Source organism: Athalia rosae, chromosome 5 (genome assembly GCF_917208135.1).
Source record: "Athalia rosae chromosome 5, iyAthRosa1.1, whole genome shotgun sequence".
Taxonomy (NCBI): Eukaryota; Metazoa; Arthropoda; class Insecta; order Hymenoptera; family Athaliidae; genus Athalia; species Athalia rosae.
In genome coordinates, this window is record NC_064030.1 from 2,836,821 (window position 1) to 3,117,459 (window position 280,639).

Below are 280,639 nucleotides of genomic sequence, written 5' to 3' on the forward strand. Positions count from 1 at the left end.
TTCTTTACACCAGGAGGCTAACGCCCGGATCGTACAAATAAGTGTGAAAACTTGTACATCCTAAAAGCCTTGGAAGCAAAAAACTGTACTACACACGGTCCTCGTATATACGTCCACTTTCGGAACATCGTGAAAAAAAAAAAAAATAAGAAGTCTTCGGAAACTGGTCTCGGTGCGGAATCGAGTATATGTACGAAGAGGCATGATAACGACACACACATCTCGCGTAGATCGAGCTGAAAAGATGAGATCAAAGGGAATAATTCCTTTGAAGGAGAAACGTTATAATTTTGCCGATTTTCGCGGTACACCCAACACGAATAAATGCCTCGCGACTGTACTTCGGGGTGGAAACGTTGCATTTAAATGGAAAGTAGCTGCTGGATTTTACATACAAGAATTGTAATCAGGTCGTAGGCTCGTAACCAGACGTTTCGGGGGTAAGTTTAGAATTCAAAACAAAAGCGTATCGTATTGCTATCAAGTCGCTGTCTGAATAGCAATGATCTCCTAAGATGAAACGGTTTGAAACGTAGGAGAATTTACTGAAATAGAATAACGTACCGATAGCTACAAGAAAACCTTTCGATTCCTCAGGAAATCCTCTCTTCCGATTGCAAACCGCAATCGCAATCGCGACGAATGTAAGTTTTATCGCAAGGGCTTTCGTTAGATCTCCCGATTCAAAGATGACTGATTGAATAATCCAGAGAGAATCATTAAAATAATCTACCCGGCCGAGAAAATTTTCTTCGTCACGTGAGATAGATGCTTTTTGTCTCGGGTGATTCATCGAGAATTTGAAAACGTTCTTCTCACCAAACCGGGATAGTAATAATTAATGGTAAAATTTTTCTTCGTACTTTTTGAGCCGACGACGGACGAGATTATCGCGAATCATTTTCTAATTATCAAAGATATATTGATTCCCGGGTAATTAGTTTTCAAAGTTTGATGGACAGAGCGAGTTATATGGGGCGCTCGTTTTATATAAGCTTGTTACGCCCGGTGTAATAAATGTTAAACCGAAAGACGAGAAAAGAGAAAAAAAAAAAAAGAAAAAAATCAAACAGCCCAGTTGGAGGCTCCTGCAGGTATTTAAAATTTCGGTACCTACTCGGCGGACAGGGAGTCCGTAAAACTTGGTGTCTTCCATTAACCGAATCCTTCGTTATACATAATTCACGAATGACAACCCGAGGGCACGGTTAAGTATAATAAATAATATCTTAGTTATGCCATAATTCGTGTTAAGAGAATATTAAGTAGCTGCTGCCTGCCTCGCACTTCTTAATTCCCCTTTCTCGGTACGAAAGCGCGGTTCAGAGGGTGCCGAAAAACCTGAAGGTTGAATACTCCGCGCCGGGCGTTGTGAAAAAGCCAGAAAGCCTGTTGCAACGTTTCATACTTAATTGGTCGAAATTACAGCGATTCAATCTTACCGCTTTCACTACCCGACCCTTTCAATGTCAGAAATACTTTATCAAACTCTTTTCCCAACCGTCCGAACGGCGAACGGTCCGCTCGAACGCCGAATTTTCTCGCAGTCACATCGTACATGGGCGTCTATTTGAATACAGGTGCGTTATTATTCGCGATGTCATTTCAGAAGACGTTTAATTTATTTTCTCACTCAGACTGACGAAGAATGTTTAATTTATGCTGCGTTTATTTCTATTTGTTTTTTTTCTTCTTATTATTTTTTTCATTTTGCTCCGCATGTTAATTGTAAATGAATTAGTGATCGACTCTATATCACTCGCAAAGGAGAGCTTAGAACTCCGTAGAACAAGTGCCGTTTCTTCTACATTTTTAATGAGGTACTCACGACGTTCTAAATAATCTTTTTTTATGGGCGTAATAATACCGCGGAGCGTTAAAACCTCGTTTTCCGGACGAATACGCACATTTGTACGGAAATTATAAATTCATTACTCGCAGATAAATTTTTGAGTTCACGTTGGGGTGGGATGGGATACAGATAATTTTGTGCGTGCGGAAGGCTCGCCGCGAACGAGTTTGCGAGTCGCCTACGTCTATACAACAAACCTGGATGAATCTAAACGGATGTAATTTGTCGGGTTGTAAACCGAGAAACTTAGTTGATAACGTTTAAGTTGCACCCCAAGCGACTTTACCCGCAAACGTGAGACGAATTTCATCGCCTCTACCTCATCGCGCATTTCCCAGCCTCCCTCTGTACAGGTCATACCGTACGATATGACGTAACTTTGCATAGTCTAGAAATTCCCGAATTAAACATGAGCCTGTAAAAACATCCCGAGGAAGGAAACGAGTGCAGCGATGGTTCGCGTTACAGATGAGCTGTTTTCAACTAGATGGTCGAATTACGCCGGTCGTTGATCACCCCCGTCGGTGCGGTCGGTCGTACGGAGTTGACAAGGCGAAGGACACGCGAGAGTTTCGGGTCAACTTTTACTTCGGTTAATCGCATTTTGCACTTTGCAGCTCGAGCTTAATGAGCCTCGCTAATTTCTGCGTATCCCTCTTGCTTTTTCGAAGTGCTTTAACCAGCGGTTAGCCTATTTGGACGCTGCACGCTAGCATAGGTTAGCGTTCGAATTAATCTTTCATGCACTAAAACACCCCCATTTTGCAAAAGCGCCGACATCAGCGTGTAACGCTGACTCTTATGTACACAAACGGCACGCATACGAGTGTGAATTTACACAGGAGAGTATGGAAAATGCATTTCAGTAGTTAGCTTTTTTTCTTCTTTCGAAATTCTCGCACCTGCCATGCCAGAGTTATCGACGATCGTCTCCGTTCTGAATTCCGTTGTCGAATTACTTGCGGGAATTCAAATTTGGGGACAAACGAGGTCACCGATAATTATATGCAAATCGTAAAACGTCGACTCGCGAGTGAATATGCATAACACGTGTATCAAGTGTTCACGTATTCCTCTATATAGTCTAGAACCAGCATGGCGATTAACTCGGGTGACTGAAAAAGAAAAGAGAAGAAAACTTGTTCAGAGAATAAAATTTACTTGGGCAGCTAAATACTTTGCAAACGACGTAGTTTAACGTCTAAACGGCCGCGCCCGCTTATTTCTGAAAGTTTTATGTACCGGTCTTTTCGGAGCGTATAAAATTCAGCATTCAGCCGCCTCGAAGAATTTTCTATACCTGGGTCAGCGGCGCTGCCTTTTTAGTTTTTGTCCTTTCATCATTATCATCATTATTATTATTTTCCTCTTTCTATTTTCCAAGATTTTTTCATCCATAGTTGCGGAAAACGTTCCGAGCTTCACCCGTACATACTCCTCTTTAGACGTTCCTTGGGCCGAGTGGACCACATGACCGAGTACCAGTCTCTCTTGATCATTCTTCTCGTAAATTTCTCAACGTCCGATGGTCTCGTGAGCAGAGTTTCGTCATATTTTCTGGAATTCTTCAACGCTGCCGCAGGCAAAACTATACCCGAGGGAAATGATTCCGGTGAGAGTATCAAAGAAATAGTTTATTTTCGTAAGTCGATCCGACAATAAGAGCAAGTACACGTACATCAAACAAAATCTCGTCTCGAAATATTGAACAATCCGTTCGTGCAATAAAAATAAAATGCTTAAAGTAATTTTTAAATATTCCAATAATTTCTAATAACGTATGGCTACAAGATAGGTAATACGGTGAATCGGCCACTCGGCGGTTACGTTAATACGTTATCACAGTATCAAAATTTACGCTATTACGTACATCTAACATATTCAATCATCCTTAACTGATCGGCAACGAGGTGAATCGTTCGTTCCTTATGGTGTCCATGTGAATTGCGTCTTGGACGTTGAAACGATGCCGCGAACCGCTCGATCCCATATTTTCGAATATTCTGTCAGCGTCGTCGAATTCTTCGGAAAAGTTGACCAGGACCTGTCAAAAGAGAATGAAATTATTGCGCATTGTCTCGGATCTAATCGAGTTCGGCCGATCGTCCGAATACGGGGTAAACTTTTAAGCTCCCGTTAGTTTAAAAATTTACAACCATTTCAGAATTCTCTACGACCGCTGTCAAACTAACTGCAGTCGCTATTGTCTCAACTCCGTTTGATTATTCTAAACGGAATCGCGAATCCTGCGGCATTCGGCGGTAGCTGCAAGGTTAATTTACATTTTCTAGATTCAATCGAATTTGCATTAAATAGGTAACCGGATTGATTCAAACCACGACCTACATCACCATGGGTCTGAAGAACGACGGTAAACAACCCGCTGCAAAAAAATTAACATATATGATTTATGCAGTTTTTTTTTCATTCTTTTCGTTTTTCCTCTAATACTCGTCAAAACTAGGTGCGCGGATTCTTCTCGGTAAATAAAATTGGAAAATTTGTTAAAATTGCATTCAATTTCGCCAGAAGTCATGTTAATCCCGTCTATCCTATACGCTTCCGGAAAGTAACGAGCTAATAAAGTTGCAGTGATATAGAGCGATCCAACGTGTCCCAAATTAAGCTTTGAATTTGTCTATAAAAGTCGCTGCCGCGCAGAGCTCGCTCTGCTTTTGCCGCATAATACCGTCACTTGCAGGCGAGCGAGCGAACGACGAAACTGCACCATATTTGGAGTACGTAATTTCGCGAGAGGGACGTACGTGAAAAGAGGAGAAAATCGCGAAGATAAACCGTCAAGTTAACCGCTGTATTGTACCGGGAGAGATGCGATTTTCATATCTTCAACCCGCACCCCTTTGAACGAGCGCTTTCCGTTCCGCCGAGTCTCAATTATTATTTACTCCTCGTTGGACGATTTTTATTCTTTCATTTCCTCATCGTCAGCCTGCGTCTACTCAATTCCGACGAGTGAAAAAAATTTTTCCTCCCGCACGATCGACAACTGGTCATCGACGAAGAACCGATTCCGATTGTGAGCGCCGATCCTCCCGCGAATCTTTGCACCGTTCAGCGTCGTAGCTGCGCCGCTAAGCTGATCACAGCCAGAGAAAAGTAGGGATTATCACCCCACCCCACCCTCTCGAAAATGGGAAAAGGGAACCGGCCATCGCCACAAAGATGTGCCGGGTAAAAACGGACGAAGTCACATTAACGCGGAGTGAGATAAGGAGTACGTTGCGCCCGGAAACTCGTCTTCAGGGGTGTGCAGAGTCGAGTGTAGACTTTGGCTTACTTAGTTCATTCCTTGTCTTGGCTCGCGCACATTGAATTAACATCCAAGTGTCGTAATGCTTCTTAGCAATGCGGCTTTAGCCGAACAACCTAACGGGATGAAGAAAGAAAAGGTTGGCTAATTAGAATCCAGCTCGGTCCGGATTAAGCAGTTAGTTTGATATTTTCTCAGTCAAGTTAGAAGCGAATAAATGCACGTCTTCGTTGCACCCTGTACACACTCGAATACTCGTTGCCAAAAATTGTAACCGGAGGTTCTTAATGCAGTAGGTTAAAGCGGTACGTCGGTGACGAGGGCTATCCGTGTACTTTGGTATATCCGTGACCGAATGAAACCGACCGAGCGTTGGTTATTATTAAATTTTTACGACGTCATACCAGATATTTCGGAACATCGCCCACGCGTGACGTTGAATATCAGATACACCTGGTTTCGACCGGTCGTACATCCTATTTTACGTAACTTCACGTATTTCGATCGTTTTCTGCGGGGAGGAATAATCTTGACAAAAAAAAAAAAAATTCTCCTAACAGTCCACGGAGCTTTTCACGATTTCGGCAAACTGAATATTTTATCGGTAGCGTTGAAACGGCGCGAACGGGTTGTGTGTTTTTTTTTTTATCTCATTCCGGCGAATATATTCTCGCGGTGCTATTTCACCTTAAATTTTACAGAGAGCACGTTCCGGGAGCAATTAGCCAACTGCCTAATACTCCACCCTTCACTTTGATAATCTATCAGCAGCCCCCAGGCTCTAGATTTACGGTAGCCCACAAATCAAGAGACGAGGTGTAGAGTCTCGGACCAAGTACATTCGAAAGAAGGGGCGCCCTGCCGAGTTACTCGAAGGCTGAACGCGGATTCGCGCGTTTTATTAAATAGCTCCCGTATACTATTGATGTTACAGTAAATTTCCGAATCACATTTCTGATTTTGATGAAAATTTTTTACATCTTCAGTCGCGCATTCTCGGTCGCTGATCCTCTCAGAGCTTCGGTGTCCGCAGTCGTATAACATTGTAAGATCGTGTCGCCCGCAGATGATGTACCGCGAGTTCGACCCGCCATATTCCCTCTTCATCACCCTTTCCGTCCTGCCTATCTTAAAGGTTATTAATGGATACGGTACAGCGAGCGAAGATTATTTTCCACGCGAGTTTCTCCTTCGAATCAATATGTGAGACTCCGACTGTTTCCGCAAGGTGTTCGAAACTCCCGAAATTTTCCCGTGACAAATAGTCACCCGGCGTTTCTCGTTCGACGGAAGCTTATACCCGAGTCGGGTTCGCCGTAATTACCATCCGAAACTATGACCGTCTTAAACGACGCGTTTTACACCGTTCGTATTTTATTTACCAGTCGAGTTACTGTTCGCAGCGGTATACGCGGCACCCCCTGCACTGCAAACCCTTCTTTGTTGGCCGCGAGTTCGGTTTGAAAAATAAATCATTCCCACGGGAGATAAAAGCCCTTATCCTCCCATTCGAGGGGGGTTGAAAGGTGTATCTCACATTATTTTCAGATATCGCGATGTTGAATTTCCCCGTTATACACACCGCACCCTCCGCGATCCTCAAGTTCCTTGAAACGGAAGTGATATTTTTTTCTTTCACGCCCCCCCCTCCCCTGACAATGTCATAACTTTGGCTGGAAAAAAATCTTATTACCTGATCCAAGGAGCTCTGCGTAAGCGTGTAGTCGACGGCGTTCAATTCAGTCGCCAAATCTCGAAGGCTCGCCAGTACCGAACTTAGTTTGGTGTTCGGTTTACGAGGTACCAAAAGTCGCGCGGCCACCGCTTGCCTCGAGGCGATACTAGCTCCTGGAAGATGTCTCGCCGTTGATTCCAGAAGTTCTGATAACAAAGTGGGACCCTTGAACCGCAGAAATACGATGTAGCCTTCGCCGTACCTGTAAGTGAACACAGCTGCATATATAACGTTCGTGATCATTCGCTTATTATTATCGTTGGTATCCTCTTTCGAATCTAGGATAACACGAAATGATTTCCGAACAAAGCTTCGTTGCGAGCTTTTTCATTGTTTCTGATCCTAAGGATTCGAAATCGAATCGAGTTTCGAATTGATTATCGCAGGTCGGATTGCTCCAGTCGGTACGTCACCTTTCGAATAAACTTCACCGTCGCACAGGTGTGTAAGACATTCGATGGTTTTTTTTTATTCGTTGTTTTTTTTTTTTTTCACCCCGTAACCGATTACGTGACGTAAGACGGAGTTTCTGTGCATATTCCGTTTGTGGATAGAAACGCTCTCGAATTAAACTCGCGTAGTACATACGGCATAATGCATAGACGGTGTAAATTTGTAAATGAAGCTACTCGGATATAGACTTTACAGTCTAGATTAGATTAATGCGTCGGCACTGAGATGAGTGCGGCAACGCGCGTCTCTTTTACCACCGTCACGATGGCAAAATAAGCAGAATTATACATAGGAACTGTACACGTGCGGGAGCACGGGGGATACCGTGTAACTCTATACGGTATGTGGGTCGGATGCCTCGTGTGCTTGCGGGGAGGCACTTGAGTCACTTTTCCTTCTAATTGAGACGCATCGCCTCGGCTAGATGCCGGCGAAGACGTTGAGAAGGTGGTTACGAACGGCGTCTATACACTTCCGAAGTGCGGTGGTATACACATATGTACGTATACGAAAGCTTCCATCGCATTACTTTAGCTGATTGCGTATACGCCGTCGCCATTATATATTTACATTAATTGTTCCCCCTGCACGTCGTGATTAGCATCGGGATCACCTGACGCGCGAGTCAAAATTCCCAATTTACTCGAACGCGAACGTACACGGCTGCGTCACGTAATATGAGTGTGGGTCAAGGTTGCGACATCGATCCATCGAAAACCCGCGATGTGGGGAGCGCGGACATTTTTTTCGAAGGAGCGGTCCCTCGCCAGTTCTCCTTGAATATATTTAGCGAGAGAAATAAACTAGGAGGATGTAAGAGAATGAGAAAAAAAAACGAGCCGCAGATTCTCCTCGTTTCAAGGACCCGGCGACGTGCCGCTGCGTGATGTATGGACACGTGGTCGGCGACGTACATTCGTTCCGCGTGTTCAACCGGCTCTGTTACTCTTTCTCCCCTATACGCCGAAGACAGATGCCTGTCAACGCGTCGCGGTGGTGTTCGCGTCCCGGTGGTCGCACGGATACGAATATGATGGGCTTACCCGATAACATCAATCAGGGCGACAGATGCGTCGCCGTATTCACGGGGGGGTGTGAGAAATAATGTGCGTACGTCGAGTAGATGCTCTTCTTCGATATCTCGTACGAAATGCATCATACCGGTCCAGTCCGCGCATCGACGATAGCGGCGAACCACGCGCAGAAATCGCGGTATCCAGGGCGCGCCCTGTGATTCATCGATAGCGCCATTTTAATTGCAAATATTATTCATCGTAGAAAAACGGAAGACCCATGCGGCCAATCAATGTCAAGGTCCGCATTCGAAGCCCAAATGCTTTTTCTCATTCTAGCATTCACAAAAACTTGTTCTACTTAGACACTCGTTTCAAAGTCGGACGAGGTGAAAAAATGTAACATCTCAGATAGTTTTCATCTGCAATGGATACGTCTCTTTGACAAAACGCTCCGCGTAATTAAATTCGAGCCGGTCTGCTGTGGGAGAATAGCGTTTTCCGAGAGAATAAGAACAATTATATATAAAAGAGTAAATTCCTGAAGCAAGTTTAGTTCGAAGTAACGTAATTTCCACATGGCGTCGTGCGTCCCTCATTTCGCGTGCGTAGTTACGTCTTTCTGGTTCTCAGCTTTTGATACGGTTAGTTGTGTATTGAAGTTGTTCACCGTCTAGCGGCGGGGGGGGGGGGAGGGGGGAAGATATCGTGCTTTGATCTTCTGAATTGTTCCCCCAAGTTTACAGGAACGTTAAGTCGTCGTAGCTTTGTGCGACTATAATAATACGAGGAGTAGCACTTGCAGGCTGCGAGATCTTCTCGAAAATATATTACTTTATACTTTCCGCTATCGTTCCTATATGAAATGGCGATTTTTCCCTTATTACGGCAACCGCGATGGTTATTAGCTTTTATCGGTGCGATTTTATGGCCTCCGTAAAGCGTTTACTGGCTCTCCTCTATGCGGGTTGAAAGGGCGGCGCTCCCTTGATTTCACCTTTTTGAAACGGTTGCACGGTTGTTGCTGCTGCTGCTGCTGCTGTTGTTGTCGCTATCATCATTATTGCTATCGTTATTATTATTGTCGGGGTGTGTGCAGACGGCAAGCGAAACAATTACGCGAAGGTAACCCAAATGACACCGGTCACGCGGCCAACCTTATCCAAAGAGATCTGAAACGCTTCGGGGTACTTTTAGAGGTCAGACTAGATTGCGGGGGTTTAGCCTTTTCATACCGAAAATAACCTGGAAATTGTATTGTCATTGAATTACGCGGTGTCCTCTGCAACGACGAACTTCTCAACGAGCGAGTTGAAAATTATTATATTTCATACGCACTAAAACTGAGCGTGCACCCGTATATTGTATCGTCTAGTTCAGGGTGTTAAAAAAAATTTACGAACCGCGTTATGACGAAATGAAGGGGAAAAAGTCTTTCAAGATCTGTTTGGAACGTTGTAACGAAGCGAAATGTGTCCCTAAATTCGTGGTTTTTCGATTTTTGCTCGTTCCTATCAAGGCTGGTTCGTATCAATGGTATCCAACGATTGCTTTGAATTCTGAGTTCAATAACGCAATCGTACGCGTTACATCGCGTTTGAATTTCATTATAACGCGGTGTATGATTACGGGCTGTTGTTTATCGCCATTTAAATAGCCCAAAATTGCGTATACAGATACAATAATTCCCTGCGCACCGCTACGTAGACGAAGCTTATAAATTATCATTAACTACGCTCCGCAAGTTCACTTGTTCAATTACCAATTCAAATTAATTGAATCTATAACAAGTGAACGATCGCGCTTAACCAGCCGTGTAGAATTTACCTACGTCTAGTCCGATATCGATGTACGGTACTAAAACCATGTGGGAAGAAATTAGCCGACGAATCTAGGAATGTCAATTGAATGAAACAAATTATCATTCATTCTCACCTGTGCTTCAGGTATTGGGGTGATCCGATGCACTTCAGTCCAGCTTTGGCCAGGACGCCGACTCTGGTACAAAGATTTTCGCAATCAGCCACACTGTGAGAGGTCATCAGAACGCTTCCCCGATTTTTAATTATCGATTTTATGGCCTTCGCCACCAAATCCTTTGACGCAGGATCCATCCCGCTGTAAATGAATTTTTGTTTTGTTTTTTTAGCGAATTTCGGACGCGAGGGATAACGAAATATATCGTAACAGGGACGAATCGAATCATCGATCGATGGTTACCTGGTCGCTTCGTCCATTAAAACGACGCGCGAGGGAAGCAAAACGCTGATCGCCGCATTGAGTTTTCTCTTGTTTCCACCGCTGAGACTGGCCACCCTTTGATGAGCGTATTTAGTGAGATCGAATCGCTTCAAAGCCGTTTCAACCGCCTAGAAAAAGAGACAACGGAGATGGAGTAGTCGATATGATAAGCTCTCCGCAGCCGTTAGAGGCTCTCTACGCTTATTAAACCCTTTAACTCTTACCCTCGGGACGTTCCGGAGACCGGAAACCTCGCCGTGAATGGTCAGAGATTGATGTGGCGTGAGGAAAGGGTCGAGAGCGTCGCTCTGAGGACAGTAGCCAACGTCTCCGGAGCACAGCGGTCCAGATCCGATTTCTTTATCGTTCAGAACAACCTGACCAGCCGTGGGGATGATCTCCGTCGTTAACATCTTGAAGGTGGTGCTTTTTCCCGCGCCGTTTACGCCGAAGAGCCCGAAACATTCGCCCGCCTGAATACCGAAACTGAGGTCGTGAACGGCGACGTTCTTCCCTTGCGAACTCTCGTACACTTTTCGCAGTCTAATTGTCTTCAAGACTTTTTGACAGAGTCCTTTTTCTATCCTGGCTCTTTCCTTCGCTACGTCCTCGTCCTCGTCATTCGTCGCGTAGAGCGGAACTTTTTTGTCACGGAAAGCAGGCAGCGCGCGACTTTCGATCGCCAAATTAGTCGCGAACAGAATCGCGCCGACCATGAATAGGTAGAGGCAGTGAGGACCGAGGAGATCCCAGCTCAGGGGTGACTTGTAAGTGTTCATGTGGAATCTTTCGAGAAGGTTGGCGGTTATATCATTCGTTGATATTCGAACCAAACCGTCGCCCAATGCGTACTGAGGGAAAATCAATAGCAACTGATGGAGGAAGTTTCTCACGTCTTCGGCCGTCTTACTTGTTCCGAGTACGTCGATCGTCAATATTGTCGCCAAGGACAAAACTCCGATAAAGGTGTTTAGGCAGAAGAGCACCATGTTGGAAAGGCTCGAGTCGTCGAACATCTTTTCTGCCAGATGCGTGAACGGAATTACTGCCCATCTGCGACGTTCAAAGAGTATGAGAATTTATCGTTCGGAGAGCCGCTTGTGCAATTTCAAAATGCTTGTTCGATTATAAAAAAAAAAAAAGTAACTCACGCGTAGAGGAAAAGCAGAACACAGACGGAGGGTAGATTTTCTTTGGCAACGTAAGCGGAAAGACCAAATATTTCGAAAACTATAACGGCGAGTAGAATTGAAACGGCGAAGACCTGTAACAACAAACATTATTCGAAGATATTTTTTAAGGGCTATTGGCCAACGTTACATTCATGTACAGGCGTACATAGATTTTTTGGCTCGCTAGTCACTGACTGCACTTTTTCAGGGTTTTACTCTGACGCCTCGATGCGTGTCTGCCAAATCGCTAACCTTGGCATAGTCAATTCTGTCATCGTCTACAGATTTAGAGAACAGGGTGCAGCATCCCGTACCGAGTCGCCCCGAAACCGCGTAGGCGACCGTTGATGGCGCTTTTGACAAATTAATGCACTAATCTCGTCGTAATTGACCCATTAATAAAATGATGATTCTGTTGCTCGCCGCAGAGAGTCAGAGTGCCGTATAATACCGGGACATTAATCAGTAATTATCATTATTACATAATTAGCGTAAAGAGCTTTGACCGCGAGACAGCGAGGCCTGCCATTAATTTTTTTTCCGGCCCAAAAAATCCTTCAGAAACATCTGAGGCTTGAAGACGTACCGGAAAACTTTGCTACCGCGTAAAGCTGAAATTCTCCTTTTTTTTTTTCTCTCTGAATAACTTGTATAAATATTTGCAATACCAGAAGATCCCAGATGAGGGCAGTCGTCCAGTAAGTCAAAGGCTTCACTCCAGCGAGGTACAAAATTCGTTTCTCCTCGGAGAGTCTTTCACGGACCAATTCTTTGGCACCTTGGGCACCGACCAGGCTGAACGCGACGAGCAACACGAGACCGATGCCTACGTCAGCGACGTGTTGAAGTCTGCGAAAAAGGAATCACGCAAATTATGAAACAGGTATCGGAAACCGTATGAACGCCGAGAGCTGCGGCCGATCGTCTTGCGCAATTTCATATCTACCGCCATAATTCTACTCTACAATTTTTTTTATTTCGAAAAATAGTCACGCTTCGTCCTTCCAGGCTCTTCAAAGCGAATTAATTTATTTACGGATGAACCGAATCGACGGTATCCAGTCAGCTTTAGCGTTCGAATAATTTGCAGAACGCGGCGACGTGACGTCGCCGCGTTCCTCTCAATGTCCACTGACGGCCCATATGTATATTCAAGGAACAGAGAGCTCTTTGTACAAATACGGAATTATATTCAACGTTAATTAAAAGTAAATACTGTGAAATTACCACGCCACGTGAACTTGGGTCATTATGGGACCAAGAGAAAACAGTCGATCAATTGATCTTCCTCAAAGGTACACATATAGGGGTGTGAACCGCAACTTGAACAGTCCTTGAACCTTGACTGTTCCAATACGACTGACACTTTTTTTTACCTACGTTGCCATAAAAAAAAAAACTCGAACCTTTGATTTGCAAAGTCTGCATTTCTATTTTGACCTGCAGTAGTTCGGGATTTTTTTTTTCATTTTCGAATGCGCCCACGGTGGTCTTTCATACATGTGAATCCATTATTTTGAGTCTGAACCATCTCTGTTTTTTTTAGGAATAACGCGAAAAATTCCGTATCCCAATAAATTGGGGGTGAACTCGAGGGCTGTATCAAACAAAAATAACGAGGGAAAAACAAACAAATCGGAAAAGCGATGCGGCCCACACTGAAAGTTCTTGGGTTTTCGTCAACACGAAATGCGAACCGATTCAATCAGATCCAAGAATAAATCAAGAGGGAGAGAAAAGACCTCCGCCTATTGCAATCGTCGAGAAAGAGAACAGCTATTACGCAAAATGGGGCAAACACAAAAGACGAGGGTAACAATATACGTTTGTCTCCGAGGCAGCCAAACACCTGTAACAGAATCCTTGTTATCAACAGCGGCGACGAGAGCCTTTTATCCACCGCCGGCTCCGTCGCATTTCTGTTTCATTGTTTCGTTTTATTATGTCACTATTATTTCTTCTCGCCGCAAAGAATTCAAATTGTCCGCTCTGTTTTTCGCCAAGACCGAGGCTTCGACGTGTGTGATTTTTACTTGAAATATTCCCCCAACCTTGAGCCACGATCTCGATTGTAACGTCGTAATTCTATTCAAAAGATACGTTTTTTCATAGCGGAACAGATGACTTGAACGCAAAATTTCAAAACCGACGGGAATTGCAAAATTTTCCAACATTTCCAATTTCGCTATCGAAGTTCGCAATTTTTTTTCTAATTTCGAGGTAACCCGTCGAGAGACCCCGGTACTCCCTTCAGTCCCGGTCTTCCCTCCGCGTATAATTACACTCTACGGGATTGGGTTTATAAAATTTTCATACTACTCACAAGGTCGTGCGATTCAGTTGGTCTCTGGAGGATTTGAGAGGATGATTGATCGTGGTGAGGTGACCAGAAACACCGCTGGCTCTCAGGATAGCTTCATTCAGCGCGTTTAGATAAGCCGGTAGGGAATGGTGACCTTTGTTGTTGTACCAAACCACGAAGACTCCAGTTCCGTCTTCCGAATCCATGTGGTTCAGTGACCATCCCCCGTATCTGCGAGAACATCAATGAAAGGAGATAATTCGAAGTCGCTCGATTTTCGGATGAGTAATTTTCGTTCGTTAGTGCTTTCTAACTAAGAGAGGGACGATGTAACGATCGGAGAGAAATTATCGATTGCTCAGCAACGCGTCCTCACCTCTTCTCTATGTACTGCTCCTGGGTGGAAATGATCCAGTCGAGGGTTGCACGACCTGGATTCGTTTCAATCAAACCTTCGACCGGTGCTGGAAGTCCCTCGCAAACCTGGTCTCCGTCGATACAGTCGCAGCTTCCCGTGTCCTGTAATTAATTGTCGTGAATTATCAAACGTGGGATGAATAAAAAAGATACGACGCTATCGGGCTTCCGTACGTTTGAAAAAGCTCGCCAGTTTCCATTACTCGCGTCGACGAATCTATCCTGCAGCTGTAGCGAAACACGTTTGTGAAATTGATCGCTCTTCCTGTCAATGCTGGAAGAGGGGTTGAATTAAACATATGATATTCAGCTTTGTTCCGGGTAATGGTGATCACGAAAGGTTCAAAGTGTTCGACGAACCTGTAGAAATGTACCGGATGCGTGTCGTACAGTTTCGTGGACAGCACCAAAGGTCGCTGATCGTCAGAGGGTGGTCTGATCAAAGACAAACCCATTGCAACGGCTACAAATAAAGTGGGCAGAATCAAAGCAGCTAGAGGCGCTCGCCAGTCACGGGCAAAATGCCACAGTCTCTTTTTCAGCAGTGCTTTACCCTGCCGAAACACCGAAGGCTTCATGCTCGGTTCATTCGTTATCAAATCAACGTTCTCCGTGGGGATGGCGAAGCCTGGAATCGAAAAAAAAAAAAATATCTATATCGATATCCGACAATGCAGCGGAAATGGGTTAGCGCAGCGAATTCGTGATCGTTAACGATCCCCTTACCGATGCTGTTCACGCTATTCAAACTCTCAAGACTTGTGGGTTTCGCGTACTTCTCCGCACCATCTGCGTGCGCGCACATATCAAGGAAAACCCTTTCGAGCGTATCGCACTCCAAGTTGAAGTGGGAAAATCCTAACTGCTCCTGGTTATCCTCGAGAGCTTTTACCGCTCCCGCAATGCTGAAAAATAATTTTGCAGCCGAATATAGATCACGCCAGCGCGTGAATACGAGTAATTGAACGCGAAGACTTTGTGCATAAATGCGCCATGGAATCTGAAAAATGAAAACTCACTCGTTTGCGTCACCGGGACTCCTTTGGAAAGGGAGAATTATCTCGACTTCCGTGTCGCTCACGTCGTTCACCGTCGCATTCGGCACAATTTTTTCAACCAAGTTTGTCAAGTTGCTCATCGTCTTCGCCTGTCCCATCGGAACGCCTTCGTTATCCTTGATCATCACAGCTTTCGGGCTGGGCGACGAAAAAGACACCGTCATTCTGTACCCCTGGCCGTAGTTTATTTTCAGAGTCAACGGCGAACCGGTGGAAAGGATCTTTCCTTTGTGTATTACGACAACCGTATCACTGAGCATATCAGCCTCGTCCAGGTAATGAGTGGACATTAAGACCGTACGACCTATACGGTGTTTGTCAATCAGTCGCCAAATCCTTCGTCTGGCTGCCGGATCGACACCGGCGCCGGGCTCGTCCAGTATCACCAAATTCGGAGCTCCGATGAACGCCAGACAGACGCACAGCCTTCGCTGCGTACCTCCGGAAAGTTTGGACACCAATTCGTCCTCTTGGCCGTTCAGTTCCATTGAAGTTAACATTCTGAAGGAAGAGAAGAAACACGACCTCGTTACCGAGAACTTATCGGATCTGTTGGCGATTCCTCAGAGGGATACCTACGTCTCGATATCTCTGTCCATGTCGTAGCCTTGGATCCTATTTTTCAACCTTGCATAAAACATCATGTGCTCTCGGGCAGTGAGACAACCGATTAGCACGTTGGTTTGGGGACAAACTCCAATGTGAGGTACAGCGTCGTTGTTATTAGGAAGCCAAATTTCACCACTCGTCGGTGCTTCCATGCCAGTCAACATTTTGCTGAAAATAAAATCAATGGCTGCATTCCTGGCTGCTTGAAAAATTGTATTTTTCGAATATCGTTCGCCATAGCCAACACTATTGTGTGAGAACGAAGTGGGAAACTTCTCGTTCGAATACCTACATTATGGTGGTTTTTCCAGCGCCGTTTCTACCAAGAAGAGTAGTGACCTCTCCCTCCATAAGTTTTATCGAAAAATCATCAACGGCCACGCACTCGCCTGTTTCAGTTTGGTATACCTTGCGTACATTGTCAAATCGAACGCCGACCTGTTTTTCGTCTTGGACGTTGAAATTCGTAGCGTCACTGTCTGAATCTGTTACATTACGGTAAAATTTTAGGATCAGAAGCACGAGTCCGAATTAACTGCGAATGAATTTTCCAAAGCTCCGATATCATGCATGCAAGTGAACATTTTGCGTATCTTTCCGTATGATATACGCACAGTGGATACGAATGTGGCAAATGATAAGATGTGAAAAGCAAAAACAGAAACGTCACAATATCAGCAAATCTTTGTTAATACATTAACGAATTTTTATATACGAAAAATCTGGACGGTTAAAAACAAGAATGTGTTAGCCTGATTATTGAACACTTATTTACACAAGTTTGTTGGGAATTGAAAAAATGGATGAACTGACATAAGTCGTGATGAAAGCACGAAGCATTCAAATAGCCGAAATCGAGGAACTCCCCGACTCTTGAAGGTAAAAAAAAAAAAATTGATTAGGGGCCGTACAGCGTGCTGCGTGCGTTACAGAATGATACCTTGATGTGTGCTTGAGGATGGAACAACAACGTCGTTAGTGAAATACACCTGGTTCTCGAAGGCGAGGTAGCTTGGCCGTCCATAGTATGTCCTGGTATCGGCCCACCACAAGCTAATGGACCTCAGTCCATGAAACCCTCTACCTGAAATATTCACTTTTTATCTCTTTGAAAGTGACTGGCCTGTGAAATTTCCGCAAGGATTTCCACCGTTGCTACAAGGGCGACAATTTTCGAGGTCACTTCTGTCGTCCTCGCTAAACTGGTCAATTTGGTCCTGGACTTTTCCTGGCGGCCGGCAAATATCAAACTCTGTCGAACAACGGTGCATTTTCCGATAATATTTTTTTGTCGCAGTTCAAGTTGTGAGAAATTGACTTTTGAGTGTTTTACTTTCGTTGAATTCACTCAGTTACTTATTAACTGAAAATAGATCAGCGATAATCTGAAATCCGCGGGTACACTGAAATTCGTCGGTAACATTTCTGCTGGGTATAAGTACGCTGAAATACAGCGGAGGCTTTGTCGAGATTTCAAATTGGTATGGGATAATACCGTTGAGAAAAAAATTGAACTGTACAAGTGATTGGATTTTTACTGATCAGACCCACTGATCAAGTTAATCGTACGAGCGAGCTGCATTAATGAGACGAATAGATTGTTCTTTGAAGACCAATGGAAGCTTAGAGTGCAGAGACAGAGAAGATAAAGAGAATGACAGTAATTGTGGGCTGCAAGTACCGCTGGACTTCTGTGAAACACGAATATTTTGTGTACACCGGTGACCACATAATTTTTTCTGTTGCACCTTCAACCAACCAGAGTTTATACAAATAAGCATTTACGCTCACCAGATATCCACTTAAAGCCTAATCTGAAAATAAGCGCAGACTGAAATGGATTTCGATTCATGGCCCATAGCCAGTAGCGCATTTTCCGGAAAATCGACGACCATACGATAATATTGAGACAATCTGAACGTCGGCATTATATCCAATGGAAGAAGGACCATGATATTACAAGATAAGGTCAAGATATTCCAACGATTGTGAAGACTTCATACCTGAATTCGTATATCGAGTGATGATGTAGCCGATCAAAGCGTATAAGCATCCGTCGAATGCAATCGTCAAGAAAACCAAGCCCAGAGACATCGGATCCCCGGGGCTGGACTCCTCCCACATGGAAGCCCAGGTCAATCCGGTACCCTGAACTTCTTTTCGAACGGCGTAAAGACATCCAAAGCAAAAGCTGGTTGACATGTTCAGGCACTACAATCCAACGGAGAGTTGATAAGTACTCGAATGAAATGCGTTCTCGAGTTTCATGCATATAAACTCACCATTAATAACTTGACGGCCAAGTTTACGCTGGCCTCCATCGCGATTACTATGATGTAAGGCATGTAAGTTAGTAGGAAAAACACAACTGTGGTGACCGCCGCCAAGCTCGCGGAACTGAACATCGTCGAAATCATGTAACTGTAAAGCGACGAAAATGGGGAAGTTCATTTGATGGATCGGTTGAGCGGATCGTAATCGCAAAAAAAAATGGAAAACTGACTCACCAAAATGTCACGGTGGCGAAGACATAGTCGAGGAGGAGGAACAATACAAGAAGAGGATCTGAGCGTGGCAAAATTTTCCCGCCCATTAAAATTGTGAAAATAATTATCGCCACGACGGACAACTCGATTATTGACACTATGAACCACGCGAAAGTATTCTGTCGTGATTTCAGGCCCATTACGCTCATCACCTGAAAGATACGAGTGCCTATGGTAAGATATCATAACATTTTTCGTAATTTGTAGAAATTTTTTTTGTCGTTCGCCAATTACCATTGCATTTTGCGATTCTCGTTCCCAAACAATATGTCTGACGACCGTCCCTACGCACAACATCAGCGCGAAAAAGAAACAAACTTGAAGACCTTGACTCTCGTACAACGCCGATTGGAATCTGTAGAAAATTCGCGAATGGTTTTTGAAAGAAGCTTATTTTACTTCATTCATTCCTACCCAGGATAAATCACCCTCCGAACTTACTGAACAAATTTCCAGCAGGGATACGGCATTTGTTGAGAAACTGTTTTCCACTGTTGTTGAGTCTGAGTTTTGACCTTTATGATTGCTCGATCGACCGAATCTTGTAGTTGTATAAATCCTCTGAGGTAACGCAAATTTTCTACGAAACTTCCCTCGGGTCCAGGAGTCCAGAATTGATTCTTCAGCCTCGAAGTTGAGGGTACAGAGTCTACGTCCATTCGAATTTTGTAGGTAATATTGTCGGACGATCCTTGCTCGTATGATCTTTTCGATCGCTCGGCTCTGTCTTCGACAAAAACAATACCAGCTAGGAAGTCGTTCGTCCCGACAAGACGATCGGCTTCTTTTTCGAGCTCCTCTTCTGAGGCGAAACCGATGATACGGTTAGCCAAAACACAATCCATAACTTTGTTCAGCATACGGATGGTTCGAATCAATGTATGAGAATTCTTTATCCTCCAAGCCAGCTTTGCCAAATCGAAATTCTCCAGATCAATTCCTAATGAAGTCCCGCTGAATGATTTTACAGCAATCTTCATCAATTTTGATTTAAATATTTTCTGCAAATCGATCAAACTGTCTCCAAGTTCCGTCATGTTCGCTAAAGAGGTCATACTCCTTTCAAAGCTATCGATCAGCACTCCAAAATTTCCGATATGAGCGAAGGTCGAATTCGTTTCTTCCATGACTTTATCAATAAAGCTCGTACGTGGAGCGTACAATATGCGACCTCGTAGCAGAGGTTTCACGTAAGTCCATAAAATTTTACCAGCGGCTATTTTTGAAATCTCCTTATATACATCTTTACACGAGTCAGCTGCAATAGAAGAAAAAATATTCATGATAAATTAATATGTACACCACGTTCGTTGATTATGCTAAGAAACTCTGATAAACTCACTAGGCAATGAGGCGAGCTCCACATCGTTAAATTCTGCTCCGTTTTCTTCGATCTGGGAAATTATTTTGAAAAATTTACCGGTATCTTGAACCATTGACTTTCCGCACAACATTTCACCACTTTCTTTCAGAAACTGCGGAACTGAAAATCAAGATCAAATTGAAAACGCATCCGAAAAGAATGAATAGGCAGGCCGTGAATTTTTGTGGGGATGAAATGAATTTCATCACGATTTGACAAACGCAAATTTAACTTACAGTTCATGTCCTGATTCGTCGATAACGAAGCCTCATTGTTGGTATCATTAGCGATCAAGTAGTCGGCTGTGAACTGATCGGACATGTTAACAGCAGCGTCCTTCAGCAGCGGTGCTAGTTTGGCAGCAAATCCCAAATTGTTTATGATCTCCATCCCTTCTTTCTCGTTCAAATTAGCATTGGACAAGATATTCTTCACGCTGGCGCCCATTACCTGAAAATAACGAATGAGGCGATATTTTGAGAGATTTTTTCGAACGGCATCTCGGATATCGAAAGGTTTTGTTGAAGACGAGAAAAAAAAAAAACAAACAGAAAGAAATCTTACGTCTTTGAATAGCGATCCAAAGTTGAGCTTCTTGATCAAATTAACCGTGATATTCTGCGCCCTTTCACTTCCCAGCTGGCACAACGTATCGCTGATCTCTTCCATGGTGACATTACCGGTTTCGAATTCGAAAATTTCGCCAAGTTTTTCCGGTGAACAGATAGTCTCCTTGATGCTGACGGTTCGAGATTCCTTCGAGTAAACCGAAAGCATGTCAACTTTTCCTGGACCCAATGCCTCCGTAGTATTTGTGCTTAACCCGACAGTCTTAATCAAATATGACCGCATAACAGGCCAGTTGGGAAACATTTTTTTGATTTCATCTGAAATACGAGAAAAAATTCTGTTATCCTCTCAGCTAACGGGATTAAAAGTGAACGCGATAAATCAACTTACATTTGGTGTTCAGCAACCCAAGATTCTTAAATATCTCCATGGATTCTAGCATGCTCAGTGCGGTTCGCAGGTCATTTTTTACCAGCGGGTTTTCAATGAACGGTTCGACGTCATCCAAAAGCGTATTGAACCTTTAAAAATTGATAGACGTTACATTCAATTTTATTCGGGTGGAAGGATTTCACTTTGTTCAATTTATGGACCTAATTAGAGAAACGCTCACCCGTTAAAAAATTTGTCTATAGTCTCCTCCCTCAGCAATTTCATAACATCGTCGAGTAAACGTCGATTCTCTAATACGTCGCCATCAAAATTTATGGTGCTGGCGATGTTCAACATATTTCCTGATTCTAGCGCTATCATATCCAAATCGCTCAGTATATTTTTCAGCCATAATAATTTTTTCGTAGCGTCTTTACGCCACCCGGGTAATTTGTCTCGAATCTTGTCCAAGTCCAAGCTTTTCGACAACTGACGAGGAATGTCCGTGATCGAAGAAAAATTGGTCGAATTATCCGAGTATCGTAGAAACTTTGCCAATTTTTTTGATACAAGGCTATCGTATAAATCCATCTCGCTTTTCGTTGCGTTAGTGTTTATCTAGACGACAGGGAATCGAGTTTATTTCTACGTAGTTGCGATTCCGATTATCCAGCTCTGATTCATATACATACCATGTTAACATTGATAAAGGCTGGACCAAACATTCTTTCTATTATATCTACATCCGATTTCACGACAACTTCTTCTATAGGTTTCCAAATCGGCACAGATGTTTCCGATAGTTTCCCTAGTTCAATTAATTTTTCGTGTGTTCTCAGAGTGTCGATTACTGTTACGTGTTCGTTTAGTAAGACCAAAGCTACGCGAAGTAATCCAATATATCTGAAAAGTAATCGAGTTTGTATAAAATAAATTTGTTGTAAATAAAAATTAATATTTACGTTGTTGGTTTCGCGAGGATACTGGTAGCAGATATGCTGTTGTCAGTAGCAGACGCGTTTCCTTTAGTTGTATCAAAAAATCCCAACGCGATCTCGGTTAAATACTGCATTGTCTTCTCCATTTCGTTAGACAAATCCGCAAAGATATTTTTACTGGCGATAAAGCGACCGTTGATATTCGCCGCCTGCACAAGCAATGAATTATTATAATCCGGGGCGATTGATTATTACAGCGGGTAAAATTTGATAACAGATATTTTTTCAAATATGCCTCACGTCGTTGATCGGAATCGTCCATTTCAATTTGTTGAAAAGAATGTCCCGCAGCTCTTCGGCATTTAATTTCCCAGACGAGTAAACGAGCTTTTCGTAGAGAGCGTGATTCGATAATTGGCCATTCAAAATTCGTAAGAAATTGAACAGCCCCTCGCACACGGCACAGTTACTAGAATAGTAAATCAATGGAAAATGGTGAGAAAACCGTTAATTCAATAAATCACACTCGATATTATTTCGACATTGCTCACTTATTGCGGCTTGTCGCCTCGATCAGACTTTGCAAAAGTTTGGACATTTGATGGGCTGTTGAATTCACGAGAACGTGTGGATCCTGAAATAATTGGAACACGATAATTGCAAAGATGCCGAGCGAATTGATTGAATTTGAATCGAACGAAGCAGTTTTGAATTTAAGTTGCTTCTCACGACGTGTATCGAAATTCATTCGTTCTTACCATCGCCTCGTATTCCGCGACAAAATTGTTCAGATTTCCCACGATAAACGATGTGATAAACTTGGGCGGTTTGAAGTCCGCCTGTCCTTCGGATATGGTTCGAATGATGATTTTTTGTAATTGTCTTATATGGTTCATCACGGACGATTCATTTCTACCCGGGAGTGTGCCGCGAGTTCCCTCCGTCTGTTCGAAAATCTGAAACCGTATCAAGAGATAAGTTCTGATACAAACGAAATCGAACCCGACGAGAGAACGGCAGAAATTATAAACTGATAAAAAGAAAAAATATTGTCAAAAACTTACATCTTCGAATAAAAAGTGTCCAGTTTTTTTCAATTGTGACATTCTTTGACACGACTGAGTGAAGTTTCCGAGAAATCCTTCTCCCTGCATATGTCGAGGCTCTATTAAGTACTTGTTAAATTCACATAGATTCACCTTTCCGTCAATCAAAGAGCCGACCGAGGAGTTTGTTATTTCCCCGTTGAAAAAAGTGTTGACGATTGTTAACATTAAATTTGGTAAACCCTCAGCTAATGAAAGCGTCGCGTTCATTTCAGGGTTCGATTCGTACAGTGTTCGTAGCTTCGACCACATGTCGCCCCCCGATGCTAAATTGACTAGTAAGTTGGATAACTGAATGAAATAATCGAATCGTTCCGTCATCGCTATCCTAGGTGATGGGTATGTCGGGTTCCATTCTTCCATTCCTGAAGAATCTAATTGTAAGTAATCTCGCAGCCAGGATTCTTCCGTATTCTCGATTATCGACCACGTGTTGTTGTCAAGATTTCGCCACGTAGTTACGTTAAAAATATTCGTCTTGAATTTGACGCTAGGATGCGACCTCGACAAGCCGAAGGATGCGCTGATTACGTTAGCCAGATATTCCGAGAGCGAAGATTCCCTTTGTAAATTCTTATTCGGACCTTGGATCAAGTCCTGTAAAAGAATCGCGAAGTCGTAAGTCTCGCAAAAGGACATTCGGAATTCAACTAAAACGGTATGACAAAAAGACGAGCATTACATAAAATTCCTGGCTCGTTAAACTCTTCAGCAGCTGGTACGGATCGAAGGAACAGATTGTTCTCAAGAAATGAACCCTCTCGCTGTTGTTCCAATATCCCGAATTGAAGTGATGATCGCACATCTTCATCTTTATCCCGCTAAATACTGTTGGATGACCTGTTTCTGGTTCGAACTGGGCCAGTGACGCAGCTAGAGCGATGGATTCGGTAGGATGCGATTCGAGGACTTTGAAAAGCTGACGGATATCACCGTCTTCAACTAAATCCCAGAGATGAAAACCGTCTAGTTTTTCGTCAGCTGCAAGCTTATTGAGGGAAGTTGCAAGGTGTCTCAATATTTCAGCGGCAAATTCGACCGCCACGTGAAATGGTTCGGTAGAGTCAACGCTGACGACCTAAAAATAAGGATACGTCGTTCGGAATAACAGCAGGTACGACCGAGAACAGAAAAGTAGAAATGACTAGACCGTTAGATAAATCCGTTCGGCAGGTACATTGCTTGACCTAAATTTTCTCGGAGAACAGTTGAACGTATACCTGATAGTCGGATCATTTCTACTTTACGTTATCATTATTTCACGTTTGTACTTAATTTCAACCGACCCTTTGTATGGAATGATGCCGTTCCAATTCATGAGTCAAATTTCGAAAGACGACATCCCAGTACTGAACAGTGAACGGTGGTGGTACTTTTACTCCTGTTTTACTGGCTGTTTTTATGGCTTCGCCCAATTCGTACAGTTTGAAGATACTCCTTCCAGCAAACAAAGGATAGTCCTTTACTGGCTGTCCTCGGATTATTTCTTCCGTCAGAATGACATTGGTGAAATCGTTGAAGTTCGTTGGATCGAAGTTACAGATGCAGTTCTTCAGGATTTGATACTCATCGACGGATATCCCGTTTCGGAAATCGCCAAACCAGTCAAATACATCTACACAGGCAGGACCGCCGTACGGATTTTTCGAAGCTAGTGAAATCTTCCTCATTATCGATGAACTCGCCAAGCCGTTGACGAACATCGCTATGAGATCAGGAAGATGAGAATAGACTATTTTGAGCGGGGTTCGGTCTCCGAATCCAAGCACAGAGAATGCGTCGATCACCGGCCCTAAAAATATAGAAACGGTTTCCCGCTCGAAATCATTTATGCGACGAATAATTGAGTTGTTATTTGAATTCAAATTTGGTCGATAGGCTGCGGCAGAGAGGGAAATATAAATAACAAGAAATAACCTTTGTTGACGATACTCAAGGCCACGGTAGACATCTCGTGAATTACGTGACCGGCGTACTTAGCGAGGGCGATGAGTCTGCTCAACGGATCTACGTTATAGTTAGGATCTTCAATCTTGTCTGTTGTCCAAATAGAATAATTGGACTTATCTATTAGGTTGTTCAGTTGGTTATCAACGCCCGTCAGAATATCACTGCGAACAAAGTGTGAAGATATATTAGACGGCATTGAAACAACGAGCAGTTTACATCGATTTTTCACCACCACTTTCTGAACGGTGGGGCTTTTGCTAGTCAAAAATGTAAGCGATCCAAGCCCTCAATCGGATTACTTTATACTCACTTCCAAACAGATTTATCGGTGAATTTACTGTCAATGAATTTCTTCGCACTTTCGAAAGCACGCTTGACGTCGGTTAGGGATACCGAAGGTTGATCCGATAGAATATTAGTATCCGGAGATAATTCGCGCAAGTCGGCCATGAGCTTTCGAAACCTTGTATATCCCTCCGTCCAGTTAAACGGTCGCGGAGCATCCCTCTCTGTATTCTGAACGAAAGAAGTACAGATTATTGGGCTTAGGCTAACAAGTTTTTCCCATTGATCGGCAAAACTGAGAGGTGAGTTTTTAGTATCGGCCCTTACAATATCCTGCTCGAACGTCTGCTGCCATTCGTTGATAAACGATCCAGGATTACAGGCGATCCTTTCAATCTCTCTGATAATATTACGAGTACCGTTACGAACCGCTAAAACTTCACCAATACTTTGTTCCTTCACGCACGGCCAGCTAGTTTCTCTATTCTTGTAATCTATCAGCGCTGAAATCTGTATGGAGAAAATACAAAGAATGCCGGTCAATCGAAGAAAGGGATAAACTATTTGCGAATATGTAAAATATTTTCGGCAGAATGATTACGTTCGGCATTTTCAGCGTCAGCATGTCAACAAGGTCGGTAAGACCATCTTGAATATTTCTAAGAACGATTTCTTCGAGTATTCCCGTCTCCGGCATGAACCGCAAGTTGACTCGAGACGTCATATTTTTGTCTTTGATGATGGTGAGTCGATCTTGCAATGCTTGGAAAATATTCGATATTTCTCTGATCTTTAAATTTTTAAAGTCCCAAGCACGAGTGAATCCGAATACCCAAAAACCGTTTTCGGACATTTCACCTAACTTACACAGGAGTCCTATACTGCAAAAAGGGAGAAAATAGTTCACGCATCAAGTACTTCATAACTGATTCTACAAACTGCTTACATACCTGACTTCAAAGCCTTCGCTCACGGAGACATTTTTCGTCCAAGAAACGATGAATTCGTCTATCAATCTCTCTCGTTGACTCTCTGGTCTGAGATCCGGATATATTTGATGTATGACTAGATCTATTTCGCGGTAAATTCTTATCAGTCGGTCGTTGAATGTCGTCCAATTGAATGGTGTAGGGGACACAGGAGTATTGTTCGTAGTGGGTATAGTAATGCTGGCATCCAATTCAGTTCTGCTTTCGATGAATTGAGATAAATGGCAGATGTCGTTTTTTAACCGAGTTTCGTTCGATCCCTTAAGATAGTTTATCAATGGAGGGTAATTTTCGTCATTGCAGTAGGTTGCCGTGAAGTTAGAAATTTCAAGGATTCTCAGAACCTAGTTCAACGTCAAGTGATTAGAACAACATTTTCTCGAGACTCTTCGTCTTTTAAATATGAACATCTCGGGATACCTTTTGTCGATCTGCAGCGGTAAGGTAAAACGTATCGACTAGCAAAGGCACGTCTTCGTCAACTTCCTTCGTCCACTTCAACGCTGCTTCGGTCTCCAATGTCTGCACGATCATCTTAGCCATATGATCTATGTTCTCAAGAGTCGGCATGATCGTGGTGAAACTGAAACTACGCATTCCCACTTTCCTCGCAACGCTCAGATGAATGCCGAGACTGCAAAAGATTTGAGCCCCGTATGATTTTAATCATAAAAAAAGAAAAAATAATCATTCCATCAAATGCGGCATGTAGCACTTCGTCATAATTACACGTCTAATCTGCCCCTGGCACTTGTATCCTTGAATGTATCGGACCAGGCATCGCTGGGTGCCAACTCTTTCCAACCCGGTGCCTCCGAAGGTCTTGGAGTCTCCAAGTAAGTCACAAAGTGCTTGATGCTTCTGATGAGCGAGGTGATGTTGGAATTCGAAATTGGAACCGGTTGTCCTGCAGCCGCGTAAACGAATGTGGACAGCATATTTTTCACCTAAAGCAACGTCAACGGAGTGAACAGGAGGATCGTGAGACCTTGTCATTTTTGCGGTGGAACGAAACTCGAAGATTAACTCGATACTCACGTTTCGTTCGAAATTATTTATTTCGAAACTGTTGTAGATTTCAGCTAGAAACCTTCGTCCTTCTTCGCCGCATAGGAGTAGCGATATGGCTTCGGTGTCCTGGGATGAAACTTTTTTGGAGGCGTTAAATATTCTGTTGAACATTTTCGTTTCGCAAAATATTTCCCCGGCATTTTTGTTCACTTCCACAAAGTCCTGCGAAATTGAATAAAATTCTTTTGTCGGCGATACAGTAATTTTCGGGGAATCCCTGATGCGGGAGAAGCGACATTTCGAGTAACACAAACCTGGACTATATCCAGTCGTGAAAAGGATTCAACGACCGTACGGTATATTGACGAGTTCATTGCCAAGATCGGACGAACGATGGTGGTATAATTTTGGCTGATGTTCCAAACTCGTCTTGAACTTTCCAAATGAAGCTTAGCCACGTGATGGACCGTTTGAACTACTATGTCTGTCAATGAAACTAAGTAGGATATCGGGTTCAGGATCTTTTTTGGGAAGAAGTTCGTCAAACCGTCCAAAACTTCGGCACCCCTGGAGCAGAAGTAAACTATTATGGTACCTCGCCGATCAACGTCTCGGATTGAATGTACATCGTGTTACACCTACATTTCGAAATTATTCTCATTTTGCCAGATGAGAGTTTTAGTGAGCTTTACACCACCCTGCAATACTGCCCACGCGTTATCCATGATCTCACCAACGCTTTCGGAATTGTGTGAATAAATCGATGTGTTCAGAATATCCACGATACTCGTCGTCATCTCAAAAATGCCATTTGGTGATATCTTCTCGTTCGTTTTATTCTGAGTCAAGTCCTTCGCAAGTTCTAGCATGGAATTGAATTTGAGGATAGCTTTTCTAGCCGTTGGCCAATCATACTCATCGACGAAAACAGGATCTAGTAAGTCGATTGCTCGGGGGATGCTGAAATTTTCGATACGTCGAAATCACTAATTCGGGTAAATGATCGGCATTGGGAAAAATCAAGTGCAACTCACAACGAAAGATCGATTTCTTTGAAAGTGACGTTTTTGAAAAGGGGGATTATATTCGGAAGCCACTTTCTCAGTCTTAACTTTTCCGGGAAGATCAGGTCCATCATTTTCAGGCTCAGTATCGAGTCCACGGTCTGTTGAATATCGCTAAAAATGTCGTAGGTACGAAATTTAGCCATTACTAAATTAATCATGCCGAACATTCCGTCGAAGTCTAATTGTTCGACCACATGTTGCACAAGGTCTGGAATCAGTGTTGAATTCAGACCACAAAGAGCTTTTGAAACCGTCGAAAGATCCTCATCGGTTGGCAATATGAGAAATTCCTTCAGAATCTGAGGGCTGCAAATTATACCGTCCATATTTGACGAGCCCAAAGCCTCGACGAGCTGAACGAGAAATTTCGCAACATTAACAGCGGCAAATTAGCCGGTAGTTTGAAACGAAACGTCTACTCACGTATTGTATTTTTATCGAGGCATTGAGAAAATTGTCCACCACCACAGGTCTGAGCTCGGGTATCTCTTGTTTCACGAGTTTTCTTACCTCGTCGTGATCCTTGAACAAGTCACCGAAGTGAATGCCTCGTTCTGTCGCAAAATAAGCCGCATGTTTGGATTAGAAAACTGACCGTCGCTTCTTGATTCTACTGTCGGAAAATAATTGCCTACCAAATATCTGCTTAACTCCTGGCCGCGTGAGGACCTCGGCCATTGATCTCAGAAACGTTATACTCTTTGGTAAATCCTTGGCCGCGTTCAAAATCGTTTCATTTTTTAGCAAGGGCTGCAGTGTGTGCAGTAACGGCCCTAATCTGAGGAACGAAAGATCCGTAATTACCAATTAGATGGATGCTTCTAATTAACTAGCGTTATAACACGGACAGAGGTTTTCAAACGTACTTTGAATTTCTATATGCGGGTACTTTTTCATACTCCGAGAGAGGCTCGCAGGGGTTTCCCACGGTGCAGATGTAATTTTGCAAAAATGGCAAAAATTCAGTTTGCGGCATCAATCGACCGGGAAATTGACAAGTCGGGTTATACTCAGGATCGGTGTTGTCTCGGAAGGTGTACAAAATGAGAAAAACCACCACTGGCCATAGGAAGAGAAGGGCCAACATGCCCTTAAAAAAAAAAACCGCGATATGAATAGCAGCGTAATAAGTAGGTACCTCTTTGTCAACGGTATGAATTATAAATTGAAGAAAAAAAAAACTTGAAGCTTTAACTTGACAGAGTTTCTCAACTTGTCAGAAATTTTTTATCATCCAAAAGTGAAAATAAAAATTTACCGGTCTTCGTTTTCGGATGACATAATTTTTCCATAGCAAGAGGCCCAGCTGGTCGCTCCACATATTATCTGCTGCCCCTAAAAACGATTTTTCGAATTTTTATTCATACTAATTCGTGAATTTCATTTTCGTTGAGCTGGAGTATCTTCTATCCGATGAAAGCTTTTTTCGCTGCAGTTCAGTTACCAGATTATCAATCAATATTAATGTTAATCTGATGTTATTTTCTTTGAAGTTCGTTTTCTTATACCTGTTTTTGGGATATAATTTCGAATAAGTAAAAACTCTGCTATGTCATGAGGTGTCGCTTGGTCACAGGATGTGGACTCATAATCACTCGGAACGTTTCTGTTGTTATCTTTAACCCAGGAAACTTATAGTCCGTTAAATATTGAACCATCAATTTGCTTACACATCATGAAATCAGAAGCTTGTCGGGAATGTTTGAATCAAACATCCCGCGGTACGACGTTACTGGGATCGAATGTCCTTTGGCACGGATCTACATTGGACGGGTCAATTTTCAATCTGTGATATCGTATCTGATTCGACTCGCCGAATGAAATATTTTATTTTCACGCGATGCCAATATTTGCTCACTCACACGTTACATTGCGGTAAACCATGTACCACTTCCAACGGATTCTTAGCTTTGCAAAGAATTGCGAATGATATGAACACGGAGTTGATGATTTAGCGAGTCAGAGGCTGTCAAACAGAAGCAATCTGTTCCATTGGAATCCCAAATGGATCTCGAGTTACAATAGATCACGTACAATAAATCAGGTACCACCCTTAGGCTGAATCGAATTATTGAATTGACTCGCAGTAGATTAATGATGCGTCAGATCCAGATGCACTTTTCACGAGGTTTTTACGTCGAATAAATATCGCGAAAACATATAGATCAGCTGTTGGTAAATAAACTTTAAAACTATATCCCTGTACAAAGACCAGACGAATACAATTACAGGATTATAATTGCTCGTAGAGAAAACATGCATGTACGAAGCGTATTACACAATCATGTAATTGCAAACCGCGTCCGGGTAAATCATATATGTTTTAGACTGTAAAGGTTGCGGCATGGGTTTTGATAGGAATACTCAAGATGTGGTGAAATACATTCGTTGTCTCGATTAGATGGTAAATCCTAATCGCAGAGTAACAAAATCTGCAGGAATAAGATTCGGTGGAAAAAAATTGAATAACCTTGTGCTCGATTGCTCCGTTGCTATATAGTTTTCGGCCTATTCGATCATATTTTTTGAATCTCTCAAATCGAGTTTTAAGAGACGGAAGTCTGCAGAGTTGCGCATTCCAGATACGGAAGCAAAATCAAGGTGTTACGCGGCAGGTGTCAATTTGATACGAATGCACGGCAAATACGGGTGTCAATTGAACATAAGTAGCTCCAATTATTCTTCGTTCTACCGAGGTGATACCGAACAAATAGTTTCACAACCTCCGTAGGTCTGACAGACGGTGTAAATTTGAAATATTCGAATCATTATCGGAGCAATATTATGCAAATGGCATCTACAACCGACCAGCGATCTCGTCGATGACAAAAAAATCTAACACACCGCTGATCATAAATTAAAATTAGCTGGCTAAGCATTCCGACACCGATGTAATAACGATGTAAAATTATGCGGCATCTATGGCCACAAATTTGTTGATCGAGAATTGGCGCTCGGTGTGACCTCCGAAAATATCTAACATATCCAGTCGTTTGGTATACGCAGACCTGTTCAAGTATTGCGTCTTTGTTCGCGGCTAAAGCATGTAGATTTTCATTATTTCATTCTAGTACGTCACGAATATTAATTGAGTATCAATTATCGTATATTGTCTCCCGAATGGCGTGACACAATATTATGCTTCGATACATTTATGAGGTGATTACACGGTATCGCTGAAGTAGATACAAAAACCACCGATGCATTTTTGAAATAGGCAATCCTCATGTGTTTTTCCGACAGAAACTCACAGTGCGTATTCTTCTCACGTTGCGTCCTCATGGAATTTGACAACTTTATCCTTCGGGTCGAGTTTTTGAGATGTGGCATATGATTTATAAAAACCATGTATCCTTGAATTCTAGCACGAGTGATATTATGGACCTCTCATCGACTCGGCAGACCGTTCGGTTGAGAAAAATATACCAATTCTACCTGACCCCGTCAGGACAACGCATAACTTAGTCTATCATAGAGAATTATTACGATAACTCGCGAGTTCCCTATCGTTTTCATTTGGAGTGAGGTCTCTTGAACTTCGAACTATCGGGAACAGTGAGCTTTTTAGCTATGCGCGGCTGTGACAAACTTGGAATCCGTGAGTATCGTTTTTGAATACTGGTCATCGGAGAGATTGAATGCTCAATCGTGATGTGAATCGAGTCATACGAATTGCTGCGTCAGTCGCTCCGAGCGTTTTTCGCAACCCCCGGTCACATTAAACTCGCGTTTAAACTTAAGCTAAATTGACTAATGAATATACAAAACGTTCAAAGTTGACCGTTGCTGTTGAACGAAAAACAAAACTCACCTCTGGGGGCAAGTGAAGTTCCTGTTTGTACAACGAACAAAGAGCAACAACTTACACACTGGCTTACTTTTGATTTATAATCGATCGGTGTGAGATCGTCACTTTTTTAATATTCCATTCGAGAGAGTGTTGAATAAAACTAAGGAGCATCACGTAAAACACTCGATCAAAAATTACTTCTGATCTTTACAACGTTCACAGAGACGCAGCATCCACTCGCTCGATTCAACACAGTGGTCAGCACATACTGCCGTCACTGGTTTTGGACCACGTGTATCTCGCGATGCAGGTTCTTTTTCAACTAATACTTATCAACTACTTGGAAATGCGTGCGTTTATATATAGTGCCTTGCTAAGAACACATTCAACTGGCTTTCGAACACCACGCTTCGTCCGCGACTTGGCGTAAGAGAGAGGGACGTACACTACGTCTGGTCACGAGTAGACGTTTGAAAGTACGAGTGTACGTTTGAAAACGCGAGTATTACGCTTACATACATACCCGTACGCTAGTACAACATAGCTGATAGAAGCACCAAGGAAGATTGTGTAGTGCACACGTATCGTACAGATTCAACGACATCAGCAACCGGCACAAAATTCCCTCCGTTTATCTTCGCTCCTCGAGTTTCTGGGAATGCTGTTTTCTATGTATATCAGCCGTTATATTATTAATACATCACGTACGTTGAACGCATGTTTCATTTGTATTATTTTCATTTCGTACGCGAGCAAAACTCTTTGCCGCATTCACAATCATTCGAATAAACTGTGGACCATGAAATCGAACTGTCCACTGTTCCAGAGGAGGATTCAATTATAGAAATATTGAACTCCGATATGTCTATGATTTAACTATGATCTTATAGTTAAATCCAATGACGGGGATATGCAAATCGTGAAAATCGTATCATCGAGCGTGGCAAGGAAATTATGAGATCACTCACAGGTAATCACATGGCGGCAGCAGAGGAGGTACGATAATGCTCATACGAAGTCGTCCTGAAGGGTGATTAAGGCAAATACCAGCTTAAGTGTATCGTAAATATTTATTTTATTGGTTGACGTATTCGTTTGATTATTAGCGAAGTTATCGCAACACCCTAGTACGAGAAGTGAAATGTTTATTAATTCAACGTAAATTATACGTCCGAAAGGTTCAAATTATTTTTCAATGAGATCGTCGATGCGAATTCATATCCCGATGCTGATTGAATTGCGAACAAATGGTAATGGACCATTTTGATTCATTTTGTAGGATAAAAGCATTATTGAAAAGGGTCTTACATACACGCGTTATTGATCAAATATACGTAAAAGATGTTCAGGTAACCGTAGATGAAATGTATGCGATCGACTTCGATGATTGTCTCATCTGGAAAGTGCAGGCTGGAAGGACCGCAGAGAATTGCGAATTGCCATCTCGTCCAAGACCTGTTCTCCACCGAAATGCGGTCTAAAAATACGGAGATCTGAATTGGAAAAAGTTAAAAAATGAAAACCCGTCTGGCAACCGATGGTATAGAAGTTCCCAAGTTGACCACAACGCGAGATTCTCATCGTATGTTTCCCTTGCCTCAAGAATTTTACGTATTCTAGCCAAGCAAACGGGCACTTATGCGTTAAAAATTTTTTACGATATTCGTAAACTTTATCGTAATCCCGTGACTGAGAAATAACTACCTACGATCACCGTTCGCTCAATCAGTCGCGATGACTGAAAGAGCAGAACTTGAAAATGTAAAACTCAATGGCTTAGTAAATTACTGAATTTCTATTCTCTCGAATTCTCACAATTCTCCAATCTCATTGAGTTTACGCGTGGTCGATCTGGCCTCAACCAAATCTTGACTTCGAATTTATTTATCTTCGAGTTGAAATTGCGTCTTTCGTTCGGCGCTATATTTGATTCGAAGAAAGAGGAACCCCCACGTGTACACTAACAATGAGGGTTAATTCATAGCGAACGATACGACGTCAAGTCACGTATCGACAGCCGTCACATAAACTGTAAAAGTAAACCTGATATTTTTACGGTCACCATTCGTCTTGATAGAAGAAGAAAATGGACTGAAAAAGGTATTGATAATATTTCACAGGCTATGACATCACGTTGGAGGTAACCAAACACGACCGGGAACATGCTTCAAATTTATCGGTTTTCAATTGCTCCTCGGTCGAAAAGACTGGTTGCTCTTGAACTATACTTTTAACGAGTTTGATATATAAGCGAGTGCGGTACGTTGCGGAAGTCAATTATTTAACGAAAAAAAAACTGGACGAATGAAATTGTGATAAACATGATGAGGTAGTTGATTAACTCAATTTAATTTTTTTCTGCTCAATTATCATCGTCATAACAGTCTCCAGAATCTGACCAATTCGTGCAACTCGATTACGAAATAAAGGTGAATAGAAAATTCCGTCATTGAAATACTACGATCAATAAGTTATTTTGAATTATTCTTATCAGATCACTGTGATAAGTATTCTGGATAGATATGAGTTGAGTGATACAATTATATTAATAGATTTGAACCTTGTAGATTAATGAAACATAAATGTACGATGGTCTGCATCGACAGAGAACAACAAAGAAGTTCGTCGATTGGCTATCTTTATCAATTTGTTACTATTATATATTTCTCGGCGCTCAACCTTCCACGAATGATTTCATCTTGAACTACGTTTGAATTGTGTTCGTATTTGTTTTCGACGTAACGAAAATTCGGATAGACTTGATATAGACTGACGATTAGAAATAAGATCAACCGAGAAATGAAAAATCATTGGAATAGATGAAATGGATCCTCGCAGCTAAGAGACATTGAAAAAATCCGACTCCGTGCGAAGACGAGATAAATCTTTAGCCTCACCAGACTTTGAACTCGAACATTTATGCATTCTTTTTTCTGCGTCACTGTATTGACCACGAAATCAACAATTCCCAGAATTTTATCCAACCATTAATACGATCCCTAACACAACAGAACCGAAACTTACGCTGACGCAATGACCGTGATAAAAAAATACATCATATCTAACTGCGAATTGTATCGACCACTTGCTGATTTCATTAAAAATTAATGAACGACTCGAATAAAATCGTAAGAAACTATGGAAATGTACTAGAATGCGATTACCAGTTTTTTTATAAATTAAAAAAGTGGGACCGTACTGCACTTTTGTAAACAGCAATCGAAGCTTTTTTTTATCGACGAACTTATGCAAATCACTTACTCGTGCATACTTAAATATTTCCGATCGTCTGCCGCAAAATTACAGTAGCCAGCTGCGGGTGCAATGCCAAAGTGTATGACAACTTCTTGTACGTCTACCGATACGTAATTTCCAGCTGTCATCTTATCTACGTAGTCGTCATGAATTAGATCTCCGCCGATTCAAGTCAGTCTATATCTATAGACGTCGGTAAACGGGTATATTTATTTACATCGTAAACAATTTTGTTCCGCACGACAAGTCATCCGTATAATTAATGCCCGTAATTTCTCCCGACTATTAACGAATTTATTTCCGTACTTCTCTTACTTACTACCGATTCCTCGATCGGCTTCTCGAGTCTGCACGTATTCTAAACGAAGATTGTCGTCGTTGCTGACCTTACAGGCGTTATGATAGCTTCAAAAGTATTAATAACGTGTAATGTTCTCTACGTCATCTCCGCTCACGTTTCTGGTCGATATAACGTGAGGTAAATTGTTACTTCAAAGAGTGCGGTTTTCATCCTACCGAATTATAGGTAGAAACCAGGCGTTGTTCGATCGTCCCACTACACAGGGGACAACATGGAACAACTTCGTCCGAAGTTCCATGAATCCATAATTAATTATGACTTGGGTGTGGATGACTCAACTTATATCAATATTCTATTGTCTGTTTTTATCTCAGTTGACAGGAGCGCTGACATTTCCGGTAGCTCTTGAAGCCTCCCTCTGCACAGGAAGTTCATAAATTTATCTCTGGGAATACTGTGAAGATAGCGATACGATAAATGCGATTCGCTTCGGCAACGGGGAATTTTGCAGAAAAAAAAAAAATTGTGCACGAGCTAGCTTTAGCAGATGCGGAGCGCGTCACATTTTTCATCAGGTTTGATTCTCTATGAATTCTCTGCCATGTTGAGAGGTGGTTTGATTCGTGGGATACGCCTTTGCGCCAGCATCAGGATTTTCATAAGGATTACGCCCTTCTAGTTGTTAACGTTTCCCACGTCAATATAAATTGCTGTTAACAGAGCATAGACTCTTTGCTATTTAAGAAACATACAATACTGCAGTTCATGCAACAACGGAGAACGTGCTGCATCGCTTATTGCATAGGGCAACTTCAGGTTACCCACTTCCCAGGAAGTACCAGTTAGAGAAAGTGGATATCCTTGGCCCCCGTCGAATAAGCTATACTTTGCCACATCTGATTTTCACGCTATAGTCCTTAGTGCAAATTGTACTTATAGATCGATCGTGTGCGCCGAATGGAATTCGGATCTACACACAAATCAAACAAATGGAAATCGATTGGTTACCAGTCCGCCACATGAAACCCGTTGTCATCCGAACTTGGAACAGTGTGTTGGGGATTCATCTGAAAATAAGAATTATAAAATGTTTTTGAACTTTGAAACGTATAAAAAAACCGTTTATCATTGCCATTCCGTTACCTTCAAATATTCTGGCTTCGGATGGTCGTTATTCATTACGCTGATCTCTCGAATTTCGACCTCGATCCCCCCAGCAGCCACGGTCGAAAAAAAAACCCCGTGGCATGGTGGACTTCTCTTCACCAAGTATAAGACTGGAGATGCAATTCTTGCTTTAGATAATTGCGAGCTCTAGAATAAAAAGAATACCATCGTGGTGTCATCATCCGAACTGCAGACCTGTATACCAAAGTTCACCAGATCGTTTTTATTGAAACTCCAGTTTCGGGTATCTTCCATTGCATTTTTTTTTTGCGAGAAGAGGCGGAATAAAATATTGCAGATGTTACCTCGAAAGGATATTTTCCAATTTTCAGTCAATGGAAAGGGTAAAAAATATGGACAGATGTACCAAGGTGCATTTGCCTGGTAAAAACAAGGACCAGGTATAATTTCAAGAAATAATTGAGGTTGAAGTCAGTTAACGATATACCTAGCGCAGTCGTGACGCTCTGACCGGATGTTATGTCTATCGAGCGCTGTATAGCTAGTAACTAACATGTCATAATATATTACGTACGCCTGAAAACGGTTATTTGTGCAAGAAGTGGTCTAAATCAACCATTATTCGTCGATCGAAGAATACTTTTTTTGCACGAGTCGTTGGTGCAAACTAACGAGCGTCAGCCTTTCCAACTGAGATGAAATGGCAATCATTGTTAAAATACTGTTTCATACGATATCTCGTCATCTACAACCAAAACCGGTTGACATAGTGGTAATGAATTATATTTCGTACGACCTTGAGAATCCGGACATTCTAATCGGTGAAAGTAGTTTTTACACCTGTTTTATACACGCACGTGTACATTAATATAGTAACGCTCGTAAACGCAATTATTAATATATGCGTTATCTGGAGCTCCCGATTGGAATCCAAGGTCAATGAAAGAGTTGAATATCCTCGTTAATTTGACAAGGGTTTAAATTACACGCAAGGTCGTGTGTACACATCATCACGTGCGCCCGTCAATCATTCGACACCGAGGTTCTTACAAAACAAAAATTGTCATACGAATTTGATGAATTACTTTATTTGATGATTTACTTCAGTATCTAAACTATTGTGAGATACCGCTGCTAATCTCACGTGGAATTCTTTCGACTTAGATCTATCGAGGCTATCGGTTGAATGATTTTCGGACTAAGCGAGGAGGTCGATGAATAATCTCATTGAATGAAACGCACAATGGTTTGATAAAATTTCGACGCGCATTCAGATTCACCAAATTCGTACTATAGAGCAAGTTTTTACATCCATCTACTCCAACTGGGCGTTGCTAATTGTGAGCACCAAAAGATAGCATCGAAATTTTAATCTCCCGTCAACGTCCCGACTGCTGATGTCAGCGTGAGGCGGTGCTCGTATTTGTAGAAATTTTGTGTTTCGTAATCGTGACTCAAGTACTCACGGAACGTTATCAGTTTATTTCTCATATGGAAAAAAATGAACCCAGTTTCTCGTCTGAACTGCCAGATCTATTTATGGGTGAAAATCTACAGTATGAATTTGTAATTGAACATGAAATTTACATCGTTTTAACTAATTGTGAAGTCGTGTACGGATGGAATCCATGAAGATATCATTTCCCGGTGTGTTCACGGTTGCATATCCAGGCAAGTGTGTCTCGCACCGTTTCAACCAGGCTTTCACTTTCGGAAATTCATCCAGAGAAAAGAAAACCTGAAACGAATCAGAGTGAAGGAGTAGAATGGGCATATCCCGCAATTTCACAATGGGGATTTCATGCACGTTCGTCAATAAATTGTTTGCTTAAAGATGTCATAGTTACCGGAAAACCACAGATCGCGGTAACAACGCTGATATCAGCCAGAGTGTAACTGTCGCCGACCAACCAGTCCCTGTCACCCAGGAATTTTTCAAGGAATCCAACGCAATTTTTTAGGGGCTTGAGCCTTTTTTCACAAAGTTCTGTAACCCCTTCCCAGTAAATTGGGACCTAAAGACATTGGATTTGAATGAAGTGCTTGTTTCGAACATGGTTCGGTTAAAGTTGGCACTTGAAACATGCGCTGTCTCTCAACAAAATGCTTATACTTCTCGTAACTATGAGAAGAAAAGCGTATTTATGTCACATCCATTTCTTGCGCATAAAACAACGTCCAGAATATTTCGTGAAAATGTACAATATACGTGAAAGAAAAAAAACAACACTAACACAAATCGCCTTCATATGAGAGAATAGACAGCCATTCTCGAAGTGAAGGTACTTGTTGATCAATGCGCGCTTTTGGAGATCCTTAGGGTAAAGAGGATCATCATCCTTTCCGTACTTGTCAACAAGATAAGTTATGATGGCATGGCTATTGGACAAATCGATCGATTAATGAAATTTTAACGTCAGACTAGCGGTCTATATCATTGGCAGTTACCTGTCCGAAAGAATGAATCCGTTGTCATCCAAAATTGGGATGGTGTGTTGCGGGTTCATCTGAGAATAAGAGATCATGTACGAATAATGAAAATCTACGATTGAGAAAGTTAAATGCAGACTTCATGTGAGAATTACCTTTCGACACACGATAGTTTACCTTAACAAAATCTTCCTTAAGATGGGCGTCGTTTAAAAGGTCTACTTCTTCATACTTAACATCGATTCCCATTGCTTTTACAGTCAAGTAAACGGCGCGGGATGGTGGACTCAGTCCCGTACCGTAAATAATCGGAAGTGCCATTGCAAATTCGTTCAATTAGGTTTTGATCTATAAAAAAATGAAAAATATTTGACGTTTGGAAGACTATTGGTTTCATTGCGATATACATACCGTGCAAAGAATGTTAATTTGGATAGACGACTCCGTAAAAATGTGGCTCAAGTTGACGTGAAGCTTCACCAGACACTTTCATGGGTCCAACTGCAGCTGCTCGGATTCAACATGGATATTTGTAATGACTGTCTACACTGTACAATGACCTGATTGCTGTCGGGTTCTTACCTTATCTTATCAACCACTAATATTTTAAAATTCAATTACGGTGACTTCGCACAGATTCTTCTGACTTTGATATGATGGGCATGATGCGAGGATGTCTTATCTTTCTCTGGGTCAAGATGATTTGAGCAATTACCACTTGCCTGAAATCGAACTTACCTTGCATTTATTATTTCGATAAGGCTAAGGATCGTCAGAGTTGTTACTTTTGTTACTATCGAGTACGAAAGAAAAGAATTCTTCCAAACCCCTACATAAAATAGGCAATATTTCAAAATCGCCACGGTATATTTATGAGCAGATCATCGAGTTTGGATGGAAAAAAAATTAGTACAATCAAATAGGGACAATTTGTTGGGCTAAATAGTATAGATACGTAGATGATGATTGACCTCATTGATCTTTCGATGAACCCGAGGTTTCCGATATCATTCGGGGACGCAAATAAGCTGCGTGCCTTCCTAATCGTGTTTTAATTGGCTTCATCAAAAAAATTATGAAGTGCTAAATGGCAGATATATCGGCTACGCATTGTGCGACAGATTGACAGATGTATATCCCTGCGCGAAATTCGTTATCTACGATGGAGGATAATGAAAAATGCAAATTGTGGAGTTAGGTAAAATACAAATGATGAACAAGCGAATGAGAGTCTAAGTCCAATCGGTATATTTCAATTTTATAGCTGATGTCAAAGGAGAAAAAACTCAAATTTATCCCTTCGGTAATCTATCGTTCCTCAAAATTCGGACTTCTCGTCAGAATAATATCGAAGAGCTGCAACTTAAATTTCATACAGGCCAGCATTGGGCAAAAGCGATAAGGCACCGTCGGCTATCAGCATTCTATCGGCTATTTTCATTCATAATTAGGGTAGTACCTTTGGTAGTACCAACAAGTAGTACCATAGATATATAGTTCGGTCGTTGGTACGGTCTTTGAGAATAGACTGTGCATATTTTGTAAACTAATTTTTTCTGACAAACGTAGATTTGATATCAGTGGACCGTGACCTGCATGCCCAGATTTTCTTAGTGATCTGAAATTATTTATATTGAAAGTACCGAGGAAAGTAGGTACTATTTTCATTACGCTCACACAATAATACTACCGCGCAGGCGATGCAACATCCTGAATCCGATGTTAAACATCCCACCTGAGGAAATTTAATTAGCCATTATTTCAACGAAGGGTACAGTTATAATAAGATAATTCAGTTCTTATTTCATCGTCACGATGCCATTATATCTTTTTGGCACCTTAACAGGAACGAACTTTCGAGTCTTGGGCTGAAACATAGCTGAAACAGAGATTCAATTTGAAAATGATGTCATGATGACATTGTATCCTACGCTGACAGTGTATTCCTACGCCTAGAATGCATTTCTACGCCTAGTATATATTGTATAAAGTCAGTAGATGTCATCACTGGGCTTCTGTTGATAATACAGTTACCAGCAGTTACAAATCTGACACATCTGTCAGTTGTGGACTTGTTTTTTTGTACATGTTAAAACGGAATGTTCAACTGCAGATATTTTGCTGCGGCAAGTAATAATGGGCAATAGCTGATCCGGGACATGTCTCTTCACTAAAAGCCACTGCAGTGATTACTGTTAATTTTTCGCAGGTAAACTGCCCCAATCGCAATTCGTGATCATTAGCAACAAATAGTAGATAATATGCAACTGTAGGTGTTTGCTCTTTTTCAGTCAGATCCATAAATAAACATTTAATTTTATTCTCTATTTCTTCATAAAGTTGTTTCTACATAATGTACCAAACACGTTGATCAGGGTTACTTTAATTGTCGAATTTGTAGGTTATGTTTGTCTGTTAGGTTATTTGAATTGGGTTTGTAATTTTACAATTAGTTTATTATTGTTCATTCATCGTTGTCAATATTAAACGATATTCTGATCTTGAAAGTACTCGACAAGTATGATTAATTTTTTGTGTTTGACCTAATCTAGATTGAAGAAATAGTACAAGGGAGAAACTATGTTGCACCGATCATACAGTCTACAAAGTTTTATAAGGCACGATATTGTTTGCAAATATAGTGGTTATTGTTATATTCAGCAAATTGGTCAAGCTAAACGACATGCAAGTGTGTTCATTACACCAAAAGCACATTGCAGGTATAATAATAATGTATTGAATCCACCGAGACTAGGAGTGCAATATAAAGGAAATGTCATTACCTACATAAATCCTCAATGGGGGTATATTAGAGTATTAGGTTTATCTAGTAAACAAGATACTGAATCTGAAGCTACTTCAGAAAGCAAAAAATTAATATCTGAGGCTGACCGAAATGCTCTTAAGGCTGCTGTGAAAGAAAGAATAATTGAACTGGACGCAGATAAATTAGGAAAAGTGAAAGAACGACCTTTAGATACTAACAATGAAGAACAAATTTCCAAGACAAAGCCAGAAAAGCCTAAAGAAAAAACAAGCGAAGCTATCAAAGAAGACATTGCTGCAGAGAAGCCAGTTGCCAGTAAATATTTACATTGTAGCTTAGATTAGATATATTTATTAATAAAGAGAATAATAAATGATCTATGCTCAAGGCCCACCTAAGAAGAAGGTCAGGGTTGATCTCTCTGCCTCCTCCTTGGAAAGGAATTTTATCACTCCAATTCGAGCAATGTCGGATTTTCTCTTGAAACCTGCTGATTTAGAGATGTTGCCAAAAACAAAAAGAAGGTCCCCTCATGAATATGAACCTCCAATCACTGTCTACTGGAGAAAGGATGTCGAAGCTAAGTAAGAGATTCGATATCACATAACGGCGGTTCTCCCAGTAGTAAAATTCACTGTCTAATAATTCAATAAATAGTGACAAAATTTCCATTTCAGAGCTGTTGAGGTATGGGGATCACGAGAAGCACTTATGAAAGAGCTCTTGAAAAAAGAAGTGGAAAGAAAGACCTACCAACAAAGTAATTACATTCGGTATCAAAATTATATGGCTACAAACATTGAGGCACACCTCAAATATAAACCGATATGAAGTTATTAAGCCAAGAACAAATATCTTATGCAAGTCATATGTTCCACACACTGATCTTCAAAATGGTTTTGCAGACGTTTTTACCGTGAAAAGAAAGCTACGCGATTATCGACGTGAAATGGGTAATCAAGCAAACCCGATAGTTGAAGACGGCCTCTTTGGAAGATCTGGTAAAGTAGTGCTTACTGCGATAATAATGTGAGTGACAAGATTAATAGTTTCAGATTTTCTGCAATCAGAAAGGAATATAAAATTTAAAAAGTTGCGTCATTTACTACCAGATGGTGAACCAGATTTTTTTGTTCCAGAAATGCTAGTAATTTTCTATTCAAACTATTTGCATGGCTGTATACTGGCTCGCACAGTATGTTTTCGGAATGTATTCATTCAGCAGCTGATACATGTAACCAGTTAATTTTAGCATATGGAATTCATAAATCTGTACAGGTACGATGTATGATTCAGAATTTCACTTATGTTAAGCAGATTTTTCCAAAATAGAAACAATGCTGTTTTTATAGAATCCAAATCCCGACCATCCGTATGGATTTACAAACATGAAGAATGTCTCTTCACTGATCTCTGGAGTTGGCATTTTCTGCGTTGGAACGGGTTTATCGGTTCATCATGGCATCCATGGTTTAGTTAACCCTGAGCCTGTCGATTCATTTTATTGGGCATACTTCATATTGGGTGGATCTTTGGTATCTGAAGGAGCAACGTTGCTTGTAGCCATCAATTCAATAAAAAAAGGTGCTCTGGAAAGGCAGCAATCGTTCAAAGATTATGTCATGAGCGGTGAAGATCCATCTGTAAATGTTGTTCTGATGGAGGACTTGGCGGCGGTGATTGTTTTAGATTATTGAATTAGATTTTGGTCCATTATTCTCCGTCTTTGTGATCTTTGTTACTCAATTATTTCTTTCCGTCGTTTAGGTGATAGGGGTAACGGCTGCTGCTGGTTGTATGGGGCTAACGTCGTACTTAGGAAATCCAATGTTTGATGCAATTGGATCTCTTGTCGTTGGCGGTCTCTTAGGTGGCGTAGCATCTTTCATTATTTATACAAATGTCGCAGCATTAGTGGGCCGAAGTATACCTCAAGAGAGTCTGGACAAAATCAATGCGGAACTAGAATCTGACATTATGGTGAAAATCGCATTTTCAGTGCATCTAATTCATCTAAGTTTCATGAAGCTCTGTTTATTCAATACGCACTAATTGACGTTCATTGCAGATCCGTGCGATCCATGACGTAAAGGGAATCGACATGGGAAATTCGTTGGTGAGGTACAAAGCAGAATTGGATTTTGATGGACGAGAGTTGACCAGATCGTATCTTGATAAGCATGATCTAAATGTTATGCTACAGGTTACTTGAAACAAGATATACCTCACAAGAACGATGTGTTTAAAGTTCCCAAGTTTATTATCCGTTTCAGGAGGTGAAGAAAATGCAGAATATCGATGAACTCGAATCCTTCCTCCTCCAGCATGGAGAAAATATCGTCGATTTAATGGGTGGTGAAATTGATAGGATTGAATTGAAACTGAAGGTAAGTCTCATTAGTCTCTTTTTCCAATCTAGCAGTCTGAAAATTTTACGGACACTCTCATTTCAACGGCCTTAAAAATTCAATCAGTAATGAAGAAACATATTTCTCATAGAAAAGCCATCCTGAAATTCGGCACTGTGACCTGGAAGTTCTATAAGATGAAACACACAACGTATTACGAACACAATGTTTATTAGGGGCTATGTAAATACTAATTTTCAACAAAGATGTTGGATGCAACATGAGTAATCTTAAGTAGTTACTTCAAAATAATTTTTTCCCACTCTGTATTTAAAATCTACACGCGCATACGCGTATGTGTTTGAAAAGTGTCCTTCGTTACTTTATATTTCGATATCTCAGTTCCTTATTGCATTATTGAAAATAAATATTACATCAGTGACCCCACTGACCCCAGTCTGTGTAAATGGAATATGTTCAATTTATATGTTGGAAACTTTCAGTATCCAAGTCCAAAAACCATTAACAATCAATAATTATAGTAGTGTGAATTGGACCCGTAAGTACATGTAAAACTAGAAATCTAATATTGCCTATAAATTCTCATGCAAATAAATATCGCTGTGTCGAAATGTCACTGCAGTTTTTTTCTCTCATTACCTGTCCGTTCGAAAAGTGAACAAATTCAAACGATAAATGAAATGGTCAGAAGTTTCATTTCGACCCGTAACACAATACGAAACGAGATGAATTTCCCTACGAGAACGGTGCACGATCAGTAAGGAGCAATGCCCCCGCAATCAGCGAGTTAGGCCCTTCACCCTGACCGACTTGATTGCTCTTCAAGCACACCGTCAACTTCAATTACATATATCCGATTCAATCAAGGAACTAGTAAATAAAATTTGAATTAGTTCTCGCTTCAGTACTTTGTTGCTGATAAGTTAATTTCTGGCAACTTATCACCGATTGTGAATAAAATTAATAAATAACTCTTTTCATTTGTATTTGCGTGTTAATATTAGAAGAGATCGTTATTAATTTTCTCTATTAATGCGATACCGTGAAATACAACCTAGGATTACTTCGATCACGAATATCGCAAAGGATCCAATTAATCCAGCGATTAATGTGTGAAAAATGAATGCCAAATCATCGACTGCGAGAACCTTAAGATTTCGCACCGAATTTCTTCTCAGTATTTCCCATTGTTCACGAATAATTTGGTCCAAGTAATACTTCCTCCAATATCCAGTTACCCCTGAGTTGAACAACCTTTGTACCAAAGTGTTAAATCTCCGAAAAAGCGGCCAATCGAGTCTCGTAAAATATCCAGTATAAAAGGGCGCGATCGGTGCCTTCGACATGTGATATTCTTCTCTTGTCAGAGTCCTGGTTTTCATATTCAAATACTCGCTTACGCAAGCGACCGGTCGTTTTTCTAAAACCGCTTGAAGGCACCATTGATGAGTTTGCGAAGAGTTGAAACGTTCAGTCAGAAGTTCTGAGCCTTCAAAAAATGGCTTGAATGCGGGATATCCATGTATAGGGTAATGAGAAGCGAGAAGATCATCCAATCCGTCGATATTCCGGTAAAACGAAGGGGTCGTTAAAAGCGAGATAAACCTTCCTTGAAATCCAGAAGTTGTTATGAGGACCATACAAAATACTATGCCCAAAAATATTTGGGAAGATAGTCGACTCGGAATACGTGACATCGACGATGAAAATATCATACGCAATACGTTGAGGATAGCCATCGACCACGGCTGCTGATCGAAGCAATGAAGGAATATTATTGAACTTAAGAGCGTTATTAGGATCGCTATGCATACCGGGAGATCGTAGATCGTTACCATCTTCAACCAATTCGGCATGATGCCTTTTGGATATGTAAGGAAATAAACACCTGACGCAGCGTGTGGATATGCTGACCTGAATCTCCAATGAATACCTGCGTATAGTCCGTTCATACCGTGGTCAACTCTTCCCTGAGATACATCGCGCACAAATCCAGTGTAGTTGCCGTTTGCTCTAGACAAACCGATTGGATCCTTTCCATCGTAGCGAACTTCTTTCATCGTTCCGTTTAAGGCTTTCCAAATAGTGTGAATGATCATTGCGTCCTCGCCTCTATACTTTTCGAACCAGCTCCTCCCTGTTTCGTTAATCATCAAAGTCGGTGGAATGACCAGCACGCCGATTGGTATTACATGACCATTCAACTTTTGAACCTTGTCGAAGGCTATCGTCTCGCATACGTTCGGATCTTGAAAAAAGCAATTCAATAAATGAAGACATATCAAATTTAATTGGTATTGGGATAAGATCGTTGATTTCATGGAACAGTGCAATGATCCTTATTTACTCTTTTCGGGATCGTTGTATGTGAGAATATGCGTTGATTTTTGGTTTTAGTTTTCTGATCAGGATTGCGACATTTGAATGCATCGCGAACGATACAGACGTTTGACGGTCATGAAATTGGAACGAAGAATTTTATTCTTTGTCGATACGAGTTCTATTGCACCGATTGGAAGAGAAAAGAATAAGTGAACAATTCGGCTTCATGAATAGCGAGTTCAGTATGAAACGGTCGGGGATTCAATGAAAATTGTAATATAATATGAAGATTGCCACTTCATTATTCTCGACAAAACCGTACAGCCAAGCAAAATATGCTGTAGATCACGTTTTTCCTCAAGGCTAAAGAGTATTCAAAATAAAGAAACTTAGTACCGTGAACCTGTTTGAGTTTCAGCAGAACCCAGGGATGCCCATCTCGGCCGTCATAAACTTCGACTTTTTCCCAGGATTCCGAGTGACCATCGTAGTAAGGAGAGTATGCGTAAACCGCTATACTCTCATCGACATCATCTTCGCACAAAAATATCGAATTCAAAATCCCGCTTTGCCACAATGTCCACAGATATATGAAGGCATTTCGGCAATCATTTTTCTCCGGTGGATTTGTCACGATAAAGAAAGCTGCCGAATTCCACCATACGGTCGTTTTTGCAGTTTCTAGAGCTCGACGAAGAATTGGCTGCGATGGAGCCGCTATTACGAACGCATGAACGATTCGTTGCAATCCAATCCAAAACGATTGACGGTATAAATAGTTCGAGTACAAAATTTTTCCATACAATCCATCACTTCTCGGTCTGTAGTTACCAATAGAAGTCATTACCGCTGTTTCCAGACGGTGCAATTCGTTGACAATCGTGTCCGGCACATTGCCGATCAGAGCAACGGTGCGATCATCACGTAAAAGGCAATTTTCAATCAGATAAATCTAGAATTATGAAATTTGGCTGACTGTTTTTTAATGGCGTAAACGTATGTTCGAATTTACCGTGAATTTATTTGTTGGATTTGATCTATTGAGATTCAAATCAATTTTCAACGCTCCTCGAACCGATAGCAGAACTGCTGGACTTAGAGCTAGTATTTGCAGTAGGATGAACGAAAGCATTCTGCACTTACAGGTAGGTTGAAAGGATAGGTAAAGTCCGAGTTTTTTATCGTGAATGCTCGGTGGTCTAGTCAAAGCAGACGAATATAAACGAGATATCTTCGTTACTTATTCACAAGGCAACAAACTCAAATTTGTAACGCTGCAAAAGAGATCTGTTTTTTATCAGTGCATGTCAAACATCACTTACTACCTTACTTCGGTGGCATCCTAATTCGCCTGGATTCTAGTTTACCGTGATTTATCAGTGCTCTGTTAAGTAATGTTTGTTTGCATATAAATAAAGGTATCTCTGTCATTTGTTACCCTCGTTACCCCGAGGCACAACACACTCGGATTTTGTCACAAGTCTTTGAATGCCCGAAGAAAAAGTTCGGTAACTTTTGCGAGTGACTTGATTTTAAAGCTCGATAAAAATAAGTCGTTGCTTCGATGCAGCGTTCTAATGTATCTATGAACGAATCGATCTCTACCAATGATTTGTATCATAAATACTACAAACAACTTTCACCGTATAACTTTATTCGCTTACTGCACGTACATTTCTTATCATAGTTTCCGTGGAGATAAATCGTCCTCATATGCTCACATACGTTACGCTTATCTTTATTGTGCAAATAAAAGCAATTTCACGTCTGAATGAAGAAATAATGAGAAAACAAATGTGCAGGCATTTTTCTTGCAGATTTCTTGCGCAATTTCATATCAAGCGAAGCGCAAACTTCACCGAGTCATTATTCACGTATATCGACGAATTTTTAAGTTCATCTCGACGCTACAGACGCATCGTTTTCGAGTCGCTGATGGAAATAGCCGGGCAAATCTATAATAGTGCTACCCTAGGCAGCGTGCGCGAACGAAGTATGATTCAAACTGGAAAGTAGTGGGGGATTCTTCTACGGCGTAGAGTTTTCCCCTACGAAATCTCGTTTCAGCGTCATTCGCATATTCGCGTCGCGTCCGGCGGGAAGTATTGTCGAATGTCCATCCGGTGCGGTGAGTGTGCGATAGACGTGAGCAAGTGTTTTTTTTGTAGATTTCGTTAAATAATTACCATTCGTCGCGATGAATTTTTACAGATATACGTAAACCCGATAACAATTCTACATTACACGCAGTATAATACTTCTACTATCCTTACTTCATTCTCATGCGATGACGTTCCAAGTGAACCGTAGTTTTATCATAAAGATTCTCACGTTTTTATCATTTGTCACGATACCGAAAGTGCTTGCCACAAGACCCCACATCATCTTCATACTGGCTGACGATTTGGTTCGTTGATAATAATGAGTATAAATTAATAATGATTTTGTAGTGGAAACAGGCCTGAAACGCTTGAATGGCAACCTTATTCTCAGCATTGAGGGAAACTTTCTTCGGCTGACTATTAACGAGTTTGGTTAAAGCGTTTCATGAGGTTTCACACCACTGATAAAATTTGCAGGCACCTGACATCTCACTTCTGGATGGAAATATTATATTTCGGAAGCATATTCAATCGTTACTTTGGTACCTTGTTACTTGATTTCTTGGACTAATTCTCATGGAATTGATCGTCTGCAATTACCGGCTCATTGTAGATGCACGTCACGTTCCGATCGTGTCATTTATACTCCTAAATATACATATGTAGGTATACACAGTTCAAGGGCAATGACATCAACTTCACCAGAGAAGAACAAAGAATTGTACAAAGTCCCAGGGTTTTTGAATTGTCGAACATTCCGATCGACATTTCGAGTACTTCGATGACACAGATATGCCGAGTGTCCCATTTTAATATGTCCAGTTGAATATCTTAAATGCAAAGAGATTTGCAGGAAAATATTTGAGAAAAAAGTTGTATGGTTTTGAAGGGGTCACTCAATAGTGAGTTCGGAATGGCCTTGAACTCGTTTTGTGAAGGTTATTTCAAGGTCAACTTCGTTTTTTCCAATGGGAGCTGATGTTTTTCTATAGCTGATTCTTATTTCAAAAGAAAGAATACGCAGCTTTTCTATAAAACATTTTTTTTTAAATTACTCCGTTCTCTCGCGAGGGAGTACTTTGACTTCTCTTCTCCATTTTAAATTTTCCAGAGAAGTAATAAGGTTTGGGCTAAACGTTTTCGTGCAGATCTTATTGTTTTCAAAATATTTGACCCAACGAATTAAAATGGGGCACTCTGTATCGGTAAAAAGCTTGTGACGCTCTTGCAAGCGGAGGAACTTGAGTTTTCAAATAACTATGAAGTTTCGTAGAGTGAGAAGTTGAAATGTATTTGAAAGGATGTAATATGAATACAAAAATTCTGGAATTCTCGAATAGTGAAAGAACTTTCCCCCGAATATAGGATTCTTTACGTTATAAATAATTTCCAACAGTCACGCTCATGCGGATCACAGTAGCAACGCTTAAATTGCCCACGTGGTACCGCATTATGTTCTCCAATTCATCGATTAGCCCACCAGCGATTCCAACCGATGACGTGACGTCTTATTGAATTCAAGTCTGCGATGGCAGAAAAATATAGTAGATGTATCTTGTATATACATGTAGTGTTTCAAGCATCGGTTCAAGATATTTCTTCTCCTTCACTTTGAACCGACGTCGGTAGATAAAAGATATCCATGAGCCCTGAAATCCCTTTAACTGTTCAACAATCCGTTTCTCCAAAAGTTTGGAAATAATTCGCAGACCAATTACATCGTGGGTATCTTTACGTCATATTAAAAGTCTCTACGTTATTGATCTAATGCCTCACGACGGCCACTTATGAATGTCTTTTATACAACGATGAATAATAAAATTGTTATTGGTCTTGGGGCTTTTCCTTACGTGCGGACGAAAATTGACGTAACTCAGAAGTTTTATCCGTAATGGAAATGGATGTTATTCTAATGCGAAAAATTCGGTAAAAAAAAATAATTCTTGGTAAAATTCGAACAAATGTATCGACGATATCCCAGCTGCGCCTGCCGTTTTTTCTGTAGATTTTAGAATCTGTCAATAAAAGATATTAGAAGTATATATAGAAGTCACCCTGGAAAAAATGATGGATAATTTTTGTTCCATTATCTCGACCAGGGTTGGAATGACGTGGGTTTTCATGGTTCTGGACAAATACCGACCCCTAATATCGACGCCCTAGCTTTCTCGGGACTTCTTTTGCACAAGTATTACGTCACAGCCATCTGTACACCCTCCAGAAGCGCCCTGATGACGGGCAAACATCCCATTCACATCGGCATGCAACACACGGTAAGATTTTTCTATCGATAGATTGCCTCTCGTATTATACAGTCTGCGGAAACCTTCTCCTTCCAATTGGATGCAGCTCGGATGATGAATTCTTTCAATATTTGTTGGTAGATTACAGGGATTCGCTGTGTGCAATGAATGTATCTCAGTTATAAGAGTATAAACGAATATTTGGTCATGAATCAAGGCTTTGGTAGATGTTATGTGACGAGTGACGAGTATATCTTCACAGCTGCTGTGTGCAAATTACTGCTACCATTTCTGACTTAACTATACATGAAGCGAAATACTGTGTCAGCTTCAATTATTACGAATTAAATTACATAAACCGACGGTAATTATTCTAATGTTTGTTCTGTGTTGTTATAACAACCGCAGACTTGAAATTTTGCCGCAAAATTTCGTCAACGTACGTGTGCAATTTTGTTATGCTAAAATTTCAAGCTCACGTGATGCTGCAGTTAAGTAATTGAAAATTATATTATCGATAGGCGATTTTATTTCTACATATCCATCACATATATACCGTTGATAATTCGAATAATTGGATGAAAATCGTCTCATATTAAATACATCCATTATTATCGGTTGAAGCTGCGCGTATAGTCATTTATATATGTACACACATTTTATACAGACAAGCCTCCTAGTAATGAATGGGCGCGGAATATTGATCGTTTGGTCAAAATATTTTTAGGCCTGGCTCCTATGTAGATGTATACGCAATTAGACCTGACAAGACCTCATAGTCGTATGTTACCTACATGTACACTTTTTCGAACTCTTCGTGAAAACATATTACGCGATGATGAATGCTTAAAATTCAGCTAAGAATTTTAAAGTTCAATCTAGATGACCGAGACCCACCTTAGCAGTTTGCATAGATAGTCGTATCGCTCGGGGTCAAATAGGTACTCCCGGAGAAATGGAATAGAAATACAATGACCAGAACTCGTTCTACCGGATTAAATCCTCATCTTGTAACTTTCGTCCTATGTATCTTTCTACTTTAAAACTCTCAGGTGTTAGCGTGAGAGACTCGCACCGGTGAAAGTGGCGCTTGAATTTTTACGAGAAAAAAGTTTGCAACGACAAACAAAACGATCTGTGTGTACACTATACTCTCGATTATTGACGAATATTTATTTTTTCACGACTCTTGGTGAGACACAGCTTGAATTTTCACGCAGTGTATACGTGTGCGGTAAAACAAGTTGTCGTAGATTTCATCGACAGGTTGTCGATGTTTCATTATTCGACAAATACTATCTGCAACTGTCTGCCTTAACGAATTTTTTCAAAGGTCTTGTTTGGCGCGGAGCCCAGAGGTCTTCCATTGAATCAGAAAATTCTACCGCAATATCTGGAGGAACTTGGCTACGTGAACCACATTGTCGGTAAATGGCATTTGGGATGTTACAAGAAGGAATATTTGCCAACTTTCAGAGGTTTTCGGAGTCACGTTGGCTTCTGGACTGGACATCAAGACTACAACGATCACACTGCCATGGAAACTGTTAGTTTTATTCTCAGTTCAATCTATTGATATTTTTATAAATCGCGTTTACACGAATGACTACGTCTTCAATTACAATACTGACTTTGATGTTTTGCACTACAGGGCTACTGGGGCCTCGACATGAGGCGAGGAATTAATCCAGCCTGGGATTTGCACGGACAATATTCAACGGATGTATTCACAAGAGAAGCTGTTTCCATAATCGATGCGCACAATAAAACTGATCCCTTATTCCTCTATCTCGCACACGCTGCGGTGCACTCCGGTAATCCCTACAATCCTTTACCCGCTCCTGATGAGAGAGTGGCTAGGTTTGACAGTATCGAAGACTACGACAGAAGACGATTCGCAGGTGAGTGGAGCTGCACCATAGAGAATTCGGCCTTTTTATTCATTTTCAATCAGAAGTTTCCAATTTCTGACCTTTTTTTCTCTCGCGATATATTTACTGCGACACGTGAATAGTTTTGAACATTCATGAAATTGATCGAGGGATTTTCACGGTGTGATGAACAAGATGTTCAGTATCCACGTCAGTTGAGCCACGTTTTGATAATAATTTTGAATTTGATCAAATTTTTTCGACGCCTTGAGGGATCTCAGATACCATGCTCACACCACTTATTAACGTTGAAAGTAAAAATTTACAAAAGCTACGATTCATTAACAAAATCCATGACCAAGAAGACACCTATTGGAATTTCAATTTCATCATAAAGTTCCGATCATTCGTTTTTGAGATATAACGGGAAACGTGATTGCGGGTTGAATAACTCGAGATTTCATATTTCGGCGGGCCGCGTTCGAGAGCTCTCGGTCTTGTTCGTATGCCCGCGCTCGAGCGTTCTCGGTCTCGTTCGCCTTTCGCGCTTGAACTTTCGGTCTTTTCGTATGCCTGCGCTCGAGAGCTCTCGGTCTTGTTCGTATGCCTGCGCTCGAGCGTTCTCGGTCTTGTTCGCCTTTCGCGCTCAAACTCTCGGTCTTGTTCGTAGCCGCGTTCGAGAGCTCTCGGTCTTTTTCGTATGCCTGCGCTCGAGCGTTCTCGGTCTCGTTCGCCTTTCGCGCTCAAGCTCTCGGTCCTGTTCGTAGCTGCGTTCGAGAGCTCTCGGGCTTGTCCGAAAATTTAAAAATAATTTGTCTTTTTAATAGATGATGCGATATGCGGTTGAAAAATGGTTGTATAGAATTCTGAAACGAACTGATGTTGGTATTTTAAAGAACTACATATTTTACAAATTATTATGTAGTACTTTTTTTTATTTCGTACCCAGCGATGCTCAGTAAACTGGATGACTCAGTCGGTGTCGTGGTGGATACTCTCCGAAAACGAGGGATGCTACAGAATAGTGTCATCGTGTTCTCATCAGATAACGGCGGTCCAGCTGCCGGTTTTAATTTAAACGCGGCGTCGAACTGGCCGTTACGAGGTGTCAAAAACACGCTTTGGGAGGGTATGTCACCTGCAAAGACTTCGTACCACTAATTTTAATATTCTAATCTCCGTTTTCAAAGATCCGACATAATTCTCAATTGTGTTCAGGTGGTGTCAGAGGAGCTGGACTCATTTGGTCTCCACTTTTGCAACATCCGGGGCGCGTTTCCAAGCAACTATTTCACGTAACAGATTGGCTTCCGACTCTGATAGCGGCTGCAGGTGGGGATCCATCTCAGCTGAATATCGATGGGAAAAATCTTTGGCCGAGTCTGAACGCCGACAAACAATCACCTCGTACGTCAATTCTTCACAATATCGACGACCAATACGGGAACTCCGCCATTACGGTCGACGATTGGAAACTCTTGCAAGGTATAATTTTATCACTCATGTATATGATTGTTCGTTGACTGTGAATTTGATAAATTGCCGATTATTTTACGTCAGTATCCTGTTTTTCCAGGAACGACCTATAACGGTTCTTGGGATAGCTGGTACGGTCCTTCTGGAAGAACGGACACGTACAACGTCGGAGCAGTTATCGGTAGTTTGACCGGTCGTGCAGTTGCTAGCGTTGGTCTGAGCATTTCACCTGAAAGGGCGCGGACACTTCGTAAAGAAGTTTCTGTGACGTGTGCTCCCAAGAATTCTACTTTACCAACGTGTAAGCTCCTCCAAGCTCCATGTCTTTATCGGATTGATGATGATCCTTGCGAGAACAACAATCTTGCCAATGTGTAAGTGCTTGTTTGCCGCTTCTCTGAATCACCTTGTTCATTTCGTCACCAGAGCTTCATATTCGTATTCCTTGAATCCAGGTATCCAGAGATAGTTTTGCGACTACAAAAACAAATCAAGATATGGAATTCAACGGCAGTTACCCCCAACAATATGCCATTGGACCCCCGTGGTGATCCGAAATTCTGGGATCACACGTGGACTAATTTTGGAGATTTTAACTCTACGACAAACGCTGCCAGCTGACTATATGATCCTTGGAGAAGTTTCGTGATATGCATTTATTTCATTTGTATCATTTTTTACTCTTACATTATTCACACATCATCATATTCGTGAAATGTGATAAGTACGAACGCACTTAACAAACTTTCCAAGTTCAAACCTTGAACCTCTTTTAACTGTCAAAAGACTTAATATTTTTTCATGCTCAAATGAAAATATTATACTTAAGCGTACAGTTTTGAAATGAACGTGCTGTGAATCGATACGAACAGAGTAGAGTCGGCCGAATAGAAAGACTTTCCAGAAAGAACTAGATAATTTATTAATGAAAGTCTGATTAGCTTGGAACTTCGAGTGATCTATTTTGAATATTAGGATACCAATGTATTGTATTATACCGGTAAAACGCGTACAAGTATATTTTGGCTTTCTTCTCAAAAAGTGGATTCGCACATCAATCATTCTGAAGCGTTGCGTCGGAAAAAAAACCTCCGATCATTAGTTGCCCATACGACTTCACATACAACATGAAAAATCCATACATTATTGATTAGGTATATTCATGGAATATATACTTTCTAAGATATTTGGAATCGTCGTTTGCTGACAAGCCCCGATGGATTTAGATTGTAACACATTTGTACGAGATGACCTTATTCTGTTTTTTGAATAAATCCATAATATTCCTAACACTGTGTTGGATTTAATTTTCACTCCATCGCTGAAAAAACCCCTCGAGTTATTATTGTGTTCTGAACGAGTTCAACAAAAGAATTCTTAACCAACAACATAAGGTCTTGGATCGGAACGTTTTGTCGCAAGTACATGATAGAGCCTCCACTCGACTATATAAAGTCTTGACCGTAGAGCAAGAAAATAGAATTAAATATACATCAATGATAGCATGCACATGATGAGGCACCGAGTTTCGGAACACCTCATCGGGATTCCTGTTCTCCTGATACAAATCTCCACTTTTCGACAAACTTTCAATTTTCAGGGCCGGTATTCTAGAGCTCTGCATTATCACTCTCGCTTTGAAGCCTGATTGAACGATCAAAGACACAAGCATGCATGCAGTCAGTCCTGCAATGCATCAGCTGCTCTCTCTTTCATACCAGGAATAAATAAACAGGGTGGAACGCATGCATATGACGAGGCACCAGGTTTTGGAAAACCTCCTCTGTTTTTCTGTTCTCCTGATACCAAGGAAATTTTTTCGCTTAAATTATAAACTTGGAGAACGCTGTTCCAAAGCTAGAAATTATTCTTTTTCTTCTGTATCTACGATTTATTGAATAAATAAATACATAGGCAGGCATATAGTTGGTCCTGCAAAGAATCAGTCGCTTTCTTTATAAGACTAGAACTAATCATGAAGGATTGAATGCATGCACATGATGAGGCACCAAGTTTCGGACCACCTCCTCGCGATTCCTGTTCTCCTGATACAAATCTCCACTTTTCGACAAACTTTCAATTTTCAGGGCCGGTATTCTAGAGCTCTGCATTATCACTCTCGCTTTGAAGCATGATTGAACGATCAAAGACACAAGCATGCATGCAGTCAGTCCTGCAATGCATCAGCTGCTCTCTCTTTCATACGAGGAATAAATAAACAGGGTGGAACGCATGCACATGACGAGGCACCAGGTTTTGGAATACCTCCTCTGTTTTTCTGTTCTCCTGATACCAAGGAAATTTTTTCGCCTAAATTATAAACTTGGAAAACGCTGTTCTAAAGCTAGAAATTATTCTTTTTCTTCTGTATCTACGATTTATTGAATAAATAAATACATAGGCAGGCATATAGTTGGTCCTGCAAAGAATCAGTCGCTTTCTTTATAAGACTAGAACTAATCATGAAGGATTGAATGCATGCACATGATGAGGCACCAAGTTTCGGACCACCTCCTCGGGATTCCTGTTCTCCTGATACAAATCTCCACTTTTCGACAAACTTTCAATTTTCAGGGCCGGTATTCTAGAGCTCTGCATTATCACTCTCGCTTTGAAGCCTGATTGAACGATCAAAGACACAAGCATGCATGCAGTCAGTCCTGCAATGCATCAGCTGCTCTCTCTTTCATACCAGGAATAAATAAACAGGGTGGAACGCATGCATATGACGAGGCACCAGGTTTTGGAATACCTCCTCTGTTTTTCTGTTCTCCTGATACCAAGGAAATTTTTTCGCTTAAATTATAAACTTGGAGAATGCTGTTCCAAAGCTAGAAATTATTCTTTTTCTTCTGTATCTACGATTTATTGAATAAATAAATACATAGGCAGGCATATAGTTGGTCCTGCAAAGAATCAGTCGCTTTCTTTATAAGACTAGAACTCATCATGAAGGATTGAATGCATGCACATGATGAGGCACCAAGTTTCGGACCACCTCCTCGGGATTCCTGTTCTCCTGATACAAATCTCCACTTTTCGACAAACTTTCAATTTTCAGGGCCGGTATTCTAGAGCTCTGCATTATCACTCTCGCTTTGAAGCCTGATTGAACGATCAAAGACACAAGCATGCATGCAGTCAGTCCTGCAATGCATCAGCTGCTCTCTCTTTCATACCAGGAATAAATAAACAGGGTGGAACGCATGCATATGACGAGGCACCAGGTTTTGGAAAACCTCCTCTGTTTTTCTGTTCTCCTGATACCAAGGAAATTTTTTCGCTTAAATTATAAACTTGGAGAATGCTGTTCCAAAGCTAGAAATTATTCTTTTTCTTCTGTATCTACGATTTATTGAATAAATAAATACATAGGCAGGCATATAGTTGGTCCTGCAAAGAATCAGTCGCTTTCTTTATAAGACTAGAACTCATCATGAAGGATTGAATGCATGCACATGATGAGGCACCAAGTTTCGGACCACCTCCTCGGGATTCCTGTTCTCCTGATACAAATCTCCACTTTTCGACAAACTTTCAATTTTCAGGGCCGGTATTCTAGAGCTCTGCATTATCACTCTCGCTTTGAAGCATGATTGAACGATCAAAGACACAAGCATGCATGCAGTCAGTCCTGCAATGCATCAGCTGCTCTCTCTTTCATACGAGGAATAAATAAACAGGGTGGAACGCATGCACATGACGAGGCACCAGGTTTTGGAATACCTCCTCTGTTTTTCTGTTCTCCTGATACCAAGGAAATTTTTTCGCCTAAATTATAAACTTGGAGAACGCTGTTCCAAAGCTAGAAATTATTCTTTTTCTTTTGTATCTACGATTTATTGAATAAATAAATACATAGGCAGGCATATAGTTGGTCCTGCAAAGAATCAGTCGCTTTCTTTATAAGACTAGAACTCATCATGAAGGATTGAATGCATGCACATGATGAGGCACCAAGTTTCGGACCACCTCCTCGGGATTCCTGTTCTCCTGATACAAATCTCCACTTTTCGACAAACTTTCAATTTTCAGGGCCGGTATTCTAGAGCTCTGCATTATCACTCTCGCTTTGAAGCATGATTGAACGATCAAAGACACAAGCATGCATGCAGTCAGTCCTGCAATGCATCAGCTGCTCTCTCTTTCATACGAGGAATAAATAAACAGGGTGGAACGCATGCACATGACGAGGCACCAGGTTTTGGAATACCTCCTCTGTTTTTCTGTTCTCCTGATACCAAGGAAATTTTTTCGCCTAAATTATAAACTTGGAGAACGCTGTTCTAAAGCTAGAAATTATTCTTTTTCTTCTGTATCTACGATTTATTGAATAAATAAATACATAGGCAGGCATATAGTTGGTCCTGCAAAGAATCAGTCGCTTTCTTTATAAGACTAGAACTAATCATGAAGGATTGAATGCATGCACATGATGAGGCACCAAGTTTCGGACCACCTCCTCGGGATTCCTGTTCTCCTGATACAAATTTCCACTTTTCGACAAACTTTCAATTTTCAGGGCCGGTATTCTAGAGCTCTGCATTATCACTCTCGCTTTGAAGCATGATTGAACGATCAAAGACACAAGCATGCATGCAGTCAGTCCTGCAATGCATCAGCTGCTCTCTCTTTCATACGAGGAATAAATAAACAGGGTGGAACGCATGCACATGACGAGGCACCAGGTTTTGGAATACCTCCTCTGTTTTTCTGTTCTCCTGATACCAAGGAAATTTTTTCGCCTAAATTATAAACTTGGAAAACGCTGTTCTAAAGCTAGAAATTATTCTTTTTCTTCTGTATCTACGATTTATTGAATAAATAAATACATAGGCAGGCATATAGTTGGTCCTGCAAAGAATCAGTCGCTTTCTTTATAAGACTAGAACTAATCATGAAGGATTGAATGCATGCACATGATGAGGCACCAAGTTTCGGACCACCTCCTCGGGATTCCTGTTCTCCTGATACAAATCTCCACTTTTCGACAAACTTTCAATTTTCAGGGCCGGTATTCTAGAGCTCTGCATTATCACTCTCGCTTTGAAGCCTGATTGAACGATCAAAGACACAAGCATGCATGCAGTCAGTCCTGCAATGCATCAGCTGCTCTCTCTTTCATACCAGGAATAAATAAACAGGGTGGAACGCATGCATATGACGAGGCACCAGGTTTTGGAATACCTCCTCTGTTTTTCTGTTCTCCTGATACCAAGGAAATTTTTTCGCTTAAATTATAAACTTGGAGAATGCTGTTCCAAAGCTAGAAATTATTCTTTTTCTTCTGTATCTACGATTTATTGAATAAATAAATACATAGGCAGGCATATAGTTGGTCCTGCAAAGAATCAGTCGCTTTCTTTATAAGACTAGAACTCATCATGAAGGATTGAATGCATGCACATGATGAGGCACCAAGTTTCGGACCACCTCCTCGGGATTCCTGTTCTCCTGATACAAATCTCCACTTTTCGACAAACTTTCAATTTTCAGGGCCGGTATTCTAGAGCTCTGCATTATCACTCTCGCTTTGAAGCCTGATTGAACGATCAAAGACACAAGCATGCATGCAGTCAGTCCTGCAATGCATCAGCTGCTCTCTCTTTCATACCAGGAATAAATAAACAGGGTGGAACGCATGCATATGACGAGGCACCAGGTTTTGGAAAACCTCCTCTGTTTTTCTGTTCTCCTGATACCAAGGAAATTTTTTCGCTTAAATTATAAACTTGGAGAATGCTGTTCCAAAGCTAGAAATTATTCTTTTTCTTCTGTATCTACGATTTATTGAATAAATAAATACATAGGCAGGCATATAGTTGGTCCTGCAAAGAATCAGTCGCTTTCTTTATAAGACTAGAACTCATCATGAAGGATTGAATGCATGCACATGATGAGGCACCAAGTTTCGGACCACCTCCTCGGGATTCCTGTTCTCCTGATACAAATCTCCACTTTTCGACAAACTTTCAATTTTCAGGGCCGGTATTCTAGAGCTCTGCATTATCACTCTCGCTTTGAAGCATGATTGAACGATCAAAGACACAAGCATGCATGCAGTCAGTCCTGCAATGCATCAGCTGCTCTCTCTTTCATACGAGGAATAAATAAACAGGGTGGAACGCATGCACATGACGAGGCACCAGGTTTTGGAATACCTCCTCTGTTTTTCTGTTCTCCTGATACCAAGGAAATTTTTTCGCCTAAATTATAAACTTGGAGAACGCTGTTCCAAAGCTAGAAATTATTCTTTTTCTTCTGTATCTACGATTTATTGAATAAATAAATACATAGGCAGGCATATAGTTGGTCCTGCGAAGAATCAGTCGCTTTCTTTATAAGACTAAAACTAATCATGAAGGATTGAATGCATGCACATGATGAGGCACCAAGTTTCGGACCACCTCCTCGGGATTCCTGTTCTCCTGATACAAATCTCCACTTTTCGACAAACTTTCAATTTTCAGGGCCGGTATTCTAGAGCTCTGCATTATCACTCTCGCTTTGAAGCCTGATTGAACGATCAAAGACACAAGCATGCATGCAGTCAGTCCTGCAATGCATCAGCTGCTCTCTCTTTCATACCAGGAATAAATAAACAGGGTGGAACGCATGCATATGACGAGGCACCAGGTTTTGGAAAACCTCCTCTGTTTTTCTGTTCTCCTGATACCAAGGAAATTTTTTCGCTTAAATTATAAACTTGGAGAATGCTGTTCCAAAGCTAGAAATTATTCTTTTTCTTTTGTATCTACGATTTATTGAATAAATAAATACATAGGCAGGCATATAGTTGGTCCTGCAAAGAATCAGTCGCTTTCTTTATAAGACTAGAACTCATCATGAAGGATTGAATGCATGCACATGATGAGGCACCAAGTTTCGGACCACCTCCTCGGGATTCCTGTTCTCCTGATACAAATCTCCACTTTTCGACAAACTTTCAATTTTCAGGGCCGGTATTCTAGAGCTCTGCATTATCACTCTCGCTTTGAAGCATGATTGAACGATCAAAGACACAAGCATGCATGCAGTCAGTCCTGCAATGCATCAGCTGCTCTCTCTTTCATACGAGGAATAAATAAACAGGGTGGAACGCATGCACATGACGAGGCACCAGGTTTTGGAATACCTCCTCTGTTTTTCTGTTCTCCTGATACCAAGGAAATTTTTTCGCCTAAATTATAAACTTGGAGAACGCTGTTCTAAAGCTAGAAATTATTCTTTTTCTTCTGTATCTACGATTTATTGAATAAATAAATACATAGGCAGGCATATAGTTGGTCCTGCAAAGAATCAGTCGCTTTCTTTATAAGACTAGAACTAATCATGAAGGATTGAATGCATGCACATGATGAGGCACCAAGTTTCGGACCACCTCCTCGGGATTCCTGTTCTCCTGATACAAATCTCCACTTTTCGACAAACTTTCAATTTTCAGGGCCGGTATTCTAGAGCTCTGCATCATCACTCTCGCTTTGAAGCATGATTGAATGATTGAATACACAGGCTGCTTATGCTCAGACGTACAAGTATCTAGATGATTTCCTAAGGATTCGGGGAATGAGGTGTCGAGGGTTGTGATACATCGTGAATCAACGATTGTTTCTTAGTAGTAGTTGAGCTTTATTGTTAATTCAACGTTAAAAAAATACATTTTGGGACATTGGGTAGCTCTTAACGGTTTCATTTTCACAGATTCACTTATTCTCCTATGATCATTACGTTTCAGAATAGTGTGCTCACAATACTTCGTCTTTGAATAACATCAGATGAATACTTTGATACTTTACAATTCAAATTGAAAATGTATACAGCATATTCATATTTCTCTCATTTTTCAGCTATGTTTAACAGTTTTATTTTTTCAAAATTAACCACATCATCATCAACAATTTGATATTTCAAAACAAAAAATACAATGCATGCCTCATTCATTCAAATTATTCACACCGTACGCATAATGATAGGATTCGAAGATGAAGAATAGTCTCGTATTGCCGATGAGGGGCCGAACTGCTCCATAGGTTGCATGTTTATCTCCTGAAAAAAAGAGTTAGATGGAGGTAAGTATACTTATACATAGGATCAATGCATAATTCGGCTACGGAAAGATTGAGTTATTCCGGGAAATATTTTGTACGCCCCGTTAAATTTTCTTGATAAATTTTCAGGTCAACATATGTGAGAAGAGTGTGGTATGATTGATTTCGAAGATACTCGATTTTTGCCTCCGAAATAGCAGGAGCCTGTAGCAATCGTTGTGCTGTATTCAAGGGTCAATAATCTCCTTCCGATCCACAGAGTCTCTTATGTTTTAATTATGGAAGGAGTTTATGGAAGCTTTGCAGGACTAATTGAGGGGTCTTGAGATTCCAGTAGTCATTTGATCATACGGCCTTGAGCTCTACTCACCACTTGCATCTTAAAAACTTGTACTATGCTGAAAAGGGCTGATCCATCGTGAATTCCAAAACCGAACTTTTTTATCCTCAATTCCAACCTTATATCCAATATTAAATGGTTCACCATGACGACTATCAAATTTGTTGCGATGAACTTGGATTTCTCAAGTTAGGGCTCACTTTCGAAGACACATCGATAAGAACGTCACAAAATCCTAATGAACAAACGTGAGAGTATATATTTAAATGTACCATTAATTTATTTCCACTATTTAATTTATACATTTTTTTTTGTTCTTAAACTACTTGCCTTATCGCTAGAATACAACTTTCCCATTATGATATCACTATTTGTTACATAATAATCCTAAGTATAAAATAATCCCGAATGATAAGCTTATCATATATTAGTTAAGTAGCAACGATTCGATTATTTCTACAGACATTTATTTTCTCAAATTGTGTATTCTTTATTCAATAGTTCTAGTGCCTGATGAATGTAGCGCGGGCGTTTTTGAGGGAAACGGAGAATCTATTTCATTTTAAATCTGTAACCGCGTTCTCTTCATTGGATCAGAAAAATCCTCAATCTAAGTCATTGACAAGATTGAATCTTTTTCTATCTATCCCAGCTATGATAAATGCATTTTTATTTGTAACATTCAATGCTGAGAAAAAAGCTCGGGCGGTCATAACGATGATAACATTCGAAATTGGAATTAGATTTTTTTAAAAACCTCAATTAAAGTGACGTTATCTATATTTTTACTCTTCAAATCAATGAACTGTACAACGGATTACATGGTGTACAACGATTCAAGTGATTTATATTGTCAGTACAATTAAATAAACTGTCTGTATTATACCAGCTATTTGTCTATTGTGATTCGTGCACGTTACCATTATTCGTTTTTACCTTTTTTTCGTGAAATTTGCGAAACTGAAAAAAGGGAGCAATGAAACATGATAATATCTAACAATTAGACGCTTATTTATGACTGTATACATGTTATTTCTACATTTTTATCAATTATATAATCTTTTTTGAGTTTATAATAGTTGTTATTTGACATTTAGGTTTATAAACGGATGTGTAATCATAGTTATAATAATATCGATAATACTATCAATAATAATCATAATAGCAATGATAATAACGAAGATAACGATGATATTAACTTATGAGATTTTTTTTTCTGGTCTAGTCCTCATGATCTATTAAAGGCAGACCCATATAGTTTATATATATAATTAGAACAGACAGAATGAAACTTCACACAATTTTTATACCTTCATCAATTTATTACTGACGATAAAATTATAGAATAATCATTGATAATAAACTATTTGCGTCTATTGAGTAGGTTGAAATGCTACTCAACGCGTAAAACATTCATATGTGTTGCTTACCTATCGAATATACAAATCTATGCATTATACAATATTATATCGTACATGTATGCTAAGTATCATAGGTGTACATATTATTAATAATGATCATACACTAACGGTGATGGTATTCATATAATGACAATAATAATCATCATGTAATGTAGGCAAACTCTCATAGCATATTGTACTCAGCTTCATATCTTTCTTCTTAAGTTTTTTTTTTCAGGTTTTTTTTTTCATTAATTTTAAGTATTAGATGTGTAACAGCGTTATTATTACTTATACATATGTATACTGAAAGTTATAAGTTCGGACAGAAGTTGATTTGAGTTTAACATATATATTACCATATAGTATTTTTTACTTTTTTATTAATTTTTTTTTTTTAGCAAAATGGAGGGAATTCACTAACAACTTGCTTGAAAAATGCTGCATTCACACCTATAAAGAAATATAAAAATTCTGCGTCACATTCACCTCAATTCGCTACTCTGCACTGATTAATTTTTTTTATTTCTTTTTTTAATTTTTTTTTTACTTTTTTTTACCAATTAAACTTTTTTGTCATTTCAGGTCTGTTATTATTTTTATTTTTTGATACTGATTATGGATTTTTAATATCTGGTTGCATAACAAATTGATTATGTTTGATAAGATGCATGTTTATTCGACATTAACTGCTGGTATATTTATTATTATTTATCATTACAGTAGCGCAACGATCATTCTCTAGCCGTATAGAATATTAATAATATATTTAGTAATGAGACTGCACTTCAAACAAGAAGACACGTGAATCGGTTTTGCATCATGTATTGAGCTCGAACAGAATTATCTGACGACTTCCATACTACAATCAACGCGCGATTTATTATTCGATTCTTTCTAGTTCTATCAATTTTTCTTCTTTTTCTTCTTCCACGGATCTATATATGATATAGTAATAAAAATTCAATAATTACGCTACGTAAGTAAATATAGGAGACTTTTTGCAATAGTTAATAAATACAATTTCGTGTAATCGAGTTAAGAATATGCAACAATCTGCACCCTACCGCATAAAATCGCAGTAACACGACTGACCATGCATCGTATCGTAGTGTGAGCAATTCTTAGCTTCGAAGCATTTTACGTAACTATTTAATTATTATTGATTAGCTGATCAATTAGCGTTATCTTGTGCATACGTGCTGTATAGACTGGATAAATCATTAGTACACATCATTCACATTAATTAATGAATATTTAACGTAAAACGTTAGATCTTCTTTTTATATTATGTGTATACTATAGCAGTGCAATGTATTATAGCTATATGAAGATGACTACAAAATACGTGTGTATATTACATGTATTTATGAACCAGCTAAAATTTAGATTGCTTTCAATTAAAAACACCATGTAGCCGTCGTAGATTTTATGTTAGGTTCAACGATATAATTGTATGTATTAGTTTCAAGGATTTCGTTTCAACGACTAGCAACATTTTAATATTGAGCTTTTCGGATCGTCGGGAAAATAATTATTTTACGAAGATTTTCATTCATTCGGATTAATATCGGTACTTAATTTTTAGTGTTACTGAAATGCTTGGAGTATTATGAAATTCTTTTATTCTTCGCTGTTCTTTTTTTCCTCTCTTTTTGTTAGACTTTTATCCATCTTAGCTATGTGAAGAAACCACAGCTGCTCGGGCTCTTCTTTTTTCATTATCTGATTATTCGATACTATATTGATTGTGTGAATATTATGAAATATCCTCCACAAAGTTAAGCTGGACGGCCTTGATTAAATTAGGATCATCTCAATTAAAGCACACGAATTAGTTTTCGGATTGCAGGGAAAGATTTCACGATAAACGCTCCGTTTATACCCTTGGCTGCGACGAAGCTTATCATGGAATATTTCATCCATTTTTCTCTTTTTTCAATCGGTGGCGACCAAGCCCATGCCCGGGGTTCATTATATTAACATTTGTCTCGTCCGTTTCTGCAAATCTACTACTTTCTTCTCTCTTTGCAGAGACAGCTTAGATTCAATCATGTATTTATAGGTAATAATATAAGTATCATAATGTATAGATATATGTACATTGTACACGGTACGCACTAACAGAAATATTCGCCAAACTTACGTTTACAGATAGATGCATAAAAATAAGTTACGCATAGTTTGGCATCTCTTTGCAAATTTATCTCTTTCGTTTTCTTTTTTTACTTTTACATTATAATTAACATTTTTTATTCATTTTCTTGATTCAATCTGTTTTGTAGTGTAAGCTTCCGAAAGATCGCAACGTAGATAGACACAAGTCTCCGTAATTGACTAGCGTTAATATTCAACTTCTCTTTAGTTATATCAATAAATAGCTAAGCTTTTTATGCACTACGATTATTACAGTAGGTATAAACGGCTCGACGATTATATTATATTCGATAATCATGTACACTTACATCTCCAATTTCCATATGTTATTAATTTTATTATCATTATTATTTATAGCAATTCAACACATAGGCGCAAATCTACAGTTTTCATTTTTTTTTTTTTGTTGGTTTTTTCGTTTTTTTTCAACTTTATTTCATTTAAATTAAAATCTATTATCGTTTTCATGTTGTTACCCATATTTTAATATTACACACGCCTGGTTCGTTTATTACCATTACCGATACTAATACCAATACCAAGTTACACTAATTTAATACACACTCAGAAGTACTTTCTCAATAACACTAAACACCTAAGTAAGTACCTACCGCACGATCACCCGCACGTTAATCTGATTCGTGAGTTAACAAACACCGATTGCACATTACATCCCACTTGATTTTTATGAATTTATTTCAGGGGTAACATGTACGGGGTTTCTCTTTACAATTTTAAAGTAGGTATCCCAGGAGTAACGGAGAGAACTAAAATTCTACATGAAATTTCGTTGTCAAAATTCCGCGGTTGAGTGACTCGTGGTTAAAAATACTGAATAATACTCGCATTCAAGTGTTGAACAATCTCTATCGTCAATCTAAAATCTAAAATCATCGAAAACCTGTTTCGATAGTAAATGTTTCTTCAAAAAAATATCACGACTCAAGTTATTATAAGGACTATAACAGTCAACTGAACCTCGGTCAAAATTACGTGATTTATTTCTAATTTTTCAATCACTAGGACGAGTGATTCACGTGCGTTCGAGTTGAGTGGACTATTAATGATTTCATATCTAATCTAAAGTGGACTCAAATTAGAAATATTATCGGATCAATGTGGATTCGTATGATTTGATGATTCTTTGTGACTTTGTCGCATTATTTGACCGACTTTTTGAAATACAACAGGAAATATTTTAGTGTTACCTGATTGGAGCGGTTCAGCAGATTTACACTAAAAAACTTAGTCCCAATACTTTGACTGATTTCGAAATATTGATTTCACTTAACGATGGAATGCAATTTTGTAGCCATTGCCGCAGTTTTTAATTATATCATTCAATAACGTTGTTGGAACTCGTGATGCCACCTGTTAAAATCGATGTGGAATATCACCATCGAACCATTGGCCAATCCAGCGAGTAAGAACCTGAAAAAAGTTATGTCGTTGGAATTATATTCACAGTTCTAACATTCGAAACGTAACGAGAGAAGCAGCATGACAGCGTGACAACTTACTTTTGATCGTGCGAGAGCGCCAGAGATCGCACACTGCTTTCACAAGCCGGAAAAGCATAAAGAAGAGCGAGATTGAACGTTCTCCAAACCTCTACGATTCCCTTGTCTCCTCCGGTCATTAGATACTCGCCGTCTCGACTCAGCAGCAAGCACTTCGTGAAAAATAATATTTAGCATCGAAGAAGTGGAATTTATACGACCTTCGACAGTTAACCGAAACTGAATTAGTCGTTTACCTGGAGATTATCGTTGTGCGACTCGTGACGAAGCCGTTTTCCATTGATCGTGAATGCTGCGACATGACCTCGCTCGTAATTAACGACTATTACACCCTCGCGAGACATGGCTATATTTTCAGGGGAGGAATAGCCAGAAGGTGCGTCCAACGATCTCAAGAGATCACCGAATGTCGTATGAACGAGAACTGGACCATCTTTGGCGGAGAAATTTATTTATCAGACGAATGATGGCGAAAATTCACGATTGAGGTGAATTGAAATTTTACATACAGTGGGATCCGGAAACGACTAATCCAAGCTCAGCGGATATAACAACCGCTGTCACGGGTTGCTCGTGACCGGTCAAAGTGGCACGTGGAGCCGGCGCTTCACCTTCCCCCACGATTGTCTGGGTGCGAGCGTTCCAATGCCATAGCAAAACCGTGCAATCCGCACTTCCCGAAGCAATGTAACAGTCGGATGTGATGTTACACTCGCTGCGGGAAAGGCAAGTCACCACACCGTAATGACCGAAGACGATCTGAACAATTTTTGCTGGAAGCAAATGAAATTTTGAAGAATTCAATATTCGATTGCGTTGTAAAGTTGACGTTCAGACGAATTAGAAGCACAATTACCTGTCTCAGTTGAAAATACACGGAAACTATTATCCCAAAATCCACAGGCGACCAGGAATCTGCTGTCCACAGTAGTGACGAAGCAATTACTGCGAATCTTCAACTTCTGACTGAAATTGTCGCCCAAGTGTCGACGCAGGGCTGGATTGGAGCTGTTCGATGTTTGGGCTATAGGACAAGCGAAAAATAAACCTGGGGAATCGTACGGAGGAAAAGAAAAAAAAGAAAAGAAAAATAATCATTTCCATCAAAATATGAACAGATGTATTACTCACAAAGAACGGGATCCATAGACAAGGGTTGATTTACTGCTTGCGTTTGCGGAGTATCCGCGTAACTTGGCGATTGAACAGAGGCTGCGAATGAAGAATGACGAAATAACTAGTAATATAGTACAGAGATTGTAAATTTCGTAGCTATATATATTCTTTAAATTAATCACCCGCGTAACTTGTGTTCCATCGATTAACAGCAAATTGCTGTCCAGTGGTAACGGTAACTACAGAAGGTAGCGGAAGCTGGGGGTAAGTATTTGCCGATATGTGACAAACTGGTGAGTTTGAAGGAAACTTGATGGTCATGCAAACGTCGTCTGGTATGCTGGAGAACATCATCGGCGACTGCGGGAGGAAGAGAATAAAATAAAGTAAAAATTTAAACTAGTACATGGAAATTAAGATTTCTCTCCTATCACGGCTGGCAATTACCAGGTGCATGGCGGAGCTCCTAGGAGGATGGGGTTCCATAAGCAACTGCGAGGGAGTCTGACCAAAGTTCCGGATCTGATTTTCGATCGCTTCCTTCATTACGGGATCACCGATCGAGTCTAACTCAACGCTGCCCTCGTAGGTCAAATAGTAAAAAACGTTGGTTGCTCTGACAGCTTCGGGGCCTAGAAAAAATGGTTTTAATAAAATCGTTGCCGGTGTTGTACTCGGCGGACGTCCAGCGCCCCTGATTCGGCGCGCTTTCTTCTTCGTTAATCAATTTCAATCCCCTTAATGCTCTATACGGCGTATACGTGGTTATGGAAATTCTGTTTATGTGTAACGAATTTATCCAGACTAAAAAAAGATGAGTGAAAAACCGAAGGAGGGCATTAATATTGACGTAACGCGTATAAATAATGAACTCGACGCTTTCGATACGGTCTCCGGTAAGCAACAACGCATATCCAACCCTGAAACGAGGAGGAATATAAACGTGTTGCGTATTAGCGAGAGGGTGAGGTTTGAAACACGTGCCTAATTGGTGGGAGAAGAGTAATTCGTAGGAAAGAGGAAGCCAGCTAAAAGTGAAGCTAAATCCTGGACGACGACAACTGGGAGTGGAAGTTAAGCGGAGCTGTTGCCGTTCGGAACGAAAAACTAATTCCTTCCATACGGTCGCATCCCGCGTCCCGCAGGCTGCACCGAGCAAAATAGAGATGATCTCGGGACGGGGATCGTCGCTACGCAGAACAGTCTTCGAGGAAGCGCCGGATATAGAGGCGCCTCCGACAATTACCATCACCTCAGAATTTAATTTAAGACGATCTCTGTGTACCAACGCTAGCCAACGTCTGTATACGATGCTTCTTCACTCGCGAGAAAACTACGCAGACTTTAAATACCCCGGAATCTATTTTCCTCTTCAATTATTTTATTTCCAAAATTTTAACTTTGACTCTCACCCTTTTGTTTGTAGCCGAATATCAGGTCGATCCACTGATGCAGTTGACACGAAACAAATTCGGATTCGAGGGCCTGTAGATGGATGAAGAAAAAAGTAATATCATGCAATCATTATTCAGTTTCACTGTGATCGGAAGAGTGAAAAGTTCGACGTAAAACACGTGTAGCTGACAAGAAAAATAGAATATGATCGTACCATTCGGTTGATGCGGATAAATTCTTCCGGCGAAGACGCCCACGGTGGTAAATCGACGTCACCGACCGCACTGCCGTCCTCCTGTCTTCCCAATCTGTATCGATTGCTATTGATCAACATTTCAGGGAGGAAGAAGAACTCGGGTATAAGTTCCTGGAATGAGACGCAATCGTGGAGCATACAGGACATAAAAGTTGAACGAGAACAGAAATAATTGAATAAAATCCACGGGGTTCCAATGGGGGTAGAGATTACAGTTTGGCAAATGATTCGGCGAGGACATGCACACGATATGACCGTATAACACCACCCACCTTTACATCCGAAGTGTCACGCTGACAATTCTTCCAAGAAAGTGCTATCGATGAAAATAACCTGTTGGGGTGATCGAATTTGCCCCCCTGAAGCGCCAAGCACATCGTGGTCATCGGCTCCTAAAAAAAATGGCGAAACAATAAAGGTAAATGTAATACACCTTTGAAATTGTTCAACGCACGTTTTTGCCTTGAACTCAATTTTCTAATATTTGAATTCCTATCTCCGGCAACGAGGAAAAAAATAAAAAATTACAATAAAAAGAGAAGAAAGTTCAGCAGCGGGCATAACGGCGCCTGATTATTCTAAAAGCATAGAGTCACGCGTATGTTCGTGACACTCCCGCCCCTTCCTCCTCCGACCCCTTGACCGTACACGAAAACGACTTAATTATAATTCTTTGGATGAAAACAACTAGTCCTAGCTGCATAGCCGCCTTTGGGTAAGAGTTAATGAATTTTCATTCGACTTTCCGCTTACAGAAGCCACGCACCCAAGAGAATCTGAGATGTGACGTGAAAGTCGAGCCAGGATTCGCCGTACGGAGAAGAACTGTTGTACTCTACATAACTGGAACGTCAAAAGCATAAGGAAGAGGAGCCCTAAAAGCCGCCACTTAGCGACACTCAATTCTCAACGGGGTTCTCAGACCTCTTCCTCACGTCGACATCGCCACCCGAAGCGTTGACGAATGTTATCCAAGTGCCCACCCCGGCTATATAGGCGCTTCTTGCTATCTTTTACTCTTTCTCTCACCCCGTCGCCCCCCCCTATCCTTTTTTTACAACAGCTTCGTAAAACAAGAGTGCGAAGATATACCACCGGCGACATTCTTCGTGCATCACGCGCACATATTTTTCCATCATCAATAATGATCCGTTTAGATTTCATGTGTATAATGCGCGTATATACTTCTCTCTTTCTCTCAAGGTTTATTTTCCATTTCCGTTGAACAACGCTAGAAGAACGTCGAAGAAAATCACGCGTTGTACACCAATAACCGCGCCCACTACTCGAATAAGCTCCGAATGTAAACGTGGCACTAAATGCACCGCTACTAATTTACGACCTGTAAATTAGTCGAATCTACTTAACAAAAGAGTCGGAAGCGCCCCGTTGCCACCGAAGTTCCATAGCTCATCCAGCTTCGGATAAAATGCGGCTACTACATCATGGAGCTACACCGTGCGTTCTATGAACTCCGCGCCTTTTGTATTCCATTTATTTTATTTGTTGGACTAAAGAGATGCGCGTAGATGTTACGTACCACGCGTATCAGCCAGTTCAAGACGAAGGTAGCCGTCGAGTAATGGGTCCCATAGTGAAATGGTGGTATACTGTCGTGTTCCCAGCTCTGGTAACGTTCTTCGAAGTAAGCACGACGACTGGGGTTCAAGGCGCCAATGGGCTGAAACAAATCGACACAGGGATTAAAATCAGGCGAAGTACGCGACGATTTCTCAACCCCGGAGTTCTCACCTTGGAGAGGTCACGGTAATTGCTTGGCAGGCTGAGATCCAATTCTTTTGTTTCGTAGTTGGTCAAGACCCAAGGGAACACTGGATACTGGTTGAGATCGTTGTAGGTCCGTCCTGCAATCACAAGTTGGAATCGAATTAATAAAATGTACGACGATATTCTCGGTGTTCTTGAGAGAACCGTATCGATCACGGTCATGAGAAACTTGGTACTTGTAACGAATCGTTGCGGAAGTATATGGCAACATTATAATAATCTACGATTGACTCGCATAATGGTATTAAATCGGACGTACGACGGAGGATTTATAATAGGTACAATTTATATTAGCATAAGGAGCGTGCATAATTAGGAGCGCACGTGTACCGGAAGTGCAGGTCCTTATGCCACTTTCGACGCGGTAGTTTAAACCTGAGGCAGAAACACGGCGGTGGTTCAAATCGCACCGCAATTCCTGCCCGCAGGCCAGCAGCAACTTAGCTATATAGACCACACTACCTCACCGACGACTATCCAGTGAGTTAGTTAGCTCGTTAATAACCTGGGGATGGTTTTCAATTAAGAAAGTAAAATACTGAAACCGTAATCCATCATATGCTCGGCACGTGAACCTCAGAAGAGGAAGAAGAGGAAGAACGCGTTATGCGGCTGCGTTTTATATTAAATATTCTTCCTTGAAAACTAACAACCAAAAATTCTCAAGGATCGAGATAGTTGTAATCCACCGCGAGTTGGAATTTGTAATTTTTTCCCCAGAGCTTTCATAAAACGAAGAAAAAGAAAGAAAAATCAGTTGAATCATGCGGTACGTCTCGCGTTACCTCAGCAGCATCTTAAATATTTTGCATTTGTTTACACATTTGTTAAAAGTGTGTGAGATACACGCGAGCGTTACACCCCATACACTCACGTACGTTATACTTACATTTTAAATAGCTTTACGCGTACAAGTAGCGCGTAGTTCTATTTCCAAGCAAACCGAAATGGGATTCAATGGGGCGCGGTAGCCCGTTTAGGCCGAACATAACTCAGAGCCTCTCGCCTAATCGCTCTTGAAATTGTCACTCAGATTCATCTCTTTCCCTCCCTTCCTTTTTTTTTTTTTTACCGCAATCGTCGCTCTCGTGCTCGCGCTCTCTTCGATACCCTTGGCAATTATCTCATCCGTCTCAACGTCGCTAATTTCAATCCCGCCTGCGGTCCGCTAATTAAAACTCGTCACCATAAGCGCGAAGAACCCGCGCCGCAACGCTCAAGTATATAATTAAACGTTGCAATACCGGAAAAGACTGGCAAAGAAAGACTCGACGACGTAACGGAATCATCCCCGTACGGGAATCGCACAGAGAATAAGAATGTAACAAACAGGGGATGAATTCCCGGAATATTTTGAAGAGAGAAAAAAAGTGGGCGAGTCTTTTTTTTTTTTCTGAATTTTTGCTTTCACCACTCGCCGGCGCAACATACCACTGGCTCGCCTCAACGTGCGACAATTCTCCATAAATCATTAGAGGCCCGGTTATACCCGCAGAACAAACGGCGTTGGTATCGTAGTAAATAACGTTAGAAGAACGTTATGCATCAAAGTGATTATAAATGAGGGGGGTTCCCGTGAGTGAGAGGTTGGGGACGTCGTCGCGACACCGGAATGCTCGGAGTCACATATCCAGGGACCAAAATTTCTTGTATACCGCGACCCTCCCCCGCTACCGATGTGTACCCATGTATACACATATCTGTATACGTTCACAGCTTTCGAGCCCTCGGGCGACTTTGGGGTACGTCCGACTTCATAATAATAAACTATACAAACAAACAAACGCGTAACAACGGACGAGAAGTGAGGGAAGACGCGGCAGAGGAGTCGTTGGAAGCTGGAGCCGACGAGACGACGTTGAGATAATATTCCGATAGCGAAAGATGAAACGAAGATGGAAATTGGTTCGGAAAAAAACTTGATACCTTCACAAAAGACGGCGGGCGGGTGCAGTTACGTATCAACGACAAGATGAATATCAAGTTTGAGCGACCAGCTGACTTGAGAGAAAAGAGATACGAGAATACGTAAGAAGAGAAAAAAAAAAAAACCGGAAGCGAAATATGTGACGTTTTTAATTTTTTGCACTCGTGAGAAACAATCGCGTGGATTTGTACCGTATACGCGTGATCATAAAAATATAATCTTGCGATTGTATACAAAAGGGAGTTGGGACACTGCAGTTTGCGGGTAGAATGAAAGGTGGATAGTTTACCGATAAATCATTCGACTCGGAACAATAATTCACCGGATAAACCGTGCGGTATACCTACGTGTATCTAGGTGCGGGATACCGAGATCAAACTGGGATGAGAGAAAAGATACACAGATATATGTATACGCGCCGAGATACAATCAGACGCGAAGACCTGTTGGCAGCTGCCTCGGCATACTTTCCAAAGAGATTCAGTAGGATCGGTACTAGTCATTCGAAAAGGTAAAAGAATTATAATAAGGGGTGCTCCTTTCTTAGCGATCGCTACGACAAAACTACAAAGGAGCGTTGAGAGGCAAAAAAATCTCAAAGCGTGCCGTACGAGACGCGAACACGAGGCGATTATATTTACAGGGGATTTATACTCGCATCCCCGATACATTTGATACGAACTGAGAAAGAAGTTCACGAAAAGAAAATCGGAGATGAATAACGAAAGGGGAATGAAAAAAATGACGGTATCACGATCACTCTCGTATCGTAAAACGTACGAGCAGTTCGCTCAGCGGGCGCGGCAAAAGTCTGCAGAAAGTCGTGGTGTTTTCTCCCTACGGACGTCCGAAAGGCGATTCTTATTCCCGATGCATGTTATAAGGTATATTCCGTACCCTCTCGTAAAGGACCGGTTATGTACCTTTTTTCTTCCATATATGACGTACTCGCGTGCAACGTGAACCGTGCAGTGGATCCCCCCCTTTTGCACCCGCATGCGGTTTTCTCGTGCCTCATAACCGCGGGCTATTTATTTATTCGCACAATTAATATATAAGCATCATAAATACCGAGGCATAACGCCGCGTACATATATAACACACACCCGGCACGAAACTCTAATTACAGACCTACGTCGTTCGATCGATGAGCGATGTTTTTGAAGTGCCCTCGAAATTGCGAAAAAAAACTCTTTCGGAATATTCAATTCACATGTGTACAGTATTCGCGTGTCTCGAGCAATTTCATTCAACTGTTGAATTTTAGGGAAGATTTTCGAATTCCCTGCATTAAAGATTCGGGAAAAAATGGAGAAATGGAAAACGAGTGCCCGCTATATTCTTCAGGTGCCATATGTATCGACGGTGGACATTCGAAGCAACAAAAACTATGCGTATAAGAAAAGCTCAAGGCGTTTAGCTCGATTGACCTGCAGTCATGCCGAAGGATCAACGCGACTCAGTTGTATATAATTAATTCAGATTGTTCCGGATGAAAATTGTCAGAATCAAAAAATATCTGAGACCGAAAAAAAAAAGAAAGAATTATGGAAGCGAAGATTTGACAGTGTGCCGCAGATTTCCGCCCGTTGTAAGAGAGTTCGTTCAAAAATCGTGAGGTAAAAGCGGGGCACTAAACGTCGAAGAAAAGAGCGAAAGAAACAACGCGTCGAAATTCCCCCGAGGAAGGGACGCGGATTGCCGTCGCGCGCTGGTTTTCCTGAGGGAGAGGATTACTGGCGCTGCACAGCCGTGATGGGACGAGGATTACACCGGGCTAGGGTGAGTACCGAACAAGAGACTGATTGAGAACGCCCCTAACGTGGAACGACAGACTCCATCCGCCCGTGCAGCCCTAAAAGGACCGACAGCCGACTCTCCTTCTCCGATGTACTCGCGTCCGTACGTACTCTAGTTTACGCTAGGCGGCCTTCGTAGCTGTATTATGCGTCTGTATGGATCCGCAAAGGAGAGGATATAAAATAAAATCAAAAGAAAGGAAAATTAAAACGACGACGAAAAGGATACTACGATATGCGTAGAGCGGCGCGCTACCCTTATGCTTGAAAAACTACGGGGCGATGTGATCTTCTCGATTTTTTTTTTTTGCGAATGAAATTGTAGGAAATTTTTTTCGTATAACGACTCACCTGCGATTGTGTTGAGGAACATGAGGTATTCAAAATTGGAGATTTCTCTGCGTTGCCATTTCTGCGTCATGTTCGAACTCCTCATGAGTTGTCGCGAAGACATCATCGAGGCTCTTCTGCAAGGGTAAAAAAAATTAAATGACGGAAATCAGATTTCAGTCGGTCCGCAGTGTGCGGTTTATACGAAGCCGTATAATAACGAGTTCATAAAGTTGAGGATTTATTTATGAAAGGCGGGTTATGAGATTCCATAAAAATTTAAAGATCGGTATAAATGCAGCAGCTGTATTTAAGTGAATTTAACATGCTTTGATATACACGTAATTACGTTAGCACTTGTTCTTGTGGGATTTATGAAAAGCCGTTATATCGAGACGTGCAATAATGCCGCCCCGCGAAATATTATACGTACGGTAAATTAAGCCTCGTAGGCTTGGCGATCGTTGATTCAAGATATTTTTTTCAACTATCTAGAATAGAATTAACGACCGCAACGATCGTCGCGGAAGTTGCGTTATTCCGAACATCAAACAATTATAAAAGCTATTAAAAAAGATTCGCGAAACGATCATCATTCGCGAATTGCATGATCTTTCTTCTTTTTTTTCTTTCCTTTCCGTCCAAGAGACTGAGACATTTCGGAGACTCGTACGATATTCGCGATTCGTCGATTCGTCGATTTTCGTATCTAGTATAATATATCCATTAAAATTGACATCGCGCGGTGAATTAACTAAGAATTATTTGGGAAGAAACGCGATACGTTAAAACGTCGAATAAATGGTAATCGATTTGTTGGGATCTTAATTGACAAGCGCATCACCGATTGCTATGGTGCACAACGACCGGTATCCCGGGTGATTCTAATCAGTGTTGAAACTAGAAAAAAAAAAAAAAAAAAGAACGGGTAGTCCTCGATAAATATATCAGCCAATTAATGGGATATAACGATTAGCCCGACGGTGCCGCGAGGTCTGGAACGCGTACCCGTGCGTATCTAGGTCTGTGACAATCGACAGTTCGCGGAATAATTACGTATGATGTAATAAAATACGGTGGACGCCGCGTGCGTGGTATTCCCACGATTTTAACGACACAGTCCGTCGGTTCGACGTTCTAAATAAGAAGTAGAGAAGTTGCATATATCGAGTATAAGCGTGTACGAGTAGTATAACAGAAGTATAGCGTAGGGAATGATATTTATATTATACCATTAAAGTTTGCGCTAAAAATAATTTTCATTCGAGAATCTTTCTCGGATCGGTCCACCAAGTTGGTTTATTTATGGACGTCGTATCTTCGCCGACCTCGGAGGAACATTTAATGGATGACCGGCTCGGCGGTCTCGACGCGGACCTGTGTTCTTCGCCGCTGTTATACGGAGGAAAAGAGAAGGAAAAAGGGAAAAAAAAAAGAGAGGAGAGGAGAGAGGAAAAGAGAGGGAGAGAGGTAGCCGGGCGAAGAACGTATTCCTCGTTGCCGCGCGCTACGGTGATACGAAGGGCCTGCAAGGGTGTGGGGGATGGCCGAAAGGACAAAGAGACGCAAGAATGCATCGCCCGTGTTTCGCTTCAACGACCGGTGAAGACTAAGTGGACCGGGGGCCCGGCTCCCCCCCCCCCCCTCCCCCGATTCGGAGGGCCCGCGCGTACGTCGGGACTCTTGTATGTACAGGTACGGTATATACGTATCCGCAGGACTTATACTTATATATGTATGTATATAACTGCGGGAGAGGAGATCGACTTACCTAGTCTGCGGAATCCCGTATTTGATTCCAACGCCGACTCGCGGCAGCGCCTTGATCACCTTTTTCACCGTGGCTTGGTCGGGGAATGCGAATAGGATGGAAGCTGTTGACAAAAAGGCGTTAACCCTCGCATACATCCTCCGGTTGATCGTGATCCGCGAGACACGCACTCGCCGAACCTAACACCTAACGTATTTTTGCAATTCTCTATACCCGGAATACCGTTACCCCCCTTGCAGACGAATGAAACCGAAGAGATATCGGTAATGAATTATTCAAAAAAGGCGAGACGCCGTAAACTGTTAAAAATAGAAAAAACAAATCATCCCTACAAGGATAACAAAACGTGAATTATTCGGAGAATCGCTTCATCGCCAGAAATTTGGTAAACCTGTACCGATAAGAAGCGATCTTCTGTCACACCGGACGATTAATTCGAAGCTGTACGAGTTAATCAATTATTTAAGCATCGAGGAGGTAGGTGGTGTGTAAAAAGTTGGAACCGGGCAGGTGTGCTTTTGGCCCGAGTATAGATGGAATAATAAATCGAGTGCAGAATCGGAGGGTAAAGAAGAAGCGCAGCAGTAATCCCGCTCTGATATTTATTACGTAAAAACAGCGGTGATGGCACACCTCTGAGCGAGTTCTACATTCCGAAACGCGCAGAGATCTCATCTCTGAAGGACCGCGAAGGCGATGAGAATTGCAGGGGCAAGAACTCGCCCGCAGAATGTTGGAAGCTTAATTTAGGGGGGGCGAGGGGGACGGAGTACAGGAGCTGTCCGCTGCAAGGATTCGGGCAGCGTAAAATTCGAAGGATCATATCCTCGATGATATATACTTATAGAAAACATACACATGTGCAATACTCACTTCTGCTCGCGAGGAAGATTTCTATCGCAACATTTTGCAAAAGGTAACGCCGCGAAAATATCGCACGTACTTCCGAAAAGTACCATTTTCCGTGGAGGTGGTCGCAGTACTTGAGCACCTGAAACAGATAAGAGGAGAAAGCGGTCAGTCGCCGCATTCGGACAAAATCGTACGATTTTTTTTTTGCGGATCGTTTTCTCACATCCAAAAAAGCGAAACAAAGCTCGATCCACGGGGATCATCGGCGAGGAATCGCGAAGCTCGACTTTTAGATCCTGGGGAGACGGAGGGCTCCGGGAGGGCCGGGCACTTTATGTATACATACGTATAGGTATACGAATTCAGAGGCGCGCACGGAGGATGCAGCGAGGTGTGATGTGATATAGTGAGCCCTCCAAGAGTTAAAGATGGCCGCTACGGTGGGAGGAGCTTCAACTTCCTGCAAGCAACTGAGGTATACGGGAATCGATCCCAGGACTCGGCATATACGCGCGCCTGTACAACACCAGGACCTGCGCTTCGCGACTTTCCCCGTCTTCCCATGGGGGAAGTCCTCCGGCCTCGCGCGACCCTCCGTTGTGCTTTTCACATATGTACGTATACAACCGATCTCACAGTCCTACGAAATATATTCACGCAACCATGTATACCCCATCGAGGCGAGGATCCGAAGCTTTCAATTTCGAAGCTGATCGGAATATTATAACAACAATATTAAACATAGACGCGAAAACCATTATCCTCATATAATCCGCAAGGGATGAAATTACAGCATATCCTGTACAACAGGGATGATTTTCCCCGATCCGATCTGGTTAATCATTAATTACGTTATATATTATAATTACCCGATCGGGGAGGAACGTTATAAGCCGAATCGAGAAATCGCCTTTGATCGATGAATTAATATTTCATCGCAAAATATATTATACGTGTATACATAACAGCGGAGATCCTTTCTGCTTTCGAAGGATCGCTTCGCGAACGCTTTCTCGATCTTTCAAGGCTGTCAGGCATCTCATCGATGATCGCAAGCGAATCGCAACGGGCTCCGTGCAGCCGTAACTCCGTACCGCGGTCCTCGCCGAATGAGAGGAGGGAGAGAAAAAGAGAAAAAAAAAAAAAGAAAAAAAAACTGGACACGATCGCCTTATCAGGATCGTGGCCGATTGACAGCCTACACCGCGATCACTCGATCAGTGACAGCATCTGCACCGAACGAACGAATGCTGCAGGAGCAACGACAGCTATATATACCTATCTATACATATACAAGACCAGTGATCCTCGCGTCGCGACGATTTCAAGCTTCACAAACGCAGGAATTTCAACGAAAAACGATCCCCGTCGCCCTGCGACTGGAAAAATTTTTGATAGACCCGGGTATGAAAAAGAAACGAGGAATACCCGCACCAAAGACGCGGTGTGCTCATGTAACGCAGATTTGTTACCCGCTGAAGGCGCACGTGGCGTGGTACTGCAGCGTCACAACCCCCTAATTAGCCCCTTCGTATATAACATAAGCTGCTTCGAATCTCATGGGACTTTAAAACCAGCGTATTGGGTATAAATATACGCGTACGGATACTCTGATTAGTTCTTGTAATTCGAGGCTTTTCAATGCTGCGACCCGCTAGCGGATCGAAGCCCTCTCCTCCACCGATGGAAACGACGAAAGAAAATTATTATAGGTAGAAAAGAAGCGTAGCTGACTGCCGCTGAATAGATGATGATTCCGCAGGAGCGGAGAGTGAAAAACAAAAGACATGAGTAATAACGTGGTGTATAACCACGACGTAGGGGAGCAAGGTACCAGCCGCCCCTTTGTTTTTCCTTCACCCTCAATTTTGATCCTTCTCACAAATACTGCACCCGGTTTGATAAGCACCTTTGAATCATGCCGCAGAATCCATTATACTCGGATTCGGATACGATGTTGTATTATCGCTTCGTGTAACGCATGTTACGTCCCACCCGAGATAGAACACGTAGTTACCAGCTATATCCACGATAATTCTAATCGTGATGGAACGTAGGTGGAAGAAGAAAAAAAATAAATAATTCAATTCCTACGACAATTATTGACTCGCTGAATGATTAATTGCAATTAGGTAATTTTGCAAATCCGAACCATGCGTAATAAAGAACGCGCGGGTGATTCGATACCGATGCCCCTGCACTTTTTGTGACAACAAACGATATAACAAAAAAAAAACCATTTCCAATTCTAATAATTCTCATCGGATTTTTTCACGAACGTACGCATATGTATGATATAAAAACATACGTCAACATAGCTGTCAGTGGGTGTCAAGTAGCGGAGATGATTAGTAGAGAAGTACATAGAAGCACCGGGTGGTGATGGTCGGTGACGGAGTGTACGCAGAGTCCGACTGTATTCGTAGGGATGAAAAAAACGAAAAAAAAAGGGAGACGCGCAAGGACAACGACAGTCTCTATACACAGATGATGTAACAACACGTGTATATATCCCTCCCTATGTGTCCGTGTGCCATCGCGGGGCACCAGTTGTACGAGTTATATACAGGCGGCATGTATCGTACATGTGTAGCGTACGAGGTGTACACGATCGGTGTAGTAGAAGAAGTGTCCCGCTGCTCTAGGCAAGCCGACACTCTCGACAGAATGGAGAACCACTTAGCAGCCCTGAGAGACCCGCTGAATTGTGTACAACAAACAGATTAAGTGCCCCACAATACCACCCCACGCCTCCTACCCCCGCCAACCCTCTTTTCGGTATTCTACACCCCGCTGCAACGACGGGGGCATTTCATACCGCGATGATCATCGGAGCGGTTACTCGTCGTTCCGTACATGTGTACGGAATAGAGAAGGAGATACACGCGTCGATTTGTGAGTCCGACGCCTGCGGCGGTGCACTTATCCGATACCTTCGAACATCCCCCCCGGTTCAGGGGTTGCGATCGCCCGTAGTACCTAATATGTTTTTGCGGTGTTTGCATTATGCAGGGGAAATAAACTTGAGAATTTTGGAACGCGTCTGATCTTTTTTTTTGGAGAATCTCGACAAGGGTAGTTTTATTGGGGAAAAAAGAAATTCGATCGCCCGCTAATCAAGGTGCGTTTCTGCGAAAATAATTATTCCATCCCGTTCGTCGATCGATCCGCTTCGACGGTTGCGACGAAGTACGGCGGATATGGTTAATCGATATTTGATAGTGGAACGGTGACGAACACGATTCGATTACGGCCGGTAAAATCCATGTATATACCTCGACCGTAACGATCATCGAATTCGTTGGAAGTTTCCGTTCGGCCGCGGCATTTGCTATCCGCTGTTACAGTGCTGCATGTGCACCCCGTGAAATGAACGTGTGTGTAAGGTAACGTGTGTACGACGTTGTACCTATATAACGGCAGACGATTTCCCCTTCCGAAAAAATAAAAGAGAGAAGACCCCGAGCAATGAGTTATGCGAGCCACGTGCGTGTTCTCATACCTTTATTGCCGCATCTCACACGAGATAACGCACTGCGGGTAGAAACGCACAAAGGGACCACCGACGCGGTTCTACTACAGAGTTACTCATCGTTTTGCGAAAAATAAATAAAATGAATTGAAAATGACGAAAAAATTTTTGCACCACTCCTCCGATTGATTTTTGTCTTTTCTTTCTCATTCAGCTCTCTGTGCTGCTCCGCTGGCACACCGTTCGGTCGCGTAATTGGATGAAATTAGCATTTTTAATTGAAGATAAAATTATGCCGAGCGCGCTACCCGGTACGCGGTGTATATGGAACGCAGTGCGTATAATAATCGAGTCGTAAATATATCGAACGTAGGAATCGTAACAATTATTTCCCCGGTGTTTAATTAACTCGCGCAGCTATCGGGAGCGCTGTACTACTCAACTATAGCTATACGTAAACGTGTGTGTTCTCTTTTCCATTTACCATAAAACATAAAATAAAACCGTTTAAGTTATTTCCGGTAGCAGATGCCCCTGCAGCCGGGTGTCATTCAGACTTCATTTACCGTTTCGAATACATATTCATTTTTATGGGAAAACTCAACGCGTATACACCGTCCTATGCATTCGCGTAATATATGTGATGAAAATGGGAATGCGGCAGTATGTAATACCTTCCCGAAACGGCGATGGATTATTTATCGAAAATTTAGTCCATGATTCTTCGTCCCCGCAGATCAGAGAGCACGCGTCTCGCGGCAATTTTTGGCATCCAGGTCGGTCTGGTTAGCTGCACCGGCTGGAAAAGCTCAAGTCCTGAGCCAAGGATTACTCGGGATTAGCCAAACGACGACGACGGTACACGGAGGTGATTTACAAGGGTGGGCATAGGCGCGCGCGACCCTATAGGCAAACGCGTTCAAGAGTATTCCATGAGCTATATGGAGAGAAAAAGTCGAATAAAGAAAAGAAAGAAGCTGCGGCGAAGTGAAGTATCTGGGAATAGCGAACAACAAAAAAAAAAAAAGAAAAGGGCGCCGGCTATACGCACAATTTATTTACGCTTCGGTGACAAAGAAAGTGTTTGCCAAAATATATCGGCCGATGGCATGGGATGCTCTTTTTGCGTTTGCGACGCGCAACGCGCTACTTACGCACACCGTGGAAAATGGGGATCGGTAATCCGAAACCGAATTCGACCGGCTATATATTTTGCAAAGTATATTATATATACCTACGTGTATATCGGAATTTGTATACTCCGCGTATACATTATACAATATGAATGCGCAAGGCTGTTTGTACATTCGGTATTATGACGAAAAAGAAGATTCATCCCTTACTCGCCGGACCCGCGTTAAATAGCGAGTGTCAAATTACGATCCCTTTAGATCGTCGACCGTGACGACTAAATCTGTATTTCGGACAGAAAAATCTGCTGCGCAGTACACCTCAGCCGTAAATTCACGTAGTTGCGTCACGGTGTATTCAAAACTATCGATGAAAATAAAAAAAAAAGAGGAATCCAATAATTAATAATTCCGCGCGGGTTGTACAAACGACGAACTGTCTGTCGCTGTTCGTAATATGTTTTTAAAAAGGGGTCAACGCGTTGCTTCGCCCCTTGTACATAATTGCGCATCCCCCCTCCCGCCCCCCTTCCCCCAAAAACGTGGTGTATAAATAATTCAAGGGATAAACGAATCACGCGTCTAGATGAGATGATGAAAGGCACATTTAGGAGGAGGTCGCGCTTGTAGCTTTTCATGCAGCAGCCGCACAAACATATATATCGGGTAGCGAGATGGTGATCCTGATGGCTACGCTTCGGGGTTGCTTGGTATATATATATATATATATGTTTATGTATACATACGTAAAACTCGTGGCGCTCTGCAGCGCAGGGTATTTGACCCTCGCGTTCGTTCCTGGCTGGCAGGGTGTTCGAAATTGTGCGCCCGGCTCGTGAATCAAGTCACATTAGCAAACGGGGCTGGAATGGCTGCGCTGCAGCGAGAGCACCCCCCGGATGCTAGTGGATTGGATTTCGGTGCGCAAATTCGATTACCCAAGTTCGCTCCCTCTGAGCTCCGCGAGTCCCGGAGAACCTCTAATTTTCTCTCTGCAGCTACATCTCCTCCTAGTTTATCCTACATCCTTTTTTTCTTTGTGCGCTCTATAGTGCTGTTCTTGCCGAACCACGTCCAGAGAAGGAGTGAAGGAAGAATGAGAAATAAGAACAACGGAACAGGACGGAGTTAATATTCGCGTTTGTGTCGAGGAGCCTTGCGCACGGTCCGACGTACGTATATAGCTTTAAAATATTTAAATATATACCGGGCTGGTGGAGACACTCGGTGAATTTTTGCAAAATGATCACCGCAGTGGTAGCCGTGCACGTAGCATCGTGGAAAAAAGATTCTTTAATGGGGAACAATTTTAATTCCATGACACGTTGCGTTCAACTTGTAAAATTATATCAGCTCTTACAATCGTGATCTGTTTAACATTCGGAAAGCCAATTAGCCGATGATCAATTATTCCATTGTAATATTATCGTACGATAAAATACAACTGGGAGGGGGGGGAGTATACTTACTCTACATATGTGTAACGCAATCCGCTTCACAATATGTATAATGGTGTCCCTTCGATATGCTCGTGCGATTTCTTCATGAATCTAGATCGGCGATACGATCGGTGGAGAGTTCAAAAAATGCAGTCAATAGCGCGATATTGTAGCTGTGTACAGAGTGGGTCACTCCAATTGTCGAGAACAGGAGAGACTCTACAGGCACGAGGCGAATTTGCAAAAATCTAGAATGCAATTTTTTGTTACAGAAAAGTGATTGTGTATTGGCTGTTGGGCGGGGCGTCGTGTCTATTAAACCCCTCCCATTGTCGACACTTTGATTGACGCAACCTGTAGATAGTTAAAAAATTATACAACTGCAGTGGGATATAAAAATGAGCGTAATTTGCGTGCTGCACGTATTGTCGGAGAGTATCAGAAGCTTGAAAGCTTCTGGACTTCAGGTGATCGTAAATTGTTTCCTGTTTCTCATGCAGATGTCGAATATTCAAATGATTTTACCTTAAATTCGGTTTGATGCAGTGCGATCGCGCGTATACGATACGGCGGTAATACTATACTTCGCAGGATTCCGGGATAAATTTCTAAAGAACAAGGATAAGGAGACAGCGGACGAATATTATCGGACTATACGTTGTTCCGCGTGAAGCGCATACGCGATTTTGCCCGGATTTTGAGACGCACACTACTTAAGACACCTTTGTACGCTCGACGCCTACGTGCGCATATCGCTTATACATTCAGCAACGCCCTGATCTGCATATCTTGAAATAGCAATAGCGTCATGTCGCAAATTCCTTTATACTCTATGTTATAAACCGTATACGTAATGCTGCTGAATATATGCGACGAGGTTTTTGAAAAATGAACCCGACGATGCGGATAATCAAAAACGCCAGGGGTTTCAGATCGGTATTTACAGTATGTGGTATGAAAAAAAGAAAAACGAGAGAAGAGGGGAAAATTGAAAATTCCGTGGGTAAATTTTCTGAGAAATGTATATATATATAGGCACGTAACAGCCGCTCGGAAGATCCTCTAAAAATCGTTGAGATATTATCGCCGGACTTATATCTACATAAGGTAAAATTCCTGTCTACGAAATCCGAGAACAAGTATAATAGTACCGAGAGTTCTTATATTTCAGTTAAGGAGAGAAAAAAAAGATATTTGGAGAAAAAAACCGATCATAATAATACATAATATATCAATAATAGCGAAGAATATCGTTTCCAAGCGATGATCTATCACGAGCTCGATGGCCGTATGATGTTCGAAGAATGAGGGGGGAAAAAAAAAATTTTCGTATGAAAGATAATTTCACGCATCGCTTACCAGCGGAACCTTTGAGATCCGTTTCGGAAACGTTGAGTTGTTTGCTCGATTTGTCTCGGACTTCGGATCGGGATCGGTGGTAGATCGCCGCTGTATACGTCGACGAGTTCTTACGATGTATACGTTACGTGTACAGCTATACGGATAAATGTTTAAGCGATCCAGATCGATCGGTAGAAATAAAAAGTTGCTCGGTATAAAATCGTCGGGCAAAAAGTGACGATGCGCGGATGAAGGTATATTACAAAGCACGTGCATCGCGTACATTCATTTACCGTGCAACTTATTCGTACACGCGAACTTTCCATGTACAACAATTTTATGACTCCCGTATAATTTGTTTAAGTTTTTTCATAGATGTGTAATCTTTGCGGGGAATTTGGAAAATTACGTCAGACAAATCTCCTTGTGAAATTGAAATGAGGTGTACATCGATATAGCGAGGGGGCACCTGACGTTCGTCGGATCGGGGGTTGACAAATGCCGCGTGCGCCCTCGTTACCCCGCGCGACATGTACAGGGGATCAAGTATAGCCGGCGTCCGTAGGCGTGGTTTTGAACGCGCCGACTCGAACTATCCGCGACGCCTGACGTCGGAGGCGTTGCCGATGTGGTTTTCGTTCCGTTACCCCCACGTCGGCGCGTTGAATACCTCCTGTAGCAAGTTCCTGCGACAGCGCACCTGCCAGACTGACTCAGTGATCGTCCGGTCGCTGGTATCGTTATCTACCAGGTCGCGAACGCGTTTCAAAACGCGTCAGTTCGCAACCCCCCTCGCGGTTATTATGATCCGCGTGCAGAAGAATATCATTACACAGCAGCTCGTTCGGCGGCTGCAGATGTTCCAGAAGAAGACGCGTTGAACGCGCCGGAAGGATAGAAAAAAAAAAAAAAAAAAGAACGAAATTTTTCAGAGTTCTTTATAACCGGAGATGAAATTTTCCTTTGGGAAGATGATCCACGATTCGATTGTTTCGTAGTGGTAGACGAGATCGTAATAAAGTAATCGTGCGGTAGGAGGAAATTATCAATTCAACTTTCCGCAGACAGCAGAAACATAGTTGAAAAAAATAATGTTGGTACCGCAGGACATGATGGCTGCTCAATCGAAAATGCTTTATCAAATCAACAAGTACTACGGTGAACGGGTTCAGGGACGAATGGGTCAGATCCAGAAGACGATCCGCGAGGTTTGCAAGGTGGTGCAGGACGTTCTGAAGGAAGTCGAGGTACAGGAACCACGGTTCATATCCTCGCTCACCGAATGCAACGGTCGTTACGAAGGACTGGAGGTCATATCGCCCGGAGAATTCGAGGTCGTTCTCTACCTGAATCAGATGGGAGTCTTCAACTTCGTCGACGACGGGACTCTCCCCGGATGCGCCGTCCTCAAGTTGAGCGACGGTCGCAAGAGGTCGATGTCTCTGTGGGTCGAGTTCATCACGGCTTCCGGCTACCTATCGGCGAGGAAGATCCGCTCCCGTTTTCAAACTCTGGTCGCCCAGGCGTGCGACAAATGCGCGTACAGGGACTCGGTGAAGATGATCGCGGACACGACGGAGGTGAAACTTCGGATCAGGGAGAGATACGTCGTGCAAATAACACCGGCGTTCAAGTGTTCGGGTGTCTGGCCAAGGTCCGCGGCGCACTGGCCGATACCTCAGATTCCATGGCCCCATCCCACCCACGTGGCCGAAGTTAAGACCGAGGGATTCGATCTCCTGTCGAAGGAGAGCGTCGCGATGCAGGGGAAACAATCAGCCATGGAAGGCGACGCTTGGGTCCTTTCTTTCACGGAGGCGGAAACCAGACTGCTTCAGGGTGGATGCCGACGGCGTTGTCTGAGCATTTTGAAAACGTTGCGCGACCGTCACCTAGATCTACCCGGGAATCCTGTCACCAGTTATCACATGAAGACTCTCCTTTTGTACGAGTGCGAAAAACACCCTCACGAGGCCGAGTGGGACGAGGGATGCCTCGGGGATCGAATCAACGGGATATTTCTTCAGCTCATATCGTGCTTGCAGTGCAGAAGATGTCCCCACTATTTTTTACCAAATTTAGATCTCTTCAAGGGCAAATCACCGAGTGGTTTGGAAAACGCTGCTAAACAAGTCTGGAGACTGACCAGAGAACTTTTGACGAATAGTCGCGCGCTGGAAAAACTTTAGTATACGATACAGAGATTGACACTTGAACAATCGTGCGACGCACGATTTCAACCGCTTCACTAAATTTTCACATTCGTACACGAATTGTATATCTAATAAATGCTTGACGAGATATTTCGCTCGTACATGTAACATCACGCTCTACGGCAATTCACACGTTTCAGATTTACGATTTTCTTCCTATCGATGTATAAACAGCTCGTATACCTAATTCACCGTGCAATGCTATAGAATTTACCACGTGAATGACTATAGTTCCATGAATATCGATATACCTATTATAATATATATAAAGCGCAATGTGATTTGTTGATGATTATATTTTATTATTGGATATACGTAGAAATGTATATCATTATATATTTGAAGCTTATATATACACGCATAGAATTGTTGATTGTAAATAATTTTTCCTATACAGCAATATTACTTGAAAAAAATCTGTTAACGATTACCCGTATGTTAAGAAAGAAAAAATATTACGTTGAAAACGAGAAATGTAAATACATATATACCTACATAAAACTAAAATTTAATAACATGCACGTTTGTAATAGTTTTTTCCACGTTATATTCCCAATAATCCAAAATCACCAAAATTATTCACGCGACATCGACTCCGTCCGACGTAGTCGCATGTATTACCTACCTATCATGAAAAATTCTACGTACCAAACGAATCGGAATCTTATCGGTTGCATCGCTCAGCATTTTTTATCCGATGTAAATAATTAAGGACTGACGACCGGGTCCTTATGCAAGGAAAAATAGAAAACTAGAAAATGAGCACTTGCATGCTCACCTAAACTCCGTTCTAACGCAACCATGCATACTCCACACCTGTTAGAAAATAACGATACTTGAAAAATAAAAAAAATGGTGAATTATATCCGATCGAAGCAGACCTACAAAGATTCATCGAAATGCGAGTAATCGGATACCACGATTTCTCTGTATATAAAAGGACTATTTCTGAATTCCTATGTGTACACTAAGAAAATAAGTTACATGTATCATGTACGTAAAGAACGCGCGTTAAATTACAGGTTGGCCCGACAAGATTTTTACATCCTTAATTCTTTTGTCTCCATATAAAGGAGAGAATTAGGCTCGCTGCATTCGAACGGCATGTACGTGACGTTTGAAACGTCAACTGCCCCTGTATATATATAGCGACGTCAGGTCAGTCCTCAGGTATTCTTGTAAATGACGACGTATAGTTTCCTCCCGTGTTACCGATCCGAGCTACCAGTTATTACCTGGTTCCGAGGTTTTCCAGAGCCTTAATGAGTACCGATAATTATCCTTTCGAGTGTCGGCTACATCTGAATTGAAGATTTCCATCGAACGGAACCCTAGCGCCTGCAGTACACCGACCCGGTAAGACGTTCGTAAGACTTCGCGTTCCTCTAGTTCAACTTGGCGGGACGGACGCGCGGCTCAAATACAAACACGACGAGGTATTTTATTCGTTAATTTATCAGGTATGTGTGTACCTGTGATCCTGATGACCAGGCGCCTGGCATTAGAAACCAGTTTCCCGCTTATTCTTTTTTTCATTTTACACGAAACATGTCCACACATTTTTGCCGCCTTTTCGAGAAATTCTTCTTCATTAAAATTATACCTCGTATATATATATGCGCGGACACGGATAATGAAATAATATAATATATGCAGGGAAAGGAAACTCTGTTTCTGGCCTCTATGCGTATATCGATACCCAATTAACTCGGACAATTCTCAGAGCGATTCAGAGAGCAAATGTACGGGTATCTTTCCGTTTTATCTCACACTGCGGAACTGAGGGTCGTAGATTTTTGAAATTCGATAGCCGCAGGTCCGTCTGAAGAGGGTCCAATAGGATTTTGCTTTTTTTTTTTTTTTTTTTTTGGACTCTCGAATCTTTTTTCCTTTTTTTTTTCTCTCACCGGCGACGGCAACGGACACGTCGTTGCGACTTGTACAAAACCAATATCAGCCCCGCCTAATATACACCGGCCTCTTTTACTACTGCAATAAACATAAAGTTGGAAACAAGAGCCGAATTATGTAGTTAGTCAGCACGCGCGATCGAATCGATGTTCTTTTTCTCAAATTAGAGGCGACATTATACTGGAATTTGTATAAAAAAAAAAAAGCAAAAAGAAAAACACCTAAAAAATAGTCAACAGATTTAATACACGGTTCATCCACGATTCTTCGTTCACGGTTGGAAATTCGTTTAACGACGTTGCATAAATCATAGTGAATGATTATTTTGAAAAAAATTTTGAGAACCCTGAAAAAGCGATGCGATCGGATCTGGACGATGCGTTTTTTCCTTTGATTCCGGTGTCAGAGTCGCACGAAGCGAATATAGAAGCGAAAGGGTGGAGATATAATACGTCCCTCGAAAACCACCCCTGCTATATTTTGACCCTGGATGGGATAAAATACAGGTAAGCGATGTTCTCCTCAATAATTCGTTGGAGAGACACGCACGAGTTATACGCACGGGGTGAGGCGGGTTTATATAGCGCGGGTTGAATATACGAACGATAATTTCCAACTCCCGTCGTCCAGGAGTTCGGATCGATGATGGTAGGCGTTTCCGAAGGGGCGTCGAGCGAAGCTCTCTTGTCGAGGATTGGCGCGTCCTGAACGTCGAGTAGGGACGCCGGTTTCGAGCAGTCGCTCACCTGCCTCTTCGTCCCTCCGAAGAGGAGGTCGAGGTAGACATAGCGGAGGAGGTAAGCGCAGTCTTCATTCTGCTCCAGCGTCGAAGACGTCTGTTCCGCAGGCGCGTGTAAACGAATCCGATAGAAAGAGACGCGGTCCGTCGACGTCGGTCGTTACGGTTGTCGGTGATTCGTTTCTATAATTCCTCGGAAGGTTTCGGAGGCGATACCGATTCGGTACACCGGGGACTCGAAGACCCGGTGGAACAAAAAAGGATGCGGTGATAAGGCTCACCTTCCGGTCAGTTCCGGTCGAATCCGTACTCACATACCACAACCACCCCGAAAGGACGTCGAAGAGGCGAAGGAAGATCGCCACCATGCTCGTACCACCGGATATGCTGGCCGCCCAGTCGAAGATGGTGTACCAGATAAATAAATATTTCGGGGAAAGAGTGATGACGCGTAAAAGTCAGGTGACCAAAACGATCCAGGAAGTGTGCAGGGTGGTGCAGGACGTCCTCAAGGAGGTCGAGGTCCAAGAGCCAAGGTTTATATCGTCCCTAACGGATTACAACGGTCGATTCGACGGACTCGACGTTATTTCACCGACGGAATTCGAGATCGTTATCTACCTGAACCAGATGGGTGTCCTTAATTTCGTCGACGACGGGACTCTCCCCGGATGCGCCGTCCTCAAGTTGAGCGACGGTCGCAAGAGGTCGATGTCTCTGTGGGTCGAGTTCATCACGGCTTCCGGCTACCTATCGGCGAGGAAGATCCGCTCCCGTTTTCAAACTCTGGTCGCCCAGGCGTGCGACAAATGCGCGTACAGGGACTCGGTGAAGATGATCGCGGACACGACGGAGGTGAAACTTCGGATCAGGGAGAGATACGTCGTGCAAATAACACCGGCGTTCAAATGCGCCGGTCTTTGGCCGAGATCGGCGTCGCACTGGCCGATACCTCACATTCCCTGGCCTCATCCGAACATCGTTGCCGAGGTGAAAGCGGAGGGTTTTGACATGCTGTCGAAGGAGTGCATCGGCCTCCAAGGGAAGCAATCCGCCATGGAAGGCGACGCCTGGGCGCTGTCGTTCATCGATGCCGAAAATCGTCTGCTTCAAGGTGCGAGTCGAAGACGGTGTCTGAGTATCTTGAAGACCTTGAGAGACCGGCATCTCGATCTTCCGGGGAATCCGGTGACGAGTTATCACATGAAGACTCTACTTTTGTACGAGTGCGAGAAACACCCTCACGAGGCCGAGTGGGACGAGGCTTGTCTCGGGGATAGAATCAACGGGATATTCCTTCAGCTCATATCGTGCCTCCAGTGCCGACGGTGTCCGCATTATTTTTTACCCAACTTGGATCTGTTCAAGGGAAAATCGCCGAGCGGTTTGGAAAACGCTGCCAAACAAGTATGGAGGCTGACCAGAGAGTTACTCACGAATAGCCGCGCCCTAGAAAAGCTGTAGTTCGAATTCTCTGACGGTTGATTAACGGAGATTGTGTTGAAACAGTGCGTGAAATCGCATCGTTGGGAACCAGGCAATATTATGTGATTATTGTGTGTCCGTGTATGACATTTTGTGCCATAAAAATATCGTGTAAATGATAGTTTAGAATTTTCTAATCACTTTTTCCTTCGACATCGTTGAAATTACGAATTGACGCGATTACGTGTAAACGATGATCGATGCTACCGTTGAATCGGTATAGTGAGTGAAAAACAGAAGCAGTATGAATAAGTAATAGCGGAACTGTAGTAACTGTATGATAATTATTAATAGTAATAATTCGTATGCATCGGCAGTAGGTATACGAATGAATTGTTACATACGTAAAATTGTAATACCTACACCGAATCTACAACGCGTATCTATTTGTATATATTACATATAAAGATATTTATTGATCTGTAAAACAATATCCGAAATATAGTACTATTTATATTAAAAACTATATAAATGAACAAACGCGTGTACATGAAAATCAACTTTTTACATCATGCTCAATCACACAACGATCCCCGTAGGTACTTGTTTTAGGTGGACCTTCGTAAAAAAAATCAAATCAACGCACAAAAGACGATGAATTTTTTTCTCATCACGTTTTATCGGACTCGATTATTCACAGAGATTATACTAGAATTCGAAAGAGGAGCTAATCATGTTTCTCATTTACAATCTATATTTGTGTGAGAAAAAAATATTCAATAACTATTTGAGCATAATCGTTCGCCCCCCCTGCATGCTTAGCGATGGGAGACTATAGGTATATAAGGCCTATAAATTCCGGAGTTGTCTCGTAGTCCGAGGCTGTATTTGAAACGCGATCGTCCGGCGTATCGCTAATTGGCTTGTTTCAAAAAAAAAAAAGAAATAGTTACCGGTCAACGTTAAACAGGGTTTTGCGGATGATTAATATCGCATCATATAATATGAGATATATTTGAATAAATTAAATACCTCCGAGTGTCGTACAGTGGACAAAATGCGCTGGACAACCGCGAGCACGGGGTATTTGAATAATTACAAAAAGCCGCTGGCCACCTATATTACATCCGCTATAAAATAACGCACACCTACGTGTCTGTGAACAAATAGGTGAACGACAAAAATCGTCGGATAAAGTTTGAAAAATTTCTGTATTCAAATTTTCAAACATACCCATTCAGAGATTATTGAACTTACTTATCTTTCGCGTCCGTCTAACGTTCGCGCAAAATTGTCGTCGACGTTCCTGCATTTCGCGAATCGCGTATAATACCCACCTCGAAACTCTCCACAACGTACGACAGGTGTATAAAAATGTCCAGGACAAATGGAGGCATTACACGGGGTGGACGTATGGAAATAATTACGTACAAAAATGACACCGCTCAATGTTTTTCCGCTTATACTTTAGAGACGCCGGTTACATTCGATCATTATCATCGGTTTTATACAGCGATCTGCCGCACGCGGGTAAGAATACAAATCGGACGGGAATCCGCGATCGAGGCGTGTACCGTACAGCGATATACGCTTTCCGTCGGTCATTCCGATCGGCGATTCTCGGAGCTGGACGTATGGGCCTACCGCAAAAACGAATTCCACTTTTTGAACGAGTCTCTCTTCCATTTGACTCGGTTAAAGCTCTGCAAAGACTCGGTTGCGAGATAATTTTTGTCGATGTAACTTCGAGTACGTCTAATTTTATACTTGTATCAACGTTTTTTTTCGAGAAACCAGCCGTTCGTGGGTCGCGTCGTATTATATACATGTATATTGTGGCCTGTAGCCGGAGTTTTATTATAACGTACGTGATTAAAAAGGCAAGCGTTCCACCGACAAAGTTATACGTACTTGACGTGAAATTTTAGGGGTTGTTTGACGGAACACGCGAGACAATATTGATCTATCACCACAGTTACCTCCGCGGCAAGGGGAGCTATTGGTTTATTACATTTGTACCCTTACGTGTATCCCCATTGTGCGTCGTTACATCGCGGACTTCTGTTATTTTATGGGATAAAAATCGCACGGTTGTCTAAGAAATTTCTATGCAAATTAAGAATTGGATAATTTTCGCTGATTTATCGTGCGATACGTACGCTTATTCGCCTGCAGGTATAACGGGTGTCAAAAATAATGAGAAAAAGATGAAGAGAAAAAAAAAACAATCACGTGAATAACCGGCTGGCTGTAAGGAATATTGTAGGTACATACACATAAGTCGAAACACGTGCGGAAGAACTTTACGTGCTTTATGAATGAGAAAGTAGCCATACCGTGAACATAAACTGCAGTTAAATAGCTGTATTCAGAAGCTACTCGCTTCTACACATATCACGAGAGCGAGAAATTATTGGCTGCGATAGGTGTGAGCTAATAAATGCGGTTTTCTTAACATCTCATATTCATGACGATGCGGAATAATCCCGACTAGTACGTTGATGCGATGATGCGTTAAATTGAGTCGTTTCGAGAGTTGTAACTCACATCAGCCGTTGATTTTTCCTCGAAAGAAGATGAGCGTGGAGTACGAGACGGTATATGGATGAATAAGGAATGAAGAAAAAACTACTCGCCGCAACGCTCGACTCGGATGTTTCGAATGCAGCTGGGCGAAAAGCAATTATGCCTGGAGCACGCGATTTAATTCGGAGTGAAAAAAAAAGGAGAGAAGGACGAAATGAAAAGACTTCGTTAGAGATATTACCGTAAAAATATTACTCCCGCGAATACGTGACGTCTGTTCTCCCCTTTTTCCTTTATTCGCTTTTTGTTTCACGTCACACACCTATAAGCGAAGAAACGATCGCTTACGGTGCTATACCAGGAAATTTCTGGATCGGAGGATGACATATAAAACGGGACAAAAAGATGGGAGTCGTTTCGACCGGAGAGATGGTCGCAGAACCGGAGAGAATAGTATCGCGTTACACGGCCGTGGAGAGTTGAAAGAATGGTCGGAGAATTTTTACTGCAGGCGACGGTCGTCGTGTGCGAACCAAAAGCTCGGGAATAAAATAAAATAAAATAATATTCATAAAGTTGGTGCCCGCATGAGAGAAAAAAAAAAATTTTCTACGCTCCGGGAATCCTGGCGAATCAGCAATCCATCGCGTTTACGGTGAATTATGTATAGAAGCGAGATTAATCCGGACGAAAGAAAAAAAAAGGTATGAAAAGTTCGATCCGACGTGGAGGACTCAAACTCTTACGTATTGTAGAGTCTCGGGCCCTAATGAGACCCGGGGCGATAAGAGTCGCAAAAATTCTTGGGTCCCCGTGTCGAAGTTTTCGCTTTTGTTTCATCGGTGGTACAGGTATGTGGTGCAGATGAGGCTCGTAGAGAGCATAAACTTTGCATAAACTTTGCGGCTTTATCTGCAACCCGGTTTATGGCGTCTCTTTTTGGGCCGGAGGTTGACGCGGTTTTTAAGGAGAACGAGGAGAGCGGAGCCGACGGCCCACGAGAACGATGGGAGCGCGCGAGCGGGGGCCCCGCGCGATTTTATGGGTATAAAATGTTGCCGCAGAAACAACTCCTCGCCAATTACAATGTTTGTTTTCACGGATTCCTTCTTTGTTTCGTTACCGAGATAATCTACGGCACCGCCAAACTGGAAAGGACCACGATATCCCGAAGGGTCCGCCCTGATCCGAGGATAAAGGAACGTTATAGCCCATAAGATCGCCGTAGAAAGAACTGGTCCCATAATTTACATACCACGCGGGTTGTTCCCTGCACAGCCGGGTATACAGCACCGTAACCCATTCCTCCCGTACGAGACGCGCGGCCGATCTTAGCGGCGACCACCGACTCTCATTCGTGGCTCGCAACGACTCGATCTCACCTTACCTCGGTGATACTTTCGCAGGTATAATTTTCAAGACGCACGCTCGCACACCTCGCGACGATCTCTTTTTACGCGAGGTTTTTGTAATTTCGCGAAATATTTATCGAACGGAAGATCCGTTCCAGCGGGTTGAGAGGGCGGAAGTGAAACAACGTTCCGAATAATCGGTTTCTCGCGAGATTATTCTCAATCGCGGATACCCCGCGGTAATTATAGTCGTTATTTTTTACACGCCGGTCTCGATTCACGCCACTTCCGATCCATCGCAACGGTTGAAACGGTATCCCGCTGGAACGGACCGGTACGGTCGTTATTCCAATTGACCCAGAGGAATAAATATATATAATACATATACATGTATGTGTACGCTTGTGCACCGCGACGCTCTCGTTATACCGAAGTATTTTCTTCGGCGAGCGAGTTAACCAACGCGACGATAGCCAGGAGTCTCGTGTGTACGCAGCTCGGCTTGAGATTCTCGGATCAAACGGGTTAGCGTAATTGGTAGTTGGTTCTGCATGCATAGGTAGTTGCTTGTAACCCTTCGCCAGAGGGTTTTCGACTTCGTGTAGAAAACGAGCTGTACGGATACCGCGGTGTACAGGAGGAACGGACCGGGGGCTTTCGTTGTCCGTTCGTTCGCGATTGATTGCGACGATTGCCGTGTGGACGAAAATTGAATTTCCCTCCGCGGTATCAATTTTTATCGTCCGACAGTTTTTCCTTTGATATTTATATCTTTCGCCGTGCGGCGACCCCATCTGCGGTGACCTCCCTTTACAACCACTTCGGCCCGTACTTACGGCCACTTATACTCCGCAGCGAGTCAAGGGCGCGGTATTATACTCGAGGGTTCTTCTTCTGGCGCGTATATCGGTAACGTAACGTCAAGTGTTACACGGCTTTTATGAGCAAAACCACTTAGCACCAGCCCAGAGACTCCTGATGCCAGCTCGCGCTCATCAAAACCTCATTCGATACGTCCACGGATACGGGCGAGGAAAATAAGTTAGATGAAAAACTTCGGAGGGAGAGAATTGCTCCCGAATTTCGAGGATGAGATGAATTTCATTTTTTCTGTAATGAATTGAATCGGATCGAAGATTAATTTTTCGAAGTTTTTCTCCGTTACGCGATCCCCTCGGTTTTCGGGTGTGCGCGCGTTGCGTTATAGCGAAGCAATTATATGCTGGATACGGTATTATCTTTTTCAGGCAATTAAGGGCGATTGTGAGGCGGTCGGTGCGTTTGTGCCTGCGGTATATATTTACCGGATAAGTGAGATAAGAAAAAAAGGGGCGACGACAGGTTCGTCGGGGCTATTCGTTCGGCAAGTGGAAGTTAACCGCACTATAAAACGATGAGAGAAAATCGGTAACGTATACGTGTGTACCGGGGGCATCCGGTGATCTGGTTTGTGTCCCATCGCCGATGATACAGCGGACGGAGAGTGCGAGAGACGGCGTCACTTTGTCCCCCGTTTCTCACTAACTTTTCTTTGCCGCTTTCTCACCCCAATGCAGCCTCGTAGAAATCTCCTAATGGGCTCCACACGACGAAGACGTATTCCGGCAAATGTGTCGAAACCTGTTTCACTAAATTATCGTCCGTGTTGATTCGACGAAGAAAGCGAAAGTATATATCTCCTTTGCGTTTCGAAATTTTTTTCCATCACGTTTAAGGGTTGGAGAATTAACCCGAACGCACACGAACGGCCGACTGATTTTCTCATTTCGGTGTAACAACGATCCGCGTCTATTTCAGGTTGACTTTTGGTTGTAATGCACCGTGGTTAAATCGATACTCCTTATGGCTCCGGTGTCATCCCTTAGCGATGAAACAAACGAAGCCCGTCAAACGGAAAGTGGATGCATATTTCTTTTCCCAAGTAAAATCGAAAGTGGTGTCACCGTTGAGTTTTATTTATTTTTCTTCGCTTTTATTCACCCGATGTAAAGTTCGGGGCACGTGTCTAAACGTTCATGCGCTCCTACCTGCCTACTCAAAAAAATTACTCACGCTCGTATAAATTATATTACGCCTATACACGATTGTGTACAAATACAGGTTTTTATTTGAATACGTTGTTATACGCATCATATTTCAAACGCGGAATTGCATCGTTTTTTAACTTTACCGCGCGCTTACGACGATAAAACGGCGTTTCGCGTTATATTGCCGAGTATATTTTAGCGAAGGATTCACGTGAAAGAATTACAACCCCTTGAGATACCCCGCGTACACGCCAACGGTGTTAAATGAATTCGTCGCCATTTTTCCGTGATGCGGTTTAAAACTATCGGCCGAAATGCGAAATTCGTGTTCTCACTTTTCAAACTTGATGCGCACGTGGAAAAAATATTTTCCTCGTTTTCTCTCTTTTTGAACAAGAGTCACGAGTGCTCTCGCATTTTCAAAGCTTAGAAGACAGAAAAGAAAATGCATGCGATGTGCCACATGTAATTGATATCAAATTGTGTAATTTTTTCTTTCTGTACTAACTCGGAAAGTTGTCGAAAAAAGATGATTTTACACCTCGATACAGTCTAATAACTAAAATTGTTTAGCGTCACCGGGGACGCGATATTTCACGCAACGTGAGGGGTAAAAAATACTCGAGTCCGGGGGGTGGTTTTGGGAGGGGTAAGTTGTTGTGAATTGATATAAATGGTCGAAAGTTTGGTTTCTTTTTCTTTTTCGAGCCCCTCTCCGGTGGAATATAAAAGCGAGTGGGATGATTAAAAAATTGATATCGCGTGATACGAGTAAAATAAAAAATGAAAAAAGCACAATTTTTCCGGTACAAAATTACCTGGCGATATTAGTCGTACCTATAATTTCGACGTTATAAAAAAATCGAGCAAGTCGAAGCGTAGAATATTCTAGTCCACTTTAAAACGTTACGAGTAACGTCGCAGCGTCGAGTAGGCACTTCGCGGGGATTGGAATTTATGGAGTAATTAAAAGGGCGATTAAGTTATTAATAATAAATTTTTGAAGAGCGCAACCCTTCCGACGTCGGTATATATAGGGCCGAGGACCGCGCTACGTTGCCAGAAGAAAATTGAACTCGGGGGGCCGCACGCGGTAACCAAATCGCGTTCACGCACCGTTTTAAACCTACGGGTTAAATGTCGGGCTCAAATTCCAACTGACGAGAATTAATGTCAGTTGTCAAGTTCGATTTTTCGTCCTTCTTTTACCGCGGCCACAAAACCCTGAATCATAATTACGAGGGCACGCGTTGGTACTTTGCCACGTGGGTAACCTCGATTTTTATTCTTATTTTGTTAGGTATATCATACGTATCTCGCGCATGTCGCGTGCTCGTACGTTATTCGATTTCTTTTTTTCTTCTTCCGACTCGAATTGAACGAGTCTCGCAAATTTTCCGACGATCTTTTCATAGTGTTCACACGTATAACGTGGCAAGTACAATTATTGCACCGAGTGCCGCGGATTTCCGTCGCAGCCAAAGATAACTTAACTCGGGGTAAAATATTTCACTACGAATACGCAAACAAGATTAATTTCGGAACGAGCGACCTCGTGATCGAGTGCTCATTTTCGTTTTCGGCAAAATTGATGGGCGCTAAACAGCAGTTTGCGCGGTGCTTATATATGAGCTCCACGTTCGTACGCGAGAAGATCTGAGGAACTTCAACAGTCGGGAACCTGAATCGAGTCGTAGGTGTAAAAAACATCAAATTTTGTTACCGACGAATTCGTTCAAAAATTTCGTCATTTTTCGTTTCGAGTCGAAACTTCTTCAGCGGGCACCCCTTCGTTTTCTGGTTCCATTTACACAGTCGGACAGAGGTCACGCGTTCGCCCGTACTCACACGCATCACACGCACAGTCGATATGGGTGATTTTATGCGCGGGGAGTGCTCCGCTATTTCGATTTAATCCGAATCAAAATTTGATTAGTTCCGGGGCAATTCTCTTCCGCATCGTCGCGCCACTACTCTACTTTGCTCGGCTCATCTCTTCACCCTCTTATGGCGTCGGCCCGCTACCCCTAAACTTACGCGGAGATTTATGATGCGGTCTTCTGCAGCTCGCACGAGAAGCTGCAGTATTATATGGGATAGGAATATAAGAGAGGAAACGGCAGCTCCCGAGGGACACGGGTCGCTCTGCTCGGCAGAGCCTGTGGGAACTATCGTATACCGTAGGAGAGTAGGAAGAGAAGAAGATGAAGGAGAAAAAGAAGAAGAGGAGGATGCGGATGATCGCCGAGGTCCGCACCAAACATCGGTCTATTTCTGGGTTCAGATTCGAGTATTTCTCTCCGGGTTGGTCGGAGTTCCGAGGGGGACGAAGGGGCGGCGGGGCGGCGGGGGGGAAAGAGAGCAGACAGTGCACCAGGGAGAGAGGATGGATGCATCCTTTCGGCTGAATTATCACCGCGTCCTACACAAGACGATTCCGCACCCCTCCGCCTTCCCTCAGACGTCTCCGCGTAAAAATTCTTTTTCTCACTTTTCTTTCTTATTTAGACGTTTTTTTTGTTGAGCTTCTCCTCCTTTTTTCATCTCGAGTGTATCACTCGCCCTCTTAACTTTAAACTCGCTAAGTATATCGGCTGTTTACACTCGTAACTTCAAAGACAACAGCCGCAGGTTTTCGCTTTTTATTTCATTCTGAGTTGGGGAGAAAAAAATTCGTTTTTTATAACACCGTAGCTGTCTAAAAGCCCCGGCTGATGATGTTTCAAAACTTTCGAAAGAGAGCGTATCGATAGCGCGGCGACTGTTTTTCCGGATCCCGTTCATGGACCAGAACAGGCTACACAATTTGTAACCACATAAAATAGCCTAGCTTATCACGTGTCTATTACTCACCAAAGGATCTGGCGAGAGATCAGCGACATCTTCTCTAAATACTTCGCCATAAATTTGATAAGTTCGGAATCTACTCACCTGAAACAAACGAAAAGGTTCACAGAATTAATTAACGGAGAATTAATTGCGAATCAGACGTGGTCAGAAATCGAAATGGGTCATTTTATCGATTTTTTGGTGGACGTTATCCGCAGGGTATTTTTTGTTTCACGCGGGTAGAGGGTCGTATGTAAATTGAAAAAAAAAAAAAAAAAATAGAAATGTATATTCCGTAGGCGCTGCAGGTATTCCTGGAAAGGGTTTGTCAGCCCTGTACGTATATCTCAACGCATCAACAAGCTGCCAACAATTAATCCGTAGGAACAGAGGCGAGCGTCATGGCGGAGGACTGCACGGGGTATAAGCGTAACCCTATACCTGAAGCGAAGCCCCGGCTAGCTAGTCCTCTGAGCCGATCTCATATCATATTTCGTGTTATTCAAATGCCAACAATGCCATTAAAGGATTTCACTGGTAATCCTTTCCCGGTACCCGAACCCCGGTCTACCAACTTTACAACGACGCGGGACACAATAACTACAAAGATTCAACTATCAAAAGTACGCGACGCACGGGTATAAAACGCAGGGCATATTACAAGCGTACAAACAACTAGCACAATGCGTCGGTACCGAATACACTCCGCTATCTTCATCTTTTGTTCTTTCCGATCGCGAAATACCCCCTATTCATTTCTATGGTGCGTACGTACGTGCGTGCGTGCGTTTCATAGGGCGATTCAAAGGGAAAACTAGGTTCCTCGTTTCCTGTTTTTACATTTTTCGTCGGAAAGGAAAAGATTTTCTCTTCGCGTTTTTTTTTTTTTTCTCGCCACCCTCTCGTTCTTCTTTACCGGTTCCACAACGCGTGTATTTCGCGGTGACATTTGCTCCGCGTTGCGGTCCATCGCGTTCCGATTTATAGCGGGGTTTATTTTCCGTGCACAGGACGGTGAGTTCGAATCCGTATGGATTAGAAGACGAGGGGATGAAGTCATCACCGCGGGCAACGAGTAGAGGAGCAACCCCTGCCGCCCAGCTGCTCGCTTGGAAACAATCACATTATATTTTGTACATCAACCAGCCACCCCCTCTCGTTCCCCGTACCACGCTTCTTTCCCCTCCTCTCGAAAGCCTCCCCCCCTATAGTCCAGAATTTCAGAGACTAATGTAATGTAATGATTCCTTATTTATTTACCCCGTAACTCGGGAAGCAGACAACGCTAATGAATCCAAGAATCCGATTATACTTTAATTAAGTCATTTCCCGATCAAAACCACGCGGGGTAATTAAAATCTCCGGATCTGCGGAGAAGTAGAAATTTCTCTCGAACGAACGCCTAGCCCTACTAACAATAAGGTTTCAAACTATAGAAAGGACACCTCGATTCGCGATGAATCCCGACTCGTTGTGCATTTTGTAAAAGGGTGTCAAGGGTCATTGGGATTCCTATTATAAATGCATTAATTCGTGATCCTAGGCAGTGACTTTTTCCGCGTAGCGAAGATGAGTCAGGTCCTCGAATGATTTCGGGTACTGCAGGGGTGGCAGGTGGCGCCAATTTTACGGACCGACGGCTGTGACGGATGCTGGGTTTTCGGGTCTTCGGGGCGTCGGCGACGTACTATTCCGCGCGAGCAGTCGTCACACGTGATCGCTTCGACGAACACACGATGTCACGGCATGTTTTATGGGAAGCTATAGCTGCAGCGATACGCGACGCCCCGAGGATCGAGAGGATCGGTGCGCCTCGAAATCTTTGAGAGAGAGAAAAAAAAAAAAAGAAAACGTATCAAAATCGAAACGAGAGGACAGAAATCACCGCGTTTTATCGTCTGACCTACGCGCGTAAAAAATCTGCGTTTCGTTTTTTTCCGACTTTCTCACGGGTCGAGAATAAGGACCGCTACACGTGGGTGCGACGAAGCGTCGGTGTATTTGTCCCACGTTCACCTATGTGAACTGCGTGTATCCGCGCATATGGATAGGTATACACGTACATAACTGGCGCGCGCGCGCGGCTCATTAGCGCTAATGAGTAATGAGCCGATGATTAAAGAAGGCGGGATGGGGGCGTGGCCGAGCCCTTGATCGTACCGACGAAAGTTCGACCCTATACCGCAACAGTCCGGCTTTTTTTTTTACCCTTCCAAAGTTCACGATACGTTCGACCGAACATTGGAATCGCCACGGCGAGAGAAATAATTTTGGGTAAACTTTCTTCTCCTCCGCGATGTCCTCGCATTTTTCGTCTTGGGTATACGAAAATCATATTTTCCCTTCGCTACAAAATGATAATTACTCACTGGCCATAGTTCGGGGATATTAGATACTTAAAAGTCGGTCCATCGGGTCCTGGGGGGCTCGGAATATCAGCGGAGATAAAAGAAGGCATCGTTTGCTCAGCCGTGAATTCATGTCGGGCCGGAGGCGTTGCTTGGTGTCAGCACGCGGCCCCTGTGAAGTTTCGGGTCTTTGATTAGGTCGTTAAATTCGCTAATGCACCGGCATAAAACCCCGCTAATTTAGCAAAAGACCTCGGCACGGGTCTCGAGATGTTTTTTGTTGCCGCGTTTTGCACGGATAACTCGAAAACTCCGGACTCGCGACGATTGTTTTTTGCAAGGCGATCGTCGCACCCGGAACCCTTCCGATTTACCGGGAACAATTTCATTTCACGTAGGTACCTTCTCGAGAGAGAGAACGGCTAAAAACTGGCCGCAAACTGTCGCCTCCGTTCGGCTGTAATGTAACCGCGTGTATAGGTGTACGAAATACTTCTACACACTCCGGCACGAGGACACGTGCTACATATTAAATTACGCGGCGCGTTGTTGTACACGCTAGTGTGTATAGGGTGTATCGAGATTAAATCGAGAATCGTGTTAAAGAAGCTGCACAGCGAGATGGCCGCGATAATTCATACCGAGAGAGAGAGAGAGAGTTGGGGAGAAAAAAAAAAAAAAATTAAAAAAATGAACGAATAAAGAACGTAGAGTAGGAAACTTTATCGCTGAGGAGAATTCATCGTACGATATAAATTGCAGGGGTATTTAAAAAGTGTAAAGATAACGGGTGTCGCTCGGTGTCCTGTTAAGGAATCGTTTCACATGTGAGGCAAAAAGCGCGGTTCGATCCGATCGCGATCATCGATCACCGAGTTGAGCCGATTGGTTTTTGCTCGCGCATCTACTTCTCGCGAAGGTGATCGCTGCTGATTTTTAGCACGAAGAAATCAAAATTGGATAATTTTCGTCATCGAGATATCCCCCGGAGATGTGACTTGGGTATTTTCGAGCGCGATTGTCCTTTTCCCCCGTTGTATTTCTATGTACGATATAATAACGACATAATAACGGATGAAAAGGTTGTTTGAAAGTTTTTCGTAAAGGAGAGAAGGCGGCGTCCCGCGGTTAGTGTCAACGTTTGACTTTACGAGTTACGAGAGAACTGCCCGCTAAGGAGAATGGAAGAAAGCCCGGAGAGTGCGGGGGTCCGAAAATACACAATGACCACCCGTCGAGGTGCCCGTAGAGGCGCCCAGCCCCCTCACTGCCGTACTACAGGGCGGGATATGGTCCGAGATCGATTCACGGCGTCCGTTCGAAGACCGATATTTTCATCTCTCTGCGCATTAAACGGTCCCAAAGTCGAGTTCGCGGTGCTACCGGATGCATGGAAACCCTCGACGTTCGGTAAACCCTGAGGTTCGCTTCGCCGCGGACTCGGAATTTCCGTGTAATTTGCCGCCGCGTTGCTTCCGATGGGAGGAGGTCGAAAATTCCAACTTGACCTTGTTCAGGATCCGAAAGGATTCCTTTGGAAGACTCCATTTGCCGGTGAATTAAATTCAGCGGAAATTCGGGTCTTATTGTTGCCTTTGAAAAATACCGCGACAGTTCGGGTCGATCCGTTCCTAGAGAAAATCCTCGCCGAGGATTCCGCACGGAGTAGTTAGGGCGGTAACTTGATCGCGTTATTCGCGCGACGGAACACCTCCGAGCCCTTTTTCTTTTCTCGAACTCCCGGGTGAAAGGAGAAGAGACGGAGGAGGAGGAACGGGAGGGTTCCGCCGAGGGTCCCAAGAACGTTGCGATATAAGGCATAACCCCGTACAAGAGCTAGATTGTTTTCCTCGAGGTATAATAAGCGTGAAAAAGATAGGGGAATGAGATAAGTATAAAATGGTCATGGTTACCGCGCGTATATGGGAGTCGAGAAAACCTCCTCCGAAGCAGGTACGATCACCGCGCTACCATCGCGGCGGTTGGTTGCACGGGTCCCGAAGATAGAAAAGGAAGCCGAGGAACGTGGCATACGTACACATATATACGAAGGGAGAAGGAGTGGAACGAGAGAGAGAGAGAGAGAGAGAGAGAAGGAGGATACGGGAATGCCAGGTGACGGCGGCGCCTGGACGCACATCCATCTTCGTGGGCAAGACTCCGGCGTAGCGTCGTTTCCCCCGCTTCCAGGATCGGATATTGCGCCGTGAGCCGGGAGTCTGGAGTCAAAAACTGAGGAGTCTCCGGTCCGGAGAGCCCACCGGAGTAAGGAGTCCGGTTGCCGCGTTATTTATTAGTAGTCTTCGTTAAGCCGTACCTAGTTCAGGTATGGTACGGCTACGCGAAGGGGGATTCATCGTCGAGTCCGGGCATCGGCATCGGGAGCGGGACCGATCGTGGCTCGCGTCAGGTCCTACGCTCTACGGCAGCAGGTTTATCCGCTTCGTCCGTGGCGCGTATACGCGTACATCAGGTATACGACGGGGTCCGAACGGAGGGTTAGGGATGACCTGTCACGCGTTGACCGCCGTTATCTAACTCCCCGCATTGTTTTAATCTACGCGCCGCCGTTGTGTCTCTCTCTCTTGGACCGCGCGACCGATACCCCTGCGTTGCAGCTCCTTTCGGACGTCGCGTTCTATGTGCCGTTGCGGGCTATCTTAGATTTTCTTGGAGTAGGTACGTGAGATAAAATCGTTGGATCGTTCTTCGTACACGGGTAATACCTTCCGCGGAAGGTGAGGTGGGCAGGGGAATCGAGACTCGAGTTTTTCTTCATTTCGATTTTCGAATTGTTTTTCCATACAAGGTATTCGAAAACCGTTTTCGGGGAGAAAAACCGTCGGGGGAAACGTGCGTTGGAGATTCTTGTTTACGAACGCATAAATTCTTCGTAATTAGGAATTGGCCCGCAGGTGTTCGAAGCCAACGGGAGTACGTGGATCCACGGGTCTCGTAACGGAGGTGAGAGAACCGTCGGGAACAGCTGCGGTAACGAATGCGATAAGCGCGACATCGCGTATCTAAAATACAATTATCGTAATGTAGGTAGCTATGGATGCTTGGATGGGAATTAAAACTTCCTTTTCCCGCGGTTTTCACGTCGTACGCCGCAGAATGTCAATGAGAAAATGAGCATTGCTCGGTACGTCGAATGCGGTCTGAACCCTTAGGTACAACACCCACGCGTAGAAATCACAAGCGAACTTTTTTAATTGCTTGACATATTTACAGCTCCTATAAAACAATGAATATAGCCGCATCGGATGGCGGAGATATGCAGATAAAGCCTGGCCGAGGTTGTATTTCATGTTTACTGCGTCCGTGCGGCGGTATATACAGCCGGTGTCTCCGCGTCTCGCGCGATGATCAGCACTGACGCGTATCGGGGTCTTCGGGCGTTATATAATCAGACACCGGCGGCTCTTCCAATTTCAATTCTCAAAGTCCTCCGAACGACTGGTCGCTGATTGAATTAAATCTCGAGTTAGTCGAGATCCGATTTGAAAAATCGTACGCGCGAAACGGACGCGACGATTTCGAACGCGGTGTACGCCGCGCGATCCCGGTATACGGTACAGGTATACACTCGTTGGTACTCTTCGGGCGCCAGTGATAGCCGAAGAGATAGGTTCCCGTGGCTACGGTGGGAGATACGTGTATACGTATACATCAGACCGCGGTGTCTGAGGCCGCAGGGGGCGCCGGCGCCGGCACGTAAAATCCCTGCGTTATGGGCCCTTCTCCTCGGGGTCCATCGGGGTCCGTTGGGTTTCTGGCCTCTCTGCCGCATCGGGCGCGTCGTCCGGCCCGTCTGGGCCCCCCCCCCCCCCCCCCCACTCGTAGCTCCCTCCGTCGAGCAAACCCTCCTCAAAAACTCCCATGGTCTTTGTTTTAACTTTTGGCCGCGCGTGCACCTAGCGAACAGCTAGAGCCCTCGCTAGGATTCCGTCCAATGATAAATGGAACCCTGCGTGGAAAAACGAGGATCGTCGTTCCTCCGTTCCGGGCACCGTGGGCCCGAAAACTCGCGGTGACGCGATCGCGATCGGATGCCCGTCAAGCGCCGCTGATTTTCCCACAAAGATCGTAACTCTTCGTTCATTCTATTTTCGTATGCCTCTTTTCCCTCCCCCCCCTTTTCCTTATCCGCACCAACGTTTGCCGAGGAGGCCAAAATGTGGGCAGATTTTTCTCGCGACGCGTTCGCCGTTCGAACGAACGCATCCGGCGAACACGAATCGAGCGACTCGCACGACAAAAATCACCGTGCAACGGCACGACCGTTCGCACGTACGTACAATACGCGTGCCACACACGTGAACCAACGGATATCGAAACGTGTGTGTTGGAAGGCATAATTGAATGTTTTGTATAATTAACCTGCGCCATAACTCAGCGTCTGTTGCGCCTCTAGCCGCGGGCCAAGCCTTTCCTTCTCCTCCGTTTTGCCTCCCTCGCTTTTTAACCACAACCGTGGTAGGTATACCTAAGCGTACGCGTATATTTACACGATAGACGCAAGTATTCATTTACTCATACATAAAAGAATTATTTAATATTCCGATAAGTCGTCTACCGACTTTTGTATTCGTATGCAGGATAGAAGCGTACGCCGAGCGGGCGTATTCGTATGCGCGGTCTATTAACGAGGATAGGTACGTGGCACGTACCGGGCATCGTCGTAATTAAGCAAAATGCGGGTCAATCGGTTAGGGATTTCGAGTAAAATACGAGATTGACTTCGATCATCGGTCCGGGAGAGATGAAGTTTATTTTACAACAACGACAGCGACGGAGTTTATGGCTTATCGTGACCTGAGCGTACGATACGTTGCACGCGCGCTTACGAGAAGATGGGCACAAAATTTTCCCTCTTCCCTGACGCGTTCGCCCGAAATCCCTCGAGATATGTATTTTTTTTTTTTTTATTTTTAACCGCGATCATCGGTCATCACATCTTAGATACACACGCATTGAAACCAACTAACGAGATAGCTGCGGGTGAAATGATGTAATAAATATTAATTAGAAGAAAGTAGACCCGGGAATTAGGAAACTTATACAACGGGATGTATTCGTATAAACAATAAACCAAAAAGATAAAACAGGGAAACTGAGACGACGTCAATCATAAATCTCGTGAGGTATCGTATGGAGGAAACTCGGAACAAACGAGGGTTGCACAAGTCCGTTAAATCACTAAATCTTGGTTTCCGTACCTTTTAAAAGACACCTCGCTATACACCCGATGTCGGAGGTATAAGGAATGTGTAAGGGTGGTGAGTCGGATGCGAACGCCGTCTGGAAAAGAACATCTCAAAATCCCCTCCCCCCCCCCCGATCCACCCCTAATTCGAAGGCTTTAACAAGCGGTTAATCATTCCCTTGAGACTTCGAGTCGGACGATGATACGTCAGGTGATTTTCGTGCGGTAGCCGAAACGAATCCAACGTACACACACAGGAAAAGTAGAAACGAAATCTCGTCGTCGATGTCGTTTCAATTACATCGTTTTCTTTATAATCTTGTAAGATGTACGCGTATCGACGATTGCAATTTATCTTCGGCGCTTATTTTTTTTCACGCTCCAAAGAGAGCGTTATAACCGATCCGATGTGTATTTATCATAGATCCTCTAAGTGGGCATTTAAATAGCTATATTTTAGTGGGCAGCCGTAAGGCCAATAACCTGTCGGGAAATCATACCCTTGTCAAAATAATCGCTAAATTATGGGATACGCGTAGATTTAACCGTACAGCCGCATCCCTGCGCAGCCCGGAGTCCCGGTCCCGCTTCCAGTCCGACTCGTCGGCAGTCCCGTTTTCTGTACCACAAGACTCCGCACTTATCTGATTTTCTCATCTGCAGTTTTCTCGTTTCTCGTTTCTCAACAGTGTGGTGGCGACGAGGCGGTCTGTACCTTTACCTGTCCTTCGAGTTTTCGGTGTATCCGTATCTACAATCTAACCGAAATCGCGCGGACTGCGAACACGGCGAGTCGGTCGGTCTGTCCCTAGAGAAGGACTATCAGAAACTGCGGCAGATGGCATAAATTACGACTTGAACCGGCGACGGTTCAAAGATGCGGAGAAACGAAAAAGGAGAGAAATCGAAGAAGAAGAAGAAACGTGGAAACTTTTCTTCTCCTACTTAGCAATCGAACGCGTCCACTTATTTTTTCACCTCAAATTAAACAAGCCATTGAAACGTCTAATTTACCGCGGGGATATTTACGAAACTATTTATATTTCGTACAGTTTATCTCGTCAGGTTAGATTTGCATGATCGTAAATTACTCCAAAGGTGGTTGGTAATTATGCAACGAGCCCGCTAGCTGTTGCAGCAGTCGAACGAACAAGCGGAGTTCAGGTATATACAGGTATAATGATATAAGCACGGGGTTCTTAACTCGGGTCAGGTGAAAACGTGGCGCTGCAACTTAACGACTATCGGAACATGCAGCTTGTGCTTTTTAGTAATTTAGCGAGTCATTAGAGATTTCGCTATGTACGGGGTTAAAAGTGGCAACGATCGCACAGAGCTAACGAACTCTAACCGTGCGCGTTCTCATTAATTGCGCGTCAAAATCTACCGAGCGATTTCAACCCGCGCTCTACGACTGATCCGCGATAACGTTCCTCCATTGCACCTCGTACGGTACGATTCGAGGGATTTTCGAATAAATGACAAAATACACGAACGGCTACCGGCGATCAAATTCGAACGTACGACGTGCGATTCGTAAAGTTGGGACCTAAGGCCAAGGGCGGTATGAATTTCGTTGGCGGTAATGCGAAACCTCCGCAGCACGTCCTGAATCCTGAAACTCAAATCTCAACTTTTTTAACTCCCGATGCGAAGCGAGCCCGCGAGCTCTTCGGACTAATAACTTACCGAGAGTGGATACTTTAATTATAGGCTAGAACTTCACGTTTACAGAGTGAGCAGAGGCTCAAAGTCTGCCAAGGGATGTGCCCAAGGCCGTGCGCGGGGCTAGCAGCTTTTTTATATTACAGGATCAGATTCTTCCCAATGCCTGCTACTTTCGTGCTCCGTTTTTCTGTACTTTTTTTTCCCCTCAACAAAACTTGACACGAAATTCTAATTTCTCGTTAGAGTCAACTTTACCGATTCCACGGCTCACGAAGTTCAGATTTTTTTCGCGTTGAACTTTATTTTTCGCAACGATCGATTCCCTCGCTCCGAATACCGCGTGTAGAGGACCTCGTGCACGTACGCCGTATAATTTCACTTGTTCGTGAGGAAAAATCATTATCGCTTCTCAGCGAAGTTTCAGGTTTACAGTGTCGCGTCACGAATCGACGAAGAATTAGAAAGAAAAAGAAAAAAAAAAAAAAAAACAAATCAGATCCCGGAAAATCACGAGTCGCCGGGGTGAAAATGTCTCGCATGTTACGGACGCGGTACAGGCGTCGTTTCACCGGGTGTATATGTGCCATAGTTGATGCGCCTTTTTTCCTTCGACGGTGCAATAAATATTGTATCCGACCAAAGAGACCAAGGGGAGGAGAAGGGAGGGGCGCTACTTATGCCGTCAGCGGTAATGACGGGGTGTGTTTGGGTTGTTTGCTTAGGGAACAGATTAGTGAATGAATCCACAGGTGGGCGCCATCCGTCACGCGGAGGATCGCCCGCTCGGCCCGGTCGTCGGTCGACCGGTCGACCCCGCCTTCTCTCTTCGACCGAGCCAACGTCGTTCCACACTCCGGAGCATCTCGTGGGTCGCGCGCGCGCGCGCCTCGAAACGATAAGTGCGTACGAGGTGATTTTTTGGCTCCCTCGAAAGCGGGGCAACGCTTCTCCCGAGAGGCCCGACGACGTACGAACCCCGAAAAACCGAGAAGGAATACACGTCGGGTTACCGCATCATACGGGCGTTCGGAGGAGCAGCTGCCGACGGTGTTGACTCGACGCTGGACAGTTGCCTACTACTAGCGTATCTATCATCGCCTCTTTCGAGGGGCTAATTGTTGGATACAGTTAATAATGGCTGCTCGGGACGGGACGGGCACCTCGCGCGAAAAGGGAAAAAAATATACCAATTATCCACCTCCGGATTTTCAACTCGTCGGAGGTTCGTTAATCGTCGTGTGTAAATCGTGGCTGCGTATAGCTGCGCAGCTGAAACACGAATACCTCGAGATTTTTGGTCGAACGGTATCCCGGAGAATACAGCGATTTTTCTTTCCTTATTTTTCTTTTTCTTTTTTTTCCGACTCGTTGTACAAAGCAAATTGAGGGTTTCACGAATGGGGGCATCTCGCCACTTTACGGCGGACTTCAACGACACTCGGGGTGTCGTCGGAGGTGAAAACGACGAGTTTCTTACGCCGAAAAAAGGCGAACGTAGTGGGATCAAAAGATCGTTTCCGATGGTAGCCGAGGTATCCACCCCTACACGTATTTCTACTCCTCCTCTTTTTCCGCATTGAGTTTAGGTACCGATATGAAGAAGTGCGACCGAGATTGGCGGACCACCGGAGCAAAGCCTGCGCTAATAGCAGTTATCAGGGTTTGCCGCGGTTCTGCCCCATCCTCGGTATCCGCACTCTTTCCCACTCGTCTCGTTTTCACCGGGCCGAAATCGCCGCTAACGTATTTTTTTTTTTCTCTCTTTCTTTCATTTTTTTCTTCTTTTCTTCGTGCACCGGTACACGGGATTGATGGATGTTTACCGAACTAACTGCCTGGTGTTCTCAGTTCGAGCTGCAGTCTTTCGACCATCGCCAGCACGCGGTCTGAAAAACGCACCGCTGTAATTCGCTCTTCGGATCGCAGATGGTATTTTCACACGTTTACACGCTCGACTTCTTCAACAAAGATATAGTTACGCGGGTGAGTCGGTCTTCGAAATTTCACGATAGTGACACCGATCGCGCGACGTTTTATCTGGAGGAGAAAAAAATAGTTACGAATGGCTGAGTGAAAAATGACGACTCGCCGAGTTTTGCGCCGCATCGGCTCGGAGCTGATTTTACACGTGTGTATTAAATACGTCAAGAGCGACGAGAAGTCGTAAGTTATAAAGCACCGCAGAGTTTGAAACGTGGCAATTATATAGCAGGATTATTATAACGTCACTGGCAATACATCACTCGCGATATCATACGAATGTGCATATTATACGTAGGTTCACAGTCATCCACGCGATACGACCGTGCGCTACGGAGCAAAAAGGGCGGCCTTAATTATACACGGACTGCACAATGTGTCGAGATAATTTTTTTTATTTATTTATTTTTTTTTTCTCTCTGTTCTTTAATAGAAGAAAAAATGAAGGGTCTCTTACTCCGTTCGAAAACGATAACGCGACCAGTTATTTAGAATCATCAAGGAAGTCGAATTCGCGGATGAATTCGATGTTGCTGGTTTATAATCGAACGGCGAAGAATTTTTATTTTAACATTCAGCGGGGGTTCGTGGGTAGGGCTTGTCGGTTCGCCGGAGAGTATACAGAAACACGCGGTATCAGCATTAGCATCGGCATCGGAATCATCGCGCGGCGTTGGACTCGGTATAGTTCGGTAAGGTTTGGGCGCCAAGAGGAGGCAACAGGTTCTCAGAGGCAAATGCGGGTGGGCTGGTATGCCGGTCGCTGATCCGCGCGTCTCCCTTAGGTACCGGATCCCCGGGGAATCCGGCTTCCCGGTCATCGCGTTTAATTAATCAATTTCATAACTCGCGGTATTGGAAAAATTATAAAAAAAATTGTCTTTCACCGTTTCCTCGCCGTGGTACGGCGAAAATTCCATTGGCCATTCGATACCGGAGGGGTGCTCGAAAATGTCCGCGAGACTATCTTCGAATCTTGGAGCGTGATAGTTTTCTTTAATGATACATCTAACAGTACCACCACCGATCTTATCTCATTCCACACGGTATGGAGTACTGGATAACGATTAATAATTCAAGCACGGTTCGATTGTCCGTCCGTTCGTCCGTTCGTCCGTCCGTCCAGCAGCGCTGAGTTTGTTTTACAGAGAGAGAGAGAGAGAGAGAGAGAGAGAGAGAGAATATAATGGTATTATAAGTAGACGTATGAGGTATAGGTACGGAGTATAGAAACGCGCGTACGGTATACGAGAGAAGAAGGAGCAAAGAGGAGAGGATCGTGTAAACGATAAATCACGATAAATACGTTTACCCAAGCCATTATAAAAGCCGGGAGGGAAGACGCGAGAGGCATCGGGCACCGGTCAAACCCCAGCGGGGTGACCAATGCCAGACGCTGGACGCGCTTCTCCTAGTAGACTTACAATCACTTAAGCAAATCTTTAACTACTACCTTCTATGCGGACCGAATTGATTTATTTGCCGATATCAGTTATCCGGGGGTTACGCAAATTTATTTTCACCACCCCTATAACACCGGGGCGAAGTGGAGAATCAAAAATTTAAACGTGTCCTTTAATTTTTAATTTCTCTTTCTGCTCTTTTCTCGACCGAGGTAACTTTTAAGGCGGATCATTACGTCATCGTTCATTAATTGGGCTCCGGGATACCTGTATAGTTTCAATACTGGTTCCGATACATCACTCTGACGAGTGGCGATGTAATAGAAAGTTTAAACAACCCACGATCATTTGTATCTCGGTTGATTTCTAATGGGGAATTATTATGCCGATAGAATTATTTAACAGGCGGCGGCTGTTTCTCGCCGTGTGCTTAACAAACGCCGATACACATAGACGAGAAATATAAAGATTTTTTGGTTCCACCTTTGACTCATCAATATTCCCTGGGGGGATTTGAACGATCAAAGGAAGCGGCTAATAAAAGAAACAATTACATACACCGAATTTTTTCCCGCTCATAAAATATGTGTGAATACAATTATACAATTTGATACCCGTTCCAAAGATGTGTCGACGGAAAATCTCTCGCTGATTCAATCACAAAATATCCGAAGATTTTTCTATTTTTTTTTTCGTCTGGTTAGCTTATTTCTTCAGCGGGAAATCACCGAATTCCATAGAATCTTACCGAATAGTTTGTGTGCTGTAGGGTTATTGGAGTCCCGGTCGTCAAGGAGAAAAAAAAAACAGCGATTAAAAGAGAGAAAAAGAGATACGGGAGGAGTAGGTAGATATCGGGCCCCGCGGGGGGCTCATAATTGCCGACCCTGAGGAGCAGCAGCCCCATGGGGCCCACCTCTGTTTGTTTTATTCCCTAGTTAAACAAACCCGAGATCTACGGCCAATATATGATAATCGTCCATCCCCTCCGAAACGAAAATCCTCGACTCCGGGTTACCGCCGCAGCTTACCAACTGCGACTCTTCACCTTTACCGGTGTTGTTTAAAATCGCTCACTCCACCTCGAAGACCTCGACCGCCGTACCTTTCCTATCTCATTACAGATATTGATAGACAAGAACGAGACCGGCAGCCGAACACCGAACTCGGTGGAAGCTTTTGCCACGTCTCATCACTTATGGATCGCATTTATTCAAATTCCGTTCTCGTCTTGTGATTAATATTCTTCGTTACCAACGGCTACCAGGGACCGGCAGGGGAACTTCGTAAATTATATTGACGTACGTTTTTCGAAGCGCTTGACACGAGTAACGAAAGAATAGCGATTTTGAATCGGCGGGGAATTTTCACTCCGTTTTCTGAATTCCAAGTCGATTTCCGAAAACGCGAATAAATAGAAAAGAAAAAAAATGATCGATAGCGAGCGTGGTCCGAGTTTTGTAATTCGTGAATAAGAGATCGAACTACGGGAGATCTTGATATTGGGGAGTTTTAAACTAGGTATGTCTAACGAAGTCGCACAGTCATTCTCGAAGTCTTGATGTTTCTTTTAACGATGTTTCGGTAGCGGTTAAAGACACACGACCATCAACGTGAATGAAGACGATGAAGACGTAGATTCAGCGCAAGTCTGTGTGGGTACGATGCCCGGCAACTTATACAGATATACGCTCGTGTTCGAAAAAATTCAAAGGAAAGTATTAAAAGTGGAAACTGACCAAGGTTAACGGTCGTTCGAGTAATTACGAGCTACATTTCACGGTGATTATTAATTATTCGCGTCATTTTTCTCTCTCCGTATTCGTTACTTCACGTATACATGTAATATACGCGTACGTTATACACCCACAGTCCGAATACCGTCAACGTAAAATTAAGAGGGACGCGATAGCGGGTGAAAGTTAATTTTTAGATGTCGGCTTCGTTAAATAAAGAAAATTCTTTCAATCAGAATTATTAGGTGAATCTACGTAATAAACTACCGCGTTACGTACGTCGCACATCGTTTGGATTGTGAAGTCTCAATGGAATCGGCTGTAAGCCTTGGCAACGTCTTATCGCAGGTATTGGAGCAGTCGACGGTATTTCAACTAGATAACTTAACTAAAGGTAACAGGTCGTTCCAAATGCATCTAATGGCCGGTATCTAAATGAGTTGAAAATGAGGTGAGTAATTAATTATACCGATTACTCGAAGTAGTTAAAGCGGACGGTTGTTGCCGAGGTAAACAAGCCACCGGGCAGGCGAACCGCTCCGCAATTACCTGCGATAATGTCACTCAGCCGCCGACCTCGTTCCACACAAAATATAAATTCGAGTCGCCGGAATTTCGGTGTAAAAGCAATGGGCAAACGAATAGAGGGAATCTAGAGAGAAAATTCGAGACTCACCTCAGTGTCGATTTTCTTGATTTCAGCGTCGTCCTCGTCCACCTCGAAGTACAACTCCGTCGAGGTAACGGAGATGATGCCGGGCGCCACGATTCCTGGAGCTATCAGTTTCCCTTTCGTGCTGATGTTCACTGGACCTGTAATCGACCCAAAATTCATTGAATATTTCGGATATGCTGCTCATATCGTCAATATTTTCAATTTTTTGCGTATGTCTCGCGCATATCATCGACGCGCTTTCCCTGCATGGTTATTTACTACACCGCTGAGTCTCACCTGTTAGGTCATTGTCAAGGTCTCTGTCGTCCGAAAGTAATTCGTTGTCGTCCATGAGGTCTGCCGATTGAATTTGCTGTTGGTGAGCTCGAGAGGCTGCCAGATGGGCATGAAACTCTTCTCGAGCTTGAAGAATCGCGTCTTCTGGGGCACCGTGCTCTAGGGCTGCTTTAAGAGTTGCTTCTGGGTGACTGGAGCCCAGGGGATTGTGCACGAAACGCTTTCGCCTTCGGGCATCATCCTCCCATGCATCCAATTTCCAGAATTCAGCCATTCTAACACGGAAAGATCAATCGTTGGGAATAATTTTTATAATTTTTTTTTTTTTTTTCACAAAATTCACAGAATCGATCATAAGACTGACCTTGCTGCCATCGGGTCCATGTAGCCCCAGGCACCGTGTTTGTTTGACAAAATATTGCGAACTTTTTCTAGAACTCGACTGGCAATTACGTTATCTCGTCTTCTGGCAGCCGTGATCAGATGATCGCACATTCGCTCCTCTTCTCGACGATCCAACAAAGTTTGAGCACACTGAGACTGTAACATAAATTCGTCCTTTCTGAATGTGCCCCCAACCGAATACCGATGCGTTTTTCGAATTAAAAAAAACACTTTTTTTCCGACAAAGTCCATAATTTGAAAAAAAGAAAATTTAAAAAAGTTTAAAGAATCGTTCCAAATGAAATGCTCGGTATACTTACTTCGAAGTCAGCATGCTTCAAGACGTCATCTGCTCGCATTCTGTTCAGGATAAATTCGGCTTCATTTGCAACGCGGACTATGTGATCCTTCATCGCATGAGACAGCAGCCTGTATAGAAATTTCCTTCTTAATTCAGTCTCATTAATTTCAGTTAATGAACGGGAATAACGATAGCTTACCGTCCTTCATTGATAAGCTCGATAAAAGCGAGACCAGCGTGTTTCTGTAGAGAGTTTTGCCATTCTTGGGAACACAACAGCATGACAAGTTCCACTACGGAGTTACTGTTCTTGAAAGTGGTCAATCCTGATGGAAATGAAATTTATTTGTGAATGCAAATTATACACCTTGTCGAGCAAATACTATTTTATAGCTTTGCCGATGCCTGGGACAGAGTTTCATCGTAATTTACTGTCATTCATTGCGTGCCTTGAATCTCAATACGTTGACGCCAGACATCTGACTTACATTAGTTGCATACTAATGGCAGACGCTGACGTTATACGAGAACACTTCGTGACATTAAACTGAGCATAACTTCTCACCCGGAATATGAGAATTCCAAGCAATTCTATGACAAAGGCGTTGGTTTCGAGTGAGGATACTCATCGAGACATTAAAATCGTACGATTATTCGAATATTCCGAACCTTTTCCTTCCATGAGGAGTTCCTGCCCATGCGAACCAACCAGAGTTTTGGATAAGAAGGGCGCAAAATCGACCATTATTTCTCTGAGGAGTGGACAGACGGATCCCAGTGCCATTTCCAGTTTTTGAGTAAGCGAGGCTTCTCGCGATGGTGTAGGTATGGGAAGGTGATCGACGAGTCCCTTGATCGGGAGCTCATCGGGCCGCGCCGATGTAGCTGTCATCACCAATCGGTCGGGTACTCGCACGACAGAGATTTCAGCAGTTGGTTTTTCTCCTCGTTCCGAGTTAGCCAACATTTCCTGATCCAGGACATTGCCTTCGTTATCAGGTATATCCCCTGAAAAGAACACGGGGCAAATGAATTTGTGGTTTCAGAAATCGGTAGATTATTTTTGGAAAATCCCCCAAAATAAATGAATATTCACCCCGCGAATGAGCGACATTGTGAATGTTGCGAGGATCATCTCTTGGATTAGAAGTGGAAATTGAATCCCCGTCCTCGTTGAGGTTCACGTCGGTCCAAGCATCCTCGGAAGAATTGAGCTTGTTTTCGTTATCGGTAGTCGCTTCTGACGGACTGGGATCAGCCGTGAGATTGCTCTGATGAATCGTTTCTTCACTTGAATCATTACTCTGATAAAAATCCAACGAGATGTGATTTAAATATTTGCATTCGAGGCGATCGAATGAAAGGAACGAACGAGTCTGACAAATTTTCACTTTCAAGGATTAATTTGGAGTAGGGGGAAGGGTTCACTTGTCCATGATACGACGTAACATAAATAAACAGACGGGAATGGAATAATAACATCAGGATTTTTTGTTCTAGCTTATTTCGAATACGCTGATATTAAATTTACTCTGAATTACGATTCGTAGATTTGGACAACTACTTGAAGTAATCCAGGCAAAAGCATGTCTCAACGTTGTTACCGTGTCCAATGAACGATAAAAATTTATCTTTCGTAATCATATAGACATCCGACTAAAATTCATCAAACTCTATAACATAATCATGAAATTTCACGCTAATAATCACTATAATATGTATCAACAAGTAACATGCGATTAGTAGGTAATACACATTTCATTCAAATCGTTAGTTAGACATAAAATAATTAAAGCACTTCATATCTATAAGCCTTTGGTATGGGAAGAACTTACTTTCATGAATCTGTGTATGTGTAACATTTACAGTATACATGATGCCACAAATTCATCACCGTAGACTATTTGTGTACTATATCGTGCAACATTAATTGTAATCGATAAATTACGAATATTATTCGTTTACTTTCGTATTTGGTGGATTGATTTTAACTCAGATCAGAATCAATTTCTGGATGATTGAATGAGCATTTTTTCGCCTCGGTGGTGGCAAATTCAAAAATATACATTCTTCACGGATAGATAAAAGTCCAACGAAATTTTGTACCTGCATATTGCGTGGGAGTGGCTCTGGTCTTGGAGCATAACCAAGTGTAGAGTCGGGTGAGGCGTAATTATCCTCCAGGATAGCCCGTGATCGAGGTACACCACTGTGACCTCCCTTCAGAACCGGTAGTTAGTACGCATAGCAATGCAAGCAAAGGAAGTTGTCAGATAAGTCAAGAAGGAGGGCTTCGCTGCATGCTTTAGTAGACACATTGCAGTTCGGTTCGCGACGCGGTTTTTTTCAATTTTGTTATTTTTTATACACCCCCGCCGAATGTCTCGCTTGTAGCCGGTGTAAGTAACAATTAATTACACAACCATGTCATACCATTCTACACATATGATGCTTTTTATGCTGTATAAATCAATTTGTACAGAATTATTCTAACTAAGGTAAAGATTGTAAAGAAAATTGGTGAACAACTGACGTTTACGATCTATCATTTTTTAATATACTATCGAAGAACTCTTGTACATACTATCTATCTATTCACATAATCTGCGAGTCAAGATTTCAGTGTTTCAGAGCAAACTCATCGAATGTACATGGGTATTACATAATTCTACAATAAATCACCAATTCATCTAAAAAAAAAAAAAAAAAAAAAAACAAGTACAAAAAACAGATAATACTCATGTACCAGGCAAAATGACGTACGTAATAGTTTTTTTTTTTTTCAGTTACTGCAACTACATTTTTCATATCCGTCTCTAAGGTTCAAATTGAGCGAAATTTTCAGATCTCCCAAACTGTATCGAATTAATATAATACAAAGCTCTGGGTATAGGAAGGAGGTAATCAAAAATCCAGAATAGCGCAATAGCGTCTTGCTTATAACATCTTTCTATCGTAACAATGAGAGATAGATTGAATAAAATAGATGAAGAAAATATTGAGATCAATTGTCAAAGTACATTGAATGCCGATAAATTTGAATGGGCGATAGCCTGATATGTGAATAAATTGTCAATCATATCGTTTTTCATGCATCTGCGATAATAATCGGTGCATAATATATTTGATAATAATGTGAGTCACGCTTCGAGCGAGCGTTATGAAATAAAGGATAAATTTCAATACAAGTAATGAATAATATCGTTGGGTGAGAAGGCGCCATTGTAACGGATTGAATAACGTGAATTACCTTGATAGAGGCAGGACCACTCGAGGAAATATCATGGTCAGCCAAGATCGAAGAATTATTTTCCCCAACAATTATTACTTCGTATTCCCCATCATCTTGGGAACCAGATTGGCTCATCACACCGCCACTCCCTATAATATACGTTTCATCAAATTTACCAGAGAAAAAATAATTTTCTATCGGTATACATCAACCTTAAGGGGATGAGAAGATTATATTACATGCCACAATCAGACAATCACATAAAGAAATGCAGAATACATCGGGGACAATTATTTCATCTTCACTTATACACAGTCGTACTGATATATTGATAATGATTAATAAGTCCGAAGAACGAACGACGGAGGAGCTCTGTTGTATTTTAATTGATCCAAGTGTCAGTAATTTAGAGACTCTGTAGGTAATTAGCATTATCCACATCAAGAGGCAACGCTTGTGGTATTAGTTTTAGTCACTCGACGTATTAGAAATCACATTGCAATGAAACACCATCAATACAGTATTTCTGGCATATTCGTTAAAGATAGAAAAATCACGTGCAAGGTAACGCTAAAATAATTCATCGACGGAATGTCCGACAATAATTTTTGAAACGACATGCTCATGCTGTTAAGTAAAGAAATAAAATATAACTTACACTGATTTACTCAAGTAAAATATTTTATGGGAACAGCAATGCATGGTGGTAGGTATGAACAACTTGTTTAAGAGGATGGACTTTAAATTGCGAGTTAGAATTCAGAGCGCGATAAAATGAAAAACTGATCTATGATAAAATAGCAAAATGAACCACGACGATGACTCGGAAGAATAATTATGTTTGTCGTCTAAAAATTCGTGGTTTATTGTATTCATATTTTTTTGAATCGACCGAGCTATTAGAAATGATGATAGTGACCGGTGATTTGTATGATACACACATATAGTTGCGACACAATGTTTCACTACACACGTCAACAACATACAAATTCCAAACGTGCAAACTTGGTGGATTTCAATCCTAGCTAAAATAATTGTAGCCACTACGCTGTTTTAGATCACATATTTGAATAAGGGTAATCAAATTGAACCGTGTAACCCCAAGTTACTTTGTTCGTCTAACTTCATAACTATTTTGTGAAGCATACGTTCGTGAAATTTTTTTTACAGTTTTACATCCAGCAAGAGAATTAACGAAAAAATGCCCATTTTCGAAGTGCTGTAAGTCGAAGAAAAAAAGTCGAACGAAATCATTTCGAAAACCATCTTGAAGATGGAATTTCCACTTTTGAGATGCTCTTTGAAAAGATTTTTTTTCACTTCTTGACTTCGATCTACAGCATTTCAAAGATATGCATTTTACCGCAGAGTACCGAGCGCGAATTTCGTTGCTGGGTGTATATCGATAGGCATAATTTGTGGAACTACAGTAGCTGGTATTTAGAAAGCAAAAATCAACGATAATTTCTAATAATAAAATACGAGACAGTAATTACAATTATAACAGAAACTGAAACATCATTCCGTATTCTGAGGGAGCGAACGAGCAGTTCAAGGAATATTTTCGAGCAATTACCTTGCAGACCGACACCAGAATTTCTATGATAGAGATTTCGGGGCTGATCGATATGCTTTTGAAGCGTATGATGATGATTGTTGTTATTGTGATGATGGTAATGATGATGATGATGGAAGTTATAGTTATTCGAATGATGATTGGAATGATTGTTCTGGTTATTGGGGAAATAATAGCTGGAGGGGGGCTGGCGACTAGTGTGCCTTGCAGCCGGTGGTATTGGGTGCTGGTGGTGGTGCTGGCTGGTGTGATGGTTGGCATTGGCGTTGGGGTGAGACCCCGGAAGGAACTGAGGGTACACATGGTGAGACCACTGCGGGAACAGTGGCCGCCCTCCTCCACCACCAATCCCATCTGCTGCGGAACCACATTTTCCTCATTTACTTCATCATTCATCCCTTTCTTTCAAACTAGACCTATATGCTAATTATTTCGTTCTACCGTGAGATTCAGAACTGATTTTATTCAACAGAATTTATGCAATGATCATGATCGAACAAGTCATGAAGTGAGATCGCTATTGAGGCATAAATTTTTCGTGTATTACGGTCTTTCATCTTTTTTTACAACAGCGTTCTACTTTCCCAGGTAAAAATTTTACACAAACGAACCAGATAGCAATTGTAATATGGAAAAATTATATTTTATTAGTTTCATAGTATAATGATGGATGACAAATTATGGAGTGATGAAGAGTAAAAATGTCTAAAATATGATCAAGTGCAGACACATTCGACAAACATCAAAACTCTCACTGTCAGATACAGGTAAGAAGATAATATCTACACCAGTGCAACCACGCATGCTTATATTCTACCATTTGGAATTTAGTGCCAATGTGTGATGTTTGTTTATCACTAGTGCGATTGTGTCGTCATACTAGCTACAAGTTGAGATTTTTCGAAAAATATATCTGAATAATTTTTATCGATTTCAATTGAATTCTCATCAAAAAACCGAAAGCACGTATTTCTTGATATTTCATTGACCACTATCACATGCTATAAATACAGGTAACAATAATCTTCATCGTAAGTAATGGAATCGATCGAACGGTTCGTCAAAACTTTCACTTACTCCGTGAATATTTTTAATAATTGTACGTTTATCACGGGGAGTTGGAATGTGCAACGTTAAATGACGTGCTGAATTGTATTTATGAACAGGATATATTACATTTATTTTAGTCTCAATTTTCTTCGATTAGGTAATGTAAAACTATTCAAGTCTACACACATGATAAATTCTGAACTACTGTTTGTTGCTCTGCTGTGCTTGCATTGGTGGAACATATTAGACATGCGTTTACAATAATTGTAATCATGCTGTACTGGTAAGTGACCGGGGTAGAGAATAGTAACAAACCTGATAACTATAACACGTTTTTTTTTTTTTTTTCTTCAACATTATTTAATATCTAGAGAGAAAATTTTTATCTGACACGTAAGAGTTTTGACTAAGATGTAACTGAATATTTCGACATCATTTGATTAGTTCGCCTAACACAAAATTCTTGTCATCAACACATATCAAGTTACCAAATTTGAAATGAAGAAAATGAAAACATAACAAAAAATAATAAGTAAAAATAGACACAATAATTAAGCAATTCGGAAATACAGATGTAGCTTTCGCCAATAAATTTATCCGTTATACCTCTGACAACATAATATTATAAATTATTATGAAATTTGTCTAAGCCCCACGCTTTCGATCATAGCATTGAATCATTGAGTAGTCGTCAACTATTTGTTGAGTAGTTAATTACTTGGGGCTGAATTTCGAGATAATTTGAAATAAAGGAGACTCACCTGAGGGACTTCCTGGCCTGAGATTCGTTCCATTTGTCTGAATAGTTTGAACCGGGCTTGGTGGTCGTTGCGGGATAGGAGGTTCCAGAATGTCCCTATACTTAGATACCATTAGTACAGAGATGAAGTAAACTATAGCCAGGGACAGAAACTGAGCCTGCTTGGTTTCTTCCTAAAAATGAAAATATTATGGTCAATACGCGTCGTTCGGATATCTATGAGTCACGATTGTGCGACAGAATGCTTGTATGAGGCACACTCACAACATCTCTGTAAATAACAGCTCTCAGGCGATTCACATCCATATCTTGCAACAACTTTTCAGGATCCTTCACTGGACTTAGTTGACTTGCTAAATTATCAACAATATTCTGAAAAAAAAAAAAAATTAACGACTGAATAATCAATCAATTTGTAATTTTAATAGCAACTGATTAATTTTAGTAAATTACGTAATTGGTAATAGCACGATGTTATTGTCAGAATGTAAGGGAAACTTTTGAGAGATCGACATACCTTGGGCGAAGTTTGAGCTCCTCTTATGAGCGATTGTATGTGATGTGATTTATTACTAGAACCAATCTGTCGACCTAACATGCTGTAAGGTCTGCCACGTTCTTTACACTCTAAGCAGTTTCTAACGGCACATGTACAGACCTGAACAAGCGATATGTTAGATAATTACACACAGAAGAATAGAAAATTTTACTGCTACCAGATTTTTCTGAGACTATTCTAAATTATTGATGAGGGCCGAAGCCCTAATAAATCTAGTTTGGTACCCTCTTGAGAGGGTTGTTACGATTCTAAGCTATTCGGATACTCGATAATATGTAATTAATAGATATGCAATAAATTGACAATGCACACTGACAATCGAAACACAGCTATGCATGTTTAAAAATAATCAATAGAAATAATATAATTTTCATATGTGGATAAATGTTCCTGGATCGGAATACAAATTGTACAGAGCTGTAAGTGTTTAAATTTTGATGAAATTAGGAAATTATCAAAAAACATAAAAAAATACAAACCAATCGCAGGCATTGACGCAGAATCCCACCGCTGGACATATTTTTTTCTGCCTCTAGTTCTCCAAAATTTAATGAACTAGCGAAAATGAGTACGTCGGCCATATTGACTAGTCTCTGCAGAAAGGAAACAGCTACCTCAATTGGCATACCCTGAGTCGGCTCTATTACATCCAGTTCGCTCTAAGAGAATTATGAAATGATATTATTATAATTAAGAAATTATATCAACTAATTTTCAATGTAGAGGTCGTGTATCGTAATCTATTCATTGCACAAATTATTACTCCAAAGCAAGACAAGTTATAGCTATGCGGCTACTTGTATTAATCGAGTAAGAAAAATGCAATATACGGGTGTTCAAAATCGTCAATGGAATAGAAACTGTAGCTTGTGTCCGAATAAAATGTTCATAATTACATTGGGCGAAGTTGCCGAAGCCAGCAAAGGTAAGAGTCCTCCACAAGCTATTATAAGATTATCAGCGAGTTGAGAGATCAAGTGGACAGTATTTACCACGAATATAGCATTCTCACTGCTGTTCACAAAATCCAATACAGATTTTGTCGAGTGGCTGAAAAATAAAATTCGAAATCAGACTCGTTCTAAAGAAACTAATGCGCTTCTCCAAACTCACCTTCGCCATACTTGAATATCCGTTTCCAGGGAAAATAAGACGTCTGAGAGTAATCTTTGATGTATATACGACCACTTGAACTCAGGTATCCTGAACGGTGGTCGGGTCGGGCCTGGACTGAACATCGGCCTTGTCGAAGGGTTTCCTTGTTTAGCCCGCTTAGACTCTGGGGACCAAAGGATTAATTAGAATCGAAAGTGAAGCGAAAAAAAAAATAATGTGTGTGCTTTTTTTCGATGTACCAAAATGATTCGGGTCAACTTGTGTTGATGTAGAGGCACTCCTTGGTCGCTTTTGAGGTGATGACATTTTACGCAGGGGTAAGGGTAGCGAAGGAGCATCGTCGACACCCCCATCCGCGATATTCTCGGAGGGGACGATCGGTAGGCTAGATCTACGATGAGCATCTATGTGATCTGAATTTAAGTTATTCACTAACTGATCGTCCGTCGCAATAGTTTTAGAACTAATAATTTGAGGCACACCGTCGGGTAAATTTTTAGTTGCATCACAGACCGTGGATATTGTTGGAATTTGCTGTTTGGGATTTGGCACTTGAGTCACATTAGCTACAGAACTTTGAACATCACTATTATTGGAAACACTATCTTCTATTTCTATGGTTTCAGTCCTCACTGGAATGTCTGTTTTATCACTTACACTAATAGAAACATTGGACGGTTCTCCTGAATGTTCGTCATTGACCTCTTCTTCGTTGCCATTATTATTACCATTAATAACAGCACTTTTTTCGTTCACTACAGAGTGCGCGGTGCTATCTCCGTTACTTAACTCACTATTTTCTATCGATTCCGAACCATTACCCTCTACGTCTACTGTCTCTTTACACGTTTCAGAGCTTTCTATTACACTAGTTGAGCAATTGAGACTTTTTACATTTTCAGAAATTTCTTGGTTGTCTTGACCATCAGTCTTAACGCCAATGTCTCCATTTTCCGGTGTTACTTCTTTCTTGATACCTCCCTCCTCGATCTCCGGAGTTTCCACGCTACTCTTAATTCTACTCGAGTCGTCCACATTATCAGTTGAGGACGGACTCACCTCAACCTCGTCCCTCTCGATAACTTCTCGACGATCTTCCGTAGGAGCAACATTTTCCACTTCATCGGCTTCGGTTTTTGGCGGAATCGCATAGTCATCGGATTTATCTTCCGAGGTAGCATTTTCACTTTCTGAAGGAGTTATGGCAACTGGATCTTCACTAATGGCGATGGGCTCTTCAACTTTATCAACAACAGTACTGCTATCATCTTTTCCAACCGTTTCTTCCTTATGGGAGTTTTCTTCCGATGTATTATTCAGTTCCGCCGATTCACCAACTTCTTTTTCTTCTGATGTATCATCGACTAGTTTTTCTTCCAATGTTTCATCGATTCCTGTTTCGTCCGGCGCTTCAACAATCACTTTATCATTCAATGTTTCATCTGTTCGCTTATCTTCCAGTGATTCAATATGAAGTTCAGCTACTTCTTCCGATTTATTTTCAATCCCAGTTTCAGCTTTTTCAGGCTCACTAGAGTTCTGTGAGATATCTTTTGCCTCTACTACGTCGTCAGTTTCGGTGTGCGCGTCCTTTGAAACAGTCCGCTCAGTTATACTTTCGTCAATCGGTTCAATTACAACGTTATCGTCTTCAACTTCAACTACTGGACAATCATTTCCAGCTGGTGGGTGCTCAGTAGAGGAGGCAATAATAGTTTCTTTCGTAGTTTCCTGTAACATTGAGTCTGGGCTAGAGCTTTCTATCTTATGGACATCACTGTACAAATCGCTGGAGCTTTCTATGGATATGATCTCGCTCGTTTCATGCGTTGTTGGAAGAGAAATAGGCTCGCTGTACGCTTCCTCAAGTATTGTTGGCGTGTCAGAATTATTTTCTCGTGCAGTTGTCGGGGTTTCTGGTTTATCACTCAGTCGCGAATCCAAAGACACAGCTTCGCTTGATTGCAATGCTTCCATAGTTTCGCTACGTGATTTAACAAGAGCTGGACTACCATCGCTTTCGGTATTATCAATGGAATTGAGGTCACAGCTACACGATTCCTCCAAACGGTCAATCGCGTCTGGGTTATCGAATTCCTGAAACAAGAGCCTCATATCAATACTGATCCTGCCAAGCCTACCAAATTGGTCTATCTATTGGATTGATCGAGTTATCGCCAATTTATCGCTCAGAAATGTCGAAGATCAAGAATATCTCTACGAGAAAGTCTACGAGGGAGCCCGAGCTTTGCTGGAGTCAGGTAGCCACGGTCGTAGGGGTTTGTTGTGGGGCGTCACCTCTGCTCAGCCCCAAAGGTGACATCTCACAACAAAGCACTACGCTGCTGGCTACGCTGACTCCAGAAAAGCTCGGGCTCGCTGGTGAATTGAGAAATTAGAATATTTCGACCCATGCATGGATTGCGACGAATCAAAGTGGGTCTACGACTGAAACGAATCGATATGTCTTAATTTTTCTGCTCCCAACAGCGAATAATTGATGATTACTCGATCGATTGCATGAGTGAATGATTTTGGCTTTCAGATTTGAATTCCTGAGCTGATTATATGTGAGATTACTCTTGAAGAACCAAAAAAAAAAATCGATTTTTGAGCCGAAAGTAAAGTGGATTAAAAATGAATTGTATTACACTTTTCTTACGTATTTTGACCTCAGGAATCCGAATCTGGAAGAAAAATTGTTCTATCTCTAAAATTGACCGAGTTATCGCCAATTTTCAGCTTTTTGGGGTCAAAAATAAAAAATTGATTTTTTAGTCTATATTATTGTAATTTGAGCTCAGAAATCCGATTCTGAAAGGAAAATTGATCTATCTATAAAATTTATCGAGTTATCGCGATTTTTTCGCATTTTTTAGCATAAATTTGAGGATATCTCGAAGGGAAAAAATCGTAGCTCAATTTTCTCAACGGATTCGTGTTCCTGAGGTCAAAATACATAAGAAAAGTGCCATACGATCGATTTTAAAAAATAAAAATTTTTGGCCAAAATTTGAAAAAATCGTAAGGGGTACCCCTTGGAAAAATCTCAAATTTTGGCCAAAAATTTTTATTTTTCAAAATTGATCGTATGGCACTTTTCTTATGTATTTTGACCTCAGGAACACGAATCCGTTGAGAAAATTGAGCTACGATTTTTTCCCTTCGAGATATTCTCAAATTTATGCCAAAAAATGCGAAAAAATAGGGATAACTCGGTCATTTTTGCAGATACATCATTTTTTCCTTCGGATTCGGATTCCTGAGCTCAAATTACATGAAGATAGACTAAAAAATGAATTTTCAATTTTTGACCCCAAAAAGCTGAAAATTGGCGATAACTCGGTCAATTTTAGAGATAGAACAATTTTTCTTCCAGATTCGGATTTCTGAGGTCAAAATACATCAGAAAAGCATATTAAACCCAATCAAAACAATGATTTATTTCTTGCTTAAAAATCGAATTTTTCTTTCGATTCTTCAAGAGTAATTTCACATACAATCAACTCAGAATCCAAATCTGAAAGCCAAAATCATCTACTCATGCAATCGATCGAGTAATCATCAATTTTTCGCTGTTGGGAGCAAAAAAATTAGGACATATTAATTGGTTTTATTCGTAGACCCACTTTGATTCTTTGCAATCCATTTATGGGTAAAAATATTTGAATTTCTCAGTCTACTAGGGAGCCCGAGTTTGCTGAAGTCAGCGTAGCGCTTTGTTGTGAGACGTCACCTTCAGGGCTGAGCAGAGGTGACGCCCCACAACAAACCGCGCGCCCCTGGCTACCTGACTCCAGCAAAGCTCGGGCCCCTCGTAGACCGAGAAATTCGAATATTTCGACCCATGCATGGATTGCAAAGAATCAAAGTGGGTCTACGACTAAAACCAATCGATATGTCCTAATTTCGTTTTCGGGGTTTCTCATGCTATTTGGATGTAGTTTGATCTGAGGAATTCAAATCTTCAACCCAAATTGATCCATCTGTAAAATTGATCGAGTTATCGCCAATTTTTCACTCTTTGGAAAAAAAAAATTGAGATACCTCGATGGAAAAAATTCCCGGCCTAATTTACTCAACGGAATTGCGAGACAAAAATTCAAACGACAAATAAAATCGAATGCGGTGCGCGCGAAGTGCGTGCGTGCACTGCTAGTTTCGTCTCGAAAACCTTCTGCAGCGCAAACATATCGGAATTTAAATGTTCATACCTTATAATGTTGTTCCGGATCTGGCAAAGACGGCTGTTGTGAATTGGTCCAAGGTATGGGCCTAGTATAACCATTATTGCCCGAGTGTTGCTGATCCCATCCCGATATCGTGCTGATTGGTCTCTGTTGGCGTAATTCTGGATCGGTTATATTGTCAGATCTCTGTCGCTCATAATGTTCGTACATTTGAGCAAATTGTAGTTTGAACTCTTCATAAGATACCTGAATACATTATAAAAACGGTCGTTTGAATGGAAGAAAGAAAACGGTCATTATGTACGCGAAAATCTTCAGTGAACATTCATACTCACTTTCGAATGCACAATCGCCAACGTATCGACCCAAACACGCCATCCTCCATATTCGTGCTTGATAGCGTGATGGAGAAGCATGCGAAACAACGAATAAACCATATCCGAAATTTTTTGTTCCTCTGTATTTTTAGGGTGGATGTAGGCCATGGCTATCAGCCACTCTTGCCACACAGACATTTGGAGAACCGTTCGTCGATTTTCCCTGTTGTTGTTGCAAAGCAGGGTCATGTCCGATAGAAACAATTTCTTGACCTCTAGGAGTTGTTCGGTTTGCTTCGACTGTCTGACCAAAGTTGCCACAACCTTCAGTATCACTGGCAAATTTCAAGATGAAATTGTATCGATTATAATTCTGTATAACGTATCACCGATACGTCGATCTCTCTCTACTTACTCGGATTTTCTAATCGATAGAGTGACTCCGGTTCGGGATGTCGCGTATACAGAATTTGTTGACTTATATGTTCGGTCATGATCTGTATTAGGAATTCGGTACAATTAGCATATTTTATTTCGAATCTATTACAATTGTAGGAATAATGATCGAAATTTTATGTACCTCGTATAAAACATTGTACGTTGGTAGAGAAAGTGTTTCTTCGTTGAGCAACAGCCGTTCAGCCAATAACGTATACAAATTGTGTGGGCTCATGACATCATACTTCCTCCTGGAAAAAGGTATCCTTAGCACTTTGTTGGTTTTTTGAAAATATTGGTAACATTTGATATTAATTTTTACTTATGTGTACTGCGGCTCAGGAAGAATCCCAGCAATTTGAGAGCTTGAAGACGTATGAGTTGGCTCTCGGCTGCTAGCAGTTTGAAAATAGTTCTCACACCCTGCTTAGCGTCAAACGCAGGTACCATAGATGATGGATGTTCCGACATAAGGGATATGAGCATTTGCAGTACATCGTGCAAGTTGTCATCCTGAGGAAATAGATTATGGGATTCAACGTAAATTAGAGCTAGACTTGACGAATTCGAACAAGCGCAGAACACCGAGGCTCACCTCATGCATTGTTGTCAAATAATTGAGAATGCTCTGCAATTCGTCATCTTTAACTCCATTGCCTATCATTATTAACTGTTTCAAGAATAACAAGATGTACGAGCGTATCGTTAAAATATCTTTTTGCTGAGGCCGGGGTCCATCTAAAAATAATACGACGGTAGTTATTGTGCGATCTGCGAAAGACGTCTCAGATATTATTCTCGGAATGGTGAGACGTTATTCTTGATGACAAATACGTGATAAATCACAAAATTAACATACCCATTCCCTTGGGCGTAATACCACTTTTAGCTCGAGGATTCGCTACCCAGTAGTAATACTTGAGAGTATGTACAGTTTGGAGTACGGTGGATACTCTTCTTACATTCGAATAGATCTGAGTGTCGCTCAGAAATTCTGTGGCCAAATATGAGTAGAGACGAGATTGTACGGGTGCCGGAGTGTAAATCCACAAGGCAGGATTAAATAGAACATGATCCAGCAGCTGCCATGTTAGGAATGAAAAGTGAAACAACTACATCACCATGGATCTGCCTGTCCTTAGGACACACCAATCTATCCGACTTTTTACAAAAATTATAGCAACGCCTTCTCTTCAATGGCTTTTGTCTAACATCATTGGGTTAATGAAAAGAAAAAAAAAAAACAGCCGTCGCATATTTCATCGTTTGTACCTAAACTGGGGAAACATCCATGTGTACTCGAAATCAATCGATATTTAATAAGAGTATATATGTATATCCAAATCTGGGTCGCGAAATTGGAGTGCATTACAAATGGAGAAATGTGCCAGAGATACACATTGAACAACGAAAAACTGATCGAATGCAAGAGATTATGTTGCCGGCAAAATTTTTCTTTTTTTTTTATCAAACCAACTATAACAGAAAACATTAAGCTGAACTTAATTTGAATCTGCGAAATTTATTGTTGAATATAAAATCTAGATGCATGTCAGAAAGACTGACGTGAATTAACAAAATGATGTTTATACAAAGTTCAAACAAGAAATAAAAAATCATTTCCGAAGCAATTACAGATATGGTAATAAATAATCAGAAATTACAGAAGAGTAGAGGCTGCATCATCGCATCGCCATCTGCATTTCAAAAAATCCCGTATCCACAATTCATTTCAACGAATTTTTAATCAAAAAAATTACTTCTAGCAAGAGTTGATTTCATTTCGTGATATTGTTCGTGCAAAGCCTTCGACACTGTGATTACACGTTTGAAATTCATTTGAAATTGAAAAAAATAAATTTTCAGTTCAGACTTGTGGATTAAAAATCAAAAATTGCAGAGGCATCAGGAAAGAATTGAAAAAAAGTCGGTAGATTGCATGCTAGTCCGAAGATTGAGGAATTGAAAGTAACTTTTAAAATATTCGTTTCATGCTCAGAGAATATCGAATATCGGATTCACCGGGTAACGAATTCTAGTACCTATGCGTTGCTACTGTAAAAAACAAAACTCAACTTCGAATATCAGGCACGAATATTCTAGGGATTTAATCAAATAAAGGGCACCGAACATTCAAAATGCGATCCATTCGTCGTTGAATTTTACCATGCTGTTGATTCTTCAAAAATATTTCAGAAAACAATGGAGGTATTCAATCACAAGCGGGCTGCTAATGAAAAAAAATAAATTTCATCGTTTCAATTACATCAAAACTCAAGAAAAATGATTGTATGTTTTCTCATGCCACAAGCCCCAGATATGGTAAATTAAAAAAAGTACATTAGAGAAACTCTTATACGTTTGTACCAATGCAATCCTGTGAAAATTACGAATCGCTATATCCTGTTTTACATTTTATGCAAAATTCCTATGGAATTTAATGGTAATAATATTCGACAGCTATACATATGCATGTATAGAAACGAATTGAAATACCTACGGGAATAATATTTTTATGAAATAAATCACATTCTGGTTCAACAATTTCACCGATGAGAGAACGAAACAAGCCGCGCGGTGCGATTCTATAGCGCCTTGATGAATTGATCAATTTCTAGATTAATCTAATAATTGGTAGAATAATTGTCCTCAATTACCGGGCGCATATGACGTAATTGTGACGTTTCAATCGACAACAATTTCAAACAAATAACTCATTAAGCTCAACCGCTATTCTTCGTGGCGCGGTGACGCGTCGCAAATTTTCTACGTCGCGAGTCAGTATCTATGATATGTACTAGCCTAAGTAATATAGTGTATTATACCTGTTTCAATAAAAGATCACTGTTCGCACTGAGGCAAGTGACCAGATGTTTCGTCAGTTCCAAAAATGAAGCAAGTACCTCCGTGGTCAAGTGGTCCCTACTTGCTCTTTGCAGCATATAACTGATCACTAAAAATCCACGGTTTTGAACCATATGTTGCTGAACGGTTTGCGAGCTTTCAACCAAATCACAGATAAATCCAAGAAGCTTGGAACTGAAAGGTCGATACATTTATTAACATCTCCAGAGCCCAACTGGGCGAATTATCGCGCGATGAAATAATATATCAATACGGAATAGTTACCACAGCGTTGGATCCCTTTTTATATCATTTGCAGTAACACAATCGTATGACATGTCCAGCTGAGAGAACAATGGAAACAGTACTTGTATACCACCGATGGAATTGAGGGTGCTGTGTATGGAGTGAGTTATAACAGCCTTCACTTCCTACAACGATAAATAAGGATGTGAGAAATAGAGGAATATTATAGTCAGCGAGTATCAGGTGCATGTGATTTATGTATAATCGAGAGTGTAGTTACACCCCCCAGAGTTTGTGATAGAAATTCAATGCAAACCTGGAGCATGAGGGCGTGCGGTGTGTGCACAAAGTAAGACATATTCCCTTTAGGGGCACTTTGTAAACATAGTTGGGAATCCGTAGCGACTGGATTATACATGAACACGATGGCGTTCGATAATTTTCCGTCGTAGAGCACCTGCGATTAAATTTTCGATGAGAAAAACGTGCACATCCTGCCGATGTTATTCGTATAAAACTACACACGAATCTTATCTACATAATTACTATAATCAATAAAATCATGTAATTAGCCACATCTACGGGAATATTTTATAGCTAATGTATACAAACGTAACTTGACACGTCCATCAGATAACGGAATGACTATATTATAGTTTCGTGTACCGGGAAACTGATAAAGTGACGGGCGCGATAGACCAAATGTCGGAATATATCAGATCAAAGTAATCTGTTACGCCTCAGGGGGGTTTCTGAATTAGACAAGAAACAAAGCGATTCAGAAAGACGTCGATGCGAAATGAATTATGGAAGTAACAAGATTCAACTTATGTACAACGATATCTTCCAACCCTCGAAAGATTAAGACGTGTATATCTGACGGTTGTATCAAAGTTTTACGCGTTCTAGCTATAGCAAAATATACACTACGTAGCGATGTTAAAAAGAAACTGCTAAGTTTCGTTTGGGCACAAGCCTACAGCTGAGAAAATAATGAATTATTAATTTTCTGAATTACCATGCTTTTCGAATGTTCTAACGAGAAAAAAAAGGCGAAAAAAATCGAATCATTACGAATTGTTATCCTGAAAAAACCATGCCGCAACATTAAAATAATAGAACAAAAAAAAAATCCAGAAATCAAATCTCAATCATGGGCCGATTCTACTTGAGAAAATGCGTACTTGTACTTTTTTAGTTACCTCGGATGAACGTATGTATGTATGTATTTTTTTTTTTTTCGTTGATTAAGAGGATGGTTATCGAACAAAATTCAATGTAAGAAAGAATAAATGAAAACGCAAATGCTTACAGGCTGCATACTTTGGTCCAACATGCTAACGAGCTCCGGCTCGTCACTCACCCTTTTGTGATTGTCAGGTAGATTGAGGTAACATTCGTTATCAAAGCGAAATTGACTCTGAAATCATAGTGTGACACAAGAAAATTGATAGTCGTAATTCGGTTGTAAAATAGCTGATTACGCGTCATTAATCTCCGAGCGCTGAATTAACAAGTGAAAATAATTAGTTCGCCATTTCAGCTCTCTATATATCTATATATATATGAATGCACATTATATGACTTCGCAGCATTAATTTTTGTTTATATTACCGCCGGTTTCTCTTTTACAACGTGCGCGGGGGAACGATGATTATGCGCATTTTTAAATTATCCTCATGAAAGAAAATGGGAGTTTGATAGTTAATGATAATGTGAATAAAAATACGCGTACCTTGTACCCAGGACCCAGCCTGTGCATAGCGCATATTTGATGAGTGGTAAGTGCTTCACTAAATAAGTATATCGCACTCATTTGTCCGCAAAATACACGCTCCTCGTCGAGTTCCGGGGTTGCGCCAATGTAGCATTTATCAAATGGCTGTAAGTTAGACGAATAAATGAAGACAGTCGTAAAAAATATCCACGTCGTTTAATCAGACGCGAAAATTTCGGAGCACTTACATCGTTGGTGGAAACGAACCACGCCATTTCCGTGCTAGATGCGAGCTGACCGTTGACGAGACATTTTATTTCGCTTTTCGTCCATCTATTGTATATGTACACCACCGCGATCATGTACCACTGAAAATTGTAATACCCGGTGTAACGCGAATAATTGTCGAAGAGAAAATAAAGGGATGGCCGCTTCGAGTTCTCGACGTACCTTACGTGGTTGAAATTCATATTTGACACAGTGTTGGAAGCCCTTGCCTTTCACCTTCATCGAAGTAAGCACCAAACAGTTGCCTACGAAGTGTGCGGAGTACCCCACACCCTTGCTCGTTTTGAAACTGCGTTTGGGGTTTAAAATAAATTTAGAAAAAGTTTTGATGGCAGGCTCGCCTCGGAGGTTGGCAATTTATTAAAATAAATTATCATCGCCTCGCTCAACGACAAATGTATGCGACGACTTACCAGTACAGGTACGGCTTCTCTCTTTCTATGTTCACAGAGTTTATGGGATCGAGCCTGAACCAGGTGGTAAATGTGAATCCATTTTCGTACGGCCATTTAGCCAGGGGTGGTAAAACTACGGCCTACAGAAATAAGTGGTTTGTCAAATTTCGCAAATAATTCCAGAAATTTCGATGTGAAAATAAATGAGAAAAGTGGAAAATGTAAATGGGGGGATTTCATTCGGGATGGAGTTTGCGTTCGAAACGTACCTCGGATTCTTTAGGATCTGCGAGATCCGAACGAATCAGACGAGAGACTCTTTTTTCGAGGTCCTCCGATTTTTTTGAACGACCTTTGTTATTTTCAAGGACGAAGCGCCGCGGGACTCGCTCGGTAGGTTGACAGTAATTGATAAGCCGCGTTCCGCAACTTCGGCGAGGAACTCGGAGTTTGTCTCACCCCGTGTCACCGTCGCGATACTTGCTCCAAGTATTTCGCGGGTTCAAAGTTTATTAACACCGACAAGTCGTAGTGTATTTGAATAGCCCCACGCGAGGTGGCAAAGAAGCCGGCGAGGATATCGAATCTCCTCCGAATCATGTATTCAACCCTACGGACTCACTCATCTTAATAGCATTGCGGTATAAATGGCGGAGATCGCAAATGTTACGAGCGTTCATATTACACGAGGCCCCGTAATTAATGTGGCCAACTAATAACCTAAATGAAAATCTAGAATTTGATATTTTCATTATACACCCCTAACAACAAGCGAGCGGTGAGATAAATTCGAAAAGTTTGTGCCTGAAATACCTGATTTTTTTTTGTTATCCCGATAATTCCTGTAATTCGTAGGCATGGCGTATCTTTTAGTGTAACGAGTTCTCTCCCCCGCTCGTTTCCGCAGAGAAAGGTCGAGGTAGAACCTTTTTTAGATAAGGTATACAAGGTACATTGTGTAAAATGTATCTCGATACAGATACCGACTTGCAACCTATACGAGTAATATATCTGCAGGGGTATGTTTTCATACGGAACGAGTTTCGGTATAGGTATAGGAAAATACATGCCTATATGTGTATGTACACATAATCTGATACATATGTAAAATATACGATATTCGATACGGAATAGCTTCGTTCAGTTCCTCCGCGCGTAGGTAAACGGAGGAGGGAGAAAAGAACGGAATAAGAGAAAAAAAAAAGGAAAAAAAGGAAAAGAGCAGGGAATAGAAAAGAAGAAGAAAAAAGTCACACAGAGCATAAGTGAAGAGACAGGAAATTGACTTACCGAACCCTTCCTTCCAGGAAAACTGAAAAATACGTCCGGTCCATTCCTTTGAGGCATTTGACGAAGGACGTTCAACAGCTTCGCCGAATGTCTCGGCTGAGAATGAGAAACGAATCGGATTAAATATGAAATAATAGCGATAGTGAAAACTGAAATCGATTTAAAACAAGTTCGATTGATTTTTCGTCCGATATGATTCACATGGGTTATTCAAAAACCATGGGACTGGCTCATGAAATTGATAACGAAGATCGTATAGTCGCCGCTTCATCGCTCGTAAATCTTGCTAGTTAAACACGAAATATGTGCGGCTGTCTCAGATATAATATAGCTAGAGGTACATTATCTATCGTAAAGTGCAGTAGAATCCCGTTCCAATGGATGGCCGGGGATAAAATTTTTCCATGCAAAGTTAAGCGGTTTCGATTTGAGCTCACGTTGGTTTTTGACGAGTGAGGAGAACGACATTTTTTATTTTCGTGATGTAACTTGGTTACCGTATAAAAGTTGACGTATGAATACCGGCGCGAAGTTTCTCGAAACTATTTTATGTCGAATAGAAAAAAAAAAAAAAAAAAAATGGACCGTCAATGGCTCTATTTTACTCATAATTGTTTTACCGTTTCTCTCGGAAAAATTTTCCATTGCAAAAAACCATTTATTTCTTAGCCCCGTTCTGTTTTTCTTCGTACAGTTCATCGGCGTGACGCATGAGACAATTTCACGCTCAAGATGCCGCGATAGATCACCTGCGAATAGGCGTGTATGGTTTTTCTTCTCCCTTTTTTTTTCCTCACTATCAAGGAGACTAGAGTGGCATTAGACGTAACGCGTGTCATTCTCAAATATCTCGCTCGGCTTTTTCGTTGCAGTGTATACCACCACCGTCGCGACGCCTCTCGTATGGATCCATAGATACGAGGGAAGAATTATTGCAGCCTCAGTTTTTCTAACGAAATTTTTCCACCGGGTATAAAACTTATTTTGTACAGCTCGGCGAAGAATCGGGGAAAAGCGTAACGAGTGCCCAACAAAAGGTCCGACTATAGTACGTACCTAATCGAATAACGATGTACCGCACAAAAATAACCACATTACATACGTTCCACATGAAAAACACAATGCGTACGTGTACGTTCGTACGTGTACAATACGAATACCTACCCATTTTCCCTTCACTGCTTTCATCGCTCCGAACAAGAGTTTCAACTCTTTCACCGTGATGCTGTAACTCGCCAATACACCGAGCATGTCAATCAGCAAATCTTGAACAAAGAGAAATTATTGGCGTATTTTGTTTATTTCTCAAATTTTCACGACGTCCTCAAAATTTGTTCTTTCAATTTTTTGTTTTCAACTTTTATGTCCAGTGTGTACACGCTGGTCATGTAACGGACGTGCAGTTATTGATCCTGCACCAGCGTTGGATATGGTCGGACAGGACTGGAATATATTCAGGGGTAAATAGGAAGTGAAGTCATGAATACCTGCGACGACAGTTTCAGCACGGGTTAGCCGGTGAAGCACGTGCTCGATCAAGCCGACGTCGGTGCAGGCCTGTAGATTGCGGACGCTCTTTCTCAGTATGGCTATGAAGACGCTCCATATTTCAGCCTGAAAAATAAAGTTGAAAGAAATTTTTTTTTAACTTCTTATTCGATTCCAGAGCCTCTTTGTTAAAAGCCTTTTATTGTCGAAACCCCGCAGCAGCTACTTTATATTCAATTCGATTCGCTCCTAATCACGTCAACGATGTCAAGGGCTGACTACCGAAAGGGCGTGGATGTAACGAACACTTTATCGCTTCTGGACTGTTCGGAGACGTCACAGGAGGGGTCTCTGTCCTTTGGAAGAAAAGAGAAACGAAAAACATGGAAAATGCCTCCCATATTCAAATCTTGTAATTTTTACGTGCTGCTGCAAGGGAGCATCCCTTCGGTTTGAACCAAATTCGCCTCAATGACGCGAACCGAATTTCCCCTACTTTTCATCAACTTTTCAAAACGTACCCAACGCCACCGCCATTTTCTGTCGGTCGCGCCCTTCTGGTTTTCGAGCGTTGACGCGCTACGTGGATCGTGCACCCTAAATATCGTTCAGCCCGTCTATACGGTAGTAGGTGGATCGTTGTGAATTATCATCCGCAAACCTGGAATTGTTGGCGTAGGTAACGTACGGTAGGGCTTGCAGCAATGCGCGAGCTTTTATGCCCAAATATGTGCGGATATGATACGTGATGTAGCTTTTGTATCCCCGCGTATATGCCCACCTGAAATTGACATACTCGCGTAACATCCTGCAGCCAGCAGCTGGTATCGGTTGTACACGAGGGCGGGGTATGCAGAGGCGTGTGGTTTGTTTGAGAGACGAGTTCCAAATGTTTGTGGATAGTTACCGGCAACGCAACGGTAGAATCCGGGACCGGAACAGAGGAGAGGGTCACTCGCAGACCGGAATCCTTGCCGCATGAATGCGACGCCCTTGCCCCGACAAAGGACACTATGCACGCCTCGAGCTTTGCTCGATGAATAGATTTAAGACCCTTCGTATAGATCGAGTCGGCATAATTTATCTCGCGATAATTAAAACGATGGATATATCGCAGGGACAATAAAACCGTTCCATGAGAAATCGACCTTTTCTTCTTCCCTCTGTTCTTATTAAATTCAGATTTTTTTTTTCATTCTCTCCTCGCCCGATGCCACGAAAGACGCTGAGAAATTGAAAATCCAAGTTTTATAATATAAAGGGTACACGTACAGTAGACTCACGACGTCTTTTGTGACGTGTACTCTACTCTATATACGTACGTATGGGTGGACCATTGACTGAGGATTTAACTGTATTCAACGAGGGTAGCAGAAATGAAAAATGGGGGCGAATAATGGAGGTGCAGCGTAACGGTATATCGGATATCTGGTGTCAAACGTTAAATCATCGCGTCGATCAATTTTTGACGCATCGCGGCTTCCTCGCCCACGTCTCATTGGCGAAGCCGACGGAATAACGATGGATATTATTTTTTCGCCTATTTTTTTTTTCCACCCCCTTTCTTCGACTCGTCGCACGAGTGATCGTTACCGAATTCTTTCACCTCTCAACGTACGCACGTTTAAATTTTCTGCCAATTTCCGATCGAACTACGTATTTCGAGCTCGTGAAAAATTTTATGAAATACTGATTTCGATCGCGTGTTTAGAGAATAATTAATCGAAGGACCCCCGCGCAGGATGCGCGAATATTTACCCTCGACGAGTTAATATCGCAGGACTATCCCCGGCGACGATTAAAGTACAAGTTTATTAGGATAAAATCGGATCAACTCTTTATTAGCGAAACTTGATACCCCCGAACGAAATTTATTGTAGCCATATAAAGCACGCTCATACTGCGATTCGAGTCGTAAAATTTCAACCTTAAACCCTCCACGGTTGAGGATCTATAGTCGTGTAATAAAGCAACGCTTCAAAGTGGGAGTAACTTGTACTCGTGCAATTTCGGTTGTTATGAATATTCCACCTGCAACGTCGGTGCCACCGCCGCGCTCTCTCCGCACCCCGCCGCAGTTAAATTTTCTTGCTAAATTCACGATTTGAGGTAACCGCGGGTTCGCAGTAGGCGTAGGCGAATCATACCGAACGGTTATAGATAATTGTCGATTGTAATAAACCGTGGTTTCGCTCGGTGTTTGTACGATGACGTATTACAGGTAAAACGCGTAGGTGGTACCATGACGAAATCCCTCTGAATTTGCATATCTGTTTGATTCTCATATATTATAATGTTTACATTTTGTCCGGTGTATGTATAATTAAACGTTGATGCATATAAAATACACCGCGTATACAGTCCGTACGATTATTATTGATGAACCAAAGCGATAATTACAAGCGATGGGTTAATTTAAATTTACGTATTCATGTGAATCGAAATCTGAATCATCGTGCGGCGTAGCGAGAGAAATAAGAAAATTATTACCTCTGCTATACGATAAGTGTAATATCGTTATCGGTCGAACTGGACGAAAAAAAATTGCTGAATAAAATCAGGCGAAAACTAGTGCGGTGACACGCGCGAGCCGAGCTAGCTCTGTTCGACAATAATCACACGGGGATAAATAGGGATTCGCATGTACCTATATAAAATTAGTAGGTACGTATGTACTCGGTGCGCGGGTAATGAGTGTAGAGAGGCGTATCCAATGTTATCGAAACGAGTCGCGAACTAATTAGGAAATTATTATTAGAAAGCAATCCCCGTCGAACGAATATTCTCGCCTGAATAATCTCGCGCAACGTTATACGACCGACCGATTTTGCAATGTACGTGCAATGCCTATGCTTTGATGCGCGCGATTGTTCTGAAAAAAAAACGTTCGATTATTTCTTCGTTTATGTGTGCGTGTTTTTTTTTTTTTTTTTTTTTTCATCCGAAATCATCCATTTTTTACTCACATTTTCAACAACCTTACGACAGCGTTATGATCGACGTAAGCCTATTTGATTAAAACAATTTATCAAGCGAGTGCCTAATTCCAGTTTGACAGCCGAAAATTATCACTCGGAACTGTTGCTAGCTCCGCAGGATTATGCCAGCTTAATTTGAAGGGTAGTCCAATCATGGCGGTTGCGCTCGTACCGATCTTTCGTCAAAAAAATTTCATTCCTCTTGTTTCACAATTCGTTTTTTTCTAATAACTCGATCGTAAATTACTTTACATGAATGTTGGAGCCACTATCACCGTAATTATAATTTCAACGTTCAACGTTCAATTAGCGTGGCTCTGATACACGAACGCGGTACGTTTAATACCCGACTAGAGCTTTTTGATCTTTCGCAAATAAGATACAAAAAAGAGGTATTACAAAAATAAAAGAAGGAGTCTCGAAATATTTTTACACTTGAGACTTCGTAGCACGAAGAGAAGAATTTCTTGTCATTTCTCTCGTTTCTAAAAAAAATTGAAAATTATATGCAGAGGCACGTCTCGCAGCACGGGCGACAGTTGTTATTGGGGTTGTTGCAGACTTACGTGGATAAGGGGAAAAACGTAAAAAAAAAAGAGAAAAAAAAAAAAAAAATACCGAAGGAAAGTCAAAATTCCTCGGCAATATGTGAATATTTCAGAGAAGACGAGGGAAACGAATTTCTGAGGTCGTCTGCGACAACGTTGCCTTCGGCTTCGCACCCCCGTATCGCTGTACGCGACGTATGAGATGAAAAATATTTTAGGAAAGGCAGAAACAATTTTGGTGCGTTACACGTTACGAGAGAGACATCAGCTGAATTTTCGCAGAGAGTGCAATTAACCGATGCTTTCGCATTTTCGTCCTATCGGTTCTGGGTTTTTTTTTTTTTCCCTCGAAGAAAAATGAAAAGAGAAGAGGAAAAAGTTCGTCTAGCTATCCGCGAGGAGAGTGCGAACGAGCGTGGATAATACCTACTTTGTTTTTTCCGTTTCTCCTGCACTGCTCGCAGTGGGACGAGATTAATCAAGCCGTTCAAATATTTGTAAGAATGTACCTATAGGAAAAAAAATAAAGTAGAGGGTAGCTAGTGCGGCAGTCGGAAAGCGTTACCGGTAGCTAGCGGCGATGCTGTAAAAGCATGCGACGTTTTGAAACTCATCTTCCCGGGATGAATAATATTCCTCTTTATTAAAGGTACGCCTGTCTCGCGTGCTCCATTTTTATCGCTCTCTAACAGGTCAGTCTTTGGTGTTCCAGGGACCCTCTTTTTACGCCATCGTCGCATCCCAGTATTCGCTTGAAAAGCTCTCTATCCCTATACCTTCGAATCTATAGGAGACCGTCCGTAAGTCGCGCGAGCCGAGCAGAGCTCCTCGAGTTCGAGCGAACCGTCGTAAAAAGAGTCGTCTGTGAAGAAGAGAAAAAAAAAAAAAAAACAAAAAAAAGAAAAGAAGAAAATAGTAAGAAGAATAAAAAAAAAAAAAAAAAAACGCCGAGATAAATTTCCGCTGCCCGAACAAGATATAATTCAAGATGACCTTAATTAATCAATTTTTTTTTTTTTTTCTCTCCCTCTTCGTTCACCTCGGTCTGGCCGGAGTATTCCCGACGATTTCTGTATGGAAAAGTCACGTCGCTGTATCGGGTGATAGACGGGGAGCGGGGACCTCGATAAATTTTGGCAACGCCGACGGGGGATGTGAGGAAAATAAAAAAGGGGCGGAAAAAAACCAAAAAAAGAATCTATAAGTCGAAGGCGACATAAGGCGGTAAATATGTTATGAGAAGATTGACGCGTCCAGGCTTTTACCGGGCTTTGAGATTCATGCACTTTTACCCCCGGCGTTTCGAAGACTCGATACTTGCGAGGCAAAGCAATCGCGATATACAAATTCAACGTCTGCAGGTGCAACGGTCTACGCGCGGAGCACGGAACATTCTATTGTCGACCGGTCGGCTTTGAGCTTTGATAAAATAAACCTGCAGTGGAAGCGACGTGTTCTGTGATAATTATGTACCAGTTTTCAGAATAGGATAACGATTATTTTGTCCCCCGCCATGGTCGTTGCCTGCCGGTTATACGGCGTTGCAACAGCCGCGCCGGCGGTGTATCGTCGTTGAATTTCTCATAAAATAATTAACTATCCGCACAACGGTTTGAAATCCCTTTGAGCTTTGTGTGCGCATGGCGTTTTTAATTAGCAACGTTGCACGGGAATTATCATGCAGTTTCTCACCCTCGAACATTTTCTTACCGAACTAACTTTCTGCTGAACTAATTTACGCAGTTTATGTTGTGTTTCGTACGGCAGTTCGACGGGTGCAGGGCTTCACCTCTTTACCCTCCCATCTTTTGATGGAGTCTGATTAATTCTGTAAGAATTATTAACCACGAACCCACGGGGAAGCCCTATCTTTCCTTTTCCATTATGCCCTGAGGGAAGAGAGCCCCTCCGAATTCGGAATCCTGAAGGCTTTCGGAGGAGCCCAAGTCGGCGCAAAGCTTGCAGGGCAAACTCGTATAATCCCTTGCTGATATAGAGTCGGGTTTGCGAAACGCTTTGTGAGATAACAAACGCGAGCGAGTGGGCCAAAATACCCCGGGATTTGACAGGGAGAACTTTTTGTTGTTGTTGTTTTTTTTTTTTGTTGTTTTATTATTTTTTTTTTTGTATCATTGTTGGTTTGTCTTCTCGAAAATCAAGTGAACGGAGAAATCGTATCGCACCATATCATCGACGCTTTTGCCCTCGTCGTTTTTTCAGAATCGTTCGCAATCGATACCCCTGCAAACATGAGGATTTGCACCCATTGATCTTTTTCGAACAGTAAAAATATCCAAATGATGTAGAGCAGGAGGAAGATTGAAGCGGAATCGTCTAATTCTGGTACCCGTACGTATTTTAGATTCTTGATTCCGGTAAGATTAAATTTTACACCACTGTATCAGATTTAGAGGCGTCGCCTGTCCTTGAATTACACAATAATTATCCCCGTATCATGTAAGTTGAGGGGAAACAAGTTTCGAAACGGAGGGATTTAATTAGTAATTAACCTGGCACAGCTTTTGTGAGTTTGAAACTAGATTTCTCCCTGAAACTTCGTCATCAGAAACATAGCCCCGGCTTGGTAAAACTGAGAAATAAAAGAGCTCCAAAATTGGAGTAAGGGCATGTAAATTTCTCGGTGATCCAAAAGTCTCTGATTTTCGATCCTCGTTCCCTTTTCTCGCCTTCTTCTTCTTCGCCGAAAGAAACTTCCATCCACCCGCCAAATATTTCTGAAGTAGTAATTAGTGTACTCGTTGGGTTTTCCATTGTAACTGATAAAGTGTCTTCGGTTAGTTCTCGCAAAAAGTATCCAACGTTTCATCGGACTGCGATAGATGGGTGAATTCGTACAGCTAACCGCTATCTTGATTTCTTTTTTTTTTTCTTTCCCAGTATATATACGATTCGGGTGCGTTCAACCGATGGCTATAAGGGTTGGGGGTCGGAGGAAGGACGAGAAACGGGGCGAAGGGGGTGGCAAAAAATCTTACGGGGATTCTCGAGAGATAAGTCCTCGCAGACTGGCACAGTGCGAACGTTTACGATCCACTGAGCCGTTTTTGATCGTATAGACTTTTTCCAAACAGCGAAGCTGCGAGGATTCCCATTCCACCCTACCACCCCCCCCCCCCCCCCCCCCCGCCCCCGGTTCTTCTATATAACGTCTACGGAACCGCTCGTATTGCTGCAACTTGAGCGTAAAACTCTACTTCTGATTCGGTTCTTACTCCCGATTCCGAACGGAGATAACAATTTTATCATTGACGTGACGCAGCATGTCCTCTCGAGATAGGCAGGTATTACGGGGGCTACGTAAATAAAAAAATTCATTGGACCATTACGTCGTCATCCAGAGTAACGCGGAGGGACTTTGTTCATTTTTTTTTTTCTCTCCTCCCCCTTATATTTCGGTGCAAAAATTAATAAAAATTGGCAGTGAATAAAAATTTATTCGCCGAATCGGTAGACGCCCGTCTTTCGGCCGGCGCGCAATAACGCTCTCAAGATTCTTAGCCTCCAGCTGTTCTTTATTTTTGTTTCAAATTACGACTTAGCTCGAGGGTTCGATATGCCGGCGACGTAACGCCATGGGCGATCGTAAAATCAATTTATAGAAAATTACACGTAAGATAATAAAAGAGTGGTTACGATACGGGGGTTGTTCGTGAGTTTGGCAATTAAATGCAAGAAAGTTATCCGAAATCTCGGATAAACGTCAAATAAAAAGATCGGATGAAAGGAATGTTAATTTAAAGTGAAATTTAGCCAGTACGGTTCGTTTGCGAGTCCCCCTTGAGAAATGATTGGGATATAATGTGACGCCTTATATATTTTCCGATGCAACGAGATTTTAAGTCCGTAATTAATGACGATGCCGCGGAGAAGGAGGCGAGCATTACCCACCGCGGCAGTCAGCACTTTTCGCCTCGTGCACGGGTAATAACTTTTACCAAGGTGATTGATAGACCTAACCGCGTGCGACGAGGTCCTCGTCAGCGTACTTGTAACCGACTACTACCCTACCGCCCCCACCGCGCCACACTCGAAAACTTTACACCGGTACCGCCCGATAATACGCGAAAATAATTATCTCGTTCTTTAATTTAATTGCTTTTCACCGAGCTGATTTTATACACGTACACGTATTCGTATATATCTCATCGCAGCAGATTCGGTTTTCCAACGAAGAAACTTTGAAGAGAGAGACATCGAGAGTGGCGCTTCAATTGATCGACTTAATGGCGACAGGGGGGGACAGAGTACAGAGCCGGGGTTTAAAGAAAGTAGATTTCTATGACGTGCACCCTATCGTATTAGACCGATACACTTGATCCGAAAGCACATTAAATAACGTGAAAAACTTTTTAATCAACTTTTGGTACTTTTGTATTATTAGGATTTTTACTCGAGTGGAGGAGCGGGTAGGAGTGGGTATATGCGCGGGGTTGAGGAGAGGAAACGCGATGGAGGACTCGGTACATGTTTCCGTAAAAGCGTTAATTCTCGATTAGCGAATCGTTCAAGAGTAGTTTGAAACGAGAGAACTCCCGCAACGTGTAACCAGGAGAGAGAGAGAGAGAGAGAGTTTTGGTTTTCCCCAAGATCTGAGGGTCGATTACGAGCGAGTTAGCTAAAAGCGTGACTCTGGAGAGTACCCGGAGGGACGGGATGTTCGAGGATGCAAAGGGCAAAGGTAAAATATTGGCGACGAGAGGGACCGAGAGGGTTGTCCGATAGAGATCGGAGTCGTATGGAAACTACGTGTGTGTAACCCGAAATTCCTGCAGTTTTACCGTGCGCTTTCTCTGGTTCGGGAAAAGCCCGAAAACGTTCGTGCGAATTAATATTTAAATGTCGCTTCGACCTTTCTTCCATCTTGTTTCCTAAAATCCTCTTCCGAAGTACTGTTGGGACAGCCTCTCGCCGAGGGTCTCCGGCGTTGCAAATGGATGACAATTTCGAAATCGTTTTCAAAGATTATTCGGCATTGCCCCTTGTGAAACGAAAACTATTTCCAAAAGACTCGGGAAATACGTAATACAATTCTTCTATAGGGACTACAATCAAAGGGATTATAAACGCGTTGTAAAAAGCTCGGGGTAAAAGCTTCGCCAATACGTGTATTTTCAGTGGCGTTGGTCGCGCGGCAAAGGGAAGTTTATCGAAACATTGCGGTGAAAAGGAAGGTTCAAGAAGAGGCGCGGGTTGAGAAAACTCCTCGTCGGAGAGCTTGAATATTCGTCGATGATTTCCTCTCATATTTTCGGACCCCGAAGATCGACTCCGTTCTCGATTCACTCGGAAATGAGATACGGAATTTTTCTCGTCGGGCGAACGCGTCGGCGAAAGGAGATATAAATCGACCGAGTAAGATAAATAAAAACAGAAAGTAGGGGAATAATTGAGATCAATTCTGAGACGCCGGTGACGCGGCGCGTGTAGGAATATTCCGTGTACAGAAGATCGTCTTTCAAGTGTTGTTGGATCCAAAGCAAATATCATCGACAAAGCAGGAGGATGGTACGTCTTAGTCCCTTTTAAAGTCCTTTCGAACATAAACGAACAGCTCCCTCTTGTACCTTTGTTCAAAATAGTCTAAAGGAAAACCCTCGTTAAATCCAACAGTTTGTTATACTATGCTCGGCGCAAATATACGTTGATACCTACGATCCGTTAGTTTGTTCGCGAAGTCAGCTTTGAAAACCTCAAAAAACAACATGGCTAACGTAACATGGATATACGCAAAGCGAAATGTCACGTTGACAACGTCTTTCCACTGTTTATTAATACTGCGGGTGTACCGAATTTGCATAAACTTCGCGGGGAAAGGTAATGTCAAGATTTTCTTCGAAACGACGAAAGGAATATAGCTAAAAATTTTCGAAAGCGTAACAGCGAAAGAAAGGAAACGAAGTGCATGAAATAGAGTATATTAATAAATATATCGTATGGCAAAATCTGTCTTCCGAAAGATGTAAATATGAAAGGAAGTCGACGGTTTGGTCCGTGGTCCCGGTCGCTCTTTTCACGGAGCAGCCAGCTGAAGCGAAGAAAGGCAGTGGATCTTTCACAGCTCAAGTGATAAACGGCTTACCACACCATTAAAGCTCAAAGCTGGTGCGCTACGAGACGAGGCGAGAGCTGATGACCCTTTTACGAGGTCCTTCCACACCTTATACGATACACCGCGATGTGACGCGGCGAGTCGACTCGACCGATTCGCAAATAATCGGAGTTGATGTAGAGTGCATATTATGCAAAATAAATTCAGATGACAAGCGCCCTATTTACCGGGAAACGAACGCAGTCCCGTTAAGACTTTGCTTCGCGGTAATTTAACCATCATGCAAACCGGACGCATAGTTTGAACTCTGGGTAACTCCGTTGACACGATATGCGGCTATAAACTGTTACCAACTGTTCTCGCGTTATGGTCTTCCGAGAACGGGGAAACGGGAGATCCGGGCGACAACGTTCCGAACCGTTGTGCGGGTGCAAATTATCGCGACAAGGCTCTTAATCCGACAAAAGAGAGGAGCGACAAGATTCCGACGAGACACCCGTCGAGTCAGTTTCCTTTTTGGATAATAAATTAAATCGGACGAGGAATTCGATGCGAGGTGTCGTCGGGCACCGGATGTCATGTCTGTAAGGAAATACGGAGTTAAACTTCTGGAGAGCAATAAGGGGAAATAAAGTCCGAAGGGTGGATGGCAGGTACGCGGGGGTGCGAAACGGCGCCAACTACTCTGGTAAATAAAGAGATGGAGAGGGGACCGGCTCATTTAGAGAAATGAACAAACACAGAGTCTCAACCTCCGCAACTTGTTCGCTGACTGCGTGGGGTCGGCATCAGCTCACTTCTCGCACCATCGACTCTCGTATTCCCCTACGGCGTATCTACACAGCGGTGGCGGTGGTGGTGGTGGTCCGATATCCGTGGAGTCGATACCCTGTATTTTCTTCGATATACGCCCTCGCCGATCGTCACGTTTAATCAACTTTCATACCCCCAGCACTATTCGATTTACCAAAGTATTTTCCAACCCTCATTTATTGTACGGAATATCGATGTGTGCGAAAAAAATGAGTGTTATCAAGTACTGCTACTCAGGTTGCTCTTGCCAGGGTAAATATAGGGTACGCGTTTATCTCGAATTCTGAGACAAATTTGTCTTTCTCTTTTTACCTTGGCAATTTTCTGTGATTTTCGTTCTCTCGCTATACTCATATTACGTCCCATCGCTGACAATTTTCACATTATTCTCACGATCTTTCTCATGCCGCTTATCGTTTACTTATTCTTTTTTTTTTTTTTTTTCTCTCTACTCCGTTGCGCACGAACATAGGTATGAATATGTTTTCTCTCATTAATTCAGACAGAAACGTGGAAAGAGGGATGAAAATTTCATAACACAAATTTGACGCCTTCTGATTCCCCCTCGTCTACTTCACCCCCCGCACATTCTGGCGAGCTCCAAATCGAAACGATATTTGACTTCTGAATGCTAAAACTTTTCACCCTCCGGTGGCCATTGCGCTGGATGTTTTTGCTCACCGTCCGACCGATCTTCGGAGCTCGAATACTTAAAAAAAACGGCAATTATTGCCACGCTACATTATCTGAAACTGACGATGAGCCTTACAAAAATCGAGCGAATCAACAAAAGAAAAAGTCATTTAGTGGCAAATGTGATTTCAATAAATCGGTTTTCACTGTGTGGATAAATTTTCATTTCTCACTTTGCCACAGCAGCTCTCCAGATTCTGAAGGACTGATACAATAAAGCCGAATTCGTGTAACGAAGGATACGAGTAATCGTTGTTTAAAAAAGTACGCCAACAATAACCGGGAATGAGAAAACGAGAGAACAAAAACCGAAAGAAAAACTTTTGTTACACAATAACGTGGTGTGGCTTCGTACTCCTCGCCTTTTTCATCGGTGCTCGAAAAGAGGGGTCCGATCGCGCATGGATGCATTAAACATTATTCGATAAAACTTTTAGGCTAAAAGCACGAGGGGTAGTTACGAACGGAGCTGAACAGAGATTCGTTGAACTTTTAAATTAAAACACTTCATGACCTTAAGCGGTATAAAGGCAGCTGTATCCGACCTGTATCGGAGTAATTAATGTCCCGAAAACCGAGAAAGTGTAGGGGGGGTAGGGACACACGCAGGTGTATCGATAAAAATCGAGAGCTCGAATGAAAAGTGCAGGTAATGAAAGTGCACGGTAACGATATTGTTGTTTTTTTCTCTTCGGTAGCTTGAATAGAAATGAAGATTACATCCTCTGCGGAGTATTTTTCTACCCTCTCCCTCGATTTCGCTTCGCCTTTTCTCTTCCTGCCGACAAACAAGCTATACATTATTTGTTAAAGAAGTAAAATTAACGCTGCACCGCACGTTGCCGCCGGCGCCGCATCATCGCTGATTACCCAATACCATTTAGCCGCTCTAGCTTGACCGACGTTCGTATTAGCTTTGGTAAAACACACGGATTCACACGTTAACGTATGAAACGTATATATATATATGTACGAAACGGAGCAATTATATAATTGCCTAATAATTTTCTCACCAATCTTCAGCTGTTACTTAGGGGGGGTGGGTGGGAATTTTCAGCAAAAAAACTTTATCATTGTCCAATTTTTCTGAGTGCATGAAAAGCGGGGAAGATAATGTATATGTGTGCGATGGGTAGGTATATGGGTACGCGAAACCCATATACCCATAATATCTGCGAAAGAGATTCGGAGCTCTCGATGTTCTCGAGGCATCCCACTTTATTTTTCTCGATTTATTTTCCCTACCCTCTTCGCGGTATACGTGCGCGTGTATCTCGAGGACCGTGGAAACGAACCCTCTATACACCCGACGGCAGAAGGAGAAGCGGGGGGCAGATACCGCAAATGGTATAGTTTACGCAATCAAGAAGAGCGAGGTACGAGACCAGAGGGAAGCGATCCGAAGACGAAGAGTCAAAGAACAACTTTGCTATCGAGTTTTTGCGCGTCCCCATTTCGATGGCCACCGCCGACATCGACACCAGCTAAGGGAGGATACGAGCATTCGCCGAAGCGAACCTCTTTAAGAATTTAGGACTTGGTACTCACTTTCTCTCATACCTAACCCGATCTGACTTTCGACGGGTGAATGATCGGCGGAGTCGTAAATAAGAAAGGTTCGACCAACGTCGAATGCCTTTCCTCTATCACGATCAACGAGGTTTCTTCGTACCGGAGGATCTCTTGAACTCGCTGAATTATATACTCTTAGCTCATGTGTATCTACCGAATAGCTGTGAGATTGATGACCGACCACTCTTGCTTTTATAAAATACTAGCGGTGCACGCAAGCGATTCAATTAACAATAAGTTCGGAAAAAATTCCACCTGAATATCCTTGATTTTTCACTTTTTGGGTCGACAAATTGGCGATAACTTTTCTGATTTTATAGATATATTAATTTTGCTTTGGAATTAAGATTCTTAAAATTGAAATACATCAAAGTAGCATGGAAAAACCCCCCCCAAAAAAAAAAAAAATTAGGACCTATCGATTGGTTTTAGTCGTGGACCCATTTTGATTCTTTGCAATCCATGCATGGGTCGAAATATTCGAATTTTTCGGTCTACGAGGAGCCCGAGCTTATCTGGAGTCAGGTAACCACGGTCGTCGGGTTTGTTGTGGTGCATCACCTCTACTCAGCCCTGAAGGTGACGTCTTACAACAAAGCGCTACGCTGCTGACTACGCTGACTCCAGCAAAGCTCGGGTCCCTCGTAGACCAAGAAATTCGAATATTTCGACCCATGCATGGAGTGCGATGAATCAAAATGGGTCCACGACTAAAACCAATCGATATATTTTATAATTTTTCTGCTCCCGAAAGCGAATAATTGATGATTACTCGATCGATTGCACGAGTAGATGATTTTAACTTCCAGATTTGGATTCCTGAGCTTATTATACGTGAGATTAACCTTGGAAAGCCAAAAAAAAAAATCGATTTTTGGGCCAAAAGTGAAGTAGTTTGAAAATTGATTGTATTACACTTTTCTGACGTATTTTGACCTCAGGAATCCAAATCTGAAAGAAAAAATAATCTATTTCTAAAATTGACCGAGTTATCGCCAATTTTCAGCTTTTTGGGGTCAAAAATTAAAAATTCATTTTTTAGTCTATCTTAATGTAATTTGAGCTCAGGAATCCGAATCCAGAGGAAAAATTGATCTATCTCCAAAAATGACCGAGTTATCCTCATTTTTTCGCATTTTTTGGCATAAATTTGAGGATATCTCGAAGGGAAAAAATCGTAGCTCAATTTGGACAACGAATTCGTGTTCCTGGGGTCAAAATACATAAGAAAAGTGCCCTACGATCGATTTTTGAAAATAAAAATTTTTGGTCAAAATTTGAAAAAATCGTAAGGGGTACCCCTTGGAAAAATCTCAAATTTTAGGCAAAAATTTTTATTTTTTAAAATTGATCGTATGGCACTTTTCTTATGTATTTTGACCTCAGGAACACGAATCCGTAGAGAAAATTGAGCTACGATTTTTTCCCTTCGAGATATCTCCATTTTTCTTCCCCAAAAAGTGAAAATTTTGCGATAACTCGATGAATTTTACAGATAGATCAATTTAACTTCCAGATTCAGGCACCTGGGGTCAAAATACATAAGAATAGCACATGAAATAAAAATTTTTTTTTTGACCCAAATTTGACAAAATTCCAAGTGGTACCCCTTGGAAAATTTTTAAATTTTGACCGATAATCTTCTAAAAATTGATTAAAATGACACTTTTCTAATGTATTTCGACCTCAGGAACACGAATCCGTTGGCCAACTTGAGCTACGAATTCTTCCGATCGAGATATCTTTGATCTTCGACATTTCTGAGCGATAAAAATTGGCGATAATTCGATCAATTTCGCAGCAAAAAGAAAAATCATTCGTATTCATGTAACCATCGCGATGTCAAACATATAGGAAAACAAAAGACGTGTTCAAAGAGATAGAAAAATCAATATCTCACGTGAATTAACAGACATGTATTGGAGTCCGCGGGGCGCTTAGCAACCCCTAGCAGCAGCAGCAGCCGCAGTTGCGGCGACAAGCGAGGAATGGAGAGGATAGGTAAACGGAGGTGGATGTAAATGTGAAATAGATGCAATAGGGGTGGAAGTTCCTAGGGTAAGACCGAGATTCATAGCAGATTGTGAGCGCGCAGCGAGCGGTGATAATCGATATCCGGGAGGAAAATTCGCATTTATTATTATCGAGCAGCGCGAACGTCGCGTCCCCACGCGCCCTGCAGTTACGTAGCCGCTCGCAAAAATGTTTCAATATTTCTACATTTTATTTGAATTTATTACACCGGCGGGAACGGAGAGCCGCTAGCAGATTTCACGTTCTCAAGCGATCGGGCTACAGACCCCGCCGTTCCAGAGCCTCACGAACCCGAAATTTTTTTTTTATCGCGATTCTTCAACCGCTCCAAACCGACGAGGGAGAAAAAAATGGTCCAAACTGAAATTCAGAACGCACTGCACTCCGTTGAAACGCGACTACAACAATCCACATTTAAATATATGTTGTGTGTTTTTTTTTTTTTTGTTACCCCAGCAGGATCAAATCCTCCGCGGACACCCGCATTCGACATTTTCATTGGCACATGTATGCAGATCAGATCTCCCGAAGCGCGAAAATCCCGATGTACACGTGGGGGGGTTGGGTTTGATTAAGCGCGCGTATCTCGGGGCGGATGAGGGTGCGCGACGTCGACGTTGACGGTGAGATCAGAAGGTATTTGTCGATTGTTCCGTAATTACATCCTTCGAGACGCTAATACGCTCGAGGGATTTTTCGGTCAAATGGGAAAACTCGCTGCTCCGAATGGCGGGCGAACGTTGCGGAATCGACGTCGGTTGGTAACGATTGCGTTGTAATTCCCCGTTCCCTCCTACTCTTCCTTCCGCTCTTTCGGCTCTCACCGTCATTCCTGATATCGGTTCCATTCAATACCGGCCAATTCGGAGCAGTTGTTTCCCCCTCAAACGACTCGGACAACGCCCGACCACCTCGCACCGCACAGCTCCTCCTTTCCGTGCTGCCTCCTCTCCTTTTATTCGAATATACTTCTCCGCATATTCCCGCGGATAAACATTCGACGACGTATACCGCGAAATATTCATCGAGGCCTTAGTTACTCGGTTAATTTAATTAAAGGGGCACCCGCCAAAAGCGTATATCTACAGAGCCCGGATTTGCATAGGAAACAAGTCCCCGTACCAACGTGTAATACAACACTCCAGAGACGTCCTATCCGTCTGAAACCTACCACTTGATAGGTGTTCATCGACAGACCCACCCACCCCCCGGTAGCTCGACGATGAATGAAACCGAGCCTCATTACCCGATGCAATGTTGACTGGTGGATCGGATATTCGCGATGAATATTCCATCGGCCTCGCAAAACCAGCTACGTATCCGGTGGAGAGACGAAGAAATAAATGGATATGGACGAGTGAGCGATTGAGGTCGAATCGCGCGCAGACTGACAATTAGCGGCAGGTAGCAGCGGGCGTAATTTTCGGTTCAAACGTCGGGAGAAATTCTTACCGTCGGGTGTCGGGACGTTGGCGGTGTCGGATGTCGCCGGCGGTCCTCATGACGCTCAGCGAGATGTGCGTCGGTATGAGAGGGAAGCTGGGACGTAAACTAGGCGGTAGAACCATGGATAGATCAACGTATCTTTGGTGGAACGTGCTTTTTGATTAATGGCAGCACTTAGTTCCTGATCCTGGACTGCCAATCAGGGGAAGAACGCCTCTATACATTCGCGTATCTGTAATCTACTCAACGCAGCACTTCGGACCTGAAGGTTTCAACATTTCATCACTCGGTGCTCCCCGGAGTAACGTAACCCCCTGACCTCAAAAGCGCGAAACCATATTCCTCCGCCTACCCTACACACATCGCGTTGTTTCAATTCACTCGTTCGAATTCTCTCGGAATTCCGAAGATTAAAAGCGCGATCCGTTCGGGGGAAGAATGTTTTCAGATATTTCGAGGCCGACCATTTCTCCATTCTTTTTTTTCTTCTCTCTGCTCAAGCATCGATTCCAGAGCTAAGACTCGGCATCGAAAAATGCCGCTCAGACTATAGATATTCGTAATCATAGAAATCTATGTGCGACGATGTTCGAGGGAATTTTTCGTTGTTTCTACTACGGTGTAGATTCTGTCGAATTTGCTGTAACACCTGATGTTTTATGGACGGTACAGCCGGTGGAGTGGGTGGACCTTTCACGAGGACCTCGTGAATCGGGTAGAGGGTTGATATTATTCTGGACGTTGATTTCCTGCTTCCCGCACAGCGGTAGGTAGGAGGAACGTTTGTATGCAGCTAATAACGACCGACAATGTACATTCGGGGATATTGTATGACGCGGTGCAACCGTACACACTAGCTGGGGTACCGCTGCCGCTGGTGGCGAACCGGGGGATGATTAAATTTGTAGCGGCGATAGAGTTTCAAGCTGTACTCCGTGATTGTCCGTGTTGACTGTACGTGTGTTTGTTCGAGTTCATATCGCCAGCTGTTGATGGGACGTTAGTGCTGCGATTCTAGAACGGTATACAGATATATACAATACCTATACGCGCAACCCGTCGTCGGAATTGAAACATCCTCATCGGTGCTAATTTATCAAGTTGTCCGACGTTTCGCTTTCCCTGAGCCGAAGGACGAGGATATCAGCCAGCGATGCACTTCACTTCGGATTTTGTGCTTTCCCAACTTTCGAAGTCGAATGAATTCCGACCCCGTCGGCCTGGCGAGCTTTGTTTCAGCTCTTCAGGGGGCGGCTGCTCCGACAAGAATTATTTACGGAGGATAGAGGCAACAAATTACGAAGCGTAGGCACGCGTAGCACGTATCAAAACCCACGGTGTTACGTGTATAATTAATTTTTGCTCAGCAAAGGGAAGGCGGTACGGGTGAGCGGTTTGCTCCTAGATTAGCGCGGGGAGAAAAGTAGAAGCAGCATTTTCAACAGCCCTTTCGATTGATTACCTGATGCATTTCGCTCGTTACACCAGATTCAACGAAAGCGTCTGATTTTACGAGATTATTCATTCATTTATCAATTATCTTTGTGTTTAATTCAGGCGAATTCAAAATCCACGTTGGGTACGTGGCGTTATTTCCCGCAGGCCGATCATCTCGCTCTACCTACCCCTCCCTGCCGTGACGGGGGTGAAAAATTTCCGGTGTAACGAAATAACCGCGGAAACTCGCGCGCCATTAATCTAGATTGAATCATTAAACGGAGAGGCATACATTTCTCGTATCGCGTACGTAAACAATTTTCTCTACGGCGTTGCCTAAAATATACAGAAGCGAAACGGCGGGATGATTTCGAAAAAGAGGGGGCCACGCGGACTCGAAAAAAAAATTTGTCATTCGGTTAGCGAAGTAAAAAGGATTATTAACACCGTTGAAGCGCGCAACGTCCATGATTATTCAACTTTTAATCGCTATCGTCGATTAATCGGCCGGTTCGTTTTCGATCAGGCCTACGCCAGACGTAAATCAAAGCAGCTCCCACGGTAGTAGGTACCGCTTGGCTCGTAAATTCGGTTTAACTGCCATTCTCGAATGCACGATCATAACACGTGTAAACCTACCCATAGGATCCCCATCCATCCGTGGGTCGCGATTACACGGGCTGCTTGATAGACATTTGATACCCACGATAGAGGCGTGTGCACCACGCGATACGTGCGTATGTATAGCGCCACAAGGTAACGTAAACAGGAAATAATAACCCGGTAATTGAAACACGTCGATATATTTTCGAGTAATTATCTTAACACCGTATCGGACCACATAATGTATGTAATCTACGCGCGATGCGAATAAATCGCGTTGCGTCGAGCCAAGGATTTTATCATAGATAGCGAACATAGAGACCATAGTGCCGAATACCCATGTGTTTCGTTGAAATTCGCAGGGTGCAATACGGAGGACTTTTTATTTCATGGATAAAGCGATGCAGGTCAACAAAACCGTTGCTGAAATTTGCATCGATCGGCGTCATTTTATTTTGAATATTTTTCTCATCCCTAGCTCTGGGGGTAGGTGAGAAATTCAGGGCGATTCGTGCGGAGGAAAGAAGATGGACCGAGAACAAAAGGGAGACGAGTTTCAGGGTTGAAGGAGGAGGTAGGTGGTACGTAACAATATATTCGCTGAACCGTTAATACTCGACTGGCTCGATTCATTCGAGTTGCACAAAGTCACGGGATACGTACGAAGTCTTCGGTAGCGGCGAGCGGAGAAACCGCGAAGAGGATCGTCAGCGCGCGGATCTCCCTTCATTGGAAACGTATAACTCGGCTTCGAACAATATCACGGTTAGCTAGAGGATCCGCGGCGTCGTCGTCGTATCGACGGGACGCGGAATGACGTCGCTATACGTTTGCGCTACCAAAGCAACGGCAGACCCCTACGCTCCTAACAAAATCACATTACGAGATGCAAAACAACGCGAGCCCCGAAGGACGTCGGGTAACACAAAGAATCGAGAAAGAGCCGCCGTGGAGACGAGGGTGAAGAAGAATAAGAAGAGGACGAGGGTGAGGGCGGGGACAGAGGTCGTGCGAGAACCCGCGGGACTCTGTCCCCCAAAGTATTCGGTTTTCAATATGCTCGGAATCATGTCTACCCCCGGAGTGTAGGAAAATTGACGGAGAGAAAAAGAGAGAAAAAAAAAGAAGAAGAAAAAAAAAAAAACAGAGAAAGTTTTCATCGAAGAGATGAGGAAACTTGAGACATAAGGGGCGTGAAGAGCCTTGTGACCTAGTGACAAAATTTCTCCATAGTTTCTCTGAAAATAGAAATGAAAAAGTGAGACAAAAAAAAAAAGAAAAAAAAAACCAACTCGCGACAAAATATCAAAACTTTTAAATCCCTTCGTTATAATTATACAGAAATAACAGAATTAGTTGCGGAGAAATTTACAGGAAGGAATTTAACCAGGGTCAACTACTCTACTAGGGCAGAGCTTAACCGTTAAGCTAGTAGCAGAGGGTAGACACGTTTTGTATAGTTGAGTATGATAATCCTCGGAGTAAAATAATCCCTCCATTAGAACAAACCAGAGAAGAAGAAGAGAAGAGAAAAAAAAACACCGGAGTAAGTATACGGAATGGAAAAAGGCGGACCGATGCTGAAAAGTTTTTTTTTTATGTGAATAAAATCGTTCAATCAACGTCAGACGTGGTGAAAGTCGATTTTTATTCGTCCATTGGTCTTTCGGGCTTTGACGTACATTTTCAAAATATGCGTCGCGAGGAGGGGGAGGAGGCGGAGGCGGAGGCGGCGGCGGAGGCATCAATCGGATCGTCACAACACGGAACGAATATATTGTACGCACAAAAGGGGTTTGAGTTACGTCTCGCCGACGTCACCTACAATATTAATATACGCGTGTCGGTTCAGATTCAAAGTTCAGACACGTCGGGCGAATGTGATCGATATAACGATGACTGATCTCTTGCGGAGTGCACGAATAAGTATAACGCTACTATTCAATTACAACCCGATCGTACCCGACCCCCGATTGTCAGACGACACGTCTGACAAAAAAAAAACAAACTTTACGACCACGTCAAAGATTATAAATCGTGAATCGTAAATCGCCTCATCCGCATCGAGAAACTTGTCGAAATAGGGTGTGAAAATCGAAGATTCGGATTCGCGATCGCGACAGCTTTTTTTTTTTATCGGAGGATCCGTCAAAAATATAGTCGCGGTCCGGTCTCATTGATCGGAAAATTTCTTCGGGTTGAAAGCTCGCCCCGAAAAACGTCGCGTGGCGCCGATATAATTTTCCGACGTCGAAGGGGGGAGGGTCGAGGGAACGAAACGGTGGCTGCAGATATAGGTGAATTCTATGGGATATTCTTACGAAACGTAGTGACGTAAGCAACGGAAGAAAAAATACCACGAAAGAGACACTGCGAAGTGTCCCTTCCAACGGGGGCGTCGCGACGTCTGTTTCCGGCTTGCCAAAGAAATACACGGCGATCAAACCGATATGCGAAAAACGATTTTTCAGAGCGATAAAAAAAAAAAAACAGGTTAAAAAAAAGAGATAGAAGGAGGAAAAAACCCAGGTACATAAAACTGAGAATAAAAAAGGATGAGAAAATTGTTCTCTGATCGTTTTATCGATTTATGAATATATATAGATACGTGTATATACCCGTGGCCGTTATGTAAAGGGGAATTTTATTATTCCTTGGTAAAAACTACAGATACGGTATACGATCTATATAAATAGGTATATAGGTAAGTGCATGTACAGGCATAAATTATGGAACCGTTATAGTAAGAAGGAGGAGGGCGGGGGGGGGGGGGGGGGGGGGGGGTGGTGGCAGTTTAAATTTCTGTCTAGAATCCAGTTTTTGTTAACTTTCGATTTATCGGAGTTGTTATACTCCCGGGTGAAAATATATAATAAGCTAATGTCTCGTCCTCCTCGTTTTGCTCCCCTAGCTGCTGCAGCTTTCAACGTAAAAAGTGAGCCAGGATTTATTGTATCTCGTTTCCGTATATAATATTATACATAGTGTACGTGTGTGTGTGTGTACGTACCAAGCTACGTGTATCCAGCAGCGAGAGATTAAAAAGTCTGAAATTCTTTCCACGCACACGTACGTTTGTCAGCTTTGAAAATCCGTTTAAAATAGCGACAGAATTCTCCGGTTATGTTATTCATTCATTTAAATTATTTTCATTGGAATTAAAATTAATGATTTTTTTTTTCTTCATAATTCTCCGGATCAACTCGTTTCCGTATATATTTGGGGGATTCTGGTTGTTTCTCGCGGCGATATTCTTGGACCCGATTTTTGTTGCCTTTTTTATACTTTTTTCGTATATCTCTTCCGACGGAGCGCGACATCCAACATTTAAATTAAAATCCGGAGGTGCGGGAAAATATAAATGAACGAACGAACGAATGAATTTTATAAGCAATTAGCAAAGCAAACGATTCACCCTAAAAGTAAATAATTATACGGTAGTAATAACAAAGATAAATTTCAGAAAATAAAATTGAAACGTTTACACGGATTGTGCAGTTGGAGGAAACGAAATGAGTATTGAAACTCTTCGCCTCGTGCATCGCTCGTTTCTTATTTCTTCCGATTTCAGGGAAGAGAGACACGTAAGAAATATCACTGCACCGTTACACAGTGAAGTATACACATAGGCGGTACGTACGTACCGTACAGAGCGACGCCTCTCTCGAATTTCTATTATTTCAATCTACCTAAAACCGGCTATATATTACACACTTCATTTCGTTAAGTGCTTCCAGTAGAAATATCGGTCCATACCAACGAATTATGACGATCTACAGGGCAAAAATATAGAGATGGAAAAAACCCGAACGAATGAAAAACTGGCGATATAACGCAGAGGGTATACGGCAATTAGTGCAGTTTTCACCGTTGGGCAACAGCTGTTTGAGAATTCTAGATTACGGTAGTCGAAAATCGAAAGAATAGAAGAGCAGCGGAGGCGCAGCTCCGCGTAACACGAAGCGCGAAGGGAATTAAAGTCCTTCCCGACAGTTTGTTCTACTCTTTGCCGTCCGTTTTCCGACTGGGTTAAGCACGTGACAGGTTGTGGATATTAATTAACCGTTATTCTCTTTCATTGGCAAATATGCAAATTAACAATTAAACTTGGTTTCGAGGACCCGCTCCTCCGTCCTCCGTCCTCCGTATTCTCCATCGTCCTGAGGGATATTCGAACGGCACGGGGTCCGGGGGGAAGAGGAGGGGTTGTTCCCGTCCGACGCGAAACTCCAACCGGATGAGGATGACGATGAATGAAATCTTTCGAGTTATTCATCCCGAAAATTTCCGTTATCAAAACAAAATTTATACCGCGCAGCCGTCGAGCGAGTGAAAAATTTTTTATGCTCTCCGCACGACGCGAAAAAAATTGTATAAATTCTAAAAGGGCCGCGTTACAAGGCTGGGGGTAAATATTAACGAGTGTGTGTCGAAATGGAGTGCTGAATAAAAATGCAAAATAGGACGCGAAACATACGTACACATATAACGACGAGGATAACGATGATAATCATCGGCGGAAAAAATATAAAATAACAAACCGCGATCGGAACACAGCGACGCAACGCGAGACGGAATATTATAATAGAAATTTATACGAATTAATGAAACGAAACGCGACCCGACAAAACCGGGCGACTACCTCCGACTTGAACAGCTTAATGTTTATCATTATAGGTCTGAATGACGTTGATGCTCTTGTAAATAGGGCATGTCGTATTATCATATTTCAAGGGATGGGTATGTACCGGCACACCCACCCTAGCCGTAGCTTCCTCAAACTCGAATGAAATACGAAAAATATTCTCGGTGAAATGTAAATGTAAATGTCAATGTAAATGTTGATGTAAATGTAAATTTAAATGAAGCAAATGCGTACGGTAAAAATTCCTCAAGCTCTTACACGACCCGCCGTACAGCGATACCGTAACCCACCCATACGTACTCCGAGGGAGATTACTTTTTCCGTAGCGATGATATAAAATTTTCAGACGATTCGTGCCAGATTTTTTTCGGTAGAGGAAAAACTAAATACAAAGAGAAAAATGACAATTATCGATGTGAATCAGAGTACAATAATCGGCCAAATTTGCGAGACGAATATCTTCGAAAACGAGTATTCCCCGGGGAGTGAGAATTTCCGCACAGTGGATGAGATTAAGCACCGTGGTTTCTATAATCCTTCCGCAGTCCGTCATTTCGGATATACATATCTCGGTATAGAAATTGAGCCTCGAGATACCAATTATAACTACGAAACTGGTACTTTCGAAATGCCGCTATAATACCGCGGATTTACAATGCCACTTCACGTGAGAAACCAGATCTACCGACCGGCTCGTCGAGAATTTCGAGATTTCTTGGTACGAGTGACTCGCCTGAGAAAATCAACCTGCATCCGTATCGCCACCGTACAGAAATTGACTATGACGCTGAGGTACGCGCGTTTCGCGAGGGAGATCGTCGGGAATTATATACCTTGGGATAAAACTGGGTCGCGGAGTAGCTTTGTTATTTGCAATGGATATGAAGGTAAACGTGCCCGTTGCACGTGTGCGGTGTACCGTCGGATTCAATAAACTAGTGAGGATATCAGTGACGTATTTCGTTCGATAAATAAACAGGGATAATTCACCGGTCTGTAACAATCACACGTGCAATTACAGCTGCAGTAACGGGTATGTAACGTGATACGCGGCGCGTGGTACGAATGGGAAGGAAAACAGTCGAATGAAAAAATACCTGTATATATTTATTCGGGATTCCATAAATCGAATAAATAGAAACGGGCGCGATGGTGGTTTCGATAAAATCTGGGGGCTGCTGGGGGTTCGACGACCGAGTGAAGGCCGCCGAAAATGGGGAACGAATAAACCCGGACCGCATGTGCACCTCGTAACATACAGGTATATGTATATGGAAAAGCTGTATCCGGTATCGGGGTTTATTTGATTTTTAGTGAAAAATATGGTGTAAATAATAACCCTGTCGTGGCGGGGGTTGAAATGGAAAAAAGGAATCGAACGGCGGATAGATGAAGAGGAGAGAAAGGAAATAAAGTAAATAACAAATTCGCGATCCATGGCAATTTCAGCTTGTTTGCGATGCGGAGCCGCGCCGCGTAGGTACAATGTGTGTACGAACCGGAGTCGCCCATCGCGTCCGTCAGGTATGCTAAAAACCGCAATTTTGTTATCAAAGCCATACGCGTATCTCCGGCGAGACTTGCTGCAAATATAAACTAGCGAACAAGCTTCGGGTTCCGCGGCGTCATCGGTGCGCTTCGCAACCGGTGGTCACATACCTATAATTACGTAAACTTGGGGGTTGCGCCGCGCGTCGATGGGAAACTTTGCGTCGGTGGTGGGTATCGATTTTCTATATCTAGCGAAATCTAATGGCTTTGTTTGCGCGTCGATTCGAGAAAAACGACTCCGCGGTCCGAGTACGGCTCCTGCATCTCGAGCCGCTCGGATTTAAACGACTTCGCGTACCGGCCGACTTATTTTTTAGTTCGACAATTCCGTTTTTGGTCCCCCCATCGACCGCGACGCCGAATCGCGAGCCCAAAGATTGGAAATCGTGTTTGCCCTGTCCTTGCGAACGAGGTGGATACCTCGAACAAATAAACGAATGAAGTAAGAGGAAATAAAACTGGGAGAGAAGAAAATGTTTATTTTGGTATAGAATTACGGATCTCTTCGGGAGGAGTGAAAGAAGTATATATTATATACACGTATACGCGAGCAATGGGTAAATCATGTACTCCAATTACCCCATTCTTGATAATACGGGGTCTTTGTTGAGCGGAGGGTGAAAGAAATTTTAAAATCCGTGAGTCGAGACGAAAATGGCCGCTGCGTTTCACCCCTGTGACGAACGAACACCCCCGTAAAGTGAGTCAAAATTCAGGGTAGCGGGAGAAATGCAAGTATCGTTTGATTTGATTCTCGTACATTTTTGCAGAACAAAGCGACTGACCGAAAATGCAGGGAACGAATGGATAAAAAAAAAAAATAAAGAACGAGAGTAAAAAAATCAAGCTACGTAATACGGAGTCGGCGACCCTTATATATCGTCACAATTTGACTTTTTGTCCGGAATATGAATAAAAACGAAATGCTTCGGGCAACGTACACGAATATACATCACATCAACTCTGACATCGATGGAGTAGAAATTATTGAATTAGGTGTACCTTATTTATAAATAATTTTTTTATCGAGTGCATTGGGCGTAACGTTACATCTATACACCGATAATATATATATATATATATATATATATTTTTTTTTTTCTGATATACCTTATAAGCCGAGAGTCTCAAAGTTAAAGCAAAGCTATACACTCTTTGTTATTCCATGAATAATAACTTTGTGGGAACCGCGAGGCGCGCGCCCACCGTATAGGTATACATAAACCTTGAGGAGCTTTCGTAGCGTATCAGTTCTATAGAAAGAAAGTAGCGGCACTCGGCAGAGCGGGGTGGTGTAAGGGTGGTGGGTGGGGTATAAGATACGCAATCGTGTAGTAGGTTGTAAGGTGGGTGGCCGACTCGTGCCCACCGATATGCAAAGATGTACCGTTAATTCGATCCGAGGGTGCGGGGCGATTTTACGTTCGCTCTCGAGGCCCGAGGAGTCTATGACGATGAAAGTGAATCCGGACGCGTTTCCCCGAGATCTTCAACGTTCGTAGATGAAGAAATCTCGATATCCCGCCGTGTCTTTGACGGAATATATTTAAACGGAGGATAGAACGACTCGCGGAGCGATGACGGTCGGGCTTGGTACGACGTATATTCCCAGAAGGCTTTATCAGCGTCGCGGTCCGTCGTGGGTGTTTTGCATTTTTTACTTATTTCTTTATTTTAACAAGATCGGTAAGCGGGCGACGTTGCTCTTGTAAGTGAAGGGGAGAAAAGGGAGGGAAAAAAAAAAAAAAAAGTAAAAGACCTCGGAGAACTTTTCACCGCCATTACGAGGCAACGGGTTTGTTGCTCGGTCGGTGGAAATTTTTCACGAATCGCAAAGTACACCTTTGTTGCAGCAACAAAAACTCGCGGAGCTGGTCGCTCGGTAGGTACGTAGGTAGGGTACCTATGTATAGTCATACGGCCGGTTCCCCGGGAACGCTCTAAGTATTATAGAGTCTCGAGTAAGAGATCAAGAGTAAGTTGTTTCGCGGAGAAAGCTTCCGTAGAAATGAAAAAAAAAATAAATAAATAAATAAGTAAACTGAAAAAAAGATGGTGAAACTGCTCGGCGTACCGCGAGGGCTTCCTATCCTTCGTTATCCTTCGTTCGTTCCATTTGTTCGCTCGACACACTGCGTGGATGTCAAAAGGCATTAAACTGTTAGAAAAAGGAATCGACTCGGGAGGAAGATTTGCCGCTCCCGTACTTCTCTTACTCGTTCGCTTCACTTCGGCAGCTTTAAAGTCTCGGTCGTACCGCCTCGCCCTTGTAAAATCCACGTTCACCCTTTCCAGATTTGGCTTCACAACAACCTCGCCAACATCAATCAGCCGCATTTTCCGCCGGGCAATAAACACCGGTTTCGAAGGGAGGGAGGCCTACGGCTGCAGCGAGCGTGAAAAGAGTAGAAAAAAAAACAAAGATCGCAAGCATGGGTGGATAAAGTTTAAATAATCATAAATTGAAATACGGATTGAAGTTCCTTGTAGAGGAATTTATTGAAAAGTTTGAAAACTTAATTTTGGCCATCTGGATTTCTGATTAAAATGTTATGTACACCCTGCGGCGGGGCGTTTTGTTGTTAGCGGTGCGGCGAGGGCGCCGGATTTCTCCGTTATTCGGCACCGCGTCAAGTTCAACGAGAGCTTGTGGTTTTATACCTCGGAATAGAACGCGCGCTGGCGATGATCGTTATACAGCTATACACGCTATTGCGGAACGTACCGCGTGACTGATGCCGGTTTAAATATTGAAGAGGCACCCGAGGGAGAGAAAGAATCGAAAGAACAAACGCAATCTTGACTGACACACGCTGGATTAGCCTCGAAGAAAATATGGCGGTAGGAATAATTGGAGTATTCCGAGGATGGCAGCCGCTTCTCCGTAGCTTCCAATTTTCCGTATTTCGCAAATACGTACCTAACGCGCCATGACTATGCTTTGACATAATTTTAGGGAGACTGAAAAAAAAAAAATCTATACCCGCGCCCCCCCCTAGCGTAAAGACATAGCGCGATGGTAATTTCACGTTTCACGTATCTCTGCACAAAATTTAAAAATTTTCATCATTTCAGTTTTCCTCCGTATTTTCGAGGAGGAAAAAAAACTTGCAGTGTCAATTTCGAAAATTGAGCAAATCCGCCAAGGATAACAGGGCGTCGAGGATAAGCCGGTTAACCCAGGTTGATGGATAAAATGGTAGCCCGATAATGAGACCTTGGATCAGGGTAGTTCGCGAAGAAGATCTCTGCACATCATGGTACAGGGTGAAGGGGAATAGTATGTGCGTTGAAAAACCAGCGACGATAAATGTGCAAATATAAAAGGCGAGGCGAGAAAGGGGCCGCTGTCAAGGTTGATTCTATCGGAGTATCGAGAGGCGATGTAGGTCAAAGTGTACGCGTGGGGTTCGGGATCTCCGGAAAAAGAAATTAATATTCCGTCTCGATACGGCGCCGTCGGAATACAAAGCGATGCATGAGAATCGCGTCAATGTTCAACGGAAGCGGATTCGCGGTGGATGAAGTTGCGTAACGCCGTTTCCTCTTTCTTCTTCTCCATCTGACGATTTCGTCTCTTTTTTACACGGTTTTTTTTTCTCTCCTCACGCGCGCGCCGTTCATAGGGTGGTGGTACAATGGAAAAAAAAAAGGTTTAGATAAATTCCGTGGGAACGAATAGTCCTCGAAATCCGACGGGAGGAACCGGAGCGACCGAGGAGACGGAGGAAGCGAAAAATAAAGAAGTGAGTAAAGGAAACGAAGGAGGAGCAGAAAAAACCCAACAAATAAAAATCAAACGAAAATGGGAGAAAGAAAGAAACGGTAAAGAGGGGTGGGTTTTCTGGTCCCGCGTCGGGACCAACGAACACTGAGCGCAAAGGGAATATTAAACACCATTGGGCTGAGGTCGGCAATCCCTCACGTAGATGGACAGGCTATCCCGGTCCAGGTTATACCCTGCTCCTTCGGAGGATACCGCCGCTACCAAAGTGTGCTATAAAACTTGTACACTGTCCACATTCGCGGGTTTTTCGCGGCACCGCGGTCGGGGGGGGGGGGGGGGGGGGAGGAAAGAGAGAACGAACTCTACTTTGCCATTTCGAAAGCGTATAGTATACGTATAAGTATGTATTACGTAGGAATTGGATTATCTTCGCCTCACCGCGCTATCTTGGATCGTAATTTTTAGATCTTCACATCAAAGAATCGCGGAATTATTCCGACAACTTTTACATGTGCGGTATAAGTATTCGCACCCTCTACATTTCTTTTCGCCAAGTATACCCACCCCGCTTTGTACGTGTAATAACGTTTTATCATCTCTTCTAAAACAGAGAACTGGGAATAATTAAGAAGATATCTTCTACCGAGGTATATAAATAAACGAAAGTTGGAGAGAAAAATAAAAATGAATAAATAAAATGGAAGAAAAATAAAAAGAAAAAAAAGGAACGGGAACGGGAAGAAAAAACCGAGGTAAACGGTAAAATAAAAAGTGGGTAAAAGCACTTCCGAGATCTCTAGACGTTATACGCTGAATTGCGAGTTGTACGCGGCTCGTTAACGTTTTATTAATGGATGAGCCGCCGCAACGCGAGCTCCTATACTTCTTAACGCATTTATTATCAGTACCGACTTACTGACTGACGTTATACAAACACCGCATGACACAAACTCCACGAGGGTGGTTGGTTCATATCTTCCTCTCTCTTTTTTTTTTTTTCTCTCCCCTCCGTTTTTAAGAGGTCCGAGGGTAGATTATTCGAGTCGCTTATTTAGCTTATCTCGCAATAAATCCGTGTGAATCGGGTCAAGTTGCCGGGGCGATCGGGAAGTTCATAGATTAAACGGCGAATGTGGATACGGGAGGAAAAAGGAGCTTGAAGTTTTTCCATTTGATACGGGACGCCGCTGCAGTAGGTTTTATCGGAGTTTTAATAATGAAATTCTTGCGTCGCGTCGCCTATGCACCAACGCGTCACGAACGTAGGGGGATGACGATAAGCTGTACGCGTTTAGTTGTCGCTTGGAATACGTGTTGGAGAATATATGCCGTAAAATAGAGTTCGAAACGTGTAACTTGGTGAAATTTCTCTAACAAGCCCTATTCAACGGCGGACGATGATTGAGGTCCGTATTACGTGCCTAAGCCACATCGTGCGTCGCACATCCCGTAGGCGCTATCGTCTCTGAATCGCGATACCAGTTTCTGGGGTGCGATATCGCGGACTTTGTAAACTCGGTGAGATTTTCTTTTATTTGGATACGTTCTACGGTTGTTTTTTTTTTTTCCCTCATCTCGCCCTCTCGATGGCCAGACGAAGCTGTGGGGTAGCTACGGAGGCACGGTTCGGACTCGCGCGTCGCTTTTTTCAATATTGTAGCATAATGTCAAACCGTGCGATTTACTTTATGAAATGTCAAGGGTCCCGCGCCTCGGATATTTTCCGAAGGAGAGAGAAGAAGTCGAGGGCGATAAATTGAATGGCAGCCTTCCGCCGTTCGTCCCCGGGGTGCGGAACGCGGTTTCGCTAAAAAGGTCAACCGAAGAGTTTCACAGAGTCTTTATTATCGCTTTGAGCGAGTCGAGTTTTCTTCGCAATATTTGGACGAATGCCTACTGGCTCACATCGACCTTTACCCATACGTATTCACATGTACGTACGAGTTCTTCCCGCGCCACACCGCGGTACAAAGTAGCGAGGAAAACTCACCCCCCTCCAACCGAAATTGGTACGTCAATGCGGGAAAACGGGGATGATGACGATAAGATTCAAAGTCGAATGAGTAGGTGGCTCGCCTCCTCTTCTTATTCCTGCAACGATATAGGTATCTTCTTTCCCCGAACTCCTCGTACCGGAATTTCGATAATTCAATGTCGGCATGAGATTGGGAGCTGGTATCTGGAGCGAGCAGTAATTGATAGAGATGCGGGGAGGGGGGAGGGGGGCGGAAAGCTCGACGTATAGGTAAAACGCGAGGCGTTATATGGGAGAGACGAGAACGATCTCCAGCGGCAAGCGAGTATCTAGCGGAATGTCAAGCTCATTGTTAGGTACGAGGATAAGTACCGAGACGTGGGAATAACGAGCATCGCGTGTGTACGTAGACGTCGTTTTCGCTTCAGCCACGCGATTTTCTTCGACAGATACGCTACTTTATTCGCAACGAGTATACCCTCGTATCGTGATAGTAAAATGACGAGCGTTGCCTCGAAATTATTATTTATTCGATTATCGTAGTTTCCTTTGAAATCCGAAGGACTTTTGCCCGTGTATGATAATTGGTAATTTGCGCGATATCCGTCCTTTGGGAATCCGATATTGCTCGGCTCCGAGGATATATTCAGCACGCTCCGTTATAACGTCGGTTATATTCTCTCCGGGTTATACACAGTGTCTCAGCTTCTGAATTATCAAATTACGCAGGCATACGCGTTATACTGTTCACGGCTTACGGGGCCACTCGCAATTATATTAGGCTTCTGTAATTTAGGGTCATTTAATTCAACTCAAAAGGGCCGTGTTACCGACGTCCTAGTAGAATGCCGAATATCTCCTACCCTGCGGGACGCACCGTTCCTTCCAAGAAAACTTGAATACGTGGCGGGGGACTCGGGGTGATTCATCTTCCGGTGAACAGCTGGAGTTCTCGCGAATTACCGAAATTACCGGCGTTCGGCGCGGTGAGAATTTTAACCGCTGCGTCAAAAAAATGTGATAACCGGGTCCGACGATGCGTTCTTCCCTCGTGCGACGTTCGTTGGCCGAGGGAGTTTCTCGCATAAAATTCGAGTGGCCTCGTCGGGCGAGGATAGCCGAGAGGATTCTTCACCCTCCGTTTTATCTTCTGCGGGTCGAGAGCTCCGGAGTCCGTCAGAAGATCCGTTTGTCCCCTCAATAATTTTTCGCGATATCCCGCACTCGCCTACAGCCGGCCAGAGGGTAATACGAGATCAGGTTCGACGGGGAAAAGCTCTTGATATATAACGACGTTATCAAGGACACCGAAAATGTTATTTGTCTGCTATAGACAACACGCGGCCACCGAGTATATTTGGAGAACCAGAACCCTGCGAAATCGTCGATATCCTTGCAGGTGGCCGTCCAAAGGATAAAACGCGATATACCCCACGTCGTGCGATACACTATTCGTCGCTAAGCGAATATTGAAAGAGCGAATTTTCTTGATCTTATCCTATCAATTTTACCTCCGCATGAAACACACACACCCCGTCGTTCGGAATCGGGTCGTGAATTTTTGGAAAAAGCTTGATACCGCGGCGCAAACAGCGCGCCCTGTTTTCTCCTCGATTGTTTAATCTTTCGGACATCAATCCCACATTTGACCTGCAACGTCGGTTACTCTTGTAAACCAGCTCCTCGTCCCTTCGTATAGAAGCGAAAACAGGAAGGATAAACGGCGGTATTTGAACTCAAAGTTTCAGCATATTTCAGAACCTTTATCTCCGGTGATATTTCATCCTTGCTCTGAAACTTTTATCTACCGTGGATTTGGAAAAGATTTTTTATCTATCTGTTTTTTTTTTTTTTTGCAACAGTTTTATACAATCGCTATATATTTTTATGGTCTCGGATATTTTGATCCATCGTTGAATTAAAGCTATGATTTACAATTCATACGACAGTCGAGGGATGGGAAGAGTGAGTTTTCGTTCAGACGGGTGAGCCGGAGACGGAGGCATTGCCACTCGCGAGAAGTGAAGACAAAGAAAACAGAGAAAAAAAACCGATACAAATCCCCGGGAGTTTTAGATTAAAAGGTTGAATCTATCCCGGCGTTAGTCTCGAGCCTGTAGCTGCTACGCCTTCGAAACGAAGCTATACACTTCGTTCGAGTCACCTTAATTAACGTGGCGCCTAGGGGGATAGACGAACTAACGGCGGATATCGGATTCCAGAGACACAACTGAAGATAGAAAATCAGTGTAGAGGGAAAAGAAAATGAAGGATATTGGCGGGAGCTGCGCCGACATAGGTTTCGCGCGTACGTTCTGGCTGAATTCTCCGAAGATTCCGGATTCTTCGCGGATCCTTTTGACGGGTAAAAATTCGACGGGGCTCCCAGAATGTCGAACTATATAATGTAAAGCATAATATAACAGGAATTGCACTGCAGTTGCCAACTATTTCCCGGTGTACAGGGGTAGTGAGAGCGGACGGTGAGACGGAAGCTCGTATCGACATAAACTGCAACAACCGGTATATCCACCGCTCGTCGAGAGTTACCGTAGTTCGGAACCTTTAATCAACGAGAGGTACGGATCGCGCTCTTTGCTCCACCCCTGCGAATTTCCGATCCACTTCCCGCGTCGCCCTCTTTCGCGGGTCCGGGGTTCTCCCCGTTATTAGGGAGGCGATCGCGAGGTGCCCCCCTCAACGTTGAAAATCTTCGACGGTTATAAAGCGAGCGATGATATCGGGAGGGGGTCCTCGACGCACCTGTGTCCTGCCGAGGAATCGCACCTTGGTACGGTACGCCCGACGCGGGACGACAGGAGGTTGAGGGAAGATCGTGGCTCTCGTATGGAATGACGAAGTGCCTTCTTACGTGAGGTCCTTTCATCCCAGGAAGCATTCGAGTCGGAGCAATGGGACGAGGTCGGACGTGGCGATTTGTCGCTGTCGCGGGACCGCTGCCAGAGAATTGGCCAGGTGATCGCGACGCTTCATCTTACTTAACTGGAAGGTATCGCGGAATAGTTGCACCGATTCGGAGGAGCGTTATACCCGCGTTATCGCCAACATTCCGTATAAAGCGTCCCCATCAAACGGGGTTATGGTTATCGAGCGTTTTACGTCATTCCCCCGACCCCCGACCCCCGCGATTGCGGACTACTTACGGATTGATTTTGCGGGTGTATCATCGCCTTCTTCTCCTTCCTCCTATTCTCACTTTTTTCCCTCGAGGGAAATAAAAAGCGGATGAGATAAACGTGGCACGGCAACAACGTAGCGACGGCGTCTCGCTTTTCTCCGGCTATTTTATATCCGTTCGCACCGCGAGACACACGCTAGATGCGAACACCTATTGGCAAAGGTTGCACAGGTGGCTGGAGCCCGAACGGTGGGATCTTATAGCCTCTTATTTCACCTTGTTTGTCATAGCTTTGTCTCGACGTCCAACGGTCGACTTTGTTTTTCCATCCGACGCGAAACACGTTCGGGAGAAAAGGTATTTTTTTCGTCACCTTTTCTTTTTTTCTTTTCACCCTCTCGCACGCACCCGCCAATTTGCACATAACTAATCTTTCATCCGATCTTCCGGTTTCCACATCTTTCACTCCACGCGGAATAACATCGCTCCGATATCCCACAGGGCTTTTATCTTCTACATACCAAAGTTATACGTACATTCACAACCCCTAAAATGAGCTTTTCGTCTCTCGCAGTTATTTTATACATGTTTTCTCCATCACGCGTTCCATTTTTTTTTTTTTTTTTTTCAATATCCGTAGGGGCTAATAGGTCTCGAATAAACGGATGAATCGGTCGAGCCTCAGATTTTTTACAGCGATACGGAATTAAGAATAAAAAACTTGAGATTCGATTCAGATCAAATCTCGTTCGGAATGAAAACTTTTTAAAGCTCGGGGACGTTATCGGGTATCGAAGCGGTAAGTTTATTTAAAAAGTTTTTCAGCGGATAGGAGTATTAAAATTCGAATGTGACCAAAAATTAAGGGCCGTATCCCCGGTGGATTGTGAATTATGCTCAGGGCTCGAAAGTCGTTGCAGGACCTCTCGTTACGCCGTGTGAACTTGTATCCGTCTATACGTGCCGAAGTAGCGGGGAACTTTGCGGTAGAATAATTTTCCAGTTCGCGGGTGCACGCGAAACGTTAAGCATGAAGGGGTGAAGCTGTGAAGCTAAGCAAACTGGAACGACACACACGACGGAGCGAGGCGGTGGCGTAGGTGGTGGTGGTGGTGGTGGTGGTGGTATAAGGGCAAAGTGGCGAGGGATGTAGGGTAAGGTTATACGAGAGTAGAAAGAGACGAAACGGAATGTGGCAGGAAGGAAGGGTAGCGCATACCCGATATAGCGGTTGAGCGTCGCGACGCCTCGTTGTTTCGAGTAGTTGGGTCTACGGCGAAGCGACATTCCGAGGTGTCGGCGGGGGGGGACACGAGAGCGTGACACGTCGAGGGAACTCCGATCAGCGTATCGCCTACCCGTTGCCGAACCTTCGCAAAACGCTCTCCACTCTTCCACTCGGACCCCCGATCGCTTCCGTTGCATTTCGGGGGCGCAAATTACCACCCCATTCTTCGCCTCGACGACGGATCTGTTTTCGCACCGATCGGGGGTGGGGCTCCGCGATGCGGTTTCACAAGGCGGTGGTCGCGTTGTCTAGGGCGTGGTCGGCTAATTGTAAGGTGAATTAATTTGCCGGCCGCGATAATTAGATTCGGAATGTTAATTAGTCGCTGGGTCGCTGGGTCCCGAGGACACCGCCGCCGCCGCGCTAAGGGAACAGGAGAGTGTATTTAGTAATTACTCGACACAAAGGGTGCGAGCGTATCGCCCGCCCGTACGATACTACCGATAACCGTAGGTCAACGGTGTCAGAAGCTGACGGAAACACCCTCGAACAACCGGCGGAGGATTTTAAAAAAAAGGTAACGCCGAGAAAACGAAGGGTTGACGCGGCAGTCGGTCGAGGCATCAGGCGGGTGTATCCGCTCCGTTACTTCGTACAGAAGCTGCGACACGTTTCCGTAGTTCGTAGATCGGCAAGTTAAACTTTCCGAGTTTCCTGCTACCGTCGCTATGCAGAAGTACAATAAGACGCGATTGGGTATTCATAGGGGTCCTTCGAGGCACGATTAAACATAGTTGAAAGTTTCTCGGCAGAATCTTGGAACGAACAAAGTTCAACCTCTCCCCTTCCAACCTACCCTCTTCCGCGCTCAGCCACTCCGGAGCGGTACCTACGTGCCCGGGCCGGTGCTCATTCACCCCTTTATGTTTATTTTTTTTCGTTTTTTTTTCCTTCGTTTCATTAGTTCGCGCGAACGATCGCGATTCGCCAAACAACGTTGCGTGGAAGGAAAACTCACTACGGGTCGCGCGGCTCGATTCCCCCCGGTGCCGCCGCGCGATTCTCCTAAGACGTCTATTTTTTTTGCGCGTTTTCAGCCGCGCGCGAGAGTTTAGGAAGTGCCTCGTTCCTTTTTACGATCCTCGTAAGTTTCGCGCGACGTCTAGGCCGATTTACCCACCCCGCTCTCCTCCCTAACCGTCGCTACACGTCGGCTACGAACACCGCCCTTCACGCGTTCAAAATTGAGAACGAAGTGCCCTAGCTGGCGGCTGGCTCATCGCTATCTGCAGCTAAATACGCTCGGTGGGTAGGTAGGGCACTCGGTCGAACGATCCCCGACCCCGACCCCGACTCCCCACACTTTCCACTTTCCACTTTCCACGCATTGTTTGCGCGGGAACATCGTCCCCGGAGCGATTCCGCGTTTCCACCCTTCGGGGTACGGCGAACCCGCACCTCCGCAACTCTTGCGAAGCGGTCCGTAGTCGTGGCGGCATCCGGGACTAGGAGATTCTCTCCTCGCATGCAAATACGCAATCCCTGTACTCCCGGCATCCGCGTAGTCAGCCACAAACCGGGACAAAGTGTCGTTCATTAATTTCAACCGGCCCCGTGAAACTTAAGCGACCTATTAATCACCGCTGCCGGGTGTGTCTGGATTTATTCCCTCTTCTAAGCAGGTTCGCCGGTAATACGACGGTAGGAGACGGATGAAAAATAAAAAAAAAAGGATGCAACGAACGTATCCGCGGGTAATGGAGAAAAATCGTTCGTTCCAAAGTAGGAAATATAATCTATTCGTGACCGGTGTTCGCGCGCGGGGGCGCGCGAATGTTTTCGGTTCTATTGGGAAGACAGACGGGACGGGACCGGTTCCTCCTCCGCGGTACGTCGAGGGGCGAGGCGAGCGGGTCGGACGTCGACGTCTACGGTTCCGAGTGTGTCGGCGTTTAAACGAAACCGGGGATCGAACGAAAGCCATTAGTCAGTAACACGGGTCGCATACTAATACCCAACCCCCTGCGAACGCGGCGGAACGGTATACCGGTTCGCCTCGTCGTCCGGGGGGGGTGAAAAATCGAGGAGCTCGGCGTCGCGGAGTCGCGCGATAGTACGAGGCTCGGCGAAATCCGGCTTGTCTTAATCCCGAGGGTGCATAACGCGTCGCCTCAACGGCGATGCGGTGGTTCGAAGAAATTCGTCCGGGAAATTGATAATCGTTCTTCCGTCGCCACCGAAAGCGAAAGCTCGTTCACCTCGGGAGCGGTGCGTCCGAGCAATTATTAGTTCCGCTCCCGGTTTCCAGATTTTGGTATCCAGTTTCTGGCGTACCGTACAGGCGATATTAGCAAATCGTCTGTCGCGCCGATGTCTGCAACGGGCAGAGCCGCCGAATATCGACGTTTCGCATCGAGTCGCTTCAAAGTTTCAACGGCTACCTCCGAAGGGACCCCGTGCGCTTCGCTCCTTCCCAAATCATTGACAAGCCCCGAATTGAATCTTTTATACCCTACGATCGCGGGCACGCCCACTCGACGATCCCTCGAGAGTTAGAATTGGACTTTCCGTACGCCTACCGCTCTCCTCGTTTTTTTTCAGAACGCTCTCGAGCGATACCCGTACAAATTAAAAGCGGAGAGAATAGGAACGATATTTTCGCTACGTATTTTCTATTCCCGACGTCGTATCGAACCCAGCTTAGAGAGAGAGAGTCCCCTCGCCCCCTCGACGGGACAGACGTCAGGAATTCCCGTCGTTTGGTCGGTGCGACGGTAACTTGGACGGAGTTTTCGTTTCGCGAACAAGGTCGGTACGCGGTTCCGAAAGCGGTAGGATTCTCTGGCGCGCGTTCCAGAAAACCGAGAAGCTGAGCCGCGTTTCAGAGCGCGTGCGGGTGGGTCCGCGGGGTTGCTGACGGTGATAAATCAATATATTCTACTCACGCAATGGCGTAACCTACGTGAAATAGCTTTTGTCGACTAAACCGAAATAACACGCACGACCGCGCGACTCGCGGACGGCCCCCGGCCCCGGCCCAATTCTTCACTCTTCGCCAAGGGTTTCGGAAAAGACGGCGAAGAGGAGACGAGAATGGGGGAGCCGGGAGGAGAGGTCTCCTCGCGCGGGGGGGGGGGGGGCGAGGGGGTGGTCGCCTTATCAGTCTGACCCACGCGCGCCGTTTCGACTGCGATAAGTTTTAAGACAGGGTAAATACGTCTTGGCCGAGGCTAATGGACCCCAGGAGTAACTGAGACGTAGTTGTCACTTGCAGGTAGCCGTCGTTACGCGCGAACTCACCGAAATCTATGTACCACAGCCCAGGATCACCCGTCCGATATCCTTTATCGATCGCAAACCGTACACGAAGTGTACCATACAACCTGCACTGTACCCCGATGGCTCTATTACACCGAACGAAGCGATACTTCCAAAGGGGGGAATATATTCATATACCTGTTTAATGAATATTGGACCACGTCGACTCCCCGGAAACTCCGAAGCACAGATGAAACACGTATTACCTTCGATGGTTTATAGCGCAGTTCCAGAAATTCGGAAATTTCGAATGCATTTTCACGATACACGAGCGTACGTTTAGTTCGACCAATTACGGTGGTATAATCCGTACCGTTCGACTGCTCGACGTTCGATATGAAAAACGGAATTCAGAGAGGGATAAAGAAGCACGTCGAACGGGGAGAGAAAAAAATCATTCATTGCGTATTTACGTTGATAAAAAAAAAAAAAAAAAAAAACCCCGTACATACGTACGCGAGCGAGTTACCCTATGTGCGTTACACGAATCCGGGTACAGCGTATTACGGACCTCGCGCAAATCGGGCGTTTTTTTTTTTTAGTTTGTTATGCCGCCGTCGTCTTTTTATAATTTTCTTTTTTTTTTTTTTAAACTTTTTTTGATCGCGAAAAGGGTGAAGTTGGAAGCTCCGAATTAAAAATCGCCAAACACACGTCGAGGTTTACCTCGTTAACGAAACATCGAACGAAGCGTGATACTATTTCCATCCAGAGGGTGATTTCTCGTTTGCTTCTTTTTCATTATTATTATTATCTTTGAAATAAACAGAAGAGAATACGATAAAAAAAAAAAAATGGTTTTTTCTTTTTGTAAATTTAACGGACCGATGGTAGAGCATCGGGGCGCTGTGTAGACGAAAAAAAAAAGAAAAACTGGTGTTCTGGGGCAGAATTTTGCTCTCGTGATCTCGATCTCTGGATACGTATGTACAAACGTATAGGTATACATCACACATGTATCACGCGCCATATTGACCGTAGACTTTTTACATACGAATTTGTGTTATTATATTATAAATTACGATTCAAGGGTTTCAGGGCAGCTAATAACCCGTCCAGATTTTGATCAAAGCTTTTTTCATTCGATGTATCATTTGATTATTCACATCCGTGCGATGTAATGTTTGTTCGTACCTTTTTTCCGCCGATTTTGGAATGAAAAATGATTAATAAATAAAAAAAGACGAGGAAAAAAAAGGAGAACGAAATGACGAAATATATTTCACTATTAGTCCGTCGTCGGTGCTCCCTGTTTTTTGGTTGATATTTATTCTCCGTCAATGAGTCGAGCGCGGTGAGGGTAATTGATAAAAAGCAGGTAGTAAATCAGTAAAAGAGATGTGAGAAAAAAAAAAAAAAAAACGAAGAGAAATAAGAGGGAGACACGAGAGTTGGGGAAACGGAGTTCTGAAGAGAAGCGAGTGAAGTAGGCAGGTGAACAGGTAGCTGCTACAACGAACGTCGGAGAAGAAGCTGAGTAGTTTAAATGAGTACAAAGCTGATGAAAAATGTCGCGAAAAAGTCTCGCGCACAAAAGATATTTCTTCATACAAAGATAAAGAGATGGGAAGAGGGTGAAGCGGTGAAGGGGGGAAGATGTTGTGACATTTTTTTCATCCAATATACACCCCATAAAATATTCACATATTATATTATCGCGTTCCTCCTTATGCCCACTGACAGCAGGTGAAATACGAGAATATAGGTAAAAAGGGAAGATAAGAAAATGAACTCGTATCTGCAACGAACGAAAAGGCGCACTCGATTTTTCTAATTTTTTTTTTTTCTTTTTCGTTCGATCCAAGGGGTTAATAATTCATAACATTACACCGGACGAACTAGCTGCAGCACCCGAAGACAGAAATAATAATTTTAATAATAAATCCGACGACGAGATTCTATTGCCTTCGAGTTGGCCCGTGACAGGATCTGAATTATATCGTACGGAAGATGAAGGTTGGCCTCACGCCAACCCCGGCAATGCGAATTAAGTATTATCACGTATAAGTGTTGGATATGGTATATCATCCGCGTATAGTTGGACGGTAATAATTCTCACATTACGTGTAACGTACATGACGTATACGGTTTCTTTCAACGAGAACGAATCGCCGATCGCTGAACTTCGCCGACATTTTACACGTCTCTAACAAGTTTCCGATCGTCGCTTCTAGCCGTTTCTTCTCGTCGTTTTTCCCCGATACAATTGACCCGAGTACAAGCTTCCGCGTGAAACAACGCCCGTGGGAAGTTGTACTCCGGAGTGGCGTTTGTCGGGGGTTCATACCGGTTAAATTAATAAGACACCGTTCGTCATCGTGTTCCAACTCGAGCGTTTCGGGGCGACGTCTTGCTGACGGACTTCTCGAATAAGAGTTTCAACGGCTCACCCTCCTCATCAGCGAACCGCCCCCCCCGCCCACTTGACAATTTTGACACTATCTTCACCAATTAAATTTAAATCAAGCGTTAATTTCAATTCCCGCTTTCGCGAGAGAGAGAGAGGACTTTTATATTTAATTTGCTTCAACGTTATTACTATATATATCATTATTATTTTAAAGCGGGATGAATTAGCGCGTGGGTGGTGCTGTTTCTTTTTTTTTGTTTCTCTTCCCTTTCTTCTCTGTTCATTCAACTTGAAGTCTCCGAAATCACAGTCGGAAGTCTGGCGATGAATTTTCACGTCTGTGTCGGACTGGCTTTGAAAATTTTCTCACAGACTCGCTTGTTATGGTCAGATTTCTTACGGAAGATGCCCGAATCACGCGAAACGACAATCGTATAAACGGAAGCTGGATAGGAGGGAGGAAGGAAAGTAAAAGGGGTCGAAACGGAAGTAGCTCTCCTTTGTTTCTTGCTTCTTTTTCTATAAATAAATGACGAACAAATACCGGTGGGTTTAGAAGGGACGCGGAGGGTAGCGTGATGGAAGCTGAGAGTCGTCGACGGGCAACAAAAGGCCGATGGTCCCGCGTCTCCCGAGCCGTCTTTCTCGAAGCATCGAAAAGTAGAGCCAAACACAAACGAGACACAATTCGCAAAATCCACAATCAATCAATCGACCGAGGGAACACTCCCTCAACAATAAGCCGAATGGTTGTTCAACTGCGGAATACGACTATTACGCGTTCACGCTCCTTTTGGTTGGTTGTTCGGTTGGTTGGTTGGTTGGTTGGTTGTCTAGGGGTTCTTTTATTTCGTTCTTTCTCTCCTTTTCCACTAAAACGACTTTAGATTACATCCAAAGTTTATACCAACGTAGTTCAACATCGCTTCCGGAGGGGACACGTTCGTAATCGTCTTTCTCGTCCTCGTTATAACTTCTTATTTGCAAGGTTTGCAGTCTCCTACGTATTAGAGATGGAAAGTGGAAACTTTCCATCTCTCCTCTTCTCCCTATTTCTACTTTTCAAGTTACGTATGTTTAGGAGTCATCTGGTTGTCGGGCGCACGCATTACGTATATTTCAATGCGAACGTAAAATCGTCGGCCGATGACATTTTTACGAATCTGGGGCAGTCCGCGCCCCATTTTACCCTCAAGGGGTTTTCAAAGTATGGTGCAATCGCGGTAGACGTACTTTTCCCAACACAATGTACCCGAGAGCTAGGAGGTATTGTCATTCGCAGAGAAATTTTTTTTTTTACTTCTCTTCTCCCTTTTTTTTTTCCATTTTCATTTTATTTCACTTTTTCCTTTTTCTTTTTTCGCTTCTTCTACCTCCAACTTCTTATATTTCGAGAAAAAGAAATATACCGAGATTTTTACGTCCCCGGCTATAAAACCGCAGAGCGTACGATAGAAAATATTTTCAAATCACATTTCGTCCCGTCATATTGCACGTGTACACCGGTGTGTCTGAAGCTTTTATACAATTTTTGCAGAGATGAACAAACAGCCATCAAATTCATACCGTTGAGAGATCGTGAGAAATATTCGTGTGTGATTTTCTCATCTGTCAAAATCGAATGAAAGGGATACAGAAGCGCACATTGCCGACGTGTGTCGAATTGAAATAACCGAAGGTGCAGCACGACAAATACCATGTATATCCGACGCATTGCAAAGAATATCGTCCGAGGGAATGATCGGAAGGAAATGGTTGATACGAACTTTGATCCGTTCGCGTTGCAGATGCAGATCCGTTGACTCGTTCCGAATGTGAATTTTTCACCCAGCGACGAGAAATAGAAATTCAGTTACAGACAATGTCAGATCCGGAGTGCGAGCGGAATGCGGGTTGTCGATAGGAGGATTTTCGAACGTTTGGACAACGAGTAAGATGTGGACCGGAATTGACAAGGATCTTGCGAGATAATTTCAATGGAAATAAAGATATCGCATGCTGAAAGTTGTAACGGGTTAGTGAAATGATAGAGAAAAAAATCTTACCTTGATGACGGGATAATGCAGGGTAGGGTGAAACAAAACAGAAAAATAAGGTGATAGGAGGATGACATTTTCACACTGATTTTATTAACAATGATAAATTAATTGTTATGAAAATAAAGATATAAATGCATGGTTAAATGATACAAAATAAAAGATACAATTCCAATATCCGTGTTAGAGGACGATGTCCCGATTTAAGAGTTAATGGAAATGCGAGATACCCGATTTGAGAGGACGTAGTTCCCAAGTTAGAGGTATTCGGAACGAGGTTCTTGACGGACGGTTGATCAGGAATCGAATGCTACTCGGGGTCCTGGTGGCCCAGCTTTTATTCGCGATCGATCTAAACAATCGGGGATCTGCATTGTTTGGGCGTAAGTCCCATTGAAATAAAATCTTCATCGCCGATGCGTCTAAATTCTCCGTGTCGATTTCTACGTTTCAACTCAACTAACGATTGTACATCAGGTAATTCTTATAACTAGACAGTGGTTGACACGAATGTATGCACGATGAAAAAAATTAATTTCTTCCGATTTCCGAAGATAAAAGGTTTTTTTCTCAAATACAAGGCGACGGTATCCCTGGTCCTATCACACGTGACGGTATCCCTGGACCTATCACAGTTGCCGATATCCCTGTGCCTGTCACATTAAATACATCGAATATCCGTTAATTCTCCACAAAAATTGACTACGTAGCGGAACCGCAAAATTAATCATCGTTATTATATTATCAATTAATTAAATCCGACGTACTATATATCTTTTCGATTGATTACCCAATTTTACGGAGTTGAATGAACGCGAAAACCGCGTCGACCGCGGCTACATCGGTGTCACCGGTGATGACGAAAATCAGCAAATGAAAATGATGACAAGAAAAAAAGGAAAAAAACAAGACACATCAATTCAACAACAGATCACCTATCTTGATCGTCGTTGGGAGAAGTTGGAGAATTCATCTTACCTGTAGATTCGGTGGACAGTGGTCGAGTAACTCCAGCATATGCCTGATGTTCTGAGCGTCCTGAATCACGAAGTTCAACTCCATGTCGAATTCGCCTCCGACCAGCTGAACGAACAGAAAGAAAAATGAGGATAACGTTAGCATGATTATAAATGTCTTATTCGCTAACGAGAATAATCCGCCTTGAAATATATTCATGAGATTCCTAATCGACGGGGTGTCGTCATCCCGCGACTATGGGGTGTAATTAACAAAGGATTTCGTAAAACTAGAGGACGAATTTTCAGCGCCGTATGTGTTTTAGGTGAGACTGCGTAACATTCTGCTGTTACATTAACATTCGGGCTTATTGTACTTGAGACTACGGCACCGTAACGCTGTAAGTAAGTAACGTTTTTCTCAAAACGGTCGAATGAGGCAAATATTTCCCAATTTTAAAATACGAGAGGGTACGGCAGCAGGGGACGGGGGAAAAAAAAAAAAAGAAAAAGGAGAGTAAAAAATAAGGCACGAATTTTGCAGGCAAAAGGTTGCCCGCGATTGCGGAGAGTTTACGCGAATCTTCTCTCTCTCGAGGGGTGGTCGGGTGGAATGGAAGAGACGGTGGGATGGGGATAAAAAAATGAGGAAAAAACTAAGGAGGGAAAGAGGGAAAAAGTAAATGGAGGAGGGGGGGAAGAAGAGGCCTTACGGCACCGTTTATATCAGCGGACCGGAAACGCTGCTTCTGCGGAGAGCGCAATTTCCGGCCAAGTATCTCGCTCTGCTTACACCCCATTCCGACCGTCTTACATCCTGCAACGATATACCTTATGAATCCTCTCTACCGCGACACCAAGCCGAGGGATTACCTCCCCCGACCCGAACGGACAAAATTCGCCCCATCGAACATTAATTCGGAGTTTTGCAAAATTATTCACCGGTTTATCGAAAAAATTAGAAATTGTAAAGCAAAAAAAAAAAGAAATGTATTGAATAAATAAATTATAGGGACATAAATATTCAACGGGACAATTAAGAGCGCGAATCTTCTTTCGCGTTAATCGAAATCGTGATCAAACAGTCGTTTCTTTTTTTGTATCGAATGTCTTTCAAGTATTTCGGCTCATTCGTTGAAATACTTTTGAAAAATGAATCGATAATTCGTGAGAAATAAAACAGAAGAAAAAAAATAGCTATACCCGCCTCTGGCAGAGTTTTTTGTTTTTTTCTTTCACAGTTTCTCATCTTGTTCGCATAATTTTTTTTTACCCGTGCAGATGCATCGGAGAAACTTATCATAAAACTACGCCGCTCCAGGGAGTCAGCGGGGGGTGTAGCCACCCTGGAAAATTTTCCTCGAGTTTTAAATACCTATCGCGTTTTGCAGTAATAATGAAGTGTTAATTACCCACCGCCGTTGCCGCTGCTGCGTTGCATTATATTTATGTGTGCGTCAGACATTGTGCGCCTCAGGCAGCCACGTTGCTGATAATTATGAGTTATCTTTGACTCGTTAAGTTTTTCAATTGGCAATTGATACGCCAACGTATTTTTTTCAGCGAGTTCAACTTTATTTCTCCTCCAATTCGAGGGCGATTGAAATTAGAATCGTATACCCTAATTCATTAATTACTCGTCAGCGATCAGGTCGGTACGTCCGTCCATCTCAACCCTTGTATATTAACTGCGTATGAAATGTACACGGTTCGCATCAGATTGTGAATTTTGGGAAAGTGAAAAGCTTAATCGTCATTTTATTTTTTTCGTTTCTTCTCGAAGTCGGCAAAACGGAGAGGGAGAGGAAATTTCGGAGTATTTGATTATCCGTTTCGTCGAATCGCAGGAATAATAACGAGGTGAATTAATATATTAGTTACGTAGATAAATTGGAAACGGTGGTGCGTAGAAAAACAAATTGCAGTCGAGTGATATTTCGAATGAAGAATTAAGCGATGAGAGGATAGACGGAGACGTCTTTCAGAAGAGGTAAGTGCCATAAAAGAGAACGGTAATTATTCAAGGGTCAGATAAATAATTAGCGGAGTTCATCCCGGTGTAAGAAAATTTATTGCTCGATGTACTACAGCGTTTAACCCGGAGGCTTACGAGTTACACTAATTCACTTATTCACAAAGTATAATGAGGAGGAGGAACGAAGAATTTTCGAGAAACATTCGGCTAGAAGCAAGAAGGTGCTAATTTCGCTTTTTTTCATGGTATGGTTGAACCGGCCGGGTAAAAATAAAATAAATGTAAAGAGCGAGACGAAATAAAAACGACAATAGTAGGTTCCCGGACGCCTCGAGAAGAGAACTGAAGACAGTAAGAAGTTAGTTATCTTATTCATTAAAACAACTGGCCCGTATAATAAAATGACTAAGTTCAAGTCGCGGCAAGGTAACTTACATAATTACACGTATAAACTCCATCCTAACTGGATTGCGCCGAGAAGCCCGGTGAACCGCGAGCGCGCGGGTGGAAAGGTATAGAGGTAGAAAGGTGTACCAAAAGTAAAAGGAAAATGAGAGAGAGAGAGAGCTCAAAACTGCGACTCCAAGGACGAGGAGGACGAAGGACGAGCCGAGGGTTGCGAACGTAAGAAAGGAAATAGCGGTAGATGTCGAGGGTGGTTGGCGTTGTACGAAAAGTTATTTCTGTCTTAATTAAATTCAACAACGTGGGGAATTTTTTTTTTTCTTCGCCTCCCTCGTAACACGTTTCGGCATCAACTTTACGACCGTATCGAAACGACGGTGTGAAACGAATTATTCGGGGGTATCCGATCGCGGTCAACCGAGCGCGGCTTCTGCAGTCTGGAATAATTCGGAATTCGATCATATACCGATTTCACTCGAAACTGCATTGGCGTATACGCGGCCGGGGTCGCTCGGACAGGGATCTAATGAGAACCGAAAGATCCGAGGGGAGGCGGGGGCACGCGGAGTTTACTCACTTCAGTTTGTCTGACCGAAGAGCGAAGCAAACAAACGTGTGTATCTACATTATTTTCAAAATTCTCGTAATTCTCTCCTTTCATTAACTTCGGTTTACACTGCACGGCAGTAACAAACGGAGCAAAACGAGGTCTCGGAATTGGCTGGGGTTTACGCGAGTGCGCACGAAGGCTACAAAGGTACGAAATAATTACCATTTCTCTACGAGGTCCACGGCCGCCGCCGAGCGGACCATATGTAAGTTGCACGCTGCAGATGAGAAACTATATATACACACACACGTACACGGGGGGTCGGTTGCCGGGCACCATCTGCTAATTGGGCATCTCTTACGCCCTGCAGTAGTGGGCGTTTCTCTCGAAGTTCAACCGCCGAGTTTAAGGTAGCTTGGTAAAGCTTGTCAGCTGTAAGCTGCTTCAAACCGCTGCTGCAATGTACATTTCGTACCCGTACCCCGCTACCGTCGAGATATGCTCGTTCAGCATCTCAAACTCGGCGATAGCTCCAAAGGATTGTTAAATAGCGGACCCGGCGGAAAGGGCGAGCCCCACGGACGCGGCGGGGTTGTTATAAATTTCACTCGCTTTACAACAATCGGTGGAAAAATATACACAAGCTTTGAAAAGCTGTACGGAGAATCGATGCAGCTCGTAATGAAATTCAAACGCAATTACGTTGGGATGAAAGAAACTAATGCAGTTGCACGTCGGAGAGCACATATCCCGACGCATTGTGTCTGAATTCAGGTGCACTTTCGCGATTCGCGAACCGCGTCGCGTCAATGAACGTGCAATGAGAGAAAAAAAAAAAAAAAACAACCAGCGCTTACTCTCGGACGAATCGACGAGATTTCGTACACCGACCCGTTTAGAAAAAAAGTGGGATTATTAAATTTGCACGACGCTCGAATGAATATGCGTAGCTAACGAGGTGTGCAGCTAGGTTGAAGGATCACTGCAGCGTTTCGGGAGCAGCGGGAGTAGAAGTTGCACGGACGAACAATTATAAGACTTATCTCGTACCAGCTGCGGCGCGGGTTCAGTTTTATGGAAAATTCCAATGCAAAGAAGTAGTTCGAGTTCCGACTTATACGGGGGAGGAAGGTTATACTTGTTGAAGTTACGTGCGAGGAAAATTTTACCTAGCACACGGCGATATGTAGATGATAGCGGAAAAGTCGGAGAAATTATCGATCGGAAAGGGCGGCTATTTGCCCGCTAGTGTCGATCCGATGCAACTGCAGTCTATTTATATTTCAGGTGAAGTAGTAAACCGTGTAGAACATCTTCAGCTATAACGCTCAAAGAATATTTTCTGCGATCTCCCAGTCGAAGTGAAGTTAAAAAATATAGGTATACGGTATAGGTACTCCCGCGTACTCGTGTCACGGTTCTAACGTCGGGCATTCGACAGGTTATATCTGTGCGTGTGTGTGTGTGTGCGCGCATAAATAGTGGATAGAAAACGACGTATGTGCTGTAGGAAGTTGTTCGTTTGATGCTTAGAATTTTATATGGCAAAAATACCGGTCCGTTTCATTCGGAATGCACGGCGTACGGAGCGATCAACGATCAAATATTTAAAAGAGAAATTCACGTGGCACAAGGTACGAGGATAACGTGACGTAAATAACATCGCTAAATGAAATTTTCGAATCAACATATCAGATCCTATTTCGCTCTTTGCGCTAAGGTGGATGAAAGAAGATAAACCCCGAGTGCATAACGATCCCTCGAAAGAAGTTCAGCTTATCGAGGTGAAATTAATTTCGATAGGATCAACGGGAGATTTTTCATAAATTCCCCAAACGCGATGGATTTTCATCGAAATTTCTACATGATCTTTGAATGTTGATACTTGATTGATTTTTTCTACAAGTTCCATCGACACTGTACATCAATGTGTGATGTACAATTATTTCGGCGATTGGTGGATAACTTTTTTTGCGATTCGCATATTATTTTTAGAAAAAAAAATATTTTAGAGTTTTTGAATCAGCGTCAGGGCCAAAGGATTTTTTTTTTTTAAATCGCGACAGCGAATTTACACATCACGTACTTCATTCAAGCGACTGTCGCGTATAAAATGAAATAGAATAAATCTACACTCAAAACTCGTGCGAAGGTTAAAGTTAATTGGATTTTTTTTGGGGGTAGTGAACCAATCGCTGCTACGAAATGAATGGAAAAGAGATACGAGGAAAAATATGCGAGGATTTGCCGAGTAAAATAGAGAATAAAGAGAATACATAAATATGTATGTAGGCATGTGGAAAAAAAAAAAAAACGAAAAAACAGGAAAAACCGCGCAAGAGGAGCTACAATGGTGTGTACGCGTGGCGTGAGGAACCGCGAACGCGTGCCGCAGGTGTGAATGAGTTCTGAAATATCTGTGATTTTCACACCCCTTGCACAGGAATAATTCCCCTCTGTTTTTACCGTTCATCTTACCTATTTTTTTTTCATTATTTTTTTTATTTTTTCATTTTTTTTTGCTTTTTTTCTTTTTCTCTCTCACGGAACGCGGAAAAACGAGGTGGGCGATCCCAAAACAATAAGCTCACCTGACTCAAAACAACGGCTCGCGTATTCAAATTTATTCGACGTTGCAAGTGGATGTCATTTCGCGTAGGACGAACCAGTACAATGGGACTACGCGAGGAGAACCGTGATACGTTTGTGAAGAGGGGGTGAAAAAAAATGAAAAAAAATGAAAATAAAAGAATAAAAGAATAAAATAAAAATAAGGAAGAGAAAACGGGCATTGTGACAAGTAAGTCAGCCCTGTTTGCGGACCCTTATCGGATCGATTTCTTTTTGTATTTTTCCTTTTTTTTTCGCGGTTATACGATCTCTCTTTCGCCACCTCGACCCACCCCGCTTTATAATTCTCATGATTAAAGACAAAGCCTTTCGAGGTCTACGTCGCACCAGAAATTATATTCTCCGAATCTTCATTCAACGCGTTATGCACACTTCGGCGAACTTTTGCACTTGCGAGGACAATTATTGTGACGCGAATAGACGCGAAGAAATGACGAAGGGGATGCTAGCGGTGTAAATTTTATGAATGGAATTTATAATGGGATAATAAAATCTCGATTATTTTCGATTAGGTGATTAAACAACGAGTGTGACGAGGAGTCGCGAGTGTGAAAAAAAATTTTTTTTTTTCACGGACAAAGAAAGACTGTGTAGAATAGGAAATTTGAGCGTAGAAAATTTTCGCGAGCGGTAGTAGTTCGAGACAACGACGCTCTCCGTCGGGATGCAAATTTTCATTTACGACGGGCTAACAAGCGCGGTGTATGCTACCGGTTGAAATAAGGTGAATAAATTATGTTCTCCGGTAACGTGCGTAATTGCAGTCACGTCGGTACAATTCTAAACGCGTACCTGCACATACCCATGTATGACTTATATACGAGACCAACGCCGGTTGCGCCGGATGGTAATTGTCACTCGGGTGTTGTCCACAATTCAAACCCCGCACAATGCCGTAATATACATATAGACACAGGTATATATATATATTAAATAATCTAGATTCCGTACATGCACATGTACGCCGGAATTATCCGGAGTTACAGCAAAATCTATGGATGTGGTACGATCATCGTGAATTCAAAAGGGTTGCGAAGCGCATTACAGTTGCACCCCTAGAGAATATCATCATCACGGTTCCCATTTTTTTTATTTATTTTTTTCCGCGGGGTGCTCTCTCTTCCCTTTTTTTTTAATAACCCAGCTCGTTGTTTTCTCTCTCTTTTTTTTTCTTTTTGCCTTATTATCATCATCACTTTTTTTTTTTTTTTTTTTTCACCTTTCCACCCACCCGACCCGACATTCATATTTAACCCGTGTTCCTCGCAATTAGGCGGCCATCTTCCTTTCTCTAGAGCTTCGCCAGCGTGAGTTCTTCTGGATTTGCCCAGGTATTGTTCTAGAAATGAAGTAGAATAAGCTAGGGTGGGTATGGAGACGGTCGCTTTTCCTAGGTGTAACGGTAAACCGTTGGTCCATTAGTACTCGTGGTGAAGGTTGCTTTTCCGTTTTCATCTTTGTTCGCGGTCCCCAAGCGAGTCGTAAGAAAGAGTTGGCGAGAAGTTGCGGGGTTATACGTGAATAGGTGAAGAGGAACTCCCGGTAAACGACACTCGTTGGAAAATTCTTAGATTACTTCCGGTTCGACGTCACGATGCTTCGGGGAATATGGAACACTCTGCTCCGTTCCCTTCGCCACGTCTCTTTTTTCCCCTCATTTTCCTCATTTTCCTACACCGAGAAGACCTCGCGACCTCCTCTACCCTTACTGAAAGTAAAAATCCGAACCACCCAAACGTCGACCGACAAATGAATCGACCGACGAGGCCTTTTTAGTCGTATTCTCTCGCGCCGAATATAAAATTCATCGAGTTATCGCCAAATTTTCACATTTTGGAGCAGAAAAATTGAGATTACTCGGTGGGAAAAATTCGTAGCTTAATTTGACCGACGAATTCGTGTTTCTGAGGTCTAATTAACGAGGGTCGAGCAGAGGTATGCTTCCGGTGACATCCTCTGATCAAAATATGCATGTAGGCGTGTAGCGGTGACGGGCACGCGTTCGTCGACGTAGTTTCGGTGAGGAATCCCCACACTTTGGAAAACCGTGAGACTCGAAAGTCCGCGATATATATCGCCGCGCGTGATTCGCCATGCGTTCGTCAGAAAACAGTTGTGGGTATATCGGGTGAACGTTACGCGCCCCGTTCGTTCGGGTTTACAATCAACCCCGAACTGAAATTTCGCAAAGTTAAACAGCCTGCCTCCACGTTGCTTTTGGAGCGGAGACGTCATTTCGCACGTACGTATACGTGCGCAGGTGTACAAGTATACGGGGACGTTGCGTACACGTAAAGGGGACCTCATGCATATTCGTTGAATAAATTAAACACTTTTCAATTTCATTATTCTCACCCGAGCGCTTGGGGGTTTCGGCTGAACATATTTTTCGCGAGTTGTGTCAAATGTTTTACGACCGTCACGGCGGAGGTGAATTCGAAATTACGACGGGGGCCCCGTCAGTTTCGTCGGTTTGATAAGATCGGAATGTTGGGAAAAGCGAAACTCGACCGACCGGGCGTTGGAGCTACGAGACTGAGGAAAAGTTTCGAAGAGATGATCGTAAAAGTTATCATACTTTTAGCGAACAGCGTATGAAAGGCGTACGTATGACTCCGTTTCGCGACCCGGGGGTAAGAAGAAAATGGAGTTGAAGAGTAAGAGGGAGAAATAAGAATGGGAAGCTACGGGGGTTGCGCACGTCTGTTGTACGGGTACGTGAATAAAAAAGAAAAAAAAAGTAAGAAAGAAAGAAAGAGTTGGCTCGGAGTTTGGACGGCGGAAAAAAAAAGAGAGGGGGGGGAAAGAAACGCATCTGTGTATATGACGAACGCGTTCGATCAAAAAATATTGCTTTCCGGGCGACCCCATGGGTAGAGTAGAAGTAAAGTAGAAAAGTTTCGAGTGAATCAGTACATGCAATTTCGAAGCCCCTCACCTTAAAAACTTTATTCGTCCCCCGGTCGTACCGCGATATCGTTTTTATTCCCGATCCATTTATTTATTATATTTTTTTTCCCACCACGACGATTCATTTACCGCGGTGGTCTTACGGAGTCGAAAATACGGGGCACGTATGGATTAGCTGTCCGGAGCCAAGAGTCGCTCTGATATTAATTCGATAAATTAAAAGCGTCGCGAGTTTTAACGAGTTTAATTATTCCTCCTCTGAAAATTGCAGCATATATTAGTACGTTTTGTCGATACACACGTGCACGACGAGCGTGAACGTACGCGGGCACACACACGCGCACGCACGCACACACGTTACACGGTTCGCCTGGGTTAACCCCGTTTTAATTTCATGCCCCAGGAACAACGCCGTGACCACTACTTTGGGTGGATTTAACTCGTCACATCCCGCGCCCGTTTCCACTTCAAGTTTCGGTTCCACGGCAACGCTTTTGCGTCTGCATTATCCAACCCCCCCGACGCATGTTCGTCGTGTAACGTACGTACGGCCGCAAACGTGTTGAACCAAACGAATTGGATACACACCTTGCGACAGTCGCGTGTACTCTTAATTACGTGATTAATCCACTTTCACAATTCGCCCGACTGGACGTACAAGCCTTGTTACATACCGCGGTATGTTTCCAGCCTACCGCGGAGCGTTCAGCGCTCGACGCTTCTCCAAAATAATTTAACACCTCCGCACATCAAACACTCGAAAACAGGCGTAAGCGGAGAGGCGAGTGTGCACGTGAATTTCCGGGACTGCGGGGCCCTCCAACGACCCGTTTCGCTGTAACTGCTTCGGAATCAATCGGCGCGATTTTAGTTAACACCGACTTTGAAACTCTCCCATCCCTCGCCGCGCTTCGAATTCGTTTCGCCTCTTTCTTATTTTCTCCTCGTTTATCTCGGACGTGGAAATAAGGAAAGTGGGAGTCTAAAATATTTCAACGAAGTACCGAAAATAAAGGAGGAAGAAAAAATCTCGAGCTTCCCTTCAACGGCGCGAGAGAGCCCGCCGGAATACACCCGTGTCGAATGGTTGCGTATGCACGCGTGGGCGAATGTGTAGGCAGATAGAAACCTGAGGGCATATGGGTAAAATTCGTAGGGTTAGCCTCGGTGCCTACGAGTGTTGGGGAGCGAGGGGTTTCGGTCGGCCCTTTAGGGCGAAGGGGAGATTCGCTTGACGACGCGAAGGCTCAATGGGTTTCGCGCGTTCCCTTTACGGGGAAGAACTTTAAGAACCTTCGGGGGAATCTGTTGCGTAGTTGGCGAAGGTATTTCCGCCGCTAACTTGTCCCACGTAAAATAATTCCCGACTGAAAGTGAAGGGAGGAGAAAAATAACGGGATGAGGTAGTAGAAAAGTAATCGGCCATCAAATGGAAAGGAAAAAGTAAAAGTAACGCAATTCGAGAAAAGCTATCTCGGTTCGCAACAAGGAGATTAACGAAATTTTAAACCGACCAAACGAAACAAAAAATGATTAAACGATTTGCCTCATTCTTCTCTTACCGATAAAATTATGCCGTGAGCCTAAAGGAAATCCCAACGACGATTAGAAAAAATTTAAATGAAATAAATCTGGACTCGACTCCGAATTTCGTTAACAATGGTGACGAGATTTTGGCTCTTTTACCTTCGACCGTGTATCTGTATAGATATAATGATCAAGTGCAACGTAATGGAATAAGTCCAGGATCATCAGGGCCTTGTTTCGTTTCATTTAATTAAATACATCCCTCTTATCTGGTGGGTGAGAAAGAAGTATAAGGGAAACAGAATAAGCCCTCTTCTGCAGAGAGTCGAGGGTTGATTCAGATTAAGGTAAAATCCTCATAGTTGGGCTCGAGGCAGGTGTACGTGTCTGAAGAGTTGTTGGTTTCAAGTCCGCTTGCGTACGTTTCGTGTAACGTCGGTGTCATCCGGTGAAAAAAATTCCCCTTCTCTTTTTTCTTCACTTCATTTTCGCGCACAGGTAGGACAAACAAACGGCGAATTGAACGCAGCCGGCGATCGCACGGATCGAAATGTCGAAGCTTTGTTCGATCGAGGGAAAGAAGCGAAACGAAACTCGATTAAAAATGCCTAACTACGTGCATCAAATTTTCCGCTCTCTTTGTACTCTCGGAAGTATATTTCCCCGGTGAAAATGTTCAAGTTATTCAGAGACACGGATCGGAACCCGGCGCATGACAGGTAATAACGACGCGGTTCGCGAATGTAATCGAGCCAAGTGCTCGCCGTGATTGAACGACCCTGAGAGTGCAAATTGCGGCGGGTCTGATGCGGGATTCTGAATTCTGGGAGCCGGTTCCTGAATCCGGAATTCCAGGATACGGGATACGGGATACGGGGATACCCATACATATGGATGCGGTATTACGTGTACAGGGGCGACGAACGCAACGCGTAGAAACCGGGGGTGCAATGGCGACTCGCGGAACGAGGAGAATCCGAAGGAGAACGAGGACGAGGACGACGTGCTTTAGGGTACAAATGATCTCCACCCCTCCGCGGATATCCATCCCCAAGTGTGTAAATCCAATCGCGCCCGCTCGCACGCGAGCCAAAAACCAGCTTTCTTCGGGCACGTCAAATCCAGGAATACGAAAGCGTTTACTCTGCACGTAACATTTCTTCCGCGAAACTGAGCCGCGGAACTGTTATAGGTACATATCGAAAATAGGTTGAGGATGGAAGTGCGGAGCTAGGCGAGTCGAATCGAATACGCGGTGGGTAGACATCTAGTTAGTCAATAGTCAAAATGCCAGGTGCGAGTGCACCACCGGCTGAATAGAAAGCACGGCTCGTTCTATTTTCCGGAATATATATACGTTATACACATCGCGCGTTTTCTTTCTTTTTTCCTCGTGTGTTTCCTTTTTTTTTTTTTTCTTTCTCTCATTTCTTTTCAGCCGCAGTTGCAGCTAGCTATTATGCAGTTTCGCAATTTCCGCAACAAAAAAGGTGCTGAAACCCAAGGCTTCGAACCACCGCGAACCTGCCGCGCATTGGCTGCGTGCGTTCGAAAGCCTCGGATTAACTTCGAATTCTCATTCATTTATACGTTCGTTAATCAGTCGATACGCGGCGTGAGAATTCTTTTTTTGTCTACTCTCCTTTTTAATTCCTTTCATCGCGTTTCCCATGTGGCAAGTTTCGCGTGAGTCGAGCCGTACGGTAATTCTCTGAATATTCACGCTCACCATCGGATCATATCTAACCACGGTGACCGAATTGTGGAAAGTTTCGTTTCAATTCCTACGTTGGGACGACAAAAACTTGAAAAAAAAAGAAAAATTCTTATCGTAGTTAAATTACGAGGCGTGACGTTCTGTGCGCGAATATGGAGAAACGGAGTGACGTATATAAGTAAGTATATAGACGTAGGTTTCGCGCATGTACTTGTGCGTATAACACGGTCGACGGCGACGATTGTGGGATTTGAGAACGGGCCCGCACCGCGAGGTCAAGAAGCGAAGACTCCCTCGGGTCGAAGAGCCCTGCAGGCCTCGGCTTAATTGCGAGGATTGTAATTTCGTGTCGCGTCTCGCGTCTCGACTTGGCGCCAGCAATTTGTATCCAGCTGAGAACCCTGAGCTCTGAGAAGACGCGCGCGTACACCGAGAAGAAGAATCTGTACAGCGGCGAAGGACAAAGAAGAACGAGATGAGAGAGAATGAAGAAAAGAAAAAAAAAAAAAAAAAACAACAACAACAAAAAAAAGAGATGGAAAGAAATAAGGAAAGAGGAAACGGAAACGCGGTGTAACTCCCCCGCCCCCCACCCGCCTCTTTTCCACGAGTGGGAGAGTTAAGTACCTTGACACCTATATTATATACCCCACTATACTCTTTCGACCAACGAGCGAGGAAAAAAACAGAAACCCGGTGGGTATTAATTTGCTGAAAATCTACCGCACCAAATTTCATTGTGTAGAAACATTAGGAGTGTGCATAAAAATAAATGGCTCTTTGTTTCTAATTTATTCGTTCTTTTTCCATGGCTCAGTTTTTTTTTTTTCTCCTTCCTTTTTTCACCCCTCGCGTAATTATTTAACCCCTCGGTTGAGTACGGTTACTGTCCAACTGCACGCCTGTTTATTTATTTTTCATTCGCTTTTTCTTTTTTTTTTTTTTTCATACGTTTTCCAAGTGTTTGACCGAGATTTGAACAATGGCACGGGTGGTGTAGTTACTCTATGGTCTTTACGGACGTTCGGAAAACTACCCACCCGGCCACCTCGAATCGCGCGCGTCTACCTCGAAAAGCAAAAGTGTGCACGGGGCCCAGGTGCATGCGGCAATTATCCGAAGTTCATCCATTAGGAAAAATAGAAATAAAAAATAAAATGAAAAAAAAAAACAAACAAACTAGATAAAAAGAAAAGAGTATCGCAGTGTTTAAGTTCACGGCACAGCTGCACCTCCTGCAACCGAGCGCGCGGCGCATTTACCACACGTATAATACGAGGTATAAAATTTTGCAACCTCCCCCGCCCTCGAGGGACTCCTCGCGTACTCGCAAAATATCGTACCACCCGCGCGCTCCAGGTGCACCTGATATCCACCCGCTATTACCTTCACCCTTTGTTCGTCGCGGAATTGCTCCTCCCTTATGCTAACCACGTTCCTGACACCACTGGGACCTATTGAAGCGGTCAGCAGTCAACTCCTGAGGGCTTCGAGCTTCAACCCACCACCTCCGCCACGCCGCGTCTATTCTGTCCGCATCTCCCGCATAACTAGAACGCACGGGGGGGTGGGTGGATGGGTGGGTGGGTGGGTGAGGCGCGGCTGCATCCCCTTCGATACCCCTCGATGCATCGGTTAAATGCGGACGAGGTTCTTCGGGCGCGAGGGATGACGGTAACGTAATAATTGGCGATCAACGCGTTCTCTGGTCCGTACACGTGATTCGATCGCGGAACACGGAACGACGCTTTCAGGTCGAAGATATAACGGAGGTGGGCAGTCGCGAGGGGGTCGAGCAGCGCGCTGGATATATCTTGGATAAAAGCTTTTGTTCGTTTCGCGAACGTTACACGGAGACACCGCGGGGTGGGTGGCTGCAGATACAATATTTCACCGCTTTGACGCTTTGAAACCCGACGAAGAGTAGGCGACGACGGAGTAAATCGTCTGTACCCGCGTTGTTAAGGGTTGGGTCGGCCGGTGGGTGGGACGTCGGTACCGACAGCATATACCTAGGCAACGTATGTATAGTTCGGGAAACAAGAGAAAGAAAAAGAGAAACAAGAGGAGGGAAAAAATATTCTAGGGGTGTACCCCACGCCCGTAGAAGAAATTGAGAGAATGGCGCGAGGCTAAGATCCCATTAGACGGAATTGGTTTCATCGAGGGGGGGGAAAAGGAGAAAGAGATCCCGGATGGCGGAGCGCACGGACGCGACAAACGAAAAATCGACTAGCGACGGACGTAAGATCCTCCCCGAGGACGAGATAAGGAAATATAAATTATACATCTCGCTCATTAAATCGTACAAATCGCGCAACGCGCCTTGAAGATTACGCTTCGACCGAAGGCGGTGATTGAAATTCGATAAGAACAAATAAAATAAATTGAACACTCTGATTTTTCATCGGAACAAGGACGGTGAAATTAATCGAGGAGGTTTTCTTCGTTATAAAATTAATTTTTTTCTACCATGTTTTTTATCTTTCTTCTCGCTTCTTCCCCCGTCGAACCTAATCTTACGGACTTTGAAAAAAAAATCGATAACGAGACCCGCATCTTTCGTCTTTTACATCTCGGACAGTTTATTAATTCGATTTGACTTGCGAGCACTCGAAAAACGCAGTAGGTACGTACGTAATCCGATCGAAGCCAAGACGGTGTCGACCGGGTTTGATTTATCGCGAATTAAAACCTTTGATAAATAAAGAGAAGACGTCGAGGGCTGGAACATGCCAATTTCCTTTTCTTCGCGTAATCCACACACTTTCTCCCATTTCATCCGAACTATACCGTCCTGTTATCATTCTAAAATTCAGTATCCAATTTCCGCGTCACGTTTCAACGTCCAAATTACAAACGTTGCATTCGGTTCGTTACAAAAGCCGTGGAAATGAAAAACTAACAGAGAAATATTTTTCTTCTTCGCACGGTGGATAGCATATCAAGTGACTCGCAATTCATTTCGGACCGTCATAATCAGCGGCCAGTACAGGAAAGTCTCGTTAATTCTAACGTCGGTCCGCGAAGTCCACCAACAATGCGGTACAATGGGTGACCAGGTTGTAGATGGGAGACAGCAGGAAAGAGGCGGATCCCGTCGTCCACCCATTGCCGCCCGGCTTCGCCGCAGGGTAGACAATGGTAGGACAAGATAATTAACTTTTGTCAAAGAATACGTATACGTATACACGAATTCGGATATACTTACGTACCGCGGGTGGCGTTCTTATATTGCCGTGCGATTGTGTGTATTAATACCGATAGGCGTGCAACAAAGGTAAGGAAAAAAGAAAAACCGAGAAAAAATTAACAATGAACGATAAAAGTAAAGCTTGTACGCACGACCGTATTCTCTTCGTCGCCAATTATATCGGGAGAGATATGAAGAGGAACGAAAAATCGAGGATTTTTTTTCATCCCCCAATCGAGGGGCTTTGAAGTTATTCGGTGAATTTTTTCAACGAGATTTGTGAGAAATTAGTTAGATGAAATGTGAAGATAAAAATCGATTCGATACGTGTGCGTAAAACGCGGTGCAGCGGTCAATGACGATGGAAAAGTCGAGGGAGAAGAATTCGCGTACCTTCGGTAGGGCTGCGGGCGAACTTAAAATTATGTAATACGTGGTAAGGGTTAGCCTTGCAATTTGAGAAGGCGAAGATAAAGTGTTTGGTGCACGGTGTACCTGTGCGAGAAAATAAAAGGTAGTATAATGCGAAGAAGGGATGAATAAAAGGGGGCGCCGAGAATAATGGCGCGGAGAATGATGTGAGGAGGGTCGAAGAAGGAGGGAGTGGAAAATAGTAGAGCGGGAAAACTAGCTGGTAGCGAAATACCGGGGCCTCGAATGCGGAGTTTCTCGGGATCAAAGGACAGTAAGAGGAAGAGGAATGAGGGGGCTGGTTGAAACTCGGAGCATCCCCAAGCTGCATTTCCTTCCTGAGATCTTCTATCTTCGCATTCCTCCCTATAGGTATACCGAACGCTTACATATACATATATATGTGCACAGCTTCTTAACGGAATAAAATACACGCGTACACCCTACACCCGAGTTTCGCGCTCGACGTGTTATTACATACCAGCCCGGTCTCGAGTAACCAAATATCTTATTTGTTGTAAAGTTTTCACTATAGTTTTGCGTAGTCTTCTTCGTCGGATATCTGACGGCGTACGTGGGCGATGCGAAGACTTATACGTATATCTTATCGGTACGGAACTTGGGAGATGCCTGAATACTGGCTTTGCGTATATTATACCTCGGTACGTAGCGAGTGTATACGTGGGATCGGAGTATATCCAACCTACGTAATATAATTATAATTATAATTGAATCAAATCCTACTTTCGTGGGATTTAACGAACACCTGGGATGGGGTGAATCTCTGAGCCGCGCGAAAATGAAGCACCGTCGTCGCGCTCTCGCTATGGATACGTACGTATATCTCCACGTATAATTCCCGCGCAGCATTTCGGTTGAATAAGGTAAACGTAATGAGTTTTATTAGATACGCGTATACCTACAGGTATACACCCCCGTCACTTCGGGCGTAGAAAGTTTTCAAACTTTCATACCATACCGATCTGCACCTCGAGACGTTGAAATTAATTAATTTATCATAATTGGGCGATCTAATCAATTATCCATTTACACGAGCCACTCGATTTTCGCAACCCTTCGGCCGCGGGAGGCCGAGCTCCTCGATCAAATTCTGATCGAAATCAAGAAGAACCTCCGGCTTCCCTCTAAACTACGCGGTGCTTCCTCGCAACCGCAAACTTTCCGCTAATTCCTAGTTAATCTCTGCTCCGAAATCAATTGAGACAACGTTTTTTGTCACTTCGGTGCGATCAGGGGGGGAGGGGGAGGGGGGAGGGATTTCGTGGTGCGTACAGGCCGCAGCTCTGTATATAGGGGCGTTTATAGCGACGGGATGCAACCAACTATTTTGTTCACTCGACGGCAAATGGCAACTGTTTCGCGGGCGATGTACGATCCGATTGACTTTGTTCCGACACAGTTTCGATTCTACGCGTTCACTTGCCGTTCCGTACCGTACCGCATACCTCCCCCTCCCCTCCACATACCTTTATCCAAGCGATATATAAACGTAGGCGAAACGTTCGTTATTCCCACGGGAAACGGTGTACCGCTTTCCCGAGGGTAACGGACGGAGAATGACCATATACGGCACCATGTATCGCACACACGTATACGTGACGTCCGCGCACGAACGCATGGCGTATGTATTTTCTCATGGAACCACATAGAGACCTGCTGCGATCAACTATAGGTATACACGAACCAACCGCCACGTTTCACCCCGCAGGGTGGGGTTCCATTGTTCCCTTTGTTCCAAAACTCTGGAGAGTGTGTGAAACGTACACAGTCCGTACAACGACGAACGTTACACCGCGTCGTGTTGCAGGTGTAAATCGTTACACCGTGACATTAGATGTATGAATTACATGTTTAGTCGAGGTGTTGCGATTATGCGACAATGAGTCAATTATCGCGGTTTATTCCGAAGAGAGGTATTTAAACGTTGAATAACCGTGAGGTGTGTACGTGATTCGGAGGTGAACGAGATGTTGAAAAAAAAAGAGCAAAGCAAAAAAAAAAGAAAAGAGGAAGAAATTTACGATGACTTTGAAACGTGTAACAAATTTTGTCCGCGGGGAGGGTGGAAAATTTTCATCGTCGTTATCCACCCTCATTATCCCTGGCACCCGTGTCAAAAGCACGGCCTCCGAGCGCGTGGTGAAAAGTTCAACGAAAAAACAAAGGAGGTAATGAAAAGAAAGAAAAAAAAAAAAAAAAAAAAACCAAGTGTCAATTTCGTTCCCAGTAATTTGGACTCGTCAATAAAAATTGAGGGGGAGAAAAACGGGGGAGGATGAACGAGGAAAAAAAAATCAAAAGGAATGACAAAATACTGATAAAAAAAAAAGCAAAGAAGAGAGAGAGAGAGAAAAAAAACGGCGCAAAACCTCCGGGTCCCCATAGTGATGGCACACAATGGTAACAACGGATTCAAACCAATTTCCTTTATTGTGGAGGCGAGTGGAACGCCCGGCTGGTGCTACTCAGCCACTGCACACGAACAACGATTCGGAATTTCGATAGAATTCGTGTAGTCCGCACGTTTTGAGATGGTCGATATATATATATACCTATACATACGGTCCCCACCGATCCGAAAGCGTAGCTACTCCGTCGTCGCACCTGCGATCGATGCGGAACAGCAGGTAAGACGCGACGAGTTTGTCTTATCTTTAATTAGAAACCCGTCGAAAGGAGAGACCGACAGACGTCGGACGGTGATCGGGCTACGATCACACGGTGATGTTCCGCAAAAGTATATTTTCTTGTACGGGTAAAAGCCCGTACCCGTGTGAAGGTTGAAAGGCATTTCTAGGGCATCGGGAACGGACTCGTTAGAGAGGAACGCGATGCGGCGGTGGCGTCGGTGGCCCGAAGGGGTCGGGATTTCGTTGGATGAATTTGAGAATTTCATTTCACTCCGTGGAGTAGTTTGGCGGCGGTATCCCTTAACCACTCCGTCTTATCCAACGGCGTGGGAGAAGACCCGTCGGAATAGAAAGGACGAGGAGAAAGCGGGAAAACCGGTGCCAGTGGCAGAAGCTCGCCGTTATCCTCGAAAGCTGCGCGCTACCCGTTTCATTGCCGCAAGTGGTTTAGTTAATATGCGCCAATTACGAAGCCACCGCGACCCAATTTATATTAACCCACATACATACACCCCCATCCGTACTAAGAGAGTACCGCGCGCTCAACGGATGAGAAACTGAGGATGTTTCATCCGCATCATCCGCTGGTTCGTCCTTAGCTCATTCAAAAGATATCCATCCAACTCGCTAGCGAGATTACCTTGAACACCTTGGATCATTTTACAGCGTACGTACGTACGTACAAACGCGTACAAGCTTCGGGTGTTAGAGTTCCAGTATAAGTTTATCGCGTCTTCGAAGCCATCGTCGACGCCCTTGATAAAGTTATTTACGTTTACTCGATACGAGGATCTTCAATAAAGCGTTTCGTTATTCCGCCGAGCCATTCCTCGGCTCCCTCCTTTACCCGGAACTATTACTCGTCGCCTTTTCTGCGAGATTTTCATCAGAGATTCGCGCGACGAAACCGATCTGCCTCTAATCAATCGCGAGTATTCCCGAGGACGAGGACCTCCCGTATCCTCCCACGAACCGATCGAAGATACACGTGTTGCTCACCCCCCTTCCCTCCGTCGATAAAAATTTCCCTCTCTCTGATTCTTTTCTTCTTGTTCGACTCAATTTCCTCGTCCGATTTTTGTTTAGACGATTTATTATTGAGAGAAGTGATAACGAGGGGTGAAAATTTCAGCCCCTTCGTTGTGACGTTTTCACTGAAAAATCAGGACCGACGGACGCTATTGAAAATAATCCATATTTTTTTCGATCGCAAGGATGAAAAATTCTCCTTGTTTTATCCCAAGAGTCGATACTTCTCCCGGCGATCCGCCGACGAACCGCCGAAATTTCACGGGAACGGGGGCGAGAGTGGTTATTTAAGCCTGACTGAATTTCGACGTCAAGTTTATCGGCGTCTCCCGGTAGCGAAACTTTGGCATATCGGTAACGCCGCGAGTTTAATTTCAACACTATAATACCGAATTGCTTTCCTCGGTACGTACACGCGCCCGCATCAACGCGTCGATGGGGCAACGCACGAACGAACATCTGAGGCAAAAGCTGTTACATATTCGCGAGGGAGGAAGGTAGGTATATACGGGAAATATATAACATGGATATGATATTAGGTGTGTCGCTCGATGTGGATTTAGATTTGGATGTGTCGTGAATCGAGAAAGTCCTTATCAAGGGAATCGTTCCCCCTTGCAAATTACGAAATTCTTGGGGGATTTACGAGGTATTCGCCATTTTATCGACCACGTGGATCGATCGGTGGCTCTGTACAACGATCCCCGCTGGATAACCAGATGTTATTTTCGCCCGTACAATAACGTGGACGCGTATCCACACCATAGGTATGGGATTCAACAAAATTCATACGACAAAACTTCGAGAGCGTGCTTTCCACTCTCGATCAAATATAATGAATCGGATTTCGTTTCCGCAGCCGTGAAATTCCTTCGTTCACTCTCCATTTATTTATTGATCAATTCGTTCATTCGTTCATTCGCTTTTTTTTTTTTTTCTTTTTTTTTCTTTATAGAGTACGAACTTTTTCCGTATACATTTCTCGCACAGCGATTCAGCTGGAGATTCGCCAGCCGCGTTAACCTGCCCGGTTTGTTTTTTGTGGTCGTAAAATGAAGAGTCAATTATCGGATGGAAGATAATCGAATGAAACCGTGAATCGATGTATACAGGTGGATATGTTAAACTCTCGTTATATCCGAACAACGATTTCACGGTTTAATTGCATAAATTGATTTAATTGTTGGTAGAGATATAAAATTAACGTGGTATACCATGTACGCGACGCACGTAAGCGTACGAAGAAATTCAGTCCAGGGTCTCGAACAACGGCGTTCGATTAGCCATGGGAAATACTGGTATCGGAATTTCGTACATCGTGCCAACGAACGCACGAGTAAAAAAATAAAATAAAAATAAAAACAAATAAAAACCCACAGAATGGCGAAAATCGGAGGTAATCAAGCTTACGATCATAACAACGTGTGTAACCCGTTCGGGGGGAAAACAATCGTCGAGCCAATAAGCCAATAGCAGCGATCGCTGGTTAATGATTTAATTGTTCATTCCGTATAATCTCTCGTATGTACCTACCCCACACAACTCCGTCGTATTTGCGTGTGGTGATATTGTGCGATATGATATACGTTTTCGTGAATTCTCATTTAATTCATAGGGTCGTGGTAAAGTCGTTATAGTTACCGTCTCGGAGTTTGACGATCTAATCTTTCCACCTCCAACAGCAGCAGCAGCAACACCGGTGTACGTACAGTAGCATGTTGAGTAAGGAGTATAATACACACCCATCCGACCAGATACCCATCGACCTGGTGGTGGTTGGGTGCCGCTCTAGGCGAAGATGGGATCGTGGATTAGAGCTAGGCTTAACTCAATAAGCCTCTCCTAGTTCCGCTGCTTCGCTTACCGAGGAACTGCCGTACGTCGACTGAGACGTGAACGTTAGGCCACACCGAGATTGGGTTATCGGCACTCTACTGCCGCTCCCGCTCCTGGCGCTGTATGTTATTGGTAATAACGACTGCGTCATTAATTTTCAGGACAACGCACCCCGGTGGAAATCAAACTCAGAAATAAGCGTGGCCTTCGTCTTACTTTTGATCCAATTTCATTAGATTTCATAAGACGGTTACAAGTGCTATCGCGGAGGAAATTTAACTACATATACTGATTTTTTTTTTCGTTTTTTTCTTTCACCGAAAACTGCAAAAGGATGGAAAGAAAGACAGAAGAAGAAGATGGGAAAAAAATAAGGCGAGTATCAGCGATGGTAAAGCCGCCAGAATCTGAAAAAATCTGCGAATTATGCAGGTTTCAAGATTCTCTTTTATTTCCTCGTTTATTTTTTGTATTTTTCTTTCGGTATATTTTTTTTTTGTTTTTTTTTTTTCGTTACTTTTATTTTTCCAAACTTCGAACGATAAGACAATGAAAAATTCATCTCTACGGGGAAGAGGTTCGACGGCGTATAGAGGAATTCGGAGACAATTTTTCCACCAGTTGGATATAGGATTCGGAATTAGGGGATTAGGGGATTCGAGTCTTGGGATTTGGTCGCCGTATCGACCGATACGCGCGGACGAATAACCGAACGAAAAGACGAGAGACCCGTCGCGCACGTGGATATTCCGCCGAAACCACCGGAGACAAAGACGAGGTAAACGGTCACCGGGGCTATCTCGCGACTATACCTACACGTCTAAGCGTTTACTCGGCGTCAAAATTTTTCTCCTTCGACAAAGTTTTTTTTTTCTTCGTCACTTTTCTTCTCTCTAGAAAAACAACGCCCGAACTACGAGCGGTCCATTCGCAGCGGCAACGGCGGAAGAGAGGCGCTATGATATATTTGCTCTCCATCATCCAACTCCCGCCCAATTATTAATCAGTCGAAAGCTCGGTACACGCGCTAGCTTCGTTATAGTTCATTCCGTGACAATAGGTAGGGAAATTCGATCCCCGTTAACTAGTAACAAGCTCTATTGTAATTCCAGAGCCTTTGAGCTTCGATCCGGGAATGCAGGTCGTTGTGTACTTGGCAAAATACGTGAGGTGACTGAAACCTATACGAAGGGTGTATACGAGTCACTTGACTGCAGTATGACGGATCAAATTAACAACTGAAACGGCTTATCCGTCAACTATTTCGCGAGTCGCGTACAGGTACGCAGGCTAAAGGGATGAAGGAGCTGCGCGAAACAGTTGGAAAACAAAAAAAAAAAAAAAAAAAAAAAAAGAAGAAACAAAAAGAAAAGGACACGGTAGAAAAGTAACGTAGTACCCGATTCAGGCCGATCCCTCAAGGGTGGTTTAGACATCTTTCGCTATTTTATCCGCCCGAAAGCGGAAAGTCTGGACAAATAATATACTTTAGCTGGAAAACTACTAACCCGTGTAACTTGGATAGCTCTTGCGGATATATACAATTCCACCGCGCGGTGTATAGGTAAAGTTGCACATGAATCTGCACCGACGTAGGAAGGAGTTCGCGCGTGGAGAGCAGCTTGGAACACATCTAACTTTGGTAGAAACTGAGAATTTATTTGCCTTGTATTGGCAGCCTTGGATAAATGACCCCATTGGATATTGGTAGGTAGGGAAGGTAGGTAGGTAGGTAGGTAGGTAGTTAGGTGGGTAGGTATACGCGGAGAAATACTCGGTGAACAGAATGCACATCGTTGGTTTCTGGGTACACGTGCATGTAACCTTCTACACGGCGAGAGGAAATCTAGGTGCAAGATATCCCGAACCTCTACGCGAGTCATCCAAAGCTCAAATTCGCCTATAAATCGTGGTGACGTGCGAACCGTTTCTAGTTATGCTTGGCTGTCACTGTGGCGAAGATGTATGTTATTTGTCGTTATAGTTATTCGAGTGCTCGGCAGTAATCCTCCTATTAATTCACGAATCCCGACTCGCGTTAAATCAGACGAAACTAACTTTTCGATTATACTAATTGTACGTGCACGTTGGAGACTGCGGGAAAGTTTAGATTAACGTCGAGGGTGTACGTCTCTCTTTCAGGAGTCTTTTTCTCGTCATTGACGCATGTTTTCGATTCGACAAATTTTTTTTTTTCCCTTTTGCTATTCCACAAAAAAAAAAAACAGGAATTTTCCTAATTTACATTTTTAAAGTTACTCACAATCAGCCGGTTTTTATACAACCGAATTCGTACATCTCATTCGGGGTGTAGAGCGAAGAATTTTGGAAACGAGAAAGAGAAAAAGATCACGTGTACTACACACGCGACGCACAAAGCTCGCAAGATCAAAGAGAGATGAATAAATTTCAGAAACCGTTGAGATGATTAAAACGATAGCAGCACCGTCAAATGTTTTCATTTGCATTCTCATTTTTGCATATCTATTTTTATCCCGCACCTCGGCTTCGCTGCAGTAAATTTCAGTTGCGTTAAAAAACAAAAAACAAAAAAAAAAAAAAGAAGGAAAACGAGAGAGGGAATAGAAAAAAAAAAAGAATTTTATCGCCCAGCGCCGCCGTCTTTCGTGATTTCAGTTTAAAATCCATTACTTCTGCAACCTATCTCCAGATAAAGAGATGTACCGAACCACCGCCGACATTTTCACCAGCCATAGCCCGGCGTACAACGAGCAATTCGTTATTACGGATTTAACCACCCTTAATCCCACCGAATCCACAAACTTCGGGGTAGCTACGGCCGATCGGACTACCGTAATCCCCGGCGAAATAATTCTTCCGCAATTCCCGTTTTTTGTTTGGTCGAAACCAAAATTTAAAAAACAAAATAAATATTAATGCGATAGATACTTCGTTAGTTCTTCAATTTTTCCGGTCATCCTACGAACGACGGATGATTTTTTGGCGAGTTTCGGAGTAAGAATCGAAGCAGATCATCTCACAATCAGTTAATATATTTAATTCTCTCTGATCCGAAAACTAATCCCAGAAGCAATTTTTAATGTTCAATTTCGCTGAAAGTATTTTCAGTTAATTGTAAATTATTATGATAGAAAACGGTGGCGCGTAGATATCAAAAACTCTCAATACTCTCCTGCAAAAACTTTTTGTGCGATTTTTATGTAGGTATAGGTATGGGACCGACAGAATTTCATTTCGCATTTTAGTTCGAGTTTTAATTCATCCAGGGGACCCGCTGAGTCTCCGAGGTTATTCGTTGTAACTAAAAGTATGAGTAGATACAGATACGTATACAGTAATATAGACGGATAAGGCACAACCAATCGGGTTGCAGGCAGAGCGGGGATATCGTGGTCGGTTTATGGATCCGTAGTATTTTTCAATACCTACGAGTGAAAAAACAAATGTGACGGATGCTGAGGGAGAATTCTGTGCATCTATGAAAGGAAATATAGAAAAGCGAAACGCGGTCTTCCTCCGCGTACTTGAGGTATAATATCCACTTATAAGCAGATGCGTAACTCGCTTCATGGTAATGCTCAGAGACTGATGTTGAAATCGCGCAAGACTTTGGAATCGGGATAACATTGAGCGTATGGGCATTAGGGTGGGTTGAAAAAAAGTTCTCAACCTAATGATTACTTGATCGAATGCATGAGTAGATGATTTTGGCTTTCAGATTTGGATTCCTGAGCTGATTATACGTGAGATTACCTTTGAAAAACCAAAAAAAAAATCGATATTTGGGCCAAAAGAAAAGTAGTTTAAAAATTGATTGTATTACACTTTTCTGACGTATTTTGACCTCAGGAATCCGAATCTGGAAGAAAAATTGATCTATCTATAAAATTGACCGAGTTATCGCCAATTTTCAGCTTTTTGGGGTCAAAAATAAAAAATTTATTTTTTAGTCTATATTAATGTAATTTGAGCTCAGGAATCTGAATCCGAAGGAAAAAATGATCTATCTGCAAAAATTACCGAGTTATGCCCATTTTTTCGCATTTTTTACCATAAATTTGAGGATATCTCGAAGGGAAAAAATCGTAGCTCAATTTGGACAACGGATTCGTGTTCCTGAGGTCAAAATACGTAAGAAAAGTGCCATACGATCAATTTAAAAAAATAAAAATTTTTGGTCAAAATTTGAAAAAATCGTAAGGGGTACCCCTTGGAAAAATCTCAAATTTTGGCCAAAAATTTTTATTTTTTAAAATTGATCGTATGGCACTTTTCTTACGTATTTTGACCTCAGGAACACGAATCCGTTGTCCAAATTGCGCTACGATTTTTTCCCTTCGAGATATCCTCAAATTTATGGTAAAAAATGCGAAAAAATGGGCATAACTCGATAATTTTTGCAGATAGATTAATTTTTCCTTCGGATTCAGATTCCTGAGCTCAAATTACATCAAGATAGACTTAAAAATGAATTTTTTATTTTTGACCCCAAAAAGCTGAAAATTGGCGATAACTCGGTCAATTTTAGAGATAGCTTAATTTTTCTTCCAGATTCGGATTCCTGAAGTCAAAATACGTAAGAAAAGTGTAATACAATCAATTTCTAAACTACTTTACTTTCGGCCCAAAAATCGATTTTTTCTTTACCTTTTCAAAGATAATCTCACGTATAATCAGCTCAGAAATCCAAATCTGAAAGCCAAAATCATCTGCTAATGCAATCGATCGAGTAATCTTTAGGTGGAATTTTTTTTTTGCTGGAAGTACCCCACTTGATTAATTATTTATTCAAAAAACGAGTGGGCTACCTCAAAATATCAAGTAAAAAATTGATTCCCTTGTTGAAAAATTTCCTTTTTTTAGAAGGAACAAATTCTGCCCCCATGCTAAGAAAAAAAGGGAAAACATTTTTTTTTTCAACCCATCCTAATGGGTATATCGACGCCGCGCGAACTTGCGACGTTACTTTCAGCGGTTCATATATTTTTTACACAATACCCACAATACCGAACCATAGACGATCGAGAATCGAACGTAAAATTTAGTACCCATCGCGCGAGTTTTAGCGTCGTCTTAAGGTCGAACTATAACTCGAGAAGAAAAAGAACGCGCGGATATAAAGTCGTGAAGAAAGTGCAGCGCGAATGAAAAATCTAATGAAATGTATAATATCCCCGTCAATTCCATCGATGATTCGATGATCGACAAAAATTATAACTTCGTTCGCGAATTAGTTCGCGTACCTTTTCTGCGACGAAAAAACTCCCGAGAATCATTTCATCGTCTTGGAGGGTTGCAGGTTTAGTTGTTTTTTTTATTTTTTTTTATCTAGAGAGCACGTGCCTCTGGCGTGTTCGAAAAAGTTACAAGTCTTCGTAGTTCTTTACCAATTGACTCTCAAAATTGAATTAGGGTAGTCGTGTACACAGCGGTACACGCTCGCAAGTTAAAAATAAAACTTCACCATCGTACACGCAAGCTTCGTTGTGCAACTTTACGGTACAGAGATGAAGAAAAAAAATTCTTAGGGCAACAGAAAAAAAACTGGTGAAGTTTTTCGGAAAAAAAAAAAACAACCGTAGAATAAAAAGCTGCTGCGACAGATATATGTGAACGAATAGTCCAATAAATCAATCGAAAATCTTGGGCTGACGAGTATCATCGGCACTAATTCGAATTTTCGTTACACAACCCACTCGCGAACTGACAAATTTTTCAACATTTCCGAGTCGCACTCGAGGCGGATATATATTCCGAAGGTATGAGCTTACATTCACGTTTACCCAAGTTATTCGAGTAACTGGGTCAGCCGTGCGAGGGAAACTAAAAAAAGACAATAATAAAAAGAATAAATAAAAATAAAGGAGGGTAAAAAATACAGAGCGCGGCTCTCGGGGAGGTCCGAGGACGATGGGAGGACCGGCGACCGGAGGATAGCGCGGATGACCCGAGTGGGCGTTCGAGCAAACAAACGGTAGCTGTTACAAGGGTGGTAAGAAGATGATTCAGTGGTTGCAGCGATGTTCGCTAGCCGCGTTAAATTTCAGATATCCCGATACCGGTTGGGGCGATGATTTCGCGGGATTTTCTCCTTCGGACAATCGGCTAAATCGCCGGGACAGCCTCGGGACACGTGTGACCTCCGGGAGGGCTTTTTTGGAGGTCGGTTCGCGCCGCGGATGACGACGACGAAATCCTACGTTCACTCGACGCGGCTCAATTTGAAGAGATCAAACAACGAAAGGAGAGAAAATAAACGCGCGGTAGAAGTGTATCGTACACACGACCGCGACAACGACGAGTCCCCAAATTATTAAGGATATATATACGATTCCCCCGGGATTCATCACCGCACCCAGCGACACACCGCTCGCGCTCAACTGGGTCACGAGGCACAGTGCCGTACAATATGAAAGACGTACACAGAACTATATAGCACGTAAGTACACGTATACATGAAGACACGACGAGAGATAAGTCGTCGAGATAATTTTCTTCTATACGCTCGTAAAATAAACAAGTAATCACAAACATCAACTGCGAGAGGGATATCAGGCGGTGCACGCAAGGGAGGGGGGGAGGGATGAAAAAATTGAAGTCGCCGAGCGACGCGAAAATAGTCCCACGACTAATCTCACCCTCTCCAACTCCCGTAAGATATTCAGTCGCCGCGGAGGTTCGAAAGCCGAAGTTGAGGACAAATGAGACGAGAATAAAAAAATGGTCATATTTCAAAAGCTGAGATGATCACAGATACCGTGTATAAGTAATCAAAGATGGCGAGAGAACACGGTTGTTGAAAATTGTGCAAAGAAAATTGAGGCTAGATGAAACGAAAAGGAAGGAGAAAAAAAATGAAAAAAAAAAAATAAACTTGGAACAGAATAGAATTTCGTGTGGAAAAAGGTGGCGGCGAGGCGCGAGGGGGGTGCGTGTATATACGTAGGGTACGTACATAGGTATAAGGTGTACGAGAGGAGGAGGAAAGTCGCAGAAATCCCGTCGGATATTGTCCGGAATTGAGATTGGTTCGGTTAAGGGATGCTGGAGCTCGACCTCGCGCACCGCGATGGCGAGCTGTTCCAGGAACGGGAGATTTTCGACTACATCCCCGGTAGGTATATTCCACCACCGTATTCTTCGACAGCCGGACACCCTTCCCGCTAGCATTGCATTCGCGTCACGCTTCTCTCGCTTTATATCTATAGGCGATCCCCACCCTCCATGCCCCCCTCCCCCATGCCTCGGATAACCTGTTTGCCGTTTCTTTACCAATAAAATTCCCCGAGTAAATCAAGGATTTCTTATCCCGCCCTCGGCCCCGGGATTCTCTCCTATGTGTGTACCACCTATGTTTTCATATACACGGTAACCCACGGATGATAACACATAACTGCATACAATAGACAGACGGATATGTACCACCACCGTCGCATGCACCGTCGCAATGGGTTAGAAAAATGCCGAGTCAGAGGGTGGCGAGAAAGGTGAAGGAGTGAGGGAAAGGAGCTGCCGGGTGCACCCCGACCGGGGATAGTTGTTACACGGGAAAGACTCCAGGAGAAGGAAAATTAAAAAAAAAAATAAAAAAAAATGAAAATGGAAAAGAGTGAAAAAAAAAAACACACACACACAGATTCACGGAGCGAGGTTCTCTGCGTCTGTAGGGGTTGCGAACGCTACGCCGAGGCCGGGGTCGTGCGGTTGTAGTCACGTGACTATTACAGTTATACGAAGAAAGAATGGCAGAGCGTCACTTTTTGTTGCGGTGAGGTGAAGAGATATACCTTCGTACGGTGCACGGCTGCCCAGTTCCCGCATTCTTTTATCTCACGGTGAAGTAAAAAATGAAAGAAAAGAAACGAGAAAACGAAAAGCAAAGAAAGAAAAAAAAAAACCGTTGAGGAAATAGCACGTCGCTGGATGGTTGAAAATAAGAAGAGAAAAATGAGAGAGAGAGAGTGAGAGAGAGAGAGAGCAAGGAGGCGAGCCCAGGGATTTTCCACCGTCTTTTTCATTTTTTAATTATTTTTATTTATTTTTTTTTTTTTTACCATTCTCCTCCTTTTGATACCCTCTTCACTTATTTTCAGTTTATCTTCAATTATACGCGAAAGAGCGAGAAATTTTTCCTCTACCGCTCCCAGATTCGCTCGCGGTGGATCTCGGAAGGCGATGATTATTTTCATAACTCCTATACAGCTTTTGTTCTCATTCAATTGTACGACTAATTTTTCGAAACGTTTCGCGATTCTCGGCGTTATTTTAACTACTACCCCACGAATAATCGTCGTACAGCCGACGATACGGCTATCCCGCAGGAGCCTCCCCTTCGCGGCGCTTCACCTACTACGCGTTTAATTCGTTTGTTCGTTCGCGCTTACGTGTAAAATTGTTAACGTGACGTGCCAAACCGTTCTCCACGTCACGCGCACGTGCCGCTTATCCCCGTGGATGACGAGAGCCGCCCAGCCACATCAAAATCCCCGTGTCGGCTGAATGGCCCTTCGTTATTCGGACGGTCCAGAAAAAATGAGGACAACCGAGTCCGGCTTTTATAGACGTTGCGTAACTAGTTATACGTATGATATGCGTACGAATTTTTTTTTTTTTTTTCAAATTCGTCCATATTTCAATCTACGCCAGGTTACGCGATACACTCGTTCGCTTTGCGATGATCGCGTAACAGAAAAATTAATATTTTTTGCAGGAATTAATATTTTTGAACTGAAATCCACCACCTATTGGAATCGAACCAGTTTTTTATTTCCGAACTCACATCCGCGGAGTGTATGTCGTACGGATGAGAGAGATACCTGGGTACGTCTGCGTACAGCGTTTACATAAATTGACGAAAGATCCGTCGCCGGTGGTACGGAGGAGAGCGGGAATGCGAATTGAAGTCCGACAAAAGATATCTATATCCCGAGCCGAGGGGTACACGTGAAAGCTTCGCTCGGTGGCGGGGATACTCGCGGAAACCATTGACAACCATTCAATGGAAGACACGAGTCGAAAACATCCCTAACAATAACATCGGCTCAGTTCCGTCGCGACGCGCCTCCATCTACGACATACCTTTTAGGTGAATACATAGGTATGTACAGTGTATAGGTACATATGTACGCGTACAATCCCATCAGAATTTCGGGGTAGAATCTAAGGTAGACGGTCAAGTTGGATTATCGGAGTTTCCTCCGGGCCTATGTCGGCTTTCGGTATTCCGAAGTCATGATTAAGGGGGGTTTCAAGTTCCGCCGAATTATTCAACCGACAAATCGGGGATCTAATATACTTTAAGGGAGCCTCGCGGTACGAATGGGGCGGGGGGTAAGTTCACCGACAGATTTTCGGGAGACGTCGTTCAATTAACCCGCCACGAATGAATTTTAAAATATATTCATCTTCGTTCTCGTTATATGAAACCTGCGGTCGCCCACACCCATACCAGATTCAACGGGATGACTTATAAAACGGAGAGAGCAGAAAAATTAAGAAAAAAAGGCAACGCGACTCGAAAAGAAGTGCATCGTGAAACTCAAAGATGAAAACGTGACCCACCATCGGTCAACGGTAATTTAAGTAATATGCGCAGAGGTATCCGATCTATGAGGAACGAAAAACGAAAAATGAATGAATAAATTCGTTGACGGTTACAAAATTAAATACACCTGCCGGAGTTTTTCCATTTCAAGTTTACGTACATTTAATTTCTTTGTCTTCGAAGACATATCCTGAGAGTAAAACAACTTGCGAGTTCTATAATTTCTTTTGAACTTCGCAAACCTCGAGACTTCTTTTTGCCCAACGAAATTTATTTATTTATTTAATTTTTCTTTTTTTCTCTCCACATTTTTTAGTTTTTATCATCGCCCGCAAACGCCTCTACGGAGTGAGGGTAAATGAAAACAGCGCCAGCGGAGCAATGAGCGAAAAAGGAGAAAAAATAAATTGAAGGAAAAAAAGATAAAAAAATATTTCAAAAAGAAGTGAATAAATAAACAAAATAAGAGCGTGGCAAAAATGCGTACCACGTAGGTCTCTGTGCGCCCGCGGTGGTAAAAATTTCGTTACAAATATTCTCTCACTCCAGGGAATTCCCGACCTCGCGTGGGTTTCGGCCTCGTACCCTTACACACAGCTCGCGAACAACTCAGCTGCTGCTGCCTCTTTCTCATTCGGGGACCCGCACACTAGATGAGCTTTCAGCTTCCGCAATGAGGAGACACAGCGAGAAGCTTTCTAAAAAAATTTGCCATTTTTTTTTCAACGTACTTTTTTTTTTTTTTTCTCTTCAGCTTTTTTACTTTCCCTTACCAGACGATGCCCTGTAAAATGATATAGGAGAACGGGAGGAAATGTGAAATGAAAGAGACAGACTCAACCGGGGCAACCTTATTTGCTGCTCCGCGTAATTCGCGAGGTACCATTTAGAATATAATTCTGCTTTTTTCTATCCAGTTCTATCGGTCTGACCGCGTTCTCTACGCGAGGGTTGAAATATGTGGATTTTTCTGTATACCTGCAGCAGCAATTGCACGGTACAGTAATGTATACAGTAATTTCTGTAGGGTTTCCGCATTTCGTAGGCAGCGGTATTTTTCTCTCCCGCAGCGTGCGGCGGGGTGACCCATTTAGAAAACGTATTCGAGAAAAACTAACGGAAGAAATTTTTTTTTTCTCTTTATTTTCGCGAAAAACTCTAACAATGAATCGACATTTTCGATTTCATACCCGCAGCATTCGCGGTTTGCGAATTTATTTTTTGCGCGTCAGCTACCCCCGGTTCGCAAATTGCTCGAGTGAAACGTACGTCTGAAATGAAGGGCCCTGTATAATCTGTAATGGATGATACGGCATGCCTGTGGAGTCTTGGAACTTCAGCCCCACGCCCTCCGAATGGGGGGGGGGGGGGGGGGATTCGGAATTCAATATAATTACTTAATTTCTCGCGTGAGAGGCACTTGACACCCTCGGCGATAGTTGCATCTCCTTCACCAGCTACCGGGGGTTCGACTATCTCTTCCTGTACACAGCCGCGCGACGCTCCAATTAAGAGGTATCGATCCACCTTTCTTAATTAGCTATATCGTCGCCCAATAAACGACGGTAGACTCTCGCTTCGAGATACTCTCGGTTACTGCGTGCCCCAAAATCTGGCGCACCTACAAAATTCACCCGATGATCTTCCAACGTTCCGAGGGATTGCGGACGCGCCGAAGGACTCGGAAAAAAAAAACGATCGCGTCGAAATCAACTGGGAGAAAAATTTTCTCGCTGAGTTATGCGCTTTGGTTTTATCTCAGCGACCCCATAAAAACCTGCAGCTGGTTCAGGGAAAGGGGAAATTCCGTTACCGAAAATCACAGCGGGTCCGAATCCTGCGTCGGGGTTTTTATTTTCTTTTTTTTTTTTCATATCCTCATATACGGCGGGACATTTCCGTTATATTGACTCCATAAATCCTTATCAGGTTGTCGGAGAACCGTCATCGGCATTCATTAACCATAGGTGGTCGTAATTTCAGCCGTGTTGCAGCGCAACGTGAGTTATCCTCAATATCGCAGCTTTTCTCTGTTTTATTTCATTTCATTTTTTTTTTTTTTTTTTTTTTTATCTTTCGACCACGCGCTGTGGCTTTCCACATAAATTTTGTTTTTAGTACATTTTTCATGGTTATTTTCTTCCCGAAATCAGTGAAACAATATCTATGGACGTTCGGTACACAGCGGTGTATAATTCGCTTTTACGACCGACATAGATGGAAAGAAAAACTAAAAAAAAAAAAACAAAGAGAAGGAAAAAATTTTAATCTATATGTGCATAGGATCGGTAAAACGAACTCTCGATAACAACCCCAGCGAACCGTAAATTTCCTTCTATAATTAATTTAAATTCAACACGTTGGACGAGTGCAGAAAATCGAACGAATGTTGTACGTGTAACGCAGGTATTCACATGCGCTTCTCCGCGTATCTACCCACCGTACATAGAACCGCACAATTCTCTAATTCCACGCCCGTCCGTGAATACCCGTCACACGATATGTGCGTTTTTTTTTTTATTTTTCATTTCATTACTATATGCTCTTATTTTAAACCAATCGGTTGTAAACGCGAAATCCAACGATATTGGAAGAAAATTAATTCGCATTGTGCAGTCTTTCTCACACGATAAAATATAATTGAAAAAAAAAAAAAAAAACAGGGTCGATAACGTGAGTAAAAATTTGAAAAATAGATTTTGCGTCCTTCGTTAAGGATCATTTGCGGGGAGAATCTGCATGTGTTGTTCATTTTTCTATCGAAGCAGGGTGGAAAATGAGATAACGAAAAAAAAGAATCGTGTGGGATGACAATGTCGAACTTTTACGGAAAGAAAATAATCCCTTTTGCACAAATTCCTTATGTACAATAAAAACAGAAATACATGTATTACTACACTTCTCGGTTCACGATACGATGTGGGCGGGGGGATAAAATCAACCAAAGGATTTCGGCTCTCTGCAAATCTTTTTATCCCCAATTTATTCTGTTCCTTTTTGTTTCTGTTTCCTTTTTTTTTTTTAACATCATTATTATTACAAACGACGAGGGGAGCCTGTATCGAATCTCTGGTATCTTCCGTACGATCGGTCGACGATCAAAAGTGTACGTAGAACTGTGTATATCCGGCGAGGAAAAAAAGAGAAATAAGAAAAATGAACCAGAAAGTCGACTGTTCCTTCCCGCTTAAAGCTCTACGTGGTTTTCAAAATGCTTTTCTTGTTTTTTCATTTCTTTTTTCGCTACAAATCTTCGTTGAAAATTTTTGTGATCATTCACCATGTGTGAGCGCAAGGGTTACTCGGGATCAAAATGAGCGAAAAAATTAAGAAAAAAAAAAAACGGAAACAGAAATTGGAATGTAAGAAAAAAAGTCCCTCGATCCTTTATGATTTTTTCTTCGCTATCACCTCTCTTTCTTTCTTTATTTTTTTTTTTTTTACCCGTGCCTCCGTCTCTCTTCGGTAAGTTCTTTCGATCTGATTTCCCTTTTCGCTTCCGTGACACCGCGGAGAGACGGTTACGATTCTAATGCCTCAGTTTTTGACGCATCAAGCAAACAAGGGGATGATAGGATAGTAGGGCTTTTTCAACGTCGGAGGAAAATCCTGATTTCCATGCGGGAAATGTAAATATCCTTTCGCCCAATCTCGCACACTGGTCCCTCGCACTCATATTCACCTACACAATGCCACCGTTATACGTCCGCACAACCGTCGAGCACAGGCGTCGCGACGCTCACCTTGTATAACGTGTGCGTTTTTTTTTCTTTCATACTACCGGATTTCAACCAGAGTCCGTGGCGTGGAGCAGTTCGTATGAAAAAAAAAGAAAAAAAACATCACCCTCGCAAAACCCCTACCACACGCACTCCTGGATCAAATCTTACTTCAACTGGTTATAAAGATATTTAAGTAAAATTTCGAGCCGGCGAAGGGATACGCGGTTTCGCTTTTCCTCCTTTCTCTTTTTTCTTTTTTTTTTTTTTTTTGTCGCAGGGGTGGCGAATATCAGCTCCGTTTTTTGAACAAGGATATCCGGAGTAACGAACAATCCTTAAGCGAGATGAAAAGAGCTCGTTTTTCTCGACGAGGTTACGGTAATCTGGTTCATTTGAAAATTTCTGTGCGATTAGACGCGATTTGAGTGAAAGAAATTTCTACGATCGTTTCACGGGAGGCCTCGGTTTCGGACCAACCGCACGATAATTATACGAAAACGTACCGACCGCAAACGTTTACCATGTACGGCCGGCACCCCTGCCGTCCGAAAGTATTCGAAGGCTGGGGATACAATCGTTCGGAAATTAGCGTGCCCAGTAATTCAATTAATTTAATCTCTCGCTCCGCCGGATACTAGAATGCCGAGGGACGGAAGAAGGGTCGCTGGTTCGGAACTGTGGAGTAGACGGACGTAACCGGTTGCAACTGTTTTTCATTTCTTGGTGTGTCTCACGAGCAGGTACACCGGGTCGTGCGGCTACACGGTACATTTACCTCATACTTATCGAAGTTACATAATATTCATGAAACGGCAGCGATTTCAAAAAACTTCAGCATACCGTGACGCGCGTTTCTCTCCGAAGGCCGGTAAGCGTGAAATATTCTTTTCAAATTCACTTACACGTGCGGGTAAATATAACATTTTGCCTTTTTTTTTTCTTTTCAGTTTTACCGCAATTATATGAAAAGCGACGCGAAGTGACGTAACTAGGCGCCAGTTTTATATCCGCACGTGTACATACCGTGTAAAATTTAATAGACTGCGGTGAATCGGTGGTAATTAAAAGTTGATAAATAAATAAATAAATAAATAAATAAGTAAATAAATAAACCGGTAGCGGAGACGAAAAATACGTACGAGCGTGCAGGTCGTACGGGATAATCTGATCCCCGTTGACTCATTTTTCATGCTTCATGAGGCGATACGAGAATCAAAGTACACCGATACTCGTATAGGGAAGGGTCGGTTGGCAAACCTTATGGGAGTACGCAATTCAATTTGTGGAAACCATTTCATGCGGCTTTGCGGTCGTTCAGATTGCAGAGGTATACTTTAAAGAAAATTCGAGCCGCAACGGCGGAACCGACGCTACGAACGACGAAATCTGAAAAGCTCCGAGCCAACTGGGCCGGAGTAAAAACTATCGACGACGTCACTGCCCCGACGAGGAACGTAACGTCGGCTGATACGTACGAGCGTACGTGTCCCGCGTTTCCGTTCGACAGTCGACGAAAGTCCCGCGACTTTCCGATTCCGTACCGACGACGGAGAAAAAAGGATAGTCGCGAGATGCAAACTCCGCAATTATTTCGAGGATAATCATGGAAAAAAAAAATAACCGCACCAGACGAGTCGGTTGAAGGGTGACCCTGGTGCGAATCTAACCGTTGACATCGGCAAGAAATCCGTTCGCGCGATACACGTACTTGACTGAAATGAACGGGGTGGTGGCCTCGTACCGTTCGTCCGACTAATCATCCCCCGGCACGTTGGGATTTACGTAACAAGAGTTCGTGAACGTCAAAGGTTACGCAATCGTATATACGTATATATAAGGGATGATCAAATAACTACAGCGTCAAATGAAGCTCTACAGCTGATTTAACCCGCGCGTAACGAGCGAGCGAACAAGTATAAATGTAAGGCGTGAGGTACGAGGCATAAGGTGGACCCATATTCAGGCGCGCGGTAACTTCCAAGGATCTGCTTCGATCATTGTTACGTCTGAGGCTAGATGAGAAATAGCGGCATCGGGAATCCTGCGAAATTTGCTAGCTGTTGTCGTCAGCTTGGGCTAGAGAACAGTTGCAGATATTATTTGAAAAACGGCGGCCTGGATTTGCAAGGGTAAAAAAAGTGGGAAAATGCAAAGGAGCCGATTCTCTCTCGTTGATCCGGGAGTGCAAAAAGTGACGTAAAAAAAAGTCGACGGCGGGATAAAGAAGGAAAGAAATAAGACAAAAAAAAAACTGAAATAAAATCATAGTCGATAAATTTGAATAGTATTTGAATAGTTGAATAAATTAACTTGGCTGCAGGATGTGAAACGGAGGAAATGTCAAGATCATCGGGGGCGGTGGTGTAGGTGTACGACACCGACAAAGCGGTCGGAGGTGGGAAAAAAGTTCGTAAACGATCATTCGGCGCCAAGAGTCATCGCCCGGCCGTAGCCTTTCGCAATTACATGAGAGGAGATAAAAGCGGAGGAGATCGAAACAAGGTGAGGGGCAGCGGGGCCGAGAGCGAGAATCGAGAGGAGAGTTTAAGGGTGGTCCGTACCCGGGGGGATCGATACTCGTCTGGAATTGAGATTTGAAGAATACCTTCATAGGTGGCACTTCTGCAGTTTATCGCTCACAAAAGCGAGGCAAACAGAATCTGACAAGTTGTTATCACTTTCCTCATTCATATCCCATTCGTACGAACGTCGTGCACTGGTGCTCCGTCGTGCCGCACGACCTCGGAAAATTTGTCATTTTCTCACATCGAATTTCGAAGTTTTTTTTTTTTTTTTCTCCATCGTGAATAAAATACTTGAAAAAATCAAAAGACGAAAATTCAAGAGTCTGTCTACGGACGAATGAATATTCGGCTCATCGTTAGTGTAGCTATTTTTCAGTGGCTTTGAAATAAATGAGAGTCTGTACAAGGAGAAAAAAAAAAAAAATTCAATATCTATATCGTACGCGAACACACGCTCGTATAACCGACTAATACGTCAGGGTGAAATATAGGGCAAACATGGAGAGCAACCTTCCTTACACGCGGAAGGTATATTAAAGCTAAAAAAAAATGAAAAAAAATGGAAAAAAACTAGGGAGGTAAAAACATGTTTAGGTACGTACAAGCTCGGGTACAAGGGATGTTGTAATTTTATATTTATCTCTCTCTCTCTCTCTCTTTTTCCCCATTTTTTTTTTCCTCTCCCTCCGGCTCCACCCGTCGTTTATACGCCTCTTCGTAACACTGTCGGTACAGCGTGGAGTGTATATCGTTAATTGCCGCATAAAATTAATTTGTGAACGGCTAGGCAACCGAACCGGTGGCTTTATGTAAAGGTATTTTTATGTATATATACATAATTACATAGACCAGGTGATCCGAAATTGACGGCATGGTATTCGAATTTACCGTTATATTGTTCTCCTCGGTTTGACGGTCGAGGTACCGTAAACCCGAGAGGGTATTATGAAATTCGCACGACAAATTGTTACCTCCGAGTCGTGCATCTGTAGAAGAAATAACGGGAACGGTGTAGCAGCTGAGTTAAGAGAAGATAAAGCTTAAAAGTTCATTTACAGCCTCCGTGCCCATTCATCCCTTCTGCCCCCGAGCTTTTGCGAAAGCAGACGACTTTTGAGTTCAAAGATTTTCGGGCTGAAATCCGCGGAGCTCGGAACCCTTTTGTGATACTAAACGTTTCGACGGTAGAGAGTTTCGACTTACGAAGTCTTCGAAACGAGGAGAAAATTATGACGAAGATCCTCTTACGGAAGGTGAAACCCGAGGCGGGACCGGCGGCGGAAATCGAGGGACCGAGGGGCCGACGAGTATAGGTGTAACGAAAAAGTGAAACCGTCTAATCCTGACGGTCTTTGTTGGAAACGGAGAAGGCCTAATAATCAACGGTGAGTAAAATAAATGAAAAATAAGCTCGCGAATTGTTTCTCGATCCATGAAACTAAACCGGAGTCGGAACGACGCCCGTACGTATACATTCAACGCGAGAAACTTTTGGGGAAAAAGTAAATTGTGGGCGTAAAAAATAATAAATTTGCGGCTAATGTTGTTTACGTGCGTTAATGAAAAAGAGAACAGGAACAGAAAAAAAAAAGAAACTGGAACAAACGAAAACAACGAGGGCGCAAGAAAATGAGAATCGAATAAATGAAGGAGGAGAAGGAGGTATAAAAATCTGGGGGGAAATAAGAATGGAAAGAGAAAGGGTGGGATCAACATGAGAAGAATGGAGGGCCAACGATACACGACGAGCGTGAAAAAGGCGAACCTAGACTGGAAAGGGAGAACGACGACGACGATGATGATGATGACGACGACGATGATGAGCAGAGTGAAGAGGTGGGAATAAATAAGTTGCTTAAGTTGACTGCCTAAAAGCATAGGCAAAACACGAGAATCCTCTCCCCACCGCGGCGACCCCCCCGTCCCCGCGACGAGGAGCTGCTGCTGCGGTGAAAAACATAGAGGCAAATATTATTTATGAAAGTATTACGGAAAAGAGGGTGAAGTGGACGGAGACTCCGGAAGATCTCTCTAAAAGCTCCACTGCCGCTTTTCCTTTCCCTAATCCCAACTTCACCCTCCATACTCTCGACCCGCCACCCTCTTCATCCCGCAGTCATTAATCATGCCTTGCTCGTCACGATCTTCACGCGCCCAGTCAAACGAACCCCAGCCAATCCCACTCAACGCGGATATAAGGTAGGTGGCTGCTATTCCTCGCGCTCTTCGCGGGTTAAAACACGGGATGTACGCTTGTTTGGTAAAAGCTCGACAAAAATAGATAAGAGCTTCGAAGCGAAGCGATTCTTTGCCCACGTTTTCTTTCACGTTAGCGAGTCCGAAGTATCGCCGTACGGTCGAATCTAGCGGGCGGGTAGAATGAAAAACCGACGGCGAACGGAGCGAAAAATTTATTACCACGGTTAATATAAAGTAGCCAATCGATAGACTCGAAACACGAGCGTAGAGGGTTCATCCGATGAAGTTGAAGGTCGGTTCGGGTATAACAGTTGGGACAGCTACGAAACTGTCTACCCTAAGCAAACACCTCGCGGTGCGCCACGTCGTCTACAGAGTCAAACAACCGTATGCAAGAAGATGTCAAAGGAGGATGATTCGTCCGGCCCAGCCGCCGGTCGACCCGTCCCCTCTAACCGCTAACCTGCCTACGAAAGCTCTGCTTATTCAGCATTTAGTGTTCGGTGATCACCGAATTCAAGGGGTGGACATTGTCCAGCTTAAAATATATTTCGATCCCCTGAATTCTGGGGGAATGAGGTCGTTGCAAGAATTTCACATGTCTGGTAAATTTTTGGCGAAATAAAATTGGTGTAGGATTCAGACTTGCGTTGTATTCAATTACACTTGTAACGAGTAGACCTAGTGCTGGTGGTCCCTGGGATCAAAGAAAACTCGCGTAGAAAACTTCTGGTTTCACGCAGAGCGGCGGGGACGGTCTCGAGAAGTGCTCGCGATAGTCCGGTAGGAGGTGGTTTAGAATATGGTTTCGGATAACACGTGGATATTGCGCGTAGCCCGGAGCGACTCAAGAGCCCCGGTAGAGGGTCCGCAGCGGAGAGCGCGAGAGCGCGACAGAATGACAAGGACGGATATACACGCGGATAGGAATAGAGAGAGAAATAGAGCGAGGGTCATGAGAGGGTCGTGAGAGGGTCGCGCAGTGTCACCGGAGTGCACTCAGTGTAGGCTCACCGCAACGAATCACCGCACCCCATTCAATTGATTCCCATGAGAAATGGTGGCGTCGCGGGCGGGGGGAGGGAGGGATTCCCATCTCTAATTTACCTTCGGACCTCGATAGATCACTCGGTGAAGGAACACACGAACCCTCTCATCTGGCAGCTATCGGTTGGAACCACGTCGAGCGTCGATCCCCCCCTCCCCCCCGATTCGCGGCGACCGTCCACTAATTTCCGAGCGAAAAAAAAAAACCCCCCGGAGATATTTATCGCCTCATTTCGAACACCGGAAACGGTCAACAAAGCGTGACCGATTCCTCGCGAGTAATTAAATGTTCTCTCGCTGCCACGCCCGTCTCGCGGGACGCTCCTTCTCCGTGCACCGGGTATTTTCATTCGTGACGGTTTTTCGTTGAAATGGTGCGGGAGAATTTGTTCGTCGATGGATTTTGGTTAATCGCGAGGCTTCGTCGGTTTATCAGTCGGGGATAAGATCCGAATCACTCACCGGCTTCTGGGTAGCCTCTGGCGAGTGATTAGTTGTACGACTAGAGCAGAAAGCTCGGGCTAGCTGGTGGTCGAGATTAACGGTAGAAACCGTACGTCGGATCTGAGCAGCGTACGGCCTGCAGATGTAAAGGGAGCGCGAAAGGGGGCGGAGAAGAGAGAGAGAGAGAGAGACCATTATTGTAATCGAGCACCAACATTCGTTCACCGATGTCCGTCGAATCTGTCGGTGTGCGGGGGGTGAACCGATACCCACACAGACAGGGGGGGGGGGGTACTCGCTTTCCGATGTTGCCGACAGGTTCAATTAGATCGGGTTCATGTTGCGATAATTATTAATGATCCCGAGTCTAACGGTCCAAGTTTCTTGTTATAGGTCCGAAGCGGTTTGAGGTCAATATAATTGGATGACTCTAAAAGCGGTGAAGTGCGGAAAATTCAGCTCACAGTGTTTAACCGAGGTGGTAATTCAACAATCGACAAAAGTTCGACCAGACGGATACACTCAGAAGACGAACCAATTCGATCCGGTGTATCCATCGTCACCACTTTCGACGACTTCGACCTAAAGAGCGAACGTGTGGGCGAGACTGGCGAGCTTTTTAGCTTCGCACCCTCCACGCACGCAATAAGCTCAATCGGATATCGCCGAATTCAATTAAGCGAGGAGATAAATGAAAAAGCTGAGAACTTTTTACGAACGGATAACAGAGTCCGTCGATGATAGAAGTTTGCAGTATCGGCATTCCGAGCAATGTTCTTCTCGAGCGCGCTTCGGTAGATTTTCGTCATTTGCGACACCGCGTTCCCCCCCTCCCCCCAATGCAGCGAATTTGTAAGCGGACCCCCGAAGTGCCTTCCGTCGCGTCGTCTGAGTGCATCGTTCATCGGTTACGTCTTGGCGCTCTACATTTATGCGAGAAGGAATAGGGAACACGCTCACCGGTACGAGATACTATTTGCACCAACGGCAGCCACCACTCTATGGCCACGCCGAGGGAGTTCCGACTGCAACGGCTTACGAAATATAGGGATGCACACTTGGAAGTAAGTTGCGGAAGCGAGTGGGGTATCAATGGTGATGCTATTAGCATTAATGGAGACCGCTTAGCTCCTCCGCATCTCTACGGTATAACTTTTACCTGCTGCTCCGCGAAAGAGAGCGAGAGAGAGGGATGAATGTAAGCGGAGAGTCAGTGGCGTCGACCGACTAACGATCATTTTCCTATGACTCGAGGAATTAGCCACCTCCGCGGGGACGGCGGAGGAATATATATCTGACGGGATTTCGGCAATTGCTAACAGCTTTCGCCGGGTAAGCATTAATTAATATTCACCTAATATTCCCGAAGACGTATTAATTCGTGCCCAGTTATCAGACCCACCTAACAGAGATACCCCAAGCAGCGATCCCCCGGTATCCCAGGGTTATCGGCGAGGGACGGGCGCGCGAACTTAGCCGATAATTAACTGGAAATATGTACATCCAGACTAGGACGCATAAATTCTGATCCCCCCCGATTCATAAGAGAGGGGCGGATCATTAGTCGTACGCACGAAAGGACCGAGGAGACAAGAGATAATTTTACGTTATCGTTGTGTTATGTAGCTGTTTATGTAGCGGGGAGTTTATCATCGCCTTTCAATTTCCACGAGGATAATGAAGCCGCGATAACCCGACCTTAACGTGACCCGAACGCGGCCCCTGGCCCTCGGCCCACCCCCGTTGCTCTTTCGACCCGACCGATTCAAAACTTACGCGATATCACCCCGACGATCCGCGTAGCTGCGGCACTACTCCGGGCTGCTTCCACGGTGAAATGAACGAGCGCGCGAACGAATCCGCTACCGCTGGCTCTAATCTAGTCGCACGATTGTCTATAGATTCGTACGTAGGAAGCCGAGCCGGTTAATAGTGCGGAAACATTCGGGATTCATACTGTTTGAATAAAAGCTTCATATGCACGCTATGCAGCCGCCGGTAGGACGCGGTACGTCGGACAATCGGGCGGAGAAATGTAAATATATGAAGAACTGCAGAGTCAATTCAGTGGCGAGGATGCTCTTCGGCGTATCACCTGTTTTTACGTTGGTAGGTAGGTAGGTAGGTAGGTAGGTACGAAACGGCGGCACATATTTTTTTTTTTGCAGGGTATTTTTTTTTTATTTTTGCGCATCGTGGATCAAAAGAACGAGGTGAGTATATATCAGAGACGAGAAAATCCACCAAGTTTATATTCAATAGTTTTGAAAGCCATTCCTATTCATTTTCCTGCAAGGGAGTAGGTATATATTTCATACGGTAATTGTACGCGATTGAATTTCTGGATATTTCGCGGTTGCGGGTGCGACAATAACGCGGATGGCAAACAAATTTATAAAATTAAATTCTAATTTCCAACGTATAACCGCGTAGCGAGTACAGTTTCAACGATGGAGTTCGCAGCGAACTCTCGTATATATTCGCAACGTTCGCTTCGCTGAATAATATCGTTGGAGATATGGATTATTCACATGTTGCTTTATAGGTCAGGCGAAAAACGACGAGCCATAAAATTATTCGACGTATTTTTCAAACAGAAATAATCGAATTTCACCCGCAACTGGAAACGAAGATTAACAACTGATCGTCTCCGTTAATGTACCTTTCGCGGAATATTCCAACGAATCGCTCGGTAGCAAGTACGATAAAATTGAGAAAATATCAAAATTCCGTCATCGATCGTTACGATCGATCCGAGGAACGTGTGACGCTCTCGGGTTTCGCCGACAGTAGCAAAATTTCCGTCGGTTTCGCGTGTGCTTCGGGTAAACAGGGAGAAGCCGAACAAGGACGAGGTTCCGGTTATATACAGCGGGCGGGGGGCCGGCAAACTAAATCGGGGAGAATCGCAGAACCAACAAAAGGGTCGTGGAAGGAGAATTCCGGTTCGTCCACCGAAGCAAACCCCACGCACTTTTGCCGAAATCGTAATAAAATCAAATAAAAAAGCTCGGCGCCCGCTTCGGTCTAACCCGAATCTCGAGCGGCGCAAGTTTACCGGAAACCGGGGCCCTTCTTCCTCTCCCATTCCCGCCCCCCCATCGCTTCCCCTCCGCATCTACATACCGATACGTACGTACGAAAACGTATGGAAAATACCGCTCACGTACGTACGTACGCCGATTCGTGTTTCACTCGAAGATTGACCTTTTCCATCTCGTATGAGGTGGGGGAAGGGAATTAAAAATATTTTAATGAATAAGAATCCGCGGGGAAAAATAGACCCGATTCTCAAGGAGACGTGTAAAAACGAAACAGATGTCAGCGCAACGAAAACTTGAAATCAAAGCGAGAACCTCGGGTGGGTGAGAATCGGAGAAAATCTTCATCAGACTGAACGTTGAGCCTATATTCGTGTGTAATATGGGTTAAGCTTTCGTCGTTGTCTCGTTCAATGTTTATGACAAAGCTCTGTACCACTTAGAGCCGTAAGATTATTGGATAACAGGTGTGCGACTACGAGAATCTCTTGTCTGCTCAGAGCGACGTATACACGATGTTATTAAAGGATTGACATGTTCCGAGATAGGTTCGTGCGTTACTACGGGATCGTGGTATTATTCAATCTGTACGGATTAACGGATCGCAAAGAGCTTCGCAAAATCATATACCCCGAAAGTTCGGAGGTATAGTGGGAGTTGAACAGTGGAAGAAGATCCATGCCGAGAGAATAAGATCGCGAGGGGTTCAACTCTCCCCCCCTCCCTCTCTCTCTCTCTCTCGTCGGACCTCTTCGGAGGCAGACGTTGCGAGGGTGCTTTATAATTCCGTTTCAGTTTCACCGTGTGTCGCGGATAAGTGTACGAGCCGGGATACGGGGTAAAAATAGAATAAAACTCATCGCAAATTCAAATTGGCAAATACCCTCGGCTCATTAATTTCAACGGAGCGACGACAAAGAAGAAGAACAAAACTCCCTCGCGAAGCTTACCCCGACCTTCCGATATTCTACCGAAAACGGGAGACACGTCATACGACTACACGTTAGCCGCTGCAGGTGTCACGGAGTACCGAAGACAGGCGAGCTTAAAATAACAAACACCTCCCCTTCCACACGGGGAGAGGTGAATCCGCACCCGCGTTAGATCCAGACGGTGTACGTTGGTCTTACCGAGAAAGCTTTGAGAAAGACGAGACACTGTATAATGCCTTCCATGGTGTCGCCGGTGAGGCAGAATGTCCCGGTTAGATGTCGACCCTTGCGGCCAAATGCGGAGCACAGGCTAGCTTGTACGAACGCGTTTTGCGATCGTGACGCTGCGGCCAAAGCGGAGGGCAGCGGACCGGCACTCATCAACCGTTCGAGGGAGTCCATCGCTGCTCCGTTTCACTCGATTACGACGAAGAACCGGTAAGTCAAGACGAACGAAACTTTCCACGGAGTGCTCCGAACGTTTCGATGCCGACTCCAACCCCCGCACTCGCGAGGTGTTCTTACACGAACGGCGAAACAATATCGAATTAAGCTCGTGACTCGGGTCACGACGAGGGGAACGAGGTAGGCCCACCTGTGCCCCGACCCTCGGTCCGAGTACCACGTGTGCCCGTCTCTCGCCTCATAAATTCTTGAGAAAAAACTAAATCCCTCTTATCCCTCCGGGATGCTTCGAGCCAACTGGGGTGATACTTCGGCTATTCCGCTTCCTCTTCGCCAAGCCTTACGCTTCGTATTAATCTTTATCGTCGACGTGCTCCTTCTATTTTTCAGGCGTTGATCTTCGCGTCAATTTCGAACGCACCGTCGTCCGCACGCGTATTGCGCGACGTCTGGTACGGAGTCAGAAGTCGAGTCATGATGTGATCGGGGCGAAAATTCACTGCGAATCGAAAGCGAAGCGAAGCGGATATACGTTCCCTCGTTGGCGTTGGTCGGTTTTATCGGGTGTGCTTCAGTTGGGGGCGTTTTGAAGTTTCTGAGAGATCGTGAAGACCTTGGGCGACTGGGATGTCGTTGACGACGGTAGAGACGAGGAGTTCGACGAAGCTGCGTTCATCTGAGGCTCCGGTACTGGAGGTGTCGCGTATCGTATTATCAGATCGCACATTCCGTAGCAGAAGAAGCAGATACCCAATATCATAAGCGTATCCATGTCTCGATGGTTCAGGAGTGGAACAATAACAAAAGTGAGAAGAGCGATCCGAAGGAGGGGAAGTTAATGGGTTTACTCGCCTCCCACTATATTACAGGACTCGAAAACGTCCGTAGAGAATGGGGATGATGGAAGATCGGAGTAAGATATCTTCACCCTTTTCTCTTCCGAGATCCTTTGCTCCCGGCTATAAAGGATATATATCCCGAAACGGGGTCCTCCGAGTCAGATAAACCGTACCGCAGATCTGATCTCAGCGCGTCCGTCACCAAAAATGAGCACTGCACAAAATCATGATACCATAAGATCCTTGGGAACACTTGTTTTTATTTTTCTTTTTTTACTTCTTGTTTTTTATCCACAACTTCAACTCACTCGAATACGTATATTGGAACTGTTCTTCCAACAGTCATAAAAATACTGTAGCACTTCAGCGGCAAACTTTTCTCGCTTATATAACTTCCGACAGATCGTCACACTGAACTCGGAGAGGATCCCGGATGGTGCGGAGAGTAAAATTTCCGAGATAATTTCACACGCGAAATAAAATAAATAAAATGAACGAAAAAAAAAAAAATTTATCTTGCCAGTGAATGTAGGCGACAGACCGTTTTGTTTTTTTTTTTATTCAATTCAATGGGCAGTAGGGATTAATTAAAATGATTAAGCAATACGCTTTGACGTGTTCACCCTTCACTAATTATTATTTATTTGTTTGCTCGTTTTTCTTTTCTATTTATTCACGTTAATTCCTCCGTTCGCAAAGCTGCTTATTTTTTTGGCGCTTGTGTAACGAACAAATACTGAGAAAACACCACCCCCGCGTCACATCGCGCAAAATTTTTCCTCCAAACGAAGAAACGTTGAGAAAATAATTGAAAATTACAAATAATTCTTCGACACCAAATTCACGAGCCACGTGATAATTGTGAAAAAAGCCAAAGTAGAGACGGAAGGTCAAGAACGGTGATGAGCTGAGAACGCACAGCGGAAATTCGAGATTTTGCAGTCGATTCTTTTCTTCAATTAGTTGTTTTTTGTTTTTTTTTTTCTCTGTCGCCGGTTTTCGAGTCACCGATAAAACGACGCGTCGGGATGCGGCGCGGCGAATACTATCTGCCGAGTATTCGCGAATTCGTCGGTGTCGATGATCCCTCGATAGAGACGAACGACCGCGTTACTGTGTCGATGAAACGCGAAACAATAATCCGTTGAGTAACAGATGCAATTTTTCAAAAAAACACGCGAAACTGTCACCCCTCGATCGGTACGACGCTCAGCGTATGACTACACCATGGTCGGTCGTCGGCTGGATACCCGATTTGGGGCGGGAGGATTGAGGCAAGCTGGGCGACGGCGCGGCCCGCGGCACCGCAACCCCCGACGTCTCTCTCGCCCCAGCCTTCGACGACGCCCCGATCTCCTCGTCCTCCTTCTCCTCCTCCTCCTCGTCATCGTCCTCGTCCTTCTGCTGCTTTTCGATGCCGCTGCTCCGGATGAGCGAATGGAACAGAGGCGATTGGCGCATCGAGGAGATACTTACCTGGGTATCCCGGTCGCCCGTCTCGTCCTACTACACGTATTCGCACCTGTAAATTTGCGGGGTATTTTGGCGAGAACTCGATCATATACGACGTCCCCAATTTTCGCTCCCCTGCGGCGGGCGTGATATCGTGATTGATTGGTTTGTCCCGACTTTTAGCACCCGGGGGTGCGCGCTGCACCGTTCGTAAACGACTTTTATACTCTTATGGCACGTCTGGTTCACGCGAGGTATTCCTGAATTTGACTTTCCAACCTCACTTCTCGATCCTCCAGGACTCTCCCTCTCCCAGCTATTCGTCCCTCCCTCCCCCCCGCCCCCTCTCTCTCTTTCTCTCTCTCTCTCTCCCTCTTTTACCCTACACCGTCACCGCCAAGTAATTCCGATTGCTTTTCGTTTGCTTACTTCGTGGAGTTCTTCGGAAAGCGCGGGTTGTATGGAGAGGAGGGGGAAAAAAATACTTCGAGTCTCAATTTAAAATTCCAAACTTTGACTTTGATTGGAAACTGTGTGGTGTGGTTAATCTTTGTACGAAGTGAATATAACTCCAATGAATAATATACATATAAACTTTGAACGCGCTTTAACCTTTCTCGAATATCTGATCGGATCTACTCAAATTTCTCCTGCGGTAATTTCGTCCTTCATCCACACACGTGTCGACCGATAGCGGATCGAACTTGTCGTTATCGTCGTCGATGATATTTTCACGCACACGCGGAACCAGAGGTCCAACGATTCCCTGCAATTTGACATCGAATCACTTTTCGGATCGCATCCCATTCGGAAAATGGTTTCGATAGTGTTAGAAGAGGAGTTATACGGTCGTTGTCGGAATCCCTGAAGAGACACCTTGCGGGACCCTACCGAAAAGCGACGAATGTGAGAATGTAAGAAGTGCACAGAGACGAAGAAAAAAATCAAGGGCAGTTATAGAAGGTAAAAATGTAACACGATACCTTCCAAAGAACTAGGGGTGAAAAGAAAAAAAAAAAAGAAAAAAGAGTTTGATTTACTGAGATTCTTCGTTGCGAGTTCAGCGTCTTCCGCTCTGTATCCGCAGCTTTATATTCTTCGATAGAACAGATAGAAAATAGCGTACTGTGCACGATATCAAAAAAAATATAAATATAAATAAATATACATATATATTTCCTCGCCGAATCATGATAAGAGCGAAGACCTAAAAGTAAAAGGTGTGGAAGGAGAAAGTAATATCGTTCTCACATCGATATTATTTTACCGGTGGCTATATATACATGTGTACATACAACAGGTATATAATGTAGTTATACGTATATACATATAATATCGAGACAAAATTGGTTGTGAAAATTTCGTTATTGACTCCACACCCCCGTAAATTTTCCATTAACGATCCCTGCACACCGTTAAATACAATCTGCGTTCAAATAGAAGCGCGACGCGTACACGCGATCCTGTTGAATACAAGTCCCCTGTATACCCGCGTAACAAGTTTTTCGCGGGACTCGCAATCAGCTGCAGCGGCGCTAGCCTTACGCGAGATACACCGAATGAGCGTGAAGTAGACTAAAAACGACGTGAATAGAGAGAAGAAAAAAAAAACAACAACAAGTTGATAATGACAAAGAAAAGCTCACGCGGGAATAAATATATATTATTCGGATCGGAGTTGAAGTCGCGCTCGCGTTTCATTCCTCGATAATAACCGGCGAGTAAAGATTTTACCGTTCTTAGAAAACCTTATTTCGATTTGAAAATATATCTAACGCCGCCAACTCCGCAGACGTCTCAATAAATAGAATCATACGTATATTGTACGTTCATATCCGTTCTGAAGGGAGCGAGAAAGCAACGCCGCGAAGAAGAGAGCTGTATTATGTAAATAACAAAATTGCATAACTAGAGTGTCGCCGACACACCGTGTACATGTATACATGGATGTATATCGGGGTAGCGCTGCAATATTTTATTCATAAAATCCCATACACTTTGTGGAATACAAATATTTCGAATTAATTATAATATAAAATGATATTATCGGAGGCGCCGTCGGCGAGAGGATCATAATTAGCCTCTTACATTAACTTTAATCGATAAACGAGTGGAGAGTACTTTACGTGATATAAATTTCTTGAGATATGCTTCGCCAATAATTATTCTCGCGCCATTCCACGACGCCATTGTTGTTTGTCCCACCAACAGAGAGAGAGAAAGAGAAAAAAACGAAAACGAAAACGAAAACGAAGAAAAATAGAAAAAAGGGGAAAAGAAAGGGAAGAAACGGAGTCTCGTTCGTCTTTCAAGGGTCCGCGAACCGCGGGGTACCCACCAACAATGCCCAAAGTTATTTGAATAATTAATCAATTAATTTTCATTCCGCGAACGCGGTTGGAAAAGCACAAAAGGCATGTGGGTAGTAAAAAGAAAACGATGAAATACCGATCTCTGACCAATCAATTTCTTCGCAAAAATACCGCCGGTTACTCGGTTAAAAATGTAACTCGTGCGGCGAGTAAAGCGAACGTAAGACGTACGTTCGGAGTATGAGAACTACACGGGGTGAATTTCGGTCCTGGTGAGATGGTAATGTGCGGCGTTTCGTTCGGCAAAGACCACCGCAGGCTAGAATATTTAGTGCTATATAGCTGTTCGCCTTCTAACTATTGATATATTCCGACGTTTACGACTTCGGCGCAACTTCCTGTGTAATCTATGGGCGTACTTCGATTGTAAATTTTAAACCGTGACTCAATCCGCCACCCGTATACGCTCTTCGTTGTTCCGATCGAAAACTTGAGAAATTTATACCGCGAAACTGAACCAACAGCCAGAGGAATGAGAGAGAAACGTTGAAATTCCAGAATTTTCGATACCTGTATGCACGGACTTCTGATGGTGGAAAATTTCGCGTCGTCTCCAACTCGCTAAAAACTCGTAAACTGATCGATATTTCTTTTTTCAAATTCCCGTTATCTAGACAAAGTTTTCAGATGGAATCAAGTAGATTTCGTTACTTGGATATCGTCATTTTGGGATCGAGGAACGTTTTTGGAATTTCCCTGACAGCTGCGAGTCGGCCCGGCACATCCCATTTGTCCAGGCGTCGCGAATCGCACAGCGAATGCGATTTCATTACCAGAATCTTATCGGCGCAATCGCGCATCGGTTACCAAAAAAATGGAAACGCGAAGGAGAATAATTATCCGCCGTTGCTGTTGCAAAATAAATAAATCATCCCTGCGAACTGTTTCATGCAGGGAAAAGTCTGCTATCTCCAGAAAATCACAAATCCCAAGATTTATACCTATATGCTCCGCATTCGTTCGGAGATAATCCGGAAGACGTATGTATATACATCGCTCTGCCCGCCGTACATGTAAACGTGAAAAGGGAAGAGGTTCGCTTGAAATTTAGATTCAGCAATTTAAGTTATAGAAGAGTTGATACCCCGAGAGTACGAGGAGGAGGATATCGTGAATACCTTCGGCGAGCGAGGAGCTCTCGTTTCTGCCGCTATAGCTGTAACCGAGGCGCTGCTTCTTTCTTAGCGATCAACTTTTTTACGAGGACTCGAAAATTTTCCTCCGTCGTTTCGCCGCAGCGGTGCAGCGAATCCCTAGCCTTGAAGAATATGAATACACCGTGACGAATGTCGTGGGGAAACTGAAGCGTTCGAATAAAGCTGCACTTCGTACGTAACCTCGGCTTTTTCTCGGACTTATTTCAACGTACGAACGCGAGCGGATCGAGCGGTGGAGATGGACCAAAGCCGAGCACTCGAGAGTCACGGCAATGGCGCAAAATGTGGATTAATTTTACAATTGCATGAGCAGGATAAATTTTGTGCGACCGACAACAGCGCGGGGTTTCGGTTGGTACGGATTGCGGTTGACTTTGAGGAGATATCGGCGCGATCCACGGTCAATCACTCGAGTACCTGCCAATTAATCAACGAATCAATCGGTTCGCATTTATGCTTTTATTGGAGCGGCAATTGCACGCGCTCGACACATTTCATTTTATTTGTCGTTTGAATTTTTGACCCGTAACTTATTTCTTCGCTATCACATCATTATGTTTCACACGCATGTGAGTAGTTCTTTTTTTTTTTTTTATTTTTTTTGTCGGTCTACCAATTTTTCCCATCGAGTTTTTTCTGATTTTTCACTTTTTGGGATCGATAAATTGGCGATAACTCGATCAATTTTATAGATAGATCAATTTTACTTGTGAATTCGGATTCCTGGGGTCAAAATACATGAGTGCAGCATACGAAACCTCGAAAAACAAAGAATCCCGCGTCATGTAGCGCGGTAAAAGTATGTATATAAATCAAAATCGAAGGGAAGGTATAATTCAGCTCGTATAACGGAGTGCGTTTCTCTCGTTATATCGTTGATAACTATGTACACAGAGGTCAATTTTCCGGGGTAGCTTTTGACCGGTCAATAGACGCCCGTGGGTCGTTAATAGTTCCGTAACTGTTTCGGATATACCACGTCAGCGACCGCGGTTTGCGGTCTGTGCCGCTGCAGGATGGCCAAAGTTTGACTCACTTCCGTTTATACGACGCGAATTCTGCAGGTTTCAATGAACCGGAGACACGTCGATTCCGTATAACGGAGTCCGTATCTTACACCGAAGGCAGGCCGTCATTCGCAGGTGCAAATTATTGGGAGTAATACGTCATCTCTTACAATCGGGACAAGTTTCACCGAATCGTCTCTTGCTTGTCAAACTATTCGCGGTACAGAGATACGAGAAACGTCTACCGCGCGAATATAATTGCGCCAAAGATATCAGGAATTTCTCTCTGAGCGGAGGGTAAGAAAAAAATACACAGAAATTTCGTATGACTTGAAAAAAGTAAAATATACAATCCAGCTAAATATCAAGATACCGCGAGTCGTTTCTGTAAAAATATTTTACCAGTCGTTCAAGCTTCCCCTGTATATTTTACATTTTTTCTCCTTCTTCCTTTCCCTTTTCCGTTCCATTATTACTTCAATTTTCTTCGCGAACAATTAATTCGAATCAGGGTTTTCCGGTTTCACCCCAATTACCAGTGGCGTAGGAAACCCCAGTAGGGGGGGTCGCGTGCCACGAGCTGCTACTTGTCTCCGTAAATGCAATTTAGTAATAGTCATCGAAAATATATATCACCCAGATCCCGGTTGGTATCAGTGTACGTTGATATATAGGCTGTACATCGTAGTGTACACGTACATACGTATATACCACCGTATCGTGTATTAGTTTGCCCTAATTAACTCTGTCGCGCGTGTTTTTGCAGCTGATTAATCACCGCGCGGCAATTGTGCGCCCGATAAGTAGGGAGCCCCAAGTACAACACGAGGGGTGGGTTAGAGCGTACATCGGCTTACGTACGTATAAATAGGTATACACCTGTACGAGTACGTGTGCGGACGAATCCCCTCGGTTAAATCAGTCGACGGTGGGGAAAAATTTTCAAGAGGCTTATCGCACACACCGACGCGCTATGCGGAGTTAATACGATCAGGCATACGCGTTCTGCAACATGCGTTATGCCGTACACACGATATACACGGCGCTGCAGCTGCATCCACGGAAAATGGCTATACGTACCTACCAGGAGGTGGAGGTACACGATTCGCGTGGAATATCGATACCGGTGACAGAAAATTTCTTCACTTGTTCATTTATTTTCTATTTCTCTTTTTTCCACTTACCGCAGACGATCCAAGTTTCAGCACCGGGCGAGCGAATTATTTCTACATACTCGCTCAATTGTACTTACTGAATTTTATCTCGTATATCGATACGGCGATAGAAAAGCGAATTGGGAACATCGAGGTAATACGTACCTGTAACAAAAAGAAAAACGACGATATTGAACAGATGTTAAAAAAATGTTTGAAGATGTCAGGATTACACACGTGACGACAAAGTTAAGCTGGTTCGCTGAAAATACGAAGGGGATGAATATCAAAAGGGGGTTCGTTTTTCGCTCCGCGTGATTATCGGGAATGAAAATGGAGTGGAGAAGAGTAGGGAAAAAAAATGAGAGGAAAAAAGAAAAACCCGGAATGTGATATCGTCGGTAAGAATGTGACAGTTGAAACTAACAATAAGGGGAAAGAGGGAAGTTGCGAGTGTAGAGTGTATTTCTATATACAAGTTGGTCGCGAGTATGAAGTTCAGTAAAAGTTTATATACGGTAGAAACTCATAAAGCACTAAACAAAAGGGTAAATCTTTTAATCCTCTTTGATAGCTTTTCCAGAAGCGAGAGTAGAAACTGCGTTCGAGTGTACAACTTTTATTCTCCTTTCGGTACGCGATATACATACGCCGCTGATGGCCGCTCGGCGACGCGTGCGTTTCTTTTTTCATTCATCTCCAACTTTAATCTTCGCTCTCCGTCGATATTATAGTTGTTTCGTATCGAGCGTTGGATCTTGTTTTTCCGATACTCTCGTTAAATCCTCGCCTCCGACGTTATCGCCGTCAGGTCGATAGCTAATTCAAATAGGTTTTCTCATAGTACTAGAGGAATCGAGACGACGGAGACGACGGCTGAATAACGATCAAGTTGATCGCAATATTTCTCATCGTTCGCTGCACTCGAACCGCAAAAATGTCGCGCGAGCGATCCGAATTCCATCAAACCGCGAGGAATTCAAACACCTAGGCGGCTGCACTTCGCAGGCTAAATAAGCAAAATCGTCGCGTCCCTCCCCGTCGCATAATCCATGCATGCGCGTACACGTGTATCTCGTACACGGACACATTTCCCACACATACCCTCGTCAACCGCACCTATGTCCTAGATTTTGACATCCGTCGCCTCCAAGACCGCAAAGATATCGGAGGGAACTTCGCCCTGATGGAATACAAAATTTGCGGGGGTTGAAATTCCCCCCACAGTTAATAATTCGCAACGCTTTCTGAATTCTTCAAATTCGTGAATAATTCCTCTCTACCTCTCTGGTATAATTAGCCGTATTACGACGACGACGAACGTCTCTCACCTCCATCTTTTTCCGAGACGTATCGTTTTCCAAGTGTATCGACGAATACGTTTTTATCCACAGTAGCGTCTATAATCCCCGGGGGAGGTTAGTTCGGTACTCCGAGCGAGTAAAGATCTCGCGTTATCTTTTAGCGATCCCTTTTAAATTCGAAGCGTCACGTTTATGCCGCGACTACTCCCCTTAGCGCCAATTTTTTTTATATCCGCGGGTACGAGTGCACCGATACACGGTCGGTCTTCGGTTTATCTCTTCTCACCTTTTCGCGAGGGATGTTGACGCGGGGGGTATGAGAATAAGAGGGTGGCTCGTCGGGGTCTTTCGGTACGTGACCTCGGGACCGGCGTGACGTAGAAAACAAGATTTACGATCGCACGTGAATTAACGCGGCTTTTTTTGGACCCGCACGGGGTAGGGTGGCGAGCGAAACGGAGGGGGGGGGGGAAGGGGGAGGGATAAAAGACCATATAACGGGGTTTGCATTACTGAGCGCTCGCCGACAGGTTCCTCCCGCAAAAAAATTGTAATCGCGGACTTCGTAACGCCCTGGATGAAATTGGTGTTGAGTGAACTAAAGTGAAGCGAAGTGAAGTGAAGCGAAGCAAAGTACAGGGCTGTACAGGGTAACGCACCGTAGGTGATACAACACAAAGGGGGGGGGGGGGGGGGGGGGGGGGGGGGGGGGGGGCGAATGTAATACAATACAAATTAAGCCGGTATTTATGCCCCGGCACCGCTGGAGGTTCGATGTCGGCGGTATAAATATGTAAAACGTACAAATTTCTTCGTTAAATTGAAATGCAAATTTTTCAGAGATCCTTCACGAACGAAGCAAAACAAACTTCGATGGGATGTACATCAACGTTACACGAAATGCACTTTACTTGATTTTTGCTATCGAAGTGCCTGCATGAAAAGTAAAATAAAACTTCAGTCGCTCGATAAAATTAATGAGGGTCAAACTTTATCACAAAGACTTTTTCCGTTATCCGACGTTTGACAATACTGTTGAAATTTTTGGTGAAAAAACACCAGAGACTATAGTCTTAGCATATTTTCGACCCAAGATTTTGTCACTTGTGTATGAAATTTTGTATAATATAAAGGAATAGGTATTTATACGTATAGCAGATGTATTATCGGTGGAGATATGTGTATTGGGTCGCGAGAGTTCGCGGTACAACGTGGTTGTTTACGAGTTATCATGTTGTTCTTGTAACTTCCCCGTCGCTATTCCTCTTCTTCCAGGACCAAGGATAGTTCGGTAGCGAGAAACTTTAGCCCCAAGTACGTGCTGCACCTATATGTATGGGAATCTGTTAACTCGCGAGGGATATTCGGAGAAGTGAGACACAGTAGTTGGCGCAGATGTCTCATCGTCGGTGTCGCGGGGCGTCAGACGGACAAAGTATATAAATTACTACACATAGATCTGTAGGTACGAACGTACCTACATCGTTTCCATCAACGATGGAGGGAGAGGGAATCCGAAGATCGGTAACTTCGAGCGAAAATGTTGAGGGTAAAATTGATAAAAGGAGAGAGAGAGAGAAAAAAAAAAATCAACCGAGAGAGAAAAGGAGAGACCGAAATTGCCGGAGCTGGCGAAACCGTCATGGAAGAAAAGTTAAATTGAAATATCCTGTCTGTCATCCGACGACTCGCCGAAGTACTTGCCCTCCGTTTTTAACGGCCGGACTAAAATAGGAGGAGAAAAGGCCGGGAATGAACATAAAAAAATCAGAAAGGGAGGGGGGGGGGGGGGGAAGGGCGAGAAGCAGAAGTAAAAATTAATTGCATGAAAATCACAGCGAGATGGACGAACGGCGCCGAAAAATTAAGTGGAAAACTCGGTCATCGGTACGGCGCGTGAGCGAATCGCCGCTTAATCGTTTCATTCATCGGAATCTAGTTTTTCTTCGCGTGTAAGTACCTGCGTGTACACGGCGGTGTTGAAGTCAGCTTAATTTTATAGCCGTCTCAAATTCGCGCGGAGCGATCTCTTCTAAACGTTTTTAAGAGAACTGCAACGAATCTATTATAGGTACGAGTTTGATTAGAGCGTATTTTCATCGCCAATTTTCGGAGGAAATCACGACCGTTGAATCGAAGTGATCCGAGATTCTATGAAAGCGTTGTGGAGTGGAGGACCGGAACTCCAATTTTCTTCTTTAAAAGTTTATCCCGAGAAATCATCGGGGCGTCCGTTGCGTCCGGCTAAAACTTTTCCGCTCCATTTTTGATGAAAACGTCAAAGGTGTTCCTCGCGAGTTCCTCTTTTAAAAAAGGGACTCGAAATTGAACGCACCGTAGGTGCAACGCGATATCGCGTACGGACGTGTAACGGAGAGAACCCGCGGATCAATCTAATCCCGATTCATCATATCCGATATGAATAATTGACGGACATTCACTCGAATCGAATTACCTAACCCCATAAATTTCGCTGTTCGGTAGCTGTTTTACACGTTGCACGCGTCGCGTACGAACTCGTTAGCTTCGCTATATTTTTTCGCCATTCATTTTTCGACCGCGACACGGTAGAGCTTATCGTCCTCCTGCCCTGAACTCGCGATGAATATTCGTACCGTGCTCGGATTCCGAAAATTTTTTCAAACATTTCACGAAACGGAATCAATCTCTGCAAAGAATATATAAAATACTGGATGGAGATCAATTGTAATTTTGTTTGTCATTCGTCTTATAAATAAATCCACGCGATACGAAGTAATATACGTACGTTAACCCACGCACCGGAACACATAGAGGAGGATGCGCAGATGTAATATGATTTTACGTAAATGTACGACGAGCCAAGTTGGAAATATCCCATGCATATGAATATACGAAATGAATAGGGTAGGTATACGCCCTCTAACAAACTATGTAAGAGCGAGAGCGAGAGAGAGAGGGAGAGGGAGGGAGAGGGGGAGAGAATGAGAAGGCAATAGGAAAAAGAAAAGCGTGGGAGGGACGTTGGTGCATAAATTTTCCGGAATGGAACTGTCTTGGATTGTTCCGAATTTCGAATGCTTTCCAGATGTTGCTCGCGAACCTCAGCGTGTATCCCGCGTTATACACGGTGTGCCAGTCGTCGCAGTTGTCCTCCTTATACAAGATAGGGTAGTAGGTGGGCTTTTCCCGCGCATTTCGCGTCCCTCATTTGTGCATATATTGCGTTATCCATTTCCATTTCTACCGCCGTTTTTATACACCCCTCATTCTCGCGCGATTCTAACAATAGAGAACGTCCGCACTGGTACGTCACGACCGTCGAATTTCATCCGCTGTATCTTATCCGCAGCCCTGCCAATTCACGGTGATTCTAATCCAACGGAAGTATATCCGGCTCCGTACAAAAATTGAGCTCTCCAAGAGTCTGAAAGTTCGAATTTCACCGTTCAGAATATCATTCGTCGTCGTAACTCCTACGTAGGGAGAAATTAGGGCTTTCGGAGAGCTCGCGAATTGATAGTTGGAATTCGATCGAGCGGGGGGTCACGGACCGACCAGGTGATTCGACGTCGGATGCCCCATATACACGGGTATGTATAGGTGGTGTGCCCTATATTCGCAAGCTGTGCACAATATTTATTCTACATGCGGAGGCCCACAGGATCCCATCAAGGGTTGATATCGTCGTAACGCAACTAGACCCTTTGCATATTATATGTATTTAGATGTAGCCTGTGCCGCGGGGATGCCGATGTATGGGTTTTGATATTCTGCGGGTACATTGCATAATTTTATATTCAAGGATATTTATGACAAGGTATCGGAAAAGATTAATATCAACTCTTCTCGACCGCTAAGGGATGAAATTTCACATCGACGTAAATGACTGATAATTGAGGGTGAAATTAAAATGTCAGAATTAATATTGGGAGCATAAAGTGGAACGGAGAGTTGGGGTAGTTAAAATCTTCTAATTGGTCGTTCTCGCCACCGCTGGATGTTAACTTTAATCGTGCTAAAAACCCTTTTTGTGTTAAAGTATGAGGGAAACATTGGAAATCGGGTACACCGACCGGTTCGCCGGTGGTGGTGGTTGTTGGTTGGTTACAGAGTCGCGTCGCTATACCGTAGGTAGGGTATAGGCGAATACCTATATCTATTGGTACGCGACGAACGGTATAATGGCAGGTCGTTAAATCGCGTTTTAAAATCAGCGAGTCTATTTGCGCGGTTAACGACATTCATCTCTTTTACCAACCAAACCTGTGCAGCGGGTAGACGCCCCGCGGAATGTATAAAACAACTTTTCGAATGGAATGAAAATCATTCGACATCGTTATATTGAAACTTTGCGATCTTTTATGCTCGAGAGGATTAATAACAATCCGACCATGATTTTCAATTAATTCCATGTTTGTGAAACGCATTTCCCTTCATTAAAAAAATCTAGGTGCCTGACTAGTGTCAGTTAGCATTTCTGAAAATTTTCTGCCTCAATGGGACAAACTACCCGGAGCATCCGCTCGATGGTATCGACGCTCTGAATCGAAAGCTCCGCCAAGTGAAGAAGAAGAATGAGAAGAAGAAGTCGAAGACGATGAGAATTATTCGTTAATTATCATAACTAGATATTTATTTTTTCAAATACAAAAGAAAATCGAAATTATTCAACGGCAAAAATTATAAACTTCAGTTCTCAGAGTTGTAGGTCGTCGAGTGCGATTTACATAACGGAGATAAATAAATAATCACCGATCCTTATTCGAATCAGATTCCGCCCACCTACTCACGTATTCTATTTATATAGATGAGGATGAATTTGCCTCGCGATATACCGGAATAAGGGATTCCAGAATCCACCTAGGGTGTAATAACAGCCCGACAATGGGAGGGGGAGAGGGGTGGGTGGGTGGGCTGAAGACGACGACAATGCGCAGATATGCGTCGGCAAAGTACACCTGTGTAAACACTATATACGTACACGTACTTGCGTACATACGTTACACGGGATAGGACACAGTTGATACAATTAGAATACACGTGCGGATGTTTGCGGAACAAAGAGAATTGAGTTGCTGCTGTTCTTCAGCTTCAGAAGGGGTACGTGATATTGTAGAAGTTTAGAAGTGACACCGGATTTATCCACTTACCTATCCTACCTACGTGTGCCGCCGCGTACGTACAACGTGTATAAATACCTACGTCAGCCCGGGCGCGGGTTACCCTTACACGGGAACACGCGAGCGGCTAAGGGGTGCGGGACGGTTTCGCTTCAATTTTATACCCACGCTACGTACGAGAGTAAATTCCAACGAACCGCCTCTCTTACGTACCGCGACGCGACACGTGAGCGTGTGTGCGTGTGTGCGTGTGCGTGTACGCGTGTGTCTGCATAACGTTGTTACGCGCGTCTCAAAGAGGAGATCTGAAGGACTTGGGGAAAGTAACGTGACAAATAAGTAGTGCACCCGGAGATACTATGTTAATTAGAATGATCGTCAAAGAGTAGCGAAACGACGACGATCGCATTTATAGTTAAATATAGAAGGGTACTTTGGATAATTACTCTCGTAACTGTATCGACGAAGTTTGAGAGAAAAAATAAAAAAAAAATGGAAAAAATAGAAAAAATAGAAAAAATGGAAGGAAAAAAAGCGTACAAACAGAAACCCACTTTGCAACTCAAGATAACTCGTGTACTCCTTATTAATTTCAAACTCGTGCAACCGACGAGTCAGTTATCGTATTTAAATATAAATTAATCGAGTTTCCGTTATGTGGAGTAGTTAGTCGAGTACGTCGAGGACCGCCGCGGAGAAACGGAAATCTACCACCCACCTGTATACGCGCGATCTATGTGTACATGTTACGTAGCCCGCACTGTTCCGAATAAATGAAGAAAAGCTCTAGTCGGACCGTCGATTGAACAATTTCATGGGACGTTTTACCGAAAAGAGGGAAAGGCGACTCGCGGGACGCGGGACATAAAGTCCTGCTTATAGTCCGGGCGGAAGTTTGAACGGCGTCGCCGGGTCCTCTGACCGTAACGGGGGTATACCGCCCCGTACGGAAAATCTCTTCTCCCTTCGATTCTTTTTCCCTTTTCATCTTCTCTCCTAGTTTTCTCTTCGCCTCTCTTCGCCTCTGATCCCTTTGGCTGGGCGGGAAGAAGAGCTTTTTCGACTCGACTCCGGTCTCGTTCGGCCGTCAGTGACACCAACTCATTTAAAACTCGGGGGACGTGCCTTTAATTGAAAAAGTTTACGCCTTTTATTGGTTCCCGCGTCGGCGTTAGTTTCTAATTGGAAATTACGCGACAGACTGGGCGAATGCAAATGCGCCGCGTCCGAGGATGCGACATACCTCATCCGGTTCCTCCGATTATGCAACGATACCGACAACATCTGGGATTTTTCGAAGGGGGCGCGCCGCCGCCGCCCACCCTCTTTGGATAAATAATTAATCATCGCCCGCGAGTACGAAATCAAATGAAAAACTCCTAATGGAATATGCTGAACAGTCAGCGGAGCAGATGGCCCGACCGAGTAGAAGAAAATGAAAGAGCATTCCTGAGCGTCTGTTTTCAGAAGCGCGGAGTATCATGAGTCACGAACGAAATCAAACAAGAAGAAGGAAAGAAGAGAGGAGAGGAGAAGAAGAAATAAAAAAAAAAAAAAAAAGGAGAAGAGGAACGAAAGTCGAGCTAGTTTGCGAGCCGATAAAGTGGTTCGCGAGACCATTTCTATTGGCCTGGGAGTATAAGCGTGACGTGTATAAACTGAATAACGAATAAAAGGAAAAAGGATGCTGGAAATGTCTGAAGTATCGCGTGGACCAGCCAACAAGGCAATGGGATATTAGGTTACCCTACGAGACGGCGCATAGGTGACGTTTGTGTCGGTGGCCGTTTACTCGACTCGTAGAACATTCGCGAAACGAAAAAGAAGGAAGAAGAAGAAGAAGAAGAAACAGCGAAAAAGCTGACGGCACGTGGCGCGTGAGACCAAAAAACATGAGAAGTATAATAAACGGGGTTGGGAGCGACGTGCAAAGCGGAAGGAGAAAGATGTGTCGGAATTTCCTCGACCGAACGGCACGCCCTCGCAATCATCGACTCAACGTCTGCCTATTGAGAGGCACTAAATATCCCGGAATTTAAGTAGATGCGGAAATGTTTTTGCGATTTTTGCGGTGAATTTATCCGAAGTATGAAACCTTAGGGAGTTAGAATTGCGCACGGGATAGCGAAGCCTCTATTTCGGGAATGCCGATGTCTGTGGGCACGCGGAAATCCGTCGACGGGGCAAAGTGAGATGAGAAAGAAATGGAGTACGTATGGAGCTGAGGGTGAAACACCGATCGAACCACCTCACCGACACCCGATGCGTCGGATACAGAGACATAAAGAGAGACGAGGATGAATTACAGTCTCGAGGAGGAGCAGCTAGCCACGGTCGATCAGCGGAGGGGAAGAAGGGGGATCGAATCGAGAATGATAAATAAATAAATAAATGAATAAAATAAAAGCGGAAAGGAAGAGGTGCCTGAAACTTGGTGAAAGGTGAAGAATTTTTTCGACGGTCGGAAAACTAATACCGACGATGAGATGAGACGCGCCGAGCGAAAGACGGAACGAACGAATTGAGAGGAACAAATTTTTGTTCTCCTAATCGTTGATCGTCTCGTCTCTGCAGCAGATATAATATCTATGCTCATTTTAGTGTTTCAAGGGTTCTCCGCTTCCGCTTCGCGTATTCTAGGTAAAAGTGAAATCGGGATCATTGAAATACCTCGAAGAGTAAGTTTCATCTCACAACGTCGTATTAATCGAAAGTTTGATTAGCCAGCGAGTATGTACATTTTGCAAGCTCTCGGTTATAAATTCGGTGAAAAATTTTTCTTCGCGATTCAACTTTCACGTGTTCAGTTCCGGCTGCATAGAGCAAGAATCCTCTCGTTTATGGGTTACGGGCGCAATCCCAGTTGCTAGCAATACGATAAATTTTCTCCTGCAATCTGTCCGCCTATAGCTACTTCGGGGCGGTTTTACCTGAAAGTAGTATAATACTTATGCACGTTCCTATACCATAGAAATTGCCGCAATTCCAGAGAAGATTACCAGCTCTCTTCCTTCGAGACGTTATCTCATCTTGATTCTCCATTCGATTCATTTACTATTTTTCCTCTCTTCTCCACCCGCGTATTATCAGAGTTGCTTGAATTTTGAAAAATTTTATTCATCGTACCATCTCGTTGGATATCATTTTCGTAACAATTTTCTGTCTATCGCATTCTTCCAGATCACCACGTATATTCGCACGTACACGTGTTGATTAGCAAATGTAAAACGGTGAAAAATATGCGACAAAGGGGGTGCCAAATTCGAATTAAACTCTCTTTATTTTACTCCAACTTTATATATTCTGTTTTTTTTTTTTTCTTTTTATTTTTAATTTTTTCGTCATTCCGATACATCTTTGTGAACCGTCAGAGTTTGGTGTAAAGGATGAGAAACAAAAAGAAAACAAAGGAATTAAGAAAAATCCACCCTTCGAGATTTATATCTATATTTTGGACAGGGCTCCGAGTTCCTGAAGGAACAATAAGCTTCATTAGCGTTCAGAACGATTTCAAGCAGAGCTTTTCCAGCCTCTCAAACCACCCAGCTCTGCAGCTCCGCACCCCTCCCGCGAACGCCCCGGCGACGCTTATTGATCGGGATAACGGAAATACCTGCTGACGAACCCAAAGGTACTATACAAGCTCGATAGGTGCTTGTAAATACGTCGAATTATGAATACATATAATCCACGAGAAATGAAAATCTAAGTAATTAAAATTAATTAATTTTAATTATTATTTATACCCCCAACTTGAAAAGCCTGCATAGCGCGATGTGAAGACGAACGACAAAAAATGGTGATCAAAAAAAAAAAAAATACAAAACCTAAAAATCAAGACTTGATAAAATATGTTATCGAATCGAGTTTGGTTCGAAATACAGCTGGTACAATTTTAAAAGAAATTTGAAGAAAAAAAAAAATATATATGGGGGGTGAAAAAGAGCAAAAAAATAAGCGCAAATCCGTAACGTTGCGAGGGTATAAGTCGACGATTCCAACCCCGCACCCGGTTGACGTTTGTGGTTGAAAATAAAACGGGAAAAAAAAAAAATAAGAGAGAAGAGGGTAAAAAATAAATAAATAAATGAAAAAGGAATCTCACTGGTCTTGACGTCAATTTCAACATATATACAACCCTTCAGTGTCTCTATGTAACGAACATGTATTCGGGAAGGTAGGGGGGGAAACGAAAAAATGAGACGAATCAAACCCATCGCGGTGTTCGCGGAAAGGACGACGTTTTCCCAAAATTTGACAAGCCGGTAGACCGTGTGCTCCGGTTGTTCCGTGCAGGACTTTTAAAACGAGTATACCGCCCCTCGCGATATTTTCCAATAAGGTTCGTAACGGTATAAAATTTTCCGGCTTAATTCCGAATGAAATTCAAGCTCTATTTCATAACGACTTTCCAAAGACACGAACAAGAACGGGTCGCTTCGGTTATCTGCAAATCGCACGGATAAACAATACGTCTCGCGAAAAAAAAAAGACATTTAACAGAAGGAACGAACAAGAACAAGCATAGGGGTGAAAAGCTGTGAACATAAAATCTAATTTTTTTTTACCTCGAAGGTGACGCGAAATCTTACTCGAAATTTTAAAAATATAAATCAATGCGTACTCGTGTTTTTACTTCGTTTCATGGACTCGAATTCGTTTTGAACTAATTTTAATTAGCCACTCCGACAGTCGGAAAGAAAAGATCCCATAGGAGACGATAAGCGTGGCGGGACGTTCGTTACGGCGGTGCACCGCCACGACGAGGGCGATAAACGACGATCGAGATATGGTCTCCGTATAAACTGTAGGGGCGGGGGGGGGCTATAAATAAACTATATTTGCGTAGTAGATGTACGAGAGATATTCGTCAACCTATACGCTATCCGTTAACTTGTATGTGAAGAAAGTAATTGAGACGCGCGAACCGAGACGAGATCAGAATACCGGATACAAGTTGGGTGTACGTACACGTGCGAGAGAACTCTTCCCTACGCGGAGGAAAAAGGGAGAGGAAATTTCCGAAGCAACGAAGATTCTTCGCGGAGAATGGGGGATATAGGTAACCATAGAAATTTGATAAGTCATAATAATTATTCCAACTAATTCAGAAGATAATTAGTTTTCTCCTTCGAATATCCAGTTATCAGAAAACACACGAGTAACGATCTCCTTCTATATATCTTCTTACATATTAACTTAATTAGGAAAGCGCGGTGGCGTTCATCCGGAAATAAGCAGTTTCCACCCGAGAGATCCTCGACTCAGGTAACGGTGGACCGGATACACGTACACGTCCCTACGTAAAAATCAACCATCGAGGCTTTGATTTTCGCGAGGTAAGATTTTTCCGAATACACCCCGTATAACGGCGAGTCTGGCGCAATTTTAAAAAAATTTGCATTTTTCCCAGATAATAAAATACCTCGATAAGACTTCCCCGTCACAGCTCCTTTTTTTTTTTTTAATCTCCCTCTCTTTCTTTCTTCCTTCCTTCTCGTTCCCTCTCACGACTCGATAGTATCCGTACATACAGCGCAAAAACTTTTAATAAAATCCGCTACCTTACGACCTCGTACACGAGAGGAGTCCAGATTAAAAATAAAAAATATAAAAAACCAACAAAAAAAAAAAAAAAGACTTCAACCGAAGGTTTCGCAGTGAATTTCCGAGTCTTAAAAATTTCTAAAAAATCGGAGTGCGATTTCTACGCGTGTGCGATACACGTATCACTTATCCTGCGATGAGGACCCTCTACGCGAAGGTCGTAGGTAGGTACGTACGAATTTTGTGTACATATACATATGTATGTACCTACGTACCCAATATATATATCTCGGCGTATTACGTATAATGGCAAAGTTTAGGGGTTACTGGGTGGAATTTATTAATTGTTCTTGGTTACCGGGAGCGGTTATACCAACCAACCAGTGTTATATAACGAAAAGCAGCATGAGTCAAGTCGGGTGGCTCGAAACTATTTCTATACCTCATTACATTAATTGTTAATATACAGAGCTTCGCCCGCCAAGTATTTTTGACCTTACGACCTCAAACGAAATTAGTTATATTAATGCACACGTAGCTCTAACTTTGCACAGAGATGATAGGAACACCTTGAATTTCTCAAAGCGTTGAGCGCGTTCGCGGCGACGTTTTCAACGGGGTATTACGTAATGGTTTTTCACTCGATTGCGGTGTTACCGGTTTCCATCGTCGACTATCGCCGCGGAGCTATAACTTCATGAGTATTAAATACATATTACCTCGCACTCGGCTCTACCGCATTGATTGAAACCGGAATTTGACGTTACACGATATCCGACAAGCCTATACAGTTTCTGGTACAGCAACAAGCAGTGAGAATCCGATCGTCACGTTCGGATAGATTACATACACGCATAGTTGCACGTGTCATGTGATACGCGGCAGCGTTATTATATTTTCCCATTGAATTCCAATTTCTCTTCGGCTCTGTCGGACTGTGCTGAATATTCGTTCTATTTTTATTTTTTATTTTATTTTTCTTTTTTTTCTTTTTCGCTTTGGGTTATGTTTAAATTTTGATACGATAGCTGCATGTGATTAAATTTATGTTATCGTTTCATCGGTGTAGGATTTCAATTATTCGCAGGAAAAATAAAAAGATAGAAAAATCGGAAGGGAATAAAAATGAAACGAATAAAATTTCTTTTTTTCTTTTCTTTCTTTCAGTTCGATTCACTTTTCTTCACGGACAGCTGATGCGAAATAGGTATAAGCGGGTACAGCGATTTTTCGAAATTTTATTTCAACAATTTCGGAATGTGAAAATGCCAATGGAATCCGAACGTCATACACCTCAGTTATTTCGTAAGGAAAAAAATATTCAAGGAATTTTCAGGAAAATGTTACGAGTTATTTTTCAATATCGTACAAAGTTTTTCCATTAGGGGTAAAAAAATAATGAAAATAAATGCAGAAATTATTACTTTCATCGTCGGCGTGGATCGATCGACTCGATCCTGTTGGATTTCATTCGCATTGATTTACGATAAACGTTCATCCGGCATATCGGTGCGGTCCAACGCAGAAGACGTGGAATTGAAATTGGCGAAGAAATTCACGCGTTCAACAGCCAACCCGATTTTGTTGTGGAGAATCGATTGAGAAATTACGGAGCGAAGGTTACGACGTGCAAAGAAGAAAAGAAAAGAAAGAGAAAAAAATCGCCGACGGAAACATCGCTGATTAGTTTCTCTCGCTTAGATCGGACGATATACTTATATTCGAAAGAACGAGGCTCTCGGGACGACGGATTCTTCCTCGAACGGAAAATGGCCGACGAGATATAGGTATACGATAACCATAAAGGATATGATAACTTTCAGCGTTATACCCTTCAGTCCGGAGTCAAGAAGTGCACAAAGCGCGGACTTACTATTTCGAGATAGAGGGATTCCGGCGAGTAGTTCTATAGAATTCGAATGGAATCGCGCTAACCTTGCCGCGAACCAGAACCGCGACCTGCTTTCAGTCGGCACCCCGAGAATCCCCGTGGATCCGGCGTCGTTATATACACTCAATTAGAAGATCGGGACACGAGAGTGGCTCCAGGTTATAATCGAAGCCCTTGTTCCGCAGCCCTTCGTTAGCCCCACTCGACACCCTCCCGCAGGGTTAAATGCCAAACTGAATTCGGGTTGAAACGGGAATCGAGTCTCGATCGATATCGACTGGATCGACGTCCGAAACTCTCCCCGTGTTCGAGACGCGATGATTTTTCCATCTTTTTTTTCAACCGAGCGAAATCGAAAAGGAGAAACGATCCGTCCGAAGCGGATATCTCACCGCTCCGACATTCGCAGGATCAAACATCGGTTGAGGGTTGCGTCGATCGTTACGCGGTTAATTGGACGCGCGCGCTATGGATACACATCTGGAAGCGATACCGTGAATCAAGCGCGCACACGCGAATAACGTACAGCCGTGTTCAACGTACGTACACTTATATATACCTGCGAGAGATCGGTTTTGACGCCGTGTCGCAACCTAACACGGCTTGTTAGGAGGTGGTCTGTGCGTACGGTCAATTATCCTTTACTGCAATCCGACGGTCAACAACAGTTCGGATATATCCTGACCAGCTGATGGCAACTGACCCGAGCAACGATATGTACACAAGATGATCTATATACCGGTTGGTATAACTCGAGTTACCGCACCCGACAGAATTCCGACGACGTCCGCATCGAGTGCGAATTCAGGGGATGGATTTCTCCACGCGGAACAAAGAGTTGACGTTGGATTTAACGTAAACCAACGAAAACGAAAAAAATGATTACGAGGTATCCGCAGCGAGGTCCGCGATGTACCACGGTTTTCATTGATTTCTGGATTAAACGAATAATATCTCCGAACAGTAGACGGGCGGTAGATCCTACCCGGTGTTTCGGTCCCCGAAACCACCTCGATCCCTACACATCAGCCCGTGTGGGGACCGGGTCCCGATAATCCTCGAAAACAATGGGAGCGATTGGCCATAACAAATCTTCATTTAGCTCATCAGTGTATCGCGCCGGTAGCGCATCATACCCGACACCACATTACGTCAATGGTGTAACGTTGCCGCCCTTAACAATAATGGAAATGGTCGGACGATTGAAGGCGGGCATTGTCGCGGTCGTAAAGAAAGCAGGGGCAACAACGGTGGCGAAAGAAACGACGAGACAATTAGCGGCGGTTAACCGAGCGGAGTTGGTGTAACGTAGTTTGGTTGTTTTTTTTTTTTTTTTTTTTTTTTTTTTCTATTTCACTTTCGTATAGAAATAGCGGGGGCGACGTCTTACGGGGTACGAGTTAATGCCGAACTTAATACCGAACTAAGCTGAACCTTTAGGAGTATAGCTAACGGAGGGTAAAACGCGTACACCGTCCTCTATTTTTTTTTCCTTTCATTCCCATACGGAGTAGAGACACCCCGCTACTCTCATTCCCCGGGTATGGCTGGACGACTAACTTATTTTAACCTAATCTCGTTGCGGGGTTGGCTCCACTCCGGATGCCTGAAAGGCTCCGGCTAACCTCGGGGAACTTACTCCGTTCTTTTCTTACTCTCCTGTCTTGTTCTTTATTTTTTTTCCTCAACGTGGAATCCACCGTGGATACTTTTACGTATACTTGTGTATATAGTTCGCGGACCTCGTTTCACGCACACCCTGAGCCGACCAAATCCAACGATTCCGAGGGGGGAGGGGGGTGGGTTGGTGAAATATATATTACACGTACATTGGATGGATGGGATATAGCAGTAGCGCGAAATTGGTGCGAACGATAAAGTGTAAAAGTGCGCGCGGTGGAGCCGGTACTAAATAAGAGGCGTGTGTATATTATATACATAGCCGTATGTACAGCGAACGCGCTTTCCGCCCTGTGTGTATACGTATACCGAGGATAAAGAAGAATTTGTCAAAAGAATAAAGATTCCAGATTTTCATCTGCCCCGGCCACGTCCCCGGTGTACAACTCGAGTTGCACCGTATATAAAATCGCATCCATGCAGCACAGTATCCCTCTACTCCATTACAGTAAATCTCCGCTCCGTTGAATTTCACCACATCCATCATACGTAAGATCGCGATATTCTCCCGGGGAGATCATTCATTTCGACTGAACCGTGGAAAACTGCAATCCCTGCAAACTTCGTAAATACCGTACACGTAACCTATAACGCGATACGTTATTTTCGAAGATCATTCAATGCCAAAATTTCGTTACCATATTTCGCAATATATTCTCACGTCACTCGATTCGAACTACATCCGCAGTTTAATCAATCGATGAACGAAACGCACCCCCTGAACTCGGTTAGGGGTGAAAAAAACAAACAAAAACAAGCGGAAGAAAAGAAGATCCAACTCGAAGGAATGGAATCCTATCCCCCGATAAAAGACCATACGCGCGGTACGCACGTGTGAATATATCGAAAGCGTTAGAGTCGAGCTAATTACTCATAATTACGAGGTAACATTAATTAAATTTATCGGGTAGGATTACGCGTGATGATAATTTAATCCTCCTCCTCCTCCCCCTCCGCGTATGCGCGGGTCTTTGGGGATTGAAATTTTCTCTTAATACAATTCTTCCTTTTTTTCACCCCTTTATCCCCCTGTCGTCCTTTTTCTCCTTTTCCACTCTCAATTAATTCACGTACACGGGTATTTGTACGTGCAGGTGCGTTTTGTACGTGTGCATGAAAGCCGCTCTCGGTTGAAAACGTGGAAATTCTCCTCAATGACAACGATGGTTTTGCGGCCACCGTCAGCGGCATCGACGTAATCCCGCTTTAATGGGCGTCGCAACGTCGTTCCTTACACGTCTTTTCGACGTTGATCGGACGCGTTAGCCGCGCTGTTAGGCAGGTATATAAGAATGGTCGAGAGAATCTCATATGGGAAACTATGAGAAAGAAAGGAAGTAGAAAATAAAAACGAAAGAAGGTAACAAAATGAGGCGAAGTAAAGGAAAAAACGGGACAAAAACCTGCAGCCATCGTCATAGAGACCGAGAGAAAAAGAACTCGATCCTGAACTACCCCTGCAAACTATGTTACCTACTCCATACGCATAAAGGGTATGGAAAACGCAGGTGACGTCTGTTCTCTTTGAAAATATTAGTCAACGTCCGATCCAGGACCGAGTTGTTGATAGCGTAAAAAAGAAAATCACGCGACATTGGCTGCTGTCATACATTTCTTGGCGTGAAATACGACGGCTATGATATCGTAAGTGTTGATCCGTGATAAATCTTTTCCATATATTTTCTATTTATTTCATTCGTAGAGGTAAACGTTAGGGTGAGTTGAAAAAAATTTTATTGCTGGAAGTACCCCACTTGATTCATTATTTATTTAAAGAACGAGTGGGCCACTTCAAAATATCAGGTGAAAAATTTTTTCCACCTAATGATTACTCGATCTCTTGCACGAGTAGATGATTTTGGCTTTCAGAATTGGATTCCTGAGCTGATTATACGTGAGATTACTCTTGAAAAGCCAAAAAAAAAATCGATTTTTGGGCCAAAAGTAAAGTAGTTTGAAAATTGATTATATTACACTTTTCTTACGTATTTTGACCTCAGGAATCCGAATCTGAAAGAAAAAATGATCTATCTCTAAAATTGAACGAGTTATCGCCAATTTTCAGCTTTTCGGGGTCAAAAATAAAAAATTCATTTTTCAGTCTATCTTAATGTAATTTGAGCTCAGGAATCCGAATCCGGAAGAAAAATTGGCCTATCTGCAAAAATTACCGAGTTATGCCCATTTTTTCGCATTTTTTACCATAAAAATGGGGATATCTCGAAGGGAAAAAATCGTAGCTCAATTTTCTCAACGGATTCGTGTTCCTGAGGTCAAAATACATAAGAAAAGTGCCATACGATCAATTTTTAAAAATAAAAATTTTTGGCCAAAATTTGAAAAAATCGTAAGGGGTACCCCTTGGAAAAATCTCAAATTTTGGCCAAAAATTTTTATTTTTTAAAATTGATCGTATGGCACTTTTCTTATGTATTTTGACCTCAGGAACACGAATCCGTTGTCCAAATTGAGCTACGATTTTTTCCCTTCGAGATATCCTCAAATTTATGTCAAAAAATGCGAAAAAATGGGGATAGATCGGTCATTTTTGCAAATAGATCAATTTTTCTTCCGGATTCGGATTCCTGAGCTCAAATTACATTAGCATAGACTAAAAAATCGATTTTTTATTTTTGACCCCGAAAAGCTGAAAATTGGCGATAACTCGGTCAATTTCAGAGATGGATCAATTTTTCTTCCAGATTCGGATTCTTGAGGTCAAAATACGTCAGAAAAGTGTAATATAATTAATTTTCAACCTACTTCACTTTTGGCCCAAAAATCGATTTTTTTTTCGGCTTTTCAAGGGTAATTTCACGTATAACCAGCTCAGGAAACCAATTCTGAAAGCCAAAATCATCTACTCGTGCAAGAGATCGAGTAATCGTCAATTATTCGCTGTTTGGAGCAGAAAAATTAAGACATATCGATTGGTTTTGGTCGTAGACCCACTTCGATTCGTCGCAATCCATGCATGGGTTGAAATATTCGAATTTCTTGGTCTACGAGCAAACCCGAGCTTTACTGGAATCAGCGCAGCCAGCAGCGTAGCGCTTTGTTGTGAAACGTCACCTTCGGGGCTCAGCAGAGGTGACGCCCCACAACAAACCGCGCGCCCGTGGCTACCTGACTCCAGCAAAGCTCGGGCTCCCCGACTCAGCTTCAATTTTAAGTCAAAGAAAGACCATGTCATTTTTTGATTTTATACTTGAATTACAAAAATTATAGGAAAAAATTTTTGAACAGTGAACGAGTAAAAAAGAATCACAATCGACAATCTTCAGATATTTGCTATGATTTTTGACCAAAAAAAAAATTTCTCTGCTGGAAGTACCCCACTTGATTAAGTATTTATTCAAAAAACGAGTGGGCTATCTCAAAATATCAAGTAAGAAATGTTTTCCACATTTGAAAAATTCTCTTTTTTTATCAGGTACAAATTCTGCCTTCATGCCAAGAAAATAAAAACAAAAAAAATTTTTTCAACCCACCTCAGTACACGTGCTCGGTGCAGCTGCGTGTGCATAGGTATAAGTTGGAGAAAACTCGAATATCACAAGAACATTTTTCAGACGCATAAAGCGTAGTTTATATCTATAAACCGAGGCGTGGAAACCCGACGCTCACTTCCCACGTATCACGTACGCGACGTCGACGACGTCGTTTTCCATTAAGGATATAGGGTGCCGCCGGGTTACGGGTACGTACACAAATAATATCAGCGGGTATGAACATACCTAGCCTTGCGTTGACGTACCTTCGCGTATATTTGTCAGGTGAGTCTCGTCGTCAAATGTTTGCCAGGCAATTACGATAATTAATTGCAATCCGAATGGGTGGCGGAAGCCAGCAACTTCGAGTAGGAAGCGGTTAGCGTCTCCCCGATACTCACTTTCGCTGATATCAAGTTTTTTCACGCTTTTACTTCGCTTTCCTCCACTCTGTTTCATTCCGTATTTAACGTCCGAACGAGATACATCGTTCGCGAGGATTCCTCCGACTTAATAAACAGCGTTTTAATTATAGCCGTATTTATGCGCGGCATCTATCTGTATTAGACTTGTACCTGCCGAGTGGGGTGTCGTCTCATTGGAAATTTGATTCGATCATTATTTCTGTATAACTGATAAGAAAAACAGACGAGAGAGAAATGAATAAAAAATATAATTACAATTAGAATAAAAGCGAAAATTAAAAGACAATTTTTTTTTTCTTACTTTTTGTTTCTTCTTCCGTCTTTTATCGAAGATCTTTTTTATACGTAATTCTGTCGCGACGAGGAGAACCAGTGTCAGAATTTACATCTCTGTTAACGAAGGCTGTAGCTACTGATTGGAACGTATTTGAATAAAACACGTGAATGCACCAGACGTCGAAAATAGGTATGATTCGCATCGGAGATAATGACCTCGTATTATCGGGGAATCTGGTCGTATTTAATCCAAGTAATTGCCCATCGTCGTTACCTGACGAGTCATTGTCTTCGATATCGAAAATATATACCGTAATGAGGTTTTTTTACGAAAGAACTTCTTTCTTTTTCTTTTTCTTTTTCTTTCCACCGTTACTGCGTCTCCGCAGATCACCCGAGATCGTTATTTTTATGCATCTGTTTTTCCGTTCTCCGAGATTGGTACCGGGGCAGTTAAAGGTATGGAAAAACCGCAGCAGCACAGCGGTTGTTAAAAATCAAGTCACTGGCTCTCAACAAAATGAATACGTATGAAGTCGACCGCCTGCGGTTCCTAGTTTCAAACTTTTCGAACTAGGTATATACCGCACGGTAACTTCATCGTCTACTTCAATTTGCTAGCACAGTTCCCGAACCCGCTGATTATGAACTTCGCCGATGAAGCTATCAAAAAAAAAAAAATCAGACAAGGTCCATTTTTACAAATTTTTCACCGAACAACCGTTTAGAGACGGTTTGAAAATTTTCAATTACCTTTGTTCATTTATTTTTTTTCTAGAAAATATTTTTTTCACTCACAACAGAGGAACCGAATTCAATTTAAGTTACGATGTTGTATACACCTACGTAATAAAAGTGCTCTATATATATGGTAAATTATTTTAAACGGATGGAAGTTATCTTTTCAACGGCGTTAAAGTTTTACGCTCACTTTTCCGCTCTACGATTAGGAAGGAAAAAAAGTTGGATAATAATAAGAACAACGAAGAAAAAAATAATCGAAAATAAAATCCGGGCAAAAGAAAAATCGGGAACGAACTTCTCGAAGCTTATTGTTGGATAAGCTGTACGGCGTTGAAGTAAGTCGGAAGGGAGTATGAAAAAATAAAAAATTTAACGAACAATGAAAAACAAATAAGTAAAAGTATGCAGCTTTTATGAACAGAGGGAAGAAGAACTAAGGAACCAAAAAGAAAAAGTACCACAAATTCATTTTACGAACGCTTCTTTTTACGAAACCCTCTACGACCCGTTCGTTTCGTTGGTAACCGATAGCTTTTCAAGTGCAGTGGGTTTTAGTATTTTTATAGGCGAGGCAGTGATGAAATATCCGTCAATTTAAACAGCAGTTCTCAACCCTTCAACTGGTAAAGAGGCATATACATATGCGTCCTGTCGATATCATTCGTTGATTATCATTTAATCGGACGAATCTTTAGGTACTTAGGTTTTCCGAGCATGGAAATCAGCGACCCTCAAAACCCCTGATCGCGATATTTTTATCGAATTTTTCATTGAATGGTGACGTACCACTTTTGGCACCGCGGAATCTGTTTTTCGACTCACCGGTTAACGGGTTAATATCAGCGAGATTTTCCAAAGCACCGTTCGCAATCGAGGTTCCCAAGGGACGATTTGAAGCCGATGTCGGAGTAAAAAGATTAGAGAAAGAATAAAAAGAGGGAAGAAAAAGAGACGTTCTAAACTCATCCGGAACTATTCTAGAACTTCGACCCTAAATCACGTGACCTGCGAAAGATGTGGATTCGGAAATTTTTTTAACATACGCGATACGGCGGGTAGGGTATTATATTCGTCGATGCAGCGTAAGCCGCGATATCCCCAATAAATCCTAAACCTGCACATTTTTACCGAGTTTTCGTTGTAGGTCGTAAATAATTCCTAACATACGTATACGTACGTAGGTATACATACGTATAACGTAACACATATCAACGCGGCGCACTGCACGGGTTATAAAGAATTCTTGCACGCTGTGCGGAGTATCAGATAAATATGAGAATATATACCGTGGACGTACACATATTTTCGGTGCACTCCATTAGCGGTGGGTGTAAACTGAATTAAGTATATCATATTTAAAAACGACGGCTACGCGGTATGTAAAGCGTAGTCGCGAAGAACGCTCATCTCGTATCACCTAACAAGCATAACGCGCGTGGGAAAAGAAAGGGAGAAAAATCGCGCGATGAATTTGATAAAGATGGGGAGTTAATGGACGAGAACAGACAGCGGCGGGGCGAGGGACGAAACGCGTACCGATGTACATCGCTTCGTTCCACCTATTCCCTCGGCTAATCGAGTTGAAGAGAAACGCTGGACAGCCTCGGACCGCGAGATCCAAGAAATGAGTGATAACCGATCAAGTTAACGGGGGGGATTGGAAAAAAAAAAACGAAAAAAAAAAATCAACCGTACCGCACTCCGGAATACGAGGAGAAAAGTGTAGCGTATAGTTCTCTGGAATAAAATGTCCGCGTCGTTTTTCGGCTCCGACAATCACGTGGATACGATTCCGACGAGGGAAGGTGGAAACGGAGAAGGCACGAAAAAAAAAAAAAAAGTGAAATTTCAAAACTCGAAGGTTTAATTTCATTTGGGGGATGGATTTTTCAGCCGGGATGAAAAATACGGAGCTTTTTAAAATAGAAAATCTCTATAGGTGGGTACGGAGTGAAAGCTCGACAATATTGGAAGGGTGAAATTGAGCGGGGATAAAAGTTCTAGCCAGATAGTAGCGAGGGATGAAAAAAAAAAAAAAAAAAAAAAAAAAAAATAGCGAATGGAAGGGAACGAGAGAAGAGGAGGTAAAGGGGTTTGATGCAGGTTGGCCCGCTCTCGACCGACTCTTCACATCGTTTTGTATCAGCTTCAATTTATCCTAATCATCGACGTTTCGAACTTGATTTCCACTGGGACTCGCTCAGAATCCCCAATAAAAGCTATAAAAGACAAAAGAGCATGTCGGATTGTCTCTTCCGCCTAGTCTTCTGCAGCTCTTGTCTCCCGTTTCCCCTCATCCTTCCGTCTCATTCCCTCCGTCTCTCTTATTTTTTATCTCTCCCCCCCTTTTTTTTTTTTTTTTTTTTATTTCAACTCATTTCTGTATTTACTCTCGCAAACTTATCATAACCAGCCCTCTTCGAAACGCTGATCGATCTCGCGTCGCAGTCGCGTACCCACGAAAGTAGGACATATCTGCATTCGAGCAATTTCCATACATGGCAGGTATACCGTCGTAATAGGTAAGTTGGAAAAAAACGAGAATCACCAGACGGAAGGACGACTCCGGTGCACAAATATAATTAAATCAGCGCGTCTCTATTTCATTAGGACGAACGAATGAGTCGCCTTTTTCGCCCAGCGTCGCTTCACACCCTCCAATTTCCGGCCGACGGTTTCGTTCGATGAACGAGCGATAGCCGTGCGGACAATCGTAGATCGTCGCACATCGGTGTCAAATTATTTCGAGCTAAATTACGTACGGTGGATAAATGCAAATGGGGAGTTTGATGCCACGAAGAATGACGTATGAACGGAATGGAAAATGGATCCGATCGCACGGTATCCTGTTCGGAATTTTCGCTCCGCAACAGTGTAAAATCTGCGGTAGAAAAGCTCGTCTAATGAGCACATAGCGTGCGCAATTACCGATCACAAAATCCTACACCACCGGCAACACACGAGATTATAATGATCACGTTATATACGTTCGAGTAATGATGAGGGGAACGGAGAATTCGAAAAAAAAAAACAAAAAAAAAAAAAAACAGACCAATCGAACACGATTCGATATTATTTTCTAGAGTATCCGACAGTCTATTCCATTTCTTTGTATACTTCATTTTTCATTAGGGGAATGCAGACGGATTTTTTTACCCGCGTTGGAGACAATCTGAATTTTTATATCGAGACGATTGGAAAAGATTCATTGTCTGCGCCACAGCGCGGTGAGGTGTACGAAATCGTGTCTTTGCTATATACCCGACGTACGAAATATATAAAATCCACTTTTGGATCTGGTAAAAGTGTCTTGGCTTTGCCGTATATTAAATTTAACGTTGAATCGAATGACGCCTGTTTTAGCAATACCGAACGGATGCTGTTGCCGCTTTATACCCTTGAGACGGAAATATTGGAAAAAGGTCCGAAAGTTTTTTTTTTCTCCTCGTCACAAAGTGGAACGATTCGAAACCAGGGGTATAGTCTGCACGGTACGGATCCCGAACGGTCCAACAATGTACGCGTAGAAAATTTTTATCTCAGTTTATAAAAATAACGTGTACGCAACATGATCGAAGTTAACGAGAGAGAAAGAAAAAGGAACAAAATTCGAGGTAACTCTTCGACGAAATTAAAGCTTGGAAGTTACAGTGCGAGAAATTAGCATCGCCGTTTACCGCGAACGGTCGTATAACTTATTAAATTTCCGACCCAAGAACGGCGATTAATTGAAGTAATTTGATGATTGCTTTTTTGGATCGTTGGACGAAAAATTGAAAATTATAGTCGGAACGAATTCTGATTCTGAAGGGAAACAAATCAAATATTTGATCCGATGAAAGATCGAAGCAACCGTCAGTCCCGAAACACACAAAATTCCCATATTCGTCAATCGCGGAGTAGAATTTATACCTAGTTATTTGCATGCATAGTATCTATCTGGTATACCTCCGTCGAAATTTGTTGCGTGTTATACGTAACCGGACGAAAGCACGTATGTAGAGGACGATACATAGAGGATATATGCGGTGGTGGGGAAGTATCGGTGTATGTAAATGTATGTATTAACATTTACATACGACCATAGAGACGTTACACATAGGTATATAAACCCGAACTGAGCAAATCCCCTTTTTACCCCTCACCCCCAGCCCCGTTTTCCCTATTATCCCTTAGGGGTTGACGTATCATACAATAAACGTAGAACCATGCACTCACTCTCGGTAAAATCTGGTTCCACCGTCCCCCGTAATACCGACGAACACATCGGACCGGCGGTATAATACCGAGTACCACTACACGTCGGTTAGTTATAGCTATCGCGTGTAGTTTGCGAGTTTGTTGGGATCATTCGAAAACTTTTCTCGTGTATTTCAAACCTTGGTACGTTCGTTTTCCATACAACTATAGACGGTGATACGCGTATCAACGTCAAAGATAACAACCATGCGTTAGCCGTATTCCGCTATCCGAATATACCCGGTGCATACTGTAATTGAAAATTTCAGAAGCTCTTCAACGACTCGACGTCAACGAGAGCGGGTCGTCACGGTGCAATCTTGACTGTGTTGCAGCCAATGGTGATACGCTCTACCATGCAAATTTTCATCGCGAACTACACGGTGCGGGGTATCGCGAGCGGAAGATTAAAAAGCCAAAAAAAAAATAAATAAATAAATAAAAAATAAATAACCATCAGACGATACGACGTCAAACGGTTCTCAATGAGACGATACGCCGCTACCCGCTCCTACTGATGGCGAAACTGCGGCGAATTTATGCGACCGATCGCTTGGATTTCGTCGGGAGTCGGAATATGAAAATCGCGGGATCGATTTGCATCGGGTGGATTCCGCGCGTGTAATTTCCAACTGATATCATTTCGCGACACACACTCGCCGTGCGATGGGAAACGGGCGAGCCCGAAAACGTATGAAGCTGGATGGTTGAAAATCGTTTTTCGGTCTCAAACGCGGCTATAAGTATGCACGGTGCGCCTCGGTACTCCGACAAATTGAATTAGGGCTAATCCTCGACGGCTTATCGGGGAAACGGGTAATTGCTCATATTTCCATGAAATAAATTTCAAGTATTTATAAACGGGATTAAATATAGCACCGATCAGAAGGGTACGGAATATACCAGTCATGTGAAAATTGGAAAATTTTCAACACACGCGTACCAAGAAAAGATACGCGGATCGAGAGACCGGGATTAGAACACGAGCAAATTTCGAAAAATTATTCGAGAGCATTATTTTCAAGTTCAATCGAACATCGTCGTGCGGGCGGCGTCGGTCGGTCGAATTCGTCTGATAAAAAATGCCGCGTATCGATTGGGGGTGTTTTCTGAGCCGACGGTACTTCCACCTAGCGGAATCCGCGTGAATCCGTTTGGGGTTGGCAAGAGTGAAAACTTGGGGTGAATCTCTGCCGCGTTCGAGATACGCGCGGCTGCTGCTGCTGCCGCTGCTGCTGCATCCCTAGGCAACGGGATACCTACCAAAGCTATACCACCCCGACGCGATGTCCTTCCGCCGGAGTTTTCGTCCTCCGACTCTCTGTTACAATTTCAGACTTCACTACCAACCCTGCAGAACGAGGGTAGCGGCAGTCGCAGGGGTAGCAGATCTGCCGTACCATACGATCCCACCTCGATCTACCCTCGTTTTCCGGCCACTATGATACGGAGGTGAACTGCAACACTTTTAACTGGACAGAGGGAGCAACGCTCACTGAAAAAATTTTCAACCCCCGACCCCAACGCGACAAAGAAACACCGCCGGAATTCAAATAATTCCAAGAGGGCGAATTTTTCCTACTTGTGTTCAATGAATTCGTTTCGGATCGTCATCCAATTTTTGTCGAAAAGTCTCAAAATTAGAGATCGACAAAGAAAAACAGGCAACAAAATTTGATACAGCTAGGTATATAACGTAATTATTTTTCTCTCAGCGTTTCAAAAACTATGGGCACAAAAAAAATTCTCCTTTTTTCTCATTTCTGTTCCGCGTTTTTTTTTTTCAATTTTCCGAACAATGTGGATCTTACGTCGCGAATGTTATTCGTTGATATATTTTATACACTTTCTTTTCATCTTCGTGTATACTTATACAATAATAAAGCATATTAAAAAACATTGGGAGAAAAAAAAAAAAAAGGAGGAGAAAGGAATTTCTTCTCTCGACAAGCCAATTAAACGTGCTTCCAAGGGGATAAAAAGGGGGGTAGGTATAGCTGAGCGCATTATTCCGCAAACCTCGTCAGAAAACGAGCTCGCAGCAGACGACGAAGGTAAAAGAAGGGGGTTGAGAAACGAAGGTTCAGAGGAGAAAGAGTCTAGGTAGTATATCAAGGGCGTATGGACTGAATTATAAATGTCAAGAGTGCAATTAAGCGAACGCCTTTGAGCAAAAAGGAATCAAAAGCCTTTTATATACACACGTGTACGTATACACTGTTACCCATATACACGCGACTTCGTCTAGCTTCGTTGCCGCGCCCAGCAATTTTTTACCCTGGTTCAATTTTTTCCATTCTCTTTATTTCTGTCTATTTTTCGTTTTTTTTGTCCGTCTCTACGATTAAGCGATTGCGCACGCATCCGTAGCACGTAAAATTTTTGAGGACAGAAAGATAAATTAGGTTTCACGTAAAAATCGGTGAAATTGCACGACGGTTTCGATTGCGTACGGTAATCGTGATTAAAAAATTTGAAAAAAAGAGAAAAAAAAAATCGACTCCGTATCCGAATGAGAATGGGTGAATTATTGATAAGGAAAAAAAAAAAAAGAAATACCGACACAGTGACACACGCCGAGGCTAAGGTACAAACGTCGCGGTTGTGGGGCAGTAGGTTTCATCGATTTTTAATTACTTTTCAAGTCTCTTAGCTCGAAACGGAGGAACTACTGCAACTGCACGTAATCCTCTGCACGCGTCGCTGTGCAAACACCGACCTGTAAATTCCCTACGTATACGTACGACGTAAAGCCGTCGTGTATTTAACCCGATCAGAACCCTGACCCTCTCAAGAGCGGTTGGAAAATTTTCATTCCCTCAGTTATCGGGATCGGTCAGCGACGAAAATTCTCCATTATTCACGTGACGTCAAATGATTCAACGTAACGAGGTACCGGTAACCGATGTACATCGGGCAAAATGTTTCGTGTCGAACGGCAATTAATACGATCTTCGTAACGGCAGGTGTACACGAGTATTATTGCACATCCGATATCGTCCGTATGGAAAAAAGATTCGCCCGCGCGTGGCGTCGGTTGTATTTTCGGGATGAAATTTATCACCGGTGAAGTATATACACACGCGCGCACACACACCCTCACCCCATTTCCTCGCGGATACTCACGGATACGCGGATGCACACACGCCCACGTGTAAATCAATACCCGGTAAATATGTACCGGCTTCAACGATTCGGTTTGACAGTAACAGCTTTTGTAGTAGGTTACACCGTTCGCGTAATAAATGCGATGGTACATATGTATTGTACGCGGTACGCACATAGGAAGTATCATATTTTCTACGTTCGTTATTGAACGCGGTATCGGCGAGGATATTGGTGTATTATAATGGGCGACGACGCGCACACGTTCGTGCGTGGGCACGAGTCGAGTCGAATCGAGCGGCGGTGAAAATTATTACATCGACTGCAAATCCTGAAAAGTGCATTAATACAGGGATGTTTAATTTTCAACGTATAATAATCGAGGCGGTACGAATTAAACGCGCGTATTGTAGGTACGTAGGTAGAAGCTGATTCTGTACATGGAATTTGTGCAGAAGCCATCCAATTGGGAATTTCGTATCCATTAACTAATTAATTTTGAGTAAATGCCGAATATAGAAATGTTTAACGACCGTAGACTCGTTGCTAAAAAAAAAGAATTTTATAATTTCAGTATCGTAGCTAAAAGTTTTCGTCATTTTACTCCGTAGCCCATCATAATCGTAGATGAAACTGGGAAAGTTTGACAGAGCCGTAGTCGCTTTTGTCCAAACATAGCGCGTCAAGATACGAGCCATGATATGACGCGAATTTCGCTGATGTACGTGTAACGCTGCAGCACGCGATGTGCAACGATCATGCCGATGGACCAACAAACCGACCGCATGTACCCCGCGTGTATATAATTTCCCGTACCTGTAGGGTTTCGTTGCGAAATTCTAGTCGCGTTTTCCATCTGTACACGGTGCACAACGTAACGTGCGGTTTGGGTAGGTGAATTTTGTTCGAATGTTTGAAACTTGTGGGCGCATGTGAATGCGGTTTCGGCGACGCGATCGTAGTTCTCCGTTGTAGTAGAATTGAAATCGGTTCTAAAAATTTGATGAAAGGTGTCCTGCAATCGATTTTGAAAATACTTCATTTTTGACCGAAAAATCGAAGAAATCCAAAGGGGTGCGACGTACGGAATGATCAAATTTTTTCAATTCGGTCAGACGATCACATGGGTAACATATTTTCGATACAACAAACACGTTTTATACATCAGTATGAATCCACGTATACTCACCACCGGCAAGAAATTCTCAACGAATCGCACAAAAAATTCATGCAGACATAGAGACTTACCTGAAACAGAAAAAAGTTAAGATTAATTTTCGATAAACCACTCCAGATACATTATTCCATAATTCTTGTAAAAACTTTTGGTATCGCCGAGACGAAAAAATTTATTTCGTTAAAGTGTAGGGTATATGATATATATTCTACATTATTCTCTATTCAAGGAGCTGAGGGGATGAAAGGTAAGGGGTTAATCGTGTCGACTGCCGATCGAGCCGTAGGTCGAATTCTTCGACGTAAGACAAAAGGAGAAAGAAAAGCTTTATAATTAATCGGCTCGTGCAGCGGGCTGCGGGGTGGTACTAAGTGCGCGTTATACAGAGGTAGTCGGGTGTACGCTACAGTACACGTTCGCCCATCTAAAGCTGGTAGAATTTTGCTGCTCCTCGATCTCAGGATCTTGGGTAATAAACCTCGCCCGGTGCTAACAAATGCTCGTAATTTGTACTAATCCAAAGATTCGTCAGTAGCAGCGGCAACGACGGTAGCGACGGGGGAACCCGCGGCAGGGAAGGACGGAAGATCGAGGACTACGTCGCTCCGTATCAGGTCGAACGAAGATGGGGGTTGTTTCGTGGGTCGCGAGAAGGTATGAGGAAATCCCGCAACGTCACCCTCTTGCCATTAGCCAGCGTCGAAATTCGCCTCCTTATCCTAAGTGCTGCTCAAACTTTGTCGAGTTCCAGTCGACGACGATGTCATTGCATGTACGTGTAGCCGTTTCTACGTGCATATATATATATATATGTACGTACGTACGTCACGGTGGTTAGTACATCATTTCGTCGACGAATATACTCGCACGTATAACGTACAACTCCACTTCCGCGTAACAAGCGTAGGTATCAACCTGTTAAAGTGCGCTCGTCGATCCGAGAAACATAACAATCTTCGAATACCGAACAACATACGCCACACTTAATTAGCAGAAATAATTCAAATCAAAATTCGATACAGATTTCTCCACGCAGGGTTTCCCCGTAGTTGGATTTTTGATTGGAAATAACGAGAAAAAATCAGAAAAAGAAAGAACTCCGCGGTGTCGTCCTTCCGAACGATTGGTATTATATACTTTGGGACTCCCTCGAGATTCGAGGAACGAAGGGATTGGGAGTTTTTTCTTCCGCTTTATTCTTCTTGCGTACACAGAAATCAACGAGTTCTCGTGTTCTCAAGTTTCGAAATTTTTCGTCCGGAAATCAAGCCTTGATTACAAAAGAATGAACGGAGGTTGATTCGACTCTACGACGACGTGGCGTATAAATTCTTTGACCGAACGCACGGAGCCATTAGGCAAATATTCTGTCCTCGTTTTATTTCTCTTTCTTTTTTTTTTTCATCTTCTCATCCGTAACCGTAGATCGCAGAAATAAAGCAACACAGATACGGGGTGATCATTCTTGATCGTTTCTGCCAGTGGGACATCGCCATTCTCGTAAAAACCATCAGCTAAAGCTCGCTATGCGCATTCGGTATTTTCATAGCATTCATACGGAATATACAGATACATAACTGTGCATGTACGTGTGTCGTAACGGCACGGATGCTGCACCAGATTCAGAGTATCCTTGTGCGCGTATGCGTATAAAAATAATGCGTAAAATATCATGAAAATAAAGTGTTCGTTTATAAAATTTTCGCCGTAAACGACGGGATAGATTGAAAAAGAATGAATAAAAAGAGGGGAAAAAAAATTTTCAATCCGTTAAAAAGTGTTCTATTGAAATTTCGGGGATAAAAGACTATGTGTGTGTGTATACGTACCTATATTCGTGTCATATAAATGAAGAGAGGTGATCATGTACATATTTTTTTCATTCGATAACTCCGTTTCGATGCGATAATTCGACGATTTGCGTTACGCGGTAAAATGCGGATATACGTATGGAATATATATATATAAAGCAAGGCTGTGCGAACTTTGAAAATAAATTCATGATAGCTAGCTGCTGCTGCTGCTAGTGCCGCTGCTGCTTTTCCCCCAATTAGCGAAGCTATTCTTGCGTCAATGGATCGCCCCCTAATGGCTAACCAAATCTCGAAACGTTCCGTAACCGGGCAGCAATAAATCCCGAGGGATACCGTACACCTATACCTACCCTTCCAGCAGTAGGAGGGATTCCATATATTCCGGCAGCGAGGCTCTCCCGATCCCGTTTTTCGCAGAGAAATGGGACCGAGAGGGAAAAAGCGCAGGAAGGGGGAGACGGGGAGGCCCGCGTGTAAGCCTATAGGCCAACGCGAAACTCTTGAAAACTTTGAAATTGAACCCTGCAGGGCTATATTACAAAGTGGCGTATACCTATAGAGAAACGATGTAGTAGAGACAGATACGTAATATCTACGTCACACAGACGAATAACTACGTCTCCAGGTGCGTTCGCCATGAGTCCGTTTGAATTTTGACTCTTGAACGCGATTTCTCTATTTTATTTAATTTTTTTTCACCTCGTTCGAGATTTCTCACTTCCGAATGTTATTCCAACCCTTTTCGCTAGCGTATGAGTCGCCGCGTGTAACAAGAAAGCAAATTATCCGGATCTCGGTGGCTAACCGGTAGAGCCCCGCGAGTTAGCGAGCGCTCGTGTTACGGTAATGCCCGTGGATTCGGGTTCCGAATTTATAGCCGCTCTCTCGGACCTCCGCGTAATACGCTCCCTGGGTATATTCGCGCACACACGTATATACATACCGTAAGAATCTCAGGAAAGTGAACAACATAGGGAACTCATGAGCGCGAGAGAGAGCTTATGGAAGTTCCGTGAGTGCGAGACAGACAGACTGCCTGCCCCTCCGTTGCCTTTGAGTCCCCACTCCGCCAAATTGTAAACAGACTATCGCTAGAGCTGTGATAGCCTGTTTAAAGAAAATCAATAAAAAAAAGTCTGTGATATCAAGAATAATAAGTATTAATAATTGTAATTAGAATCATTAAAGATTTAAATACATTTACATTAACAAAAAAAAAATTATATTTTCATGAGAAAACCTTCATTTTGAATTGGGAACTTTTTTGAAAATTTTTTAATATTCAAAGGAACAAAGTCAATCATATTGATGCTAATGGTTTTTGTTTTATCAATTGTGAGAGAAAAACACTCTCAACCCGAACGCGCTTACTTAGATGACAGCTCTAGCGATGGTCTGTTTACAATTTGGCGGAGTGGGGACTCGAAGGCAACGGAGGGGCAGGCAGTCTGTCTGTCTCGCACTCACGGAACTTCCATAAGCTCTCTCTCGCGCTCATGAGTTCCCTATGTTGTTCACTTTCCTGAGATTCTTACGGTATACCGTTATACCGTAATAGATTCCAACGGGATGGGTAGTCGGTTCTGCGGAATTGTAATTTTGTAATTTCATCGTCTGTCCGAAAAATTTTGAAAAACCCCTCCGCTTCCGGAAAATGTTACGGTCGTTGTTCTTTTTTTGTTATCACTAAAAAATAGCGACGCGATTCAGCCCGAGAACGGTGATAGAAACACCCAAACCGTCGCAAAATCCTTTAAATTATTCATGGGGTATAAGCGCATTTTCGAATAGCGAGTGCTCCGCAACTTCGCGGTGTTCAATACGTGGACGGTTACACGTGGAAGGTGTACCGCGGAACGGAATCGCGTTTGCGATGCATACGCTTTTTCCGTACACACACACACATAGATATAGGTATACGTGTAACGCGGTAATAAAGTGCACGTTGCATGCGGGGGTGAGCCTTTCCAAAACTCTTGAAATTTCTCCCGAGCTGTGTATAAATGTATAAAGTATCCGCAGCTATTGTTTTATCATGTTTCCGTTCCATTGGTTTTCCTGGAGCGCTTTCTACCCGGTTCTCCGTTTTTTTATTTATTTTTTTTTTTTCGTCTCTCTTGCCTTTTCATCCCCCTCTTTCGTAAAGAGGCGTAAATACCTATACAATTTTCCCCCCCGATTCTTCCTTTTATTTGCTCTTCGCTTTTTGCCACTGATGCGGGTATAACAGCGGAGCATGCCACTGCCGCTATTACCGCAGTATAGGCATACCGCACAGGCTGCTGCACTTATCGCGATTTCCCTGCAGGTTCTGTTGCTGCCGATGCTGCTGCTGCAACCTTCCGGTTAATTAACTACCAAAGCTACCGGTCTCTACCTACACCCAAATGCATGAATATACCTGTACACGGACGCGTTGTGGGTATGCGCGTGTCACGGAAGAGCTCGCGCGTACGTGTGTTCCTATAGAACGCATTCAAATGCATTACGATTTTATCAAAATTCTAGACTCTCAATTAACTTCGTATCCCCCGCCGATGCTCAAACCGCACAATAGGTGTATAGGATATTCAAGCGAACGATGCACGTGTCGACGACAGACAGTCGATATTGAACAAGTATAGTTATTTTTTTCTTTTTTTTTTCTTTTTTTCTTTTTTACTTCCCGTGTTGTACAGCTGTTGCATCGTGCAAATACACGTCATAATAGGCGATCGCGGTGAACGATGTGTCATCGCGTCTCGTAAAACTGACGTTGGAAAAAAAGTAGGTACAGCGTTTCAGGTTTCCGGTATAAAATTCGCACGATCGCCACCGATTACGATTACGTCGTACAAATCTCCGAATAAAATCATGTCTCCCTCGTTCGATTCGTCATTTATTCGAAGAGTAGAAATATCAAGAGTAAATAGGTGAGACATCGTAATTGACTTCGCTTATGTACTAATTATATCGTACTTTTGTATCGTACAACCGCGAGATGCGAGAATTCGTCGAGTTTGGTATATATTGAACTAATTAATTCCATTAGAAAGTAGCACCGGAGGGCCGTGGGGGAAGATATATACTCGTCGTTATCGCTTGCGAACGAAGAAAATTTCGGTGAAACGCGGTGTGATACAGGAATACGCGTAAAGTTTTCCATCGTCGCATCGCGGCGAAATTTCGTGTACCGGTGGTCGTACCACAGACGCCGTGCATTTTCACGCCGAACGAGTTAAAAATTCGCCGTTTTTGGGCGGACTGACACACCTATGGATGCGCGTATCTACAGTTTTATTGGACTGGCTCAGGCGGGGTGTAGGTAAAAGGTAAACTTTGGGTGTCGTAAACCGCAAAGGTTCGGGCAATTTCTAAATCTGTTTACTCTGTCCACACGAGAATATGACGCCGTCCGTAAAACTCACCCTGCAAAATCCAGCGGCTGCTGGCTGCACCTGCTTCTACAGAGATTAGCTTTTCCCATCCGCCGCAATCGATGCGGTGCGTGCGTACGTACAAGTGCAATATACGAGCGCACACACGATAAACTAGACCTCACGCTATAATATAATCTGTTTATACTTTTTTCGCGCAATTTTTCCAAACACCCGAAAAATCAATATCACTTTCACGCCTCACTTGCAGTTGATAGAAATGCTCTTCAATCCGCGAATCGTGCCGAAGTGAGTCGTGTAAAAAATTCAGAAAATTTTCCAACCTCGAATAAGGTGACGCTAATTACCAGAGAGCTGCACTCCAAGCCTACATATAAATAGCGAACACTATATATACATGCGCAGCATTTCTCTGGGTCCATAAGCCGTTCTCTTACAAATTCGGAGGCTATCCATCGTAGAAAAGCTGTCGGATATATGGGGGGTACGTATAGATATATATATATATATATATATATATAAAGTTAGAATTGTATGTACGCAAGGTGTTGGTGTTCAAGAACACTAATCACGCCTCTGAAGTCTTACGTGTTTCCTTTACGATTTCTGGCGCGAGATAAATCTACCCCTTAGAGCTGCCGCCGCTACTGTTGTACAGGAACGAGAGGATAGCCAATTAAATGTTCAACGGAACACCCGTCTATACGAACAGTTTTTTTTTTTCTCTCATTCTCAAACTTTTTCACGGAATCCACCAGCACCTTTTTCAATTTCTTTTCTTCTCCACCCCCGATTTCACTTCTGTATACGTATTGTAATACTTTAATTTCAACGACTTCTTCCGTTTGATTGATTTTGTTTCTTTGTTGAACTTTTCTTTCTCATATTCACGATCACGGAAGATCGTGTAAAAATAATGTTCGATACACGCTGTTCTACAGGGGGTTTTTTTTGTTTTTTTTTTGTTGCCATATCCGTATGCGTAGACACACGCGTGTACGACCGGCTGAACGGGTGCAGCAGAACAGAAATTGTGAAGAAGAATTCAATTTGCGTCGGATGTGCAGAAGGGACGAACAAACGGAGAACAAAATGAAAAATACACCCCCGTGTTCGGTATAGAAGCGGCTGTACAGAGATCGAATGAAGAGCTCCGAACACGACAACCGTGTACACATGTGTACGTACGTCAAAAAAAAAAAAAAAAAAAAAAACAGGACGCAAAAAAAAGATAGCGTGCCATCGTACACGACAAATGTATCCGAATTGAATTTTTTCTTCCATTGAAAAATGTTTTTTTGTTCCAGACTCCGAGTCGTTGAATTCCACCGGGATAACTACTTGAAAAGTCTTGGCGATGTAGAGTCTCGTTTTCGACGAGTGCCTTTTGTACCGAAAATTGACAGAATTAGGCATTGATAAAAATTGCAGAGAACCATAGAAATATTCGGGATGCTAACGGAACCCGCGATTCATTGCCGAGATCGCGGTTAATGAACAACCAACGAGCTTCTCATTACATACCTTCGTAATACTACGTGCATTACGCGGTGCATACAGACGTCAATTCCGACTTTTTCATCCCAGTGCAGTTCTGCAGCCATGGCAATTAATGAGGTGTATACGAACATACTTTTATATCTACCTATTCACAGAGATTTGTCCGTACAACATGAGCCACTGTACGAGTGTAGGTAGCGCGGTTACTAGCTGGCCGTTTCCTTTTCCTCCCCCTCCCGCCCTCCCGCCCCCCCGTTTCTGCATTGCACTCGTAACTTAAACTTTATAATTACGTAGGTACGTCTAGAAAGTTTTTAGTGAAGGGAAAAGTTAACATGCCTATGAGTTCACGTGCACGGTTTTATCGAAAAAGTTATTGGAAAAAAATGAATATTGATTCAGTCTTGAGAATAGAAAAATTGTGCGAAAAATTTTCGAGCTCGCGATAACACGTCGCTAAAAATTTTCGGTCGAATCAGATTTTAACATAACGAGCGAATGATATCTGCATGAATTTTTTCATTTTTTTTTTCCAATCAATCAAATGGGGGGAAATAATTAGAGACGATAAATCGGAATGAATTCGAGTATTATACGGAATAATCCGTACCCAATAACGCAATGATCCCGGAATCGCATACATAACGGTTGAATTCTTGATAATTATAGAGCTGTTATCGAAATACGTAGTCACGTTGCATCGCGACCGCGTATACGTGAAAATAATCAGAAATGCAGCTATTCGGGATTCTGGGTAATTAGCGTCGACTCATACATACTTCCATTCATTTCATAACGCGAGTAATATTCGCGGCGATAAGCTCGTACGGATTTCGAGATCGAGTTAATTATATCCTCGATTTTACAATAATATATTCACCGACACCGATGAGAATGTGTGTCGAATAGAAAATTCGCCACATGACAGAACGTACGCGTGATACAACTTTGGGCATTGTAACAAATAGAGTCGCTAATTATTTTTCACCTCTTGACTTAAAATCTGTCGTTTCGAAGACGAGATTCCGTCCCGGGTAGAATTCCTTTTTTTCCCAACACGTAGATTTCGCCGAGTTGATTTTCTCAATCGTTACCGGGATATCGGAATGAGAAAGTGGGATACGGAACGGTGTAAAAGGTGGATACTGACGTGATCAGACTTCCTTGAAATTGGTAAATTCAAATTCTAAAAAGCTCAGCGGCAGCAACGGCAGACGGATTTCGATTTCTCGAAGCTTTGACTCTCCCTCCCATCCCATCCCATCACCTCCGCGATCCTCGAACCCCCCCGACTAAAATTACCACCGAACATCGCCGATGGGATCAACTCAACCGTTGCGAGAAATAGTGAAACAAGATTTAACGTCAGGCAGACGGAAAGATGGAAAACGTACTTTGCGCGATCAAGGCGCGGTCGGGTCCGGCCAACTCACCCATTAGGTTTAGGGTTTAGGATCCACAGCTCTGCGGGGCTTAGCCCTTATTGGCGATAAAAAATATATCGCGGAGAGGAGGAGAAAAAACGGTAAAACGAAAAATAGATAAATCGGCGAGACGCGCGGGTATAAGTAAAATCAAACGAAGAAAATTTTGAAATTTGAAACACCGATAACGTTTCAAATTATATCCATGATTTTCAATTAAACGCATTCCAAATAAACCCGCATTCCGCGATACAGAGACAACCCGCGTATAACGATTCTCTGCAATCATATATGAGAATTCAATTTTGAAATCAAATCTGAAATGCCAGGAATGTTCGATCCGAGCGTCTGCAGTCGTCCGTTACACGCGGTATAATATGATAATTATAATACGACGGCTATCTGAACCCCTGTACATAAATATTATAACATTTCTATTGTGTAATAACGAAGCGTGGCGTGTTTCGGTCGGTACGGAATTTCGCTAATTAGTTTCTCAAATCAGCGAGCATGTAACTTGGCCGTGACGCGACATTGGCAAAGCTTCGGGTATTAAATTTACCAAAAAAAAAAACGGGGGCGAGGAGAGGGCCGAGACGAGAGGAGGCGAACTTTTTAAATGTGCTTGTAAAAGAGCTGCTACTGGAGAAAGGCGAAGGTCAAGCATCACCGAAATATAAAACTGTACGAGCACCGAACCCCACGGGCCTTTTAAAAAATATAATCTATACGCTCCAACCTTCTCATTACGTACGTTGTAAGATTTTCAATTCGAGAAAGCTCGCGATTACAATCCCCGATAATTGACGAGTCGAGTCGAGTATTTAAAAGAGAGAAAATAACGACGCCGATAATGATATCAAAAGCCAGAAAAGCATCGACGCTTGTACAACTCCGTTTATTAGAAAATCGAGTTATTCTAAAAATAACGCTTTTTCAAAATAACCGCATGAAACATTCAACGAACAAACGTATGCGTGGCTAATTGAATCATGTTCCGAACTCGTGTACAGAATTTTTATTCGTTTCTCTTTTCCTTTGGTTTTTTTTTTTGTCGCATGAAATCTGGACATATTTCATAGAACACATGAATAAATAAACCGCTATCCTGTAGCCTGGGGTATACGATACATTTTTCTGTGTTTTTTTCTTTTACAATTAATCGATGATGAGTTACTTCGTGCGAGAGGGTATATTATCGTTGGATTAACAAAGGGACAAAAAAAAAAAAAGAAAAATTCAATGGCTAGAACGGATAAACTGATAATATACGATATATATACCTTCAAAGCGTCGCGACGAGGGAGACACAGAGGAATAAATAGAAGAAAAAAAATAAAAAAATAAAAAACGATGTACGCCAGCTACATTTACTGCACACGGTTCGCGAAACTGAGGGAAGAGAGGAGTTGCCGATAAATCAGATTTTTATTAGCGGACGAATTGCACCCTCTACAATATTATACCCGCGAAGCTCTCCATGCTGAATATGACAATTCACAAGTCCGCGTGTCTATATTTCTTTATCATTTAAACTCGCTACCCCTTGTCACAGTTTTACGTTTTTATCGAACGCAAAATAGACTTCCGCTTACAATTTCGTACGGAAAAAAAATCAATCGAATGAATAAAAGAAAATCAATTGTACCCGGTAAATTTACGCGTCTCGTGCCGTGTAGTGTATTTCTATTTTTCTATACTCCTACACACGACCAATAAACTTTACATTTTATTGGAATCTGGATAAAAAATACGATCATCGTGTACAGGTACCTCGTTTCCGTTTAGTTTACTTCGTTATATTTAGCACGTGAGATCGATAATATGGTGTTCCCATTTGTCATGCGAATAAATCTACTGGAAATTATTGTTTTTAGTAAGAATGATGGAAAGAATTTTTCACCACTGCCGCGACTCATATTTTCGGTATATCTACATCTGTCTTGTATTCCATTCCATCGAGCTTCGATATTGGATTTTTTTTTTCGAAAGTCGATTCCTCCCCGTCTGCGCGACGAGAGAAAAAAAAATCAATCAAAAATAAGAGGACAAAAAAAAAGCTACTCCGTTTGAACATTTTTCAAAAATAATAATTACAGTTTTTCATAGTCCCCCAACTCGACCCTAAAAAAAAGTCCTCCACAGGTTGCTCGACACAGTATATCTCTTCCATGGGTTAATATTCGGGAATGGATGCTCACCCCACATAATATCTGTAGATCCGAGATAAATGAAATTTTCATAAAACATGCCGGAATTTTCTGTCGCAAAAAAAAAATTTATTGATAAAATTTCGTCCGAAAATTCGTAACTCGATCTACGTTGTTTTCAGTTATTGTAAGAATACGATACGCCGATTAACCATCTCTCCGCGGACAACGGGAGTGAGAGGGAGGGATGGGAAAAAAAAAATTTTTCGTACTTTCGTAAAGTAATCAAAACTTGGCGTACTTTTCAGATTGTAATTGTCCTCCTCCCCCGAGTCGAATATACGGACAGGAACGGCGCAGCGGCAGCAAGGAGCGGTGGTTGGATATGGATGAATAAACGTGAGGGAGGCGTAGCTGGTATAAAAGATTTCTTTTCAACAGAAGAAAAAGAAACTTACAGAACTAGGAAGAAAAAAGGGAGAGAGAAAAAGAGGCGGATTCATCGTCCGCAAAATTAGAGTAGATAGTATACTACGTACCGTGGCAAACAAAGTTAAAGAAACGCGCATCGGACATTTTATACAAATACACCCGGTATCGTATAAATATGGATACCCGCGAAGGGTGGCGAGGAAATTTTGTATTCCCCGCAAACCTATACCACATAATCAGCTGTGCTCTGCGGAAACTATTTGTCCCGCGAGTGTATCGGAAACTGTTTGAAAAGTTTCAAGTTTTCGCGGACAAGTGAACTTTTCATATATTTTACGCCTTTTTCGTTTTTTTTTCTCTTCTTTTCATCGAATTCTTCATTTTTTTTTCTTCTTCCCTTTTTCTTCTTCTCTCGTAAATCGAACTCCACCGTTCGCGATCGATCCCTAGCATCCTTCACCCTACTTCCTCCATTCGGTCTCCCATATACGAAATTGTGGAAAAACTTTTGCTATTTTTACACAGCTGTACGTGGGTGTTATCAACGTTTCTGTATATACGTTCGGACTTATCACGATTTATACGTATGTATCTGCGCAGCTTTTATACGGTTAAATTTTTTTCCGATACGCCCGTACACGAGCTTGCGTTACACGTATAGCTAGATTTTTCCCACGCGAAACTTTTCTCCGGGATTACGTGAAAAGAAAAAAAAAAAAATATTTCAAAAACGGTTTGGTAAACTTGTTAATAAAAGTGCTTGTTTCATTTCTCTCTTTTAATCCGACCACAGCTCGGAATCGATATTTTCGTTATCCGCATCGCTTTAACGGTTTCAATTTTTACTTCCCCGAATGTCAGGTCGACTTAATCGCACTGTTTTCACCCCTTGATACGGAGGAGGGTGATCCTGCAGCAGTTCGGGAGACAAGTTCTGTTATTCGCTTTTATTATCACGAAGGAAACTCTTTGGCTTAATTTATTCCCTTTGGTTTGGACCGCCCGAAGTTCGCTCGAGGACAACGAGATCTGAGATTATACTGCCGTGCGGACGAAACGACGGTGTATTAGAGTGTAGCGTAAGACCGTCTACTTGAAAATTTGAAAAAGATATTCATCGGATATCGCCTGATGAATGCCCTTAAGGGATCGCGCGCGACGTACAAATATAACGATGCGGAGAAAAATACGGCGAGATGATGGAAAAATAAAAAATGATTCGAAATTAATTTGACGCGAATTATAGCGCGGTTGCGGCCGTACGCGGGTAACGATACGAGACAATTTGGAATTTTCATATCCCGCGCAACGGTGAACCAGGTCACACCGTTCCGCAATTAATTTCAGAAGCTAGCTGGTTTCGTTGTAAATAGTTATACGTATGCACGAGTATACGAGTGAAGGTTATAATACGCGTTGTAACCGTACAAGAGATGCTCCACGCGACATTGCAGGAAGCGGACAAAACGCAATGTCTTCCGTTCGAGGCATTAGTCATCTCTTGTCGAGGGTACCTCCCCTCCCAACCCCCCTCCCCCTCCCCGGTAATACCCTCTCATTATACCAAAGTCTTTGAACCTGTTAGCTAATATTTAATGAAACTCAAACTACGGCTGCGCTTTGTCCCTGAATCAAGACCATAAGTAACCGTACGTATACAGTCGTAACCATAACGTCGCGGTAATATGAGAGGACTGAAGTTTAAAAAAATTATTCAAAAAACTCGTCGATTACTTTTTACCTCTCTTTTCTCTCGTCCCTCTTTTTCACGTGAAAAACTAGCCGTATAAAGGCATTACATTGCACAGCCACATACGTTACCGGAGGTCCGACGTAAAGCCCGAGGTTAACGGGGTAATTTGTAAATTCGATTGAATTCGTATAGGGGATTTCTCCACCACCTGCAATTTACCAGACCTCGAGTATTCCGGACTTAATTCGCGTGATTCCCCTCCATTATACTCGTTCACATGTATACGGGTATAGTAGCACCGAAGCCAGAATTGTATAAAATTGGAGCGATCTTTCTTGCGGTTTAACTTTTTATTTCGATCTCTTTTTTTTTTTTTTTTTATTCCCTTCAATCTTGAAATACTTTTGCACTGTATAAAGTGTACGTTGTACGAATAGTTTAATTTCTATAGATTGTAAGTTAATTATTAAAATTCGTACGAAGGAGGCTGCTGGTGAACGGGATTTCAAATAAAAAGGGGAATAGGGAAAGAAAATACTGAAAGAAAAAGTTTTTAAAACTCTGAAAGATGCGGGGCTCTCCGGAATATTTTCCTAAAATAAAACCAGGCGAAATTTAGTTCTTCCGTCATCCGCCCGATAAATAATTCCCCCCCCCACCACTTTTCAAGTCCGCAAATTTTCTGATATTTTATTTTCATTTCGCACGATTTTCCCATGGAATTTTTTTTCGTTGGGGTGCGTCGACGCGGATACGTATATAATAATAACAAGGCTTCAATTAAAAATTGTCACCCTAGACGCAGGATATCGCGCTCTATATGATACGTATAATAATATAAAAGGGTTTGAATCGCCAGGGAAATGGTTGTTTCAGGGATATAACGCAATACAATACGACAAGTAGAGAGCCACCGACTGCCAACCCCACTTGGCCTGTATATTTTCCGAGTATATGTGCGTTCGCAGCTACATACGTATACGCGAGCGCATTTCGGAGAGTAGGTGTAGGTGAAGGGTGCGAGGGGTCGAGGGGAAAGAGGAAGGGGGATGTTGCAGGGGGAGTCGGAAAGGCAGGGGGGGGCCCGGCGGTTCCGCGAGAAATAACCGGCCGAAGTCAACAATTTATGAAGCAGTTCCCTTGGCTTTCCTTTACACCCTCATACCCTATTCCCATCCTACCGAATCTTCCCAGCAGTTTCAGCGATGTATAAAACTCGAACGACGACTACGATTCGGATCCCCGAGGCGCTGCTGAGGATTGGGAACGACCTGTTTGCCAAATTTCAAACCTCCGCCTCTCCGGACTATACACCTCCTGGCATCGGGATTAGCTTACACTCGCGAAATAATTACCGATATCAAACTAAAACAAATTACATCGCTGACTCGATTTTTTTTTTTTTTTTTCCACGATACCGCAGTTTTTAAAATTCTGTCAATTCCGATTCTCGTTTGATAAATTTTCAATAATGCAGACGACAGAAGTTCGTACACGGTATATCATTGCCTACCGTATCGTTTGATTTTTTTATCAGTCTCGAAGCGAAAAATTTTACTCCCATAGAGTTCGGGGTCGGACGAATCGATATATCCGAGTGCTCTTGAAGTTCGGAATGCTTTTCGGAAATCAGTTACGTCTATATAGATATTCATACACCGATGAAGTATAGCGCGAGGGAAGAGGAGGGGGGTGGGGGAGGATCGTTCGGTTATACGTTCTGCTTCTTCTGTGAGTTTATTTTTCCCTTTTCCCTCCATCCCTCGAGCTTTAAAAAGTAGATCAAAACCACCGTCGAAGTGCGTGCGTGCGTATCTACCTCTCTCTCCTCTCTAATACACGTGGAATATACACGGGAGAATAAAACAGCGAGCAAAAGGATGGGATGTGATTTTCTAAGTGGTACTTCATCCCTCGTGCACTCGTAAGTTTCGGTCAGAATATTCTCGCTCGCCCCCATCTATTCTGTTGCATATTTCTCGAACGCGTTTCCAAACGCAAATACATATATACATATATACATACATATGTACGGGTAGATACAGGCATCACGGGTTATACATAATGTACGCGTATACACGCGGCACGATGTAGTCAAGTACCACCCCATCGTATACGTGTACGTATTATACCCACCTATTCGCCGCAGCGTCAGATTTCCGTATGGTTCATCTTATGGTAAATGTATGGGAACGCGTGTGCGTGCGGGCTTTATGGAAAGCGAAGTTTTGGCACGGAGGTTCCCGTGAATAAACACAACCCGGAAGCCCTACTTCGATGCCCCGTGAGGAGTGAGAGCGAGGGAGGAGGTCTTATCCCCCCCACCGTTCCGTTCGTGATCTTTCGTCCGACTTTTCGAGATTCACTTCTTACCGCGTTACGGGGAAATCGGACGCGAGAAACTCTTCAAGGGTCCCACAGCAGCGTGTGGCGTCATGCGCGAGCACAGTGCGTGTCACCGGTTAGACAACTTTATGTACGGTACGTACCCGTGGATGTACGTAGCTGCTACAAGAACGACGTAGGTGAATCGCGCGTACCTTACGGCTAGCGTAAAATGTCGAAAAAACCGAGTGCAAAGAAAGAACCACCCTCGTAATATTCGACCTGAAAAGCTCCGCGTCTAAGAGCTACCTTGAAATGCTCCGCTGGATGGGGTGACCTCGAGGTACGCTCTCGAAAATAAAAAGAAAAAATATAAGAAAACAAAAAAACAAAAAAAACAAACCCGGGCGAGAAGGAGAGGATAACCAGAAAAGATTTTAGCTCTTGGCGAGTACCGCCACCACGTATAAGGTCGAAAAAGCACTTTCGAAGGGACGAGAAAATAGAGAAGCGTGGAAAGGAGAGAGAGAGAGAGAGAGAGAAGCAAAAAAATAAAAAAGAACCGGACGAGAAGGTTGTACGTTCGGGCGCAAAATGGGGATGAAAAGGTCGTGCAAAATTCAATGAGAATTTCTCGGACGGACGATTCTGTCCAACGCGTATCTTATTCCCTCCTCTGAATTATTAACGTTGACAAAGAGTTTCTGGTGGTGGATATTCCGCATCCGTAAAGCGGTAGCATGTGCGGCGCGAGGCGCGGGCACGGGCGCACGGTCTGCACGGAGTGCGAAGTTTTCAATGGGGTATATCCACGGAGAAGAAGAGTACACGCCGGGGTACGACGCGGAGGGTTGAGGTGGAAATCATGGGGTCTACAGGACATCGGGAGGGTAGTGGCGTTAGGCACACTGGCGCAGCGATAGGAGGGAGCAAAGTTGGTATCGACCCGTTGTTGGGTATATACGACGTCTACGTGTCTCCCCGCCTCCCGTCTCCTCTTTCGCCCCGACATTTCCGACCCCCTCCGTTGTTTTCTCTCCGAGGCCACGCGGTGGGGGAAAAATAGAATGACGGGGGGTGCGAGCGAGGAAATCTAGTAGCAAAATTGCCACGATTCTCTGATACGCTGCAAGATCCACCGCGTGGCTCTTCTCCCGTCTGAAAAGAAACAGCGTCGAAACCCACCAACCGACTGACCCCGTGGCGCTGCTTCGGGGTCGTCTTTTTCCCGCGGCGAAGCCGCCGTGTCGAATCCGTTTCCAGATTTATAAGGTCGGTACACAAAGCCCCGTTCGGCGTGCTCGATCCATCTCAGCATTTGTCGGAGTTACAATGAAAAAATCTAAAACGACCGAGGGAATGAATAGATCCGCGAAAGACCGCGAGCTAATCCGATCGACTCCTTTCGATCCGATCTTCGGGGCTACTGGTACAACCCTCGGAAAATCGCCCCGGAACGGCCGGCCCCCGACGTATCCTACGAAGAAGCTGTCGCGTGATTTGGCGGATCTCCTCTCGATTACCAGATATTTTTGTCTCGATTGCTTCCGACTGGGTCCTCCCGGCGCGCGAAAAAATGTCGGAGAGGAATGGGAATAAAACGGGAATCATTCCCTCCCATCCCCGTTAATACGTCGGCTTAAATTTCAATCTCCTATATTTTATCGATCACTTGAAATGACAGTGTCGGAGGCGCCGTGCCCAAAATAGTAAGTCGCCCCTCGGTATACTCGGGCGCAAACTACCGGTGCCGGATACAGGGCGTACCGCCGAGGGTTGCGGAAGGGCGAAAATGTTGTTTTTTTTTTTTGGCCGAGGAATGTTAAATTTCGTCGGACACATTATACGGAGGCGACGGCACGGCGGTGGCGGAGATGGTTATAAACGGGGCTAATTTTGGTTTGCCGTTATATACCTTGTACGCGAGAGGGAGGTCGCGTATCGCGGCTTCGGGGCTTATTACAAGGGTCGTAAGTTCCCGCCATAGAAAATTAACAAAAAGGAAGGTAGAGAAAAAAAAACATTTCGTCGGTAAATATCCTCTTCCCGTAGCGCGTCGTGGGGTTTGATTTTGTTTCATTTTCTCCGTCCTTCGTTCGCCCTTTCATCTCCTTTTCCCCTCGCTCTTTCTGCGTCGTTTCGGAGATGATCGATCGATCGAAGTTTTCGACGTCGCGACCGTCCGAGGGACCTTAGACCCTAA

At 43.1% G+C, this 280,639-nt stretch overlaps 8 protein-coding genes and 1 long non-coding RNA gene across 15 annotated transcripts; 5 read left to right on the forward strand and 4 right to left on the reverse strand.

The window, feature by feature from the left end:
- Nucleotides 1-3,471: 3,471 nt before the first annotated feature.
- Nucleotides 3,472-32,364, reverse strand: LOC105692916 (ATP-binding cassette sub-family A member 13). Of its 3 annotated transcripts, none has more exons than XM_048655661.1 (50): nt 32,199-32,364; nt 29,579-29,655; nt 29,187-29,410; nt 28,956-29,098; nt 28,744-28,874; nt 28,288-28,673; nt 27,896-28,213; nt 27,568-27,820; nt 27,281-27,475; nt 26,972-27,189; nt 26,663-26,876; nt 26,204-26,586; nt 25,855-26,134; nt 25,581-25,763; nt 25,279-25,484; nt 24,936-25,129; nt 24,305-24,810; nt 23,701-24,096; nt 22,977-23,615; nt 22,671-22,868; nt 22,464-22,546; nt 22,213-22,381; nt 21,937-22,121; nt 21,667-21,877; nt 21,216-21,592; nt 20,993-21,123; nt 20,597-20,919; nt 20,269-20,482; nt 20,012-20,152; nt 19,111-19,927; nt 18,904-19,024; nt 18,631-18,821; nt 18,406-18,544; nt 18,127-18,334; nt 17,064-17,207; nt 16,416-16,608; nt 16,094-16,291; nt 15,476-16,015; nt 15,183-15,361; nt 14,817-15,084; nt 14,631-14,730; nt 14,416-14,558; nt 14,061-14,270; nt 12,406-12,586; nt 11,717-11,829; nt 10,790-11,618; nt 10,545-10,693; nt 10,260-10,442; nt 6,817-7,060; nt 3,472-3,896 (listed from the first exon to the last, which is right to left on the reverse strand). In XM_048655661.1, exons 2-50 carry the CDS (start codon nt 29,639-29,641, stop codon nt 3,744-3,746), a joined length of 12,267 nt encoding a protein of 4,088 aa, XP_048511618.1. In that variant the 5' UTR covers nt 29,642-29,655; nt 32,199-32,364; the 3' UTR covers nt 3,472-3,743. The 3 variants fall into 3 exon arrangements, with proteins under 3 accessions (XP_048511618.1, XP_048511617.1, XP_048511619.1); XM_048655660.1 differs by having other exon boundaries at nt 32,132-32,339; XM_048655662.1 differs by lacking the exon at nt 17,064-17,207 and having other exon boundaries at nt 32,132-32,339.
- LOC125501041 lies at nt 31,027-32,820 on the forward strand. Its single transcript, XR_007278524.1, has 2 exons — nt 31,027-31,918; nt 32,333-32,820. It is a non-coding gene; the product is annotated as an uncharacterized LOC125501041 (long non-coding RNA).
- A 5,433-nt stretch (nt 32,821-38,253) lies between these two features.
- LOC105692898 (glutathione S-transferase 1-like) lies at nt 38,254-39,787 on the reverse strand. Its single transcript, XM_048655671.1, has 6 exons — nt 39,636-39,787; nt 39,402-39,572; nt 39,243-39,301; nt 39,029-39,173; nt 38,642-38,809; nt 38,254-38,532 (listed from the first exon to the last, which is right to left on the reverse strand). Exons 2-6 carry the CDS (start codon nt 39,543-39,545, stop codon nt 38,392-38,394), a joined length of 657 nt encoding a protein of 218 aa, XP_048511628.1. The 5' UTR covers nt 39,546-39,572; nt 39,636-39,787; the 3' UTR covers nt 38,254-38,391.
- Nucleotides 39,788-39,963: 176 nt separating this feature from the next.
- Nucleotides 39,964-44,976, forward strand: LOC105692893 (zinc transporter 9). The gene is made up of 11 exons (XM_012412409.3): nt 39,964-41,433; nt 41,777-42,306; nt 42,380-42,575; nt 42,669-42,751; nt 42,897-43,020; nt 43,131-43,269; nt 43,344-43,667; nt 43,759-43,971; nt 44,060-44,194; nt 44,265-44,378; nt 44,491-44,976. Exons 2-11 carry the CDS (start codon nt 41,805-41,807, stop codon nt 44,533-44,535), a joined length of 1,875 nt encoding a protein of 624 aa, XP_012267832.2. The 5' UTR covers nt 39,964-41,433; nt 41,777-41,804; the 3' UTR covers nt 44,536-44,976.
- Nucleotides 44,552-48,516, reverse strand: LOC125501040. Its single transcript, XM_048655668.1, has 4 exons — nt 48,013-48,516; nt 47,695-47,956; nt 47,079-47,634; nt 44,552-46,608 (listed from the first exon to the last, which is right to left on the reverse strand). The coding sequence occupies exons 2-4, from the start codon at nt 47,812-47,814 to the stop codon at nt 45,377-45,379; spliced, it is 1,908 nt and encodes a 635-aa protein (XP_048511625.1). The 5' UTR covers nt 47,815-47,956; nt 48,013-48,516; the 3' UTR covers nt 44,552-45,376.
- Nucleotides 48,517-48,677: 161 nt separating this feature from the next.
- Nucleotides 48,678-55,664, forward strand: LOC105692895 (arylsulfatase B). Of its 2 annotated transcripts, XM_020856320.2 has the most exons (9): nt 48,678-48,810; nt 48,894-49,089; nt 50,884-51,057; nt 52,361-52,573; nt 52,679-52,928; nt 53,848-54,027; nt 54,117-54,383; nt 54,475-54,748; nt 54,830-55,664. In XM_020856320.2, the coding sequence occupies exons 2-9, from the start codon at nt 48,970-48,972 to the stop codon at nt 54,993-54,995; spliced, it is 1,644 nt and encodes a 547-aa protein (XP_020711979.2). In that variant the 5' UTR covers nt 48,678-48,810; nt 48,894-48,969; the 3' UTR covers nt 54,996-55,664. The 2 variants fall into 2 exon arrangements, with proteins under 2 accessions (XP_020711979.2, XP_048511627.1); XM_048655670.1 differs by lacking the exon at nt 48,894-49,089 and having other exon boundaries at nt 48,690-48,810.
- A 7,355-nt stretch (nt 55,665-63,019) lies between these two features.
- LOC105692913 (neurobeachin) lies at nt 63,020-228,467 on the reverse strand. 4 transcript variants are annotated; one of them, XM_048655901.1, is made up of 53 exons: nt 226,553-228,467; nt 182,106-182,210; nt 138,964-139,090; nt 138,641-138,741; nt 137,477-137,572; nt 136,205-136,326; nt 135,954-136,080; nt 135,752-135,871; nt 135,522-135,668; nt 135,150-135,206; nt 134,103-134,243; nt 133,826-133,971; nt 133,522-133,735; nt 131,556-131,808; nt 131,292-131,434; nt 131,019-131,209; nt 130,839-130,947; nt 130,674-130,755; nt 130,277-130,593; nt 129,966-130,187; nt 125,991-127,848; nt 125,749-125,914; nt 125,532-125,685; nt 125,115-125,294; nt 124,594-124,734; nt 124,341-124,448; nt 124,078-124,249; nt 122,267-122,623; nt 120,709-120,839; nt 119,565-119,678; nt 118,555-118,762; nt 118,128-118,466; nt 117,658-117,784; nt 117,478-117,586; nt 117,138-117,313; nt 116,774-117,048; nt 116,498-116,634; nt 79,095-79,212; nt 78,222-78,324; nt 76,472-76,587; nt 72,359-72,471; nt 72,147-72,287; nt 70,879-70,998; nt 70,565-70,717; nt 70,368-70,440; nt 69,403-69,587; nt 69,138-69,315; nt 68,971-69,051; nt 68,696-68,863; nt 68,349-68,612; nt 68,076-68,272; nt 67,840-67,991; nt 63,020-67,750 (listed from the first exon to the last, which is right to left on the reverse strand). In XM_048655901.1, the coding sequence occupies exons 1-53, from the start codon at nt 226,754-226,756 to the stop codon at nt 67,660-67,662; spliced, it is 10,029 nt and encodes a 3,342-aa protein (XP_048511858.1). In that variant the 5' UTR covers nt 226,757-228,467; the 3' UTR covers nt 63,020-67,659. The 4 variants fall into 4 exon arrangements, with proteins under 4 accessions (XP_048511858.1, XP_048511856.1, XP_048511857.1 ...); XM_048655899.1 differs by having other exon boundaries at nt 135,099-135,206; XM_048655900.1 differs by having other exon boundaries at nt 131,556-131,778; nt 226,553-228,465.
- Nucleotides 86,524-89,185, forward strand: LOC105692915 (protein mab-21-like). The gene has a single exon (XM_012412461.3). It carries the CDS (start codon nt 87,547-87,549, stop codon nt 88,642-88,644), a length of 1,098 nt encoding a protein of 365 aa, XP_012267884.1. The 5' UTR covers nt 86,524-87,546; the 3' UTR covers nt 88,645-89,185.
- LOC105692914 (protein mab-21) lies at nt 91,374-93,269 on the forward strand. The gene has a single exon (XM_012412459.3). It carries the CDS (start codon nt 91,685-91,687, stop codon nt 92,780-92,782), a length of 1,098 nt encoding a protein of 365 aa, XP_012267882.1. The 5' UTR covers nt 91,374-91,684; the 3' UTR covers nt 92,783-93,269.
- Nucleotides 228,468-280,639: the final 52,172 nt, after the last annotated feature.

What these genes read in the sequence shown, in the direction of transcription:
- LOC105692916 (XM_048655661.1), bottom strand. Translation starts at nt 29,641, where the DNA reads ATGTGGAGCGACCAGCTGGGCCTCTTGCTATGGAAAAATTATGTCATC. An exon ending in CTTGAGTATCGTCAACAAAG is followed by an intron (nt 24,811 to 24,935) that starts GTTATTTCTTGT and finishes CTATATTTTTAG; the next exon opens with GGCCGGTGATCGACGCATTC. An exon ending in GCTGGAAAAACCACCATAAT is followed by an intron (nt 16,292 to 16,415) that starts GTAGGTATTCGA and finishes TTTTATTTTCAG; the next exon opens with CAAAATGTTGACTGGCATGG.
- LOC105692898 (XM_048655671.1), bottom strand. Translation starts at nt 39,545, where the DNA reads ATGGCACTTCCGATTATTTACGGTACGGGACTGAGTCCACCATCCCGC. An exon ending in GGATTCATTCTTTCGGACAG is followed by an intron (nt 39,174 to 39,242) that starts GTAACTGCCAAT and finishes TTTGTCCAATAG; the next exon opens with CCATGCCATCATAACTTATC. An exon ending in CCGCGATCTGTGGTTTTCCG is followed by an intron (nt 38,533 to 38,641) that starts GTAACTATGACA and finishes GATTCGTTTCAG; the next exon opens with GTTTTCTTTTCTCTGGATGA.
- LOC105692893 (XM_012412409.3), top strand. Translation starts at nt 41,805, where the DNA reads ATGTTGCACCGATCATACAGTCTACAAAGTTTTATAAGGCACGATATT. An exon ending in TGCAGAGAAGCCAGTTGCCA is followed by an intron (nt 42,307 to 42,379) that starts GTAAATATTTAC and finishes TCTATGCTCAAG; the next exon opens with GCCCACCTAAGAAGAAGGTC. An exon ending in AGAAAGGATGTCGAAGCTAA is followed by an intron (nt 42,576 to 42,668) that starts GTAAGAGATTCG and finishes TTTCCATTTCAG; the next exon opens with AGCTGTTGAGGTATGGGGAT.
- LOC125501040 (XM_048655668.1), bottom strand. Translation starts at nt 47,814, where the DNA reads ATGCTTTCGTTCATCCTACTGCAAATACTAGCTCTAAGTCCAGCAGTT. An exon ending in ATCCAACAAATAAATTCACG is followed by an intron (nt 47,635 to 47,694) that starts GTAAATTCGAAC and finishes TCATAATTCTAG; the next exon opens with ATTTATCTGATTGAAAATTG. An exon ending in GAAACTCAAACAGGTTCACG is followed by an intron (nt 46,609 to 47,078) that starts GTACTAAGTTTC and finishes GCTTTTTTCAAG; the next exon opens with ATCCGAACGTATGCGAGACG.
- LOC105692895 (XM_020856320.2), top strand. Translation starts at nt 48,970, where the DNA reads ATGACGTTCCAAGTGAACCGTAGTTTTATCATAAAGATTCTCACGTTT. An exon ending in ACATCGGCATGCAACACACG is followed by an intron (nt 51,058 to 52,360) that starts GTAAGATTTTTC and finishes ATTTTTTCAAAG; the next exon opens with GTCTTGTTTGGCGCGGAGCC. An exon ending in CGACAGAAGACGATTCGCAG is followed by an intron (nt 52,929 to 53,847) that starts GTGAGTGGAGCT and finishes TTTCGTACCCAG; the next exon opens with CGATGCTCAGTAAACTGGAT.
- LOC105692915 (XM_012412461.3), top strand. Translation starts at nt 87,547, where the DNA reads ATGTTGGTACCGCAGGACATGATGGCTGCTCAATCGAAAATGCTTTAT.
- LOC105692914 (XM_012412459.3), top strand. Translation starts at nt 91,685, where the DNA reads ATGCTCGTACCACCGGATATGCTGGCCGCCCAGTCGAAGATGGTGTAC.
- LOC105692913 (XM_048655899.1), bottom strand. Translation starts at nt 226,756, where the DNA reads ATGGACTCCCTCGAACGGTTGATGAGTGCCGGTCCGCTGCCCTCCGCT. An exon ending in ATGGACCCGATGGCAGCAAG is followed by an intron (nt 117,049 to 117,137) that starts GTCAGTCTTATG and finishes TTTCCGTGTTAG; the next exon opens with AATGGCTGAATTCTGGAAAT. An exon ending in GTGACACTTCGGATGTAAAG is followed by an intron (nt 70,718 to 70,878) that starts GTGGGTGGTGTT and finishes GTCTCATTCCAG; the next exon opens with GAACTTATACCCGAGTTCTT.